This window comes from Gymnogyps californianus, chromosome 6 (genome assembly GCF_018139145.2).
Source record: "Gymnogyps californianus isolate 813 chromosome 6, ASM1813914v2, whole genome shotgun sequence".
NCBI lineage: Eukaryota > Metazoa > Chordata > Aves > Accipitriformes > Cathartidae > Gymnogyps > Gymnogyps californianus.
In genome coordinates this window covers 39318999-39607356 of record NC_059476.1, presented here as the reverse complement: position 1 = coordinate 39607356, position 288358 = coordinate 39318999, and the positions used below count along the sequence as shown (strand labels likewise).

The 288358-nt window shown below is 39.0% G+C and overlaps 1 long non-coding RNA gene across 1 annotated transcript; it reads right to left on the bottom strand.

Moving 5' to 3' along the window:
- Positions 1-157968: 157968 nt before the first annotated feature.
- Positions 157969-283325, bottom strand: LOC127018081 (uncharacterized). The gene is made up of 4 exons (XR_007766699.1): positions 283174-283325; positions 169417-169492; positions 160462-160569; positions 157969-158057 (listed from the first exon to the last, which is right to left on the bottom strand). It is a non-coding gene; the product is annotated as an uncharacterized LOC127018081 (long non-coding RNA).
- Between the last annotated feature and the right edge of the window lie 5033 nt (positions 283326-288358).

The following is a 288358-nucleotide window of genomic DNA, read 5'->3' as shown; positions in this document are numbered from 1 at the left end:
TAAGAGCTAGAAAGTCATTCTGCCCTTTAAGGTAACCACAAAAAGCAGGGCAAACACAGCAAAGTGACTGCAATGGGATCTGCTGTTTGAGTCGGTTCATCAGTCTGTTACATGACAGCACCACAGTGCAATTGTGTGTGATGTTCTCATGTAAGCTGTGGCTTCTGGTCACGCCATTCAGGGCCCACTTTGCCTGACTAGCTAGCAGGGCCACAACAGGATGCCACTCAAAGCTAAGACTTCATTTTAATCTTGCAGACTAAAATATGACTTCGGATGTGTTGGAGTACCACAACTGTGATGTGCACAGCTACAACAGAACAGAAATTATCAAATGTAACAAAGAAAAAAGAGAAAGGAACCTTCTCATTTTTCTTTTAGCATTAGCACAAATAAATGACACCTTTCTCAAGGACAGATTACCAGCTCAGCACCAAATCTTCCAGGCTTACCGTACTTATTTAAAGAAGCTTCATCTATAATAAAATAAAACTGATATCTTGAAAATTTAGGTTATGTATACTTTTAACAGTTGGAACTCCTGGAAATAGGATGCATGTTTGATATTCTAATCAGTTTGTTAATGAAAGCTATCTGTTCAAAATTTATTTGCTTAACTACACAAAATATTTAAACAAACTATTCAGTTGCTTGTAACAGCTGCTGAAGAAATGACACAATATCCTTTTGAACTCTAAAACACAAAAAGAGAGGTATTGAAGCAAGCTCACCATCAATTACTGGCTCAAAATGACTTCAGAAAGAATTTCTTCTAATCTCCAGCAGTATCTTCTAGATAATCTTCTTTGTAAAAGTTTAAATATATTTTAAGTAGCACATTAGCAACTCCTACTTCAAACAACTCAACTCACAAGACAAACGAATACCTTTCGTGGCATACTGAGAGCTGAAAAACTTAAGCATTTGCTAACTTAGATGTGCATACACATGAAGAACACTTCTATGGGATACATAGTTTTTTAATAAATGATAGGACACATAACAACACAGATCCTAAAGCACAAAGCACTGAAAACTAGAGACAATAACCTGAAAAATACTGCTGGCAGAAAGCACATTGTTTGCCCTAGCTATTAGCACTGAGGAGAGATTCTAGGCACACAGATTTTGATAGAAATAATCCTAAAAGCCATTGCCCAAGTCTCTACATCCATATTCAGTTTCAATTTAATTCCTAGAGTGAAATCCTGGCACTGAAAGGTCAATGGAACAACTTCCCTTGGCTTCAGTAGTAACCAAGCTCCCCCATGCATCATTAATCTAGAGTATCATTCATTATCATTATAATTCAGAACAACCTGTCAGGAAACGGGAACAAATCCTGTAAACAGTTTTCAAAAACTATGTGTTATTTCCATGTTCTTTATTGCAGCAACAAATTAAGGATCCACGTTATAAGAACACAGTATGTACAAACTGGAGAAGAAAAAAGACAAAGAGAAAACCAAAGGGGAAAAGAAGCTTCACATTTAATATTTTTCACTACTATGCAAGTGCTGAGAGAGTAAATGGTTAGGAATATTCAGCAAGCAGTTATCTGTGAAGTTTATTTAATTGCATGGAGACAAGAAATAACAAAAAGAAAGGCCCTCTCCAATCTGTAGATGTACATGGTTTATTTTTTTTCTGAAGTGAGTAATGAAGAAAATAGATAAAGAATGTTTGTACAGCATTTTAAAGATCTCTAGTGCAACACAATGCAGAGTCCCACCCCAAACTGGCAACGACATGCAGTGAGAACACTTCTTCCAAAGTGAGTGACTGGACTCATTAGAAAATAAATTATCATCACCGACATCAAACAGATGGTTTTGACGACCATCAGGCCATTATCATCAACAGGAATCACCATGAGACTTTACATAGCTTGGATGTTGTCTTTGTGTTATTATCAGTGACTTGGGGGGTGAAAAACAAACTAATTAGAGACAAAGTTTGAGGCTGACACAAACAGTGGTGGAACAGCAAATATCAGTGGATGAATCACTGGTAGAGAGTGTCCTGGATGGCTTGGTAAGGTGAGGACAAGGAAACAGCATGCTTTATAATATAGGCAAATACGAAGTCAAAGAAAGATCAAAAAAAAGGATGCCCGACTTCCAAAATGGAGGATTTTATCTGGAGAAGCAATAGCTTTGAAAACAGCTTGAGAAAAGTGTTGCGAGAGCACAGGATATCTGTATTTCTGTTTAGATTATAGTCAATCCAAAAATTAAAAGAAATTTTGCTCAGCTGGACTCACAATATTAGCTTAAACGCAAACAGTCTACCTTTAGATTCTTCAGTTTTTTGTGTTTGTTTTATCCCTTTTCTAATGTTAAGTCAATCTCAAAATGCTAATGACCTTTTAAAAAAATCCACACCCTTATGCCTCATCCTATCACTTCTTTTTCATCTGAACTATTCACTAAATTTATCCTGGATTTGCAAATAGTTTTAGTGCCCTAAACTTTCTCCATTCCATTAATAAAGTCTTCAGACAGACAACACTGCTGTGTACTATTCATTCACTCAGTTTATCGAAGGGAAGGTGAGCATACAGGGACCAAAATATAGGTCTAAGATGTGGAAGAGAGCCTTGAGAATTGGCTCTTCAGTCTAGAGGAGCAGCTGATGCACTCTCATAAACATGTCAGGGAAGAGCAGACAACAACATTAATGTAATAGAATTGCTGAGAATGGCTTTCTTTCCTCCACAGCACACATCTGTTTAAGAACACACAGCAATCACTTCACTTGTACTTGAATTCACCAACACAAAAGCTGTGGGTGACTTGAGATCTCTCTCTGCTAGTTCCTTTGTTTTGTTCTTTGCTGTGCTCTTCTAATTTTCTCCCATTTCCTATAGGAACAGAAGCATTCTTTTCTTCTCATTCCCTATTGCTTTCATACGCTACTGAGTCTATTACTTGATTATCATACCTTCTGTTCCCCATGTAACAGTTTCTTGTATTCCTAGTATGCAGTTCTTTCCTTAGGATCCTACACACTGCTCCTCCTTTCTTGCAAAGTTAATTGCCTCCTCTCCTCCCTCCTGAAACCACTTCATTCAACTTTTGTTCTTCTTCCCTGCTCACCACCCCTTCCTTTCTAAGGCCTCCTGCTCGTCGTAGGAAGGACTGACCCAAGTGCCCAGACCGAACTAGGATCTTCCTTTTTGTCTCTTCTTCTGGCTTGTCTGCCCTTTAGTTGCTTCCAGCCATATGCCATCTTCACCTTTACTGTGTGCTCCCCAGAGTGAAAGAGCAAAACTGACAAGGTATCCTTTGAATTCTGAATGCCTTCATAGTCAAGGGAGTGTTTTGATATACCTGAGATTTGAATTTCAGGGATGCTGAGAGCCCGTTCATTCCTCTAAGTGAGCACTCAATTTCTTGATCATATAAGAACAGAGAAGAGGAAGAAAATGATGATTTATTTTTACGAGTGAAACACAATTACTGGTGTATGAAATATAGCTGCAGTAATATGTTTGTGAACTGGCACTTGTTCATGGCAAGAGAAATATATTATCTCGGCAAAAAGATGAGGCATTCCAAGCATGAGTCCCAACTTCTTACTTAGGGGTTGCCAGCAGAACAGGAGCAAAGGACACAATCTGTGTGCAGACAAGGAAGCCAATTCCTTCTTCACAGCCACTTCACCTGAGTCAGCAGACACATGTTTTCACAAGAGCCTCCTTCAGCTCCCTTCACGCCTTTCCTTGAAGATTATTGTCACTGGGCTAGATGTTGCCAAGGACAAAGTAAAAGCAAGGTGGTATTTTGAACAGCAAACCAGTCATGGAGGACTCGCTAGAGAAGACGTGAGTCAGACTGAGGCAAATCTTATTAGAAGCCAAAACAATATAAGAAAGCTACATTCCAGCCATAGAACATAATTACAGAAGAACGAGAGAAAAAAGCTAAATTTTGAAATCTAGAGTATGTATAGCAATTTAGAAGCAGCAGGTGGGATAGGAAAATCCTTTCTATTTCTTCTCCATTCCAACTCTGCTGCAGAAAAAAGGTTCAGAGGCATCATGTTGTCACACCTACGGCAAATAAAACATTGCTGTCACAAGCCATAAGCATCACAATCTGTATCAAAATAAACAGTTTCAACTTATTTCTTCTTGGTGATTCTGTTACCCACTCTGGTTTAGCGTCCAGAGGCTTTAACTGAGATGGAATCTAGCTGCATTAGGTATGTACAAACACACAGAGAGTGTCTAACCCATAGCACTTAAAGAGCTGAAACAGTCAAATGGCTGGAAACAAAGACAACATGAACTCTACGGTAGTTTCATTGGTTGCAGAGTACAAACTACAGGACAGACAGACAAAACCTGTTAATTAAGACTCCACATTTCACCACAGCATATTTGCACATAGTTGAAAACAACTGAATCTGGTTTGTGAGATGCTGGTGGAACCATACAAAGAGACTTCAAAGCTATCTGCTCACACTGGGCTATTTTCAACGCTAACTACTTGGTCATGTTTGGAAACCCAAAGTCCAGCTGTGGTATTAACCCCCCTCCTAAAAAGAGAGACACAAACAAAAAAAAAACCCTAGCTTAAAAGCAGCAAATCTCCTGGAAAGGACACAAAACTATTAAATTGGAAAAATCAACTAAAGGCCACCTCAACTTCTCATGGGAAATGGTAGTTCAGCTTAATAGGCTTTATTAATGATTTCTTTAGGAATTTAGAATTATGCTTTAAATTTTTAATTACAAGAAATACAGAGAAGTCAGATCTGCAGGTAGTAAGAACTCACAGCTAGAAAGTATCCATTTTTCAATTCATTTAGTAGTTTGTCTCAAATCTCTTCAAACTGTTATGACTAGCCCACTGCTGACATACAGCTCTAGGACAAAAATGTGCTATTGTCATTTGAAAATCCTGCCGATAGCACAAGATGTTCAATGAAAGACAGTCAATACAAAATCTGCAAGAAAAATTTTGAGCATTTTCTGCACATCATAAATGTGTTTGAAATGTTCCCTTGAAGGTTTGACTTATTGATCATTACATTGAAAGTGCTCTGATCTGAAATACTATAGGATATCAAATTAGGTGCATTTGCCATTAAAAAAAGCCATCAGCAACACTTTAGTGTTGGAGAATCTCCGGCATCACAGAGTTGTAGGGTTAGGAGTGACTTTGCTAAACCATCTAACTCATTTTTCCACCCAGGACCAGCTATCCTGCATCTTTTCTGACTGATGTTCTGAAAGATCAGCAGCATCCCTGGAGAATCTACCCCTAGATAAATTAATTTAAAATTAAATGCAGTATTTAATTTTCCTCACCACTAAAATACCACACTTGTTTCAGGACTTCAATTTCTAGACAGAAAGGCTTGCTGGTTGGGTTTTTTTCCCAGCTGAAGTAGAGAACCAGCTACCATTAACTTTCCTTCGTATTACCAGTGACTTGACACAGCTTGTGACTTGTTATTTTAAGGTTAACTACAAAGGCATAGTTCCTTCCTTTTTACTGTATGGCATAGTTCAGTCTTGCAATTTTGCTCCACTTCAGCCATCACCCTTAGGTACAAGAGGTACAAGAACTGGACGTGATATCCCCAAAGAAATCTAACTTCTAAGGTATATGCATATAATATCACCTAGATCTAACTATATGAACTAGATCTGGCTGCATAAACTTATCTGAAAGTTGACCAACTTTTGTCATCTGCATATTTATTAGCAACGCCATCGTGCTTTATTCAAAAAGATTAATATAGATAGTATACAGCATTAAGAACAGATCTCTTAAAGGGATGTCATGCATCATTCGGTCATACACTTTGTAACAGTCTAAATATACTGTGTCAGCACCATTACTTTTCTCATCTAAACTTGTAATCACTTGAAAACTTACCCCAAATTTGTGAGACAATATTTTTTTCCATAAAAGTTTTGATTGGCATTAATTATGCTCTCCTGCTGTTTCAAAGGAGAATTTCAACATTAAAATATTGGTACTTTCTATTTTGGATATCTGTTTCAGCCAGTTTCATAGCAGTGATCTGAAGCCCTACTATGTCAATGAAGCTCTGGATGCAAAAACAAAGTTCATTGTGTATAAAAGGCAATATCCACTGAGATTTAACAGTAGGGGCCCTGTGATCATAATGACACATTATCTAAACACATTCTGTAGATTCATTCTTGCAGGTTTCCCTAACCAATGCACAAAAATCTTTTAAAATATACCTATTTGACAAAAGATGCTCTTAAATTCCCTGCCACACCAACTCTTCTGCAGGCAAATCGTAAGGAATTTGCCGTTACTGTTCCTCTATGAAGTGAATGGTAATGGCTAGAGAAGAGGTCTCTGACAGATACTGCTGCTGTAACATCTCTATAGCTCAACATTTTGCCATTAACTATCGCAAGTCCATTTACTTCACGACACAGCTGCTGCAGACACTTGGGAATGCTATGAGGCACTTATTCAGCTTTCATCTGTCTGACGTTGGCCTGGGGCAGGCTTCTGATAACAATGGTTTTTCCTCAAAAAGAAAACATCAGGTAATACTTACCAAGTTACTTAAACTACTAAAGACAATCTGAAGGAGCTTTTAAACAAGGTTCAAGTTCTCCAACTTTGATATAATTTATTTTTTAACTGGAAGACTAGAAAAGCAATAATTTTAAATTACTCTACTTTGACACAAGTCCAGGGGTGGATTTACTGAGGTCAGGGCAGTGGAGGAAAGGTGAAGGAACACTGAAGGAGGAACAGGGCTCAGGGAGTAGTAGCTCTTCCATCATCACTGCCGGTGCAGTGCGGCGCATACCCAGCCGCAGAGCCCAGGAACAGCCACGTCTCTCAATGCCCACCCCACCAGGAACACAGCATACATTCCCAACACACTGGCCACCAAACTGCCCCCTACATGTGGAAGAACAAAGGCCCTTGTGGCTGCCAGATGGGAATTTGGATCAGGCCTCAAATGTACCAAAAGAAACTCTAAGAAAAAAAAGTAATAAAAAGTAAACAGTCTGTTTGAATGCACAATTAATCCCTTCTGGCATCTATTAAAACAAGAAAAGCACAAGAGAAAAAAAGATGAACTGTGGGCTAGTATGCAGAGTACTGCATATAGGCTTACCTTCAGAAAAGGAAACATCCTGAAAGGGAAAAAAAGTCTGCCTTTCCAAAGGAAAATACTTAGTATGTTTTATTTCTGATACTGTTGTCTCCTTTTGCTTTTAGGAAAAGCATTTTATTATGTTTATGAATTTGAGAGTTTTGCAATACTTTAAGTGTGTGGAAAAGCATCTTGCACTCCTGATCACTAAAAGCATCATTATTCTCTTGACCGAACAACTTTTATGATTGCTACTGAGCTTCTAAAAACTTCCAGTCTCTTACCCATGGTTTCTTGAAGAAAAAGTCAGATACTTTACAGTGGCATGTGTCCAACCGCCTGTTCCTTCAGTCATACTCCTCTCACACTGATCACATCCCTGCTATTCTTTCCACAATCACCACCATTTTCTTCTTGTCCTCAGCAAAACACATTGCTACATACTATCCCTTCTCTTCCTGAACATGCAGGAAAACTTTTTTTTTTTAATACCCTTGTCAAAGGCACACCATCGTAGTGGTCAGCGGCTGCTTGACTTTAGTTAATCCCATCATCTAATTAGACTGAACTGTAATACAAAAGAGCAAAGTTTATTCATTAATCTTACCATTCCCTAGACAAGTAAAAAATCCGAAATCAATACTAATGGTGGAAAAGCTTTGTGTAGAATACTAAAAATATCAGTGTATGCCAATGTTTTTCAATCCACCCGTACAAATTAGAGGGAAAAAAGTTGGATGTACCCAATATTCATGTGTGGCCAGGCAGCTGATATTTAATAAAGTAAAAGATTTCTACAGCTACTTTATTAAAATGCAGATGTTAAACACTTTTCTGTAGCAGAGACTAGAATCTTTGTTAGAGTCCTTGTTATAGTCTCTGTTTCCAACATACATAAGATACAAATGGCCAGGTGCATACAAGTCATACCAATAACTTGTCTTGAGTGTAGGTGTATTTGGGTTGCATTCAATTCAGCAGATCAAAATTAAGAAAAACATCTCCAGTGACATTCTTCCCAACAAGTCTGACAAACATTAGCTGGATGAATCAATTACAGGGTGAGGGCAACACCAGTGGAATAGCCATACCTACAGTCAGTTATCAATGGTTCATGTCATAATGAAAACTACATAGTTTTAATAATCAGAAAGACCAGCAGATTTCACTACAATAAGGAATGGGATAACAATTCAAAATCTTGAGAAATAGTCTGAAAAGTAGGTTAAAAAAGAATTGCAAAAATCTACACCTGAAAAAGAATAATCATCTGAAGAAATACGCACCAAAGAGCAACTGGCAAGGAAGCACTTTTGCAGAAAAGAACCTGTCACTAGTCTTAACATTGAACTGGAGTCAACAATTTCGTTCCTTCGCAAGAAAGGAAGATACATTCAAAGGAATATTACTTACGCTACCTGTTAGCTAATCCTTCCACTGTAGTTAGGATTCATAAATACACAGCTAGTATGTTGTGTCTTACTTTACGCTCTGCACCTCCAAAAAATGTGAACCAACTGAGCAGAGTCCAAACAAACCGATGAACACGAACAAAAATCTAAACATCGTGACCTATGTGGAAAGACTACAAGAACTGGATTTGCTTACTCTAAAGAAGAAAAAAATCATGGGGGAATGCTAACTGCGTACATACCAAACTGCAAAGAGGAAACAGCAAAGATGAATAATCTTTTCTCCACATCTAGGAGCACAGAACAAGAACAGGCTAACATCAAAGACAGAAACAGAGTCTCTGGTTAGATCCTGGAATAATATTTTTAACCACAAAGATAGCAAAGTACTAGAATAGATATGCTGGGGAGACTGTGAGATTTCTATCATTCTCTCAGGAATGACATAGGCTGAATAGATCTGGCATGGAGGTGACTTAGAAAACCTCTTATTTGTGGGTACTGCTTTTCTACAACTGCATGAATATCTACATCAAAAGAGGTGCAAAGGAAAGGTGCTTGCAGGACAAGAAATCTGCCAAATATCTAAGCACCTAGAATCCATAGCACTGTAAGAATTTTTCGTTTTTTTAGTTTCTTTTTCACTTTCCATAGTTTTCTTGCCTTTACAGGGCAACTTTTCACAGCTCAGTCTAGAAATTACACAAGACCAAAGGCATTTCACAGTAGTGTCTATACTGTTTTAACACAGTCTCTGCTGGTTTCCAAAGATGTAGTAAATTTTCAGAGGACTACTTAAAAAAAAGACGGTATTTGCTAATATAATTTAATGGCAAAGATGCATTCTCATGTTTATACATTAAATCATGAAAAAGACAGCTACATATGGCATCCAAGAGAACTGAATAAATTAAGTTTCTTGTTTTGACATATTTTTGGTGTGAAAAGAAGGAACCAGTATCTTTACAGGAAATAATTTGAAGTCAGGAGCTACCCACCGCTAAGAACTCAATCCTGCTATCCTTGCATTCCCAGTGCCTCCTTTGAAGCTTCCATTCACCTTTGAAATTCCTGTATCAAAGCAAAGTTTGTATCTTAAAAGACCTTCTTCAATTATTCTGAAACTTAGTTAATAGAATCACCCTCTCCTTCCATCAACTCAGCACAGAGACTGGCAATACAGTAGCACAGCAGGAGTTTAAGGGTTGCCGAAACAAAATTACTATTCTAACGATGATTACTTTGCTGTTATGTCTGTTAACAAAATGAACGTTTGGAGAGGCCGATGATCCTTGAAATTTGTTGTTTCACTGTTATCAGAGTTACCAGAATGATTTCTGAGTGTGGGGTCATTTTTCACTATTACTCATATACAAAACATATGCCTGAAGTTAAATGTACAAGAAAAAAAGTCAGTTAGGAATTTCAATACGCTACGATGTCTTGGTTGACAGAAGAGAGGAGACAGAGAAACATGGATATTCAGAATCAAGTGCTTCTCAAAACTCTCACCTTCAAAACAAAAACAATCTTAAAGTACTGCTCCAAGACTTCAAGTATTGGAACTACGTTAAAAGCAAAAATGTTATGTGCCGTACCACATAGCAAAGTGATAACACACAGCTTGTTTACTAGGAGGCCACCATCAACCTCTGGGACAGGGCTTCAGCCTGCTCTGGCTGCCCAGTACACTCTGCCCCACCTCTCCATGGGCCTTCTTCCCCCTGAGGTCATGCTCTGCTCCCCATTATTTTCCTGCTATAGCATTGATGCTCCAAGCTACACAACTGCACATTCAAAGCCTTGCTACACTCTTGTTGGTGATGGCAGTGCCTGGATGCAGCATTCACAACTACTGTTTGTTGTGGCCACCTCCCTGCTGGAAACAATTCTGCTCATACTCAGACTTTGATTTTAATGATCGAGGTGTTTTTTTCTTTTCCTAAGCCCCAGGAGAAGTCCCATGAGGGGTCTTTACAGTGCCACAGCACATGTGAACATGGCTATGGTAACCTCAGCAACTGGCAGCCTGGTTGGCACTTGGCATAGCAGTGAACTGCCTGTTCATGCATTGTGGCAAAGCATCGACAATTTGAGTGGGCTGAATATTCCCTGAGACCGTTGTGCAGTTCACTGTCCTATTTATTGATATGACAGGTTAAGAGGAAAAGAGGGAAGACCCCTGGTATGTGAGAAACATTTGGGCCTGGGAAAAATAAGGGAAAGGAGGGACCAGAAAAGGTCAAGAAGAGGTACAGATAAAGGGCCAGAGATCCCTTTGTAGATGACCACATGAAGGAAACCTTGGGCTGATTAAACAGCTGTCTTTTTTGCCTGGGTGTCTATGCAGTTGGGAAAGGAAGTGTGTGGGGAGAAATTTCTGCTTAATCCAGAAAAGGTGTCTTTGCCCATCATCAAAATGTCATTCATTGACATACTGTGAAGGGAACTTCTCTAAGCAGGGGTGGGGATTAAACAAGTTAGTAGGTGACCAAACCTATCCGGAATGGTAGATTTTTCATGGATGAAAGGGCTGGGCCACACCTGCATTTGACACTGATAGCAAGCTCTGCCGGAGCAGTACTAGTGCTGGGCTACCAGGGTGGTCAGGATCTAGACTCCAGAGGAAGGGGAAACAAATGGCATGCTGAGATGAGCACAGTCTTACCTGGGAGCTGGGAAAGACCATGCTCTTGTACCTAAACATTCAGAATGAAATTTTAGGCTGTTTTTTCAAGTTGTCTAGGCTCCAGTTTTCAGACTTATCTGAGAAAGGCCACAGGACTGTACACATCTGATGTGAAACTGAGACAGCTGCTATTCCAGAACCTGTGGAGCTGTTGCTTCTGCCCTGAAGTACTCTTTCATTTCTGCCAAGGCATCCAAATGGCGCTTATGACATTGCAGGAGTGTGGCATTCCCCCCCCCCCCCCCTTCCTTTTTTTGTTATATTCCCCCCGACTCCAAAACCCTAGAGGTCGACCGCGGGTCTCCCCGGGTGCTTTCTGCCAGAGATTCCACGTAGGGCCATTCTCCCCAGCTGCCGTGTAGAGCACATTTTTAACATCTGGTCCTGCCCAGACTGGAGTATACCCCTTTGGCTAGTTCAGGTCAGCTGCCCCGGCTGTGCTCCCTCCCAGCTTCTTGCACACCTGCTTGCTGGCAGAGCATGGGAAACTGAAAAGTCCTTGGCTTAAGATAAGCGCTACTTAGCAACAACTAAAACATCAGAGTGTTACCAACATCATTCTCACACTAAATCCAAAACACAGCACTATACCAGCTACTAAGAAGAGAGTTAATTCTGTCCCAGCCAAAACCAGGACAACCCTTCAGCACCTGTAGTGGGCTGCTTATCTCCCCCAGGGCAGTGTCTCAGGCAAGCAGAGTATGTAGAAAGATGAAGGCACTGGTTTTACCTCTTGGCAGAAAGTGGACTGTGCTTCTGTCTTCAGCATGGAAGGGTATGGGACGTTCCTTACCATATATGCTGTAACTGAGCTGTTGCATGTGCCTTTTCACAGGCAAGGCCTGCAGAAGAGGCAAAGGTCTTAGCAGGAGGGAGTGACAGTAGACAACACTGAAATGAATGGCTGTGTGTAGGCAGGGAAGAAGGTGTGAGGGGGTTAGAGCCTCTGACAGTCGTGAGCTTGCGTCAACACTTGAGCTGGACTGAAATACAAAAGAGGCTAAAGAGAAAGGACTTGCCTGACAAAGTCCTGCTTATGGATTTTCAAGGGTTTTCAGTGTCACCTGGAGGAGGAAGGACATCCCTCACAAGTGAACTGCTGATTAATTAGACAAGAAAAATGCCAGCCTTAGTGCTGTATTGAAGAGAGATCTCTTCTAACACTTTGCCCATACACTTGACACTTCCCATGGTACTTCATGCTGACAGGCCACAGGCTTACTACGTTTTTGCAGAGCAAACACCAATACAGATTATCACCTACCAAGAGCTGTCATGCACCAGTACTAGATACAACGTCCTCATTTCTGGCCTCAATGAGAAACAAGCTCCTAAAAAGTCATATCTTGTTGAATTTTAAGAACAGATATAAATTAAAGCTATATACACAGCTGATAATTACAAACACAAAAAGGGAAAGTGTGAAAAACCTTAATGCTGACATAAAGGCAAAAATGAAGATTGTGATGATGAGAAGGAAATATTTAAATACAGAGCAGAGATGGCAAGTGTGATTCTTGAATCTTGAAGCATATCACATGGCAAGGATGTTCCAAACGATCTTAATACTGTACATATGATGGCAGATAAAGGAAATTTTCCAGAATGCAATGGAAGCTCTTGCCTGTAAAACAATGTGTCCACAGTAAGATACTGTATTGGGTTTGCATGGCAAGGTTTTGGTAGCAGGGGGGCTACAGGGGTGGCTTCTGTGAGAAGCTGCTAGAAGCTTCCCCTATGTCCAACAGAGCCAATGCCAGCCAGCTCCAAGGTGGACCCACCACTGGCCAAGGCCAAGCCCATCAGCAACAGTGGTAGCGCCTCTGGGATAGCGTATTTAAGAAGGGGAAAAAAAACCTGCGCAACTGCAGACAAGGAGAGGAGTAAGAATATGTGAAAGAAACAACTCTGCAGGCACCAAGGTCAGTGAAGAAGGAGGGGGAGGAGGTGCTCCAGGCGCCGGAGCAGAGATTCCCCTGCAGCCTGTGGTGAGGCAGGCTGTCCCCCTGCAGCCCATGGAGGTCCACGGTGGAGCAGATATCCACCTGCAGCCCGTGGAGGACCCCACGCTGGAGCAGGTGGATGCCCAAAGAAGGCTGTGACCCTGTGGGAAACCTGCGCTGGAGCAGGTTCCTGGCAGGACCTGTGGCCCCGTGGAGAGAGGAGCCCATGCTGGAGCACGTTTGCTGGCAGGACTTGTGACCCCGCAGGGGACCCACGCTGGAGCAGTTCGTGAAGAACTGCAGCCCGTGGGAAGGACTCACGTTGGAGAAATTCATGGAGGACTGTCTCCCATGGGAGCGACCCCATGCTGGAGCAGGGGAAGAGTGTGAGGATTCCTCCCCCGAGGAAGAAGGAGCAGCAGAGACAACGTGTGATGAACTGACCGCAACCCCCATTCCCCTTTCCCCTGCGCCGCTGTGGGGGAGGAGGTAGAGTAAATCAGGAGTAAAGTTGAGCCCAGGAAGAAGGGAGGGGTGGGGGGAAGGTGTTTTTAAGATTTGGTTTTATTTCTCATTATCTCATTATCTTACTCTGATTTGACTGGTAATAAATCAAATTATTTTTTTTTCCCAAGTCAAGTCTGTTTTGCCCGAGACGGTAATTGGTGAGTGATCTCTCCCTGTCCTTATCTCAACCCATGAGCATTCCCCCTCGTTATATTTTCTCTCCCCTATCCAGCTGAGGAGGGGAGTGATAGAGCGGCTTTGGTGGGTACCTGGCGTCCAGCCAGGGTCAACCCACCACAGATACTTTTAGAATTTTTTTCTGAGACTTAAAAGACTAAAAGATAATTAATACACTACTGTGAAAGATATAAGATACACTTCAAAAACAGCCTCTTCTCATTGCCTACATCAGCTGACTTCCTGGAGTGCTCCATTTGTCTTTAAGTGTACTCTTAGAGAATCCCGTTGAAGTCTTAAGAGCCCTCAGTACCATCTTTTCATCTTCTTACCCTGCTGCCTGGTTTTAGGCATCTGCAGCAGAGTCACATGCTTGAACTAAAATGCCATCACTGCTCCTCCTGCTTTGCAGGCTTTACCCTTCTCAGCATTCTGATGTCTACTCATTTCTCATGCAGTTCATCACTTAGACTTTTGTGATTTAGAATCTAAAGTGCACTTTTTTAAAAATTCTACAATTATGTGATTCAACAAACAAATAAACCAAGATGGGAATTAAGATCATAAATGACATGTGAAACATCACTAGCTGCAACTACCTAGCCTGAAACTACTGGTGGGTGACCCCAAAGCTTGGAACGTTAAGCCATAACATCCCGGAAACAGCGGTGTGGACAAGCACATGGATCAGCTGCCTGCTCTCTCATTTACATCCCACGTGCTGTGCCCTTTTCTCTGTCTCTTCCATCTGTGCCATTGATGGTTTCTTCTCACTCCTTTTAGCCACTTCTGGAACTAACTTACTCTCCTCTCCTTTCCCCTCCTCACTGTTGCTGTGCGTAAGAGCTCACAAAGAACAAGGAAGGAAAAATGGTGAGATGGGAAAAAGAGGCAGAGACAGGTGCCAAAATGATGAGTTGAAGAAAAGTACCTGGTAAATTCTGCCTTGATGAAGTAAAAGGACCAGAAGCAAGTTTAGGAAAAGGCTTCCTGGACTCACTTCTATCACACTGCTTCAAGACTGTCAGCCCTGCAGAAGAGAGCACAGCAGTAGCTACTCAACTACAGGAGGCCCTATATTTTCACTGTCTTTTTAGAACATTATTTATTGTTCTGGCCTAAAAGAAACCATTACACTATCTAATCCCTGACTGCCGAAATATCCATAGGTGCTCAGGGCGAGGCTGGGCTGTATGAAGGTCGACTCGGTAGAAGGGCATGTAATTTTTTCAGGCTTTGACTGTTACACTTACAGTGCTGATTGGCTATTAATCTTAAAAGCAATTCATCTTTCTCATGCTTATTGATTAAAAAAATGTAGAGTACCAGACAGTGACATCGTTATTGACCTTGGGAATTCTGCTGTGGTTGCCAAAAAGGCAAAATAAGTCATACTCGCCTACAGCTGTTTTGTCAGAAAGCCTATCTTGACTCCCATGTTTCCTTTCAAGATTTTGATTTTCCATGATAACATGGAAGAAGAATTAGTGTGGCTGGCACAGCACAACCAGAGCAGCTACAATCCCCTTGCTGTATTTCCAGGTGAGTATTCCTGTGAACTTATACTACCATGAAATAAATGGAATTGCCTGCTGTGTCAGAGATCTATATCTCTAAGGAATGTTGCTTTTATTGGAAGAGCTGAGCGAAAAGAGCGCTCTCATGAATCTGAGAGTGGAGATTAGACTTGTTGCCTGTAGATTAAACCTCTCCTAATTAACCTTCCAATTAACCTCACATCACTCCTTTGAAGAAGACTGTAAATACAAATGATACTACATTCCCTTTTATCAAAGAACAGCTTTTGCTAGATAGAATTATGATATACGACCATAATCTACAAAGAATTATATTAGCAAAAGTTTTAAACTCTGCCATTAGTCACCAGGATGAACAGAGAAGGCACAGCTGCTATGACAAGCACAAAAAGCAAAGCATGAAATTTTATCATCGAAGTTTTCTTTTGCAAAGAAGCGAACTCTGAGATGCAGGATCACTTGAAAATACTGGTTGCATTTGCCAGGTTTAAAGAAAACTTGAGTTGAAAACGATGCCATTGAGAAATTAAGGAAACAAAACAAAACCTAACCAACCAAGTATCCATAAGACAGGAATCAATGGATCTGCAACAACCAGGCAATGCTCCAAATCAAATCTTCCTCTCACTCGTGTGAGGAGCAGTTCTACTCCAGAGGATTTTTTGTGTGATTCCTAATGTGCTGAAATACCACCTTCTCCTATCTCCCTCCTCACCCAGAACAGCGCCTATCTTTTTACCTTCTCAAAAACTGTTTTCTCATGTGTGAAAAGTTCTTTCGGTTAGAGACAATGTTCTGCTGAATGCGTACGTGGCAAGAACAGAAATTGTTTAAAAACTGGAAAAAGCTCTGTGTGAAATTTCTGTTTATGAACTACAACTTAATCAGTACAAATTTTCCTTTTCTCACTTTTTTGGCTGTATATCAGTGCCTTTGTATTTGAAGGATTTCACTGTTATATGACCTTGCTGAGCAACTTAGAAATCTTTCTGTGTAACCAGTTTCCTCTGGGCAACAGTGGTTGCCAGAGATGCAAAAGAAACTGGGGTAGGTTAACTAGGCACTAACAGGATCATCCTCTGCTCAGCGTACATAGCCAACTACCAAAAAGGAGGTCCAGCTCCACATTCTCCCTGATGGACAAACAGGACATGGACAAGGCAGTCTGTCACACCTACCCAAACAAATCATAAATAGCCAGTCATGCCTTCATTGATACTGAACTACTTCCTCCTTTGAGAATTTGTCCTTCTCCACTAGAAGGCTTGGTGGAAACACGGGTGGAAACCTTTCATGCCAGATTCTTGTTAAGGCAACACACCCTTCCTAATTCTATTGGCCAAACCAAGAGCACATACCCAGGTTCTGGCACTCTCATCTAAGACTTTATTTCTGTTGACTGTATCTGTTCTTCAGGCTGCAGCAAGATGCAAGCCATGCTTCCTCAGCTCCCTTCTTGGAGATATCCCGGCTCTCACAGGTATAAATCTCTCCTTGAGGAGCCGCCTTTCTCCTCGCACCACCTTTCCAACTTCATTTATAGCCCTCCCTTAGGTTCCCATGAGCTGGAAAGTGTCCATTTCATTTAAATGCTACTAGCAAATGTGTCTCCCATGTGTCACAGCAGCCTTTTCTCAAAAGATTTAGGTTTGCGTTTGCTTTTTTTAACATGTATTTGTATATACATGTTTCACTCCTCTTCCAGGACTAGAACTAGAAATGCCAAACTCTTACCAAGAGAAGAGATGTGTCTCACTAAAATCCATCTCACTGAAATGTTCAGCTTACTTTCTAAAGCAAAAGGAACTAGCAGTGCACATAGGTCTACAGAAGAATTTAAATATTACTCAAGCTACAAGAAAAGGTAACAAGTTTTAACTATCTCACTGATTTTTTGGGCAGCACTCTAGCAACAAGTAACCTCATTTCATTTTCCCACACAATAATTCAAAATGTATGAGTGTTTTTTCTTTCTTTTCCCTAGCCTACAGTTCAAGCCAGGAATGTTGTATTCTACAAAGCAGTGATGCTAGCATACATTACTGTGCTACCACAGTATGATACCAAGAACATATACATATATATACATAGAAATACCCAGCCTTATACAGGCTCTGTGATTTTTGAATACTGGGATAAAGCCGAGAATGACAAACAAGAAAGAAGGAGGAATAAGAAAATATCTGTTTTACTATGAAATATGATCTTTCTTTTTTCTTGTTGCTTTGGTAGAAGAGAAGTTCTATACCCACAGCAGCCTCAAGTTCTCTGATAAATTTGTGCCTCTGGACTGAATTCTGAACAATAGGGCTACATTTAACAACAACACAGCACTATTAAAACTGTCATAACAGCTTGAAATTCAGACTTTTCAAAGAACACGTGTAGTTCACCTGACAAAAACAGCTACCATGGGGAGCTAAAATATTTGAGAAATGAAAGAATATCTGCAGTTAAACAAGCTTCCTTAGTCCTGCGCTCAGCACTAGAGCCGAATGCAAACAGATACGGAAAGCTGTTCTCCCATGGTATGTACCATGCAACTTGTCAGTGGGGACTCTCATCCTCTGTGTCTTCACCTATCAGCCATTACAGGAAACAATGCCCTATAAAAAGACCATGAGTGTGAACGCAGGTATTTCTCTATTTGTAATTTTCGGGATAACATGTTTATTTAGCCTCTAATTTTCTATAAGCAAATTATATCTGTATCGCTGAACTTTCCAGACCAAATTGTCTCACAGCATACAAAAAGCATGACCTTTTGTCTGTACATGCCTGCAGGCCTGTGTGTGTTGCTAATGGGCACAGCAATGCACCTCTAAAAGAGGGCCTGTGTAAGGTGCTGAGCAGGATTCAGCCAGCCAAAACCTGCTAAAACAGGGATTAAGATGGAATTCAAGGCCATAACTTCAAAGCATGTCCATAAATATTTACATCTGCTCTTTCAAGTTCTGACAATTAAATAAAATGGCCAGAAGAAAGTTTGTCTTTGTGTATTTTTAGAACATTTTAGTTCCCAGAATCAGAGCTTTGCAAGGAGCTCCAAAGATACCTACTTATGATGCAAACAAGCATCCTATCAGTCTAACACTTGCAGAGTATCAAGCAAGAGGGTTGAATGTTCTCTGGGAACAGAAGCAAATGCATTGCTTTCAGCCAAAGGAAAAAAAGAAAGCTCTATTATTTATTGTCAGAAGAAAAACTGATGCCTGCATCCCATCTCAGTGCTTTAACCCAAAGACTACCTCCTCCCTCTGTCTTTGGTGAGGAGAATGTATCTAATCACTGAGCAGGTGGTTGCACACTAAGAAAGGGGAGGGAAAAGGCTCAGTTGTTTGGTCTGTGAGCTGGATCAGAAATAGGTCTCTTAACCTCTGTTACCTCTCACAGCCTTTGGAGTCGAGTCGGGAATCCCACCAGTGAATAGGCACACAGATATCTGCAAGCTTTCACATCCTGACAGCTCTGGACATTTCTCAGTTCTGTTTCACATCAACACTTTCTGTGAGGAACTGTTTGGAGAGAGAAGATGAAGAAAATAAATTATAAAAAAACCCCAGAGGCTGGTTGTGTAGAGAGAGAGCAAAGATGGTGGCCAGAGGACATGGAAGCGTGGATGTAAACTTAGCTTTATTACCTCATGCATATACTGCTCTAATACAACATAAAGAAAATCTGAAATGCGTGAAACAGGCCAGGCTGAACCAGTACAGTCATGAATACACAAGCCAGGAAGAGAAGGACTAAATAATGGATGAAGGAAGATCCACAGTCCCCGCACGCAGCATGATTGTCTAATACCAATGAAACATCTTGGAGGAGAAAAAGGGGGAGTTACTCTGTGTTATCAACTGCCATCATAGAAAATCGCATCTTCCCAGTTTAAAATATAATTCATTGTACATTGGGTATAGATACAGACAGGTTGAGGAGGAAAACTAGCAAAAAATGCATGTTATAGACACAGATATATATAACATGGACCAAAATATTTGGATCCAGCACCCCACTACTTTACTTTTCTCCCCTCATCCCCGTCTCCTCCTCTGCCAAGCTTCATCACTATCAAATAACTACAGCAGGTTCACAAGTTTTTCTGTTTCACCTGTAAGCCTTCCAGCACAGAGTTTTGTTTGCCATTATTTTTGATCTTCCTACCATAATTTGGGCTAGTAGAAAACAAAAAACCAAACCGAAACTCAACAACAGGTTCTCAGCACGAGGGACCACCCAGGTCAGTACACTCAATAGCACTGTTAGGTGTTCCTTCGCCAGCAGAATGACAATAAAATAAGCAAAATCAAGTAATGAGAACATTTGAGGGACAACCTGAAAAGAACATCCAGGGAATACGGTTAGCTTATGATTTCATGTAAATACACAACATAATACCGCAAACTTTCCCATCCTCTTGCATTAATACTTGGCTATTATGGTTCTTGTCTATTTATTTAATCCCTTGACAACTTCGTATTAAATACTCACTATGTATGGCTCTACTAGAGGCTGACAAAGCCTGCTTGGAAAGAACCAACTCTGTCAGCATATGGACCTGAAGTTAGAATAGTAGGAATCAGCCCAAGCTGTAGTCTTGCATGACTCCTGTCACATAAGGGACTGGAACTTAGTGCAAGTAAACACTGAATATAGTACTCAAAGGAAGATCTGTAACTTCTGCAGCTCACTACGGGCTGTGGCTTTTGTGGGGATATCCAAGACGGTAGGACCACAGCCAGAAGGAAGGGGACAGAATGTAATGGGGCCATGCACAGCTGTGTGCACCATGCAGGTGTAGGCACCTCGAGTGGAGAAAGGAAACCGCGCTCCTGGGAGCAGATGAGGACGGGGCTTAAGTTTCAGATATGATGAGCATCTACCACACAAACTGAATCCAAGAGATTCTCTGGATACTCAGCCCGTCTGAATACCAGGACATACACAGTGTACCCAGCACTCTACAGATTTATTAATATTTCATCCTGATATGTATTTTTAATCAAAAGATCTTAAAGTCCAGTAGAATTTCCAGTTTATATATTCCAGTCCTTAGATGCTTTCATTACTAAATAGTTTATAGGATCCAGACCTTACACAAAAATTTCAAGATTTTAATGATTTACATGGATTTCTAGGATGATGAAGATTCACAAAGATAAGCTGTGTATCTTATAACTCAGTACCAAAATGCAATTCACTATTTTAGAGAGACAGTTACAAGTGAAAAAGTTTCCATAAACAGGAGACACAGTGACATTTTAATAATTTATATCAATTAGACCATTCCAGTGTTCCCCTTATATTCAAATCCAGATTGGAACGAAGAACAAAAAATGGAAAAGAAAGCAAAACATTTAGGGTCTCTGTGATATACAGATACTTTTAGAGGGATATTTCCCAGGCTGTCACCAGAAGCCTTGACTTTCAGACCACCAACCTGCCTAAGGGAATCTGTACAGCTGATCACTTTAGAGAGAAAATTCACAGCATCAGCTTGATGTATCAACAGTGAAAACACACTTAGCTCTTCCTAATGTATTTCAGTATTATTAACCTGTTGATTCAGACTGAGTACTTGACAACTCATAACTCCAGTCTCCAGGACAATTACATCAAACAAATTAAAACAGAATTCCACACAACTGTTGTCTTAATCTTAAAAAAAAAAAAAAGTAAAAAAGGGCTACTCTGTGTAGAGACAAATCAATTTAAATTCTAGTATGGAAGGAGGAAAGGATTCCAAAGTGAAAAATTAAATGCTGAAGGCAGAATCATTGATAAAGATTAAGAAAGATTTTTGGTTTGGTGGTTTTTTGTTGTCTTTTTTTTCTGTTTTTTACTAGTTGTATCTGAAATAGGCTCAGGAGATCAATTCTTAAGGTAGTGTCCCTTGCCATATTGGGAATTATGCTGCAAATTCTCTGACTTGGTCATTTTCTCTGTGTGACTAGGAGACATTTAAAAACAAACATCTTCAGCAGATTAAAGTGGCTGGAAATTACTCTGGGAGAAAAAAAAAAAATTTAAATTTCCTAAAGGTTCTTTAGATGTTTTCAAACCTTTCCTCTTTTAGACTACCAAATAAATAATTCAAATTAACTGAAAATTAACTGACAATTCTGGAACCTTGTGGTTAAAGGCTTGGGAAAAATGAAAACATATGATCTGACTTTGAAGACCACAATTCCTCCCCTGTCTTGTACAATAGGTGAGAGAGTCTCAGCAAAGCTTCCAAAAGCTCTGCTCCCTGTTTGACTCCCTTGGAGCTGAACATTCGGTCTTTTTCACTGAAGGCAAAGGCTTTCATGCACTACGCTTGAAAATATGTATATTTTGAAATCCCCAAAGGTAGATATTTAACACTATGAGAGTTACTGTATTCAAACTATCTGGATTAAATATTTCAATGAATAATATTCACACAGAAAATTAAACTGGCCCATCGCAGTCTACGTATGCATGACTAACCAACATACTAATTGTTAATTTTTATCCTAGACTGAGTATGACAACTGTTTCCATTCTGCGTATCAATTTCAACCACATTTATGGAAGGTAATAATTAATTCAGTTAAATCAAAAAAGTTTATAGAACCATGTGAACTTGGCTTCTTAAGTATTCTGCAGCTTGATATATCGGGTTACTTAGTGGGTTTTTATTATGCTTGACAGTATTGGGCAGTGCATTGTAAAACATAATTCTTACTTAACAGTGATGTATTGCATACTGTGATGAAAGAAGTAAGGCAATTTTTGTAAAAAAAGAACCCTACAAGCTCTACCAAGTTGCATTAAGGTACTTAGAGGCTGATAAGAGCAGCTGTGCAGCAGCTCTACAGTTAGTGGCTTGCAAGACCGATCCAAAACTGAGCCCAGAATAATCAATTCTAAATGCAACTGATATGTCAAAGCTGGCAGCAAAGTGAAAACAGACACTTGTGGGGCTGGACACTAGACTGTGAACAGGAACAAGACAAAAAGTTCCAAATCGGGGCTTTTGCAAATACATACGTGCTCAGCAGACAGAAATATAAACTACTCAAAAAAAAAAATCTCTGAAACAGACTATCAAATAATAAACAAGTCTTTACTTTCTAATAAGTATTTGTCTTCTAATAGCTTCTTTGAAGCCTGCCTGGACTGTCAGAAGCCAAGACACACCACTGGAGAGGCATCTCATTAACACACTACTGCTGTGCTACCAGTCTCCTTCCTGGAAGCACTGTGGCTGGGAAAGTCCCTCTAGTATTATTATCTACCATGTTAGTATTGAAGAAAAAAAAGCAAATTCATTGCTTTTGTTACCAAAACAAAAAACAAACAAACAAAAAACCAAACCAAAAAAAGCTTTTCTTCCCTTGGTGGTTTTTCCTTGTGGGACAAATGCTACCTGTAATCCTGAGTCTTCACAGCATGTTTTCTCTCAAAGAACAGATTAAGTTAGTAACTGCTGTTGAGTACATAAAAGGTATGTTTGTCTGGCATATGAAAGACAAATATTTGAGTTCCTGCTCTATCCCCTTCAATATTTCACATCCCAAGGATGTGCCCTACCAAGTGGGCCAGGGGCTATTTCTCTCATACTTGGATTCTTCATTCTTAGAAACTGTTTCAAAAGTTTTTTTTTTCCATAAAGAAACAAATTATTTGGAAATCTGATTAACATTGATTAAAAAAAGAAGACAACTCATCAGACTTATTTACTTGACCCCAGACACCCAAAACTATTCCAATAAGACCCAGATTTTAAGCCACAAATCTGAGTATCAGTATCCATTTTACTGACAATTTGCATGGCAGGCATTGCTCCTCCTGTTCTCTGCAGGCATTTACTGCCTCATCTCAGAGGCAGACAGGCCCTGGTTTGCTACCTGTAGATTTCCAAAGTCTTCATCTCAGTACATGTTCTTGTCTAGCTTTTCTACCTCACCTCCCTGGAAAGCACACAGGTGCAAACAAACAGGTAGGCAGAACCTGAGGGAAAGCGTATTGTCTAAACCCAGAAACTCCCACATACCAGCTGGAGAACGTTTTCACAAAGTCACTACCTTTCTGTCTGCCCTCTCAGATCTTACATTTAAAGGAGGCCAATGAAACACCTTCAGAAGTCTAGGAATTACAGCTGGATTAAAAAAATAAATCAATCATAGAATCAACAGTAATATGAGTTTTATAATACTACAAACTTCATTCTTTAGCCCCTAATAACACCTTTCTATTCCACATATACTAACTAGAGAGACAACTCATCACCTCTTCCACTGTTAACAGATTCTTTCTATTGCAAGAGCTAGCTATCTTTTTCCTGACAAATTTGTCTCAATCAGCACTTGGCTTGAAGTTTGCCACTGTTTTGTCTGATGAGGAGACAGCACAACCCAAAGCTCATCCACTTTTCCCAGATATAATCAGCTGGTCTAATAAAAGATACTCAGTATCTCTTCCTACAAATCTTGCATCTTTCAGGCCTCTGGACAAACACAATTACAAGCTCACTTTCAATAGTTCCTTACTGCAGCATACTTCTCTTTCAGTATCAAATGGAATTACTTTATTCAGTCTGTTTTGAGGTTTGCTGCAATAATCTGGATGAAAAGTCCACAAAGTTCATTAGCAAATGGTCATATTTAGTGCCCAAGTTGTATTTTCTACGTTTACCTCACTTGTTGAGCAGTGTCTCATGTTTAGACAATATATACAACAAATGTAAGAGCCACCACAGCAAAGGCATGCTGGAAAGCTGCTCTGATGTAGGTGGCTTATGATTATATGATTTGATGCACACTTTATACACCCTTACTGAATACAGATTTTTTTTCTAAGGCTGCTTGCAAAATCCAGAAAGTATGAAATGAGGTTTACTCTATGAAGGAGCCCTGTGGCCTGGGAAGAAATTTCTATCTCTAAGATTGGTGTCCTATTTTCACACACAATTTCTTTTTGCTGTATATGTGGTGTAATGACTGGTTTTTTACGCAAAGATTTGTGATAAAAAAAATCTAAGCCCAGTCATGCTAGGAATGAACAAGTGGCAAATATGGCAAGCAAATGTGTTACTTCAAAGATGGGAGTAGGCTTTTTGAAATAATTTGAACGAGCTATCAGTCTTCTTGTTTGGACGCAAACAGTATACATGTGTTACTCCTCTGGAGTTCAGTTCAAGTTGTTTCCAGGCTCTCCAAATCTTATTTTTGACATTTTTTCTGACACATATCAGGGTGTGGGGAACTGATCAGCTGAATACAGCACAGTACTGCTATGAACAGAGGAAATACTCATCTGTCTGCACTTGTTCCAGTAGATAAACTCCACCAAACTCAGGAATTCAGAATCACCTTTATCACTCCTTGGGAGCATTTCAGCATTGTCTGACATTTATCCATCTACTGATACTTCCTTATATCCTTAAGACGAACCAGGGCACGGAAGGCTATGTACAGCATCTGACCTGCCAGTAACTAACACGGAAATGTTTACCGTAATTGCATGGAAAGAACTCCCAATTTCTGCACTGAAGAGTTTCCTTCTGACCCCTGGAGTGACAGATGCCCACACTTACCTCTCAGAGAAGCAACAGACCATTAAGGGGAAAATCTCACACCCACTACAAGTTGTTTCCTATGGAGATGATTTAGCCTTGCCAACAGTTTTCTGCCACTGCTTTGGCATCCCCTCCTTGTTCACTACCTCTTCATTCTGTAACTTTTAGCATAGTCTTAGATAGCACCAGATACCTAAAAGTAGGTTCTGAAGCACTACTAAATGTAGTACTGAAGACCCCCAAACAATGCAAGGCTGACAATCATCTGGCCAATCTCTCTCCAAGACCTTGGGAAGTTTTCTTCTTGGATAACTAACGGCAGGAAGTCCAAAACCCAAAAGAATTTTTAGAGAGGCCAAACTCCACTACCTGATGATGAAGAGCTGTTGGGAGGAAAGAAGCAGCAAGACAGGAGATATAGCACTACTGGGAGACTTCCAAAGCCCCTGGTAAACTGTTACACTAGGAAAGATGAAATTTTCTCACTATGTCACTGGCTCTTTCAAGGAGCCACTGGTTAGAGGACCCTAGAAGAGATCCCCTAAGTGAAAAGTACTTAACAGTTAGGAAGGTACTCTAGGTATCCTGGGTCTGTTGAATCATGGCTATTGTTGGACACAGGTTACTGTGCTAAGTATCTTGTCGGTATGAATTGTATGGTGGTCTTTATGTTCCTATGAGTATATTTAATACAACAGCTCTAAGATTGGATACACAGTATTGCAACATTGAAGTGTGCAAGTTCTGCAGCTCAGAAGGTTCTTTGTCAATGCGGTGGTGCTCTTGCAGGATAAAAGGAGCCAAGGGTGGATGGATAGCTCATGCCAAGATCCTAGTGCAGCATGATACAAAAAACAGAGAATGAACTTGCTAGAGAAGAGCCACTTGAGCAAACTGTCTGCACACTCTTTGAGGGAGGCTTAAATTTAGGCCTGGAAAAACTATTTAGCCATTTACTGTGGGGGACTGGGGTAGTTCTGCAGCGGGAACATTAGGCTCACATCCTCTTTTTGCATCTGTTGAGCAACCAGTGCAGTAATTTGGTTCTGCAGACCTCTCTAGAGGACTTGCTCTGTCAGGTCTACTAAAGTCCCCCAAATGATAAGCTTAATTACCAATTGGTTATCGTTACCTCCAGATAAAGTGGCACGTGATCAACTTAGTGTGTCATGCACAGGGTGTGCTACCTACCAATATTCAGTGGAATAATTGATGTTAACAATGGAGCAAGTACTAGATGAGCTACATCCAGTCTCTTCTTCCTGTCTTTCTCCTTCAAGTTGAAGAAGAAAGTATGTACTCTCCTCTCTGCCAACAATGCCATGTTTTTACCTGCCCATCAGTATCAAACATGGGTTTATATTACATTTGTGATTAAATTGGCATTTACGCACAAGGAGAAAAAGCAGCCAAAAAGAATCTCATAGCATTACATCCTTTCAAGAAATTTTGCAGATAAGAAAATATTAAAAAACTGTTCTGTCTAGAGGCAGAAAAGAAACAAAAGGTGTTGTAGTCTGAAAATCAAGCCAAAACACCTCAGCAGTCAGCAATAAATAACTAAAAAAGAAAGGAGGAAGGGAAAAAAAAGAAAAAGAAGACAACAATCAACCCCCAAAATGAGCTACTTAGTATGACAGATCTGGATTAGCAAGATCTTCAGATCTGGATTAGCAAGATCTTCAAAACATACGAATGCAGGCATGAAAGAGACCAGATGTTGTTAGCATCATAGCATGTATTTTATGAGCTAGAACATTATCTGTAGAGTTCTCCAAAGAATACCTGTAATCTACACACATTTTCCCCAAATAAATTCTGTTATTTAAGATTCCCTTCTTTTTTAATACGTGACATGGATGTAAGGCATCTAAACATGAATGCAGTCAAAGATCTTTTTAGTATACTTTACAGCAGTTCAGAGTGTAATGGAAAGCCTGGGTTATGCATCTAATTTTTAGCTGTACTGGATACATGATTGCCTTCTTGAGTGGCAATCACAAATTATTATCAAAGGGCAACATAAATGGCATTCAGATTTCAATGACTGAGCTCATTACGACATTTAGAGCACTTACCGCTTATTGTAAGTTTTGCTGATTGCTGCTTATCCACAGATTACAAATATTGCAGAGTACCTTAGACAACCAGAGCCATCTTCTTCCAATTCTACTTATCTCAGCTGGCACCTTGCTTTGTAGGTAATTTGACTGTAGTCAGCAGGCCTACAGGGAAAAGCCAGGAGAAAACTGGAAGTCAGCTTGAGCTAGGTGTGACATCAACTGCACCACCACACACAGAAGTTGAGCTCAATTTACATGAAAGGACATGCTGAAATGCTGCAGACTTCTTCAAGGACCGAAAGTCCAAATTGTCCCATTTTGACACAACTGGAATCCAGTAAGCCATTTCAAACCTTCTCACCGCAAGAGAAGTATCAAGGAGAATTCAAATGAAGTACATTTCCTTGTAGGAACAGAAGTAGAAGAGGGAAGGGCTGGAGCTAAGGCCTTGCTGCAGGGCTGTAGTTCTATTCCAGGGCAATTCTGAAAATGTTGATACCTTCCATTTCATAGGAGCAATTAAATTTTCTAAATATCATCTTAAAGAGGTAGAATTATGAAGAAATTAGTTTTTTCAGACTAAAACCTAACCTGTTAATATCTTTCCATTTAGAGATCAAAAAAGTGACTGTACAGGTGAGTTAGTCAGGTGTGGGCTGGCATCGTGGAGAGCCACAATCAAATCCCTCCTTGCTCATTAAGCATCATTCCCAGTCAAGTCAAATGCTAATATGAGTATTCACCAATTACAAAATCAACCAAGTGGTGTTCCAGGAATGGATCTGTTCCACAGGACTGGGTTTATTTAAGTCCCTGGCAATGCTGGTTTGTAAGCAGTGCTCTGTGTGTGTTTGAGAAAGGGGTGAACACCTTGGTTGAGGCAAGACCTGCTAAGTCAGACACAGGTTCGGTCAGGCCTTGGAGCTTCTGTGAGCAGGAGATGTCCCCAGATATGCAGAAGTCAGCCATCACTTGCGCACTAGGACTTCTCATGACAGTGTTATAAACTACTTGATGTATCATTTGCCAGAATTTTTTCTGTAACAGGCAAAATATCTGAAAAATATCCATTTCACTTCCCTGACCCGTTAGCAGCTTTTCCTACCAGCTTAATCAATGGTAAGAGTGCTCTGAATATTCTGTATTGTTTGCACGTGTCCTGCTCACTCCAGCTTTAATTTGATTTCCCTGCACTGCCAGCAAGAAAACTCTTCTTAGTGTTAGCTAACACCTCTCGGTGATAAAGCTTCTCAGATAATGAAAATAACCATGTTTAATGCTTCAATGCAAATGACCGGTAGCTTTCCAAAGCAGAAAGGCACTTAAAATCATGTTTACATCTTATGGACTACAATATTTTGAAAACACACAGTAATATAGGAATCAAACATTTGAAATTATAGCTTTGCCTTTAATCTAAATATTTCTTCTTTCTTCCTTACCTTACCTATCTTCCTTAGCTCATCTTCTTACCTTACTTTGTATTTCATGTAACAGCTGGACTAAAACCAACCTCAAGAATTCATCAATTCATACTTGGCTCTAAAACAGGATCCTCTATACTCATCTCTCAGGCAGTTATAGTTTTAAAGAGCTTCAAAGACGAAGATTTCAAAATGTCCACAGGAGAGCTATTACAGTACTTCTCTATCCTTCTATACCTATCCAAAGTCTTCCCTGCTTAAAAGTCACAACCACAAAAATGGAGGAAAACTTGTTCACTTCTTTCTTCTGTCTTCTATATAACTTCATTAAGTGCATATTAACAGTAAAACAATGTCCTTTTCTTCAGTGACATTTTTAATATACTAGTGTCAAAACAGTTTGCAAAGCAGATGCCAGACCTTATCCACATTTCACAGACATGTAAAATGAAACATGGAGAAGCTGAGGCCAGGGCCAGAATCCCAGCCCAGGGTCGCGTTTGAGTCCACATCATGTCTCCATCATGCCAGAAGTAATCAAAATCTACCAGCCAGAATTCAAGTTTAGATCATGCTAAAGGGATGTAGCTAAGGGAATGTATTAGTGTTGTCTAAGAGAAGCAAACAAATAATCTTTGCCTCAAGCGTTACAGAGTATGTTGGACCGAAGATAAAGCCAACTACACACTGGAAAAAAGTTGTGTGTGTTGAATTTCCTTACAAACGTCACAGTGTCTGTCTGCTAAGTTGTGACTCCATGTTCAAGACCATGGGGGAGGTAAGAAAGTTACAGCTTCTTCTTTTAGCCCTACTTGGTGTGTATGTGGGCTTCAGGTCATGTTACATGGAGTAGCCATACAGATAGGTAATCTCCCAAAGTTTTTTTCTTTTTTTTTACCTTTACCAGCTGCTGTACACCTACTGTCCTAGAAGGTAATGCTGTTTCTCATCAACTGCTTTGATTTTCTCCAGCTCCACCTTCTAACTATTGCCTTTGTCCACTAGAGTCACGGTTCTTTTCTACAGCCTTTAATACCCATGCAGATCACAAGGCTTATTACCAAGTTATGCCATAAACTGCCTTTTTAATAGACAGTCAGTGCTCCCTCTCTGAACCATTTTCTCTGGTCCTGTAGTTCTTGCAAAGAACTGCTCTCTAGTTCACTGTACTGTGTTATGATCTGTGTGGTTTATTCATAGATGCACTTCACGGCACTCAACTGTATCAAACTGCAGTCCTTACAGTATGGGGCAGGGGGAGAAATATAGCTGTTCCTTCAGGTCCATGGGCATCACACATGTTCTGCATGTGAAGCTTTTGCCTTTTCATGAGTGCTGCTCAGCAGCTCTGAGGAACTGCTGCAACAGCAATTTGCAGTATGGGCCAACGTTTTCTCCACAGACAGAGCAAAACTCTACTGCCACAAGAACAACGCACAAAATCTCTGATAAGATCTCTTGCAGAGATTTCCCCATCCCAAGACACTAGCTATAGGGAAGAAATACATCGCTTATTTTGCCTGTGAATGGGAAACCTGTCTGTATATTTTAACCATCCAGCTGCTACTCAAAGATATAGGGATATATTCAAAGACAAGTTCAGCAATTAACTACCCTGGATGGTTTGCGCTATCCTTTCTTTCTTCTGAAATCTCATTGCATTTGTTTGTCAGAGGAAACAGGGTGATCTAAGTTCTTCCTGAAGGTATTGGTAGCCACAGACAAAACCTGATTAAAAACTGCTCCTACCATGTTGCCTGCTCCTCTATCACATGATGCAATGATTTACATTAATAACAGTAGAGTGCAGAGAAGACCTGCTGAGCCTTTAATAAACTTCCTTTTTCCAATCACTTAAAATGTTCTTTGAAGTTGCAACTGAAGTAATACAAAGCCTGCATAACAGTATACTTGACATTTATGATCTTGGCAATAAATCTGATTTTTTTTTTTACAATGTCTGCTTTTGATTAATTGTAAAAAGTTTACTATAAATACTTTTAGAGAAACAGTGGAATAGTTAATAAACTACATTCTGCATGGTAATACCTTAAATTATAATGGAGTAAATGCCTTAAACCACGTACATTAAATTCAAAGTACTACAAAAAGCCAAATGCTCACAAGTTCAACTTTCATTACTATTCTCATTAGGGAATAATTGTGAGGCACCCTGAATTTCTTCTAGCCTTGGCGTCTATTAATGTAGTGCATAATTCTGTACAGGTTTTAAGTTAAAAGCTCCACTGTTCAAATGTAAGCAACGTTTGTAATGCATCTTAAAACCTCTTATTTTTCACAGTACAGCATGATTAAGTTAGAATAGCAAGAGATTGTAACCTAGACTTGAAAGTCTAAGGAAAAAAAAACACTATTACTATTATTTTTTAGCATGACACAAGCAGAACCCAAGAAATGTAATTATGCCAGAATTTGGCAGAAGAAAAGACCTGGCAGCGAGCTGTGTGGGGTGCATTTTTATCACTTCAGGAAACTGTCTAACCTGCTACTCATGGGTCCTTTTCTGGGAGGGTGCCAAAGCTGAAGGGTAATAGAACTATAATGAACAGCTCCAAATTAAATTATGCTGTTGTAATGTGGCATTATTTGGCGTAAATGATTTCATTGCAATTAAGAAAACAGATACATAGCCCACAGCAGGTGGTTGGTGATGTACTAGCACCAGATAAGTTGGCCTGCCGACAGAAAAAACGGCAAGAGAAAAGATTCTGCATACAGAAGCAGGTCTGCTATCCAGTACAATAAACATAAAGCTGCATTATTAAAGGAGTAACTGATATTGCAGAGCATTAAAATAGCTACTGTATAAACGTTTCTGAAGTGTTTGTCTGACTCGGTGCAGAGGCCAGAACCAGACCTGTGCAGTGTTCAAATTTCATCAGTACCTCACCAAATAGGTGTGAAATGATGGATGTGCCATGATTTGTTATCTGCCCAAGAGAGTTCACTGTTCTCCTAATTACTGCGTGCAACTAAAATCAGCATTTTTAGAAGCTCATTTTGCTTGTGATTCTGCCACTTGTAGACAGTCCTACCACACTCAACAGTTGAAATAAATCAGACTTTATAATAGTTTTGAAGAAGAGCAACCAAAAGTCATGTTCCCTACACTTTCCATTCTCTCTGGTGGTTTTTGGTTTGAATTGTAACTAATTTTTAACACACAAAAAAGTCGCTTTTGCTGATATGTTTTTGCCCTAATTGCTTGTGAACTTGTAACATTTTAAAATCAGCCATTATCATCAACATGAGACAGATAAAGTGCTGAACCGAAGAAGAATCAGGTAATTGCTCATTATAGTTGAATATAAAATAAACAAAGCGGGTGTCATCCAAAAGTTCACTAGGCCTGACTATTTCATCCGTGCATGAACACACAATGCCGATGCACTTCACCGCTCTTTCAAGATGCAACTGAAAGCTCTACACAAACAGGGAGCTCTGTTTATACAAACGCATGATCTGTTCCCTCACCCTGAGGGCTGTGCAAACAGGTAACGACATAGCACAAGGCAGTACAGAAGAGCTTGTGGAGAGCAAGTCCTCCAGATGATATAAAAATCTATACAGCCACAGGGGACAACTTGTTTGCATGCAACAAAAGCCATGCAAACAGATAAGGATGAACACGTATGTCAAAAGAGTCCATTCAATGCAAATTCTCCAAGAATACGAAAAAAGAATATTTTTAAATTCATATAGACAGACTCAAGGTATTTATGGTGACTCAAGACAATGGTGAAAATGTGCCCAAGCCTTGAGAAGTTTTCATGCTCTACATTTTCCTTAGAGATGCTGAATTATATGAGTAGCTTATTTTTTAATATTGTTGCTCTTCGCTGAGATATGTTGCTCTGTTCCCCACATAACACAAAATTATACTTCTCAGCTTCTTTTCCTTCTCTTCATCACACTTCTACAGGCACAACACTTACCATCAACCATCCATAAGCTCTCTTCATTTCAGTCTTTCTAATAATTCACCCCCTATTTCAGACCTGAAGTAAACAGCCTCCAGGTAGATGTTTTTCCAGAACCGTGCATAAGAGATTTTCCCAGTATCCCTCTGCAGAGCCTGCTATCAGCTGACATTTGAGACAAGTTAGGGGCACTCTGGCCTTGTCCAGTTTGCAACTCCTGTGTCTTGGGAAGAACCCATTGGAGAGCAGTAACATAAATACCTGATAAACATCAGGGATTCATATCAGTTGAAGTTCTGAAGACAAAGCAGCTTATGTTTATTGCTCTAAACTGACACAGTACAGCTCTTCTCTGTACCTGAAGAATGTTTATTCACAACGTATTTTAAAAAGAAACTAACAATTGAGATCGTGGTACCGTTTTATCCCACGGCTACCACCAGACATCACCTTCACCATTAATACCAGAAAACATTAAAAAAACCCCCAAGAATACCTAATAGTACAAGCGACTACAAGATAAGTTGAAATAGCCTAAGACTGGATCTTAATCAGAAAAACTCCTTAGAAAAAGCCAAACATGCTATTAAACTAAAGATCAGAATCACAAAAAAGTTGCAAGCTTCATACTTGATGGTTTCCCAACTCTTAGATAAAATAAACCATAAATATATTTTTATCTATCAAGTGTTGGTGTTCTGAAGCTGGTTCTCACTCCTACCAAGCTATCTTGGTCCTGCCTCTTCTCAGACCCTGTTTTTGAAACCCTCAAGAGCAAGGCTGCAATAATCTTCTCTAAACCTCCTCACATTCTTGTACTGTGACAGCTCCAGCGTTTGGGGACACTGTGCATCACAAATGCAGCTACAGACCCCAGAGGGCAGGAGGCAGAAACTTCTCTAAGAAAAGCTCCTGACTGTGGCAACATAACCCTGGACAAAATAAAAAATGCAGTTTTAACCATGCCAGCTTCAGATGAGACTGTGAAACTTACTTGTCAAGGACCCAGGAAGGATATTTCAGCTTCAGCCTGTCTCCAGGGGAGCATACTTTCTGAATGCTGTGTTTTGGCTTTCCATGTCAGACAAGCAAAGCCTTTCAGTACTCCTACTTTACAACTTACTCCTGACTTCAGCACCACAGGTCACATTGCTGCAGTTCAGAGTGTCATACAAGAGCACCAAGCCACAGGAAAACAGCGGAAATTTGTAGTGGCACAGAACAGCCTTTTTAAAAAGGCAGGAGCACTGCATCTAGAGACACAGGCTCATAGGATAATTTAGGTTGGAAGGGACCTGAGGAGGCCTCTAGTCCAATCTCCTGCTCAAGGCAGGGCCAGCTCTGGGGCCAGACCAGGCTGCTCAGGGCTTTATCCACTCGAATCCTGAGAACCCTCAAGGATGTAAAACCCCTCCACCCCGCCAATTTGTTGTCATTCACAATTATGATGAGAATGCACTCCCTCACCTCCTCCAGGCCACTGATAAAAATGTTAAACAGAGTGAATCGCAGCATAGACCTCCCACAGTATTCTACTTGTCACTGGCACCCATTAAGTTAAAACACTAGGTTAGAGCAGGAGAGAAAAGCCCAAAGCAGACAGAAGTACTGGCAGCATAATTCACTGACAGTACGCTAGGACTGTGGCTTTGCCTGTTCTGCCCTGACACATCAAGCCAGCTCACCTACGTCCTTTTTTGCTTCAAGATCCAATCAAGCTCTATGCACCTTGGCCAGTATTCAGCAAAAGTCTATAATAATTAGCTGTCAAGTGTTTCACTACTCCTCCACAGCAATCTTACTCACATACAGCAGTTCATCACAGATCATGCCTAACCCTCTATTTCCTCCAACAAAGAAGAGAATAATTTTTTCAAAGTTAATGAAAAGGCATCGTGTATATGTTACATACATACATATATATTATTTCTATATGTAGGTTTCATTAAAACGCATAATTTTTTTGTCTTCTCTGCAATACAGAATCACATAACAGATAGTTCAGTAATGAGAATCCCACCAATACGACTAGAGAGAATTAAAAAAAGCCAGTATTGTGCTCACTAAAAGGCCCATACTTCACCCCGATGGACTCAGATATTCTTCCAGCAGCAGTGCTGGCCATCACTGATCCGTGTTAAAACTAACCTTAAAAAAAGAGGGATTATTTCTGGTTCTCCCCAGGTCCTGTGTCTGGTTCCTCAGGTTGCCCTGCAAACAGCTGTTCTGGTGCACTTTCAGGAGTGGCTCTAGGGACAGGAGCACACAACCAGAAGAGCTTGCCCAGTTGTCACTGGTATCTGTGGGATCATGGCTTAGTTTATGACAAGAACCATTACATGGATATATTCTATAACAGAAAGCAATAACAACTTTGCATAAGCAGCAATAATCTCCTTAAATAACGATGATGTAGATATTTCTTTTATTCAGTCTGTATTCCAACTCCAAACCGAGTTTTAGGCAATAATATCAAAATTACACATTAAAAAAAAAAAAAGTATGACCATAACCGGTCCCTGAAAGAGAAAGCAATGACTAGATAAGTCTGTGCATCCTTCACATATCCTCTGTGGCTGCTGGCTGGTTAACCAGTGCAAGGAATTTCATTTTCCTCATGGAGTCAGAACCCTGCTGGGTGAGGAAATTAAGATACAGAGGAAAGGGGGAGACAAATTTTGCTGCATTTTAAAACCACCTTTTCCAGACACAGAGAAACAATATGGATAGGGGAGAAAAGCTTTATTAGTGATAGAGTTTTAAGGGCTTCCATCACTTCTGTTAGGGCATTACTGAAAAGTTAAGTATTTCTCAGCTGTGATTTACTTTCCCCTGATTTTTTACTCTGTCTTTTCACTTATTTATGTTCCTAAGAAAGATGAGCCAGGGGACTGCACAGCACAGAATGAGACAACCAGCCTAGTACCCCATGCATATATTACAGAGGTTGCTGATACTCTTTTACTAGTGCCATTAGCCACTTGAAATTAGTCCAATGAGTAGGATCTCATGTATTTCCATCTTAGTTTGATCTGAGCACCTTCTGCTCGTTGTCCGTATTGCTAAGCTCTAGAATTAAAGGACTTATGTGCTTCCTTGTGATAGGGCACTCTCCATGTAACGTTGCAGATCCTGTAACCAGTGGTTTGACCTGTCAAGCTCCCTTAGTCCTGTATCGTGTCCCATTCCAGCCCAACAAGTCACCCTCAGCAACCCAAAAATCGCCTGGGTTTTTGGGTTAGCTCTTTGGGGGTCTACAGAGCAAGCAAAGTAATGCTAAAAGCTCTGCGAAGGAGTTTCCAAAGAGAATTGTCTGTAAATCCTGCATATTTTTGGTGCTTTTGGTAAAGTAACAATAACCTCCTCATTCTGCCCTCTGCGATACCCTCATCATATGTACTATCTCACAGAAATGACAGTCAACTTCCCAGTAAGTTAGGAGAGTACTAGAGAAACACCTTAAGAGCAAGAGTTTTTGAGAGACTTCTCAGGCTGTCTTTTATATGGTAAATTATCAACATTCCTTTCACCCTTAAGTGGTATCAATTTGAGGCACCAGAGGTCTGTGGTTACATCCTTGACATTTGCTGGTACAGTGAGACCTCTGTGACACCCCTAAATTCACCAGCAAATGTCAGTGGTATTGAAGTGGTAAAACATGAACATCAGCGATTTCTTGACAATGTAGGTGCCTCTCATCCAGCTACTGTGCTTGTATATCCTCAGGTTTGTAATTCCTGACACTTATCCAGCTTCGGACTCCATGTTTTTAAGATTCTGCAATGATTATGATTACTAAAGCAAGAGAATAAGCAAACACTCTTCTTCCCTTTACTATAAGCAAACTGACTTCTGCTGCTGCCTTTGCAATGTTTCTGGCATATGCTTCATAAATAGCCACCATCAACAGAAAGAGCAGCTTGCTGGATAGAAAGCTGGCTTGGTCCCAAAAGCACTGTCACATCCCAACTTCCTTCCCTCAGAAAGTGTTATTTTTTAAGAAAGCTTACACTTCAGGAGGAAGAAGCATTTTACAGCGCTGCTTTCTCAAGCTCAAGAAAATCAGTTTGTCCAAGTTTCCAGAATGTTTGCATCTCTCCATCTGCTGCAGCTAGTGCTGCCATCACCAAATACTGACAGCAGGGATCTGCCAATTGCTGTGACTTGCTTTTTTTTGTTTTTGTAAAAAACAAACCGTGAGAACACATTGTTTTTTAAAATGATGTCACAACATTAAAAAAAAGTTTGCTTGCAGAGTGGTCTTTCTCATTCCCTTTGCAAAAGTATCTCTCTCCTTACAGAAAATGACAAAAAGAGTAAAAAATACCATTTGTTGGTTGCTCAAAGCACCTGCATGTATTGCCTTAGGCCTGGCAGACTTGTTAATCCTGAAACCCCTCACTCGAGCCAGCTGTGACTCCTTCTGCACCTGCCTGCACACCCTGTGGGGATGGGACGTGGATCTGCCACCTCACTCTCCTTGGTGCAGAGCCACCCAGGACTCCTGTAACAACCAGCTCAAGGGCAGATAATGTTATGCCTGACAGGGAAAGCCCTCAGAGTTAGGGTAAATCAAACATGTATTACATTATCTGCTTGAAAGGTGCAATTCATGCCACTCCCCAGCTAACTTTGGATCTGGTTCTGTAGCCTTTGCACTGTACTACCTCTTCAGATGAACTGCTTTACTAAAGCCCTTGGAGTTACTGATGTAAAATCATTTGCTCAGTGCACGTTACAGAAGCTGAGGCACTGGGGCTGTTCACCTGGACAGTCAATATGAAAACCAATGCCTGCTCCCAGCTACGCTGCAGCCTCTCTTCTCATCCTAGTCAATCTATGCCCTGCATCACTGCAGTTTACTTTATTATCTCCATGTTTTTTCTCACTCCTGTTTACTGTCTCTTCCCTCTCCTTGGTTACTGATCTTTTTCCTTCTCTCTGATCTTATCAGGGGCCACAACAGTAACAAACCCCTTCCTATATGAGGAGGGGAAACTGCTTTCCAGAACCTGTCTGTAGTGATTGTGTACTGGGTAGAACATGACACCAGTTGCTTCCTTCTGTAGGATTCAAGCTCACTACCACCAGTCTCCTCTTTTTGACTACCTGCTGGGTTAACTCAGATCCTCATCTTTACTATACACTGCTACTGCATGTGAAGTAGCCGCAATGACTGCCTGTGCATCATTTCCAAAAATAATTATATATCCATTAAAAAAATATGACCCACTCTTAACCATTTACATGAGAAAAATTACATGAAATAAACTCTGAATGTGGTAAGAAGTGAAAGTATTTTCAGCTATTCCAAGCACTAAAATAAAGTTAAACTGGCGTTTTCAAAAACTATACTCTATCCTAACCATCAAAATTGCTCTACATTTTGTCTTCATTGAAAACAATCTGAACAGCAATCTAATTTGAGGTTGGATAGATGAGCTGTCACACACTGGATATGCATACACAAGGCTGTCTCTCATATAATGTCAATTGTACTTTTCATTTTGTGGATAAAACCAACAGTCACCGTGTTTAAAAAGTGAAAAGAGGTTTTTCTGGCATCATCATGCAGTAGCAAGGTGCCTAAATAGCTAGTTAAAAAAAAATTTCTAAGACGGTCTGGTCCCAGGTTCAAGGTTTTGGAACCTTTTCCTCTTAACAGTGGTGAGATATAACAGCTATTGAGTGAGACTAAGGGAGCAGTAGCCTCTTCTGCAATGTCTGATAAGATGAATTGGAAAGGAGCAATCACAAGAAGTCCCACATAAGCATGCAATATCCATGATGACAAAACCTGCCATTTAAATCCCGAGAACCTGGTCACTAAGGCAATGTTGTCTTGCATAAGAGATGCTGGAGCAAAAAAGGCAGCTAATATGTCATTGTGGAAATCCGGTATCTGGTTTGTCGGCAAAAAAACCAAGAAGTGGAAAAGGGGTGAACTTCAGCGGTTCCACTTTCCATCTGTGAACCTCCCTCCTTTGTGTTATGCCATGATATAGCTTGTCAGAGCAGAGCAGCGATACTAACGGTAAAGCAGCCTTCCTTGCAAACCACTTGTCTTTCCTATGTACCGACACCGCCTGGCTCAGCAGGACCTCAGCCTGAGCCCGAGTCCAGAGGCAACGCTGTAATACTCATGCAAAGACTGAACAAGAGTTGTGCCATTAACCGCTTAAAGGCAAATACATCAGACACAAAAAGAAACTACATTAAAAATTCTGGCCAATTTAAGTGATACAAAAAGTCTGGCTGTGGCAGGGATCGTCTTTTTGTTATGGGCTGTAAAATGTCTCGCTCACAAAAGCCCAGCAAGAACTCAAGGTGCAACACAAAAAAGAATGCCACTGAATATATTAAACAGTGAGTTGAAGCCTGTTTTGAGTAAATAAATGGAGAAGATAAATGAATGTTAATGGGTGCATAATTTAACCGAAGCATCACAAATAAGGAGAACAATTTTAACTTGACAAAAAGAGAGGAAGAGAGACACTGTTCCAGAGTTTAGAATTTTGTATTAGCACAGACATGTTCTTGGTAAAAGCAATTTTCCTTCTCTCTCCCACTGAGCCATATTTGTCCCTGTTGCTACTATACTGATTTCAACAGAGTATCATCAGGAAGAATCTAAGAACAGCTAGTTTGTCATTATGCTTCCCTCAGTAACAAACTGAAGCATGCTGTGTTGCGAGTGAATGTGGTGAAATACTAAAAGACAGCAATTAGGAAAATGGTAAATATTACCTCTCTTCCCATCCTAGAACTGGCAATCTGTAAACCCAGATTTTATGCTGGCTGATCACTCAGTTCCTGCCTCCATTATTTACTCTAATATCCAAAGAAGTATTTTTTAAATGCTGGCTCCTCAAACTTGAAAGAAAAAGTCAGTATCTTAGATGCTATTTTGAAGGTAGAGGATAGATAAAGTTGACAGCTGAAGGCCATGGTCTTCAATGTTTTAAGTCATGTTAAGGAAGAAAAATGTTAATCAATTTTTGAAACTGTTCCAAAGTTTGTAACCTCCCCAAAAGAGTAAATATTTAATTTCTAAACTATCAGGTTTGAAAGGGCCAGTCGAATCTGGCGAATCAACAAATGGTTTCAGGACTGGTGCTACAGCCAGGGGTTCAGCTACTTAGACCATAGGACTCACTTTGAGAAACCTGGTCTACTGGGGACTGATGGGTTCCATCTGTCAGAGAAGGGGAAGAGCACCTTCAGTCATAGGCTTGCCAAGCTGCTGAAGAGGGCTTTAAACTAAAGTTGCTGAGGGAGCAGAACCTCAAGCCATCCCACTCCTACCAGTTTGATGCCAGTGCCAGCAATAAATGCCCAGGGCCTGGAAAGTGATCACAGATCGGCAGGAGAGCACCTGAAGAGCAGCACAAAGGAATTCCAGCCACTCCAGCCACTAAGTCAGCTTCACTGGGGGCCCAACTTCAATGCCTCTATGAAACGCACGTAGCATGGGGAATAAACAAGAGGAGTTAGAGGTGGGCACATGCCTGCAGGGCTATGATCTTATTGGCATCGCAGAGACATGGTGAGATGGCTTCTGTGACTGGAGTGTTGGAATGGAAGTATACAGGCTCTTGAGGAAGGACAGGCAGGGGAGACAAAGAGGGAGTGTTGCTCTCTGTGTCAATGACCAGCTGGAGTGCATGGAGCTCCGCCTGGGGATGGATGAGGAGCCAACCGAGAGCTTATGGGTCAGGAGGGCAGGGACAGGTGACATTATAGTGGGGGTCTGCTACAGGCCACCCAACCAGGAAGACCAAGCAGATGAGGCCCTCTATAGACAGATAGGAGCAGCCTCATGTTCACAAGCCCTGGTCCTCATGGGGGCCTTCAACCACCCCGATATCTGTTGGAGGGACAACACAGCAGGGCATAAGCAATCCAGGAGGTTCCTGGAATGCATTGATGACAACTTCCTTCTCCAAGTGATGGAGGAGCCAACGAGGAGAGGTGCTATGCTGGACCTTGTTCTCACCAACAAGGAAGGGCTGGCGGGGAATGCAAAGCTCAAGGGCAGCCTTGGCTGCAGTGATCATGAAATGGTGGAGTTCAAGATCCTTAGGGCAGCGAGGAGGGGGCACACAGAAAGCTCGCTACCCTGGACTTCAGGAGAGCAGGCTTTGGCCTCTTCAGGGATCTGCTTGGTAGAGCACCATGGGATGCAGCCCTGGAGGGAAGAGGGGCCCAAGAAAGCTGGTTAATATTCAAGGATCACCTCCTCCAAGCTCAGGAGCGATGCATCCCAACAAAGAGGAAGTCAGGCAAAAATGCCAGGAGGCCTGCATGGATGAACAAGGAGCTCCTGGACAAACTCAAACACAAAAAGGAAGCCTACAGAGGGTGGAAGCAAGGACGGGTAGCTTGGGAGGAATACAGAGAAATTGTCCGAGCAGCCAGGGATCAGGTTAGGAAAGCTAAAGCCCTGACAGAATTAAACCTGGCCAAGGATGTCAAGGGCAACAAGAAAAGCTTCTATAGGTACGTCACTGACAAAAGGAAGACGAGGGAAAATGTGGGCCCTCTCCAGAAGGAAACGGGAGACTTGGTTACCCAGGACATGGAGAAGGCTGAGGTACTCAATGACTTTTTTGCCTCAGTCTTCACCAGCAAGCGCTCCAGCCACACGGCCCAAGTTGCAGAAGGCAAAGGCAGGGACTGGGAGAATGAAGAACCACCCACCGTAGGAGAAGATCAGGTTCGAGACCATCTAAGGAACCTGAAGGTGCACAAGTCCATGGGACCTCATGAGATACATCTGCGGGTCCTGAGGGAACGGGCGGATGAAGTGGCTAAGCCACTATCCACCATATTTGAGAAGTCATGGCAGTCTGGGGAAGTTCCCACTGACTGGAAAAGGGGAAACATAACCCCCATTTTTAAAAAGGGAAAAAAGGAAGACCTGCAGAACTACAGGCCAGTCAGTCTCACCTCTGTGCCCCACAAGATCATGGAGCAGATCCTCCTGGAAACTATGCGAAGGCACATGGAAAATAAGGAGGTGATTGGTTACAGCCAACATGGCTTCACGAAGGGCAAATCATGCCTGACAAATTTGGTAGCTTTCTATGATGGGGTTACAGCGTTGGTGGAAAGGGGAAGAGCAACTGATGTCATCTGCCTGGACTTATCCAAAGCATTTGACACTGTCCAGCACGACATCCTTGTCTCTAAATTGGAGAGACGTGGATTTGATGGACGGATCACTCGGTGGATAAGGAATTGGCTGGATGGTCACACTCCAAGAGTTGCGGTCAACGGCTTGATGTCCAAGTGGAGAGCAGTGACGAGTGGCATTCCTCAGGGGTCGGTATTGGGACCAGCGCTGTTTAACATCTTTGTCAGCAACACGGACAGTGGGATTGAGTGCACCCTCAGCAAGCTTGCCGACGACACCAAGCTGTGTGGTGGGGTCAACACGCTGGAGGGAAGGGATGCCATCCAGAGGGACCTTGACAGGCTTCAGAGGTGGGCCCGTGCGAACCTCATGAAGTTCAACAAGGCCAAGGGCAAGGTCCTGCACATGGGTCGGGGCAATCCCAAGCCCAAATACGGGCTGGGCAGAGAATGGATTGAGAGCAGTCCTGAGGAGAAGGACTTGGGGATGTTGGTTGACAAGAAGCTCAACATGAACCGGCAATGTGCGCCTGCAGCCCACAAAGCCAACCGTATCCTGGGCTGCATCAAAAGAAGCATGACCAACAGGTCGAGGGAGGGGATTCTCCCCCTCTACTCTGCTCTCATGAGATCCCACCTGGAGTCCTGCGTTCAGCTCTGGGGCCCCCAACATAAGGACATGGAGCTGTTGGAGCGAGTCCAGAGGAGGGCCACAAAGACGATCAGAGGGCTGGAGCACCTCTCCTATGAAGAGAGGCCGAGAGAGTTGGGTTTGTTCAGCCTGGAGAAGAGAAGGCTCCGGGCAGACCTTATAGCAGCCTTCCAGTACCTAAAGCGGGCCTACAAGAAAGCCAGAGGACTTTTCACAAGGGCCTGTAGTGATAGGACAAGGGGTAATGGCTTTAAACTGAAAGAGGGTCGATTTAGATTAGATGTAAGGAAGAAGTTCTTCAGTGTGAGGGTGGTGAGGCACTGCAACAGGTTGCCCAGCGAAGTTGTGGATGCCCCCTGCCTGGAAGTGTTCAAGGCCAGGCTGGATGGGGCTTTGAGCAGCCTGGTCTAGTGGAAGGTGTTCCTGTCCATGGCAGGGGGGTTGGAACAAGATGATCTTTAAGGTCCCTTCCAACCCAAACCATTCTATGACTCTATGAATCAGGTGTTTAGAAAGTGCTGAGAAAAAGAACATCAAAGAGGAGTTATCTAGTTGGTTCAAATTAATACTAACAGAAACAAAAAAGAAGACAGAAGAATTAATGGAAGGCAAAATGGTTTGAAAATCCACAAGAATATTACAGCTCTCCTTTGTTACTCTCGGTGAAATAATTTAAACAACAGCTGTTTACTATAATATTTAATGAGCACCGCAGAGCTACGGTAATCCCAGCTCAGGTATTTGCACAAAGCACTTAATCTTGCTGTAGTTCTTGACTCTGATAGATCAGCCCAGAGACTTGCAAATGTGGGAAATCAGTCATGTGCAGCACTCGGTAGATCTCTTGGCTGCCTGGCTCCTTGAAGGAGGTTTGCTGAGCTTTTGCAGAACATGCTGTCACAGAAAATAAGCAAAGAGCAAAGGAAATGGGTGAAGACGCTGGCCTAAGGAGAGTTATGGAAACTAATGACTGGGCCGTAACATGGGAAAGGAACAGGACAGAGAACATTAAGTGAGCCAGAAGGGAAATTAAAGCCTTTCTAGGCTAATGTGAGTTATGAGGAGGCTCCTCGTGGCATAAGTAGACAATTTATCTTCCTGTAAAAAAAACAAAACAAATCTGGGAGAGTAATCTAGCTAACTATGCAATGACTTTATAGACACTGCTTGAACAGAAGATACTTTTTCCATGGGTTGTTTCCTCTGCATTTTCTGCCTGTTTCCCCATGTAAGAGCATTCCAAAATCTTCCCTTAGACTGCACTCTGTTGAAGTGAAAGAGAATAATTTGGTACTAACATTATAATCTCAGTGAAAAAAAGAGATTTCCTGCTGTGGTCCTAAAATCTCTTACTTCTCTACTATTCCTCAATTAATGGCTATGGCAGCAAGGGACTGAATTAGAGAAACTCTGCTTAGCAGTCCTAGTAATACCACTACTGTCCAGTTTAATCTTTCAATCATCAGTACCTAAGCAAGGAGTCTTGCTGTTATCATGAAAGTAAATACTGTGTTGCACCTCTTCAGAGTGGTACAGAAAATAACATTCCTCCGTAAGAGCTGAATGCTCTCACAAACAACTATGCTGGACTGGTTTAGGGCTCACAAGAGCAAGACAACTTTTTCTAGAGACAGTTTTAGACTCCCATAGCCTGAGTTATATTTATCACCAAATATAACATCTTTTGCTCTGCTTTATTACTTGGATACCAGACTACCAGGCCAACAACTGATTTCAAACAGTCTGCTAAATCCCTTAGAGCAGATTTGCCACTTCCTTGACATTGCTTTCGTCTCTATTTAGATTAGTAATCTCGACTGTAATCTGGATGACTAATCTGGTAAAAATCTTTACAGACAATTGCCAGTCACTAAATTCAGAAATATAAATTTGAATAGAAATAAAATTATATACCTCACAGGTATAAAACATCAGAGAAGGGCCACGACAAAGGACACTCCTTACGTTGGAAAACTGGACGAGTGAGACAGAAAAGCCTGATGGCTTTCCAGAGCAAACATGAGTATGAGAATGGCTGGAGGTTAATTAGTTTAGGATTGGAACTTGCTGACTATGTAAGATGGTGTAACATTTAAAAAAAAAAAAAGTTACTTGGTGTGTAAAGTAAGAAAAGCCACATTTCGATCCTTCTAGAAAGTGGATGCACAAAGTTCTGATGGGGAGGGACTAAAGTCAATAGGGTTACAAGGGTGTTAATCAGGACACCATTCAAATCAATGTACATGGGACTGCAGATAAGAAAGGCAGTCCTAGTCTTCAAGGGGAAAAATAGCTGTATTAGAGCCTCAAACAATAGCCTGAGAGGTGAAAATTTAAGATGATCTTGTGCTACCACCGCTCTGTATTAAGCACTTTCCCTCCTTCCCCTTTTTTACCTGTGATCTGCACTACATCTATCTGATAATGAGTCAGAAATGTCATATAATTACACTTCAAAGAGGCTAGTGTAATTGATGATCACCGAAAGCTGGCTTTCCTATAATTTGCTAAAAGGAATGAAGCTCCTTGTGTGCTTTCGGGGGCACCACTAGAGCAGAGATGTCTAATTACTAGGAAGTTCAGTTCAACAGATGTCAACACACCAGCTCTAATAGCTATTTCATAAGGACAAAGATGTAACACGGACTGAAGGAGCTCTTCTAAACTTGTAAATTTCACTCTGCCCCTTTCCCCAACATTCAATAAGAGCTACTAAAGAAACCTGTGAAAGACCTAATTCCAGCTGTAGCTTCAACACGGGCTAAATGATGCCTTAGCCAAAGCATTGCTGGTGTCAAGCTGGAAAGGCTGGAGAGCCTGTTGCATGGCTAAATGTTTTTTTCATGTGAAATGTCTTGGCAAAAAGGTGTAAAGTGAGGAGGAGGAGGAGGAGGAAAAGAAGAAAAACTGAGACATCATTGTTATCACCGTAGTTCCTACAAGGAAAAGCAACTCTATTGACAATAAAGGTTCAGGAATTTGTCACATTGAAGCAGCCTATCTCCAATGCGGTTAAGGCAACTGAGGAAAAAGAATGAGAGGTATCTTGGTGATGACCAGCTACCTGCCCTCTCACAGGCAACATGTCTTTGGTGAAAAACTAGCTTTTGCACCATTTTCCTTTCTGCCAGCTCTAAGAAAACTGATGATGACTATTTCACCAAACTCCGACCTTACAACAACAGAGGGACACACAACAGTAGGTGGAACCCTGCATAATTTCACACTTCTTGTGCTTTAACTCACTAGATTCACTAATGATTAAAGAACAGATCCGAGAGCACACACACCAAACCTGAGGCTCCTTGTTGAACCTACCCAAAAAAAGACTATCATGTGCTGGGCTACCTCCACTGCACAAAGCAAGTGAGAGCATGACTGTCCACAGAATTTCTACACAGAAACCTACCAGCACTATTTCTCTAGTTACTACCCAATTTTTTCCCCACTGTCTTGAAGAAGGTATTATGAGTCAGAAGGAAACTGTATGTATATACAGGAAACTGTGTTAGATGGTAGTTACAGGGGAAACAAGATCTGTGCCTGTGCTATTCAGACTTATTTTGAGGACAAAGTACTCAAAGTAGAAAAAAACAAAGCTTGAGCTGCAAAGGAAAGTGTGCATCTCGTTAGTATTTGTTTCTGTGCCCTGGCACACAAGCTGAGCTTTTTTTAGGCACCATCACATTAAAGCTCAATTAAAGTAAGCACAGGGCTTAGTGAGCTTCCTGAGAAGGTGAGCAGTCATCAGGGTTTTGAGATAGTCTCCCTTCCCTCTGGTCCTACTCCAAGGAGGAAGAAATCATTAAATGATACTTAGCCATTTATACCCATCGACTCTGAGCGCTCTGCCATATGCAGAAGCCCTGTGCCAATCCTTCATTAAGATAAACAAAGATATATTTCTATTAATTCTCTCTTGTTATGAGATTCCTAATTTAGGGGAATAATATCTTTCTAGCACAGAACATGCCCTCCATTAACATTTATCCGCCTTATTTTTGAGCTAGGACAACACAACGAGGAGAATTTAAAATCGCATATGGCACTGTATTTGGCAGTTGTTGTCCAATGGTGGTCGCTGGAATGAGACAGAAGATTATGTAAGGTAGTAGCTGCTCCTTTTTCTTTTTTTTTTAATTTATTTTTGTGGATTTATATTACAGTTTTATCCTTTTTCTAATAGGGAGATAATATGGAGTATTTTAAAAGTAACCAGTAGCTACTCATACATTGTTGAAAAGCTGGGTTTTAAAGATTAAAGGCAACAAGAGTTACACAGAGAAGCTGATTTTAATTTCTCATTTCTCTCTCCATTCTCCTCTTCACTTACCCCCTGCCACGCACACACACTCTCTGCTGGCCACTCTGTGTCTTCATACAGATCACTTAAAATAATCTTATTTCTGTTTATTTCCTTGGCAATTCTCTGTTCACTAAAAGTTTATGCTTTTTTAATCTGTTTATTACACCCTTCCAGCTTTATTTCCTAATCCTCTTTTGTTCTTTCTATTTTTGATGGTTTTTAACTGGGAAAGCTGCCTTCTTTTTTCCTGCGAGCTTTAAATAAGTTCTTTAATCATATGAGCAGCAAAACGTACTCCTGCATGCTGCACTCACCTTCTGAGGAGCCTTCCCTGACAAAGTGCTTCCTCCTGATCTCTCTTTTCAAGTCTTGCTTACAGAATACTAAAAACTTAAAAAGTAGCTAATAGAAAGAACAGATAATATTAAACACAACTTTTACAGAGCATTCACAGGCACCAGAGAGGTGTACACATGCACTCATGCACAGTCTTAGACTGAGCAATTTCACAATAAAGGTAAAACACCTACTCCAAGTTATTAGCCCAAGTGATGCTGCCATGAGCAAGGTATATGTACTACTCCAGCGCCTCCTACTCTGTCTAGCCACTCACTCACTCTTTAAGCAATCCTTGCAGAACACGACTATGGCCGCTTTCCTGTGCCCACAGTCTTACTTACCCGCCTAGCCTTAGCCTCATGCATTTGTCCTATTAAACTGCAAAAGTATGTCAATAATGTTCATCAAGTAAAAACAAAAGTTCACATATAAGGCCTGACAGGATAATGTTTTATCCTCACTTGGCAGAGGTGAAAAATGGCTATGCAAGCCCATGGAAATTTAGCCTTATGTACCTAAGGAAATAAAGTATCTTAATGACTTTTTATAATATAGATTTTCTTTATTTTACTGGTTCATGAATCTAGTACTGAAGTCTCACAAATACTACTCAAATTACATCAACTTTGTAATACTGCAAGTCTAAATGACTGCAGACAGTAATGAATGTTGTTAAAGTAATTTCAGAGACAAATCAAATTACAATATTCTTCTCAAGATCAGGCTGCGTCAATGTAACATTTTTGTATGTTGAGTGTGCCAGATTTACAGGAGATGTGACCATACTGTTCTTGCTTTCCTTCTCAAGTTAATAAATACAACTGTGAAGAAATGGGGGTGGTTTCTTTCTGCAGTAAAATCCTGCCACACCAGTGGCCAAAAAAAATCAAGGGATATTATTCAGTCTCCTTTTCATCTCCAAAGAGATTAGCAATATGTTGTGGTTTAACCCCAGCCAGCAACTAAACACCACACAGCCACTCGCTCACTGCCCCCCCAGCAGGATAGGGGGGAAGACAGCTGGAAGGGTAAAAGTGAGAAAACTCGTGGGTTAAGAACAGCTTAATAATTGAAATAAAATAAAATAATAATAATACTAACAATAACAATAAAAACTGTAATGAAAAGGAAAATAAAAAAAAAAGAGAGAGAGAAATAAAACGCAAGAAAGACAAGTGATGCAAATGAAAAACAATTGCTCACCACCAACCACCCAATGCACAGCCAGTCCCCAACAGTGGCCCCCGGCCAACTTTCCCCCTACTTTATATGCTGAGTATGACGCCATATGGTATGGAATATCCCTTTGGGCAGTTGGGGTCAGCTGTCCTGCCTGTGTCCCCTCCCAACTTTCTGTGCACCCCCAGCCTACTTGCTGGCAGGGCGATATGAGGAGCAGAAGAGGCCTTGACTCTGTGTAAGCACTGCTCAGCAATAACGAAAACATCCCTGAATTATCAACCCTGTTTCCAGCACAAATCCAAAACATAGACCCATACTAGCTACTATGAAGAAAATTAACTCATTAACCCAGCCGAAACCAGCACACAATATTAGAAAGGGAAACACAGCTTTAATTAGTCTGGTCACACAAAAGGAAAAATACATGACGGCTCTTGCAGATAAATCAAGGGAAAGATATAAATCGCATCTCAGAAGGCGAATAGTAATTTTCTCCTGGATCTCAGACTAGGTAAAATCCATTACATTACTTCAGTCCTGTAGCAGAATAGCTACATGCTTGTGACTTAACACTGTGAGCATTTCTAAAATACATGTACTGATTTCTCGGTTTGGTGAACATCAATATGTGTAAGCCAAATAGTTACTAAGGCAAACTTTAGGCTGCTATTTACTGTGAAGAACAATCAATCTTAAAATTTACCTTAATGTAGTAAACATCACATGGTTCCTACATTATTAAAACATGTCGCAAGCACTAGATATTTCTCTAACTCCAAGTTAGCTCAAGTGGCTCAGTACTCTTACAGGCCTTGTACCATACCTGACATTTCACTCGCCTGCCTCTCTTTTACCCATGCACTTGTTCAGTGAAGCTAAACTTTTACAAGTAGGTATTTCAGAAACCGCTTCTCTGGAAGAGACATTTCAACCTCTTCTTCCCGGCTTAGTGTTTGAAACAGATACGCCAGTGTTGCTTTCTAATGCAAATCCAAATTCCCCTACGTAGAATGGGATTAGCCTGGGCCTGTCTCACCGGGCAGAAACTCTTCAGCCTGAAATGTTACGGAGCAGATACAGATGGCTTTTGACAGAGAAGATCAGGATGACTTTGTTAAAATGGAAAGTAAAGCACAATTAATGATGGGATTCAAAATGTAAGACACATAGCCAGGGCAAGGCCTTGAAAAAGACAAAACCGTACCTGAACTTATGGTGAACCACACTGTCGCAGTACTGCTGCAACGGGGGGAGAGAGAGCAAAAAGTGCCTTCACTTTCCACACAAGCAACTTCGCAGAATAGCTCCATCTCCAGAGTGCACTTGGCACAGTGCAAAGCTACATCTGCAGGATACATATCAACTTTCTCCTGGGGGTTAGGAGTGCTGGAAGTGCAGCGTGTTTTGCTCATCAGCCTGTTAGCATGCCTGCTTCGAGCAAGAGCAAAAGTTACCAGAGGCAGTTAGCCAGCAGAAGAGCTCCTTGCTCTGCAGCTGCCCTGCGCTGGCAGGAGGCTTCCCACGCCAGCGATACAGCTGGCTAGCATGCTGCACCGGTATTTTGCTCTAAGGTTTGCATTTGTCCCTTAATTATGTTGCGACGTTTAAGTCTATGGAGACCTGAGCAATTAGATGTAAAACTATGACAGTTATAAAGCCCTGAAATATGATCACACGATGTGACTTCAGGACTGACAGAACAGCCCCAATTATAACTTTGCATGTGAATGCTGCTTCGTACCATGAAACTGCTCCTCAGCTGTACCACGGCATCTGCCTAGACTGGTTTAAGGATACAGAAAACATTTTAAATCCAAACCAAAGTAACTTTATTCATTACGTAAATACATTTATAGTAAGTGTGGCTCCACCAGGGCTCACAGGAGAGAAAATGGCTCTCTTGCATGGTTTCATCAAAACTACATTATGGAAACAGAAGAGCACAAAGGGAACCAAATGCATACGACCTACAAACAAACAATAATAAAATAGCATTAAGGCAGTGAATCCAAGCCCTGAAAAAGTTAGGAAATGCCAGAATTTAGCTTGTCTGTGTGATGACAATTTGCCCCTGCCTCCTGCATATATGCAGTCCAGGAGAGTTTTCATGACATGAATATTCACTTTGTCCTACAGGATCCCTCTGTCTCTCTGAACGGACAATGCTCCCTGAATAAGCAGCACTTCCATATTTTCGCCTTCTCCTAGAGATCCAATGTGCCGCTCTATGCCTTATTTACTGCGTGCTGCTCTGAAAGACAGAATTACTCATTTTTTCAAAGGGTTTTCTCTGGCACTCACAATGTAGTATCTGAAAGCTTCTCAAATATTAATGACATCTGTTTGCACAACATGCCTGTGAGATGATACGATGTGTAAGAAGGTAGCTTGTTTTGGACTGGGCAGCAGTCAGCCTTTTAACAACCTTACCAGCTCCAGCCGGGAAACCATGAGGTGCTCTCTATAAAGGGCTGAGAGTGTGACAGATAGACGAGAGCCTTCAGCTGGGAGAATGAGGGAAGAATTGCCTGTACTAAGGGTGTGGGGCTGTGATAAGAAGGCTGTTTTGCTTGAGAATTGCTTGAGTTTTGTGAAAAATTAACGCTCAGCCAAAAGAAAGGAGAGTGTGAATCCTACTCTGAGCTGAAAAGCAATCCAGCTTGCTTTATAAGCAGGTAGACAGGTTGTTACAGAGCACTGTCACCCCATTTTTTACATGGGGAAACTGAAACACACTGAAATAAGGACAGATAGCAGCCACCACTGTAGTGTACCGAATTTGGCACCTGGGTCTTGATTTTGGGGAACACCTGCTGCTTCCTAAACCATTATAATATTCAAATTGTAGCATTTAAACAGCTCATTTTCAACTGTGAGAGCATGGTGACTTTGCCAATCAGGCCCCAGGGGTTCAAGGCAGGCACCAGGTGATCGGGGACAAGCGATTAGCGACCTTCTCTCAGATTTCTCATCTCACTTACTCACATCTCTGGCAAAGGATGGAAACCCACTCCATGGGCAGCAGTCAATGGCCTTGAATATGAGACAGCTCTCTAGCAGGTGCCCATCATCTGCTACATCACCTCCAGGTCCTGCACCAGGAAAGTGCAACAACGGTGCAAACTCTAGCCACAAATGAGGCAGGGTCCTGCCAAACAGCAGCAGCCATGCCTACAGCATCGGGTACTAGAAGCTGCAATACGACACTGGCCACTGTCACCAAGAAAGTTTGTCCTACATTGTGTGCTACAATTGATTAACTTTCACCTTAGATTACTATTAGTAAAACTAACAATGAATTAGCTTTCCTTTAAATTAAGTCAAAAAGTTGGACAGAGACTTCTTCCTCCCATGTCCTGTCCATGAAAACCTTTCCGAACAATGAAATGTTTTTTAATCTGAGCTCAGTCATCATTTTCCACAGCACAGTGATAAATACCTTAGTTTGCTTCCATTCTTGTTAAAAATATAAATTTAGCATTGTTTCAGTAATTATGCAGACATAATTACATGAACTATTTTGTACAGGTCAGTAGTACCACAGCCACCTTTGACATCGCCGATGGGTGGAAGATCCCATTCCCTTGTGGAGACACAAACTACAAAAGCATCTCACCATTCTCCATGAACCTGCTAAAATAACCCCCCTGTTACAAAGACCCTCATTTTAAAGAAATAAAGGAAGATTTCAGCCACTGCTGCAGAACCAAAAGCCTCCCACCCTGGGACAGAGAAGTCTGATGCTCAATAGTCCACTGTGTTTGGGATCTGACAGGTTTTAACAGGATGGATTTAGGCTCTGCTTCCTTACACAAGTCAACAGACTAAGTACATGCAGAAGGAAAGGTATTAAAGAGAGAGACAGAGAGAAGTTCGCAGCAGTCACAGCATCCCATGCTTTTCTCCATCTCTCTCAGGGACAAATCCAGTTTTACTCCTCCCAACAGCAACACACTCCTGCCTGGATTCATGCTCTTTTCCCAGCAAGACAGGGGAGGACTTCTCTCTGCTGTATGGGTAATACAGCCAGTCTCATCACATATTCACATCAGCTCTTCATTGAAATTTGGGATATAGTTACTCAGTATAACGACAGCATAATTAATTAGAAGATCATGTACTGTATAGTAAGGAGTAGATTTTTTGAAAGGAAGAGTGCACTTACATCAATGCTTAAATATCTGCCTTTCTGTCGTTGAAGGCTGCTTTTTTTTAAAAAAAAAAAAAAAGGAACGAGTTAAGGCCGGTTACAAAAGCTGATGTATCCAATTTTTCTCACACGGAGAAAACCAACTGTGATTAACGGGTGAGTGACCACTACTTAATTGACAAAATTATTTTTTTAGGTACAGGGCAATTTGTCAACATGAATTTCATTGCAGGGAATGGAAACTGGATGAATGAAATAATTTAGACTATTACAGTGTTTTCTTCCTTTTTTAAACTAAATTTTCCCTTGGGGTTAGTTTAATTTGCTTGTATTTCCTTTAAATTCAGGGACCAGAGTACTTACATTATGCACTCTAGTCCTCATAGTCTGGCAGGTTGCTGACTAGCAGACGTGTATATATAGTATACACATATATACACACACACACTATATGTATAGTGCGTATACAGAATTATATATATGTATAGTGACAAATCTTGCATGGGACAAGAGATGAAGAACAATCACTCAGGGAAAAATCTGAAACTCAGGGAAGAAAACAAAATACAACAAAAAGTAAACTTTGTTATTATAAAGAGTTTGTAAAAGCAGCTGAAGAACTTATCTGCATAACAATCTTGAAGTGACTGGCTGTTAAGATTTACTCTGGATAACTAAGGACCAACAAAAGAGCCACTGAGGCAGGTTTAAGCAAGACATCACTGTTAAACTGTCTTGTTAAACAAAATACCTGTCCTGAAAGCCTTCAGCTTCACTGACAAAAATATTGAGAAAAATCAAAGCCCACCCAGCTGAAATAATGAGCTGAGAGGACCCAGAGGAGACCGAAGCCAGACAGGCTGGATGAACAGATGCCTTGAAAAATGGCATGTAGGAAACAGGTAAGTGAGGGCGAAAAGCAGTGGTGCAGTGTGAGTTACAGGAACTCATCTGAACACCTTCACAAAAGCATTGCAGGCATGGTCAGTTCTATTAATGAAGCTTTTTAATGACAATCTCTACGTTGTTTTTCTTCTCTCTGTGTGAAGGTCATTTTATTAAACAGTATAACTTGCAAACAGATCTTGCATGCAGATTTTGCTTTTGCTTTTCTTTCCCATCTTTTCACTTTGTGTATAGAAGTGTAACAGTTGGGTGACTCACTAAGTGGAAATGGACAGGAAGAGTGATCTTTTTTCCTCCAAAATGCAAAGTTGGAGGAGTCACTTACGTGCATTGAAAGAGTAGTGCTGTTGTAGACTAACCATCAGATATCAGCTGTGAGTTCCTTAAAAAATGCTTAACTTTACTTAAATACTAAACACTCAGGTCAGAATAGAAGCAAAGCAGCAACCCTCACCCCGCTCCCCACTCCCAAATCCTCCAAAGTTGGATGTACCAGTGAAAAAGGTAATATTCTCATTGAAACCCTTTCTGTTGCTTTTCGGGGGAATTTGGAAGGGAGTATAGAAGTAAAAGTAGGCCTATTTTTTTTTTATTTTAAATGATTGTTATCTATGCAGGTAACATATTTAAAGAACTTTTTATTCCAACGAAAGCTATTAATCAAGAATATTTTTCCTCCTCTGGGAAGACAAGAGCAATAAAAGGTTTATTATTTCATAGCCCCCAGACATCTGGAAAGGAATGCATACAGTATTAAAAGTACCTGAGGCAGTTGGCTGTATGCAGTGTTTCTCTATACAATATCAGGCCCAGCAGGATGAGAAACAGCTAATTGTCCTGGGCATGAGACTTGCGTTTTGATACATTTTCAAAAGGAGACACAGCAGGAAGCACATACCTTTTTACACTTGAAACGGTGGCATGAACTTGAACCTGAAGCACCTGGGGTTCCTGGGCTTTTTGGGTATGTAATGCAGTAATGAGATGGTTGTTATTATATGATAGGAGTTATTGCTTTGGAGTTAAGTAAAAAGCAAGATTTTGTGCAGATTTTTTAAAAAATAAGAATGGATGAAGAACAGTTTCCAGTTTTCTCTGGTGCATCAAAATATTTCTTTTTCTCTTCTAGAAGAGGGTGTCTTTAGGTGTGGAATTATGAACAATCCCCCAGGAAGAAGCATTCAATTGAAGAGCTAAAATAGCCTTTCTGCACACATTAATTCCCTCTTCGAGAGGGAACGTAGGACAGGGAGCACTTTAGAAGAAACTTCTATTTACAAGTTCTAATAGCTTTGTACACGATGATTTCTTTCATGAGACATCTCAACCACTTATAATGTATTCTTACATTTTCGAATATCAAGCAAACGTAGTGACAGATGCTGCGAAGCAGCCAAGGAGATAGCTCTCTCCCTGTGATTGAGTCATTATGTATTCCATTAGATAGTGCTGCTCAACTGAGCTTTTGAAGGTGGAAGGTAAGATTAACAGAGGAGGAAAGGCTTCTTATTAATTAAAGCAATGCACTGCCAATTGTAAGGGCGATCAAATATTGGTTCAGTCTTACCACTGCTGCTTACTTTTAATAGGTATGAGTATATTTGTTAAAGATGACGGAACTGCCCAGCAGAGCAGAGGCTGTATGCAAAGTCACAGCCTCACTGCTCACCTCATTTAAGATCAGATTTGTGCAGACTGACAAGACAAAGACTTATGAGAAAAACAGTTCAACAAGTGCAAAGAGACCATGGTATTGAACGTGAAAAACGAAACTGTTCATTACGTGAACAGTGTAACAAGGCAGTTTATAAGCAGTATGCTTATTTATTGTAAATGCTGCAGCTAAGCTAATGATTTTTGTTTTAGTTGGAGTTCAGATTCTCACTTTCATCAGCATTATCTTGCCAAATATGTTCCCAAGCTTATTTTAATCTAGGATTTGACACTAGCTATTGCCTTTTTTCCCCCTCAAAGGATGAATTAGTTCACAATAAAAGATGCATATTAGGCAATTTATTATGCTAACGACTTGCAGAAAAAAGCCAAATTACCTTGACGGTGGATTATATTGAACAATAAAAAAACACACTCGTCACAATTCTCACTGAACAAATAGTTTAGCTGTAGTTAGCTACAGGAAGTTTCCTGGTAATAGTATCCACATTAGAGACAAACAGACATGCATTAGCAGTAACCACATTCATAGTGAAACAATGCAGACAGATCTTACTCAGATTTGTAATTATGTCTCATTACCCTTCAGTAGTCATTTTTAGCTCAGCTTGGAAGCAAAGCTTGTGTGATCATGGCATATGGTGCATGCGCTGGCATTTCCTACCTGATTATTTTAAAATCTATCATCTGATTTCAACCAAACTGAAAGAGAAGTTGAGAATCAAAAGACATTAAGGTTTGTACAAATTTTATGCAAATAGGGAGTCAGGTAGAAGAAAAAGCTGACATTAATGCTCCTCGCTGATATAGAAGCTTGGCTTGAAAATACGAATCCACAGGAAACAGTGTCCTGCATTGCTCTCAGAACTGTTACTCACTTAGAACCGTGAAACATTTCCTATCATATGCTGTGTGCCTGGCCACTTTCGCTGACCTCCCTGAGAACTGGGGACATACGCATTTCAGGGCACAGGGCTATTAGTCAACTGGAAAAGTAGGAGAGAGAGTTGCTGCAATGTAATATCTACACATCATTAAGCTTACGTAGGGACAAGGATATAGGTGGAGAGAAACATTTCCAATGCAACCTTGAAATGACAGATGGATTAACATTCCTAACTTCAGTAAAAGCAAGACTACAGAAAAAATTTAGATGAGACTATCAAAATTATGCTTTCAAGTTGGACCAATAACAAGATTCAATCAGACACAGAAAAAGCTGTTCTGTGGCAATGGCAGGAGACAAAATAATCAGTCTTAAGTGAGCAAGAAAACAATCAACGTAATTGGAGGAAAAATAGAAAGTGGCCTGAACACTAATCCTGCACCAACTATATCAAACATCTGAACAACCTAAATCAGAGGGAAGCAGCTCAAACACAGAGACTCTTCCAGATTCTCCAGCGCTAAGAAAAGCCCGCAGCAGTGTCAAAAGGCTACAGAGTAATGAGTTTTGACCACACCTACTTACAAAATGGAAACAAGTCCTTTTTAGCAGATGATTAGAGGGATTATTACCAATAAGAATAAAACCAAATGCCACTTCAGAATCTGGTCAGTTGAGATTTCTCAATGCACATAATCATGGATTTTTTTTCCTCCAATCACGGCAACTGTTACCTAGTACCTCTGAGTTAATGGCCCTGGCATAAATCTTGTGCTTATTTTCAAGTGACTAATTACAACTCACTTTGTCTTTGCACTTATGTAATCTGCACTACTGAAATTAAGCTTTCATATATTTAATTGGTATTCATTTCCCTGTTTGGGGAAATAAAAAATTTGGTCAAAGCCTGCATCTTCCTCCACTGGTTATTGTGCGCACATAGACCTTATCACTATGACATGGATAGGCAATGCCATCGCACAAAAATCAAGGACAATGATCTGGAGTTGGGTTAGTGACAAAGGTTTGTGTTAGCAGTGAAAGTTCAGCATCACTGTAATAACATCAAAAGACGGAGCTGCAACTTACTGGTTCTGAACTAGCATATTATGAAAATGAGCATTTCCAGTGTGTTCTGTAGCAGGAAATATTTTATCTGCTATAAAACCAACAGCTTTTGTAAATAAACTCTCAAGCTTCTTTTCAGCATTAACAAGCTGTGAAAGTTGTTTACAGTGTTGGATGTGCAGCACCATCACTTTTATCCTCCAATGTAGTGACAAAGATACAACATAAATGAAACACCATCATCTTCTCCTCTGTATCATTGTTCTGCACTTTGTTAAAGTACGTCATATGAAAAAAAAACGTTATATAAATAATTACCTAGGACCAGTTTAAAGTTCAACATCAGTTTGTAGGAAGAACTACCTATTTCTTTCATGATTATCATCAGTAGCAAAGCTGAAAACACTTAGAAAAGTGGCTGCAGCATTAGAGCGAGTAGGATTTGGGGAAAGCTGTTCCAAAATGCAGCCTCTGAGTAAAGCTAAGGCCTGGTCTGCACAGGGTAGGTACATTTTCAAACACAGAATGTGAGTTAAGAGGGATGACTTTTTCCCTGCCTGAACATGAGTACGAACCTTTTGACACCAACACAGCAGCGTTCACATGGAAGGAACCTGCCCAGCTAGCGCATGTACTCTATGTTAGCAAGGTACTCTCTGACCAGGTGAGGTATTTATACCTGGAGATTTTGCCATTATGGGCAAAACACATCCAGTTTGGGTACACACAATGAAATATTTTCCAGCATAGACAGGACCTCAGTTTTGACAAAGCTTCATTTTTTGCTTTGTGATAAAAAACAGTAACTGACAATTTCACCATTTCCCTAAATCCTACTCCATCCCCCATTTCAATACATGACCTAGTTACTTGTGAAACAATGAGTAATTCTGTTATTCATGGATGTGTACATATCATTCACATGAAAAACCACAACACAGGCTGAAGCATCTACTGCAAGGAAAAAAACACAAATGTTTAAGAAAATTCAATCAAAACCCACAAAAATATGAAGAAGCTGTGACTAAGACAACAAGCATAGATTCAAGCCCTCAGCTTTCTGCTCTCAATACTGCGTGACACCAAGCATGTCATTTGAGCATGCTGTGCCTCGCTTCCCATCTCTAAAACAAACACAACAGGCACTAAGATGCCGCAAGTGTATGTGGAGAGATTATTTTGAAACCGGCTTCCTTTGCCACTGGTTTCCATGGAAAATTAGCATCTCGCTCTGCTAATGGTGCTCATTTTGGTAAGACAGGCAAGCTCAGTGAAAAACACAAGAAAGTTTAGGCAACTGTCATTTTTCTGTGTACAAAAAGCAGAGCGTATGGGGCACAGAGGAAAAAGGCAACAGTAAGTTTGACAGGCCAGGCTGGGGGAAAAGGCATTTGGCTGCAGCCATTCCCTGCCCTGGCATATGCCTGCAAGGGGTGGAAAGCCGCTCTCACACTTCCCCACTCATCTGCCGTTCTACAGTGTCTGGCACTCAGCTCTTCCTCACCTTGGATGAGCTGCTTGCAGCCCACAGCTCCTACCACTTCCCTACACCCCTTGTTTCCAGCAGTGGAGGAGGAGGTTCTTTTTCCATGCTGCAGTGATGCCAGCGTGACTTTCCTTTTTATAACAGTTCCCCAGTCACTATCATGGGTCAACGCTTACCCAGAAAGAGGCATATGAGGGTTCAATTGCATATTCGTATGAATTTCACTCCTTTCCATAAGCAGAACCATTCTGCCTTACTTTAGCCATCTATAGATTAAACATTCAGTCAAAACTACTCACTCAGACTTGCTCACTGCTGAATGGAAAGGGCAACTCAACTTACCTGACTTAGAACAATTTTAATGTGGGATGAATTGTCCTTTAGAAAAGTTACCTTTCCACTGCCTAGGGAGGCTGCCTAGAGATTAATTTAAGACTCTATGTTTAATGCAGGTGATGTGGAATACGAAACGATTTTCTGGCCCTGTATTTATTGCCCTTTTGTGTCAGAGGTACAGCATATTTACTCTTAGGCAACTAGGGAAAAGATTATTCAATTAAACATACAAAACTGGGTAATTTAGAAAGTTAAATTATGATGGCACATCATGGCAGCCACACAGTACTATTGGAAATAACAGTCTTGAGTTTTGGTAAAAGAGTACTGAAGCTGTGCTTAAATGTACTTGTAAGGAAGAAGAGGCAGAAATAAAATTACTATTCTGAATACAGCATCTGCTAAGAAAGTAAGAACGCAAGAGCAGCTGTATTTAGTGAGGCTATGGGCCATCTAACCCAGCGGCACGTTCATAGAGACATTGGGAGGTCTCTATATTTTAAGGACACATATGCCTGTCTTGTCTGTCCATCTGTATTTCCTCTCAGATCTTGCTTCATTCTCCTTTCAAAGGACTGCTCATTCAATTTAGGAACACCCATTAATAGTTTGATAGAGGTAGATCTATGTTAAGAAGTTCTAACTACAGCTAAAAATAGTAATATGCCACACTGTTCTTTTAGTGTGTCAAGTATACGCCATGATGACCACTGATGAATTCGTATTTTAAAATAAAACAAGCCCTTTATTTCACACATACAGCCAGACCTTCTCAGGGAAACATGCAGAGCAAGCAAGCATTTTGGAGGCAAAAGGCCTCAAAGACAGCCACAATCCAAGCATTTAGCCTACAATTTAGAACATGACAACAACTACTGATGGTTTGAATTCTCTGAGCTTTTCCTCTGTCACCACTAGGACCAGGGAAACAGGGAGTTACCAACAGGAGACAAGGAGACTTTGCAAAGTGTCCCCTTCAGTAGCATTGACTGGTGTGGCATGTATTGCCACATGGCAGGATGCTGCCGCATCCCCATGGCTGCACAGCACACTTCCCCTCCCTGGCATTTAATTCAGAGCAGTATCCACCTGAATCAGAGAGGTCCGTATGCTTAAAATGAAAGATGACATTTTCATGAAACCAAGTAAACCCAGGAATGGCAGATGGTGTGTATGTGCAGGGAGGGAGGTGGAGGAAGGAAAGTGTGGTTTAAAAAAAGTACCTGCCCCAAATACAGTGCAAACTACAATCAAATTACAAGTATTGGTAAAGTGAAGGGAAGAGAAGGGAAGGAAATAATCCTCTGACAGAAGTATAGGGAGAATGCTGGCATGTAATCAGTGTCATTAGGGTGTAACTCTGTGGGTCCAGCAAGCAAAAAAGAATCAGATAGCCAGGTGAAATGGAGTACCCAGGGATTATGTGCTTCGTGGTTCATATCCATCAGAGAAAACATGCACGAGCTGCGCTCTCCAGAATATATCCATGCAGATTTGCAGCAAAGCCTTCAGCAGGACAAGTTACAGTTGATAAGCCCAGAGGCAGCAGTCACCAGATGGCATGTATGCCTGGTGAAAGCCTACCTCAGACAGATCACCTTCCTCTCTCTCTGTTTAAATACCCGCTCACATTTAAGCAGATGAAACTGCTATCAACTGTCATAATGTCCAGGCTACGCTCAAAAACACTGACCGTGTTCAATGATCCTAGTAGTTAAGTTGATTTTTTTGGAACATGTTATATAACCACAGCAAATCCATCAGTGTTTTGGAGATCACCATAGAAACAGGCTGACAACTCTCAGCGCAGGAGGAAGCAGCCCTGATCTCAGCTTGGAGAAGACGCTGATGTGACTGGTCAAACAAATGGACCTCCTTTCCTCCTTTCCAGCATCATGGACTCCTGGTGCTCGCTTGCTCTCAGCCTTTTGGGTGCAGGATTGGATGGAGGGTTTCCTGCTCCACAGAGCAATACATAAGACACTATATCATTTTCTACCAAAGAGAGTAAGACATTGAGGCTCCATTCCAAATTAAAGATCACAAAACAAAAATAGCTAACTTGATATTTCTGTAAGAAAAAAGACTGTTTTAACTATCTGAATTGCAAAACAGTGAGGTTCCTGTGCACTTGAAGGTGCAGCGGTTGCTGCCATTACCCCTTTTTTGGTGCTGCCTGGTACATCTTCCCAATGACCTCGGCCACAAGAATAGGGAGAAATCACACAACCTACAAGGCCTGAGGCAAAAATTGCTCTCCTGGAGGGGGAAAAAAAAGGGTAAAAGAAAGGCTTAATGTTATTCAAGGGGATATGTACTTACTAGGGACTTCTTACAGCCCCTCTATTTCTTTATTTTTGGTGTTGAACTAGAAAAGTTTCCATGGGCTTTGTTCTTTGCTGACGTACCTTCCTGGACAAGTACCCACTTTCCAGTGGCCTTCACATCATGTGAAGTAGGAAATGTGTGTGTTTCCACATAATTCTTCAAATTAATACATAACAAAACAAGTTTGTTTAATTAATAATTCATAAATACTAATTGTAATTGAATGGAGAAGTATCCAACCATTCCCCTGTTCGTTGATCTGAAAATATATTCCTCAGCTTAAAGTATTTCTCTAAATTTTGATTTGATGACAGCAAATCTTTTAATCACTCTCTCATAATTTTACGACTTCAACTTAAAACCATTCCAATCCTTCAAAAAGAATTGACATTTAGTCAAGCAAAATGATGAATTTCTTTGCACTGCAGTAAGCGCTCACATGCTCAATTTATCTCAAGCTTAAAGATTTCTTAGCCAAAGCTTGTCCCAAAGTGAATTCAGTTTAAATGTGTATTTACACACTAATTATGGCTCAGTGCAATATAAACTCTAGTGAAATACACAAAAATATTAATGGGTGGTACTAAATGCTAAAACACAGTAAATTTCATTTTGTTTCATGTTATTTTCCATGTTTCAATGTGCTGTCACAAGCTCAGTTTAATTATATTCCACACCGCTATCCTTGAAATGTTTATTTTCTGTACATTTAGTTCTGTAGTCCCAAATTTAAGCATGTTTTAGAATAGTTACTAATCCGTGATGTTAACTATAGCAGAGGTCCACAGAATTCTTCAGCTTTTTTTTCACATCATTTTGTTATATCCTACGATTATGCTTATTACACTTAATGATACGTTAATGTTATAATGCTAACACAGTGGTTTATTTTACTTAAATATTTTGCTATGTTTGACTTCTTTTATTGAATTAAAGTCATTCAGGGAGGCATGCAGAGGCCTAGGGTTGAAAAACCTAGTTTCTGTGGAAATGTTTACTTAAGCTATAGCTTTAGCTGGAGAAACCTTTGGGGAAATCACAACATAAGCAGATGACTTTCAGTATTTATATAATAATTCATTACTACAAAATAAGAACTCTGATTCTTTCTCAATTAAGCTGTACTGTGTCCAGATTTCACACACAGAAACGCTCCTATTTCCCTTTGAAAGGAAGGTCATCGGTCAGTGACCAACTGAGTCACTAGACTTATGCATTCAGTATGTTACTAGTTGTTCACCGTCCCTTCATTCAATTGAATGTTTTATTCTGTTAGCAGCTGGAATTTTGAGAAGAGGGACTAGGTGATTAGATAGGGGAATCTGGCAAGAGTTTGAATGCTGGTATGGAATGTGAAGCAGTGTTGATTACCATCGTGGAGATTTAGGGTTAGCACACAGTTTTGATGAGTGCAAGTTAATCCCTCCAAGCCTCATACAGCCTGGTATAAGAACGTCTTTCTTAGTTTACTGATTGACTGAAAGAGTAATCAAGTTTACCGTTCACCTAGATCAGACATTCTGGTTTCACCTCAGTGTTAGGGTTTACTATTGATATGTAATACAGAGTCAATGTGAAGCTTGCTAATGAATTCACTGCTTATTATTCCTAACTGCTCTGTGAAGCAAGCTGAAGTAGAGAAAAATCATCTCCCCATATGAACCATTCCTACATACAGCCATGTTGAATGACAGCTAATACTATTGGTTCTTCATTTCATACTGCAAGGATTATTTAGAAGTTAACAGTATACTAAAAACAGGTATAGCCCCCTGGATCTCTGAGCAAGTCTGTACAGGGCTCCACCCTGCATGTGGAAAAGCAAACAAGTACGAGATCCAGAGCTGCAGGTCTACAGACATGGTGGGGTAGGAAGTGGTTATTTCTGAGAGCCACTTGATATTCATCCATTTCAAACGTCAGCAAGCCCAAAGTTCAGCAGTTTAGAACCATCATGTTTAATAATTGAACATACATGTTTCACTGCTGAAAAAAGTATGCTTTAAGAAGATGCAAAAGTTAATCTATACTCCAGTAACTTGTAATACTTAGGAGAACAGCAACGGTAAAATGCAACAGGCAGATAAATCTTACTGGAGCAAAAGCCCAACCTCCATAAACACATTCAGGAAGATGATTTTGCTTTTTGCCTTTAGATATTTTTCATGTGAAACAAAATAAAACAACCATATGAACATGAACCTATCCTTGTCGTTGTTCCCTCACAGCTCGTAAAAATCTGTCAGTATGGTAGTATACAGTACTGGTTTGAGCGTTCATTATAGCAGTTACGAGGAAACCATGTGGGCTATCTTGGCTGGATCTGACACGGCAGACCAGGTCATCCGGCCTGCAACTCATTCCTTGCTGTCCTTTTTATAATGGGTGGCTCTGGCATAAGAACAGATAACAATTTTGACAGATCCTTTCGGATCCTTTCTCAAGTGCTCTGTACCTCTTCCCTTCTGCGTGACCAAGAAAGTGCGTCTGGTAATAAAATGCAAATACCCCCTTGCCATACAATGGAGCACACCCATGCGCATCTAGTTTGTCACTGGGGCACCCTCTGTGTCCCATGACACAACCAGATGCAACAGGAGATTTAGGCAGTTGTGCCTAATGAAGGGCAATCCTGTCACATGAACAAAACTGTCCTTAATTGTATGACTGAATGCACACTTCACAACTGGCAAGGAACAACTGCATTTTTGATAGGACAAAACACTTGCAATCATGTGACACAGGAAAAACTTGCAGCGTCTTTGAGAAACTATCTCCTTTTGGGAGGGTATAGAGATGTGGAAAAATGGTGAGAACAGGAAAAAAGGGGGAAATAGTTCAGTGGTAATGACACCATGTGTTATGTTTCCTATACAGAGAGATGGAAAAAAAAGTATTTGCTGATACTTGTGGCAAGCAACTTATAGTCTACTACATTCAATTTGATTCTCTACATGTCTTAATACACATGACTATGAATATTATTACTGGCCATAAAAATTACACTACTCTTATCCTAAGAACAGCAATAATATTCAGCTATAATGTTCAGCTCTCACCCTATCTGGCTGCGAATTTCACAAGTTGACTATATGTACTCTAATGAAATACTTCAATTTATCTTACCTTACCTGCCATCAATTACACTGAATTATGACTGATTCTTCTAATACAGGGGATTTTTTTCTTTCATTCCTTTTAAGACTAGACTTGCAAGGAGTGCTCACAAGCAATTCAAAACATAACATTAGCCTTGCTGTCCTCTGGATCTTTTCAGAATTATTTCTGTATTTTTTTAATGTGGAGTTCACGTTCCAAACAAAGGCTCATGACTGTCACTGACAATAAAATCTTTACTTTCTCTGCATTGCTTTCCATTTCCCTAATGAATTGAAGATCTAATTTCTGCTTTTTCCTACTGTTGACGTATTCTGGAGAGATTTTTACTTTGCGAGTTTACCAGTGAGAATGAGAATTTCTTTTTCTCAGAGGAACGGGAAAGTTTAAAGCTTGGCAGCATGAGAGGTTTGGATTGTTTTTGCCAGCGCACATTACCTTTAAATTTATGCAAGCTGAATCTCATATGCCAAGATTTTAAAATTAATCTAGAGTCTCTCACAATCCCCTATGGTTTTCACAAACTGAAAAGTTTATGGGCCAAACTGTTGAAAAATGCCTCTGGATTTGTTTTCTGCTTTGGCACATGCAAAAAGCATCTGCAGATACCAACCATTTTGTTTCAAAATCAGTATGCCCACCTTCCTTCGTGTGTGATAACCGTGAGAAGCCATGGAGCTTTAACTGAGCCAACGAGCTTAAACACTGGCAAGCTATAATCCACCCTCAAACATGTCATCACTCTCCAAAGCAGAAGTATCCCACATAGTTCAGGAAGGGATAACAACATTGAAGCAGCTTTTTCATTGACTTTATCAGGTTGCCTCACTACTTCTGTTTGAAGGAACTCTTTTTGGAAAGCTTCTGTCTTCTCAGTCTTAGTGGATACGTCCATACTGCTCAATGAGAGGGCTAAGGAGTGAACGCAACACCACAGCTCTCGACTATGCAACTGATGGATTTGTCCCTGCCCCTATTCTGGGCTGCTCCAACCACCTCTCCACAATGTCTGGGCAAATTCAGGCGTTACTTTACTTATGGATCACTCCCAAAAGATGGTATGGGCAGGAATGCATGAGGCTTAAATCCCTCTGCCCTGCACAGTCCTCCAGTATGATCTGCGCACCCTAAAACTCCTGCAAGTCTTCAGGCCACACCACAGTGCAGGCAGTGAGTGCTCTTGGCATCATGCCGTAAGAACGCCTTGGCAGACTGCAACATATATCTTGCAGTGTTACAGACACTGAACTGAAACACATAAAATAATAATTATTATTACCTTGGAACTACACAGGGAAAGCCAGGGCGAAATCCTGTGCAGTGTGGATGTGGACAGTTTGCTCTAGAAGCTTCTTCCCCTACACAGCATAGATGCAAACCAGTTCATGCCTGACAGCCCCTGGTCCAGGAACGGGTCTCTCATCTGTTCAAATTTGCTACAGTTAGTATCTGCACAGTAATTTTTTTTTTAAGTTAAAAAAAAAGACTGCTATTTGACAAAACTTTCTTTGAAAAAAAATTGTTTTCCTATGATAAAGAAATAATCCAAATAATTCTTTCAGAAATTCTTTTAAGACTGAAACTAGAATTTGACAGTGACTCAAGAGAATGTATTTCGACATTTATGAAAATGTTGAGCATTTATCTCTCGATACATTTTAAGGATATAAGCATTCTCCTAAACAAACGTAAAAGTCTATTATTTATATACATTTATGTCTTTTTATATACGGGAAAGTTACAGTTCTCAAATTGGAGTGTACAATTTCCAGATTAGAAGAATAAAAAATATTTAAGTGATTCAAAACATCATGAAAGTCAAGAAGCGTTGCCAGTTTTAGATGAAGAATCAGGGTGAATATTATTTTCTCCAATACATTCACCAAAGCATGTAATTTACACTGCTCACTCTCCATCATTAAGTCCAGCAATTGCATTAGCCTCCTTGCCAGCTTCTTGAGAAAATGCTCCTAGTATGGTCCAGCTTCTCAAACAATTGCAGACTACAAAATATAAGGAACAATGAAGAGCAGCAGTAAAGGGTTACCTTTTCCTAAGTTATTCATGCAAAGAAGGTAGTTTTCTGTACAAAGAAGCCTTGCAATCAGTTGTTTATAATCGGACCCAAAACCTGAACAAAAGACAGTCAGGGTTATGGTTTTCTCCTCTACGTTATGGATTTCTAATTCTTTTTCTTTCACTAGTTTCTTGCAATGCTGTTTACAGTTCACATCAGAAAACTATGGTGTTGTTCAGTGTTGACTTGACTGGCATTTCACTCTAAGTGTGTCCATTTTTCCGTTCAATTTGGATTCTGAAATTGAGTTCAGAAAGAATGGTAGTGGGTGAGCCAGGCTGGCTGTGTTGCTTAACATTCACTGCTCGTGCATTGCAACTCCCCGAGACCTCCCCCTGTTACAAGTCTCAGCCCCTCATGACACCTCTCTACAAGACTTTGCTTCACCTGTGCATTTGCTGTCATCTCTGTTGCTTTTGATGATGCAGATAATTTCTTAAAGAAATCTAACAGTGAATTTGTAATTTGAATAATGTAAGAATAACACTCTGCAGGGTAGGATTTGCATAGGTTTTTTATGCAAATATCTGTAAGTGTTTAAGCCTTCAAAACTCTCACACATTTTAGATTACCATTTTTTCACTAAATAAATATTCTCTGTTGGACTATTTAGAGATCACCTACAAGCATCTTTCTTTACAAAGTGATTTAATTAATACAGTTAATACAGTAGGGCATAGGGGTGAAACTTTTTTTATGTGCTCCAAAGACATACAAGAGTCTGCCTGTGTCAAATGGTGTGACATGGTTGAAAACCAAAGCAAGTTTGTTGACAAAGTAGCTAAGGTTCATGAACCTCTCCTATGAACCTCCAGCAAATTTTCATTGAACTTGAGCTGATATAATATTTCCCTTTAAGCAATGTGAAAACAGCCACTTTGAATCCCTTCAAACTACAACTATGTGAATAAATGATTTTTAAAGTTCACCTGTAGTTAAGAATATTCCAGGTTGACAAAAAAACCACCACATTAGAAAGAGCAGATTAGCCAATCCTCCCCCCTCGTGCCCCAAGCCCTGTTTTATTTCAATTCCGTGCATTTTAATAACAGCAATAAAAATTTGGAAAGAAAAGGCCTGATGAATGTGGAAACTTCAACGTTCTCCATAGGACTAATGGCATCTAGGTCATGAACAAAGCCCTGGTTCAAATGCCCTCTTAAGGCTGTGGAGCAAGGATTTAAACACTGGTCTTCTGCCTCCCAGCCAAGTGTCCTAACTCCCTGGCTACAGTTCACACTGCAGAAGGACTCTCAATTTGTGTTGTCAAAGTTGCTCCAAGATTAAGCTAGGATAAACAGCTGTAGTAATGACTGCACTGTATGACAGCCTGTACACGCAATTAGGAGAGTGATATCTTGATTACAGCCCCTGTTCCACTGACTAATCCTTTACAGATAGTTAGAGCAATTGGTAAACAAACAAAAAAAAAAAAAATAATGATACTAGGGGAATTCGCACTGAGTATTTATAGCTCAGTCTGATACATCTAACAAAATTAGAGAAAATAATACTGATCACTGATTCATTCAGAGCTTTAATCCATATACCAAACACAAAACCAATGCCAGACACCGTGAACTCGTTAATGGTGATTTTCTTAAGGCTCTTTGCCACTTGCTGCAGCGTAGCTTATTTGTAGTGTGACGGTAACACATAGTGATATACACTTAGTTAATTAGTATATGTTGGAAATGCAGTTTTGCACTTCATCCTCTCCTACCCCTCTGAACATTGGTATCTGTTAAGACTGGAGAGTAACCTTCGGAGAACATGGTGATGAAGTGCAGAAAAATGCTCTACTCCAAGGAAAATGACTGTGTGAGCACCCTTCAATTCCAGCAATGCTACTTGACAGGCCAGTAACACCTCTTACAATTTCAATCCAAACAATCTCATTAGCTTCTCTGACAGAAACTATCAGAGGTAACATTTCTCTTGGCTTCACAATACAATTAAGGTGGGAGGAGACTTCCAGAACGGTCCAAGAAACATTCTCTTTAAAGAGGCACAGGCAAAGACCCCATGGGAGTAATGCTGGCTCTGAAAGCTCCCTTAATATGCAAAAAAGGAGAAATATTTCCATAATGCTGCAGGCCATACCAGTGTCTACAGTTAAGGGAAATTCACTTTGAAGAATATGGATTGTAGGCAGCCATCCAAAGCTACATATAGAAACATCCGATATAAATCTGGGCTGCAAGACCCAATACTCTTTTAAACTAAGAAAGCTCAACATTGTTTTAGCTGAGTATAGAGAAAAACCAAGACAAATTAGGTGCTGATACTGAAAACTCAATAAATACCCTCATTTGTTTATTTATAAAACAAAATGGCATCTAAAAGACAACTCCATTATAATTTGCTGAGGATGTGGAAAACATTTTTTTGTGTGTTTTGTCCAATGTGAATAAAGCTTTACCTGCTTCTGTCCTTATCTGTTACAAAGGGTTTTCATCTGCAGTGAGGGCAACACAAGGAACGGCTCCCTTGCAGTTTGTGGTATTTGCTATCACTGAAACCTCTCATGAGAGTCCTTTATAAAACTGGAAAGTGAGCCAAGGGAGCTCATAATAAATATAGAATAGCAAAGCCCTTTCATAAATGAATGAATAAATAAGTGAATGACTTGTTATGGTAAATACAAAATATCTGAATACTGAATGCTTACCCTGAAAGCAATTCCAACAGAAACATTTTATTTTACTGCTACAGTTCATGCTTATCTCAAAAAATCAAAAGGACACTAGCACTGTTGGAAACTGGAACCACTTTTTACAGATCCTCACAGATGTCCAAATATATTGCCTTATGGTAATTGCAAAACCAAGATTTTTTTTTTTCTTTTTTTTGACTGATTGCTTTTAAAGTTGTGAGTGGGCATATCTTAATTAATCCGATAATGATTTTTGAGATAGTGATGCACTAGCTAGAATTCTGCTCATCCAGTATCTCTGATTTCAGTGCACTAAAATGCCAAATGTTTGGTCTAATGACTTTTAATCGTACAGGGAATCACTAGGCGTTCCTCCACAGTATCTGAATTATTGAATTCTATTTATCTAGAAAGAAACAGTATGGGTTCAAACCGTATTGTTGTTTCACTACCAAAAAAAAAAAAGTTCAACTACGCAAAATAATTGTCATCGAACTAAAAGCCATGTAAACCAAATACTGTCTGTGTTCCCCATCCTGCAGCCCTTTACTCAGCAGCCTCTTCACTTGTGTGATGAGAGGCATGCGCAGACCCACAGAGCACACGATGCGAGAGCACACTCAGATATAAACCCATCAAAAAATACTTATATATCCCACAGGAGTATCTTAAATCCTGACTTTTCTAAAAAGAATATTTTGTATCCTTTGCCTAATTACCACTGTTAGAATGTTTTAGGTGAAATGAAGATGTTTGAATTGCTCTAAAACCCATTGAGCGCCGCTGCAGGCAGGACACCTTACCAGCTATTGAGGGCCTCTAGGGCCCTGGGAGGGCAAGAAGCCCTAAAGGCTAGCAGCACTGAAGGCTAATTTTATTGTCATTAGACTCTGAAAGCAGTTAGCTTTCCCAGGGGAATAATATGACTTTTCTTGCATTTAATATTTAAAATGTGATTTAAATGTTAATAATTAATGTCAGACTACTTTTAATTTCTATCAGTGAAAGCATACGCTGCAGTCTATTCCATTTCCAGTGGGAAGAAAACTGTGGGCACTGTAGTCCTTTGTCATTAAAGCATTACAGTAGCAGTGTGAGTCTGTACAAATGTTAATTTGTCATCATTTTCTTGTAGGATAATATTTACAGTATTTCAGAGCGTATATATGTGATCAGCATTTTGTACCCACTTGGCAATTGTATCTGAACATCTGCTTTCATGGTTTATGTTCGCAAAGGCCTGGTTCTTTCAGTGCTGATATGGTATGAAGACTAATACAGCTGCAGCACACTGCTAGTGTTATGGATCTGTCACATTTACTGTTCACAGTCACAGTAGCAACTTCTGCAATGTTTGTTCTTTATGACAGATATACCATTGCAATTCAGAGTATAAGAAAGCCTTTGGGCAAGCCAAGAGTGCCAAGATCTTTAGTTAATGACGGTCACCACTGTTTTTTAAAAAACATTTTGAGACATATCAAAGCAGTATCCTAGAAAAGTAGTACATGGGGGGAAGTAAGGTGAAGGAAGAGAAATTGTTAAAAGCAAGTCAGAAAGAGCCAGGGCAAATGGCTATACTACATCATGCATTGGCTTTCCTCTGCTCCCTCCCTTTTCTGAAATCCAATGGAGCTGAAAACAGTATGCACATACACTAGAAGAACAGAAAAGTTGACACAGGAATAAAGTAAAAAAACCCAAACCTGCACAGATAAAGCTACCAGAGAAAAATGATTAAAAAAACCCACAGCTTTTAGAAACACTTAACAATTTTAATATAGCATAAAAGAAACTGGCAAAATACATTTCAAAGAGCATAAAAGAGAAAAAAGAACAACTCATCTAGCACTATCATAAAAAGTGAAACAAAAATGTTCACTCTAACAGCCAAATTTATACTTTTACAAAAGAGAGATGAAAGGATGCAATCACATGGATTTTAGAATAAGCTATTTCAGTGTATATATAATGTATTTGAAAATGAGTGTCTCTCTGCAACTAAAAGCAATGGAACATATGAGATGACTGAAAAGCCACTTGGCCTATTCCCCTGCTTTGAGACTGGACCGACTGCAATCAAAACGACTCCTGGGAAATGTTTGTCTATCCTGTTCCTAAAAATCTTGATGAAGACTTTTTTCTCAGTGAAGAAGTAATGAAGATCTCACCAACTCCTTTGCAAGCTTACTCCAGTGTTAAATTGCTCTTTGTCTCTCACAGCTTTCTCCTAATGTCAAACTTGTATCGCGTTTGCTGTGTTTTAAGCCCTTGATTAGTAATCTGACATACTGTGGGCACTGAGAACAGATTATATCATTTAGAGTAAGCTTTTACATACTTGATGGCTTATAATGGCTTTTGTCAGCCCACTCCTGACTAAACAAACCACTCTTCCAAACTTGTTGCCGTTCTACTCATTCTCCTGTGTTTTTTCCAAATGCCCCATTTTTCCTGGAGTGCAGTGCCCAAACCCGAGTGCCGCACTCCAGCTGATGTCTTACGAACACTGTGCGTAACATGAAAAGATCACATCACTTGTCTTGCAGATTATGCTGTCCTGTCTGAGCTTTCCATCATGATGTTTGCCTCTCCTGTAAAAGGCTGACATTGCTGAGTTTATGATTCATTATACCCTCCAAATTCTTTCCTGCGTATTTGTAGCTTACTGTTTTTCCCCTTGCCTGAATTTGAGCAGATGATTACTCCTGCCCAAGTGTAATAGCTTACACTTCTCACTGAATCCTATTCTCATTTAAGGCCAGACAGTTTTTCAACCTTGTCAGCTTCCTTCTGAATTTTAATCTTGTAGCCCCTTTAAACCAGTACTATCTGCAACTGCATAAATGTGCTATCTATTCCAGCATATCCGTCATTCACGAAAATGATCCAAGACTAGACTTTGGAGGAATCGTGCCTATAAGAGGCCTTGCATTTTAGGAGAACCACAGACAGCTGCTCCAAGTATGGACTGCATCCATATTATACTAATTTATCTATGTTCTTTTATTTGACTTATGGGAATGCCATATGCAACACTGCCAAAAGCTTCACCTCTGCTGGAATCTAAGCATAGGACTTTATTTGCTCTTCCTCTAGGAAGGCCTTCTGCGCTTCATTGAAAGAAATCAGATTGCTGTGATTTAATTTGCTTTTGACAAAACTATGCTGCCTCTTATTGATCACCTATCAGAGGTTAATTGTCTCAGAGGTGCTCACAAACAGTTTATTTATGCCAGTATTTTTTCAGGAATTGAAGTTAAACAGACTGGCCTGCATTTTCTCCTGCTCATCCATTCCCTCCTTTTATGACAGCCACTAGACTACCAACGTCTACTGGATCCCACTCATCCTGTTTAAGATTTCAAATAAACTTACTAATGGATCTGAGATTGCTTTAGTCACTTTAAGAAATCCTCTCTGATTAAAGCCATCAGGCCCAATTAATTTGAGATCATTCAACTCAGCTACATGTTTTCCTCCTCAGTAGCTTAGCTCTGATAGTTGGCAACTGACCCCTTTTGCAATGGAGTCCATAGGTGTTTCTCTCTTGGAAGCAAAGATCTACATGCACGGGAGAAAAGACAATACTGCCTTTCTTTTTTTCCTACTCTGAACAGGCTTCAGAGTAGCCTCCAGACTTTATAGCCTCCAAATAAACCAGCCTAGCAGAAGGCAAGAAAATCAGCATAATCTTTAAAAAAAACCTTTAATTTAATCAGAGGACTACACAGGCTCCAGCCAAGAGATTACTGAAGAATTTTTCATTTTGGAACCAAATTAATTTCTGAATTTGCCTTCAAAACAGTAGTTTACAGAACCACATTCAGCTGAGATATCAGAAATGTGTATGTAAGAAAACCTGTCTATCAAATGCTTTGAGAAAAGCAAATAATCAAATAAATTATTATTTACAGAAAACTCTTATGCTGTCTGAGACTCCTAACAAAAAACTAAACTGTACCAAGGGCCAGAAAACACCAGAATATTTGCAAAAAAAAAAAGGAAGGAAGCAGCAGCAGGTATTCCGCTCTGGGGTGAAGGCAACTGCAGAAACATGCATTCCTGACACTGCATTCATCAAATAGGTGAAGTGATGCTTGACAACGCAAGTTGGAGCAAAAATCTGATCAACTTCCCAAAACTCTGACAAGATTACAGACTTGCTGCAGAACCAGCTAGCATGTACTGTGGGAGCCTGTGTGCTACTGAAAGGGATTTCATTAGCTGATAGGTGGGAAATGATGGGTCCACCCCTAGATCCTGAGAACCTACATTGCAGACACACCAGCAACACAGCATCAGATATGAACCTGGTTGTGGCTAACTGATTATCTTTTTGCTGGAAGTGACATGCGGGCTGATAGGTGGTTTATCTCCTGCCATGTGTATTTCATAACACAGCCTTTAAACAAATCACCTTCCTCACACATCCAGCAAGGCAGAGGGAGTGCCAAAATAAGGTGTGGGAAAGCAGTTTCACAGCATTATTACACAGAGCATGCAACCTTTTGAGGCTGCTTTGTATGCAACTACATCACACACCATAAAACAAATCAGTAATTGCCATCTCTAAGAAGAAATGTATCTCTAATCCAACATTTACTTCAATAAAGAATAATACTGCAACTACACAACTGTGAAGTCAACGTGCCATAAATCACTGCTAGAGCTTTCCCTTTTCAAAGAGAAAGAATATTTTTTCTATGAATTAACTTAAGAGAAATACAGACTTAATGGGTGAATCATACTTATCCGTTGACTTAAAATAATTTCAAGTATGTCAGGGATCCTTGAATGTCTACAGTAAGGTAAAATTTGACGTCATATACTGTACAGAGTCATCTAATACTGACAGAAGGCTTGAAATACTTATGTTTGATTAAAAGGTGAGAAGGTTGGTTGAATTATTTGAAGTCAGATGTAACACTCAACGTTGTTATGGGTTTTGAAGTTCTATGCATGCTGAGGAACACTCTTTCCTCTGCAGCCTCTTGCTCAGTTGAAATAACTGGAAGAAACTTAAACTAATTACCACAGGTGAGCTTGGATCTCTGCTCCAGGAATAACGTTGTGCCACTTCTACCACTGCTTGTACGTTATGCTTCACTTCTTCTGACACCAATGAGAGGTGTGCTGGACTCACTGTCTTTGGATGATAGACTGACAAAGCCACAGGGAAACTTGCACTTTTGTAACACCGTGGGCTGGAGTAAAAAGATTTCCCAAATAGCAGCAGTAGCCTTCTAATTCAACGCAATTTAACAGCAAAATCCACAAAGCGTTTCCATGCAGTCTCCAGCATGTGAAAATTCAGTATATAAATGACTACAAAATACCACCTGCTTCCTGCATGGCAGACTAATACAGACACGTAGTTTGAAAAGACAAAATTCATAGTCAAGTTTGTCTCTGGTGTTCTGAAACCTGTCATGGCACTTGAGGAAACAGCCTGGCTCCCATTTTTTAGTTCGGCACATGACCAATACCACCACACCTGAGACATGCACACAAGAGGATACAGGATGGAAATACCAGGACAAACTATCCAATCTCTGTTTTGGAAAGAAAGGCACTGTCATGACAAACACAGGGACTAAGGGTAACTTGCCTTCCACAGTAACTTACAAAGCATGACACTGAGAGGAATAACAAAGAAACATTTCAGCATTATACAGCTCCAATTCAATGCAATTTGGAGCATGATGATAGACTTTATTCTTGCGAAAATTATAAAGCATTAAACCTGTATATCAGTCAGGCCAGTTTCAGCTCTACAAAACTGCCTTGGGCAGCTTTCTTACGTGAGGAGAGGGACAAGCTGACCTACCACTGGCTTTTATAGCTAGTGAAATGAAACAATAAACAGGTGCAGGAGAAAAAGAACAAATTTTCACATTGTTCAGGTATACTGTAGGTCAAAAGGGCTGTGCAGAATTGGTCCGTGCCCCCAAATGAGTCCTCTCTAAAGTCACAGGTAAGAATCAGCCACACAACGAGGGGGGGAAATACATTAACAAATGTGGTCTTTAACGCATGAATAAATATGTCACCCCGGATATTTCAGATTTATACTGTAATTTCATTATGACAAAGAATAAAAACAAATGCATCAAAAGACCTTAGAAAAGTCAAGTCTGCAGAGGACCCAAAGATTGAATGCAAAGATTGCCCCAAGGAGTCCTCACTATAGGAAGTAAAAGCTGAATACATCCAAAATACCTAGCGTTTTGGGATGAATTCTTGGGTAAGATTCCAGGCTGGTGACTCAGTCTACTCCTTGTGGAGGAAAAGGTGTGTTTAGAGGACATAAGACAAACAGAAACCAGCATAATTCTCTTGACTCAGCAGGTTTGGCACTTTGGCACAGGCACCTTGCACTGTCTCAGAGCATCCCAGCTCCCAAGGCCAAAGGCACGGAGAGAGTTATTGCTCGGAGATTTTTCTGTGTATGAATGCTCAGTGTTTGCATAGCAAATGTCTCCTTCCTCCCTCTGGCACAACCTTGTAACAATGATCTATGCCTTAACTTTTTGTCATTTTAGTATCTTTTTTCACATTTCCTCCTTTGACACACAGTCATTTCTAGTGTAGTCATAGTAATACCAACAAGAACAAGACAGCCTTAGTGGCATTCACAAAATCAACATACAGACATTTAAAAAATTTAACATGTATAATGATGCATGGATCTATTTGGTGATTTATGTTAACCACATATCATAAGTGATGATCTTTTACCGAATTCTGTTGTCATGTTCTTCCAGAACACAATAAACATACTTGTCCCTGTATTTTCTTGCTAGGGTATCCATCACAAGCAATGATTTCACCAGGCATTTTTCAAGTTACTTGACCTGAAAGACAATATTTCTATATGCTGCCATGATGAACTATGCACCTGAGAACCTCAGAAAAAATTAATGAACAGTCTCTGAAGTATAGTCTTTATCTTACAGATATAGATCTCGGTTACAGAGAGCTTAAGGGTGGATTTAATTTCACTGAACACTACCATGTAAGAGCTAGGCATCTACCCCAAGCCAATCATTAAAGCGCCCTCAAAAGCTAATGAAGGGAACGCACTTCCAAAGGTCACTTAATTACATTCCAAAATGCCTAATAGAGGTAGGATGAACTACCTGCTGGAAGTCAATCGGTCTCTTCCTCTTATGATTACTCAGTAGGCCTAAATGCAAGTTTAGGCTTCGTGCCTTATTTCTGCATACTTAGACTATGCTCCCCCACCTATTTCAGGACATCTGAGCAGACTTTTCCGTGTCTGAAGCACATGATCATTCTTCCTTCCTCCAGGAAAGCGTTCAGTTGCATGCAGGGTACCTCAAAGGGAGGAGGCCTCTGCTGATCACAATCCAGCCTATGAAATTTTCCGTTAAAGCACTTATCATGAAAAATTGTAGACAAGAAAGAAAATTATAAGGTGCAGCATGACTTGCAATTTTAAAGAATTCCACTTTTTCCACTGGATAAATGGATGACTTGGCCAGTTAGCAAACGTGCAGATGTCAGCCTGACTGCTACCCAGATATTTTGTGGTACATCAGCAGCAGGCAGGATGCCAGGATGCTTAATGTTGACATTATCTATGTGTGACAGCTTCAACAATGAGATGTTAGCTGGGGAGGGAGACACCACGTACATCTGTTCGTCAATCCTGCTGAACAACAGGAAGCCTCAGAAATCATGATGGAACTCATGAATAACCTGAGTGCACAACACAAACCTGTTCTGGATTTCCAAACTCTAACCAGGCCCACCAGATTTGGCACCAGGTCCAGTACAAAAGAATGCAAAGCACAGAAAAGCTCATGCATAGGTATTTAATCACAAGTTGGAGTTTTTTCTGACACCTTCCACTTCAACAGTACAGCATCATCCTCGGCTGGAGTTTGTCGATGAGTAAAGTGTACTATTAAAAGTTTACTAGTTATTTTCTTCCTATTAAATCAGATTCCTCCCTGCCCCTCTTTTCTCCCTCCGTTATTTTTGTTCATGATACTTTTTTCAGTGTTATAACACTCCAAATTTGCATAATAAATTTTATCTCACTCCCACTCTTTTTCTAGAAACTTTCCTGCCCTTATTAATACCACATAACAATGAAACAATGACATGCCTCAACCTTTGGAAAGTCAATTTAAAGCATTCTGTACAACTAGTAAAATTTAGCTCACTTGTGCACCTAAAAGCTTGAACTTAGAGGCCCCTCTGTGTGAGAGGCAGACACATTTGTTAAATATGTTTTTCCAGTAACTATAGGCTTAGTATGTAACTAGAAAAAGGGTAGGCTGGAAGACATTTGCAGAGCAAGGTATTTGTCTTTTTATTTGTCCATCTTATCCATGGATCTAAAAGTAATGTGGGGCATTTGAATCATCTGCTAGCAGCAAGTATCCTGAATAAGAAAATGTTTTTCCTCTATCATATCTCACTATCTGCCACACCTTTCTATTGCCTTTTCCTCTTAACTAGGCTGCAGCCCAAAGTGTAAGGATAAATTTGGCACTACTTTATAGAGAAATTTTCAGAGGCTCTAATCCATTTTGGCAGCACATGTGGAAACTTTGTCTTAGTTCCCAAGGAAGTCCTATCTCCTGCTCTTCAGAGGACCTTTCCTAAAAGTTTTTGCTTCATCACTCCAACATAACTCAGGTGCTGAAGGGGAAGGCAGGAAGAGGGACCAGAGATATGCTCATCCTTTACTAGCACTGTGAAGTTTAGTGATAACCTGAAATGTGAAGGGTTTAACTACATGCATTAACTAACTGGAGAGAAGCGAAGTTGTCAGGACCGAGTGCTACCTGAAATTCATGGTGCTGTTCCTGATTACTTTCTCTCTTATAGAAACGAAGAACAGAGAAGAAAGGTCTCTTAAAAATAGATGAGGAGGGTTTATGCAATCTCCGATGAGAAATCAAAACGAAGATTGTGTTCATACTTTCTGTGGTATGGAGTCATGTAAAGCATGACTCAAGTCATTTAATCTTTTCTAACAGTCAACAATACTTTGATTGGTGATTAGATGAGGTTGTATTAAATATCTGCACTGGAAAATTAAGTCTTTAAAGTCTTCCATAAAAGGACATTTTTAAAAATTCAATCTGTAAGGGAGGAGGGAACATTATCAGCTAAAGTAAATAACATGTAGCTGAGTGAAATTAGTGTGCTGCTCATGAAGAAAATCTAACCTGAAACACCTTAAGCAATGTCTTGACATCGATTGATTTAAATACACAATTCACAAACTCTTAGACTGACTTTTTTATATCTCCATCTACACTGCGCAAGCTACAAACATCTCTAGACACTTTGGCATTTTCTTAAACTCAAATGACAAAAAGCATGCTCCACAAAGAAACAACTGCAATGCCAACGCTCCTCTTTTATTCCACATGTTCTGAAACACCAAGTTAAGGGGAAAAAAAAATCAGGATTTGGAACACTCTTAAAAAGCTCAGGTCTGTGCTTCTGCCTGAGCTATGGTGAAAGCTGAATCCTGGAGACATGTACCCTCGACAGAAATGGCTCAGTCCCTATGTCCAGTATTAAAAGGAAATTTTGAGTGTATCAGCTGATTTCAGTTGTTTTAACAGGACACTAGGAAAGAGCCAATATTTGAAGTATCCACACCAAAGCTATGTAGAGCTTTAAAAACCAAGGACATGTTAAATTATATCCTGAAGTGATTAGGAAATTAGTATGTTCTGTGGCCTTCACTCTGGACCAGGATTAAACTATTAATCTAGTTCTGGGGTGGCTGGCTGGGATATGAGGCACTTTCACATTTTATACTTAGAATAGGTTTCCCAATGAGGTCTGCAACATACCTATATTAAACCACATTCAGTAGGTAAACAATTTATTCTTCATAGCTGGCTGTCATGCTACTGCAATCGTAACTAGATAGAGATACATTTAGTAAATGGAGGATGTGATAGAAAGAATACAAACTTTGATAATGTAAATTGTAAGGGTAACATTGGCATGCTGACAGTTTCACAACTCTAGAAGAGTATGAACAATATTTACCAAAACTAGAACCTTCTACACGCTGGGGTTTGTCTCTGTTTTCTTGTATAAATCTGTAGGAAACAGCTAAGTCAAACTCTTTACAATACTTAATGCACCTCAGTATGGAAAGAAGATAAAGCAATAAATAAGGAGCAAGACCTTCTGTAGAAAGTTTGTGCACCTAATTGAAGGAGGATGGTATACTGACAGCTATTACATCTAGTACTCTAAACGCAACTGCCAGCTCCAGAGACCTCTGCAGTTCTGCTGACCAGAAACTGGAAAGAAGCATCAGGAAAGGATCACTTCATACTTGCCCTACCTCTTATATTCTTTATCTAAGGCTCTTCAGAGGAGATAGAGCCTCAGTTAAAGCAAATACACCCAGCTCTATATAGCTTGGAAGAAATGAAAACTTCATTCCCTATTGCTCTGCTCCCTTCTATGTAGATTACATTCATTTTAAAATTGCAAAGGAAAAAAAAAAAAAGAAGAGTGAATGATGTGAATTAAATCCCATCGTATTACAAGAACAAGTCTAATTCTTTTTCAGATCAATGCTATCATGTATACGCACAGAAAAGGCACTCCTGGCACATACTGGGACATATTCAAATTTTCCAGGAGTATGCTGTCTGACAGATAATTATAATTAAGTTAATCAAAATACATTGCAAGGCCCCTAGGTAATAAGAAACCTCAGTCCTATACAGCAGCCACAACGTTTCAAAGCATTTTCAAGCTTTTTCCACAAACTATGTTTCCGACACTTTTTGGATGATGGCATAGTGCATGAGGGAAGTAGATATTCTTTTGTGTCCAATCTGAAAAGCAAGTTTCCCCCACAGATAACGTCTACGAAAACTGTATCGGCTTTGGGGGATTTCCTCCCCCCGCCCCCCCAAACAGTCAAGATAAACTGTGTTCTTTCACAGCTGGTAGCTGAGTCCCAGCAGATCTCTATCTGCATGTAGTGTGACTATTTTTAAGTCAACAATGAATCACCAGCAGGAGGACAAGACAAAACGCTGAAGCACACATTTTAGGTAGTTGAACTATAGAACAATCTCTATTCAGTAATTTGGTTATTTCTGGAAGAAATGAACCACATGAGCAGCAGGTGCGTATGCTAATAGAATGACTTTGTGTTTTAATTAAGCAGTATTTCCCTACAGAGTAATTACATATGTTGTTTACTCAACTTTTTTAAAGACCATTAAAAAACCTGTAATCTCTTTCTTTCCCAGGCTACAAATAAAAGATCTCAAGAACCTTAAAAAAAGAAAAAAAAAGTAGCGAACACACTTAGTAGATCCTATACATACATGATAAACACTTGCTAGGTACAATTTCATAAAGGAGCTTCTATAACAGATGGTGTTATCTGAACTCCCATCAAAAACTGTTTTTTCTCAGACAATGCCACTGATTCTACTGAGTGTAATGGGTGATGCAAAATTTTACATTGACTGCCATGGCTGTAAGAAAACTAATCTAAGCCAGTAGATATTGTAAAGTATCATTTGAAATAAAGACTACAGAGCCTAAAGAAGAAAAGAAGATAGATTTAATGAGACATCGACTTCCTAAGCTTAAGCAACAAATACAGAATTCTCCTCAAAGGATTTACATCTCTAGACCCTCTGACTACCACGCATCACTCCAAAGGTGGTCTAATAACAGACAAGATCTGCTGCTGCACAACTGGCCTCGCTTCTGGCCCGAGTCTCCAACAGCTACAACTGCTATTGCTATTATTCAGCAATTCACCAATTATTCTGTGCTATTCAGTACTATCTTCTGCTGTGAAAAAGCATTACTATGTTGGCAATATTAGGTTAATATTACAGAACTGAAAATAATAATGCAGCCAAAATACACTTGCTATTTCTTTAAGTATATTCACAGATTTATCATTGGGCTTTGCCTATTCACTCCAGCTGAAGAGAGAGAATTGTGCAGGGGAAACAAGCCAATTCCCAGGCAGTAGAAACCCTTAGACCTGAAGGCGATTTAGCCAAATCTAACACTGACATCTAGAAAAACAGATACAGAAAAAAATAGCTAAATTCAGAAACACTGTGTGTGGATGCAACTCCGTTAAGACCTTTTCTCCAAACTGTGCTCAGACAGCACTTCCAAGCTTCCTCCAAAGAACACAATACGCTCCGTGCATGAGAGACTGCTATAAATTCCACCTTTGAAAAAGAAACTTGTTTCATGCTTAAAAAGAATAATGCACACCAAGCAATGTTTAACAGAAGGAATTTTAGGCAGCTTTTTTCAATCCTTCTTCATGCAAAATTATACAAATCCAGATTCCGTTGCATCTATATTAAATGTAACTCCACTAGACAGACATATTTCCCAGAAAATAAAGATGGGAAATCATCCTATATTACAGGAGAGATGTGTCAAGTACATGTCACATAGCTATTAAATCGAAAAATGGAACTCGCAGGAAAATGTGAGGATGTTTTCAAGAGCTAAAAGCCTCATTTTCCACTTGCTTCTCTTGTGCAGGCATAACTTTCTTATAATATTTCAATAAGGATTTTATTTTTTCCAAGATTCTCTCTGTCCATTGTCCATGTGAGATTTGTGATTTTCTGTCAGTGTAGCACTTCTACTGCATCCTGGAAAAGCTATTTCAGCAACTTTCTCAGAAATAAGGAGTATGTATAAATCAAGGTTTGTAAAGAACAGCTAGCAAATATGGCTTACACTCCAGATGCTGGTCTGTCTGTAATCTTAAAAAAAAAAAAAAAAAAAAAAAAAAAAAAAAATTCAAAGCACCTGGTTTGTCTTGAAACAGCCAGAGATCAGGAAAACAGATCAAGAAGTGGTTTGATTTCTTTCTCCCTTAAAGCAAAGATTTGATTTTAGAAGCACACTTATAAAAGCCATCTAGTTTGAATCTAACTTACCCAGTGACTTTCCCAGCTCTTCAAACTAGCAAAACAGCTGATAAGAAAACCTGTCTCAAGAGAGAATAGTTATTATATTGGCAGGAATTGGCACAATGGGTAATTTTGCTAGAATTAATCAGACCCACGATGGAGTCTTTCTGTATCTACGCAAATGTCAATGCATTTGAAGTCTGTAGTTTCTTTATAGCTTCGTAACACGTGTTACTGTTGCTTGTGGTTTACTTGCTCAGTGTATTTGAATCTTAACCCTGAACACTCAAAACGCAGGAGATTTTAATACCAAACCTACTGAAATCACAATGAACTCCACAGGAGGCTTTCAGTCTAAGGAGTCTATAAATAAACAGCAGAGAGGAAAAATGGCCACTTTTGAAAATAATACTTTTTAGAAAGACCCCAACAATCACAATATACTATTCAAAACATTAGCTAAACAGAAGATACACTACTCAGAATAACCACGACCCAGTATCTGTGGTCCAACTGTGTAAGAGATGGAATATGAGTTTTTGAGAAGAGTATTACTTTTAGGTTTATCATATGCTTTATCAGTAAACTTCAAGCAAAATCACTTGAACATTATCTCATGTTCCTTTTTTCTCCTCTTCTTTTTCTACTTGACATTCATATATTTTTACAGCTAATTCTCCTGTCCATGCTCCTCAAAATTTCAGATTTGAACTCAATAATTGTTTGTTTAGAATTTTATAAGTTAAGTGATCCTCATATTCCATGATTAACACTGACTGCCAAAAGATGCAGAATATTAATCAAGAGGAAGCCAGGCAGTTTACCACCTCTGACCACACAGAATTTCTCAGAAAACATACTCAGCAAGTAATGAATTTTGCCTACCATCAATTATTGTTCTGCATGAGCTCTACAGTCTAGTTATATAGAAGATTTAACAGGATTATAACAAGAACTGCTTTTGCCTTTATAATCTCCAACTGAGGACAGTTACATGGCTAAATTACTCATCCTTGGCACAGCCTAATTTTGCTCTGAGAGTCGATAAGCGAAAAACAAAACAATGCGGACCTTCGATTCTAGCTGAAATGAGTTTATTCTCAACAGAAACGTTATTTGTGTTGAAACGTGAAATATGCAAACAAGTATTATGTACTTTTGCTTGTTTCTTTCACATTTAGCCTCCCAGAGCAATGGCATCAATTCTCAAGGGGATTTAGCTAGATGACATTTGAGGAAATTATATGACACTGACTTTTTTTCTTCCTCAACTGAGACAAAATTATGTAAGAAAATTAAGATTGTAAAAGCAGGATTTTTGACAGGTTTAGAGAACTTACGGAAATATTATTTTTTTTCCTTGAAAAAAAACTGTATCAGTTTCAAACAACCAACACACTGAAGAATATGCCAGTAGAAGGCAATTTTAGCCTTTATTATGGAAGAACTTTCAACTCACTACAGTCTTAATATACACACATATACATGATGAGACATATGAAATAAATATAAATTGACTTTCAAACAAAAATTTACTGAAAAAGAAACAGAACAGTGAAGTATGTCACTCAATGCGCACCCGAAGTGCTAGCTGCTCAGAAAATGCTTCTGTGTGCAAGTTACCTAATATCCTACCTTCATAAGATTAACAGTTTTGCTTCCATATTAGGAAGGAAAGTTGTAAATCTGATAGAACTCACTGTGCAGTTGCTGTGGAAAAACACCAAATTCAATCTCCCCCCCCCCCCCCCCCCCCCCCCCGCCCCGGTATTTACTTGAATGTATTTCTGACAAGTTTAGCGGCTAATCCTCCTCCTCTTATTTCTTACCAAGTCACTTAAACATTACAAACTGATATATTATTACACATAGTGGTGAAAATATTCAGAATTTGAATGCTGTGCTCCTCAGTAGAAAATTCACTGTACACCGATTGGGGCTTTATGATCCCCCAAGTCCAAATTTACAAAGCGCAATGATGCCACTAAGATATATATGATTTTGCTGATGGTAGATTTTTACTTCATGAAACACAATTCCTTCCTCTTGCCATTTGGACAACATATGCTACACTGTATATTTGTTTTTGCTGGAAAAAATAATTTCTTGAAGTACACAGGGTTTGTCATACCAGTCTTATGGATTTTCTTGCAATCATATTTTGAGTATTATCTTATCTGTGCTAAAATAACAGTCACAATTTATTGGGGGAAGAAGGTTTGAAAAACCTTTCTAGCAGAAATAGATATATTCCAGCTGAAGACCTTTAGTATTACTCAGACTTTTGGAATCAGACAGATGCAATTTCATTTATTGAGTGTTTTCTCTGTGTTTTGCAGCAGGATAACATCAAGAACAAAACGAAACTGATTTATAATGTAACGCATGTGGAAACAAAATGCATTTAGAAATCTGATTTTATGATTTCAGTCCAGGTAAATTCAGAAACATCAAGACACACCAGTAAGAACTGATTGCTGTGGTACACGGCAATATTTGATGATAAAAATCTACCACAGGGACTGTGTAACTTCTTTTGGCTGATTTTTATGTGCATACCCAGTTTTTAAAATCTGCAAGACAACCCAGAGTGAGGAAAAACTCATTTGAGAATATTTTGTCCCTCATAGGAGTTGAAAACAAATTATCTGAACAAACCTTTGAAACATGGTCTGGCAGAAACAAAACTGATGTTTACTTTTGGCAATACTGCTTTGGGTCACTACATTTACAACAGGTCACTGAAAACAATTAATGATGTTCTACTGGACAACCTACTGTGGGCAGAAAAAATACCCTTCCAACATAAGTCTCATGAAAGTGAAACATGAAAGCTAGGCTCTTTCACAAACCTTTTGGGAACTGCATCAAAGAGGACAACAGAAAATGAGAGATACAGGGAACTAAAGTCCTTTTCACACCTCTTCCTTGCTAGCCCCCAGTACACTTCAGGCTGCAAGTTATTGAACACCAGTGTCTGCTCCAACTTGCAGCAGCTTCCCCATAGATACTTGGGGTGCCTCTGTGATTAGGACAGAAAAGGTAAAAACCATTTTCCTCACCCCTCTGTTCTGCACTTAGCATATCCTTATGAGATGGATGACAAACGGATCCGTATGATCCGTTCCATCCTGAAGGATCAGCATATAGGGCACAACACTCTCAACTCAATAGCCATGTAAGAGGCGGTCAGCCAAATCACACATTTGCTCTATAGGTGATAGGCTGACGTGCCCAGCAAGTCAGACCATGACTTAGACAAGTTGAATGCGTGATACTGGTGATATCTCTTCTGCTGATTATCAGGGAATGCAGACTGCTGGTTTAGACCAAGCATCTAACTTTGAAATGGCTGCAGTTAAGTGGGATAAATTCACCTACAGTATTAGGGATGAGGGTCAGTTTGATCCAAAAGCTGCACTACTAGCTTGTAAACACAACCCATGAGAGGATAAGAGAGAGCGAGTCCAGGAGGAGGAAGAGAAACAAATCAGACCACCAGAAGCAGTAGAGGAGTGGCTGAGTGAAGATGTGAAGTTACACTGTAACTTGTTGCCATGCAAAAGAAACATCTATTCTAGCATTTGGGACTAATAAAGGGGAAGCAGATGTGACTGTGGAGCTTTCTGGTGTTGCTTATTGTCTCTCTCTACCTCAATATCTCAGAATTGGAGCTGGAACACTGCATCCTCCTTTTTCATCACCCCTGAAGGTCTGGGGAGCAGCTGCAGTGACACAGGGTACTGCTCGCAAGGCTCAACTGGATGCCAACTCACAGCGAGCTGGAAGGACTGAGCGGAAACTGGCAGTACCCACAGCTGGGAGTGGAGGACTGCATCTGAAACAGGCTTATACAAGAGGCCATTGTAACCTATTGTTGAGCTACAGGAAAGGTGATTTTCCACAATGCTGAGAAATTAGACACTGTAGGAAGCAGACCTCTTGTAACATTACCTGAGAGCAGGATTCATCTCTTAAATCACCCAGTTTAAGCCAGTCATCCGGACTCTTGCTATAATTGATGGAAAGAGATAAATACCACCAGAGGTGATTCAGCCCACCAATTTTAGATAATTACCTTAGGATGATATAAGTTATCCCCCAGAGATGCCTATTCTTTTCTATTGATTATCGAGCGAGCCCAGAGCACTTGCCAAGGCCAGCTGTTAGACGATAATTAGGTTAGGTGAGACTGAACAAGCAATTACAGAAAACAAACGGGAGACTTGTCTAGTTTAGGAATTGGTCCCATAGCCTTTTCAGAGATGTAGGAGGTATCAACAAAGATATCCCACACAGAGATTTCTTCTTGCTGAAATAACTTCCATATTTTCTTTACCCTCGCAGAAAAGCAGAAGCAAGGTCATAGGAAAGGCACGCCTACATATTTCTTCAAAAGATACAGAAACCAAGACTGATGGGAGAGGAAACATGAATCTGTGTATGCACCAACACACGACTCCAATATGTCTTTGAAAAACTTTTGCAGGGCCTTCCACATTGCTGTGCCTTTTTTCAGAATCTGCACTTACAATCTGCAATTTATTTATTTATTCGGAGAGGATATAAGGAGAAAGAAATAATACTGGGTTCAAGATTGGTAAACAAGCAATTCATGAAACGTTTCAGTCATGGACATATGCAAATAGTCACCAAACATTCATGCATTAGCATTTCTAAAGCTTCAAGTGGTATTTAAGTTATGGTAGAAGCTTTTCATTCTTGAGAGGAGAGTCTTCTGGGGGAGGAGGGTCGACTTGTCTATTTACAGGAACAACAAACACAAGAAAACAGTAGAAACATAAAATTGTTGGGTCCATGAACTTAACATAATGAAACAAATAAATGTAATTTCATTTCTAAAACTCAACTCTGTTCCACCTATGTTTACGTTCATACACCTGTGCACATACTTGCATGTTCTCTGCATAGGTCCTACAGCAGTTACAACCTAAAAAGTTCAGTCACAGAATTGCCACTAAAGGTCAGAAAGGTGATCTTAAGATGTCACCTCGTCTAGGTCCCTGCCTGAAGGCGTACTCCATCCTCTCTGCCTTCTCTAACCAGCCCACTCCTGCGGGTCACTGTACCCATTATCATTAGAGTTGCCCTAATGCCAAGCTCTCCTGTTGCAATTTCAACCCAACGCTTCCTGTCTGGTCTGCAGTGAACATGCAGAATATTTTGTTATCTCTCCTCTGCAGCACTGCTTCACTTATTGTCTCCCCTCTATCAGTATTCCTTTTGGGGGGAGAGGGGAGGTGCCTAGCCAGCAAATTTCCATCTCTTCATTAGTAAAAGAGCAATATCCTTAAATATTGGGTAGATAATGTCCTAATTCATATTTAAGAACTGGTATCCAGCACAGATAAAGTTATGCTGGTATTGATTAAACCTGTTTTGTCTCTGTAATTGATAAATGTTAACTATGTACAGTCTGTAAATGAAAGCCTGTGTAACTTTTTTAGGTTGTTTCATTTTCTAACCCAAATTTTAACTAATTATGTTCTTAATATCTCTAGCTCTGCCTTATTGCAGCAATTATTTACAATGAAGCTGATGCCACTTGAGAGATGGTCAGTTTTTGATTCAGAGTGAAGTAATCACTAGTTACAAACAATTGCCCAAGCAAGTGAATTATGTGTCAGACTTACCAAGCCCAGTCAACAGCACTGGTGTTTTCCTGTATTCTCCAGTCAAGGTTTGTATTAGAATTATGGATATGTCCGTACGTATGTGTGTTGGGCTTGATTAATTAACCCGTGATTTTCAGCTATGAAGGCTAGCTTGTGCAGTAAATTTTCCTAAAGTGTAATCTAGAAATATCACATGGAGCCATTAAAAGCAATCTGTTTTGCTCTCTCACCTTGTGCTCACTTTGTACCAAACGTAATCACTTTCTGCTTTTTGTCAGACAGCTGTGCCCTGAAATTCTAACCTTTACCTGTTGCTGTAAATTCATCTTCCACATGCCTGTATCCAATATATGAGCAATGCAAAATGTTTTTAGTTTTGTTAGACCCTGTTACAAACATACGGGCCGAGGTATTATGTTTAGGAAACTAAAAAAACTAAAATGGGAAGAAGATTTGTTGTATGAGAGACAAAAGAAAGAAAAGCAAGGAAAAAGGCAAAACAAAGGAACCGATCATATATTAAAGATCTATTCAACCAAATATGGCAGCACTCCAGCAACACACAGTAGTTTGAGCAGAACTTTAAATATGTGAGATGTCAAACAGAATTCAAGAGCTTAAGTGATTTGCTGGACAGGGAACTAAATAAACCAGATGTATTATTTCATTTAAAAACAGATTTGTTCCATAAGGCCTTCCTGTGAAATATTCTAGCTCATGAGTCCGTAGAAGTCAGCACTGATTTTTCTATCAATGAAAACCAAGTGAGAAAATATGCAGTGAAATGAGAGGGATCATCCAAATGATTCATGAGTTATGCAGTGATTTCAGTTATTTATAAACTACTTCACTCTTTTTTCTGGAACAACTTTTTTCCAAGTCCTTACTGCAGGCCACCCGACTGGTATGAACATCATGAAAAATAATTTCAGTCTAAATCACTGCTAAACTGGCAGAAGTCATGCCTGAGAACAGACAGCATCATCATTTCGTCAACAAAGTTCCTTCCATACTTTAATGATATCCTTCTTTAATTTTCTACCCTGCTTCCATAAAGCATATACTTCTCATTCCTCTATGCTGAGCATAGCAGATGATGGGCTGACGGTGTTCACCCTCTGAAAACTCCATTAAAAAAGCATTAAGATTGTGACACAGAACAATAAAAGCAATGAAGAGTTCAGTTCCTGGAGAAATGTACCATATGTCCTCTCACACTTACCCAACACAACAGATTATGCAGTTGGGGTGCTTAATTATGCTGAGGTGTTAAAAAATGTAGATATGCAAGGATAGACTGGGAAGCCCAGAGGTTAAAATAGGGATTATTCGTATATTTGTTACTATTATGTGTCAGATGCATGAATAAAGCAGGATAATCTGTGATCTATTTAAAATGAAAAATATACAACTTGTCTTTTGTAATATTTAAATTACATGTATAGCGAGACAATGCTTAACCCTATTATTTCACTGAGGAACAGGCTTTTTTGTTCTTATTTTCCCTTTCCTCTCCACTTCCCTGCCTACCCTTTATTCATTTCCCTAAGAAGTGTGTATATACACAACAAAGCATGCAACTGCCAGCACAGGCTTTGGTGAAGTTTAGATGAACTTTAGTGGACACTGACTCTTCAGATGCTGACTGACCTGTTTGAAAAACTGCATCACTCTTGAAAATGCAAACACCACAGCCGTTAGTAACCTACATCTTTCATCAAAATTCTGCCTTTCTGTGGCCTGCTTGCTGAGACAAGCAGCTTGTGACTGTGTTTACAGCAAGCTTTTGAGTAAAACTGATCAGAATTTTGGGCTCTAATGGTCACAGTCTGAATTTCTCCTCCTTTTAGCACAACAGTTAGCAAAGTTGGAAAAATGTGTATTGTAAATAAATCCTGCAATGAAGATAGTCCTCCCTTTGGTCTTTGAGATGGTTTTAATCTACTTTTTAATCTTAAGAAATACCTAAAATCATCAGAAAAGGATTCTCAAGGCTACTCATTTGCTTCTGTTCCTGCTGTGTGCAAGGATTGTTCAATTCCAAATGAAACAAATGGGCCAAAGCTGATTTACTGAAGTAGCAATAGATGGGGCTCAAACGCATCGCTGAAACTCATTGCCACAGACCTCAGTGGGCTTGCAGCAGGCCATTAGAAAACCTCAGCTCTGTAAACAGTGAAAGAAAGGTCCTTAAGTCTCAACATAGAGCTTAGGAGGAAAAGCCACAAACCCAAACAGTGCTAGTAAACCAAGTAGCCTCACCATATCAACGTCCTACTTAAATAATCTTGACCTATCACTGCTTTTCATGTGGATGGAACAAAGACTGGGGCTGGCATTTTCTAACTGCCAACATTTTGTCCTAATAAATGCTTTTAAAATACGCCCTAACTATATAACATAATAAACCAGGAACATTTTAAAAATATACAGTATGTGGATTGATTTGTACTTGTCACATTAAGTGATGTAAATTACAGACCCATGGTTTTCTAAGAGAAAAATTACACCACCTCTCAAAGTACATTTCATCTATAGTTTTCAAAGTGCTCTAAGGAAGTCAGTAAGTGGGCATGTTGGCTCTGCAAAGGGAAACGCGATGCAGAGGCGCAGGAGCCAGCAGAGACTGTGCTGGTGTCATGGCTTGGCACAGGACTGCTGTGTGCTGCGCAGCCTGCCTTGCCGTACCAGCAAACAGGCACCGCCTTTAGAGCTGAGCACCCAGCAGGTGCCCATCCCTGCCCCAGCTCAGAGGGTCTGCGGGGGCTCCCACCGGCCTGTGGCACTTTCCCACCTCATACACAGCACCAAGCTGAGGACTGCTGTGGCTTCTCTAAGGCTTCACAGCAGGCCAGTAGCGGCATCGAGGAGCAAAGTCAGGTCACTCAGAGAGCCCCAAGAGGAAAGCGACAAGAAAAATCAGCAATCTAGAAAGTGTGAGCCAGAAGAAAAGACTGAAGAATCTGGGATTTTTTAATTTAAAATGATGTGAACCCTCCGTGATAACACTTTTCAATTATGCAAAAGGTTGCTGTCAAGGGAAAGGGACAAAACTATTCTTCACAGGATAGGACAAGAAGGGTTAAACTGCAGCAAGGGAAATTTAGTTTAGACATTAGGGAAATCTTTCTAGCTGTCAAGATAGTTCAGCACTGAAATCAATTGCCAAGGGAGAGTGGAATCTCAATCACAGGATGGTTTTAAGAACAGGCTAGCTAATTAACTGTCAGGCATGGTTTAGGCATAATTGCTCCTGCTGGGGCAGGGGGCTGAACTACCTGACCTCCTGAGGCTCCGTCCAGCTCTACCTGCATTGATCATAGAACTCCAGAGTATCAGAATAACCTATGTCCCTCATAAATTATATACAGGTAGAATATAAAAAACCTGAACAAGCCTAAAAGCTAATTACAGATGCTTAAGACAGCTAATACTATGTTGTTGCTATCTTAATAATTATAGAATTAAATCCATAATATTACCTCAGTAATAATAATATACTATCAACATTTTAATCTTATATAACTATGGATATTTGAGCCTTACATTGTAATGTATGGCACAGACTTATTTTTATATTCCATGCAATTCAGTATTCAAACCTTTCATTCACAATATATCGTGATATTTTTGTAGAAACTCAAGCAGGACCTGTGTGTTACACATGCACATTATCCATGTATGTATATATAACCGCATGAAAGTGCAGAGGGAAAAAAGATGGTGGAAGACAGTTCTTTGTAACACTCTATTCTGCTAATCACACACAAAAAATATCTAGCAATAATATGGTATCTCAGAGAGCTAAGTCCTGACCCAAGCACTTCTGAAGAGCTTCAGCTTTGTTTCCAAGTGGCAGATTGAAAGAAATATTCTTGCAGGATACTTCTTCCAATACTGCACTATTCTACATAAATGAAAAATTCAAATTCATGTGATTGAGACTAATTTGACATGATCCCTTTCTCTACTCCATCTGTAATTAGCATCACTGTCACGCTGCTACGTTCCACTGTTCTTTTTTTCTTACAGAAAACTGTTCAAATTTGTATTTCTTTCATTCCTCATAGCTAAATGGTTAAAAGGCAAAAAGAAATTAGCTCCTTTACTTTAGGAAACCCCATTCTCTTTGTTAATTGGAACTGCAAAAGAAAAACAATTTAATAGAACTAGTTTTAAAAAACTGATTAAACTGAAATATGCAAAAAGTGTCAATCTTTCGATGAGAACGTGGAAAATATTCCTAAGAATTCTGCACAGAATTCTGTAGTTAATTCTATGACTGGAGGGGGCTATATGAATTTGACACAAATCAGTGAAAGTGCTGGAAGAACTGCCTAAACTCACTTTATAATTATAAAACATTCAATATAAGCAATAAAGTTGCATGAAAATCAGTTATACAGCTGGAAATAATGGAGTGAACTGTAACATTATGCCATGACTCAGGCCATAGTACAGAACTTGCAGTATTTTCACCAAAAATGGAAAAGTCCTTTAGTCCTCTCTATAAAAGTACTTCCACTAACAGATCCAGTCAAACATCTACAATATTTTCTACAAAATAACCATTCTTTGCAATCACCCCTTATGCATTACTAGAGTGTGGTATGCCCCCCATTTATCTCCATTACCATATACCATGGCCATCAGGGAAAGACAGGCAAATGGTAGTACAGAGCTAATTAAACATGATTTATGGGAAGGTCAATAATTTTGCATACAACATAAAGTTTCTTTGAGCGTACCCATATAATTATGTTATTCTATGTATCTGTGTTGAAGAAGTTCATCACCAGCACCACTTCAGTCAATCATAGGCAATGCTGTTGTACTCAAATACAGAGACATTTAGGAGTGACGTTACACACAAGCGTAGACAAGCAGTAGCTAGATCTTGGGAAGCCTGAGTGTGATCGTGGCAGAGAGAGACACATCACAGCATTTACACAGGCAGTACTTTGTGAGCTGCTAGACCCCATGCTCGCAGGTACAAATATGCAGATTTTTCCCACTTATGGCAGCCAGTTTTGTTGACTGTCCCCACAGGAGAAGCTGTGCTTGTGAGGTTGAAGCTTCACCTTGTGGTGAGTCTCATGCCAAGTCAGGCTGGCAATCTCAATACACCACCACGCCCAGTGGCACCTAGGAAAGCAGAGTGGAAGAAAGACAGGTCCCCACTTAAAAGCCTCCATCTAGTCTCCCTGTATAGTGGGGAGAGCCAGACCTCTCCAGGAGATTACGCAGAGATCCAGGCCAAGTCTTTGCTAGGCTCCTAATTGCTTTTTTGAAATCATCCTCTGGACGCTCCTCTTCCCATACATTGTACAGGCCCTACAGACAATGCAGACCCGTAACTTAGACTAAACAAAAGTTATGTAGCAGGAATGCCTTTCTACCCAGAGAATCCCTAAATGCATAAAGAAGTCACCCAGATTTCACATGACTCAAATTATATGCTTCTTGTAATACCATTACTTCTTTACAGTTACTTTTTCATTTCTCACATTATATGCCATATTGGGTATTAACAGTTCATATTTGTGTTTATAGTTTCCATTTAGTCCTTTAATATTACAGTCATAGTGCTGGTTCCAAAATGTTGTGGGGTTTTTTCACTAGTTTTTAATTGGAAAATACTGGTTACAGGATAAATTAGTCATTTGAGTCAAGTAAAGCTTTTTCTGTTTTGCTTTTTAAAATAAAATGAAGCATAGAGTAATACATCAACACATACACACTGCAAAATATTTGAACTAGGCATTGAAACTCGTAGAAAAAAATACTAATAATATTAAGTTATAGTCAAGCCTGGGAATTCAATAAAGTAACAAGGGAAAACTGGAATAAAATTTAGCTAAATCCCAAATCACTGTAATCTTTACTACGCGCATTGCTAACCAGTGGCTGGCTCTTTCTTGTGTTCTCTTTTCCATTTGAGACTCTGGGTAACAAAAGAGAGCATTTGACAAGCTCTGGGTGCTGTTTTCCTTTTTATTGTACCACTTTGTTCTGTATTTTTAATTCTTATATTTTTATTTTTTAATTTTTAATTACTGCATTACAACAGCAATTCTTCTGAAGGCTACCGATCCCTCAGTGAATACCAAACATGAAACAGGCTGCAGTACAACATTTGTCAGTGAAATCCCCATAGCCTTTTATTTATCTGAGAAAGCTTTTTGGTAAATATTTCAAAGAACAATAGATGAAGACAACTTGAATGTAGACTCCTTATGCTGTAAACAAGACATTTTTTATTTCAAAGCAAATACTTGTTTTATGAATTAAATAAAGTACCTTCAAAAGTTGCTTTGCTTTCCTAGGCTGTTTTCAAAAAAAATTGTAACTAGTTACTAATCTCTAGCATTTCACTTAAAAGTTGTTGCCAAAACAGCAATTAAATATGTCGCTAGCAGCTTCCATGTCCACATTTAGAAGTACAGTAACTGCACATTAATATATAACCATTTCAGAACTTCAGCAGTATTACAAACAAGGAAGATACAAAGCCATTTTTTTTGGAGCTGCAAGTTTCCAAGAACACGACTGAAACATTTCATATTGTACACCACTACTACGTAATGGACATGATAAAAGGAACATGAGTGTTTACTACTTTCTTAATGAAGGAAAAAACAACTGGCCAGTTGTTAAACCTAAGACAGTATTTATTAGCTTGTTATTGTGTGCTTCTATAGGAAACACAGTAGTACTACTGCAGTACATTACTAACATTGGATATTTTATCTAAGGCTATGCTATACTACCTCCGTGGGTCCTGTCCATGATAAATGTTTGTCAGCTTAAGGGTGAGAGACCATAAAAACTCATTCTCTTACTCTGTTTTTTAAACTTCAGGTATATTTATCTAAGTGCTACAATGGCAAGTCACTAGAAAAAAGACAGGAGAAATACCATTTATTCTGGTTCTTTAGTGACCATGAGGATGGATACAATGATCTGGATTAAATAAGAATCACTGCCTTCATTGAGGCATTGTACGTAACTGTACAGTCTGTCTGGACTTTTACGTTCTTAGCTCTCTTAAACATGACAGAGGAAAAAACACCCTGCAAAAGGCCATTACGACAGCTTCCCTTAACCGAGAACTACTGGAAGTACTTACAGGAAATTCTGTTCTTACAACATAGCACATGCAGTCTTATACTACATCACACTCAGTCAAAATCACTGAGCAACTTCTAAACATTGGTAAATGCAGTCTTTTAGTTTCACTAGTTACACACAATATATTTGGGCAATGTTGATGAAAGCTTTCTAGACTAATAGAATGGTATGTCTCTAAGTGCTATAGTTTATGACCTTTTAAACAATTGTAACAATTTAGATAATCTGTCAATCCATTTGCTTTCCTGTGAAGAAACACTATTAAATTTACTAAAATTAGATTTCTTTCACATAAGGTATATTTGAGAAAAACAAACAAATTATTTCTGACTCACTTTTAATGAGGGCTTTCCAGAATCTAACGTCTGACACAAATTAATTCAACTCTGAGGGTTAAATAAAAAAAAAGTGCTGTAGAATCAGCAAAGTTTGAGCATCCTGAACTCACCCCAGCCTCTTTATAAACCTAGAATTGAAAGTATTTCTGGCAATAATTTTAAGAATTAGCAAGAGAGATGTATCACTATAATAAATTACCAAATTGCTGAACTGAAACCTATGAGATAAAATGAGGCATGAAGAGTCTCTTGTCCCATCATCCTTGTTTAACTGAAATCTTTTTTTTATTCCAAAGGTCTCTTGCTCAAAAGAGTTTTTTTGTTTACCTATTTTCATCTTTAATTGATCTTTATTGAATGTAGTCAGGCTATGCTTCCCATCATCAATCTATGGCACTATGTCTCCTGCAAGAATCCAACTGTCCTGCTGAGCATTCCTCTGTAAACTAAGCCTTGAGCAAGTCCACAATGATGTTTCTTATCAAGTTCACAACCACTCTACCCAACATACGCTTTTTTAGCTCATACCCTCAGAATGGTATTTTTGGTCATTCTCTGCATTCCAGGTTACTCAGCAGATCTTTAGCTCCTCCTGGATTTGTAACCTTTGAAGCCTTGTCATGTAATTAGGGGCTCTAAGTGCTGGCATGATTACACGTGTTCTCTAATCTCCATTTAGCTCCACAAATATTTATTTCCTCATTCTTGCTGTGCCACCAAGGCTATGCACAGCCTGTTAGTGTCTCCTTTAAGAGAAAACATGAAGCTCAGTGTCTAGCTGGTTAATCCAGATGAAGTACTAAACAAACACACACCAAAGAGCAATACTTCACCAGTGGATAAAGTTACTCTCCCTGAGGGAAGACGACTGCAGGATTGGGCTACCGTACATTCACTGCCTCTGCCCTAGCCTATCTGCCTGAAGTCAAAGGCTGAGGACTTACACCAAAATGAAATTAGCATTTTACAAAGCTCTCAGTGAAGAAAATACTAATATTAATAAAAATAATAAACACATCAATGCACTAGACTTAGACATGATCAAACAGTCTTTGACCTAACCGATTCTTAATAGTTGATCGACCAGCAGTTGCTGTAGTTGCAGGATGTTTATTTAAAGTACAGAACACAGACTAGATTAATTATATGAAAACAGTGGAGTTGGAAAAGAATTTGCTGCAGTACGTTATAAAATTAGCAATTAAGATAACTTTCTGTTAAGTTCTGTTATAGAATCAAAACCAAAAAAGAGTTTTGATTGCATAAATCCAGTTTGTGAAGTCCCTGCCTTCCACACTCATTCCAGCTCTTAATCTGCAGTTCAGTGCACTCCAACTGTGCTGAGATAAATTATTACAGGCGTGTGCTATAAATCAGATAAAGGATAACTAAATTCATGGGAGCAGATGTCATATTCTCCACAGACTGGTAGATGGATAAGTCTAAACTAAATATATTAAGGTAGGTATCTGAGAGTCAGTCAACACAAACCGTTGTATCTCCCATTGTATAACACGGTGAATCAGCCACACAATATAGAAAGAAACTATAGGTATCAGACAAGCCAGGAACATCTCTGGGCCCCAAAATGTGAACCATACTGGTGAGATGTGTAAAGAAAACAATAAATGGATGGGTAGTAGGGTCTTACATTGCTCTGAGCTGAGCATATAGCTCAGACAAAAAGCAATCTGCAAATTATAAATCCAAATTATCAATTTTAGAACATATTAACTGAATAATGGCTTTTCCATACAAGGAACAACCTTGAAAATTTTATAAATCAATATTTACTTGATTATATAGATCACATCAGGGTGATATATTAGTACAGCTCAAGATAAACTGAATGGTTATGACTGCAAATGGTTGTAAGATCCACTTAAAGCCATTTAACAGACATTCAGTCCAGAAAGGTTTGCAGAATGTGCCTCTAACTTACCTACAATGGGTAAAAGAATGCTCTCCAAAGCCCCATTGGGAGACCAGGAAAGATCACAGGCATTGGCAGGTCCCAAGGCCCTGACATACCAAGAGTTTTTCAGAGGAAATTTCTAGATGCTCCTAGGAAACAGAGCATTCCCCAGACTACAGAGCAAGGGAAAACCCCAAGTGGTCCTTGCCAAAGATGGTGTGACAGAAACATAGCGGCGAGTGCAAAAAATAGTTACTTTGTGGAGACAGACCTATGGGGAATTTTGTACCAGCAAGGCTACATTAGAATATTGTTTCAGATGCAGCTAAGATCAGAAAAGCCTCCAAGTTACTGCTGACTACTGTCTTCAGCTGTGGAAAGTTACTAATTGCACTCCATTTCCTATGAAACAGCAATCTACATCCTGCCAGTTAAGGAGAAGCTATCAAACCACAGTTTCAAATTCACATCAAGAAGATTTTTAAATGACACTGGTTTTTTTAACATCGCTTTTTATATTTGATCAAGCATAGGAAAATCACTCTCATTTCTAAACATTTTGTGGGATGTCTTCCCTACCTTTGGCAAATGAGTTCTTTTTTTCCTTCTTCCTCTAGTGTTACATCTGCCTCCCACTTCTGCTTTGCCTGCATTATCCACTCTCACTGTAATTGAAGAAATAATTTTATTACTGTCACTAATTGATTGCCATACATATTTGCTTTCAGATTTAATTCCTTAGCCATATTATGACAAGTTTGAGTCTCCAATTTTAGACAGAGAATATTTGAAATCTGGGCTAATTTAGTCTAGCCCATAATATGTCAAATCTTTTGATTCCCAACCTGTAGGGTACTGTAGTGAAGGAACACAGCACTATTGATGTTTATTTCACAATTCTTCAGACTGTTCTCTCTCTGAATTAATGCTCTTCATGTGACATAATTCTCTCTGACCACCTTAGATTTCAGCATGCACAACCAAGATGAAAATCCACATTCAAGCACTTTCATTCAACATGGATGTACTCCTATCGCTCAAATCTATGGTTATTTCACAGCATTAGATACCAAACCATTTACACTCACTTTATAAACATCAGCAGTCACTGGTGTTTGAAAGTACTGATAAAATGCATTAATGATATCCATCTGTCCTCTGGAAATCTACGGGTTGTTTTTGTTTTTCTAAACAGCACACATTCTTTAAGCTGGATGTGCTCTGCAAGTGCTACGCAACTGTGCTGAGCTGACCTTGGCTGCCTGGACAGCTTTCAACAGGGGAGGGGGACAAAATTAGCTCGTGGGTTGAGATAAAAACATGGAGATCACTTACCAATTGCTTACCAATCACTATCACAAGCAAAACTGACTTGACTTGGTGAAAATTAATTTACTTCCAATTGATATAGAGTTCAGCGGTGAGAAACAAAAGCACTTTACTCCCCCCCTGCCCCCATCTTTCCTAGGCTCAACTTGACTCCTCCGTTCCTGACTCCTCTCCCTATCCAAGCGGCGCAGGGGATGGGGAATGGGGGTTACGGTCAGTCCACAACAGCCCCGCTCTCCCACTCTTTCCTCCCCACACCTTTCCCCTGCCCCACCGTGGTCTCCCCACAGGCTGCAGGGGAGTCTGCTCGGGCGCCCAGAGCACCTCCTCCTCCTTCTGCCTCCGTGCTCACAGAGCCGTTCCTCACACTTTTTGTCCTCGTTCCTCTCCTTTCCGGCGTTTTCCCCTTTCTTGAATCTGTTTCCCCAGAGGCACCACCAGCAGGGCTGAGGGGCTCAGCTGTGACTGGCCGCGGGGCTGCTGGAACCGGCCAGAACCGGCCGTGCCCGCCCCGGGGCAGCCCTGGCCTCTCCTCACAGAGATCCCTCAGCCTCAGCTCCCAGCCCCTGGGCACGGGCACCCACTACAACAACATTACTTTAAAAGGTATTTTTACAAGTTATGTATATATTACACAGCTCTAGGAACCATTTAAAATGTGAGATATAGAGAAAATTTAAATAGGAGGGGTTTGATGTAATGAAGCACTCGGCAACTCCTCTAAGTCCTGTACAGGACCGAGATTCTGCCAGTGAACGTTGCTCAGTTCTTCCTCAGACTGAAATGACAAATGCAAACACACCACTATTTATCTCAGCTAACGTACTAATAGTACTAAAGGACAATGCACAAGTCATTCGGGAAAGGCTGTAGGTATGCTGCTGGGGAAAGTTACGGTCCTGTTGAATGCCTTTGTCATGGTAAATGCCATTACCAGGAGCATTTAGAGAAAGGCCAGAATGTATTTGAAAAAAAATGTAGTAACCACACCCCATAGATACATTTTAAGAGCTTTTTACTTTTAACTAGAACTCTTTTGTCAACAAAACAAAACCGACTTGCTGCTTTTTGTATAGCTTTATGTATTTCCTCATTATTTATTTCACAGGTGCCTGTAAGCATAAGAGCTGATGTCTATATTTGCCTTAAAAGCCATGATTTGAGACTTGTTATTTTCAACCACTAGTGATTTTAATGTTACTTGTTGGATTAGCATTATAATCTGTTCTAGGTAATTGCTACGTAAATAATTGTAAATAAATAAATAACTTGTACAGCCACCAAATGACTATCCAAAGGTAGCACTGGCGGTGGAGGCCCTTTCAAAGACCTGCACACAGGACCTTCAAGCTCTGTGCTCTGTGAGATAGTGCCAGCGAAGCCACTCTGCCTTGATAATGCACAGAAATCCCAAGGGCAAACGAAGAGCCCAACGTAGTAGGGAAAAACAGTGCTCTAGGCTTAGCTGGTGACAGCCACTTCTATTCCAGGTTAACTTTAATTCTCTTCTGCCCATTTGCAGTTGGGGCAGCTTCTCTCCATGCAAAAAAGAGCACCAGGCAAACAGCCTTGACAGGGCTAGTGAAAAATACTGTCATAAATTTTGAAGGTATTTTCCCCTCCTGCTCACCCAAATATTTACATGCTTTAAAACACCCATAGATTTTAACCTGTAATTAACTATCAGTGATTATGACAGTTATTGATTTCTTTCTTACATCAGATCAAATTTAATCCCCAGATTTACCACTGCTGATAACAGTAAATGGGTGCAGGTCTCAATTCAATCAATGAAAGCACTTGCTTAACTCCAAACACATTAGATCTGAAGCGAAGCACACACGTACAGTCCTTCATAAGATTAGCTGTTGTCCATATTCTGAAGCAGTTTTTTAAGTAGTGTTGCTAAGTACTTGTTCCATTCCAGTGTGACCATACACAAGACCCTCTGATTTATAAGTAACTGAACACAAGACCAAGTTTAGCATTAATCTTTTAACCAGCAAAACCTAAAAGCCTTCCATCTCCAGGAGCAGAGCCACAAGAATATACTTGGTGGTAATCCAGGCACATGTTCTTAGATGTACACAGGTTAGGATGTGACCCTCAACTGGCAAAAGCTTTGACTTGAACTAAACATTATCCTTCAAGCAAGATCCCCAAAATACCACCAGAGCTTTGTTAACTCTAGTGCCATGTTTCATTAGGCTACAAACTAAAACAATTGTGTTTCTTCAAAAACAGAGAAAACTCAGAGTAACACTGAACAGAAATGAAAGAAGTTTGCTAGGGAATCTCCCCTCTATCCACTGTATCCTTACAGCATGAGGTCTTTCTTCTAGTCCTGCTCCCATTTCAGCAACCTCTAGAGCCTTTCTGTGCTGTAACAGACCACCCTAAGCCCCTCTGGGCCCATCAAAATAAATTTTCTGTCTTCTCTGAGGTCTGTTTGCACATCTGCCTCGTGCTTTTCTCAAAAGTCACCCTTTCTCTAACAGTGCCATCGGCTTGTCTCTTGCTGAGACAGCAGGTTGCCCTTTACATGCACAATCCCACCCAGAGTCTGGCAAACCTCCCTCAATGAAGGATGCTCAAGTGCTGCCAGGGAAGTGCTCAGATCCCATCCTATCTTCTCCACCTGGAGTAGCCAGGACAGTACACTGCCATCAAGCAGCTGAGATCTTTTTCTGTTATCAAAACCTTTTAAAGAAACGCAACCTTCATTAGCAGATGCTAAGTCTGCATACAGCAGATAACATGCACTGCACTCTTCTTACCACCGAAGATCTGCAGCTCTTCAGAGAAATTACATGACAACAGGGGAGCCATCAGCTGGTGCTACAGAGCTGAGCAATGCTGAGTGATGCTAATGTTGTTCAGCTGAGCTTGCAGATAGCTTTATCTTAACCTCATTTCAAACACTATTTGCAAGCTAGAATAGCTCCAAACGTGTCAAAGATGCACGGGGAAAAAATGTACAGTCAGGATGTTGAGTGGTATGTGTGTGTGTGTCAAGTACATAAAAGTGACTGGGTAGCTCATTAGCAACATCCCATGCAAGGTGTTGAAGTGCACCTCCCACGTGAGGAAGTCCTCACTAAGGAGCATCAGAGTCTCACTGGTGATCAGTCAGGTGCTGCTCATCTCTTTTGGCCAGTGTTATGCTTGGCATTGAGCTGTTCTGCTGCTTGTATTTCTGATTATATTAAAGGCACTGAGAGAAACAGGTATTGGGGAGAAAAAAAACAATGCCACCTTCTCGAATGACAACAGCTTTCAGGGCCAAGCCATGTCCACTGTCCCAGGGCTGGTGCTCTCTCCTCACCATATGGAGGAGGACGGAGCAGGCAGGCAGCGAACGGCCAGTGATGCAGCGAATGACCAGTGACACAGCGAGCAGAAACTCTAACTGCTACCATTGCAACCACTCTGATTGCTCTGGGAAAAGAGTGAAACAAGCTAGTTTAGTCTAGAAAAGGTGAAGCTGTGGTGCAGAAGGCTTGGCCATTGTCTTGGTCTGAGAGGGGTCAGAGGGTGGCAAGAAGGAAGGAGACAAGGGAGATGGCAGGTTGCGCCCAGCTAGTCACCAAGATGTCTAACCCTGGCTCTGGTTCATATAGGCGACAGCAGTGCATTGTTCTGCTTGCTTTCTGGGGCGATGACATTAGCTTCACTTGAAGGAAAATAAATCACATACGTAATAACATTAATGTAAGAACAATGAAGTCCTACAAGAGGTTATAAGGGAGGTTCTGGAGTTCCCTTCCACAGAAGGAACAGATTAGACAAAGTTAAAGAAACATCCCTATTTGATCTTGACTCGCTGTGGACAGGAGCGGATCTTTTCTTGAAGTGCCTCTTTCTACAATTCTAGTCTTTTATTCACATGTATTACGTATAACCAAGTTAACCAAATACCAGGTTCTAAAATGCAAATTTTATCTTCATTTGAATGTATTTTCATCTGTCCTAAATTCAATTAAAACAGTAGGCAATGCTATTTAAGAATGGAGTCTAAGGAAAAAAGCTTCTGCTTAACTGATTTTTTTTTTCCTAAACTGTGTTACCAAGGATATAGTGTATGCAATAATTAAATAATTAACTGTTCTAAGACAATTTTCTGCTTAAATGACCATGCATATGTATAACAGTGTTCTGTGTTTTGCTTAGAGGTGAAAAAATAAATCTAGAGGAAAAAACATCTTAAAAAGAACAAGATGACATAATTAGTACCATCTGTATGGATCTCGCAGCCTCATAAAGGCTTTTTACTGAAAAGAAATAGTAATGAAATGTTATTCTAGGATTTTATTTTTTAAAGACTGATTCAACTGGGCAACATCCCCAGCTTTTATAGAGCAGTGTTGCTCCACAAACATCAATGGAAACATATTTGCTCTATTCCTAAAATGAAAGAAGTGATAACTCCAAGAACCTACAAGAGTTTTTATTTGAAGTGAATGCCAACTTTTGTATTAACTTCACAGAATGCCTTCAAAAGTAAAGTCAAATTTAAAGGGATTATAATACACATTTCAGGGTTCATTAAGAAAATTTCACAAAGAGTATTAGTCGTATAGACAGCTTATATTCCATTTAATATTTTGTTAACTTAGTTTAAATAAAATTGGGGTTTGTGGTCAATTCTGGAAAGGTCTCCTATGTTTTCTAAACTGATTCGTCCAGATGAATTTTATAAATACAAAAAGCCACTTGGATTTAAAAACCACTGGAAAAATAAACAGTTTGTTTTTAATCATCTTTAAATAGAATTCACTTCTTCCAAAGGCCTCAGATAGAAACAGTCATGGAAAATTTTATTTCATAGCCTATGACGTAGTACATGTCAAATTAGTTGTAGCCTAGATAGCCGTTCCTTTTTTTTTAGGCATTTCACTCTAAACAATCATTCCAAAGGTATTACATTCCTAGCTTATGTAAACAGAAAGAGAAATCAAGAAGCAGAGTTCTTTGTTCCTAACAAAAAAAACCCCACCACCAAAAAAAAAAAAGCAATGTGCCACAATCTCCCAAAATGTCACCATAAGTAAAGTTCCAAATAACAACTTCTTTAAATGTGCTTTCCACTAGTTATTCTATATACTTTGCATATTCAGTTTACAACCACTTCTTAACCTCACTGGCTACTATGATACTACTTTCCATTCTGTATCACCATGGTTATATTGTAATTACAAATTATCCTGCCACACATCATTAACACCAAATGTTCCAGTTCAGCAAAATTACCTTGTCTTTAGTCTTACCTTTTAATCAGCAAACAAGGTCAGCTTGACCTTCTGGGGTAACCAAAACCCTTCTGAGTATCTACCAACCCATAATGCAATTCACTTGTATCAAGCAATATGAAGTCTAACTTTTCCCTTCTGCCAATCTAAAACTTCTCCACAGGGTCACTGAGTTGATTACTGTACTCAGTGCAACATATGTAACATGCAGCAGCTTTATAGTTCATTTTGTTTTCAGTACCATTATTCCTATATAAATGAAAGGCCCGTGTTGTTTGCTAGAGTAGATGATACAATTCTGTTTGTGACATTAAAATCTTCTGCTGGATTATAGGTCTATTTTCTCTTTCTGGGTGTGGGGGTGAAGGGTGGGATAATTTTCCTGCTTCAAGCATCATGAAGCACTTTGCATCATCAAGCAACAGGTCTTGGCTAGGAATAAAAATGGGTATTTTTGAACATGCTCAGCATCATTGTTTTACCGCCAAATATAAGGATTACATGCTTCTCTAAATTTTTTATTGTAGAATACTAATATTTTTCAGCCTCCACAAGCAAATGGAGGTGATGCCATTGAAAAGGCACATCTGCTATTAGTGAGTGCAGCAAGAAAGACAAACTGTCTTTAGGTCTATATTTTTTTAAGTAGATGTTTGTAAAACCAAAGTTACTCAGGACAAATTTTTTGAAGATACAAACTCTTAATTGTTGAAGCCCTTTAAAAAAATCCCTTCCTAAAAATAATAATAAGGTTTTTTTTTAAACTTTGGCACAATACCATTTCTTAAACATGGAAGGCACAGAAATTACTGTACACAATTACAGAGTTACCTGGTTACATAATTCTAAGCCTTGGTTTTACTGGCATCAACGTTTATGTGCTACAAGCGAACCTTCTGAAGAGCTCAGGAAGGAGCCCTAGGCCCTGCAGAGACTGGACAGCAAAGGGAGAAAGAGCCACAGTGTCCCTGCAGAACAACCAAACAGAAGGTGTTTAGGGCACTCAAAGGACGTAGGGGGATTCTCCAATACAAAACCCAGCTCCCCAAAAATTAGGGATCTGGAACTGAGCAGGACTCCTCCCTGGTTCGTTAGGCTATCTTACTGCAAGATCACATCACACGTAATTGCTTCTACAGACTGAGCTACTTCACCGAGCATAATTATTCTTTTTGCTCTCCCTTTTCTGGTTAGAAGGCTGTTCTGAGATCCCAGTGCTCTAAGGTACAGAAATGGTCACAAAGCTTACTCTGACATCCAGCCTTAATGTAGTCAACACCAGTTTGAAGCCTTTTGTACTTTCACCAGCACTAGCTTTCAGTTTAAAAGGCTCTTTTCTCACCCTGCAATCATATCACTTCTTAAGCTAATGAGGTCTAACCGCACATTATCACATCTTTGGTCATGTTTGACAGGGCTCCTAGGATTCATTTACATTTTTTAGTGTTGTATCTCATTAGTGACTCACAGTCATCATGCAACAGGACTCGTTCATTTGAATTCTGCTCCTCCTCCTCCATCACTTCCAAATTCCACCTGAAATTATTTCTGTTCCCTAAATTAACGACCTCGAATTGCATACTACTGAACTACTTCCTATTTCAATTATTCCAGTCATTCCATTTTACTAATTTTCTTCTCAGAAAAGGTTAGCAGCACAATCTTACTCCCCACCACAGTTATTCATGAAACTATGACACAAGGTTGGTTAACCAGAAGTTAAATCTGTGTTGAATTCTGTCTCAGTTTCTGTTTATGTCAGAGTTTTTAAGCCCCAACAGGGGCTTAGATTGTGATCTACATCACAATCAAATATAATTGCAAATCCCTGATGGGTCAGAAATGGTTTTTTATTCACACTTAGAAATGGCAGAACAACATGAGAAATTTTAAACCTGAAGGGAGCTTTTGGAAGAACAGTATCAGCAATCAAAAATATATGTTCAAAGTTAAAGTGCCACCTCTGCCTTAATTATAACAGTATTACTTTGACGCTACACTTGGTTGGGTAGTTTCACAAAGCTATGTTTCAAGTCTTGGGAGCAGCAATGCTAGACTCAGACTGTTATACAGGGTGATTTTACACCTGAAGTGTACAGAGGTTTTATGACTTTTGCTTAGCGTTCTGTACTTGAACAAAAATTAAAAGGTCATCTTTTCAACTTCTCTGGGAAAAGACTGATCACATTAGGACTTGGGGCAAACTGGAACAAAATAGGAGCAACTTAATGTTGACAAGTTCATTTATCTTTTGATAAATTCTATCAATGAAAATGTTAACAATAAAGGTGATTGCTCATTGAAAGAAAGTCTTCATATTTTGTTTTTCAGCCAGGATGAATTTGGTTCATACCCAGGGACAGTAAAAAATTTAAATGCCAACTGAGATGTCCAATTTTAGCTGTGAAAAATACAGAGTTAGATCACTTAGGAATTTGAAAACAGCATTTCTTCCTTGGCTGTTGTGTTTGGAAAGAAAACGAGGTACCCTTGCCAAGTTCATTGCAAAACCCAAGTTATACCAGTTTTATGACTGACATCACTGATAGATTCAATCGTAATGCCAAACGATTTTGTGATTTGAAGTTACTTGGTTAACTCCTGTTCTACTGGATTTGCTCTGAAGTATGAAGTATCATTATTCCAGGGTTATGTGAGAAGAATGATGTTTCTTAAAACTTAAGATAAAAGCATTTTTAAACAATTAGCTGGATGTGTTCCCAGCAAGATTCATGACCGTAATCTCTAGTTTATCACTGATGAAGAAAAAAAACCCCACAAACAAGAAATTAAAATAATATTAATTCACACTATACATTCCCAGGTTACAGTAATCACTTTTTGTCTGTAGACTACCTGTAAATCTTTAAAAAAATCTTTAAAAAAATTCTTCAGTGATCCTTAAAAATCTTTAAAATGCCCCTATAAATAATTTGGCATTTTTCTTTTTAATTGTACTTCTTTCTCATTTCTGATGCATATATGAGTTTGTTCGCAAAATGAATGCCTGTCATGAACAACACAAATGCTAAGCAGGCTTGGAACTACTCAAAGAGAGCCTGTATTGCTGGAAAAAAAGAAATATCCATTCCATTGGCAAGTTAGACTTTCTGAAGAAACTGGAATATTGAGCTGTCTGACTAGCAGAAGGAAGATGGATGACTCTTCTTGATTTTGATGCTTGAAACTTACTTCTGCTCAAAAGAGAATATAATCAATTTGGGAAGGAGTTGAATCTAACACTGGGAATGCTTTATCGTAAATAGCAGATTGCATTTAAACTTTACTTCAGTGTTTTAAAGGTATTATTACAGTTTAACCTTCAAAATGAGTAACAGTTTATTTGTGCAGTTACTCACTGAAATGGGTTGAGATATGCATTTTAAGAAATATTCCACCTTGTCCTTTACGTCCTACTTTTTGTATGTATTATTAGCTCAGTTTCTTACTCATCTTATTTGTTCCTCTTTAGGTTCAGAGACAGCAGATTTATTACCTTGCATTGGCATCTGAAGGGCATGTAAGCAAACACAAGCTCAGACCATCCTCTTCAGGTAAGAAGCTACAAATGGACTCTCTCAAGCAAGCACTTGGTTTAGCTTCTGACCTTACTCTGTTCATATATAACCTTCTAGAAGGAAGCGTGGTACTCCAGCGAGCGTCTTTAAAGGTCATACCCTGGGAGAAGGGCTCTATACTATAACGGGATAATTAATTCTAACTCTCCAGGTGATGACTCCTGAAGGCTCAGAACCACTTCCACTCTTCGTAAATTAAATTAATTAAGATCTGGCACTAAGCCTTTTCAGAAGGAAACCTGTATCCAGGATACCAGATACGAAAAGAGAAGTTTCAACAATAAAGTTACAAGTAGCCCATCACACACTGTAGCTATATGTAACTTTTTTTTGTTTTTCAACTAAGGTCCAACACTGGCCAGAACGCGATGTACATGCATCTCAGATACTGTTGTTACTCTTACAATGTTTTCTGGAAGCACTTACACTCTTCTGCGAGCATCCAATCTGAAAACTTCTATGCAATTTATATCCAATATTCATACATAAATATGTCTTTAATATTGTACAGAATACAAGAAAAGTTATCTAATCATTTAATTGACAAAAAAATTCCATCTAAATTCTGGTGCCATTTTAATGACTCTACAAGTAATTCAGCTATCATACAGGCCCGGATTTAACTCATATACAGTCTACATCTGATTTGCTAACAACATTAATTATTGGAAATAAATTTGGATAGTTGTTTTTACATAAACACAGATGTCCACTTCCATTTTTAACCTGGCATGTATGCATCTACCTGCTTGAAAAACTTGTGCCTTAGTTCTTTGTTTCAGAAACAGACACCTAGATCAGAAGCACCAACTTTCTTAAAGAGTGACAAATATTAAGTTACTAAAAATTACTATATGTTTTTTACATTCTTCTATTATGTTTAAATATCTTTATGCTCAGTATAAGGCATAACTGAATTAAATTATTTTAAATACATTTATGTTTAATACTTATGAAACTAGCATTGGTGTTGTAAAACCATATAGATGACAGGAATATAAGTAATGCAGGAGAAAAATAAGAGAGAAGTTAAGCCAGACAAGCCTTCAAGGACTGTTTTTGTTCACTAAATGTGCTAAAATACTTCATTAAATAATGCAGCGGTGAATTATGAATTTCTGTAATAGTAAAATATGGCAGAATTTCTAGGGCTGCTAAAAGTTAAAGTACTATTTTTTATTTAAAATATAATCGACTTGTACTGAAATGCCATGCAAAAATAATGCTTCAATTTAGCTATAGACATGATTCAATAGAATTCAAGTGAAGGAGACAAAATCAAACAAAAATCCAATTTGGGGATATGCTTCTTATGAAATGTACGAATAGATAAAGAAGATGCATACCCCTCCAGGCGAGACTTCCGCCCTGTCAGCCATGAGACTGTCCGTAAGGGATGTGTTCCCTTTGTCTGTACCCATGGCTCCTCTAAGGAAGGTCTCCAGTGCTCTGTTGCCCTTTAGTTTCACTTAAGCTACATTCTACTGTAAAACACTACTGTGAAATCGATGGTATTGTCAGAAGTGAGTGAAATTACCTAGATGAGGAACAAAAAAGTAATGATAAAGAACTATTGGAATTAACAATCATAATATCAAATAATAATAATGTCATATACTTTCATATGTGGTCAACATTGCTAAACTTGGACTTTTAATTTGGGATTGCTTGCTGTACTAAACAGCCTTGTCTTAATTTCTGCTTTTAATAATTCCATTAGTTTTACACATTATTTAGCCTAGCCGTAAGTCAAGCTAAGTTTCATGCAGGTCATTCATTTTTATGGTGATTTTCATGTAACTTGCAGAAGTGGTTTTCCTTGTTCACAAAGAAATCATAGGTCTCTTCTCCCAAGTAACAAGCAATAGGATGAGAGGAAACGGCCTCAAGTTGCGCCAGGGGAGGTTTAGATTGGATATTAGGAAAAATTTCTTCACCGAAAGGGTTGTCAAGCACTGGAACAGGCTGCCCAGGGAAGTGGTGGAGTCACCCTCCCTGGAGGTATTTAAAAGATGTGTAGATGTGACACTTAAGGACATGGTTTAGTGGTGGACTTGGCAGTGTCAGGTTAACGGTTGGACTCGATGATCTTAAGGGACTTTTCCAACCTAAATGATTCTATCATTCTATTCTATGATTTAAGCCATCCTCTAGAATAAACTTACAGGTACAATGAAAGTAAACGTCTGGATGACTAGAAACTGTCAATCTAAGTTTACTACACAAATTCTTCACAGTTTTGGTGAAAAAAAAGACAGCATAAGAATGTATTAGTAAAACTTTCCATATATTTATGTTTCAGCACAGCAAAAACCCCGATTTGTTGGCACTTTGGGATTTGCCAATTTATCCGTCCCAATACATTTGTAAAATACATGATTTTTTTACCATAGCCTTTCACTTTAATGCAGAGCTCCCCCTGGCTTCAGAAGTAAGAGCATTTGCATATCACACTGATTTTTCACATCCATAAATTCCCTTTGAAGACTATACGTTGACCCCAGAAATACCAACATTGGAACCCTCTTAATACATTTGACTGAGAATAGCTCTACTTCAAATTATTACTTGTTGCTGGCTAGTTTACCTGCAAGAAAACCCACGGTGCTGCTATACTGCTCAGGGTAACAGCACAGAAACCACCTCAACTATGGATAACTGCATGCAGAAGTGGCACACTCTTGTTCTTTTGTTCTACTTTGGCATACAGCACATCAGCAGCAGAAGCCAATGTTGCAAGTTTGGTGCCACTCCTTGTGTTTCATACCTGGAAACAGCTGAGGACAAGCTCTCTTACAAATTATTACCTTACTGCAGTGGGCTGGTTATCCAAGACTATATGCAAGGTACAGAACTTAAAACACTTAAAACAGTACTTAAAATGTACTGCAGCCTATTGATATATCCAGAACTGAAGCAGCTTTTTAGGGAACAATGGCGTGAAACAAAGATGACTAAATGCACTTGGTATTATTCCATCTTCAAGCACTTCACTGGTTTCTAAAAAAACAAAGCCATATAGCAGGAGAAATAATAGAGTACAGGGAGGGGCAACATTCACTGAACAATTAAGAGGTTTTTTTGGTTTGGTTTCCCCCCCACACACACTTCACTGTAGACCTTTAAAAGGTTCTTGGAAATGTTTCATGTGTCCCTTCCTTTGAGCATATTCTCCTAAATTTTATTTAAATGTGCAGCCACCAAATAAGAGTTGTTCAGGCAGAGATGCAGAAGGGTGCATCAGGGACTGCTTTCCCAATATTTCCCTGCATGAACAGGTAGGCAGGAGGAGAATGGAGAATAGCAGGAATGGCAGGAACAACGCTCCGTGTCCTGCTCCCAGCTAGCCTGAATTGCTGGCGGGCATAAAAGCTACCTACCTCTGCAGGACAGTATGATCTCTAGGCTACTGCACAAAATTGCCACAGGCTTAGGCAGGATCACCTATCTTTCAATAGTTTTAAGGTCACAGCATTTTGAAGGCCAAAGTGTTTAAAGTCTTTTTTTGATTTTTTTTTTGTTGTTGTTGTTGTTAAAAATTGTCAAGCATTAGAGATAGCTGAGCACAATAAAGACCAATGACAAAAGGATGAGCTCACAGCCTCTGTGAGGAAAAAACGGAAAAACAGCATACCTAGTTTTAAGTTTTCAAAACAGTAGGGCCTGATAAGCTTTTTCCTACATACTTGCAAGGCTGGCTAGACTAACCCAGTCTTTCTAGAGAACTCCTGGGAGATGAATGGAGTGCCAGGAGACTGAAAACAGCACACACAGAACCAAAATCTCCTTAAAAATGGAAACCTGTAGGAAAACCTGCACATGGACGTTCATTATCAATGGTTCCCTATAAAAGTGGAGAGATGACAATAGCAGAGTTCTGCACGATCCATCCTATGGCCAGCACTATTCAATACTTTGTAACTTGGATGTTAGTAACTTGGATGACAGCTTTTAGCAAATAGGCTGCAAGAAAGCAGAATTACATAGCGCTGTGGACAGGCAGCTGTTCCTGACGTCACCATCACAGGCTGAGGAATAACTGTTTAGGGTGCAGGTTCTGGGAAATTACTGTGGGTCACAAAATAAGCAAGACTCAGCAGTGCCATACTGAAAAAGAAAAACCCCATGCAGACTTGTATGTATAACAAGAGCACGGACTGCTAAACACGTCATTCTTTTCTGTTCCACTCAGCAAGGAGATCTCAGCTGGAGCACTGCATCCAGTTTGGGGCACCATCGAGAAAGATGTAGATTAACCAAAGCATTGAAAATGTGACAGACAAAAAAAGGTGGAAAGAAATGGGACTGCCTAGCCTACAGACTAGGAAGGGAAACACTATTTTCAAATATATGAAAGGCCACTATAAAGAAGACAGAAATAATCTGTTCTCCATACTTACAGTTGATAAAACAAGAGATCATGGATTGAAATTGCAGTAAAGAAGGTTCAAGCTGGACTTTAGCATATGGCCCATGGGGAGACCTTTAATGACAGGCTAGAGAAACAACTGTCGAGACTATTTTAAGAAGTTGTCTTCCCTGTCCTTTCCCATCCTATAGCTCTGAGCTAAGGAGCAAGGTTAAGCTATGATAATATATAACTACCTCAATGCTGCTAATGTGAATTTGATAGGCACATAAGTGAAAAATAACATTAGCTGGTTGCAGTATAGTACTCTAACAGATAATGTGTATTTTCTAAAACGTATTTTGGAAGCAATCATGAAAAATATCATGATAAAAAGTTAAATAAAGTGTAAAAACCTGGAAGGCTACATAAAGACGTTTTCTGGAGAGTGATGAGAATTTTCCCAATATGAAACAAAAATTGTAATATCCAAGTATTTGGATCCAGATGAACTATGTCTGATTTATGTTTTCTGTTTTGATAGATCGACACTTTGATTTTTAAAACATTTTCTAACGCTAGGTCACCTTTCTGTTTTTCCAAATCATAACAGTGGCTTAAGAGGAGCTTTTACCTCACTCCTAAAAATGATAAACTTTATGGAGATTTATTCTTAAGAACAATGCTTTATTTGTGGTGAAAATTAATCCTCCTCTTCTGTTGAACAGACTGCAATGTTCTACACAGCTTTCACCATCTATACAGTAACTGTCGGATCCTTCCCACTTTGGTAATTGAAGATGTTGGTAAGATGCAGAATCTCTCTACTTTTCCATGTCCAATTCACTTTTTTTTTTTGGTAGAAAAGGCCCTCTGGACACCAATCCCATTACATCTCTGACTTGCTATGAATGCTAGGGAGACAGAGCTATCCACCACTGGCACATCACACCATTTTAAGGTAGTGCTGAAACTGTTATTACACGCTGTGCCTAAATCTGGCCTGTAAAGGGTCAAGGTGAGAACAACTGGCTGAAGAGAATTCTCTGAAAGTTTCAGAGGCAAAAAAGACTTTCTCACACCTTTTTAAAAACGGCAGGGATACTCTAAGAGATAATTATGGAATACATGTAATCCATTCTTTCAAGATGACAGTCTGAAGCTGGCTAACTGCAGAGCCCATTCACACCAGTACTCTCAGAGACAGAAAGTCTGGCCCTTTATGTATTTAATATGAATATTTCAAGTGAGCCACATAGTGAGTGTGGGCTGACTGGAGTGGAGATGGAGGTGATAACGTTCATCATTACAAAAGTGTTACAGTGTGGTAGTGGGGAAAGAAAAGGGGGGAGATGAAATAAGACATCCCTGAAAATCCTGCTGGGGCTGTATAACTGTATGACATTATTGTATTAGAAAAATGCCTAAAATGAGTTATGGAACTAATTAAGGAAATATAAAAGGCATGGATAAAAAGTTCCTTGTTAAGTATAATTGATAGTACAAATCTAATTTGAAAGGTTAACAAGCTCTTGAAAATTGTTGAATCAAGTACAGACTGATGTTTTTAATATAATTATATACAGCTAGCAGATGGTATAGTCCTTTTTATTATATTGCCAGCTATTAGAATTTCATTTTAAAAGCAAATATTGAATTATACTAAAGATATGTGTGGTTATTTTAAAAGATTTGTCAGTTTTCTAATATCTGTACATACTGATCAAATGCATAATATTTACCATTTATAAAAATCTGAAAGACAAGATTTAAATAAGAACTTCAGAGTATTCCACTGTCCCCTTCTAGAACAACTTTATTGTAAATCTTCTTAATTAAAAGCTTGATTGTCTTAATGAATGACAGCATTTTAGATATGTGAGTATCTTTTCAGACCAACTGAGGATTAGAAGTAGCTTAAGAAAACAAAGCAGCAGGAAAAAATTACTCTTAATTTAAAAATTCTAGTGCCAAAAAGCCACTGAAAACTAAAATTTAATAAGCCAGATGATACATCAGATCAACCAATTCAGAAAGATGAGGAGAGAAAAACTAAAAAACACTAAATGAACAAAAACCCCCACATTCCTGTCTGTGCACACAGCTAAAGTTCTCATTATACCGTGCCTCAGTGATTGCAGCAGTCTTTTCTCAGACCTTGGTAAATGTAATCTTGCTGTCTTGCTGTCTGTCTAGAAGGTCTTTATAAAGACCTGCTCTCCACTTGCTACTGGGACCATGTCAAACCTCAGCACAATCCTTTCCCTTCCCTGACCCCTTTCTACATTACATCCAGCACAAGCCTGCTGTCTTCACTGCCAAACCCCCTGCTGGCTGGCTCCCCATTGGCAGCCATCCCCTTCCAGCTCCCCATCTCTCACCTCTTATTCTGTATCAGAAGGTCAGTGGTTGCACCAGATGGCCCACAATTCCTCCAGTGCTTACTTGTCATGACTTCAAGCGAAGGCTTTGACTTGCCCACATGCTCTGTGGTACAGAAGAAGAGCTCCCAAATAAGCTCCTGCAAAGCCAAGTTCTCCTCCTCCATGACTGTCTTTAAAATTGCTTTGTATTCAGCACTCACCAAACAAAAATCTCACAGGGCAATCATTAGGCAGTTTGACTGTTGCCTGTTATGCTGACTGGGTTATTATCTCATTCTTACACTCTCCAGTCTGTATCTGATTGTTACTTTATACGTGTTCTGAAACTCTGTAGGGTAAGTAGTAACATTTAATTCAGTGCTTTTAAAACAGAATTTTCATCTAAGACTCAGACTTATGGCTCCTATTGTGCTACTTCTACTACTGAACAACACGGTCTACAGTCTTCTTATATAGCAAACCAAAATTTTGGAGAATCAGGATTCATAGATGGAGTATTACAATAACAGGTTATTTTTCTTATTACAGACAATGAGATTTACTAAGAAGCAGAGTGTTCTAATTAATTCTTAAAGGTATCAGGCAAAATGGATTTAGTCCAAACTGAATTTGGAATTTACAGCAAGCAATATTCAGTTGAAGTCCTTACAAAGTTAAGAAGTAGGACATGAATTACATCCTTGGTATTAGTGTTCATCTCACCTAAATGTAGCCATCTAAAAAGATGGCTACTTTTTAAGATTCCTGTATAATCACAGGGGCTAATTACCAGACATCTGCCATGCCCTTTTGGAGGTGCCTGTTTGCATTCATCGGCCATAGAAGAAATCCAAACAGCTACTGAAGAGAATATATTTAAGACAGTTAAGTTAGACGGAGAAAGGTGGGTCCTATACAAACTTAAGAGCAGCCTCACTAAGTTAGAGTAAATGTCCACCTAGTCTCTAAGTCTATTCCCCAAACTCATCAACAGCAGTTGCCTTGGGAAGGGAACCAGGGATAACAGAAAGCAACACTTCCCCAAATACCCTCCCAGTTGTGCTTTCATTTCAAATTCTGCAGTCTAATGTTCATCTCTAACAGTAACCAAAAGCTCTGCTGGCATAGCATGCGAAGAATCCAGAGATGACTGTCGATGAGGCCATAAAAATAGATAGCCTGAGCTTGATGGCTCTTGAAATAATCATGCCGTATCACTGCTTCAGTTGGTATAGGAAATGAAGTATGGGAAATGCTCCTTCTGTGAGCTAAGAGTAAATAACTGACCTGGACAAGTTCAGACATCCTGCAGTTTCAACTTAATAAATTCACTGGACTCTTGACTAGAGTAAAACAAATAAAACACTACACTTCCTCACTTGCAACTTGCCTCAAAATAGTCACAAAACAACTATCAGGTCACTTGAAGGAAACTAAAAGTCATCTAAAACTTCATGGATGTTAACCAACTGATTACAATCTAAAAGCTGTAACAACAATGGATTACATTTTACTATTTCCCACTCTTGTAGTCATTGTCAAAAGACTGGATTTATGCAGGCCTTTCTGTCCTTGTTACAATCTTTGTCACAAGAATGAGGCAATGCAATTCTATAGCCTCATATGTTCTCTGAAAGATAACAATAAACAACATTCCTTTGACCTTTTCAATGTTCTATAATTTTATTGAATGGTCTTCCTTATTCTTCCTTTTATATTCTCAGCACTGATGAAAAAGTGATGAAATGGCCAACAAAATAAAATACAGAATTCTTAAGAGGTTAAAGTAGTCAGCCTGACTACCGTCTCTCATACAGCTGACAGGGCATAAAGATTTTTGTTTCGTTTTTGCTCGTTCTTGTCATAGCTTTCTTGCGAAGTAACATAACACTACACAACGAGCTCCCAGAGAAACTACAGAACATATCAAACATCACCACTTTCCAACCTAAATAGTAGGCACGTTTGAGTTGATTCCATGTCCTTTAACAAATGCTTAGCAAGCCATGCGTGCTTCTGTCTCTTTCTGTACAGATATGTGTAGGTATGGATCAAGATAAATCCAAAATAAACTACTCCTTTGCAAACACTCCTCCTCCTGCAGAGAAGATGAAAGTGCCAACATGTGACAGATGTTTGTCACGCTGCTTAATACAGTACTGGAAGGGACATGAGTCTGCAGTAATGGAGGCAGTGTAAGAAACTATGCTGCAGAGCACTAATGGTGTTTTAATACGAACTTAAGATGGAATAACACAGTAAGTTCTCGGTGGGGAAAACAAGATGCAGCGCAGTTATCCTTACATGCAAAATTCTTGAACAAACTCTCCAACTGATCTACCATGTGGTTCTTCTGTTATCTCAAACAGGAGGCAACAATCACAGGGAAGGAATCAGTGTGAAAGAGGTACAGTGCAGACAGAATACAGAATAAGGAAGAACACAGAGTACTGCGCCACTAACTGTAGGATAATTTCCTGGACCGTGAATGCTTCACCTGCAGTTTCATTTCTGTCTTATGCAGTATACCTGCATACACAGTATTTTTAATTGAGAAAAGTACCTTAGCTATTGTAATCAGAGGAAAGGAAATGACATCATTAAAGCTTTTCTGGTATTCAAATTAGTTCTTTAAATCAATCTTCATTTTAATGTTTTCCCATAAATGTGAACATTTTGGGTCAGACTTTCAAGTGTTTTGTCAGCTACAGCTCCACAGGCTCGAATGTAAGTCTAGACTTTCAACATCTGAAGATGTGAACCTGGAGAAGGACTGGAGAAGATGTGAACCACAAGAAGGTCACCTTGCCACACTGCAGAGTCCCGCTCTGGCTGGTTCCTCATTTGTTTGGAACCTGTCCTGACCTCTCATCACCCTCATCTCCCTCCTCACACCCTTCTGGGAGCACTGCATTCTTGCTGGAACCTGGGGAACCAGGACCACATCCTCTCCTTATTCACCTTACAGGAATAATCTCATACATACAGTGGCAGAGAAACATTTCTGTTCTGTTTCATGTTCTTATCTTGAAAATTCTGGATGTGCCAAGATTTAAGTTTTCCGGCATTTGATGCAGAGCCTGAGGTAACACGTAAAAGGGAACCCAACAAGGGATTTTGCATAGTGGCTTGTATCTTCCAGTCTCATTTCTGTTGCTAGTTGGGAAGCCACAATGTGCTCAATAGTGATAATCTCCTCCACAGTAATAAGTTTTGGGGCCTTGGCTGAGTAAAGAGTAGAAAATTCTCCCTCAAGGACTCAATCCAACAAAGTATTTAAGCACGTGCATAACATTTAAGGGTACAATATTAAGTATTTTGCTGAATTGTCATCTAAAATGGCATAACCTAATAACAAGCAAACTAAGTCAGAGGGTATAGAAACACTTCTTCTGTAAAACCCTACTTTAGTACTTTGTTGAAATATGATCTTCTCAGCTATAAAAAACTCAACACTTACAAATAGCTGAAAAATAGCTACAAGTTGTTACCGGGGGGTTTATTTCTTTTTTAATTGAGTGTTCTCCGCCTTCTCATTCCTTTGATACTTTCACAAATGCTGGTTTTTATAGGGCAATACAAATAAATGTAGATATAACTCCTTCAAACAAATACACAGACTAATGTTGAGTAGATTTTTAAATACTGTCCTGTCAAATTGTCTTTTTATAAAAGTTCAAGAGAGGTGGATATATATTACTGTGTGAAATGTGGCCTGACATTGCTCACAGAAGAAAGGATCAGAGGAGTCTGGATGCAGCTGGAAGCAAAAGATGTATTCAAAATACGCCAGATATAAAAGAACATGGAAGACAGCAGGTAATTCAAGAATTAGGAACATCTTTTGACCTAGAAAAAGTAGAGGGCAAATATGATCTCATGGACAGAAAAAGGATTCAGATGATTTTCAGTGAAATTACTCTGGTCCCTAGAGAGGGACAAACTTTGCCTCCAGCTATCACAGATCAACAGATAGCCCACCGTTGTTTCTGCAAGGAAACTTCCAAGATGTCCAGGCAGGAAAGAGGGCTCTGGCTGGCAGACTCTGCACGACAGCCAGCCTCTCACCCCTCTGAAATCAAAGCTGGCAGAGTGGAAGAGGCTCAATCTATATATTTTTTTGTTCTTTTTAAAGGAAAAAGAAACTCAGGTAATGCAAGAATATACAGAATATGATCACCAAATGACAAGGGAAAAGAGAGAGAAAGCATTACTAGAGATCAAAGTAAAAGGGGGATGGACAATGAGATTACTGCAGGGTCTAGACTCAATTTAGTTAATGCATTGGGCAAGGCTGGAGAAAACTATAATTTTTGTAAACCAATGCAGTGCACTTCGGGAACAGAACAGAGGAACTAGAAATAACGTACAAGATGGGAAAACAGATAACAGAAAGATACTGGCTATCACGATGGGGATGCAAGAACAGAAAGGAGGAAAGAGTAGAAAGAAAGGTGGCGGTGGGGTGTAGCATTTTAAGTATATTACTGGGTAAACTGTGAAGAAATAAATACAAAACCAGACAGAACAACACTGGCTGGTAAGAGACACTCTCCTAGAAGACCGCTATAAATCTCATGGGATAGGAGACATATTCCCAAACAGACACTCTAAAGCAACAAGAGATCAGTGCCCTGCTGCTGTGTTGCTCCTGAGTGCCTGTTATTTTACCAAGTGGATAATACAGCATATTGCAGACATATTGCTCAGGGGAAGGAGTAGCTATTGCTCTTGTAAGGTCTTACTGCAAACCAGCAGTGGACTCTTGCATTGCTATAGAAGGCAGTAAGCTTCCCTGGTTTACGCTGGAGAAATAGGTCTGTAATAACAGTAGGATCTGGTTATTTCCTGGGTTAGTGGTAGGGCCTCATTATTTCCTTAGATACTTCACAGGCTTTGACACAACGAAATATATATTACACAATACATAGACACAACAAAATACTACACACAATATATACACACAGTGAAATATATATTAAGCCAATAATAATCAATACTATCTTGGTTAAATGTTTAGTTATTAATGTTATCACCCACCATGGAAAATAGCTGATGAGATCATGAGTTGGTTCCACTTATGGCCAGTGTACGGGTAAGTAAAAATAGACTGTAAACAAAGGTTTTCAATTAAAAAAAAAATTAAAAAACTAAAAAAAAAACCCTGAAAAATTAAGAGCACTATTACCTGAAATGAACTGAAGAGCCTCAGGCCTTAAACTAACTCAGAAATTCAAAATCATCTAAAACTTTTTTCTAAAGAAAAGGAAAGAACTTCTTCAGAAGGCCTCCAGCCCTAACCGGATGATAATCATCCCTAAAGAGATATTAGATACACACTAGAAGGAAAATAGGCAGCACGAGAAAGCTACATCTTAGAGATAAATGTGTTAGAATAATTCGAGAACAGCCCTAAATCAAATGTTTTCTACATAGTAACAAGTGTCTTCAGTCTTATAATAGAGAACATAAAAAGAATAAAATATATTAAGATGCTATAAGAATGGATTTAAGATTATTTTTTAGAAATTTTTTTTAGAATGAATACTTTTCTTTGGCTTTCAATAAGGAAAAAAATGAAGAGTCTAAGGCAAAAACCACACTGTCTAATGGGAATAAAGTACTGAAATGGAGGTTGCCACTGTCAAAAAAGAAACACAGACCAAAGGATTTAATGTGCTTCACTGCGAGGACCAGATAGTCTCCATTCCAGAATATACGAAAGCATACAGAGCTTTGTATGCCATGAAGTGCAGGTGAAATAGGACATGCCTCTATCAAATGAAGGTGAGGCACTGCCTGACCAAAAAGGAGCTGAAATCGTACTTATACTTCAGGGAGAGGGCAAAAGGTGAGCCAAGCAACAGCAGATCCATTAGTTTTATCTCAATGATACTCAAGGCTCTTGAACACGTTCTGTAGGAAAGCATAATCGTAAACATGGAGGTAAACAGAACAGTGAGATTCAGCGTGATAGGCTGTACCAAAGTGAACGGGCAGCTTGCTGTGGTAGGGCAACTCTGTATTGTTTTGGCTTGCAATTAAGGCTAAGGAAATGTGACAGTCCTCATCAATGTGGACTTCTATGAAGCATTCAAAATAATACCACTGTGAAAAAGTACCTAAACCCAATAATATGGAGATTAGGTAAATCTGTAAAACATGTAAGGAACTGGCCAAGAGGAAAGAGGAAGAAAGAGAGAGAATAATATAAAATGCAAAGTCAGGCATTTATTGACTAATCACAGGAACTCTTGTGAAATGCCAGGACCTTAGCACCTGGAAATTACAAGAAAACAGAGCTCAGTGGTGAGACCTTCTCCAGAACACAGCTGCAAAGCTGCTTCCCAGATCTCAGTCAGGACCAGACCCAGAGCAGGCAGGAGGGTGATTAGAGGCTCTCCTCCAAGAAGAGATCAAAAAAGACTAAAAGAATTTCTTGTTTAGCCCATTTTAATGCCAGCTGCAAAGAAATACAGCTGTGTTCAATATACACAGTGGGAAGGTGAAAGAGTTCAAGCACAGTGCTGGCAAAGGACAGACGGGTTTAAACTGGCAGGAGATGAGGCTTGTAGGGACAGGTGAACCCCTCCAGCCCTGTGCTTTCTGTTCGTAAGCACTTCACAACAATAATTTCATCATAAATGCCTCTCTTGAGTATACTGAAATTTGTCTTGCACTGAAGACACTGTGTGTGAATTTGGTAACCAGAGCATATATTACACTGTAATAATAGGTTTCTGCATACTTTGGGGCAGGTCTTTTATCTCTCTATCATCAGAGGGAGGAAAAAACCCCTCTCAGCTGATAAGCTCAATAAAAGTCATAGGAGCACAGGATAATTCAGCTCAGAAAGGACTTCAGAAGGTTTCTAGTCCACCCTCCTGCTCATGGCAGGGTCAGCTGCATGAGGTTAAATGTTGTTACTCAAGGCTTTACTCACTCTGGTCTCGAGAAGCTCCAAGGATGGAAGCTGCACCACCTCCCTTAGCAACCTGTTCCACTGATTAAAAGATTTGACTGGGATAAAGTTTCTCCTTGCATCCAGCTGGGAAAAAACCAACACCACCCACCCCCCCCAAACACAACCAAACTATGAAAGTGAATTTAGCAGAAAATAATTATAAGTAATAACGTAACAATTGTCTTAGCTCAGACTTGTCTGTTTTATGAAGTATTGATTTAAATATGGAATAGTTTTAAACCCACTGAGTAGAAAAGTTCAGGTAAAACATAACATTTAACTGTAATTCTAGTCACCACTTTCAAATCTAAGTGCAGATTAGGAACTGGATAGTAGCATTACCAGCCAGTTCTACATATATGCTTGAGATACACAAGCCAGCAACCAAAGCTAGGTGTATCCTGCCTTCAAAGAAAGAGAGAAGACCAGCAATACCAGCCTGCACATACCCCATGACACAGAAGAGGCAACAAGAGCTCGTCTGAGCTCACCCTGGAGGGCAAGTTAGTAGAGACTGCAGGGCAGTACTCCTGTCTTTCTGGAGTGCAGACTTTGTTTCTAATGGGATCACAATTCCCTGCTCTATTCTTAGAAACAGGACAGAAGAAACAGTTGTAAACTGCTTTGGATTTAAGTTAGTTATTAGGACATCTTTCTGCTAGTTTGGATAGGTACAGACCAAAACAAACTGATTAAATATTCTGCTAAATCTCCATTAGATCAACAGACAGACAGACAGGTAAGTTAGATAGCTATCTGCCAGAAAGAGCAGTGGATCAAATTGTCTCTTCAGATCCTTTCTAACTCTGTGATTCAACCACTGAGCACACAAAGCACAAAAAAGAACCTCTGGAGTGCTTGCCACAGTTTTCTTTCTTGTTTGTGATAATCCATGCTATGGCAGAAGCAAAGGAACAGACACCATGTGCCTCAAGGGACAGCGAGAAAATGATTTGTTACACTGAGTAGAGCTTCTCACTTTATTAAATCCTTGACACCTGTTTAGGATTTGGTCAAACACAAACTCTTTCATTTAATTCCTGTGCACACACTCTGTCCCACATGCCTTCCAGAAACCTCAAGGACAGTCCTCATTTCAAGATGCTCAAAAATCTAAAAGCAGTAGAGAATGAGATAATGGTTAAGGGAAGGAGAACAGAAGCAGGATGTAACTTAATTCAATTCACTGTAGGCAGCATGACAGAAATGGGTCTTTAAGATGGACATCAATGTGCACAGTTCTTGGAGAAAAGTTCGAGGAGGTCATACCATGCTTGAGAGCCAGCAGAGAGGTTCAACGAATGGAGTGACATTACCTTTCCCTTGTGGGTTTTCTGAAGAACAAATTTCATCTGACCCAGTACAAGAATACTTTAAAAAAAATTAGAGATTTAATCAAACAGAGGACAGCAGAGATTTTTTTTCTTGGCCTGGAAATGTATACTGAAAAAGAAACCATCTAGTACCTGCTCTATATAGACTATGAAGCTCAATATAGCAGGCAATTTGTGTGGGTGCATGTGAGTGTTTAGAGGCTCATTTAAATGTTCACAAGCAAGTTAACAGGACTATACCTCCAAGAAGAACTACACTGTGTTAGTATCAACTAAATATTTGTTGATAGTTCAAATAACTTTTTTGATTTTCATGAACTAATTCTAATCACTGTTAACAAGTTGTAAAACGTACTTGTAATCTTTACAAATATTATACTTCTAAAAAACACTAAAGACTTGTTGAATTTCCCAGCTACCTATAGTTTTGGTAGACTGATGTCATGAAGAAAAATAAATTTCACAGAAGATTCTTTTTTCTTTTACAGCAACAAACATCCTAAACTATTTCACAGTGTTTCAAGTGCCTCCTGAAAAACTACAGAATCACTCCATTTCCATTAAAACACCAGATGTAGACCTGACCCCAGTTGAAGGTAATAATTTCTGTTTGTGGCATGTATCTTAAGTAAACATACCATTACAGCAAGACATACTTCAAGACGATGAAATTAAGTTTAACTCATGAGCATTACAAATTAAAATTACTGCTCACTCCTTTTGCATTAGTATAGTAATCCCACAGAAACAGGTCAATATATTTTAGCTTGAATGGAGCCCCCTTAGATATTCTTCAATCCTAAAATGAATCAAACATTTCTCTGATGAGTACTTTAGTTAATTGTATTCTTTTATGTCGTGGTTTAACCCAGCAGGCAGCTAAACACCACATAGCCATTCGCTCACTCCCCCATCCCACTGGGATGGGGGAGAGAATCAGGGAAAAAAAGTAAAATTCCTGGGTTGAGATAAAGACAGTTTAATGGGACAGAAAAGGAAGGGAAAATAAATAATGATGATAAAAAAATTAGAATATACAAAACAATTGCTCACCACCTGCCGACCGATGCCCAGCCAGTTCCCGAGCAGTGACCCCCGGCCAGCTTTCCCCCTAGTTTATATACTGAGCATGACATCATATGGTATGGAATATCCCTTTGGCCAGTTTGGGTCAGCTGTCCTGGCTGTGTCCCCTTCCAGCTTCTTGTGCCTCCCAGCCTACTCGCTGGCAGGGCAGTATGAGAAGCTGAAGAGTCCTTGACCACTGCTTAGCAACAAGTAACACATCAGCGTGTTATCAACATAACCCAACATAAATCCAAAACACAGCACTATACCAGCTTCTGGGAAGAAAATTAACTCTATCCCAGCCGAAACCAGGACATCTTATTTTCCTGTTCATCCTACTGGCGCTTTAAAGGAGCCACTGCTTTTGTTTATTCTTATTTTAGCTTTTTGTTTGTTTAATTGCGTCGTCTGAAATTCTATTTTGTAAATCAATTTCTTCTTTCAAGTGCTGATTGAGAGCAAACACTCAAACAAGTATAAACACAAACAAGAGAAGCTTCCCATCCAGAAAGCCCAGCCCCGAAGCTGCACTTCCTTTTACTATGAGCCATTTTTAATATTTTCAGGTACTGAACACATGACTTGTTTTAACAGATGTGGATTTTGTCTTGGGTTAGCGTGTTTTATCGGTCTGTTTTGCAATGAAGAGCATGTGGAGATGTGGTGATCCTCTGCAGGAATGTTATCTCCAAAGACTAGACTATACCTTCCAGGGATGGTGACTAACTACTAAGGACCTTGGTGGTTTTGACAGGCACAACCAGCCCTTGTGCTGTGCAATGCTGGAACCGCAACTCTGGAAACAGTACTTTTTCTTTCCCAGAATAATTGTTTATGAAAACCGTAATTGCTGGTGACACCAGGAGGGCTGACCGAGAGTGTTCACCATAATCCTAAAATGCATGTGCATTGTTGGAGGGTGCTAGCAATTTCTTTCCTTTTGTTATTCAGTAGCAATTTCTTCCATTGCTTTTAACATATTCTCTTACCGAATTACTAATTTATACTAAGCGGAGCTAACAGAATTGCATGTGTTGGACAGTATTTCTTTCAAGCCAATAAGGCTTGAAGTTCTTATTAAAATTCTCCAACTCTCTAACCCTTAAGAATCTATAATTATTTCCTCTTTCCATCCCATCTCTCAAGAGGGGTTACATTTTTTTTGAAACTTACAAATCAAGGTAAACAAAGGTCGAAGAATTGGCTCTTTGTGAGCAGAATCACGTTTGGGGGATTTACAACCAACCATTTCCAAATATTAAGAAGAGAGGTTGTTAGACACGAAAGGCAACATGCCAGGAGAGTTAGCCTTTATAATTAGTCTGTACTATTTATGTATCTTATATCTTATTATTTTCGATAGGTGATAGTGCATAATAGCAAACACACTTTGGAGTATATATCTGAGACACTTAAAAAGTAGCTCAAATGTCTATCTTCTCCAATGATCTTGATCATCTAATACTGAAATTAGTAGTTGCCAGACAGCTCTTCTGCAGCTAACAGATCAGAGTTTTTATCATTTTTTGTGCAACATTAGGCTCACCATGGTGCCTGCTGGCGTGTGTGTAGAAGAAATGGGGTTGTCTGTGTGTTTTACCTTAATGTCTGTATGTAGCTTGGGGTATAGAAACAACCTCAACAGTTATGTGACAATCACACAACTAAACCTAAGTAATCCCCTGTTTATAGGCCCAAATCTCTCAATTTTAAATAAGCCTTGCCCAGGACAGAATTTGCAGAACTAGGTTAGGCCTACAGATAGTGCTGATTAAATCATTGCGGACATTTGTAGGTAGAAGGTCTACAGGGCTACAGAAAAGAAAGACCAGCAAAAGAAGCTCTTGAAATAACACTGTGTTAGTTTGGGGTTTTTTTTAAATAAATTCTGGCTCAGAGCAAGATCTGTGATTCTTTACAGCTGTCATATGCCATCGTGGCACAGGATGATTAATTTTAAACTAGTGTAAAGACGACAGCAAAAAAAGACAAGCCTTAACTCTATTTTCAGTGTAATGAATCCATAGAATAGTCTCAGTAAAGTCCAGTCATTAAATTAAAAGAAAATGAAGAAGCTCAGCATGTTTGATGTACGCTTGATACACTGTACAATGATGCATACAATAATATATTAAAAAAGTAATGAGAGCTTAATTCCAAAAGAAACAATGAACAGGACATGCAGAAGTTCTATCTGGAATTTCTGGAACTCTACACAGAAGTCCTCCAGGAGTAAGTAGAGACATATGAAACTGAGTATGGAGTAAAACTGTTTCAATACCTTGAGACTGAAAAGATGATCAAATGTTGCAACGGCTTCTGTGCAAACAATGACTAATAAATTAGGATTATTCAGCTTGAGAAAGATAATTGAGGAAGAGACGACAAAGTCCTACACAGTCATGAATGGCATGGAAAGGGGGAATATGGTGTTGTTTTGGTTTGCTTTGGGTTTTTTACTGTATCCTTCCAGTACTAGAAGCAGGTAGCATCCAGCAAAACTGCAAGTAACAGATTCAGAAGAACCAAATGGGGTTGGTTCTTCACACAACACGTGGGTGAGCCACAGAACTCTTTGCCATAGGATGCTGTGGACAGTAAAAGGGAGATTGGACAAATAAATGGACAAATGGAAGAGGAATCTCTCAAGAGAAACCCAGAAACTCTCTGAGGCACTAACAGTTACAGGGAGACTATTCCAGGGATGTGCCCCTAAATGTTTCCTCTACTCTTACACCCCTTCCTGTTGGACACTGCCAAAGACAGGACGCCAAGCTACACTGGTTCCACACAGATCGCCTGTAACAATGTTCTTACACTTTAAAAGGCAGATGACACGCTTGACACATGCCAACTAAATATTAGACAGAAGACTTTTTAGAACTACGTCGCTGGGCTCTGTATGCCCTGTTCCCTGCTCCAGCCTGTTTCATCTGGGCTGGAGGCTGAAAAAGGCTGTTACTAGCTAAAAGATATCCCCTTAGCATAAGATCACCTACAGAATCACTGCAAACTGCAGAACTTAAAAGAGCTAAGGAAATTTTTCAAACTTTCACCTTCAGGGTAGGCTGTTCCATATATTTTTCCCTGCTATCACACTACTGAAAAATTTGTCTCCAGTTCCTAGCTTAGTGCTCTTGCACTGACCCAAATCCTTACTTAACTGACATCTTAGGGATTCAGTGGAAGTACCACCATTCACTTTGAAAGAGTAAGATTTGATGATGATTTAGTGTTGCTGGTTTACTATTTGTTTGACAGTAGCTCTAGCTACAAAGAATCAAAGCATCTCTAATTCCGCCATGGACAGCCTCGATATTCCAGCTGCCCAGATCTTTAAATAGGAGGCGGGGGGGGGGGGGGGGGGGAAGGGGAGGAAAATCACACAAATCCTAATGAAAATATCTGCAAAGAGGACATAATAGCTTTTTTTTTTTTAAAAGATCCTTAATTGGACAAGACTTGCCTTCTCCATTACCATTGTTTAAAGATGCATTTTGACCTGTATTTTGAAGACTCTTTCTCAAGTCCGACCTTCAGCTACCAAGAATAAATAAAAAACCCACTCCACTTACCAGGTAAAAGACCCACACAGCCTATCTAGGATTGCAGTGTACCTTTCTGCATTTGCTGTATAATTACCAGTTTCTAAAGGGCTTAATTATAAAAAGCTCTGTAACAGGTGATCACTTATGTTACAACTGTTCCTTAGAGATCGGTCTGGCTCCCAAGCCTCCTTGATGCTCTGAACCATAACAGCAAAATCCTTGGATGGCCAAGATACACAAACCAGAGACTACCTGCTTTGGGAGTAGTTCATAGGTGAGAGAGGCCAATGGATCCCTCAAAGTCCTGACAAGGGTGCATGAGGCTGGGCATCCTGCAGCATTTCCCAGACACCTGCTGATGGCAGCTTCAGAAGCCCTTCTGGGCTTTCTTCCTCCACGTTCAGGACTCTGAACGACATGTTGGGGAGATGTTTAGCACTTTAACAGCATGTATTTCAAGTGCTTCCTGCTCATCAGACCTAATCTTTCACGTGTTGCTGCTGGAACAGATTTATTTAAATCCTTTTGGTTTCCAGTTGCGTATGTGTCTCTATGTATCAGGACGTAAAGAAAAAGATAACTGTAAGTTTATATACAAACAAAAGTACACAGAATCTGCAACAAAAGGCTTCCTCATAGTAAGGAAATGGCATACGCTTTCCGAGTAGCGCACTTGGGTTCCGATGGTGGCATTGACGATGAGGTGCTGAAGCAGAAGGCAGTAGTGATCCTGCGCAGGAGCTCAGTTTTGAAGTTTCTGGCAGTAGTGATAACTTGAAAAAAATACTTGAATATTGAGCTTTTAGGTTTTTTGTTTATGCTTTCATAAAATGAAAACAAAGAACATTTTAAACAAAAAAGTAGCTCAAATGGTATTTCAATTCACAGTATTAAAATGTAGCATCATAGTTTTCAGGCTTTTTCTTCTTCTGGTATGAACAATTCAGCAAATACAACAAAATAAAAAATATTATTAAATGCTGACAAGCCATAAATCTGCATTTTTTTCCCCTCAAAAACAATTTTTCACTGAAGAATGCTACCTCTGTGTATTTTCCAAAGACAAAACATATTGGTAATCAGCTGGGTATATGTAATCTTCACCTCTCTGGGCCTCCTGCTCCCCACGTCCTCACTGAATTGAATGCTGTACTTCCTTTATTTACTTCAGTTTATTTTGAACACATTCGTGTTACCATTGGACAAGGGACTGTTTGTGACTAAAGGTCTGGTTAGGTACATTACAACCTTGGCTCAGTTCTGCTAAGAAAATTGTTGCTAAGGCGTGAGAAAGTATATGAGCTAAATTAATGTAAGATAAGAAACATAATCATGCTGACAGCAGAGCAATAATTGCAACAGTAGTAGCTGGCAGATCAAGAATTCAAGGAGAAAACATACCGACACAAAGTTGTACGAAAAGAAAAGAAAAGGAAAGGAAAAGGGGAAAGGGGAAAGGGAAAAGAAAAGAGAAAGGGAAAGGAGAAAAGAAAAGAAAGAAAAGGGGAAAGGGAAAAGAAAAGAGAAAGGGAAAGGGAAAAGAAAAGAAAAGAAAAGAAAAGGGGAAGGGGAAAAGAAAAGAGAAAGGGGAAGGGGAAGGGGAAGGGGAAAAGAAAAGGGAAAGGGGAAGGGGAAGGGGAAAAGAGAAAAGGGAAAAGGGAAAAGGGGAAAAGGGAAGGGAAGGGGAAAAGAGAAAAGGGAAAAGAGAAAAGGGAAAAGAGAAAAGGGGAAAAGAGAAAAGGGGAAAAGAGGAAAAGGGAAAAGAGAAAAGGAGAAAAGAGAAAAGGGAAAAGAGAAAAGAAAAGAGAAAAGAAAAGAGAAAAGAGGAAAAGAGAAAAGAGAAAAGAGAAAAGAAAAGAGAAAAGAAAAGAGAAAAGAAAAGAAGGATAGTAGACAGCATCTCAGCAACATCAAGGATCAGCCCATTCCAAGAAGTGATGGAAACCAACACTTTTCCAGCTGCCTGACAGCTGCCTGGTCAGTGGAAACTCATTAAGTGTTGTGAGCATATTAACGCTTCGCACATTAGTCCCAGCTATCTGTTGCAGGTGGTAGCCAATGAAGGATGCCCTTCTATTCTTGCGTGTACTCTATTTAGTGAGTCTCTTACTGAGCCATAAGGATGCCTGAAAAAGCAACCCACTGTGCAATGGTCACATTCAGAATGCCCTCAGAGATAAAGGAATCTGGCTTCCTCACTGGCCTCTAAGCCTCAAAGAAATACAAGCTTTGATGGATTTTTTAAATGTACCTACTGCCCACAGGTTTCCTTTGCTGTGCTTGGTTTTCCTTTGCTATGGAGAAATTCAACTTCTGCCCCATCAAAAACATAAGGAAAAGTATTAAAAAAAAAAAAAAAAAAGATTTGGTGATTTCAAGGAGCTCCAGAAACTGAGATGGAAAATCTTACCACATAGCAAAACATTTATTATTTTTCTCTTTTAAATAAACAAGTACTAGGGATATTACATCAAACAGAAAATTTTCTTCTCCTGTTTGATTAATTTTTTCCCTGCTTGTTGAGTGAAATCATGCAGAAGTGAAAAGTGAATGGAAAAGAACAAAAATAGGACAGTGAGAAACATGAGCGGAGAAAATTCCTGAGACAGAGCTGTCTATGAAGTACTTTCACAGAGCATTACTTTTATTCAATACAGAGCAATTTGATTTCGCTACATCACAGGCCATCCATTCAATGAAGTCATGCTGATCTGTCTTTTTTTTTCCTGACTGTATTTCTTATTTCACTGTTGCCTTCTTCCCCTACCAACCAGTCTGGAACAAAGTGCTTACATTAAATGAGAAAATTAATGGCTAGTGTTACTTCTCCCACCAGCTGTAAGATCACTAGAATGCTTTGAAACCAAGCAAGAACAAATTATAAACTTCTAACATCCTTATTTGATTCCAACATTACAGGGGTCTATAGAGAGCCTGCACCCCATTGCTGGCCAGAGAAGCAAAAGAGATTACATGAGATCACAAGGCAGGGCAAAGAAGTCCAGCAGAAGATACTGTCTTGATTTGGATTAATAGATGGGATGGATCACCGCATGGAGCTGGCTCACTCTCTCCATTGAGAGTCCAGCGAGAGCTGATGACTAGCTAAGCCCAACTTGTAAACAATTGGAAAGTCAGAAGGTGTTGGATTTTGCTAATCTTCTTGAAAGAAGAAAACATTTAGATTGATAAGTTCTGAGCCATTTCAAGCTAACTGTATAACTTGTTTGTATATTATTCAGAAAAACAGTAAATCTCAGATAAAAAAAGGCCACAACTAAGATGCTGAGAAGCCGCAAGAAAGAATGAATTGCAGTCAGGGGATGTATCTTCAGATTCAACAGTTTGTTCTCTTAATCATTTTTATTCAACTGGTATTCAAGATGAATACCTGTTTTCCCTTAATGCTCTCCTCCTGAGAATACTGGCACTCTGTAGACTGCCAGCCAAAATAATACATTTCTAAGTTGAGAAGGCTTAAAGAGTCTAGGAAGACAACAGCAACAAATTCTGAGGAACAACACCACTAGCTTGAAAAAAAGCAGACAGCCTCAATGGCAGCCATAAAAAACAAATAAACCTTGATTCACTCAGATATAAATGTCTGAGAAACGCACATACCAGGCCTGTCATTTAGATTTTTGTTCCTTTTGTTATACTTTCCAGAAAAGCTTTTATTTACCCACATTTCCACACATTTCTTTTTTTAAAACAATATTCTGGAGGGGAGCGGGTGCTGAGATCAGTATTCAAAACCAGTGTATGACTTAGGAGCACTATATATACATACACACTGTATGTACACACAGACCAGTACTACGTTAATCAGTTAGTACAGCATTATAGGTATGTATTAAAGAAGATAACGAGTTCTTACCCATCTGCCTATCAATAGAAGACCTCATGCTCATGAAATTAAAAGCTTTTCTGATCAATACCAAAGTAGAATTAGGACATTTATTCTACTGCCAATCATGTCATTTCTCTGCAGTAAGAACCTTTCAGATCTCCAGCTGGTTCTGTGCTTGACCAACCCTTAAACAGAGCTTCAATGTAGAGCACAGCATAAAACCATAGCCATTATTTCCCGCCCCCGTGCACAGGCTCCTACCAATCAGCATCACAAAACTGCCCAAAGGTGCCTTGGAGCTGTACAGAAGCTTAGCCCCCATGCCAACACACCACCTCCAGTCTCATTTAAGTTACATGAACCACCCTGATCTTTTATCTGGTGGTCAGCTCCAATCTACTGGCTGTGAGCACTTCCTTTAATTTTTCTTATTATTTCTTTCTGGTAAATTTAAGTGAAAAACCTTGCTGACAAAGCAGAATATTTCCAAGGCGTCTTAAAACCTTCCAAAAGCTCTACGTAGGTCCATTAACATCACTACATTCCCCCTGGCTTTCTTCATATATACTTCACATTTGGTCTCCTCTAGACTTTTTGCTGCTCTGTGTTTAAAGTACACAGCACAAAGAGCCTGCAGTCTGCGTCTGGGGCTCTGAAGGCATTTTACCTTCTTTTGGGTAAAGACAGGCCCTTCCCTGTGCATTCAATGGACTTGTTGCCTAATTCAGCTGTGGAGTCAGACATCACTGAGCACTGAAACATCTAATTACCTTTGAGACTCAGGCCCTTGCTTACTGCAGCCCACATGTAAGAGGGTACTGGAAACTATGCAAAAATGTTCTCCTTAAGAGGCAAATTTTCCTAAGTATTAAGTTGTAAGCTGCCTTCTAGAAGTCTTCAAAAAATAGAAGCACTTAAAGGCAACTTTATTCTTTCTCAACTTTTTCTGATGGTATTAGAAAGAATACATTAATTGGTCTTTCACAGAAATCTGTTATCCTAGGACTATTCTGCAATCCAACATTTTCCTCGATTCAGTCTCAGAACACAGCACCCATCCCTGCAAGGAGCAACGCTTGCGTATCACAAAGAAGATCACCAAATGTGAAAATCATTCTGGAGCCACCAGAGGAAAAAAGGCTGAAGAAAACACCAGAAATTTTAATCAAGAATTTGTCTGATTCCATATTGCTGCTCCTCCTGTAAGCATGGGTGGCAAGCAGGATGCTTCCAAAATCCCTTACTCCTCCTGGCTATCATAAAGCTAAAAATCGTGCAGACTTTGGGAACCTCCCTTGAGAACTGTTGCAAGGCCTGCACCCAGCAGAAAAGAAACCCTACTACAAGCACAAACACTGTATTGATCTGTCTTCCAAATTTTGGGGTGGAGAGCCTGTCAGGAAAAGTCCACACATGGAGGGGGCAACAGTATACCCAGCTACAGAGTTACATCTGCTTCCTTGAAAGCCCCACTGTAAATGCTAACATTTTAAGTATGGCTACGGTCCAGTACATTATTCCACAGAAACACATCTCTATTCCTTTCACAGCTGTCTGTCATTGAAAACTTCTGTACCTGACTTGTTCAATGAGCAAATCAAAACAAGACTGTTCAACTAAGAAAACTGCAAGCTCAATCCAGTCCCTGAAATGCAAGTAAGAATACCATTTACCACCTCATTATCTTACTAAAAAGCTGGATTCAAAACTTATCTGTCAATAATTATAACGATGTATGAAGGGGAGTAAAGAGGTTCGTTCTTCACAGCTCTTCATACCCAAACCATAGTCCAGACTTCAGCAAACTCAAACTAGAATGTTACGGAAGTGTACATAAACAGGTGAAGCTACAAAATGATACTTTTCTGACTCGCTCTGTGTTCTTAAACTGATTGTCATTATTGGCATACAAGAGAAACAGATTTGATTCTTGAACTTAACATCAAAATTCCCTGTGCTTTCCACCAGCTTCATGGGAAAATTTGGGAGCTGCACACACACTGATTCTTCTTCTCCCCTTAAAAGCCATGAAGATCTGAGAAGTGCTGTACGGTCATTTTAGGGAGGAGGGCACAACTCAGTGACGTGAGACATTTATGTGAGTCCTTTGGAGCATAGCAGATTAAGAGCTAGACCACAGAATATCAAGTTCGTCTTGTTTGAAAAGACCTTTCTGTACTTCTGTACTGCCTATAACGTTACGGGCATAGGGCTCCGCACCTAAATGCAATAACTGGTAGCTATACACAAGCTTGTTTTGCATGCACAAGTGGGAATTCATCGAGCTGCTTTGTATCTCATGTAAAAACACAGGTCAATAGTCAGACTGTTCCTTCAGTTCCTCTATGACATGTTTAAAACCTAAATTAATAGTAACTCAATAGCAGAGCTAGAATCAAGTATTCCAAATGCTTGCTCTTACCACTTCATCATTAGTAAAATGCTTTTACCCATAATTGTTATCATTAGCAGAGAAAAAAGCAAGAATATAAATAATACTGAGCTTGGTATGCAAGGGATGGCATATCCATGGCTGAGATGAGTATGCATCTGCACACTTGTTCTTAAAATTGGAGTCAACAATTATTCCACATGTGGGAAAGAATTAAGTTGAAAATGAATGTAAGGATGTGACAATCTGCCAAGTGGTGTGTAAATGTGATGGCAGCCTGTATAGCCTTAATGTAAGTAAAGGATTCTCAAAGATACTCTTTTACAGACATTATGGGTCCAAAGCACATTTTTTTCCTTTAAAAGATGCAGTACTGTACTTCCTTGATCAAAATGACTCACTAGGAAGAATTTCTATTGTGCATATTTTCCCCTTCAAATTGTGAAAATATGCCTTTAATTATTAATTACTCTTGCTAAGAAGTAGCTTTCATGACTACATTTGATGTTAGGATTTGTCTCTCTCTGGTTCATTCCAGTCTCTGATATCTGGAGTTCACTCTTTTCTCGAATGGCACTATGTCAACTTAGAAAATCCACTCCTGTTCCTCACTGAACGGCCAACTGTTCTGAACAAGGGGAGTTCCTGGAAAAAATGACCTGCTGCACACTGATAGCATGATTTGAAAAATTTAGACATTTTAGATATTTTTAGTTATCATTTGAATTTAAAAATTGTATTTTAGAAATTGTTTTCCATCTTGAACTTCATTCTCTCCTTTTGTCCTGAATAAGTGAGAAAGATCAAAGTCAGATTTGCTGGCTCACTAGCACATGTTATGTTCAATTTTCTTCTGTCACATTCACATAAGTAACAGCAGATGTTGCTAGAACATTCATGAGTTTAGTTCTGAAGTGTGCAGCCAGACATTTGTCAGGCTAATTTGATTTCCTGAGGACTGCAAGGAGAGTTCTGCTAGATAGTTCCCCATCTGCGACACTGAGCCACTCCTGCCAAATTCACTTGAAGCCTCCAATGAAGATGTTCTCCTTTGGATTTTTGCTTAAGGCTACTTTTTATTAGTTTTCTTGGAGAAGTCTTTCTTTTCTTTTTTTTCCTGTTAACACTGCTATAAAGATGGGGAGGAGCAGGTCTAGGAGAATAATGAAAAGACGCATACTGCCACAAGATGAGCATAATCTTTGCCATCTTAGCGTTTACCAAATGCCTACTAAAGGCAGCAGGAAAGACACATATAGATTTCAAGGAAAGAATTTTGTATTCTCCCACAGCTGAAGAAACATTAGAATTTAAATAATTACATACATGTCAGATGCAAACTTTCTTTTAGGACTAACTGCCTGCAAACCATTTTCCAAGAGACTTCTGAAAACAGCAAGTCACTTTCTGTGTATTTGTACGGAAAAGATTAACGTATATTTTGCAATGCCTTAGAAAACCTTCACTTTTCATATGGACTTTATTATGTTTACTCATTCTATATCTGAATTTGTAAATAAAACAAAATTCAAATAAAGTCTTATTGATGAATAAATTTTGAATAAAATATGTCCAAGTTTTGCATAGGATTGGAAATGTTTCCAGATTTAGGCAAATTATTACATTAAATGGATTAATGCATTATCTCAAAACTAAAGAAAGGTTTCCTAACGCTTTCTACATGACTGAAACGAAATTTGTGCGCACAGGAGGAATTAGGAAGTGACTTTCTGCAGCCAAAAAAAGAAAAAAAAGAGAGAAACATGATAGTAATGTGCAAAAGCCATTTTTCCCACTTTTTTCCTATAGGAATTGTATCTACATGTTAAACTTTCGATAAATGATGCATTTAGCTTATATCTGTGAATCAGATAGATGCCGAAGCTGCGGACTTACATGAGCAACATGCAGATCAGAACACTGTGGAATAAAGCCCATATTTTGCAAGGCTTTAAGGGTTTCCTTTCCTAATACCTAGTTCAGTGTTGTATGTTTGAAGGTGTCTTTAACGTAATCTTCATTAGAGAGTTTTCGAAAAGCGAGAGGTAGGATTAAACTTTAAGGGGCTTGTACGCTAGCGAGGAATCCCCACTTCAGCGTGTCACGTCCTTGTTTTTGCTCAGCCCCCGTGCTAGCACCAGCCAAGGAACAGGTGTCCCAGAGCCCAGCGCGGCTGGCAGGAGGCGAAGAGGCGGTGTGGGAGCTCCCCCTGCTGCTCCGCTGCTGCCGGCGAGGCGCGGCAGCCCCCGCTCCCGCCGCTCCGCCGCCGCTGCCTGCCTGCCGGGAGGACGGGGCTTTGCACGGGGAGAAGCAAACTAAAGGTTATGTTGGTTTCTTTAGCCCTCCCGGATGTCCAACTGTAACACTGAAAAGTGAAAAGAAACTCAGACAAGGTTAGTGTATGTTTCCATTCACTTCCAGCTTCTCTGTTCATACAGAATTTTAGAAGGGGGGTGAACTTAATACGTGAATTGATGAGTTTTGCTCTGTGTAGAAGAAAACCATTGTCTCCATATAGGGAAGTTTATTTTAACATTACTTTTAGAAGCGTAAAGACTTTGCCCATACTACCATCCTCAGCATGGCTCAGCAGGCCCCTAGCTAACTTCCCTGTCCTCCAGCTGTAGCGGGCACAGGAAGGAAGAGCCGCTCTTCCCTTTCTTCATGTACAGAATTACAGAGGTCACATAAATGTAACAACACAGCTGAAATGTTCATGTGTGTAGGAATCCAACTTTCTCTGAGTACGTATCTTGTTTTTACAGGTCAAATTCTTAGGAAAAAATTGTATCTTATGATTCATTCTAAAATGTAAAACTCAGGTCTCAAATTAAAACTGTGAATTTATTGCAAAAATAGCTAAACCATTTCAGAATGTGAAAATCTTAGGCCTGAGTTTCTCTTGTTTCTGTTACATGGATGAGGAGGCATGACTGTTGTATATAAGAGAAAGGTAAGTCATCTTCATAAATATCTCCAAAGGCCATTTAGCTCAATCAGCAAACGAGGGAAATGAGCTATTTAGCATAGTTTAGTGACCGAGTTTTCATTTCAAGGTTGAATAATGGCTTAAAAAAGAAAAACAAAAGAGGCTTTGAAATTTTTCCTAACCTTCAGCTCCACTAAACATGAAAACTAACCGCTGAATTCTGGGGAAGTGACCTATTTCTCAACACTTCAGAAAGCTTAAAATTGTGCAAATGACATTGACAAAAACATGACCCATGTTTTCTAAGCTTCCTTTACACAATATGGCGAAAACCAAGTAGAATATAAACTCTGTCACAGGGAAAAGACTTAAAGAATAAAGTCCCTAGATGAAATGCACTTTTTCTAAACTTTTTAAAATTTTTATTTCTTCTTTTATAACATCTCCACAAACTGGATTACGGAGAAAGAACTGATCCCCACTTAGTCAAAAATATGTCCATTTGATGGAGGGTTCAGTTACAATTACAAAATAAATTAGGAAGTTTTTCTGATCTTTCTCTCCAGCCAAAATTTTTCACCCGCCGCTGCCACCACCAGTAGAAAAAGTATTTCGGCTACAAATGGAAGGACAATACTCTCAATATTTTACAAGATCTTTTGTAAGCACAGCTCACCTGACTTGAGTAAAAAATGTTACACAGTACTCACCGAAGCATTCAGGTTATCTAGTGCTTTCCTGAAACACTGTCAAATACTTTGATTTTTAGAAGCTACTGAGAAACTAACCCAAACAATTTTCTAAACTACTCTTTGTCTTCTTAGCAATGCTTTGTCAAAATAACCATAAGAAATGATGGAAATGGATAGAATTAAAGGACTGTCAATTACAAATTAGCTAATTTTCCTCACAGTAAATAACAAGTCTTTCTCCAATTCAGGCTTAGTACTAGACATGATCTCTAGCAGCTCCAGTTTTCTAAAGTTGTCCAAAGATAATTTTTTAATTTTAAGATAAATAGCAAATACAATCTTCTTGCCCTAATTTCCATTGCGTTCTTTGTTCCCGTCTACAGTAATGATATTGCCCTTCCCAGGTCTGATTCATAGGAAGAGAAATATTGAAGCTGGCATCTTATTCAAAATACAGCTGAAAATGACTGAAAAGTCAGAAGCAACCAACGCAAGCTTGAAGTCATTGCTTAGAGCTGGGCAGGATTTCTACAAATACAACATGTTATGAGAAGAGACAGGCTGACAGTCTTGTGTGATTCCTCCTTTCTTGGAACAGAAAGAAGGTCTCTCTGCAGAGGCTAGGGGAGTTCAGGTTTTACTAATACTGAGCAGGTAGATGTAGCAACAGACTTACAGCAAGAGACATGCCAAACTCCTTTCCAAAGGAGCTTTTTTCCTTTTCCTCCTTTCCAAAACACCCACTGGTGTTTTGCTCAAGTATGATTTCTCTGGTACCCATAAAGGCTAGTGCAGAAATTGTCAAACTGATCTTCCAAAAGCCATACCTACACTCCCTCACAGGAATGGGAGAAAGATTCAGTGTGGAATAGCCAAAAGAACAGTCAATATCAAAACCTGAGAACTATAGATTTCTCTCCAAGAAGACTAAACAGGGGGGAAAAAAGGGAATCTTTTTTCCTGTTAGAAAAACAACTATATTGTTTTATAACAGTCCAGGACAGGTGATGATCAACACTCTTTATATGCTGAGGAGACTTGTTATCAGGCAGACAGAGGCGCTCACCTGTAAATAAACGATTGAATTTCACTGAAACTAGTTAAAGCTAGACATTAGACCAAAGTATTTTTGCAAAAAAGGCTGTGATGTAAGTTACAAAGACCCTTCAAAAGCCATGAGCAGTGTATGAGAACAAGTGAATATCAAGAATTCAAAACCCCTCCCCTTCTTATGAACATGTGGAGAAAACATATTTAATAAAAGGATTTTGGTTTTTTTAGGTTGCACCTCACAAACGCTTTCAAGGTTTTTGAATTGTTAATCTGTTTAAGAAAGGAATGGGTTTTGACCGTCTTCTTTGAGGATGGACAAAATAAGTCTCCATCAAACTGTAAATGAGACCGTTCACACATTAAAGATAAAATATGCGTGTGATGCTATAAGATAGGAGTTTGCCACGTTCTCATTAATGATAATGAAGATTGCCATAATGATGCTTCTATATCTATTTTCAAGCACAATTCAGTTCATCGCCTACCACTGGTTATCAAGAAATGCTGAAATTCACATAAACTGGTATTTTTTTATGTTATTAGATAGTTTTGTCCAGAATGCTGCATTTAAATCTATAATAGTAGAAACAATTTATCTTGAAGAATTTCTTACTTGCAAAATACTGTTCATCCTGTCACCATGTTTACACACCACAAAGCAGCTTAGAAATCCTCCCATTCCGGTTTTAGCTGAATCCTTTCCTGACTGTGAATAACTGTGAGAAGCGATATTGACAGCAAGCCTGCAAATTCACTCTCATCTACAGGAACAACCATCTACCCTGTGCACACACAGACTGGTACTGTTTTACTGCCAGGTTTTTCACTGTAATCCTATTTCTAATAATGAAGACCACTGCTTAAAAGACAATCGACCACAGTGTGCTTTAAAGACACTTACTCTTGCTGTGCGCCACTTGGCACTGTATGGGACCATGGGGAGGAATTCCAGATGAATGCCTCTTGCACTGGTTTCTAGAGCACTTCTACAGCAGCAAGAGCTGTGAAGCTTTGAAGGGGTGTACTTCTGCCCTCTCCACCTGCAGTGCGCCTTTCCTATTCCCACTCCTGCATGCCCTTCTAGGGAAGAAAACAAACAGGAGCTCTGGCCCTATTCTTTAAGCATTTTCTCTAGCAGAGGAAGGCTGCTTTCTGGATCAGAAAATGTTTAAACTGGTAGAGGCTTGGTCACAGAGCTTACAGTCACAGTGGGAAATGGGAGCTTTTCCTTGTTTTGTTATTAATACACTTTCATGGGTTTTATGAAGTTAAATAGGATGGTTTGCACTAAACCTGGGTGGAACAGAAATCAGACTGATCCGTTCCATTCTTACTGATTTGTCTTCATAGTCGTATCAATCTCTCTATGCTGTAATGACTTGAACTAGAAAGATGTAGCTGTATTTTTTCTGATTTCTGGGCGTAAATTTCTAAAGGCAGAGCAAGGAGGGGATCCAGCATAGAAAATACAGCCATTTAGGCAAAGAACATGTTTTAAAAATTGGAATTTTATTCATACTGACATTCCGGATGAGGCAGCCTGCTCTAGTATATAAATTATATCATTCTGTAGTTTTACCATCAGTACTTACCAGGATCACAAAAGCTTGGAGGACACTGTAGAATTCCTCAGTCACAAAACTGCAGGCTTGATAAGCTGCTTTCCAAAACGGACAGGTTCTGTTAATTTAGAATTTAAGACACTGAATCACTCATTTTGGCACTTGTTCGGCGTGTGCTAGAAAAACAAATCACATTTTTTGTTTCTGTCAATGGCTGGCTTTCATAGCCATCTCAAAAGCCTTAATTCCCCAGCTGAGTGTTCGCTGGATTATTCTCAATATCCATCACTCTTCATCCTCCATAAGCCTGACTGTGTTTCAAGCAAAATGAGGTCAGCCCGACCTAAGCAGGACAACTTAAGTGAAGCCAAATGTTTTGAGAATCTCCTCCAGAGTGCATGAAGTCAGTAAGCATCCTTTTGTTGACTTGAATGAGCATTAGATCAGGCCTTGAATACCTTAATTCCTGCAGATAAAACTTTAACTATGATACTTGGCTTTATAAACAATACCTTTTTCAAACATGTCTCACTCCAGAGAAAACTATTTTACAATACCTTTTTTTTTTTCTTTCCTTCTTTTACCTTGATTACAAACATCATATCATTTTCTGTTCAAGTTCACAAAAACATCACGCACATCATGGAAACACAACCTGCCCGCCCGCTGCCCCACCCCGCCCCCAGATCATTAATTACAAGCTTCATAACTTATCATCTTTGGTCAGATAACCATTATCCTATTTTAACTGCCAAGCATTGCTTAGGCCTCTTCAAGAGCTTTCTTTGATTTCTGATATTCCCCTGTCATCTCCAATTATATTTTACACATCACAATCCATCAGTAACATGACAAATTTTCTTCTCTCCCTACTGTAGCTTTTTTGCTGCGATTTCACTGTCTTTAGATTGAATTAAAGAAGCAGCACTGAATCTTCCTTTGCATACAGGTTTTTTTGACATGTGCAGAAAATACATATTCCCTCTATTTTTATAGGATATATGAATTTAAAATTTCACCCTTATTTTCTTGCTCAAGCATAGCATTTACCAAGTCAATTCTTTCTCTTATGTATTTTATAAAACTATGGAAAAAGGAAATTCCATTTACTCATGTAAATTATACAGAGAAAAATTGCAAGCATTTGGTAAATATTACGAGGTATAGAACCATATTTTTACTCAAATATTTTTAAAAGGACAAGTGAAAAGAAGTGGTATCTAATTTATGGAAATAGATTCAATAGTAGCTGACACTGTATTCATCTCCCCTCAAATTTGCAGTTGCACATTAGTTACTTCAGCAATTTTGCTCAATAACTTTTTAGGGATTCCACAGACTCTGGTATGATTCCATTATGCCATGACTCAGAGTTAATGAATATTCTTCCAAATCTCACTTTTGTAGAAATAAAATGTATGAATGAAGTGATTAGTTCCTAAAATAAGGTTTCCTTTCTAGTATTGTAGAAACATTTTGATACTGACCACAATCAAGCTGTCGATGAAGTAATTAATATGATTACTTTGAATTTATTAACCAGATCTTGCATAAGTTATAGTCATTAGTCACAAAAGTATTATCCAGAAAGGAAGGCTATAGCATTTCTGTATAACAAGAACAATTCTAAATGTGTTCCCAAAGCCTTTACAACAAGAGCCATTTGCCCTCTAACCAGAGAGGTGACAGGTTCTGGATTAATGCAAATTAACCCAGGAGATATTTTTTCCTTAGAATCCAGAGACTATAAAATTGTACGTGTTTTCAGGCACACAAGTATCAAAGAAAGTACTATTTTAGATACTTGGACTCCTTTCTATAAATTATTATTTCTTTTGGTATTAAAGTATAAATGAATGTTCTACATAACCTAATATCACTATCATCTCACAATAAATATCAGATGCAGGAAACCTAACTTAGAATTTCCTTAATCTGGCCCATGCAAACAACTTCTTTGGCTGTAAGTAACCAAAAGGGATTCTAAGGTGTCTGAAGTCTGCATCCTCAGAGCGTAAGCTGGCTCACAGGGAGCCACACTATGACTTTCATTAATAGATTAGTGAAGAGAAACGGAAGGGAGAAGATGCCAGTGTTTTCTCTGGAATTAATTCCTTAATTTACTGGGGAGGAAGAACCACAGCCACCTATAACTTCTAGCCAACAACAGAGCAAATTCTTCAAATATTCTTTGAAAAGCCATGGAATTATGTGAAATTACATTCTGAAACCTGGATAGTGCTACTCGTCCAATTTAGGAATACACTATTAAATCAAGACAGACAAGGTTCCTTACGAGTACGTTATGCCAGATTCAATCTCTGTTCAAATGCTCCAACTTATATGTGATAAATCCACAAGCAATAAGATTTCTGCTGTTTTGATAGAAAAATAAAGAAAAATTTAATGGTTTACTATATTTTAATGTTTAGTTTGCAGAAATCTCAGTCAATGCATAAGATTAAATCTAAACTCCATGAATGAGAGGTGAGAAAAGGAGCTTTGTTTTGCTTTTCACCCCTTCAATTTATTAGTCATTACTAGGAGCTTTGTTAACAAGTGGACCCATCAGAGGAATTTTATGCTTCTTCAGACTGTTCCTACACTTTCAAAATATTATTGTAGCTCTTTTCAGTAGCGCTCTGCCAACTACAGAAGATTTTCTGTATCACTTCAGTTTCTCAGTCCACCAAATTCTGTTTTTTCACCAGCTCAAGGAAATTACTAATGCTTCAGTGAAATTAAAATATGCAAAACCTGTCAGTTAAAAAAACCCAAACAAACATCTCCCTATGCCCATCACACTTCATTAACTAGGCACGAAGAGGCAAAACCCCCATCCCAGACCCTATAAGAGTACAGTGAACCATTAGGCACAAGGCTGGAATATCATAATTGCCTCAAGGCAGGTAGGAGTTTCCCGAGGGCCAGAGAAGCAATCCTGCTCTCTCCAAGGCTCCGAAGAGCATTACAATGGCAACTTCCATTAAGTAAGAAGCTCCAAGTTCAGCAGAGACCACCACGGACACCTGCAAAGTAGGACTGCAGAAAGCCTCTAAAATCTAGGGCACAAGATGTGTTTCATAATGATAACTAACCTTGTTTTAAAGGCCCAAATGGTAATAGGATCACCACCTCTGGAAATCCAGTCTTTAATCATCCTCACTGTAGCATATTGCCACTTCCTTCCTTATGGAATTCATCTTTATTTCCAATTTCAGCAACTGAATTTTTCTATATGTTTGTCAGCCACGTGGAAAACCCCAGCACTATCGCTTTTTTCTGTGCATAATTAGCTGCACAAAAATGTAAAATCACCTCTGAAGTTGTTCTTTGGCAAGCTCTGTCATTACTTTGAATATATTCCTCTAACAAGTAATAACAGTTGTGTAGAATTTCTATCCAGCATACAGTTTTCCATTGGTGTACCTGGAAAAACTTTTTAAAAAAAAGCTAAATATTGCCACTATGTTTCTTCTTGATTACAAGAAGCAGCCAATTCACTATTAACTTTTTATCAAATCTCCCACAAAATAAATATATTTTCTTATTGTGACATGACTTAATCCAGCTACAAACACTCCATTTTGACCTACATTGCCCTGAAAAGGTGAACCAAAGAATTTTTTAGAAAGCCAGTGATAGCTTAAACAGACTTAACCTCTTTTACCAATTTGCAATCCAAATGCGAGAATATAATCTCTTCCCTATTATTTCTATATTAGCATTAGATATCCCAAGGATATTCTTCAAGTCATCTATAGAACACTTAAGTAGAAGTATTAATAACCTTTAAGCGAGATTCTGTGTTCCCCAAAACACTCTGAAGTAACATTTTACCATCTGCTTTCCTCTACAAGAGCAATGGCGATGATTATAATTCAATTATTGATGAAGGTGGAATAGATACAAGAGACATTCTTTCTTGTCTTTTCTAGCAGAGATCAGATCTGATTGTCTAGTGCTTGTACAAATGACGAAAAATTGTGTCTGCATGTTATTTGCTTTTGCTTTCTTCAAGAACAATAAACTGAGCAGCCTCTGAACCGCGTTGTACACTATGCCATGGCAGTCAGAACTTCTAATCTATTTTCAAGTCTTCGAGTATGTTTCCATTACTAATATTTCCTAATAAATCCCCAAATAATGACAGTCTAATACGATGGCAGACGAGTCCAGGATATCTGCTTTCCAGTATTGTTGTCAACACACATGCTGGATCTTTAATTTGTTAAAAAAGACTCTACAAACGTTGGTAGGGCATGGAGTATAAAACAAGCACTCTTGAAACCTCAGTGCCAGCCTGTTCAGACCACAATGCAGTGAACCACCTGTGTAGCGTACTTTGTTCCAAGTGTTCTTACACATTTCCAACAGCTGTGCATACAGATGCACAGGATTTTGTGCTGTAATGCTTCTATTACTATTAGCCACTGAGTTCTTTTTGCTTGATTGGTTGTTTTTAAAATTTATGGACATTTTACAAATACCCATAACCCCAGCTCTCTGACAGAAGAAATACATTTATTTTAACTCTTCTCCTTGAAGTTAATTTGGAGCAGGAGATGACTGCTTCAGAGAATTTAGCTTCTTCCACCTTTTTTCATGAAGTAATGTTACACTTCTAGATTGTCTGTAATATCTACCGTTTCTTTGTCAAATATTTACCTCTTCAATCAAAATGATTCTCTCTGTAAACTCACTGGCATCATTAGGAATACAGGAGACGTGTCTGGTCCTTTTTAGGTCACATGGAGCCGAAATGTAGAAGATATCCTGGGCTGCAGGATGTATTGTCTAGGCTGGCTGAACCGGGTGCAGAGCACCCAAAGGTAACCAACATTCATCTATCACAAAGAGAAAAGCATTACTGAAAGGTACCCGCAGAATTCTGATACTTGGGAAAACAAACCAGTTACTTGGAAAACGTTGGTTACCTTGGAAAATGTTATGGTTTTTGTTCAATGTGATAATAGCCAGGAAAAGCAGAGGGGCCTGAAAATACTTTTTCCAAAGCATCAGCTCCAGGACAGCTAGTTGAATAAATAACCAGATTTGAGGATGCAACTTCTATTCCCTAAGAACAGCAGGGGATTTGAAGCATTTATCTAGTGACCATACACACACTAATCTACTGATAGAGAATGCAATGAGAACAAAATAAGGAATCTGTTGCCATAGAAGGATGGTAAGGTTGTTACAGAAAAAAAGCAAAAGAAACCTCTCAAACATAAAAAGGAATGTTTTTATGTTTGAGAATATGTTCTCAAGGACATATTCTCCTTACGTTCTAAGAAATGTTCCTTAGAACAGAAGTGCACATCTGTTTTCTGGGGGCAACTCTCACAGGATTGAGATGATTTTTCCTGTATTCTTTGACGGCTATCTCACTGAGAGTTGATTATGTTTAGTAATCATTTCTCTGGAATTTCTGAAATTCTGAAATGGGGAAGACCAGGTTCTAGCAGGAGAGAAACTGTCCCAATCTTTCCAGCAGAACTTGAGCTGTACGACTCCTTTTTCAACATTTGCGATAAACATGTTAACTTTTCTTACAAACAATGCTTTTATGTGAATGAAGCCCATGACAATCTCCCACGCCAAAGCAGAAGTGGCAATGCCAGATTCCCACCAGAAAAGCTCCTTATGTCAACTCTGCTTAGGCAGAGAAGATAGTTTCACTCTCCAAGGAAAATATGTACAATTTCCAGCCTAGTTTGGATCAGCATGAGACCTCTGGGATCTTCTCTGCAGCAAAACCTTTTGATATGTATACACTGCCAGTAAAAACAAACATTCATCTAATGCCAGCTTTACCAACAGCACATTTTTGCAGACAGAAATAAGACCAAATAGAGGTGAAGCACTGGAGACTTTCAGTCAGAAAAATGATATGATGTTCCTTCTGTAATAGAAACAACTTCCTTAGTATCCTTTTCAACTGGACTAAAAAAAGGAAGAAACCCCCCCTGTTTCTAATGACCCTTGAAACTGAATAACTTGGTTCAACACAGCCACGAGATGCATTCAATTGGAAGGCAATCTGTATAAACACATGTATTTTAAAGCATGCAGAAGACAGTCAACCTTTAAACAGAAAAGAGTTTACAACCTTAACATAGCAGAACTAGTGTTCTGCCTATAATAATGATAATCATTTGCTAGCTCTTAAACACCCAAGAAGGTGAATTACAAGGATAACTGATTCTTTGGTTTCTATGTTTAAATATCTAACTGAAAAATCAAGTAAGTGAGCATTAGCTTGAGGTCAATATATATATTACTGTGTATGGCTGAGTATTATATAAAGCAAGATTCTTATGATCTTGTTTTTATTTCTTGTGAGTTTGTGTCAAGTTCAGCTGTTTATATTTCAACTACACTGGTGGCATTAAGGTGACAAAAAGACCCTGATCAGTTCAAAGAAACCCATTAATGGTTAGGCAGTAAGATAAGATTATAAATGAATAGAAATAATTTTTCCAGTAGCTACTTTAAATTTAACTTCAAGTGTTATCAACATACGTTTTTAAATCAAAGTTATCAGTGGCTTTCTTCATTACTGAAATAGAGTGTGTGTATATACATACATATATATAGTCAAGTCTCACGTACCAATTTGAGTTGATCTTCCATACCCTCTAGCTTGAAAAGAACAGGCACAATAAGCTGGTAAACTCCCTCTTGTTTCTTGTTCCATACTTTATTGCTCACACAGAGGGGGAGAAAATCTTTTAATTCCTTTTCAAAGCAGGTTTGCGGCGAGAATAATCTTGCTTTGCAGTTTGATAGGGGCTAACAGTAGAAAAGCCCAGGTCCGCCTCAGCTTCCTCTGGGGCCTTAGGCTGAGCCTGGTCACCTCCCCTCCTACTGTCAAGGGCAAGATAAGCACATTAAGACAGGAATCAAGACCACTTCACATCAAACTTGCCGTTTGGTGCTACCTGACCTGCTACAGAGCAAAACATAGTCATTAATTACCTGCCTCTCATACCTAATGTGAAGTAGGATAAATACTGGACAAAGAGAGATACACGTATCATACATAACTACAAAGCTTCTCTTTCTTAATACTGGGAAGGAGTAGAGACGAGCAGCAATATCTACTCTTGTCAGCCAAGTGCAAATAGTATATGAATATCTGCAAAATAGAAAAAGTTCCTGGCAACAATACTTGAATACCTCTGATTTTAATAAAATCTTTCTCTTTATTGGTTTTAACAGCATCATTATTGCACTTTTACAGAAGGAGGTGTGCCTAATTCAAACTCAGGCTTTTTGTTTTTTTAATGAGAAGTGAAAAGACGATTTATTGCAAACAAAAAAAAAAGGCGGGGGGGGGGGGGATGATGCAAAAATCAGTAGCGTAAGTATTGGAAGTCCTGAATTAGCAGTTCCCTTCAGAAAACTCTTCAAGAGCTGCTGTGATTTGCCCACTCCTCCCTGCTCTTCTCTCCACTTGGGCTATGTGCAATCATGAAGCTATCAGTCTCTGTCTTTCTCATCTAATTGCCAGTAGAGCCATGCTGACTTCCTTATGAGAAAGGAAAGAAACTGGACAACGTAAGGCTCCCAACACAAACAACCAGAAGAAAGGCAGAAACAAAGAAATACAAGAAAACAAGTTTCCCACTTCCCATTTGCATCTCCTTCTCTCACTTAAACTATTTTTTTTGTCACATCCAGCCCTGTGACTTCTCCTTATAACTTGTCAATGAGCCTCACCCATCCAATTGTGTTTTCCTCCCTTGTGGCTAAACACAGCCTGGGATAAGGCAGCCCTTTTTCTTCCTCTTGATGAAGTCTGCGAGTACAACTACATACAGAACAATCCTTTATTAATTTTCATCGAAAATAGAGTGGATGGCCTTTAGAATAGACTTATCTTGCCATAGCACTAATTCCATGGGTGTCATCAGAAACACATGGCTACCTCCACTAAAATGGGAATGAGCAGATTGCATACTACACTGGTAAGTGAATCACTCTGAAGCAGAAAGGGTTTCTGATGGAGAGGATGTATTCAGTGATGAAGACTATGATTATTCAAAGGCCTTCCTGAACTGGTATCAAGTACAACTGCAAGTCTCCACTGAATTTACAGCAATGACAACCAAGGCAAAGTCTTTTCTATTCTACAGGGGACAGCTCTGTGACGTCTGGAAGTCTCAGGGAGTATTTTAGACCTTGTTCTCTAATACTTTCTCCTGTACTGTATGAAGCTTTGCACAGAGGAAACTATTGTTGGCATAAAAAAGTACAGCAATCTGTCTTTTGAGAATGGACATGGGAAAACTTTTGTCTCATCTCCTATCTATTGAAACAGTGCATTTGAGAACAATACGGTTGTTTTGTGCATTGTACATACAAAAAACTATGAAAAATTGTTTCATTTAATTATCACACTACCACAGGAAAAAAAACCCCAACCCCTTATGACTAAATTACAGTGAAAGTATTCCAAACTAATTTCAAAGCATGAATGCATAAATTATAGCTTGCTAGATCTGTAGAGACAGGTAGTCCATGAAAATTAGCGATCCCAAGTTGAAACTAGAAAGTATGTACTAAAACTGCACCCTAAACTAATGATGTGCAAATTACATGACACTACAAATTACTTTCCACTGATGAAACAAGATGCCCAAGTTTCTGAATCAGAAGTACAAAATCACGAAAGAAGGGTAGGCTTTCAGTTTGGCACCTTGAAAGTAATTGAAGAGTGTTCTAAAATACAGTATGACATAATAGACACCAATGATAATTTAAAAAAAAAAAGACTCCTAATGTTCTTCTGCAGTAAATTCCTATTTTTAATGATCATGAAGTTATAAAATACACAGTGTTCTGCTGCTTATACTGCAGCATCAAATCTTTACTTGGGCTCCACGACATGTTAACGAGGAGAATGTATTCTCTCACTATCAAGCTCAATTTGAAAGAAATCCCAGCCTTACTTTAAGCCAAATCAATTTCTAGTTCTTTCACTGCTCCTTCCTTCTATCAAAATCAAGGGAAAAAAAAAAATAATCCCACTCACAATAGTACAGTCAAAGAGAAAACAAAACGACATTGATTCTTCCAGCTTTGTATCCCAGCAGACTGATTAAAAGAAAAAAATAAATAAAAATCTGTTTATAAATGTATCCACAAAACTCAGGTTACAGTTTAAAAGTAGAAGTACTTCCTCTTCATGAGACCCCAGCGAAAGCAATTTCTGAACCATTAGGTTTTATTTCACAGCTCCAGACAATAGGAGCTTAAGCGCCCAGAGGTTCTGTTTGTTCTTCTCCAGAGAAGAAGAAAAAAATAAAAAGCACAGACCAGTCAGCCTCACCTTGATGGAAATAAGTGAAAATTAATTGGCAACCACCTACCAAATAGTAGGCCATTAAAAAAAAAACAAACCAGGGTCTATTGAAAACAAGTCATGCCAGAAAGGTCAGATCCCTTGATGGATAACCACCGGGGTGAAAAAGGATGACACCAACCGCAATCTGTGAAATGGCTGACAGCAGCCCTCAAGAGGCAAAGTGCCTTTACTGAACCAACTTCGTTCTTTTGGAGAATGTATTGCTGGCCTACAGCAGTCCTAAGGATCTTTGAAAATTCTTATAGTTGATGTGTAATGAGGTAGACAAAGAAAAAATTTTTCTAGTGACCCTGTTCATTTCTTGTACAAAAGTTCAGGCTTCCTTAGAGGTTAATAACGGATGTGATATTATAGATGTGATTTTTTTCTATAGAAATATTTTTAGTTAAAAGAAAAACGGTATTGCTTGAAGCACATTGTTAAAAAGAAAGTCCATCCACATTTTTGTAAGCTAAACCAGCAACGATGAAATTAAACAAACTAATGACCCCAATCAGTTATTTCAGAATATGGTACCTAGGGAAAGAATTGTGCATTTCAACGCTAATATATTGACAGCACAGGCACATTTACAGTTTTGGCAGGTGGCAAATAAAAAGACTGTATATATTATGTATTACATTTGTGTATATTTCATACATACACATATAACCTCAGGTGGTAATCAAGCTTACTCACATTTCCTGCTGGTAATGTAGGAGTTTTTCCTATGACTGGATTTAGACAAACTATACTGTGCAGAAATTAAGGTTTCAAAAAGAGAAGATAGCCGCAGTGTGACACCAGTGCTTTTCCTCAAGGATAGAACAATCAGTTAAAGTCAGATCACCTAAAGATACACACCTAAAGATACATACATTTCATCTAGTGGAATGACAAACTACATGCAGAAGTAGTGACTTAATTTCTTTTGGATAACAGGATTACTTTCACCAAAAAACAAGATAATGCTAGCATTACAGTCATTCGTATACATCTGCATGGGTGTACATACATACATGCACACACACATATATAGAATCTCAAGTGAATTGAATTAACCAAAACAGAATGTGGAGAAGTAATCAGTTTTGGATTACATCTTTAAGAATAAAGTGAATAAATCGGGGATTTTCACCAAAAGTAGTCAAGTCTACACAATCCTAAAGAACTAGTATATCACCAATAGAATGTAATATGCACTTAGTCCCTTGACAAGATTAGGTTTATGTGCTGTTCACTGCTCACTGTGACATTTAAAGGCTGTGGTTTAAAAACTCAGAGTACCAAAGCCCCAATGTGGGCACAAAGAGTTCACATCGAAACTGCCAACAGTTACCCGAGAGGCTACCCGCCTCCTGATGATGATGATGATCTGGACAGGTACATCCCTCAGGCAGTACAAAACTGTCATCTTGGAAGGTGAAACCCATGCAAGAAAGACACAGAGCTTTCTCATACGTTGGCCTAAGACTGTAAAATGCTCCTGCAGAGGAGTTTATGATAAGTGCAAATTTCCCTGCTAAATGTGAATAGATTTCTGCAATCTACACAAGTCAGAGACAGGAATGGAAAAGAGATTTACTGTTGAACAACAAGAGTTTCACTGAGCCATCTTTCAGCCTGTCTAACTGAGCCACCCACCCATCACTCAGCCAGGAATATCTCAGGAAGAAAGAAAAAACATTTATTTCCCCCCAGTTCCCAGGCAATGTTAATACACTATACACTAACACAGGGGAAGCTACAGCTTCTCTACACATCTCACGTACATGGTTGTAAAGCCCTGGAAAACTATTAAGCACAGACATAACAAAGCAGGGGCAGATGGCAACGCTGTGACTGACATAACTGAAATGTCTTCTTTTTTTCTTTTTTATTAAGTTAACAACCACCTCCTCCATTGGACAAGTAACGCTCCTTCAACACCTCATCTGAACTATTAGTATTCAGCTTGGCTTGTGTGTGGTCCACCCTGCCTAAAATCCTCTTGGCTTGTGGAGTGTATTTCCAGAGCAAATAATCATTTTCTCCTCAGAAGCGGATTTCTTTTCTGAAATACAGCATCTCAGTCTCCTCTTTCCAGAGCTTCACAGACTAATTAAGGGGCCAACCTTAACATTTCAAGACAGTAAGTGCAAACTTGGGTATTTAGGTGTTTGCTATTTAGACAATTTCCTATGTTCCTCAAAGGGGCAATGGGTAGGTACGGTGGGTGGACTATTGCATTCAAGAAGAATCTCTGCTCCCAATTCAAAATCTTTCAGGGCAACCTTTTCCCAGGAGTAGACACAGTTCCTTGGGAGCGACAGGAGAGAAAAAGTCCTGTGGGATTTCCAAGGGTTCAGGAGCCCTTTTCCAGACATACAGCAGCTTGTTTACCTGGCAGCAGCAGAGGGATCAGCTGTGTTGTGCTCTTCTCCAGTTGCCCTTTACAAGCTGTTGTAGGTACCCTATTCTGATAATACAGACAATTATGGGTTGGTTTTGTTGTTGCTTTTTTCACCTGGAGAAAAAGGAAGGCTTCTACTGAGGATGCCTGACATGCAGAAAATTTTCTTTTCAGTACCTCAATTATAATATATTTTTAAAGTTCAATCCATAACGCATGAGACTGTTACAGAAAAGAAGGCCACTTCTACTTTAATATACTCCCCAAAGAAAAGAAGGAAAGAGAGTTAAATTTGAGGGAAAAATAACAAGAGAGAAATTCAAAAGTAATTAGGGAGGCAAGCAATGGTGCTACCTTTGAGATATCTGGAGGCCAAGGAGAACCTCCTTGGGTGTTTTACTATGGGTGGAATAGCCTTAGGCAAATGCTCTGATTACTCCCAGAGAGAAGGACAGATTCATCTCTCCGATAAGAGTAAGCGGACATACATCTTGCCTGGAAAGCTGGGAAAGCGTGTGCAGCTTTATCTATTCCCTCCTGATTTTATAACCTGGCGCAATGAAGAATCTTCCACAACTTTATTAAAACTTTTACCTCCCACAAAATGCAGATCAAGGAATGTCTTACGCTTAGCCATAGGGACAATTCTAATAACATAAAACCAATGTGAAATGTTTAAAACATTATTAATAGATAGTCCTTATTACAAAACTCGTGAAAATACAGGAAGCTGGCAGTTCTTGGAGATGAATTACTATAGACAAAACCTCTGCCTGTTTTGCAAAGGTATTCAGAGAAAGCTAATAAAATAGTAAAGTCTCCAATTCTTTTCTTATCTTTGCTCTGTGGCTGGAGGAAAAAGGAAAATAAATCTGAATAATACCAAGTTAAAAATGAGGATTAAAGAAAGAGCAGCACTGCCATACAATTGTTACAAAAAGAAAAGGATTTTGGCGAAGCATATTTCATGCACCAAGTTCTTTTGTGAAATATATTTTTCTGTATACCAGGAAAACAGCACACTTGACTTGATGGTACTTGATCCCACTTGTCCCAAATATCATGAAGTGGTGCCCAATACTAGAATTTTGAATAGTAAGTAAGGGACTTTTCTCTCATTCACATTCAGACTTTGATAGTAATAGAAATTCTATTTCATTGCTGAAATATCAAGAAGATATGAAATGCAGTGCAGAGATTTTTTTGGTGCCTAATTAGGGATAACCTGCTTCTTTCTGTGAGTTCTCTGAAGTGGCTGTAGAATCATGCATATGAAAATGCAAGCATGAGGCAATGTAATAATAAACAAGAAAACAAACAAAAGAAAATAGTACATCAGAAGACCCAAAAATCTTTACATTAGTAACTATGGTACTGCTGTAATCGAAATTTGGTGGAGGTGGTCTTACAACTGGAATGCTGAAGTCAGTGGCTAATTCAGAACTACCACCAAAGAAACAATCACTTAAATCAGAATTAATATTAGTCTCACAGAGAGAGTCACGGGCAGTAACACTTGCTGAAAAAGCAATTGTAAAAAACATATGCAGATAGGAGAGGTCAGCAGGCCAGGTCATCGGTACAGCAAAGCAGCTGTTTCAAAGTGATGTTTAGTTTGAGACCCTGAGAGGTGAAGCGATGGCAAACAAAAGCTTCGGAATAAAAATGAATTTCAAGGCAGCCTCCTGACCATGTACCAGTTACATCAATCTGTCGGGGCTGGACAGTAAGGGCTTGCAAAGCCCTCTTCAAGGTCAGGGAATGGCTGGAGCTGTGTATTAATAGGGATCAGTGAAAGCTTGTGATTTTTGCCAGGAAACACAAAAAAAGTGAAACATGCAGATGCTGAAGGAAGGTGGACAACACAGGAGTGTCTGCCTGGAAAGCCTCCTCTTGCAGGGCAGCAACCGCTGTAAGGAGATTACATGGGGATACAGCAGGCACGGGAAGCCTTACATAAACGGAAGCGCGCTCTAGAACCAAAACATCTGACTATCTGACATAGAAGCTGTAAGAGGCATCTGCTCTAGATCTTGATCCCTTTAGAACAGAGATCTAGAGTTTCAAAAGGACCAACCCCCACCCCGCAATCTGCTGATCAGTGAAATGAAATGTTACCAGCCCTTTCTTGTGATTTGCAAGGGCACTTCAAAACTAGGATGCTCACAAAAAGGCTGGTGCCAGAAAGGTAGCAGTGACCTGACAGACAACAGATTCAGGTTTTGCTGAAAACACAGAGACAGCAGAACAGATCCATGAGGCAGCCAGAATAAAGCAAGCCCAAAGCCAAAAGGCCATGGGTATCACATGACTGGCCCCACTACTTTTACCGCTTAAAAGACGAGGCCAAGCACCAAGCCAAAACATACGCCATAGGAGAAGTCTTTCAACCTGGCTGAGAAAAACAGAGGATCAAACAGCTGGAAGTCAAAATTTGGCAAGTTGAACCATGAATTAATACGCAATTACGTAGCAAAGAGAATAAGGAAACACTGGAACAGTTTGCTAAGAAAAATGTCAGACTTAGCATTGTTTGGAGCTTGTTTAAAAAAAAAAAAAAAAAAAAAAAGTGGGATGGGATCTGGCTCCCTGAATACAGGCATCAAGCACCGTTTTTGACGCCCTGGAGTATTCCTCACCCGACATCCATCTGCCACTCAAGAAGAAATCAGTTTCCCATAGGTCCTGACTCATACCTGCAAGTTGCGTGCTGATGTCTCATACCCTAGGGCATCTCATGCCCTAGAAGTCTGCCTACAAGAAAGTCTAACTTCTGGGAGAAAATGTCTGTTTATGGTTCATGATGACTGATCTTTCAAACTAACAGCCTATAAAGCTATAAACCCTTTTAACCTCTCCTTTCTCAGGCCTTGGAGAAGGCAGAAATTTCTGTGTTATTCTCAACACATTCTGAGCACTTTAGGGATTAGAGCATATCACTTAAGTGAGCCAGGAAGCCTTTTCTTTTCTACACTATGTAAAATCTATTTTTTCTGCTGTCCTCTGTAGCATTTAAGTTCAGCAGTGGAAGAACTGCATGATATGGATCACAGCCCTGTGACATTACAAAAATCCTCACTCATAGCTGCCAGACTGGCTCAGTTGACTCATGCTCAGAGTCACTCTGATCTGGGGTTAGGAAGGAATTCTACACTTGGTGAAAAACACACTGAGGTTTTTTGCTTTCTCTTTGTACAACGAGAAGTAATTTACCTGCTCAAAGGATCTGGTATATCTTACCATATCAATTCCTTGCCAATGTCAGGACCCTCAGGCACTGGTAGCACCCCTGTTCTTTGCTCGTGACAGTTTCTAACCTGAGGAATGATTTTTCTTTCTTCTTCCCCCCCTTTTTTTTTTTAAAACTTTTACTGAAGTCTTTGTGCCTGTTATAAAGCACACAGGCATAACACACGACCTGTGATATCCAAGAAGTTAGACTATATGCCCCAGCGACAGTTCTGTGAAGCATCAAGCAGTTTTTAACTTTTATTACCAAGCCATTGTGGGGACAGATCCATAGCATTCATTTTCTTATTTGGAGAACAGTAATATTTTAAAGGGGGTGGGGGAAAATATTAAAAATTTAGATTCTAGAGCACAATTCTTCAGGATGCCAAAAGTTCCCACTCTTTATCTCTTCTGTAAATTAATGCCTATCTTCATAGAGAGGGAAAAAAAAAAAACAAACCAAAAGTTTTGGCCTATAATTTTGCCATTATGCTAATACAATGTCCACTTATCCAATAATTAAATTACAGACCTCAGCATTAACAGAAGTTTGCCATTACGGTCAGAAATTACTTGAGAAAAGTGAATCTGGAATATTCCAAAACATCTAAAGAAATGAACAGACATTTGAAGCTGCTGCATATGATGCATCAAATTTACTTGAAAAAGACAAAATGCCCCATACCTGAAAGCAATTTCTCTGTGATAGGCTCATCACAGATTGAACACAACTCTGAGAAACCTGTTTCCATGCTTAACTTCTTAAACTTTGATTTCTTCACTACCTTTATTTTGATAAATTTTACTGTGCTCTGCATTTATGATGAGAGTAGATTTTTATAGATTTTCATTAGTAGCTACATTTTAGAGAAGTATTACATTGACAGAAATTAACACTGAGCATGGAAAAGAACGATCAGTAACTATCCCAACTTCTCTTGTATATCTTCAGCTGAAAGCTCTCTGACATGCGTTGGTATGATCTGATCCCAGCCCAACTACTTAATCTGTGAGTCTTTCTGAAGAAAAAAAAGTTAAATTAAGTGTGCATATTTACTTAGGAATCAGGATTAATATACATTATTGATTTACTGCACTTTGCAGCTTAAGGTATTTTTAATGTCTTTAAAAGTTTAAAACAAAATTCTGTGTACTGACTTATGCAAATACTGCATTAGAATTTAGTTTCTAAGCTACTCAAACGTAAAAGACTAAAATATTATTATGCCACTCCTGCCGACCCCTTCATTCTTCAAAAGAAGTAATACAAAAGCATTTCCAGTCAACCAGGCTGGTGTCCCAGGATCACCATCCCTCACAGAAGATAAGGAGCTCAGCACATTGATAGAAAACATGCTTTCACTAACCACAGTCACAGAATTATGGACATTTTCCACTACCTCAGCAACACATTAATCACAGGTTCCAGCCCTAAATTTCTTGGCAGTCTACGAGATGAAAGACAAGCATAGTTAATGCTGTTGGACATATTGTGGGCTTAGTTACCTACGTGACTTTCCATCAGAAATGGTGGAAATGGGGAAAATTAAGAGGAAAGGAATAGTTGGAGAAGCAAAGCAAGGAAGGACAATGCATCTCATCTCCACTCTCAGACATAACAGTGACTCACAGGCAGGGAGTCAAGAGAAGTCATATGGGACAACTGGAGGAAGGACACAGAAATGGGTGGACAGCTTATTAGAATGATTTTTCCCTTATACACAAGGATTGACATGGAAAAAAGAAAAAAGATATTTATGGGTGAAGTGGCTGAGGAACAGTAAAACCTGTGAACAAGGGGGAAACTCAAGTGAAAAGTAGCTTTACAAAGAGGACATTTGAGTAAAGGGAAATTGCTCTTAAAGCTTGAAGTGTATGTCTCCGGAATGAGAGAAGACAAAAGCTAATGTAGGGGTTGGAGTCAAGATGATGATGTTCATATGGTAGGAATTAGAATGTATTAAAGAGTCCTACAGAAGCTGAAGCATGAAAAGTTGAGAACCTGGCTGAGGTTTGATGAAAGAAGAAAGTTCAATTCCAGCACAATAGTACTACCACATTCTCCTATGTACATAATTAAGAGAGAAGAAAGGCAAAAAGTAACGACCGCACTGGAGGCAGGAGTGACTGGAAAGGTAGGTGAGTGTCAACTACAGCGATGGGTACTCAGAGATCAAAGCAGCAGCATTTTAGGAAGATTTTGCCTGGGTTAATGATGTATTTTTTAGCTACTAATGATTATTTAGATTAGGATCATTTTCCTAGCTCCAGTGGGTTAACCCCAGAGCAACTGAGATTTCCCCTCCTCAGTTTCTTTCCCTCTAACTTACTGTCCTCTCTCATGCATTTATGTTGCCCCTTAGTTGACCACTTGTACCTCACTTCCTTTCATTGATTTCTATGCAATCCAATCAGAATGCCATCATCACAATCTCCGGGCAAGAAGGTGGCACATCACCTTCCAAAGCCATTAAAATTATATGAATTCTCGTAAACTGCAAGTTGTCAAGTTTGCCTTCATTTCAGAGACCTTTCCCCAGCATCCTCCTGAGTACTGCAAAAGTCCTGCAAAGAGTTCCCCAAACGAGCTACATTCTGAAACACTCTGTTCTGCAGTATGAGCCAGAATGAAGAGATTTACAACAGTCATAAAGACAACTTTAAAAGGCCATTTTACATGTGAACTGTGACAGTTCGGAGAGACTTGTTATGCCTATGGTGTTGCTTCCAGGAAAAAAAATTAATCTAGTTTGTGGATGAAACAGTAGGTGGCAAGTACAAAAGCGTAAAGAATCACAAAAGGAAGAGAGTCTACTGAATTGGGTAAATGCAGGGTTGGGTGTGGTAGTCCATGGCTTAAATAAATGCTGAGGGATCCTGGACAAACTGAACAACCTACATCTGGAAACAGATGTCTCTGATTAACAACATATCAATGCAGTAAAATGCATTGAAAATGTGTTGATTGTTTGCAGAAAACATCAAGGAATATTACCAAAAACCTGTGTTCTCCTTAAGATTTCAGTGACATACAAACTTTCTGTGTGCTTTAGCAAGCAAAAATAGATAAAACACTTTCTTTTGCAAACCACATGAATTTATCTCTGCACTCACACTTAGTCTGAAGGAATGCCAACACTGTAAAAATAGAGCAAAATATCAAGAGAGTTCAATTTTTTGAAGAGTACATTTATTCTGTGGACAATAAATATTGAGATTGAACAGGATATGAAGTTTCTTTCATAGACTTAGAAAATTGTTTTATGTAGCTTTACGGCTGCTAGGTCTGCAGGCATGTTGTACTATAAGGCAGACAAAAAAACCCACAGTGCTCACTCACTAGTCTACCCATCATTTTAGCAGGATAAAGGACAACTGAAAGGCTAGGAAACCAATGCTAACTTAAATTAAGTGTGGCTTCAAAATGTAGTTGTAATAAATGATGCAGACATGTGACACATACTACATAATTATCTTTATTCCTTTCGAAAGCAAAGGACGACTAGAATTTATTTCTTTTTATATGTTTAGTTATGAAGCAAAGGAAAAGGATGGGAAAAATGGTTGCTCTTTGACTTGAGCTAGTTAGCTGCAAAACAACTCATTTGTTCTGGATTTGCTCCCCCTTGCATGTGAACACCAAATGTAACATATGGTTGCCTTTAGCAATGAGATACACCTTTACCTCCTGCAAACCCCATAACATCCGATGATTAACATTCTTCCTCATCTTTCAATTTGATCCTACTTCTGTGATCACAGCAATGAGTTGCAAAGTTTACAGAAATACAAGCCATTAATTTCCAATGCCTGTAGGATAAGAGCTCTTTGACTCTTCTGATATCTAAGGTGTAGTAGCATCATTTTCCCATTCTAGCTGGTACTACTAATGATAAATAACCTTTAAAAGGCACATAAAGATTATCGTAGGACTCCTACATATCAGCTCTGTGGCCAGTGGCCAGAGGAGTCTCTGCCGTCCGGTAAAGTTCAAAACTAGCTAACATCCATTTTTCTTGTTATATAGCAAGGAGTGATACTGTGATACAGTATGTGCAAAATGATTTTATGGCACAGGCTTATTTAAACACATCAATTATTACAACATGATAAGAATGAATTCCCAGGGCTCACCTCAATAGCAGGGGCCACTCCACAAGGGCTGTCTACTAGGTGGCGGCAATCCATGCAGCTGGGACACCTTCATGATGTTAGGTATCAGGCAGCGAAACTTTGAATAAAGCAACAATTACTGCCATTGAAGAATATTATTTAGCATATTAGCCAATTACATAAATACTTAAATCTCATCACCTTCCAGAAACTCTTATAAACCTAGTTAATACTTATCGTTAGAATATTTAGGGGAATATTTCAGATGACAACGGATGTTAGAAGGAGAGCACAAACAAGTCCAGTGGGGTCTCCGAACACAGCAATCGGAAGCTGTCAGGTTGATTAGGGAAAGATCAGGGAGGGATTTGATTTCATAGATCTAAGTTTTTTTCTTCTTTGTTCTCTGTAACCAAGCTATGGGGAGCAGAACTCATGGGACTCTACAGAAGACATTTAACTGGGATGTGTTACACACTTTAACTCACCCTCACACAGAGGGTACAATCAGTTCCCTCTTGTTTACACCGCTTCTGCTGTCCCTTACCAATATGCTACTAAGCAGCCCCAACTCTTCAGCAGTAGACGTGCCAGCAGCACTCCCGACAGGTCTTTGGTTAAGGCACTTATCCATATAGCTGAAAAAAATGCCGTCCTACGCTCCTTCACCTAAAATCATTTGACCCTACGTCTTCTACTTTCCTGGAGCATTGCCAGCTACCAGGCTAGAGTGAATTCCTGGGGTAGAGGATGTTTGTCTCACTGTCGTCCCACTAAACTAAGCCTTTAAGTATTTTACAAATACTAAAAAATTAAAGCCATCGGTTGGCATTGCTATGGAAAGCAATCGGAAAAGGCATGAAGTTCTTGAATTTTTCCTTGTGGTTTGGTTAAACTACAAAGTTGGGAAGAGAATAATTACTAATAAAGCTCCAAAGCTTATCTCTTGTGGTCACAGTCCATTTCAGTAAACACCTGTTTTTCTTACATCATCCATCTATTTCAGAGACAACTACAGTTCTTTCTGTACACTCTCCAGCACCAAACCTTTAGATTGTATATACAGCCACTACATTTTTAAAAAATATTTACTCTTAAAATAGCATAACAAACTGTGGGAACTGTTTGTTATTGTCTGTAAAAAGAAATGCAAGTTAGTTATGTTTTTCTCTTCTTCTTTTAATCAATTCATTAAAAGGTTAATGTTCTTAATAGCACTCTATTGCTGAAATTCTACAGGAGAAAAAAAATTGTTAAAACTACTTTTTGTCATTTCTTCTCAAGACAATTGGCTGCCATGTCTTTGCATTTCCAATAGTTTCCAAATTCAGTTTCCTACTAAAAGAAAAAAATACAAGTGCACGAGAGAAAGTGAGAAAGCCGGTAAAGACTTTAGAGCCCAGCTGCACTGCAAAATTGAGGAGTTCACCATAGTATAGTTTTTATTCTCTGTATTCTCCAAAGGGGAACTGAAATTTGTGTTTGCCAGTCACTGAAATCCATAGCTGTCAAAGAAAGCGGAGGAAATTCACTTATTCTGATAGTGGAAGAGCCAGTCTCTACAGACAGACAGAGCTTGGAGACTATTTTTATAGTCAGGTTCTGCATAGATCTATTAAGTACATCAGGTTTCGATTCAACAAAGCAGTTATGCTCAGGCTTCATTTCAAGATGATGACTAGACTAATTTCCATCAGTAAGACACAGCCCAGCTCAAAAGTTTTTAGGCACCTAAGTTGCTGTTACTTACGTGCACACTTACAGGTACAAAAACTATTATGTGCTAAGACAGACATAATGGTGGCAGTGAATTACAGCACAGGCTTACCTCCTGCGGAAATTGGGATTCAAATAGCAGTAGCAGTCACTTGTGGGACTGTTTAAGCTGTATTTTGCAAGTCACAAAGATGCCTCAAAGTAAATAAAACAGAGATTCAAGACCTGGACTTGCTTAGCGTGTCAAGAAAAAGTGCATGGGCAAAGTACCTCTGGGACAAACACCTAAAGGTGGTGGCTGACAGACCAAGGTTATTAGTCATTCCACTTTATTCCATCAAGTTTACTCAAATACTAAAAATAAATCCCATAGATGTCTTTTACAGGTTGAAACATAAAAATCTAATACATAAAGAATTTCTCTTTCAGGTGACAGTACAGATAATTATTCTTTTCAAAACCTGAAATGTCATTTATGTCCTGGCTTGAAATAACTTTTAATGTATTGCATTTAGAACAATCCCTTCACTATAGTATCTTGCAGCCCACAATATAATCTGCATTTTCTTTATTCAGTACACAGGCCGACTGATGGGTTTTCCACAACCCTCTCTCTCACACACAAATAACCATGAGATACGGAGCCAATGTGTAAAAACCTCATAGTTTGCATAGAAAAAAATTACTAATAAATATTTATAGTTGTGCTGTGGTTTCAATACAGATCGTATTAAATAACAACAGATTCCACACTTGTAAATGTAACAGGAAAGCTACATTAAACCTGCAAACTAGAAACACAGTACCTCAGCTGCAGCCAACATTTCAGAAAATGGAAGAGACTTAGGAGACGGATGTAGCAGAGATTTAGACGCCTCTCTGTGCCTCTCTGCTGGAAAGAAGGGATGCAATATCTAAAAAAAATAGAAACATTGGAAATATTTGTAAAAAAAAAAATCCTTCATGGGGAAATTGTTTTTATCTCAGTGAAAAACACAAACTGTTCAGAGCACCAGCGATCATATAAGCCTGTCACTGGATAAACTCTCATCTCAGTCAGGATGATGAATTCCCATCTTTCTCACCTTTCAGCTGCTACTCCGTAAACAATCTGAAATTCCAACCACTGAATGCCCAGGCAGGAGGAACCAGGGGCGGCTCTTCAGATCCCTGCTGAGCCCTCGCCCCTGTGGATGGTGCCCACCAGCAAAGACAGGGCACTGGCTGCTGCTACTTTGTTACAGCCTTGACTATCAGTGGTCTCTCAGTCACCATCTTGTCATCAATCTTACTATGTTTCTTGAGAAAATGAATTTGCAGTGGCAGTGAAAGAGCAAAGAAACCTTTCACACAACATTCCTTCATTTTTCAGTAATAGAAGCTGAGCCATTGCTACTGTTATACTTAATTAAAACATCACTTTGCAAGAGCCTGCTTTGTTGAAAGTTTAAGACAGAACAATACCACCATTGTTTAATAAAGCTAAAAGAATGACAGTGCAGAGCAGTGCCTGGGAAAAGAGGGAGTCTGTTGACAAAGTAGTGAGAAGTAAGAGCAAAAGGGGCATAAAATACACTGAGGTTATAAGAAATAAAAAGGGAATTTAATATTACTGTATGACAAGCAAAGTCTACAGTTATTTAAATATGATTTAAGTCTGTCACTCCCCTTATGAGGAACAGCCTATACAGAAATATCTTTTGAAAAGTTCTCATGGCAGGAAACAATGACGGCAAACAACTAAAACCCATGTCCCACTCCCCATCCCATCAGCAATAGGGCAGCCAATTCGTATAGACTACTTGAGCGCCTGCCAAGCAACAAAAGTCATTTTGGTTTAACAAAAGGTACTTTGAAATAAGACACCTGCAAGGAATACAAAAGTGGGCATAACTCTAATAGCCTAAAATACAGCATCACTACATTGCGAATCAATATCCTGGAGGAAATACTGTAAAACACCCTGCAGAGGAGGTGTTCTGTCACCGACTCTACGTTCCCCCCGTGGAGGTATACGCCTTGGCTAGGAAAGCAGTAATCGACCGCAGGGCCGTAACTTCATTCAAATATTCTCTCTCATATGCTGGAAACCAGCTGCCAGCATGATTAGCTTCTTCCAGCCCCAGAGACAGAACAAGTGAAACTAGCTGGAATGATTTGCCGAGGAGCCAAGAAAATCAAGTACTTTGAATATTTTGCTTCATCAGATCAAATCCCACTTGAAAAATAAGTGACCAATCACTCTGGGAGAAGACTTGGTTGAGGTTCAGCACACACTGTGGGTGAAACGAAAAGCTTGAGGAGAGGTTGTCTTGGCAACATCGTCTGATTCATATTTAAAGATAAAATCACTCTCCAAAGCTAACTTAAAGTGGATGACAGAGACAGGGGAAAAAAAGTAGGCATTCGTAATGTCTTCATAGCAGAAAGCACTGCCTTCTGCCAGTTACCTGAATTATTTTGGGACTGTTTGGTAAGGTTTCCTCTGTTCATTGTAAAACATTCTTTTTATAGCAACTATTAAGACAAATAAATAAGTCTTCAGTCTAGAAAAATACAGCATAAACTCCTCCAAGTTACTCATCATGTGAAACAGCATGATGCCTCAATATCTAAAGTACCACCTTTTTTTTTTTTAATATTAACACACCAGCAGACAATCATAACATTGCAGTATAGCCATGTTCTCGCTATCAATTTGTGCATGTACACCCTTTATAAAACATAGAAACTGGTAAAGATTTTTCAGGTTTTTTTTCCCAAACCGCTCTTTGTATAGTCATTGATTTTAAGGGCCTTCAGTGGCACGTGATTTCTTCTGCAAAGAATCTCATTAGAACTGGGTCTGATGAGATGGGCAGGAAAACCCATGAAATCCCAATAGGCATCTGTCAGGATATGAGCACGCACAGTATAGGACAGAATGGCAATGTCAGTGCTACATGCTGGATCCTACCAGGTATCTGGTCAATCTATCCAGGTACTTCCTTCCACCAGTAATCTCTTAGGTCAGAAATGCCCATTATTAATCATGTTTAGTAAATTGCTTTGTTGCTAAAATGCTCTGTCTCTAATTTCATCAGAATCCTCCTTGTTCTACCTTAGAGGAATATGGACAATACCTGATATTGCATACTGTTACTTTGTGTACTTCTGTCAGGATAATGAGAACATAGCTAAACTGAAATGTCCCAAGTTATTTGTTTCTTTTCCAAGTCGTTTAACACCTAAAGGGAGGAGAAAGGGAAAAAAAAAAAAAAAAAGGTAATAAAACCTACATTTCTCTGCATTTCTTTTCCCCTTTTTTTTTTTAAATGGATAATTGCACTCAGCCTAAAATTCCACGAAATCAATTCCAGAAGAAAAAAAAATGGTTTACAAAGTTTTGCCATGCCATCTCAATCTCGCTTATCAAATATTTCAGGACTTTTTTTCCCTTCTTTTTTCAATATCTGAGATCCCGTAGTCACACACAGGCAGTTACAGCGGTAGCTTAAACAACATCCAAATATTTTTCCCAAGCAGACACACTTCTCCGTGACCTCAGTAAAGTTAGGGTTTTATGTCTTCCAGTACTCGTTAGCTGCCACCCATCTGCAATACTGTTTTCTAGCCAACAGGTTGCTCATTTGCCTGGCACTGTAAGGTCACCGAGCAGTGCCTCCCTGTCATCTCTGATCTCGACTGACCCACACCATTTTGTCATGAGCTAATAACAATTTACTGATTATCACTTTTCTCTAGATCATTAGCTGTAAGCCGAGTACCTTAAGACACTCCCAACTTTTTGTAACTTGACAGCTTCTACCGTTTCTATCTTGTTGGCACTTTCTATATCGACACAGCGCTTAATCTGTCTTCTCTATTTGTCTCTTGAATAGCGTCTTGAGGCAACTACTGCTGAAATTTGAAGAATTGTAGTAAATTGGTGGAGAAGACTGATTTAAACATAGGCAATGTCTTCATCAGATCTTTCAGTTTGTGAATAATAGACATTTCTTAATTCCCCTCCTAATCATCATTTTTCATGCCACTATGGAGAGGTTCACCTCTGCCTTATCCCCAGGCTCAGCTGAGCACTAAAGACATGCAGTTTTTCTATCAGTCAGTCAGCCCACTTTCAAAAGCAACCTTTATACTAGTTTCACCATTTTGACTCGAATTTCTTTTTTATTAGCTATCTTACTTTTTTCAGTCCTGACTTTTAGCACTACTATGCTAACAGATGGCACAATCCTTCCCTCAACAACGAGAAGTCTAACACTTTTATAAAGGTAGTATTTTCTTAACGGGAATGAACAGGTGGGCAGACCAGAAGGATGCAACAATTACATTTAACTGGTTGGCAATAAAGGATGATCCCAAATACCTGCTGCTAACGCAGTATAAGTCTCAGCTACAGCCAGCATGAAAAGAAGTGGGGAAAAAAAAAACAACAAAAAAACCAAACCAGGGCAAACCCAACCCCCCTACATGCTTGAAAACCTGGAGAGCAAGAGCCACTGCTGCGGCAGCCACCTCTGTGATTCTGCAGGCACAGGCAATGTTCTGCCCTCACGTACGTATCAGATCGCAGAAGAGCTGCAAGGTAATTGCTTCTGATTAACTGCCACTGAGGTGGCTCAGAGACCCTCTGGAGAGCACGCTTCTCTTGTAGGATCCTACCTTGCCCCATTCAACCCCTCAAAGAAAGCTCTGCCTACGTTCTCCAGGACTGCGTTCCCAGAGGTGAGTCTGGATTAGCAGCTGATTTACGGAATTATTTTATAAAGACATTTTCCCATCGCTTCTGCCTAGAATTGCTTGCCATTAGCTCTACTGAGTTCTCCTACGATGCAGGCCTTCCACGGCAAATTAATATAGGACTGTGTATGATCTATTCCCTGCAAACTTTATCTGTGCTTGAGGTAAGTGATAAAGTGAAACAGATAATTACCTATCTTAACACCAGCAGCAATTAAGGGATTTGGGGCCAAACCAGCTCATACTTGAAGAAGTTAAAAGACTGGGGAAAAAAAATTGTTGGGAAGGTTGCAAAGAAAGAATCATTCCCAAATAAAAGTTCTTTGTGAATATATTACAGAGTCAACAGTACTATTTTTAGGTGTAGAAACATGAAGCATACCTAGGTAGCTAGGAAAAAAAAGAGGGTTTTTTTTCATCTTGCCTCATAAATGTAAATAATACATTAAAATCACTTATTATGTATTTATTAGGTCCTTTACAGAAGAGACTATATATACTGGTAATTTTTCTCAGTAATTTAGCCAGTAGTATGCTCCCAGTGTTGGGGCTGGTCACTAGGCAATCCCCACCGACTCCTAGTCACCCCTGCAGGCATGGTCCCAGCCATGGGAAGCAGGGCAGGATTCCATCCCATGGCCCTTGCTTCTCCTTTGCAGTGAACCAAAAGAGAAAAGTTATGCAAAAGGAAGGATTCGGGACTGGAGTTTCTCAGGTGTTCAGCTGTTTAATGTTACAGACATGTGCCTCATGGGACTCTCAAAAGACTCTAACCAAGCTACAAAGTAATGGGACTTCAGTATCTGGCCCACAAAACTGCGTCAGGCATCCAGCTTTGTAGTGCAATGCCTTCATAGTAGAGCTTAGTAAAATATGGAACTTGCATCCCATTTAATTTTTTTTTAACTTGTTGCAATGAACAACTAATTGTTTGGACCTCAGTATGAAAAATACTCTCTTCTGACATTTTCCATCCAAAGGACGGCTGCCACTTCTCCGTCACCCTTCCCTCTGGCTTCACTGAAGTGGATCAGAAGAGCCTGCATCAGCCCCATGCTGCGCTGCGCTGCACTGCCCTGGGCCAGCGCTGCCTCCTGGGAGCAGTACCACATGAACAGACGCCTCAATTTTCCCCTCTGGACTAGGCATCGCTTTCCAGGATACACTGTGAAGTTCAGCTCGAGGGAAGAATCACACTGTATTAGCAGAGAGGGATTTTGCAGAGAGCTTGGCTTAGGGGAGTGAACAGGGGCATGAACTGAAGCATTGGTAACAAAGTACTAATAGAGAAATTTTGCTAAATTGATATGAAAGGAAATGTTTGCATTTTTTGCAGACTCAGAAGTGAAATATTGCAATTATGTTTTAAACAACCCATGCCAAAATACTCTTACATTTATCTGATAAAAGTGAACATCACAGAAAAATCTGTTTTCCTGACAGAAGCTGCAGTTTTGGCAGGGAGTTCCTCTTCCATGAGAAAATTATTCAATCAAAAATGCCCAGCCAGCCTCAGAAAATCTTTGAAAACTGGTCCCTGTTATTCAAGGGTACATTACTCTGCCATCAGAGCCTTCCAAGCCCTTCAAGGGCAAAAGAAACGCAAATATAACCCTGTAATCAATGGTGTAAAACTCAATCCAGTGGACAAGGACTGATGTACTTTATCCAAAGCACAACTGTAGAAAAGATTAAGTTCTCCTGTCCCCAGTTTCCCTTCTTTAAACAGAAGAAAACTGTGATTAAGACCAAAGAGGTTAAGTGGAATCCACTCCAAATCCTTCTTCTGAAGCCTACATTAATCATCAAGGTTTGTCATTGATTTTGGTAGAACGGTAACATTATACAGTTATGAAACAACAACTAATCACGCTGGACTCTACTTGGGCTCTCTGATACTCTGCTAGGTTAGAAATGTGATTCAGAGGCAGCTCTCAAGTCACCTTGTCACTCTCAATCACATAAGCGTTACTGCACATACTGCTCATTTGAAACACCACAGCATTGATGTGTTACAAGAATTAGGAAAAACTTCTGGACTGGACTGCATTTACAGCATTTGAAAGAACTGCCAATTTTCTTTCCTGAAATAAAAATACTTAGCTTGCTCAAAATGTGAGTGAAAGGTCTTCAAATAAATAAATAAAGCAGCCAAATGATTTACCAAATTACAAACTTTGATGACCAAATTTTTGTTTTAGTACCTGCTAAATTTCCTAATAATGCCAACATTCTGTACATATGTACAAGTTTGAATTACACAGAGCATAAAACTTTCTAAGTGAGCATATGAAAGGAGAAGTGTAAATCAAACAGTACATCACCACCTAAGATACGCAGTCAACATTTATCTATGAATATCTGAGTGGGTTTTATAAACTGGTTTTTCAGCAGTTGGACTACATGATCATTGTAGGTCCCTTCCAACTGAACTATTCTACTCTATTCTAACTGACTTCTCTCTCATTCATGTTCACTCCTTTCTTCTCCTGAATGGCCACTGTTCTGGAGTTTTTAAAAGAAATTACACATATGAAACAGATTTTCAATGGAGAAATTGCACTCAGTTATCACAGGAGGAAATTACTGAAGCAATGACAAACATCTGACACATCTGCAAGTTTCCCGAATTTGTATTCAATCCGCAAACAGGTAAAAAACCCAGTAAGTAAAAACAAAGCCACAGCAATATTCTTACTAATACTCTTCAAACAGGAAAAGGAGACTAGCTTTCACTTAATTAATTTATTATGTCTTGTGCATCTTAAAACACAAGTGATATTTTAGTTTCATAGCATGCTTGCCTGAACAAAGAATTAATCATCAACATAAGGTCTGGAACGCTTAGTTTAAATGTTGTCTAGGCTCCAATGGTAGCAGGTTATTAAAAGTAAAAATAACTACTACTGGGCAGATTAAAACACTGGCCTCATTCTGAGTGGAATATCCTTCTAAATATCAGCTGCCTTTGAAACTGAAAGATGGCAATGTCTATAAAACTTTACTACAAACTAATCCAGGAGATGAACTGGTAGTTTGTCAACAGTTCGACAAAAATATATAAAACACTGTGCAGAGATATTTTATAGGGAAATGAACAAGATATGTTTTTATATACTTCAGCTTTATGATTTATTGGATGCCTGCTCAGTATAAGTATACAATAAAGGAAAAGGATGTTTCCACTTTAGCAGACTCATGAAGCCAAAATGTATGAAAATAAACTGATCCCTGAAATTCTAGTAAATTTTTGCCTAATAAATATCATTTGCGAAAGATATTTGTCCAAATATTTTTTATTTTGTAGATATTTTTACGCAACCTATTACACTAAAATACCTTATGGATTGCTTAGAATCCATTTAACAATTACATGCTGTATATTATTAAAACATTGCAAACACTGAACCTTCTTTTTAAGGTATATGGTGTTAATGTTACCTGTTGAGTATATGACAGCAAAGGAAACACAGGCTCCACAAAAATCTGAGCAAATGCTGGACACATCAGGAAACCTAGATCCAGTTCACAGATGTGCTTTGCTATCTTGGCCAAGTCACTGATTCAACCCTCTGCTTTGGGTACCAGCAGTTGCTTGTGTGTCAGGTAAGGCAGTGAGGCGGCCGTAAATACATCAGGCCTTATGTAGGGAGGTGGAGAGCTTGTGAATTGCCACCATTAATGGTGGCAATTTTAAGTTCTTCAACATACATTATTTATATTACTTTAAGCAGCTTAAGCTTCAGGTTCAAATGCTCAGTGAAAAAACAACAACATACAGAGTTGCCAAGATTAAGGTTAATTAAGTCTCTGGTAAGATAAAAACCAGTACTGCAAACACCACAAACAACACAAAAGGTTTCCATGAGCATTTATTTGGATTTCTACGTAAGCTCCCTTTGGCAAAGGAAGATACATTTAGTGACCATTCAGTCAATGAGGTCTGTTACTTACATCCTTGTCGAAAGCGTGTTCCAGTAATACACAACCCAAGCATCTTTAACAAAACTGGCATCCCTTCATACACAAAATCTCCATTGTAAGAAGTTGGGTTGGTGGGACTTCTCATTAGGGAAGCAAAAAAGTGCCTGGGTCTTCACAAATTCAAATGAGTGACACAAGAGGTCTGTTTTTACCATATTGGAGGACTGACATGTGAGATTACAAACACTATAGTTTTAATCTTCTGCCATTACTTCTACAAATTCTCCATTGAAGGTCTTGCCTGTAGCAGTTTATGTTTGCATCATCTGCATAGGAAAGTTCATCTGAAAAGCCTTCCTACACAAATAAGAATCACAGCAAGAGAACCAAGGAACAAAACAACACTGTACAGCTCTACAAAGCGATACTGTACAGCTCTGTCCACAGACCACGTGTTTTCCTGATTTGTTAGTCAGCTCAGGCCTAGGTGTGGAACAGACTGCTCAGATTTTCTTGGTTGGCAATGGGTTCTTAAAAATGGAAAGCAAAACATCTGGCTCAGTTCTTGATGGAAGCTAACTTTTCAGGCTCTGAGAATGTCAGCAGCTTTCAGTGCTGGGATGACCCCACTCCTCTCCCAGACAGGCTGTTGAGCACAGCCCTGGCAACTGCCCCTGCTGTGCCTGCTCTACCGCTGAATATCTCATCCTTTTCAGCACAAAATGCAGAGTATAATTGGTTTCTTTCCTGACTGGTGGATGACTTTTTATAATTACCATTACCAGCCTTCTCTGTTGAAATAAATTTTTAAATGCAATATACCTAAAGGTTACAGTAGGTATTAAAATGAATCAAGTCACTAAATAATGGTAGTATATACCACACTTAAAGTAACCATAAGACAATAAACAAATTACAAATTTCTAAGACTCACCGCTGTTATCCTGGATTTCATTCCAGCCCCTGTTATGAATTTTGCATTTTATAGTGTGCAAAATTATAGAGTGATTCAGTTATCTGAGTACATAATCTGAATGGCCTTTCCAAACTGACAGAGGCATAAAACCCTCAAAAAAATCAGTGTACATACTTACCCATGCTGCTGCTGTCATTCTTCCAATTCGCCAGTCAAATGACTGTGTGAAGACTTCAGAGCAGCCAGAGGATTAACTGAAAGAGAACAACAATATGTTCAGTGTAACTCATAAAAAAGCAAACAGATGCAAGAAAACAAATGAAAATAACACTAATTCCATTAATTCAGGCATACTTGCTAGAAAAGTCTAATAAGTATTTCCAGATTAATACTGCCCTCTTCTCATTCATTACACTGAAGGCTCTTTGGTATCAGTTTCCTATTCACAGAGGTCAACAGTATTTCCTAGGACATACCATTCAAATCTTTTCTTTTCTGCTTAGAACTTCATTCACCGTGCCAGCTGAGAATCTGGACCAAAACATCCATTTGCTGGAAATGCATCTAAACCATTTTATGAACGGGTTCAAATACACTCGCTTCCCAAAACACAGAAACTTCTGTTATCTCTAATTTTCTCTTCCTTCACCACTCTTTCCCAATGAAACTTTGCCATTGAAGTATGGAGCTCTAAAGTTCATGCTTATTTTAGTTGCTCAAACGCCATCTCTGGGAGAAAAAAGAAAACCAAAACCAAACCAAAAACACTTGCAAAAAGATTCCAGGCGTGTAATGTAGAAATTGGGGAAGCTTTGCTACCATTTCTATGTGAGGAAGGGAGTGCAATGACAAGTCTTTTTTGTATTGCTGGAATTTAGTGGATAGGCTGCTACTGGTTATAGCTAATCATATATTTAGCAACATTAGCACATAAGGTCAGCAATTAGACTGCTAAGGGAATTGGCATGCATAATCTAGCTACATGTCAGGAGCTATTAACAAAATAATTTAAGATACGAACTATAGAATCACCCAAAATACAGCAAAACGGAATGTGAAAGACAGGAACCCTGACATCAGCCATAACCCAGTGCAGAGAGGACACAAAAGCAACGTAACTGCCTTTGAAGAACAATTGTTTGGGTAATTACGTATTAGCTGCAGAAATGTCATGCACATTCTGTTAAATAAGCCCCCGCTTTCAAAGATGAGCCATAGCCTGGTCTCCCACGAAGCTGAGCGAGTCACAGCCGAGCTTCTAATTGGGAGTAACAAGACAGCAAATTTGCCTTTCTTTTCTCCCAGATCCCCAGGCTCATTCATTGTAATGCAGTTCTCTCCCCGAGGAGCTTCACACTTTGTTATGATTCAGTGTGCAAAATTCACAGGCAAATGATTCACAATTGTGCTGCCTAAACTCTGGAGAGTAAGAATAAAGGGGCTAGTAGGGATGGGACGAGCGTGAGCAAGGCTCTATGTCTATGTGAGCATTCCTCCTCCAAAGAGACTAACACATGAATGCACAAAGCAATTCTTTTTCTCCTCTCTCCACTCCCCGTTGTACCCCTGCAATAACCACGCTGCTCTAGTGCTCTCCCCTAGGATACAAGTATGCTGCCTTTTGAGAAAAAACCTCTCTCGTGACATTCACATCACATGTGACTGTTTTTAACGCTGCTGAAAACTCTTGGTAACAATTCAGTATGTATCTTATGTCTTCCTTCACCAAAGGGTTACAGTCTTACTACAACCAGAAACTGCGTTAGGACTCTTAGTTTACCTGCTTCCTACCTAAACAAAGTCTAAGTGAAGATACTGATTGAATCAAAGCACTCAGTTTCTCTACAGCAGCCTGTAGAGAAAACCCCTCATCACTGAGGCAAAAGTAATTATAGTAAATTATGACCTTATTCTACTGCGATCTTCCTTTTTCTTTCTGGAGTTTCATCATACCCTTGACGATTAGAACATACGTGCTTAAGTTTTAAGTTGCTTATTTTAATAATTGAAATGTTTAGGGTCTTTTAAAGAAAATTTATTTTCTGTCATGGAGAAGCCATAACATTAATGGATATTGGCTTACACTCGTTTGTACAAGGAAATGAAGCTTCTGCAACTTTCATTTTGATTCAACTTTTACAGTTTATTTTATGAGAAGTTTCAAAAGATACGTGTGTGTTAGTTACAGAGATTTGTGTTCTGTATTTGAAAACTCCAATTACACTTTCTAATTAAAAGCCTCAAGTGACAAATTTTAACCCAGTGATCTATAGATATAAAAAGGAACCCAATCAATGTAGTAATGTCATTTTATTGAAGAACCAGAATCCAGTTACCTGATGCAACTTTTGCTACAGACTGAATTTCAGTGCAGAGAATGCAAAATATGTTAAGTTTTAGAAAACATGACAGTAACAAATAAAAAAAAAAAAAAATCAATTTCCTATTTCAAACAGAAAAAATAATGTAGGGTCAGAAACTCATAAAATTCTACTCCTTGGCTTTGTCAGTTGCCTTTCAGAAAAAAAGAAAGCCTACTCAAAACATTCAAATTTTTTCAATATCTTTGTTACTGCCACTGACGCCTACAATCTGAAAATTTTATGGAGTTCACTGATGGGTGGAAAATGTTTTCTAGAAATACCTCTCTCATACTTTCATACCGTTGCTTCCAACAAAACCAATACGGGACAGACACTGAGAAATGTTCCTGAAGCTGCAGGCCGGGCCAGCACCACAGCCAATGCCCGTGAACACGGGTACTGCTGCCTGTTGAAACAAGTTAGCTGCTCATGGTCCTGCCTGGTTTCTCCTCCTAATTCTCCGTATTGAAATAAATTACCTGGCTACGGGCACGCTGCCTCACAGGGAACAGCCCCAGGATCATGCAGCAGGGCCGGCTGCTGCATCGCTGCAAAGGGTTCACTTGAAAATCTCATTAAATTGAGAGGAGGGTTTTGGGGAGGGTGACGGACAGTACATAACTTCTCGTGCTTTCCTTCTTTTCAAGCTCCTCCGTCAGTCTCCCCAGCTCCTATTCCCTATACCACCTCATCCCCCGATACTTTTAGGAATGCAGCACAATATTAGATGGGAAAACCAAACAAATTGCAGCGCTGAAGCACCTACAGGCAGTGGATTCAATTCCTGCATACTAAGCCCTCTACGTTACAGGGTTGTAGTCAGGAAGACGACCACTAAATTAAGTAACACCAAATGAGTGCAACTATCCTACTGGAGCAAGGATCTCAACAGTATAACCAAAATACCAGACCCCACCTGGACAATTAAGTAAGCAGAAAGTACTTGTAGTCCTCCTTGCAAAACACTATGTAGGATAAAACACCTGCTGACACGTCTGCTGCAAGCCTTTTCAGACCTGTCAAGCCTTTTCCACAAGTAGTTTCTAGTGAGCTCTTTTTTTGGTTGCTGGGTTTTTTTAAGAGGATTGTCATTTTTTGGAGCCACCTTCCTAAGCATACCAGATACAGTTACATTTACAGTTCACTTATATGCTTGGTTGTTCTGTTGGGTTTGGTTTTTTTTTTTTGGACAGGTTTCTGGATTACCCATGTTCTCTGTAAATAAGCAAAGCATGCTGAGAACTTCAGTATCTTCAGTATCACATCTACTGCTAAGATGGAAAGACAGCAGAAAATGAAAACATCAGACAAGTTCTCTGGGAGAAATATGCTAAACCTCAAGCACTGTGTAAATGAAACATTAAGACTATTGGTGTCTCAACTAAATACCTACTTACATGCACACCAGGACACATGATTTATCCCTAGTTTCAAGTAACTTTCATTTTTCAGCTCACAAAGAAAAGCCTTTCACATTCATAATACAACACAAAGAGATTAATTATTCAACCTAAAAAAAATCCGACATTTAAGAAAAACAGGCCAAAGGATGTCAGAACATGTTAGTTGTTTTACCAAGGTTCATTAGCCCATCTGAAACAGGATGGTGTGGCTGAATGGCCAGCACCAGGAGCTTCAGAGGAACCTCAAATGGTTTCCTCAAGGCAGCCAAACAATAAACCACACAATAAAATCTCCCTTCTTAAATTGTTAAATTAAAAAGTTTTCAGGCATGCAGTCCAAAGATTATATGAAACTTCCTTTACTGTTTTATATATTATACACAGTATAATATATTATACACAGTTGATGCTCATATAAACTGCTTATATATTTATGAAGGTAATACAAGCGGAACATTATCCAGAGATGACATTTTCATAAAGTCTTCTATGTTTCTGATCCCTCTGACTCTTCTCAACATTTTATATTACGTGGAGCAGATGTCTGAAAATACAGGAGTTTTGCTTACGAACCATGGCACTGAAACACTAAGATTCTTCCAAATATTTTGAGCATTTTAGGCTTTGTGTTTTATTAGTAGTGCTGTCACGCTGGATTTATAATGGGGTATTCTGTCTAGCTTTATGAATAAGCAGACTTTAAAAAAAAAGTCACTAATCTCTTAGTCTCAGTGAAATCTTGAAACAGCTAAAAGTATGTGCTGGGGAAAAATAAGTAATTTCCTTTCAAACAGATGTTAAGTCTCTCATTTAAATGAGTATCTCTACCTCCTGTTGTCATGGGAGAAGGAGCAAATGCAAGGGCCCCCTCTTGGCCTCACCATAACAAATGATAGAGACCTTTTCATATCTGTTCTTATTTACTGCTTCTCCATAGTGAACAGTACCAATCTTTTCACTCTTTCATTAAAAAGTTTTTCCACATCCCTAATCTTGCTTGTTATCCCTCCCTGGTCACTGTACTTTAATCTGGCAGAAAAACTCATTATGAGATCCAAAACTAGAAGAAATGACTTGGGAGTGCACATTTTTATACTATGAGAGCAGACACTTGCACAGCTTACAGAGGGATGTATTATGCTTTCTAGTTTCCACATCACAAATGGGTATTTTTAGAGATAATTTAGTTCAGCATTACCAGATGAGGCACTTTAGCCAGGGCTATAAAGGACATCAGAAAAGATGACTCTAATGATGCCTGAATGTCAAAAATCTGTGGCTTCATCCTCAATCTAAAGCAGTCAGCAGGGAAACCTGCATATGGCATACTTCGCCTCCACCCCAAAATTTGCCTAGCTATTCAGGGCAAAACCGGGATAAAAGTCAAAAAGTTTCCACCTATCTGCAAGAATCTGCAATCTCAACGTGGTGTCTTTCTGGACAAAATCTTACGAAGCAATATGAGGCACCTTGTGCTTTAAAATCTGTTTGATCTTCCTTGCTTCGTTTGTGCACATCCAGAAGAACTGTTCTAAACAAGATGATGCGTAAACATGAAAATTTACAGAGGTAATGACTGGCACGGATGCATCAACCTGCAAATGCCTCAATCTGGGGAAAATACAGAGGATTTTCAGTGCTAGTTTGAGAGAATAAACAGCAGAAGTGAAATCGTTAGAATCAGTATTTCCCAAATGCACAGGTGAGAAAGGAATGGTTCTAAGGTCATCGACCATTGCAGCAGGGGAGGGAGAAGAAAATTAACATTTTGTATAACAAAGAGTTTTTGAGGACTGTTTCGCCATAAGGCAGCTTAGCCCATTTGTGAGATAAGGACAGCCTCTTGCCTTTGAAAAACCTCCTGCTGATAAAACCAAGAGCTGAAATCAAGGGGCTTAAGAGCACACTGAAGTGCTTTACTGAGCAGGGACAGACTTGTGCATGTGCCTAAATGCTTCACAAAACATGTTACCATCGACAGGGACTGAAGATTGCTTAAGTAATAAAGTCCTTTAAAAATCCAGTTAGAAACATCCAAGTAGTACACTGTGGTTATCAGTGAATATATTCAAGATCGGCTCTACAGACGCAGTTCCTCACGTTTCAAGAACCAAACCCAATTCACGGAACTGGAAGAAGGTACAGTCATCAGGTCATATCCTGCATTTTTCAAGATACCTGTTTGTTTTTTTCCCCCACCCCTCTGCTACCATTGAATAGAACCAATGGGTGAAAGGAGGCAGATGTTAGGTCATTTGGGACCTTGGCAGGAAATTCATCATCATCCAAGCGCATTACTTCTCAACCATCTTAACAAGATGGTTTCTATAGCGAAACATAACTGCAGGGGCCAAGACCCAACACGGTATGGTGTTTCCGAACTTGAGGCTTAACCTTCAGTATGCTATCATCCCTCCTGCCAGGTGTTTTGACAACACAAACATTTTGGACACCGGTATCATTAATGATACTTCACACTTAATTAACGTTATGAAAAGCTTAAAGCAGAAAAAAGGTAAGTGCTACTATGATTTCTTTGTTTTCTTTCAAGAAAAGAAAGAGAGCTCTGTATGAACAGTAGCTTCATTACGACAGAGATTACCCACTCTGAATTTGTAAGAAGATTAGAAGATAAACATTAATAAATTAGTCTATATGGGGAAATTAAAAGGACCTATGAATAACACTGCTCTGTATAATTTAACACACAAATCTATCACGCTATTAAGTGAATCTGATTATGTCTGATTTGCAAAACTGCAGAAAGTTAATCAAACCGATTAATAAATGAAGTTGGGCAAAATTATCTGTTCCTAGCTACCTGTTCTGTTATACAAAGTCTGGCATCTCCAGTACTGAAGTGCACAGCTGCCTCCTCCTTCTGCTACAAACATTTCAACTATGTTTACCCATGTTAAATAAAGATGAACATAATGTAAATACCACCAAAAAAAGTAAACTGTGTAATGGGCTAGGTTAAAATACAGCTAGAATACTCCATTCAATTCAGTGGAGTTAAGTCACAGGATTTTTCTGATGTAACCCCAGGTGCTTGAGAAGGGTTATGTAAGACTCTTCAGCATAGCCATTACAGGAGGGGTCAATGGTAATGGTACCTGTAAGTGATCTCTTCAGAGCAGACATTCCTTGAATCACACAAGCTCAGGCATTAACTGACTAAATTCAGGCTAGCAGTAAAACAGACCGTCACGTACCGCCACGTATCCCCAGAAAACTGAGAGAAGTCTTAAGAGAAGAGGATGTTTGTTTTCTTTACAAGGTATTGACTGTTCCAGGCAACAATTAAAGTGTGCATGACTTCAGCAGCAAGGAAAATGAGACTTTTCCATTATCTTTATAATGAATCTAATTTCCTGAACTTGGTTTGTATTTTATCGAATTTATGGACAGGCACAATGGTCAGTGATGCAATCTTCATGCTTCTAAAACTGAAGGAGTTATGCCAGTTACGCCATACTCTTTACTACAGGTTCTTTATTAAGAGTTTCCCTTTCATGGAATTTATTTTCTGCATGAAAGCAAATAGAATCATAGAATGAAATGAAATGCAAACGCAAACCTTGAGGGAAGGAAACAAAATAGGTAAGAAAAATGTCACAGTTTCAGCTGCCATTAGTAATATCCTAGAATCGTAGCACGAGTGTGATCCCTCAAACACTCCAAGCAGGTCCTTTTACTAAGACCCATAGCAACGGAGGGTCTTTAAGCTAGGGCAAAACACTCACATTACAATCTTCTTTCTAAAAGGATGGATTCACCCTCGCACATTTTTGGCATTTCTTCTGATTCAGAACTCCTGTAAACAGATCATCCCTTCAACATGTTCACAAACCAAAGAATTGGAGACTATACAAAAAGGCAAACATCTACCTGCAATTGTCATTGTTATTAGTAGGGACTCATGCTCTTCCAAATGATAGGTACTCTTTACTCAGTACACACATTGCATGCCTTGACATATTAGTATCTGGTAAGTACATACATTTTATCTCTTTCTTTGATGTAACACATATGGACACTGGCCTCTATACTTTTTCTATTACCTATATAAATTCCAATTAAGAAGGTATTGTAGGAGCTCATTTTTACATAAGATTTAATGGCACAATCTGAAAAAGATAGCTACATGCTTATATATATACACACACTTCCCCCCCCCCCCCCCCCCCCCCCCCAAATCAGATCTTTGGCTTTCTAAGAGCCTGTCTACAAAGGCACAGAAGAGATCCTGCTTTGAGAGAAGTCTACTTCAAATGACACTGTCGCCTGTCTGTAGAAAACCTGCCTGGCTTGTTACAGGTGGGTATTGAATGAGTAAGGTGAGGCCAAGAAGGAAAATGGTGTCTTGCTGTCAAGGCAGTTGTTGAATGATGAAAACAGCAGCAGGGGAGGAAGGATTCAAAGATCCTTTTACAAATGAAACTTTTCACTGAGGGCCACAGAGTTCTTAGTGATATGGGTGCTGAAATTGTAAGTGGGCTGCCGCACAAGTGAGTCTCTGCTCCTGCAGAGCTTACTTAAAATATTTATCAGTAACTTTCTCTTGTTAAATTATCCTGGAGACTATTAATATTAGTATTTTTCCCTTGTGCTTTGCATATCAGAAAATTAAATTAATGAAGCACTTCCATTTCATAATTGCTTAGTATCCTAATTTAGCAATCTGCAAACATCTATGAAGAGTACTATAATCTCAGAATATAGCAAATACTGTTTGAGTATTTTAGTAAGAGCCCACTTCCAGCTAATAACAGTCAGTTTAGAGTAATGCTGGTCACTTTTCCTGTGCTAGGCACTCAACAATATGCTAGAGCTATTACAGAAAGCCAAGAAATAGCAGTGAAAAACATCTGTGGCATGTGTAACTGAGGAGTTCTGCAGTGTACCGATCCTCTAAATTATATGCAGGAGTTGTCTATATTATTAGTTAACAGTATCTAGGTTTATAGGTGGTGCTCTGAGGTCACAGGAAACTTTCTCATTATTTGCTCAAAAATGCTGAAGCTGAATGGGAGAGGAGGAGTGAGGCAGGAGGCTGGTCACACTAGTCATGACCTAAACCATAGCCAGGTAGATTGTCTTTTTTTCTTCTTTTCAGTCAAACTAGACAACTTCTTTCTCACATTCTGATAGCATGCCCTATATAAAGTCCTTAGAAAAAGTCTAATCATCACATAAAAATTAAAGCTTTTTGGGATACATACCACATTTTCTCATTACTTAGGCTTTGTACAGTGCTGGCTCAACAAGGCTTAGATCTTTACTAGCATCTTTGAATGTCACAGCAGTACAAACAGAAAATGCAAACATAGTCACTGCCTAAACATTAAGCATGCAAGTAGAAGAATGACCCTGGCAAAATGAAGCCCTATTAGCTATCAGCAGAGATAGGGAAAACCTACTACTCGAATTGAAAGGGTTCAACAGTTCTGAGTATCCCAAAAGTTGCTGGATCCACATAACAAGATGAAAACCTCTAAGCAGAATAGAGCAGGAAACAGATGCAGCAAGATATTGAAATAGATTATCCAGACATAGGAACAGGAGAGAAAGAATTACACCACTAATCTGGAAGTAATGCCAGCAGTGAAACTGAATGAAGGTGAATTGCCCTTATTGAAAGTATTGTTTACAAGCTCTATCATTTTGCCAACTTTGCCTCTGAGGAAAGACGCTCTTTTGTTCTTAATGTTCCTGGGAGAAGGTAAAACACAGATTTCTGGGGATATGACTGCAAAGACTGAGGATAACTCAAAAAATTTTTTAAAACTTACACGTGTAATCATGGACTTGCTGCAGTTTGCAGTAGTAGCTTCACTGGTTTCCGAAGTGTTAAGATTTCATTCAGTGACATGAGAATCCTCACTGATCCCTGAACAGTAAATGCTCTAAACCTGGCAGAAAACCCCATACCCCTTCTCGAAGCAGGAGATCAATCTAGCCATAGACGGGACTACTCTGAGCCAGACTGCCATGCTATGAAGAGCATACAATCAACAACAAAAGCATGCAGGAGCTGGCTGCTGCTGTAGTCATACCCAGCCTACAGAAAGAGGATACGGCCAAGGGTGTTTGCCAGTCTGCCCAGGGTCTTAAAAGGATCTCCTGATACGGATTGCTCAGGTTTCCACATCTGACATAATCTATGCTTCTCTCTCCCTCCCCATTCTGGTAAAGTGTTGCTTATTTAAATACATTTATATATTGTGTGCATAAGCCTAGAGCATAAAGCAAAATCCATTCAGCACCTTTCAACTTAAAGAGTTTCGGAGGACAGGGGAGCCAAGAAATGGAGGAGCGCCCTGCTAGCATCTAGTGAAAAGGAGGAATGATAAACAAAAAGGACAAACTGGCAGGCATTAACATGCTTGTTTTCATGAGTTATTTTACTAAGCTGGAGATATTTATTATAGACAGTGATACAATTACCATAGAGCAGAAAAGAGCTTGCCATTTATGATAATGTATGAAATTATCACTTATCACAAATCACCCACACATGCCCGGGTGAAGGCTCACCCTAATCAAAGCCAATAGCTTCCAGCATCGGGATACGAAAGCAAAGAACCTAGAAAACTGAGGAGGGAGCTTTACGTAAGTGCCTGCTCCAAGGTATGAGCTGGGAGAAGCTGTTACAGGGTCACCAATATGCTAGGAGACTATGTTAGCTCTCAGCGCTACATGCCCTCTTGCTAAGAGCTGAAATAAGAAAAGCTGTTAGCAAGGCTGGTATAGTTAGCTAGAGCAGCGGGTGGCAGGGAGCAACAAGGTATCGCTAAAAAAAAGCAGGTCACCACACAAAAACCGACAGCTTAAATCAGGCCATGCTACCCAGCAAGCTTGAACAATCCCAAGCTGGAGTCAAGCGTTAGCACGGGGGGGAAGAAACCAGCTGGCCTAACACTTGTTTCAGCAGATGAAAGAGCACTGAAAGCGTTATACCCGAGGAATGCAGCAGCGCATGCTGCTCTACCTACCATGTTACAATCATACTGTTGCCCTTCAGTATAAATCTTGCTCGCCAAGCTAATTTAAGCATGCAAGCATGGAAGATTAACTCATTGCCATCAGAAAGTGTGGTTAATTTTCCTCAAGTTTCTAGACAAGAGCTCAGCTAATGCGGTCACAACGGTGACCCTCAATCTGAAACAGGCTTTGGTTGCTGCGCACCAAGCGCTAGCAGAAAGGCCACCCTTTTGAGTACTTTCAGAGCACCCAACCAGCGTTGTTATTTTGCTGGTTTCCAGTTGGAGAGCTGAACTGAGTAATTTTAACAGGGATCCCCGCACACCAAACTTGATTCTGTTGCTGACAGCCAATGCCGAGCAGCAGAATATAAAAGACGAGACTGAGGGAGAGGGCAGAAGACATGTACTTTTTTTTTTCCTTGAGTCTTAAGCCTAACTTTAGAAATCCAGACATTTCTCAGAAGATGGTGACTTGGTGTCACAAACCTCACTGCACATTTTTAAAAGAAGCCTCAGTGCCTGCCTACAGAAGGATGCCACAGCTTTCATCACCGTTATCACTTCTCATCCTTTCCACTCATTTCTGCTTCACCGCTGAGGGAGCTGGTGAATAAATTAGTTCCATTTTCAAAACCAGGCTGTGTCATTTTTCTTGAGTGTTAGTTCCTAATGGTATTTTCCTTTTTGTGATACCACTATCAATTTCAGGCCCAATTCTGAAATCAGAGAAATACAGAGAAGCCCTCTTTACTGAAGTCAGTGAAGCAATAGAGATGTATAATCAGAATCAAGCCCATTAAAGATAGAAGATCAAACTTTGTGTCTTTCCTCTGTGTCTCCTGAATACAAGATACCAGATGGAGGATTTGGAGTGTCTAAAGAAATGCTCTGGTTCAAATGCAGCCCTGACAGAAGCAAAAATCCACCGAGTTTATGGAGCACCAGAGGTCAGTTTTGCTATTGAGACCCACAGATGTGGTTTCCAACCTTCTATTTGCAAATCCCTGGGGTTCACCTGACTGCTTTCAAGGGATTCATAAAACCTGCAAAAGATAGCTGAGGAAAGCAAGCAATGTTTGGGGAGAAGGTGCGGAAGGGTATGTACAAATCAAAACAGGTCAACAATTACTGATTGATTCCATTACCTCATTTTTTCACAATTTATGTAAAGGTAGCAACTACAAGCAACAACTACATATATAAAATATTAATGTATTTTTAAATTATTTATATATATTTTGTATGTATTTTATACATTTAGAGTTATATATATTTATTCTGCTATTGCTTTTTCCTTTGAGGAGGCGGCATATTCCTAACCCATTGGAAAGCAGCGTGGTGGTCATTCAGGGCGAGATCAATGCAGGATTATTACAGTACATAGCTACAAGCAATTCAGCAGTTTGATATTATAAAGCCATGCAGAGTTAAATTAATCCCTAGCCTGGAAAAAATGTTCAGTGCAGTCAGGAGCTGTAGCTTGGAGTCGCTGCTAAATCCTATTCCCCAAAATGCTATTCCCTCCAACTTCAGTGTTTCCACGTGACTTTTTTCCAGATTCACTCTGCCGTATCAGGGATCAACAGTGAGTTTTCAGTTCTGATCCAGTTTATAGTTCAGGCATAACATGGTCAACAAATTAACTGCCAGAGGCCAATACAGAAGCAGAGATCTCCTTCCTCACTTTGGTTTCTGTCAAAGAAATACAGCATGAGGATATTTCCTACTGCAATGTTGTCAGATCGGAGGTCATCAGTAGCAGGTTTTGTATGACTGTGGCATATGCTGCAAGCTGTGTGTAGAGAAATAGCCATGAAATAAGACATAATTTCAAAACTTAACATAGGGCATAAAAGCAGTTTACCAAAACAGTGTTGCTTTGGTTTAGTTCTGTGTGTGTTGTTGGGGTTTTTTTACATAAATATTTCTCAAAAGTTACACGTAAACTTTCCACCACAAGTGGAAATCAGGTTTTTTGAAACTAAATCCATTATTTTACTCTCATAATGAAGCTGGTACCAAATAGGTCTGGCTGGACTAAAGCCTGTCATTTGAAGAAAAGTTGCAATATAATGACATCTACCAACAGCGTTAGTTTTTCTTGGAAGCTACATGGGCCACAAAACTAGTTCAAACCTCCATCACACAGTTCTTCACGTAATTTCATCTGTATTTCTTTGCAGATAAGCAAGCCCAGTAAAAAGTAAATGGAGTGAGGAGTCTGACTCTGCTTTCCTGAGTGAGGACTTTATGCCAATGTTAGTCTAGACCAAAAACTAAAATCTCCAACCCCCTTCAAATACTGATCATGTCTCCTCTGTCACTGACCTTGAGGATGACTCAAATCATTTTTGATGCAATCAATGCTTTTTATGCTGCCAAATGTAATGACAGCATAGCTACAGTGATGATACTTGCTGATGGGTGATGCAGGATTTGATTTGCCAAGACAGGCACATTCCTACCGCACACCAGCCTGCAATCAGAGTAGGTAATATGAGCAAATTCCAGTAAGCTTTCCAAACCACACATGCAGCAAGCAATAGCAGACAGAGGACAAACTCTTAGTGAAACTTTGTTCACAAAACCAATATAAGCCCACAGTCAAAGCTGTGTTACATACTGCAGCTGAAGACTACAAGAGCAGTTTGCCATCCAATCCTGAAACAGACCTAAAAGGCAAAAACCTTCTACACTGATAATATCAACTGAGGCAGTACACACGTGAATCCCCAGAGTTCAGTCACTTCTCACGCTCACTGACTCTTCTGTAGGGGAGCCAAGGTTCACCTCCGCGCACTTTACATACTCGTTTCCAAAAGGTAATGTTGAAATCTGACAAGTTCAAAAGTGAAAACAATCTGAAATGCACACTTTCCTCAGGCTTGATTGTGACTGTCATTACATTGCCAAGAAACTTCAGTTTTAAAGCAGCATAAGCAATGCCAGTTAGAATAATTGCAAAGGTATTAGCAAGGCCACAGACAACTTCTGATGAGTAAAAAGATACTGATATCGACAAAACGGTTATGTTTGTCAGTCACATTTAGACTTTGCTTCTTGTGTAATCCTGCATATATTTAGGCAATCAGCATGTAAAATGGCATGTGACAACGTGTAAGGGAGCATGTGATGGCTTACTGTGACATGCCAGGGTAAAGGCTGCGAAAATGTAGGACTTTTCGAAGTGTTACGTATGCCTTAAGTCTGAACTGCCAAACTTCTTAGTCCTTGGCAACTTTATTTTCTTTAGAATCTCAAAGATGGGTGTTCTGTTATGTATGTCATTTGGTAATTAGAATACTTTCATACAGTTGCCCTTCTCAAAGGTATTATGCAAAAATCTGCATAGCTACTCATGCTACTGTAGTGCACCTGAAAATGCAACTGGTTATCATTCAACAGCATCTTTTTCAGGTAACACTGTGTGGCTGTGGTTATTGACTTCTACAGTCAATACTAAGGAGAAAGGCTTTCCTTGAACTATTACTAAATACTTGTCTAAGTGTCAGTACCATATTAAACGTGTGCCTCGAGAGAAATCCCATTTAATGGTTTGTCTGTAGGTACACTGTTTAAATAGTGGTTTATATGTATTTTCATTCCTTCTATAAGACACTGAACTTTAATTATCAAGCAAACATTTGTTGCTTATAACAGTATTTGAAACAAATGTAAAGAATAAACTGTTGGAGGATTTCAGCAAAAAATTCTAATTAAAGTAAACGAATCAAAATAACTGTGTTTGCCTTATCAAAAGTTGTGTCTTCCCATTTAAAAAAGCTGCCTCATGGGAGACTGTAGAGAAGACAGAGTCAGAGTCGTCTCACAGGTGTGCAGCTAAAGGACAGGGATCAACAGGCACAAGCTATAACAAGGGAATTATCTTTTTTTCACCAGAGAGTGGTCAAACAGTGGAGCAGGGGGCCAGAGCGGCTGTGGAATCTCCAACCTTGGAAATATTCAAAGCTCATCTGGACAAGGTCTTGAGCAACCTGATCTACGTGGACTGCTTTGAGCAAGGGGTTGGACTAGGGACCCCCAGAAGTCTCTTTCAACCTCAATTATTCTTCAATTCTATGATTCTAAATAGAACTGGGAATAGGAATACAGAGAAAGAATATATTGCTTCCTTTATTCCCTTTTCCCGGTAGGCACCTGAAACTAGTCCATAGAAATGGACTGCTTCCTTCCAGAGTAGGTTTGAGTCAAGTTGGAAAACTATTTTCCACCCCAAATATTCTTATAAAATGTACGTATGTGAGGATGGAGGAAAAAAAGGGACAGGACAAAGTCTGTAAATTGTTAGCCTTGAAGTAAGACTGCTTACACAAGACTGCAGCTCCCACTGAAGTGAAATCAGAGGACACAAATGGAAAGAAAATGACTTGGGGAAAAAAATCTGGTGGAAATCTGATGAGAGCAGATTGGTAGTATAAAGAAAACAGTTACATGATAGCTGTTAATAAAAGAGAAAGCCTTTCTGGATTAGTTTTTATACAAGAAAAGAAATTATTCCTCCTCTTATATGACTACAGACAGGTATGAGAGACGGACAAAAGTGTCTGTGAAACACCAACATTTTAAACTGCATTCCCAGTGCAAATTGGAACACTGTTGTCCTAATCAAGCCTGCCTAAGGACCAGCCCTGAAATATCATCAATTGCCTATGAGTAGAAGTGCTTCTCAAGATTTTAAAAGCCCTATTCTTTCAAAAGAGGCTCCAAAATAATGTAGATCTTTTAGAAGTATTTTAGGTGCTCCTGAAATACAGACAGAAGTAATACTTCTTAGCACTACCATTCATACTTAGACAATTTTTTAAAAAGATAAGTGATTTGTAGAAAGAGCTAGAACTTCTCAAATTTAATAACAACAATAATAATAAATTAAAAAAAAAAATATCTCCCCACATCTAATATTGAAAGCTGATAGACTTTGTTAATCCAAAAGCCACCACCCCAAGATAGGTCTAGACCTCTCTGCAGAGCCTTGTTTTTCTTAGTCTTCATGTTTCAACTGATTAAAAATTTCTATAGTTGCTGCTAAAATCAGTACATTTTGTAGTACGTTGTCAGCTGGGAGGAATGCATTATTTAATGGGATGTGAACCTAAGGATTCTTGTGGTTCATGAACCTTAGCATAAATTGCAAGCCAAAGCTAACATTCTTATTCCACCATCTAATATTTTCTTGCTAGTCCCAAACACCACAAATTAAAATACACTCAAAAATCTGCTGCTATAGACACAAAACCAAATACATGCTGTAAAGAACACAGTACGAAGGAAAAAGGCTAAAACCCATCTCTTTGATAAAACATATTCCTTGAGGATAACGCCGTCTTTCCAAAGATGAAGGAATAAGTACAGTACCTATTGACCTGGGGAATGACTGGGAAAAAGTAAACGAAAAGAGAAGGTAGCTTCAGCTTCATTTAAAAATCAGTGCTCTACCTTTGCTGTTTCTGGCATGGAGGAATAAGGACTTCCAGCTTCTCAGAACAACAGAATACAGACTTAAACTCAGGTCAACAGCACATCAGAGATCTTTCTAAAATAAAGACTAAAATAAAGTATTGGGATTTTTAGCTTAGTTTTCCTGAATCCTTCCTCCATCTTCTCTTCCAGCAATTTCTTCTTTTCCCTCTGCTCCTCTCATTTGTCAGCATACTAGATCGAATATAAGCATTAAATATTACTTGCAGGTACGAGGAAAGTATAACTTTAAATAATACAGTTTCTTTCTACAAATATGATGCCTTTCCTATGCCTTCATTTAAAAAAAAAAATAAAAAAAATCAGTATCTGACAGCAAATGAATGAGCTGACAGAACATACGGTCCTGGTCTTAGACAAGAGATGGTGGCAGAATAAGACAAACACCTTCCTCATTAAAGTAACTCTGGCACCATGACTGGATTACTCTTTTCATAAAGGTAATGTTTACTTTCTGTGTAAGGAATCACTGTTCGCACACTCCAAGTAAAGAACCTGACAAGCCACTGTCTGTTTGCCACATCTACCCAGCAATAGACCTCAGCTCACCCGTACTACAGGCACATCAAATAACTCTCAATATAAAAAGAAAGCAACTTTCAGCCCCAGTTGAAATAATATAGCTTAATCCATATACTCTCCCCTGTATAATCTAGCTGAGAACAAACAAACAAAAAATAGCCAGGGAATTGATCTTCTCCTGCTGTTGCTTCTTCAGTGCTATTGTCCTTTTAGCGAGTTTTGTAACACCTCTGGAGACCTGAGCAGCACATTCCTTTTCAGCAAGACCTCTTCAGAAATCAATAGCACCTATTCAAGGGATTTATAGCATGATTCTGCAAAATCCTTTCACAGTGGCTTGCATAACTTGTTAGGGAAACTGTGTGCAGCATTATCTTTACAAGTGCTCTTCTAAGATTTAAAAAAAAAAAAAAAAGTCAATGAAAGGATAGTAGCACAAGTTGCACACAAATATATAATGAACCAATGTAAGATTTTAAGATAATTTTAAGACTGACGAACAGGGGGGAAAATTCTTGTGTCTCTGGCTTCAGGAAAGGTATTGCCACGTAGAGGCAGAATACCACTTTATGTGACTGGGAGTACTGGATTCTTTATTATTTTAAGTTCTATGTTGCTGTATCAGAGGAAGGATGAGAGAACACTAAGATTTCTGATCAATAGCTGTCAGCAAATTCTCAGTGTGATGCAACTGGAAGTGATGAATCTGGTAATAAAACATTTAATAATTTGCTCTACTGAAGAATGAAACATGACTCAAGCACAGCAAAGTCACGGTTAAGCCCCAATTAGAGCAAGTATGTAAATCATCTTTAGTTCATAGCTCCATCTGCAGCACTGGGAAATTTCTTCCCCAGCCCAGTTGTTACTGCTCTGCCTCCCTCTGATTCCTGATAGTACATACAGTAGCTGTTATTTAATGTTCACTGTACAATTGAATGATTCCAATACTTTGAGCACATTAGTTGTGCTTTTAGGTTATCTTTCAGATACATCCAGGTGACACTGCAAAACACAAGCACAGAGGTAGGTGCAATTTCCTCACTGCTGTGAAGACAAGTGATCCAGTGCTGATTTGGGGCACACAAACCACAGGGTAGCTGGTATGAACTATCACAGAGAGTACTGAACAGGCAGCTCTGAACAAAATTCTTCCCTTTTTCCTCAAAACTCTTTCCCCCAGTAACCAAACACAACCAGAGAATTCAGAGACATCCGTTTGCGAAAGTAAAGTACTAAATAACCTGACAGCAAAACCTTTGACAAAACCAAGTTTAGGATTACCTTACACTGATAGCATTGTGTTCTCTACTAGTAAGATTCAGAGAGAAGAAATTCGGTTTCCCCAAAGGCAGTTTGCTTGCAAACAAGACAATGCAGCCGAGTGTGAGAGCATCCCAAGTTTGCCATACCTTTGAGGTGGAGCTGCCCAAATATTTCCATATACGAGCTTCTGAAAGAGGACTGGAAGATTGTTAAACACAGGAAAAGCCAAACTTCACTGTAACAACAGTTCCGGTATTTCATCTTTAAACAGAGAAACTCAAAGTGACCATGAAAGACAGAGAAGTGAAACAAAAGATCTGTACACAATTCTCTGTCTGCTTATTGTGTCCTCAAGACAGGTCCCTGTTTCAAGCCAAATGAGTTATAGGGCAAGGTCTGCCCAGTCCCCTTCGGTCCCCAGGAATTTCTTCCTCCTACTGATGGGACCAAACTCAGTTGGTCCCATCTGAGCTGCAGGCTCCCAGCATGGAGCTGTGGCTCCCTTGCCTGCCACCTATTCCCTTTGAGCAGGATCAGCAGTTCACCAAGGAAAGCTAAGATCTCGCTCTCTCTCGAAGAATTTGCATGTAATTGGGAACCAAGTAAGGGGAAAAAACCAACATCACCTCCCCTTTCCCCCCCAAACCCACCCCAACTGCAACCATTGTCCATCATCTCAAGTATATTTAGCAAGCATTTGGTTTAGAAAACCAAACTACCATTACAGAATATTAACGGAAAGAAGAAAAATCTTTCTTTGAGAAAGAATATTTTAAGTGATATTTAGAGTAAGAAGGCAGTATTTCTGATAGTAGTTTCTTGTGCCCAGTGGCAATACTGATTTAACTTTTCAATCTTTATTGTTCCTCCCCCATCTCATTTGTTAAATTTTACTGATAGAACTAATCATTAATTCACTTCAGATCATTATCTGGAAACTATTTTAATGCAGCAAAAAACCCTCCAGGGGATTGAAAAGCACATTCTTCCAAGAATTTCTCTAATTATGAGAAAAGTAACATGGATAATCAAAGAGACCACTAGCCTGAGATGTTAAAATAACAAATTAGTAGGCTGCATTCAGAAATATACAATATATTGATCTTTGTTCAAGTATTAGCATCCAGGGAACTAAAGCATATGGAAGTAAATCATTATCACTTCTCTTGCAGAATTCTTAAAGAAGGAAAAATGATTAATATTCTTTGTTGCCAAAGTATTTTTAATTATACTTAACATTTTGGGACTATCCCCACATGCATTCATTCCAAAGCACTAGAACTTCACAGTGAAATCTAGTGGAGGTGAAAATTAAAAACAGAGAATTAGACATATAAAGGTACTGAATAACTACTGCATTCTTCTTTCATACTCGGTGTACGCTAACAAAACTGTTACTGGCTATAACTGTTACTGTCTGATACAAAGACTGCACAGACACAGACGGGCATTTCTTAACCTCCCCATATTCCTGGATGGAACAGAAAGGCTTGTATAGAACCGCATGGCAGGAAATAATATTATGGAGATGATTTTAAGGAGACAGAAGAGTGGAGTAATTGCAATTTGTCCCTTAATACTAACACTTGCCTTCACAAAGGAAATCTTTAAAATTCAGTATGTGTTGTATTTGATGGTGTTGAAAATTAACAAACTGTAATAATATATTTGACATGGTCAGGGGTTCAAACAAAACTAAACTACTGGTTACATCGCTTAGTAAACATTCTGTATATATCCAAGAGAATTCACTCATTTGGTTCATTACCTAGTCAACAAAATCCTCAGAGAATGAAATGAGTATAAATAAGAGAACAAATCATGCAAATGTAACATCAGGGAAATGCACACACCTAATTAGTAAATGGAGAGTATTTTTTTAAAGTCATATACAACCAACCATGGTTACCCTCTTTGTTAAATCTTTTTGTTTGCTCAGTTTTGTTTTGGGTACTTTTGTGCAATGAAGTTGAAGTAAGTTATTTAATAAAGATTTTCATAATCTTGATTTTTTTTCTTGTTATGTTTGCTATAGAAAAAAGCAGGAAGATATAACCAATATACCGGAGTTCTGTTCTTTACAGCCAACATTACTCTGGCTACCAGTTAGAGCTATAAAAACACGTGCACACATAGACTCACTGGCTGGCAAGCAGAGCATAGCGACCCAGTCTTTTCTGAGATAATATGATACAAAATAGGTCTTGAAATGAGCTCAAGACATCATCGAGTTTATCTCCCAGCATCAGAAGGAGGGCTGGAACCTCTCCGCTGAAACCGTTAGTGATGTACATTTATCTAGCCTCTTCTTAAAGGCCTCAGGGGATGGAAATACCACAAGTGTCACCGGAAACCTACTCCCAACCTATTCCCATGCTTCAATAATCTTATTACTGGAAAGTACCTAGTCTCTAAATTCACCTTGCTGCTCTGCTTCCAACCATTTATGTACAGCTACTACACAGTTTCCACCTCTGTCCCACACTGTTTTTACAGATGCCACGTTTCCTTAGCTTGCTTATGACACCACCACAGGGAACAGTGTCAGAGCTTTCACTGAAATGGAGCTACAGCATCTTACATTTACTGTTTCTTCAGCAGCCACAAGGTCTATTAACCTGTCATTGTCAGTTGGACATGATTTCATTTTGACAAATCCACATTGGCTGCTACTTACCACTGTATTATTTTTTAGTGCTTGCAAGGCCTGAACATTTGTTCCAGTATTTTTCTGAAAATGGAAGTTAGGCTGGCTACTCTGCCCTGCCCACATCTTTTTTTTTTTCCCCTTCTTTTTCTGCTCTTTCTTTCTCCTCCTTTTTCTATGATAGGGTTCATGCTGACATTCTTCAGCCTTCTAAAACTTCACATATGTTTCTTTTTCTTAAGGGCCTAACTCTAAAATGTGACAATAAAAATCAACTAAAGGAAAATAACAAAACCTAAAAATATCAGTTCCAACCCCCAGCTAACTGCATTTCCTTTAAACAATTCTTCTCTAAGATATATGTCAGCAAGCACCCCTTTTAAAGGGCCTAATACGCAAGCCATCTGGATTAATATTTAAACTACATTAAGCTGCAAGATAACACATCTCTAAGATACCATCTTCTTATGAGGGAAGACGCCTTTCTGTATTTCTTTATGGCAACATCCGTCATAGACAACATGCCATTAGCTCCAATTATATACAACAAACACAGAAATACAGTACTTTATAGTCTATTACTCCCTTTAAACACATATTACAGCTAAAAGAGTTTCTGACAATGCCACTTCCAACTTAAGCATCAGCCATGCTAAATCCTACTTCTAACCCAGATGGCATTTTACATCATACGGTCCTAGAGTCAATTTGATCAGAAAGAGTCCTGCAGTGTCACTAACAAAAGCGATTTATCATTAGCAACAGTGATTCAGTTTCAAGACCCCAGAAGTCACTTGAAATACACACTTATATCCACAAACAATCAAAGATTTTTCTACCTCTATTGTTTCCATTAAAGTGACAGTACCAGACAGCTACAGGAATACTAGAGAGAGTAAAAGCAGAGCAAAATAGTCTCTTGTTAAAAATGACCGACTCGTAATATTACTGCTTCCCATTAGAATGTTTTACATTTTAAAACCAATTTATATTATTTCCACTGATGAGTGCATCACTACAATTGAACATGTTTAAATCACAGTGTTTAAAAATAACTTTTAAAGAATGCAGAAAATAAAGTGGTATTTGTTGGGGTTTTTTTTTAACGGTTGTTTCCCAGCAAAGACAAAGAGATACTAGCCTATACAACTCTCAGAAAACTATTTAAACTCCTGGAGTTTAAGTCAAGTAGTATGCAAACTGCTACACTGTAAGTAGGGAGTTAGCCACAAGGATAAAGTGAACACTGTGTTTCCCTATTTTCAAGCATCCTGTACCCTCTTGCAGTTGACTAGACGCTTGCCCAGGGTAAAGTTTAAAATTTTCTCAAAGCTTTGGAAGAAAAGACTTCAAAGTAACCTACTGCCCTAATGATTTTATTTTTTTTTTTTAATGAAAGAAGCCATTCCAAGACACGAACCAATGTAAAATATTATATTAAATGAGTTTAAAGCCTAACATGTCTCAGGAAAAGGGAAACCTAAACACTCACTAAAAACGCTAATATAAGCAGAGGTGCACAGCAAGTCATTTTCTGCCACAATCTCTGTAAACCAAAACAAGCTTTACAGCTCTGTAAAGATCTTGATTAAGCCATGGGGAACAAGGTGAAGTGTTGTAGTGAAAGTTTAGTTCCTTTGCGCAGTTACACTAATAACAATTTGAAGTGTGCCCCACTGTGCAGAGACAATGCTGCTTTGACAGAACCAAGCATGGAATGTATTAGGTGCTTAGTAAAATGCCAGTCAAAAACAAAGTGACATCTAACTGACAGTTAGGAGATTCAGCTCACTGCTGAATGCTGGGGAATAATGAAACTACATGCAACTTGAGATGGCATATTTTGATTATGAAATGAAAAAAATCCAAAACCCCCCAGAAACTAACATGCCCTGGATAATATCATCTAACATCAATGTAATAAACTAAAAAGGACTTAAGAGACATGTACCAAGGCAGCAAACCACACCAAGACTAGTATTTCAGAGTAATTTGACTGGTCTATCAAATATGATGTTAGGATCCTAGCAAGGCAATGAGCTTCGGAGAAGACAAATTGAAAGGCTCAAAAAATTGATATTATCTCAGAACTTTATTTCTTTCCTATAGTTTCATAACATATGAGAAAGTGAATAACAAAGGACTACTGAAGAAAAGATTTGAAGAGGTAATAAATGCTGAAGATGTATGAGGACACTTGGGTCAGCAAAATGCTTTACTGGTGACCAAAGAAATTTTGATCTATGATGGTTCCATGAAGTTCAGTAAATGATCAGTGATCTGATCGAGGCATTAGTTTCTTCCACTTCTAGCTATGGGTGGAAAAGGAAAATCTACTCATATATATATCCAAATCCTGAAGGCCTCCAACAATAATGAAATTGTTCTACATTGCTTTTCAGAATGGGCTGTTTTCATGCTGAATTTTATGTCCCTCCCCCCAACACACACTCTTTCATCTGTTAAGCTACTAGGAAATAGTTGCACAGACTTTCCTTTTGATGAAAAGCCCCACCTCCATCCAGTATGCTCAAATTCCCTAATAAAAATGGGCCACTTGTAAAGAAGTCAACCCAGAAAGTTTCTGCAGATTACAAGAAACTGAAAAGGGTGATTAAAATGAAGATTGCCATGTTGCCTCTGCACATTAATAAGCCTGTTTGTACAAAGCGTAACATAAAGGATGCATAATGGCATTACTTTCTTCATCATCTTCTCTCTCCTGCCCGCTCACTTTCCTTGCCTCTGACTTTTGTGACACTTTTTAAAATCTAAAGTAGTAACTTACCTATTCCTCTTCCATCTGTGTTCAGTGCTGATGCAGTGCTAGCCAGCACTAACACTTTTTGTCTGCCAACAATACTTTTTATACTGCAGACCTAACTATGCTAGCACAAAGCTCCCAGGTACTGAAAGTAGGGAGCTTTAAGATATGCTATGGAGACAAAATACAGACAGAAAATCCAGGTCCCATTAACTTTGCATTTCTTAAGTCCTGAATTTACATGATGGGTAAAGCACTTGAAAAACAGAAGGGCAGAGACAGGACTGAGTGCTCTGACCCTGTGACTCTTCACTGGTCAATGTGGGGGAAGGAGTTCTTCACACAGCTTTGTAGGAATCACTTATGGCCTAACTTGCCCTGTTAGATGTAGCTCAGAAAAACCTCTCAGGTATTAACCTTTTACTTGGCACAGCAGTTCAGTGTTCTAATCTTCTCTGCCTGTGAAGATGCTAGAGATGGAAGAGAGTAATTTGGCTAAATATTTCCATGAAGGATAAGGGACAAGGTCCAGGGACAATATTTTATCTTAAGCTGGGTGCTGATAATAAATACAGTTTTTGTAAACTCTACAGAAAATATCTTTCCAAAACTTGAATTGAACCAATGAAAACCAGTGCAGGGACCCAGTGCCAATGGAGATTGTCACTGGATAGTTCTGACATCCTCACTGGAGAACATCAGCTTCTATGGGAGGGTTCATTAATTAAATCTAATTTAAATGCTCCAAAACCCCACCAAACTTCTTTTTCAGGTCAGTGATGTAAGTTTCCGCCACCCACAACCTTGACATCAAACCTAACTAGTCAAGAGCAAAAGACAGCCATTACTGCTCTCCTTTAAGAAAGTACAACGCTATTTGTCAGATATTGATGGCTCCGCTCCTCTCCTGGATTTATTTGTTTTAAATCTTACCTTTTTCAGATTGCATCTAACAAAAAGCATTAACAGCACCCCGCAGGTCTACAAAAAACAACATTATTTTTCTAAAGAATACAAGATTACAAATGCATTATAAAACAACCAGGATTCATTAATAAATACTATGGTTAGTCCAAGCTTGTTTTCAAGCAGAAGAAAACACATGACTTGCCAAGATTTTTTAAAAATACTTAGTTAATATTTAATTGTCTACATGAAAGAAACAAAAATTGTCAGTTGGCTGGAGATCCTCAGAGACACTTAGATGCTGGAATCATCACAGAATTATAGATGCTTGAAGACTTGATAGCTTATTACGTAATTTCCCAGGTCAAATGCTAAGACTAGAGGATCTTTCTTCCTCCTCAGCTGCCTAACCTATTGCACAACCATGGCAGATTGCTATTATCCTGCATAGCCAAAACAAAACAAACAAAGCCTAAACCAGCTTCTCTTTTACACAACACACTCTACTAAGCCCTGTACTTCCAACGGGCTTCCCACAATCTGTTGAAAAGGAGCAGAGGTAATACTGTCCCAAAATGAACCAAACTATTTCTCAGTTTTGAAGGCTGATGTTCGCAGCAGTAAATCTCAAAATAACTGGACCGGTAGGAAGCTTTACCAGCTCTGCCACATTTGCTTCCTCCCCTTCTAAGGAGGGCTTTTCCTAAGAGCAAAACAATTCAGTCAGCAAAAAGTCCCACATGCCCTTTTCCAAACCAGAATTTCCCCATACACCACCACTGTCACGGCCTAGCAAGCACGTTGGCTGTCGGTCAGACACACAGACATACGCACAAAGAAAACAGTCTCTGTGACTCAGTTTTCCGGAATGTACACTTGAATCATTTTTTATAAGAAACTACTGTTGAAATACTATGATGAGCAAAGGATCCCCAAGAGACGTTGACTTGGCTTTAAAAATAAAGTTAATTCCGTGTCAAAGCTTGTGTTGGCACAGTGCAGCAACTGTGGAAATAGGAACAGTTGCTAAATTTTAACCTCCAGCTTAATTATCTAAATAAGATTTAATGCATACATGATGAAGACAGTATTATGCACTAACCATTATTCTTTCCTTCTCCTTTTTCAGTGTTCACACTACAGATATTCAACAGTCATGGTATTAACCAACTTGAAAGAACAGTATTGAGGAGAAGATGTTAATAATTAAAAAAAACCCCAACCAACAGACAAAAGAAATATACAATATGATAATGGATTTGAGAAATTTAGCATATTTTCCTGCAGAATTTAAACCCTAAATTTCTCAAAGACACTTCAATATTAGAAGTCATATAAACATAGACAGCTCCTCTAAGTTTATGTGAAGATAAAAGGAAAGTTCAATTTCCAAAAATAAAGTGAACCTCTTTCATTTTCCAGCCCAAGTATTTTCCCCCTTTCTTGAACATTCCAGAGAGCCTTGGGTCCAATGACACGCTGAACTGTCACCAAGAAGGAAGGTATCAAACATGAACTTGACAGGAATAGCTATGGTCTGCCTTGAAAGAAAAAGCATTTACCGAATAGCTAAAAATTAAGACAGGTTCTGCAATTAAAGCAACCATGTATCTTTGAACTGTGCTTTCATCATTTTTGATGAGTTTGTTTTAGAAGCTACAGCCATTACACTTGGCTTAATGTATTTTAGAAAGAGAAAAAAAACTAATCACTTTTGAAGGGTGTTTTCTAATTTAGTTATCAATTGTCATTGAAGTACCTGCATTGGCAGTAACTCCAATGAGCAACTCCTGTTAGTGATGCCCAAGCAATCTCCCTCTCCTCTTCAAACGGGAAACTCTTCTAGAGAATTTGGGATTATGATAGAACCAAACTCTGCCTTCAGTACTTCCTGTAAACTAACTTGCACCTGCACGCAATGCACATTGTAGAGGACATGCAGTGATGTGCCTTCAGTGTAATTCAGGAAAAAAGAAAAAAGGAATACAAGGACTCTTATTTTGGAAACAGGAGTTTTCACTGAAATTCCCATTTTAAACGAAGGTTGGTTGGGTTTGCGGGGGTTTTTTTTGGTGAAAAAATACTTTTTCACTTTGCAAGAAAATTAAGCTTTAGCAAACTACATATAGACCATAGCTGCCTCTAATGGAATCCATAAATTAAAAAGAAGGAAGCTGCCATTCCAAGATTAGCCACAGTAATGAGGGCCATGCAGAACAGCCGCATGGACCAAGCCTGAGAAACACCCATTACTGTAATTAGGAACAATAGCTTTTACAAGCTTACTGTCTTTTTTCCACCAGAGCACCAGTTCATTTGTTCAAGTTTATTATACCTTTAATTATAACAGTTTTTCCCATACCACTTCAACTTTGTAAAATTATCTCATATGGTGGGTGACTGAAATATTTAGTCACAGAGAAAACACCAGCTGAATGAGATCTGGGAATTTATCGCTGTGTAAATGAGGTCATGAAAGCCTCAAGAGCTCCCTGCAGGATGACTTTATAGTAGAACTGCAATTTTGGAATATACATGCGGGCGATAATTCTAAAGCCACAGAACATTAGACCCGAAACACTGACATGGGATTTTGATGGAAGAAGCTGGTGAATGTACTAGAAAATAAACAGAAATAAACTGCATGCAGATCGGCTGTAATTACTCAAGATACCAAGAGAATGTATTTTTGAACAACATTATGACAGAAACATTTGTCTAAAAATGGATACTTATAAACAAACATTTAAACAGCCTTCTTCAGACACCAACTTTTAATACAGTAAAGCTTCAGGTTTGCTTTTACATCTCCAAAAGCTAGCTGGAGTACATGCAATGACTCCACATAAAGCATGAGCTCACAATTATAAAAATATTCTGCTTTTGCTACTGCTGAAGAGTCACAGAATTAATTTCTCAACTTACAGAAATCTCAGCATAAGAAATTCATGCAGCAAGCTATATAACAGATCTGGATTTGTGGGATATCCCAAAGAGAGAGCGCTCATAGATAGGCCCCTCTAATGATGCTTTAGATGGCGAACATCCTTATAACATCTCATTTCCTTCATTGCAGGCAGTGCTGCTTCTGAGACTCAACAAGACTGGGGGAAGATTTCCCGAAGCCATGAAGGGCCTTCCAGGCAAAGCAGCTGGGCCTCTTCTCTGTATCTGAACATGTGGGTTTTTTCCCCTCCATCAAGATGATATGCCTCAATCACACGATTATTTACACTTGTAAGAAAATGAACACAAACCTTCATTCTGCAGCTTCTTTGATCTTAAGGAATCTCTGTCATCTCCTCACTGGTCAAGAAGAAATTGTCCCCAACTGGAACAAATCCTCCACAGGGAAAGTTCATCTCGTTATCTGACAGTAGGCCTCAAATGCCAGCTAAAGTTGCCTTCCAACCTCCCCAGACATGTCCGTGAAAACTTCTGCATCATCCTAATCAAATCACACTCTATGCAGATTAAGATGGTTGACTCTCTAAAAATCTGAGCAGTGTTCTGTTTTAAGGCTTGCTCTTCCCCCACCCCCCACCCCCAGATGATAAGTTTCATCAACGTGGGATAACGTTCCAAGGAAAAGCAGAGAGGTGTAGAGAAATAAAGGATAAAAGCAATACAGTGAAGGAAGAACTGATAGAAAAAAAATGACAGCAGACAAGAAGGCACAAATATATGCCTTCAAATTCCAAACTACACGCTATCACTGGACAGGAGCTCATGACTGCTTTCTTGATGCTGAGCTCAGTCTCTCTCTCTCATAAATATGTTTTCTTCCTGTGTTCATTTTTGCAAGCACACCAAAGCAGCAGACAACATTGTCCTGCTGAAAGCAATCAAACAGAGATAACTAAGCTCCTTTCCTGAACAACACAACAACAAATGCTGGGTGACAGAAATGAATTAATATAGTCTTGAAATACTTGGAATAAGTTACAGACTGCGAGGAGAAAACTAAGCGGGATCTAATTGCTGTCTTCAGCTACCCAGTGGAGAAGACAGAGTTGGACTCTTCTCAGAGGAGGGTAACAGACAAATTGTAGAAAGGGAAATTGTGGCTTGAGCATAAGGAGAAAAAAAAAAAGCCCCCAGTGAGGGCACTAGGACTAGTTTGCCCAGGGGCATAGTGGAGTATCCAACCCTGGAAATATTCAAAACTCAGCTCGACAAAGCCTGGAACAACCAGTCTACCTTTGAAATTAGCCCTGCTCTGAGCAAGAGACTGAACCTCATGACCTTCACAGATCACTAAACCTTAAACTTTGTGACCTGAATGTGATGCTTTGTACTCCTGATGGAGGGCTAGCCCCGGTGTTTACTGTGTTGCATGCAAGTTGCATTAGAGGGAACAAACTCCTATCTTCAGAACAAACTAAGTGGTCCTTCCTGATCAGCATGAGGTTTATACATCTCCTCTCTCTTCCTGTCTTTCTCTCCTCCTCCCTCTTTCTTGCCGTCTCTCTCATGCCCATAATAAGGAAATGAGTTTGCCTCTCAACATCTAGATGTCTTTTCTGTTCTGGGCAGGGAATGTCATTCCTATGGATTACTCCAATTCTTTGTCTCTCTAGCAGAAAGAAATGTTATTGCAATAAATACCAGTACATGTGTTCATTAGTCAAAATGCACAAGGTCATTGAATGAAGTAAACCAATGACTGAGGGACAGAAACTATATATTCTGCTGATGCTGTTTCACTGCTTGCAAAGGAGTCAAAGATGACCAACTATTTTTACGTGAAATCAACGACAATCTCTTAACAGGCAGTAAAAATTTAAAAAAGAATATGAGACACTAACATAAATAAAGGATAGGAGAGATCCTGAAAATACAACTGATCCAAGTCTCAGTTACACTAAGGACTTTTTGACTACCAAATGAACTGAAAACTAGACTCCGAGTCATTAATTGTCTGCTATCATCTAAGAGGTGCCCAAGTCCTCACCGTGTTGCTCCAGATTGGCTGCCATCATCTTCACTTCCACCCTCGCCATTTGCAGCTGCTGTTGAAAGTGCTGCAGCAATTTCAGTGGAACTCCAGTCCTTTGAATGCCCATGCATGTAGTAACTACTTTGGCAAGCCCCCAAAATTTTCCAGAAGTACAAAGTTGACACTGAAATAAAATGCTATGTAACTATTTCTTTATTGGGAAAATCCTGAATGATATTTTAAGGGACAAAACAAGGTAGTCTTACTAATTCGGTGGCATCTTTCCTTCTCCCTCACTTTCTCACTTGATATTAAGGGTTTCCTGAAAAATCTACAGATCCTACGAGGCTGTAACAAAAAAACATGGAGGATTTTCCAGTATATAAACCAAATGTAGTTATTGTCAGTTTGTTCTGAAGACAGACAGACAGACAATAAAACAAGGAAACTCTCCTTCTAGGCATATTACACAAGAAGAGAGACAGGATATTAAAGACAAAAGCTGAAAATTGAAACATCATAGAGGAAAAGCATGGGTTTTTACACTACACATAATTAACCTGAGATGCTCATTGACCTAAAGGATCATAAGGTCAACAGCTTAGTAAGACTTAAAAGGAGGATTAGCCATTTATATAGGCACTAAGAATTTCCATGGTTACTTCTGATAACGTTAAACATTTATAAAGTATATTAATCCTTATGTTTCAGGTATGAGACAGCCACTTGCTGTCAAGGGTTAAGAAGGAACGTGATCACCCTGAGCACCAGGGATACTGGACCAGATGGCCCAACTTTTTATGCTAACTGAAGTGCTGGAACAGACTACATTTCTGCTTTCATTGAAGTCTAGTTCTTCTCAGGGTGTTGTACCTTGGTGAGATGTAAGAGGGCTTGTGAGTGCCACTGACATTGCAAGTTATACTTATGGCAATCAAATGGGAAAATGCACATGCAAAGTACCCAAATGATTGTGTGGACTAGGCTAGAGGAAGGTGAGAATAAAAAGTTATGATTGACAAATTCTTTCTAAACTTGTTTAAAAAAAGGACAAGTTACAAAAGTAAGATGGAAACTTTCTTAGCAAAGACACCAAAGTAACAGACCATGTTGTCTTGATGAGAGCGTTCAAACTGAGAGACAGTGTAAGTGGCTTTCCAGAATAATAAGCCAACAAAAGACACACTGTGGGTGAAATGAATCAACATAATTTTTTAAATCCTTGGAATACATTAAGGACATCTAGAAGCTGACAAAAAGGAAACCGAAACTGAAAATAAAGTTGCAACACAAGGAGACAGGCATTTATCACTCAAATGGAACAATAATACAATGCCTTTCAACTCAGGAGGAATAGTAAACACATTCTCCACAATTAGCAGCAAATGCCACCAAACAGGCATTCATACAGCACAAAAATGTAACTTCCATACTAAGTTGTACAACGAAGAGAATAAAGCTAATTCCTCTAACATCCAAGACCACTAACAAAATTCCCTAGACCTGCATCTGCTTGACAGTAGGAAAATTTCAGCACAAAAGCTGGGCACATTTACTAAGAGAATAACAACAACTGGAAAAAAAACCCATGGCAAAACAAGGCTTGGTGCTTAAGTCTGAACAGTGACATTAGATCTTCTCACTGAGGAAACATACTGCTTCACAAATATATCTGTAAAATCACCTGGAATTCCCTAGATGGAATTAGATTGAAATGTATGTGCATGGAGAGAAACGTTCATTAATCATTCAGCATGACAGAGCATGCATAGATATCATCCTTGGATCTGACCACAGTTTTGGCATAAATGGCAATTTTGGGGGTTCCAGCTGCTGTGGCCGCAGTGTGTGTGTCTATGCTGTCACCACCCACAAGAAGGGCTGGGAAGCCCTCTCGTCCATTCTAAGGGAGGCTGAGGCTGGGCTGGGGAGGAAATTAAATGAGAAACCCTTACATGACTTTGAGGTGGTTTCCAAGTTACAGCTTAAAATATACAAGAAAAAGTGTCATCCAGCACAGCAAAAGATAACCAGCATGAACAAACAAATCAAGAATGAACACCAGCAATATCATCTCCAGATTCACTTTGGAGAGCAAAAGAATACAAGTAAGGAGTCAGTCCGTCAATCTACACATCTCAGCATTGATGTATAAAATAAGTTCTTGCAAAAAAATAATGGCATGTAGAGAAATTTGCTAGCTTATACCAGAATTCATCATGAAAAATTTCCTTACAGCATGATTATATTGTGTATGTGGCCTGGACTGAAGTCCTGCTGAGTTTTCAGCCCATCTCTTTGGACAGAAGAAGCCTACTCTGCGTTCAGACCCCTGCACTGAAACAGAGGAGAGGTATAGCAAATCCACTGTGGCTATTTACAGAGAGGTTGACAAAGTATCTGATAAATACTGTTAGCATTATGCTACAAATTCACTTTATGTTTGTTACAGCTGCTGCCTGAGGCTCTTCAACACACACTGCTGGCTGAATTCAAATGGCCAGTGACTGTCAGTGCAGAGGGAAAGGACAGAATCAAGCAACAAGCCAATGCTGTTTAGGTCAGCAATGGGAGAAAATGGGTGACTCAGGAATTATATTCCATTACTTCCCCCATTATTAGAGACAGCTCCCTAAAGGTTGAAGGTGTCTTTCAGCAATCACTACAACTAATTCTTCTTGTCCTTTCATAGTAATGGTTAGGCTAAATTTCAACTACTGGATCCCATAAAACCATTTAAAGCTCAAGCGAGCCCAGGGAATCACGGCATTAACTTCAGAGGGGCTTGTGCTTTCAAGGCCTGAGCAAGGGTACATTCCAGCTTGGGCTTTAACAGTTTGGACAGGAAGACTGTGCAGATTTGAACCTAAAATTTGAGCCATGCTGCAAATGCAATATAAATATATCCTTTTAAGAGGTCCAATTGTAAAACTCTATATGCATATTATTTATACCTGAACATATGCAAAAGATGGAAATCTACTGGAAGCAATCAAAAATGTCTAAAGACTTTTAAAGAGGAATTTCTGGAAATAGGTGTAAAACTGAATTTTATCATTGATTCCAAGACCTACAACAATCTCTTACCTGCAAGCTTGCTTAGAAATACAAATGAAAATATTGGCATGTATGTTAAACTCATGTCAAAAGTTTCTTTAAAAAAAAAAAAAAATTCTATCATAGGTCTGGTAGTTTCTTTCTGCAAATAACTGTATGGATTAAATCTTGAATTGAAATAGTATTCCAAAGTTACAAAAATGTTTAAAAACAAGTTACATAGAAATTTTCAATGCAGTTCACATATCTTGTCTTCAAATGCAGCTAGTACCAAAAGATACAGGAAATCATGCAGTTTTGAAATGATCTGCTTCCTAAAGATGTTTCTTCTTAATCTCCAATAATTAGAGGTTGGCTAATCTTCAGAAACATGAAATAATTCTCATCTTACATCCCACTACTTAGCCAGGTTAAAAATACATAATGTTACGTATTTCTATTCCTTTACTTCTTTTTCTCAGAACAAAGGGATTTCATCTGATAATAAGTAGTATTAAAAAAAAAAAAAAAAGGAAGATCTACAGTATAATACAAGATACACAAGAGGTGAACTGGCTATAAGTGATAAAAGGCAGATTCTACCCACGGAAGTGGCAAAATAGACAACTTGTGGTGGGCTTCATCTCATCTAATTTTAGATTAACTCAGTATGGGGGTTTACATCTGAATCAGTCTTCTGGATTAACCTTATAGTCAGTGGATACAGACTTTTTTTTTTTTTTTTTTAAAAAAAACCCAAAAACAACCAACCCACAAAACCCACGTCAACCTTGTGAGGTGACTCATACTCTACAGCCTGGCATTTCTGCATGAATCAATAAGAACTGCAGAATGTGGGAGTAAATCACTATCATTTAAAGTCAATTATAAGCTGTACGTTTAAATAGTATTAACATGAAAGTAGAAAAGACTGGTATAAATAATGCAGTCACTGCACCACTCCACCTTCTGCTTAATTCAGAATTTATCCTCATTCACTGTCTTGTTAGATTGGCTGCACTAAAACAAAACCTCCCAAACAGTGACTTTGGAAAGCTACACACATTTCCTTCACTACAGTCACTGACTAAGAAATACTATCTCTACAATGCAACAGGCCTTTTATCAACTATATGATCAGTTGCAGGTCAATTACAAAGTAACTTAAAACAAAATCCTTTGAATTTCTTTGCATAAAAGACACTTTCCCTTTTTGCTCAGCAAAGATTTATGAACTATTGCAAGAAAAATCATTATTATAGTAATTAGGAATCCTCTACGGATTAAAATCTCTGAAAGTCTCTGTAATCCTTCTGAGAGCTAAACATGTTTTCATTGTGTTGCATTAGTATTCTGACTCTTAGGCATGAAAAGAAACCTTTAATCTCCTCATGCTCTAGGGATCCATCATTGTATACTGATACTTAGAATGGTCTCAACCTGTCTAAGCATTTTAAGACGTATTAACGAATAAGATAATCTGATCTTGAACCTTGACTTTTCTTCACTGGTACTTGCAATCAGCACTAGCAGGATAAATCCACATAAAATCTCTACCAAAAAATATACAGGAATATTGCTCTTAATGTCCCCAGACACAATTACACTGAACTTCTGTTTAGGGTCCTCAGGATCACTACATGGGTTCCCTCACAATATTACAGTTCCCATTCTCTGCTCCGCCTGGGGGGAAGCCTATGCAACTATTCATCCAGGTCAGTTTTTCCACTGTATGACTAGTGGTAGTCTCTGCTAACAGAAACCTGGGTTTGGTCCAATAAGTGAAAGCATCTTTTAAAATTTATTACATGTCATACGCTGTATCACAATACTTCACATATAGAGATGGTGACAGCTTCGCTTACACTAACCAGTATTTGAGCTTATTCCTCCAAGGACCACTCCCTGGGACAACTGGGGGTTTCTTTTCCCAAACGTGTTACCTACAGAGAAGACTTAGAATTTAATCTTAAATGGTTAGAAAACCCACTCAGATACGGGCCATGACAAGTAACCGTGTCGATGAAGCCAGTACTTAATTCCTGATATAGAAGCATAACAGCACAATCCAACAGTTGCTCAGGCAGGCAAAGTGCTATCTCAGTGAAAGCCTGCCTATGGACAGTGCAGTCAGTAATACAGTAATTCCCTGGTTTTCTGCATGTCGTACACTGTGGGAAGGAGGTTCGCATACACATCCACACCCTTCAGACTATTGAACATTTCAGCTGGAGGCATGGTCATATCATAAAACCCCTGGGAAAGGGTGTAAAGTGGAAAGAATTAGCCTGAGTGTCAGAATGTACATTACATTAGATGAAGAATGAAAGCAGGGGAAATTTGGCTTCTAGTTGGAAATACTGATTACAGTGTCACACCTAATAATCATCCTTGTTATTGGAAAACTATCAAAATAAGCAGCTTTCCTAGCATTTCTGAGTCAGGTCATTTCCAAGTATCACTGTGTATAACACTACAGGAAAAAAAAATCACTCTTCTGACAATTTAAATCTTTTCCACAGTCTTTGAAGCATCTAAAGAAGATGCAAACAAAATGACATTTAACTACTTCCTGTGAAGGAGAAATTTTTGTTCTCAACTGCTGATATATTGGCACCAGTAACACTGTGACCCACAAAGTCAGTGCAGCACACCCTAGTGTATCTAGTCAGCGTCATCATGCTCCATTCTGGTTGAACACTACAAAAAAAATGTATCAGGGAAATAACTTAAAAAAAGACACATCTTAGGATCCATTCTCAGTATCTGATACACATAGGTGATTTTTACGGACTTTCAGCTGAAGCTATACATATGTATCTGAGGACAGAATTTAACAGCAACAGCAGATCAAAAGAACTAGTTTGAGAAGATTCCTGTGAAGTGATACAAAAGGGAGAGTAAAACAAACAAATATCATCAGCTGGATATCTTTCTTTATGTGGAAGGGTGTAAATACAGAGGCAGTCCTTGAAAGCAACAGCTACCCTAGTGGAGAAGAAGGCTCAAGGACTGTAAAGGAAGCTCATTGAATAATAAGCACCTAACAGAACTGATGGGAAATGCCAGAGTAAATTAAGCAGTCTTCAGGGGTATAAAAGAAAACAAGAAACTTAACAACTTCACATGCATACAAAGCAACTGAACTTGAAAGGGAGATGAAAAAATGAGTAGAATATTCAGTCTCTACAAACAAGCCACAGGCCATCCCACAGAAGCATTTACTTTTTACCTGAAAGCATCAGTCCCGCAAATACCTTCAATGAAACATCTGCAACTAAGAGAAAGAAACTGCAATGGCTCATCCCACCATCCATCCACAATTTCTGCACTTACCTTCCCTGCAGGCCAGGTTGATTCATTGGCTACCCCAGCATAACTGTCTCTTAAAAGATGTAATAGAATAGATTGTTTTGAAAGAAAAATATCTACTAAGAGGAAGATAACAGTAAAAGAAAAATTTGAAAACACAAATATAAAAAGTAGGAAAAGACATCAAAAAAGCAAGGGATAACTGACAGGAGGAGAATAAAATACAGGAGATTCTGGAAGCAGCAGGAGTTACGGGCTTCATTTATGTCTCAGCCAGAGGCTGTTCTGTTCAACCCTGGGCAAAGGCAGAGCTCCGCTGCAGGGATGACTCTGTGCACAGGCACCTCAGCCAGGTACAGAAGTTGCCCCAACCTTCCCTCTCACCTCTTCAGCACAGCCCAGCTGCAAGCACCGATGCAAACACCCAGCTGGCTGCACGCACACTCCCATGTCTGTCCCTCCCACCTTTCCTTCTGCTGTTCCTAACTTGAACAAGTCTACAATCCCTTCCTAATCAAGTGCTGGATTGTCCATTCTTCTGCAAGCATTTTGGGAATAATGAAGGCCTTTTGGCAACTGGGTGGTTTTTTTCTGCCACGTTTTTTGTGAACGGAGTAATTTGAAGGCCTAAATAAATAAGCTTCAGATGTGTCAGGTAGTTTAAGTATGCACCCAAGGTTAAAGGCTGCATTTGAGTAAAAGTCCAGGTTAGTTCCACAGGGAAGTGACAGGACACAATTGGAACTTCCTCCTCTCCTTTTTAAATAAGAGGTAATCTCTTACCCTCCTTAGGTTTCCCAGGGACAAAACTCATTTATTGATGAGTGACATATAGATGTAGGAGAATGGTTTTATACAACACAGAAGATGCACCAAAATACATTGTGGAGGTGCCTATTACATAGAATGAGAAAGCACTGGTTAATAATTAATGTAATAATTAATATAAATAGTTAATAGTGGGCTCAAGTCATGGCCGTAAGTTTTGTTCTTATTCCAGTTGGTCAGACGCTGTATTACACATTTAAAAAAATACTAACAGCCATTTACATTTTGCCTTGTCACTAATCAATCCTATTTAACTTAAAATAGGATTCAGAGAATGCCATCATTTTACTGTGACAGAGTGGTCAGCCATCTAAATAGAATCGATTAACAATATGCTGAAATATAAAAGGCTGCAAATGTTCTCCAATCATCACTATTAACGGTGCAGCAAGATGTAAAACAGACCCATCGACAGCAACACACTGGCAGTAATGAGAGCTTAATGAAAATGCAAACTCTACACTATGTATTGCAATGAATAATTTGGAATTACAAAGTATGACAAATACAGCATGTAAAAAACGTGTTCAACATCCACTTCAACACTCTACTGTGATGATGTGTAACTTTTGTTATAAAGTAGAACTAATAACTTATACAATAGTTATATCACACTGGGAGTCTATGAAAATTTTTATCAGAAATGGCAAGGGCCCAAAACCATAATAACTAAGTAATAACTAAAGTTACTTGATCAACTTATTTTCCATTTACAACTGCATTTCATCTCAGAAGCTTAAGCATGTAACACATGTGGTCTTGGAAGTTTTACTCCTGAAGAAAATTGTAGTTAGGCTGTTTCCTCCCTCTGATGCTGGATTTCTCTACAAGAGTTTTCCAGCTCCCTAGTAACTGTGCTACAACAACCTGCTCCACAGACACATTGCTCCCTCTTCTCCATCTTTTGCCTCTGCTCCTAGTCTGACTTTTCTCTCTGACACCTCATGCTTTTGTCCCTCAAACAGCTTTTCATGTAGAAGACTGAGCACCAAGCCAGTAGCAAAGCAATCGCAAAGCTATAGGATTAGGTGTAAGGCAGAGGATACCTAAGAGTAAGCCAGTAAATGCCACAATTCAGCAACGTGTCATGACCAGGAGGGGAGGCCAGGGTGGACCACAGCATGCAAGCAGAGTCACCAAGAGAAAAACTACAGAACTTCAGCGCAGCGAAATGATACACCAATTTTTTGGCTTGGCTTGGAGTTCAAAACCATATGCATCTTCTCACCTTTAATTTTAATGCAGCCACAGCCATCAGCAGCACGATGTAAGAGAGGACTGACTTGTACTTAAATCTCAGTTGTGTGCAGTAGAATAGACAATTCTCATGTTTCCAGACCAAGAGCCAAATATATTTTCCATGTAAATCTCACTTTTATGAAAGATATAGGCCCACAAATTACATATTTACAGTTATTCCCTTTTCCCTATGTTTCCTCTACGTACAGAGGTTCTCATGAGGCTATGCTATAGCATCAAGTTTTACCACGCCTGGGCATCATCACTCTTCTGTGTGGCAAGAACAACAAACTTCCCTGCCCTTCTGCAAGGAGTCAGCTTTCTAATGCCATCGGACATATAACACCTTCTGTCAGATTTGATTGGACTCTGTTTCTCTCCTAAAATACACTTTCTGGGTGCCAGGATGGCCAACCCACAGCTACAGGTACTTCCTTAAAAAACAGGTTCTTTACGCTGAGTTCTTTGTAATGGCTGAGAAGGTTTCCTGTTCCGTTAACCTTGAATTCAGAATGATACGTACAGGGGGTGCATGCTAGCTGGTCCACTTCATCAACATGAGAACGAGTGTGGCAGCCTTTTGACCAGCATGTCACAAGTTTCTCTAAGAGTTCCCAAATCTCTCAAGACGAGAGAGAGAGAGGGAGAGAGAGATTGATTTAAAAAATACCTGAGAACTTTCCTTTCAGAATCAAACCAGCGTGTTAGACTGGATCTAAACAGAGGAAGAAACAATTTCTTTCTGCTTACAGACATGGAAAGAGCAATGCTAGCACATAATACAAGGGTATGAGCCTTGTTCACTTGAAAAGCACAAAATGATCATCAGTTATGTCTTTCAAAAATGACATTCCAGTCATTTTATTTTCACCTTTCTTGAATACGTACAGTAAGTTCACACAAACATGCAGATACAAATACAAGAATTTCTCTTTGCACAAAAAGGCACGCAGGAAGCTTGCCTCAGAATTCATATTGTCATATCAAAAGGAGGTAGGAACTTGATACACTTGCCATAGATCAGTAGTTTCCAAATTTTTGGAGAGAACACTGTGAACTGTTTTCCATGACTACTTGTCATGGACCACTTGTCATGAACCACTTGCTATCATCATCAAGTTTTTAATGAAAATTACAAGAAATTGGTTTCCCCTGTGGACCAGCTTTGAATTTCTTTGTACAGTCTCAAGGACTGCCCTTTGGGAATGATTATCTTTAATGGTTAGAATAATATAGCAGAGGTGTTCAATATGGGTGTCAAAATTTAGGCAATCAAGTAATCAGCCTGATTTTTCAAAAGGTTATGTACTGACAGCTCATTTTGAAGTTACTTTTGAAAAATGTGGCAATTTCAGGTCAGATCAATGAAAAAATGCCAGTTTATTCCCATGGAAACAGAATAGGTCTTTATTTAGGTACCTGCATTTAGGCGTCTGTGACTGAACATTGTTATCTTATGTGGTTTTTTTTTTTTAGAGACCTACTTGAAGCTCTATTAAATTTATTTTCCAGAAAACTTATTTTTAACAGGCATTTTAAAGAGCAAGCAGTCATTTCAAGGTGTGTCACTGACCCAATTAGTAGTACTCAACCGTGGACATTTTATTTTAAATTACTTAAAAGGGCAGTTTTTTACTTGTCTGTACAGATAAGTATATATATTTTTCAGTTTGCTTGTATCAATTAAAGTGACCTCCATATTGAGTCATGCTCTTGACATACCTCTCCCTGGAACAGTGATCACATTACAGCACAGACATTCCAGCTCCTTCATGTATTTACTTCCACAAGTCCTACTGCAGCAGCCTAATATCAAGCAAGGACCACAGCTGCCTCAACCATTTAAAAGCTACAAGATTATAGAAGTGCATACCTGTAATCATCATGGTATGCATATGATATCTTCTCAGCTGCACATGACCTTAGCAATAAATTATGAAGGGAGCATTTGAAACAGGCTTGGTAAATTGCCTGCACAAAACCACTTCCATTTAATTTCATCTCCTGCCTTTCTAAATGGATTATCAACTGTTTGACACTGTCCAAATCTATTGAGGGATTTTGTTAAAAGGATGAGGGATGCAGTATGGTATAGTCCAAGAAAATAACTAACATTCAATCAAACAAAAGCATCCAAGGCAGAGAACGTAAAATATGCATGACACTTTCTAGAAGTCTCTCTATTGAATGTCTTCACAACTTTCCCTGCCAGTGGACCAGTTTTTCTCTGACACTGCAGTATTCCAAGATCAAAATTGTGTCTACGTATCCTACTCATGACACACAAACTAGCCCCTTAGTTTCAGAATCTTGCCAGGACAGGTTATGACATAGAACTGTTCAAAACAATACAATCTAGCAATAAAATACTACCCATTAAATTCCTTCTAGAGACAGAATACCCTGTACTAAGGTATGACCGGAGGAATAAAACAAAAAAATCTTAAAGTTGTTTAAGACAAAGTAGTTAAAAGTCTTCAGGTATCTCAACAAGACTTCTTACTCTCATTAATCCAGAGACCATATACATTTGAAAAGAAGGTTCCTCTGACAATTGCTACAATTGTCTGTGCTACAGCTGATGTGAATCAGACCGAGCTTCACAAGCCACAGCATATTTGTGAGAGACAGCAGCCTGGCTGCAGAAACAGTCGTCTTTTCCCCATAGCCTAAACCTCTAGTCTAAGTGCACAACAGTTCCCAAAGATGCAGCCCTCCATCAGCATCTGCTCGGTGGGCCAGATAACTCTGCTTCACCTGCCAGTTTTACAATAGACCCAACAGGGTTCACCCAGTTGGCTCCAATCCCTCAGCTGCTCCCTGATCCCAGTGAGATAAGGCTCCCAAAGGCTGTGTGTTTTCCTAGGCTCTTCCCAAGGACAAAGCAGGAAGGCAGATTGGGGCAGTGGGGAGAGACGGAAACATTCATTGTGCTTCAGCTTCTTACCTAGCATAGATCTTCTGTGAGGAAGGAGAACAGGTAGGCCGCTGGGAATTACCTTCCTTAGTTAATTCCTTTTCTGAAAGATTCTACCTGAGCTTCTTCTAAGGAGTTACTCTGTTTCACAGAAGTCAGAGGATGAGAAAGAAAGGAAAAAGGCACTCAGCAAAGAATACAGGCATTGACTTGAAACGCAGAAGTGCAACCTTCAAGACACAAAGTTAACTGCGTGATTTTAAGCTGGGAGGTCGGTTAGACGGAGAGTAAGGCTCCTTTAGAGAGACTAGGGCTCTGCTTGAGGAATATCTAACACAGGTCTGTACCCATCCCTGCTAGGACATGCCACGAAACACTGGCACTCTAAAACATGAGGGAATTTTCAAGTAGCCCAGCAGAAACAGACTTACTATTCTGGTTTGCTGAATAGCTACTAAGGGCTAGCCAGGCCATTATCCTCTCTAGCAGCAGAGCCAGTCAAATTAATATTGGAAACAACGTATTCCTCAGACAAAGTGCTTAGCTCATGATATTTTGCTATTTGAAATATATATATGCTTCATTAAGTTTTTAATGAACATATTTGGGCCAACTCTTGAGAAATGCTGAATATTTTTACCCAGCAATTGCAATTAAAATTCAGTCTGTGTGGTTAGATGATGTGCTATCCATTTCTGCTCCTTGTTGATTGACAGAAATAGTTCCAGAAGAAACTTAGTCAGACAAACAGGTTTAGAAAATGGTAGTACCCTCTTTGGTTCCCTGCCCTTCCAGCCCATCCACTAAACGTTCAAAATTTATTGCTTGGAGATTTTCCTTCAGCTCAGACGCTGACAGAAAATAAGCAGGTATTTGTTGGCTGTTACCATAGCGATAGTAGGCAAGGAATTTTCTGACAGCACAGTCCTTGACATAATGTTGCCTCTTTAGCTCGCTAACAAATGTCTGATTAAACATTCATGTTCCCACAGACATTCAATCCATATGGATAACTGACTTCATAAACACTTGACCCAAATCCTAGTTCATTACGTGGGTGAGGTAAGACTGAGGTGGTGGGGAAAGAACCTGTCACAGCACAGCTTTGCTGCAACAAGGCACGATTCTTATTTGGAAACCAAATGAACAGCAGGAATGAGATCAAGCTCCTATATCTGCACATACTACTTGAGTGAAATACATATTACATTCTTTATGATATATGCACACACAGGTGCACAAAAGGCTGTTGAAATCACCATGTATCACAAGGCCAAATGCCTTTTGGAAATGGTCATAACGATTTCTTTGAATTTAGATGGGCTCTCAGTCCCCTCACTGATCCCCTGCTCCACAAAAGAGACGAAAATCATTCTCTGCTGGAGGCTGCAACACAAAGTGGCAGAATGGGTGCCACTTTTCCGCTTTGAACATCTCAGATAAAGGGATCCTCCTCCTCCTCCTCACCCTCACCCAAAACACTTCCACTGCCCTGCTGCCCCTCCAGGAATTACACAGCTATATCCTGTCCGATCACTATGCACTGCTAAAGCATTTTGCTGGAGAGAGGAACGAAAGCTTTGGCTGGGGAAGTGGAATGACGCATACGGGGTGCTGCCCACTCTCTGCCTCCCAGGCTGGAATGAGGATGCCATACATGTACTTCTGAGGAACACACGGTTGCAAATGAAAGCTGAAGAATGGGGAGAATGTATGGCACTGTGGAAAAGGACCAGGGGCAGCAGCACAGAGAGGGCACAAAACAACTTCTGTAGATACTAACATTGGTGCATCATGACTTCAGGGATTACTGTTGTTGTTGTTGCTGGGTTTTTTGTTGCTTCGTTTTACTATTAGAATCTCATGTTATTGATGTATTACCCTCTGCTAGGAGGGACTGCACAGACTTGCTAGAGAGGCAGCCTAAAGGCTGAATTGAGACCTTGGTTAAGTCACTGAACATGCTCTATTGGCATGCAAAAAATGTTCTCTGCCCTCTTCCACAGTAACAACAAAACATACTTGTTACCACCTTATTTCCCACCCTAAAGCAGAAGTTTAAGCCACACACAAGAACAGTAGAATCTGTTTAAGTACAATTTATCCTATCTTCATGCACATTATCAAGGAATAACTCACAGAATTGGGAGATCCATAGAAGATTTCATCTCATTTTCATCTTCTTTTAATCTCATCTTCATCTTGCTTTAAAGATTCCTTCTGTCCTTCCCTGCTAGAGGTCATGCTAGCAAGCATCGGCTAGTGACACTGTGATGATATATAGGGCTACTAAATCACAAATGTGGCACCTCTACTCCCTAGCACTCTGCTGATGTTGGAGTCTGTGTATTATATTAGCACAGTGTCATCACTCTGGTGATGAATTAGTGTGAAACACCAGCTGAAAGGACTTTCCTGCTTGGCGTACGGCGCTCTCAGCACAGCCTCAGCAGCAGGAGGAACAACTTCTAGAAACATGGCTCATGTAAATATTCATACAACCATTAGCATCAAAAACTAGAGGTTGTTTCTTGTTTGTTGTTTTATGAACAACATTTATTGAAGTCAACTTCTGTGACTGTCAGTGGTCATTCATAGCCCCTGGGAAGCTTTAGAGCAGCATTCATATCGGACTGTTAATATATGATACAGTTGCCCATTTTGACTTGGATTTATGTGAGACTAGACCCAGCATTCAGGCAAATTGAGTCATCATACTGCCTCTAGTCTAACTACAGTTCACAGGAATTTATGCATACAAGTCACATTAGCCTTAAAAGGACTCACAGCTGCAAAACATATTGAAAAACCTGTGTGACAGCCCTCCACCTAGATGACTGTAGGGTAGAACTTTAAAATATATGGTTTTTTCCTTCAAATTGAATTATTTTGCTCTGGATGGAGGTTGGCTTTGAAATGTTTTATCATGCAAATGTCTGGTGTTATCTGTTACAAACCTAAACTTCTCCTCTCCCCTCCAGACTGTCTTTATAAATAAACAAACAGAAGGACTTTGTCTGCTTATATATGAAATCACATAACTTTGCCACTTATTTTGGAAAAGGTTATAATTGAATTCATTTGGTACCAAATTGCTCAAGAACACTGAATAGTTTACAATCACTCATCAATTAAAACTCCCATAATTTTAAAATAAAAATATGGAGCCAGAAATTGAGCACCTCAGAGACACAGCTCAAACCACTGTCAGGTTTACCCACCAGGAGCTACACAAAGTCACAAAATTAATAAGAACATCATCTTTAGCAGCTTTTAGCCATCTGGGGATAGCATAACATGTAGAGATATTTCAAAAGCTGAACTTCAGCCACTTCAGTGACTCTAAAAGAACACTAATTAACTCAGACAAACTTTTGCTTACATTTCAGTTCTACACATATTAAAAAAATGCATATTTTTCTGTTGTGTGTGTTTCTGTCTCAACATTACTTTAAAGATAAGAAAACATTGCACAAAGTGGTTGACTCTGAGCCCACTCCTTCTATGTGTATGTTCTGCCTACAATTATCACTGCCAGTTACATATCCTGGCTTTCACAAGTGTCATTTCTGACTGGTCCTTCACAAGGTTTTCATACCTGTGAGATTTCTGTGCTGGCAGCTGACCCTTTCTTCCCCTGGAACATTTTTGTCCCTGAAGGTCAGAGACTCCATTTGAAGAATTTGTAATGAAAAGACATTTGAAGAATCAACATTTCTTGGTGCTCCAGACAGGCTACTCTCCAGACCTCTTGCTGACAGCTAGTATTAAAATCCTGAGCTGCCTCTCTTGTGTCATGCAATTGAGAGGCAAGGCAGGCTCAACAACCAGTACAAGGAGAAAGAAGCAGTTCTGAAAGCATTAAAAATCCCAGAAAACTCTCAAGAGATTCTGACTATCAATCAAAAAAAAAAAAAAGAGAAGAAAAAGTTTTCAGACAGATCTCAGGCCTGCTAACACAAACATGTGAAAAATGCTAACAATCTGCTAACCCATCATCTGTCAACAAACATGGGTGACAGAACCAGGAGGTGGAAATAAGGGTGAATTTCATGAGACATAGTAATTTGGCAAGTGAAATATGACTTAAACTGTGATGAATACCTATGTCTGCTTCTGCCCTCTTCCTTTCTTGCATTTAGTCACCAATCACAGTCTGAATGCTTATGCTTGTTTTTCTCTTGAACCGTCTTGCAAATACATGGTCAGAATCACAGCAATGAAACACTTGTCTAATTCCTTCTGCGCAAGATGCACCACCTCTGTAATCCTTGCTCACAGAACTAACTCGGCATTTCTACCTAGACATATATTAAAACTTCACTTCTTACACACAAGCTAGGTTTTTTCAAGCACTTACATTACAAGAGTTGAGAGCAAGATACGAAACAAAGATACAACACTGGCCAGACCAACAGGCACAGAAATCTCTCAAGAACACAAAGACAACAAACACCAACTCTGAGAGATGACAGTATTTATATCCTGCTACAGTGCAGTAAACTGAGAAACTCAACACAGTCCTTCCAGTAGGATTGCAGTGGCACGGCATTCTGCCATTCAAAGAAATCAACGGGGGAAGAAAAAAAGACATCAAGCAGCATGGGAAGATGATGAGTGTACAAATTAACTACTTTTAAGCCAACCTAATGGCTAACTGCTGATAAAGGGGTGTCCCCACTACTGCCTCCTTCCCAGCAGCTCCAAACGTACCCCCCTGCAGATTCCTCTGAGCAGTCACTTCCGCTTTTTCCCAGAGATAAGCTTCTGTGAGCCAATCCAACAGAAAAGTAACTGTGCCAAAAATTCCCTTGGTCAGCTTTGCTGGAAGTCAGACAAGCACCAGTGCAAGGAAAAATATTGGGAAACATGTCTACGATGAAATCTGGGCTGCCTGTTCAGTGGCAGCTGTAGTGGTTCCTCAAGGTATACCCAAAGGAAGCAACACACCCGAGACTGTCTTGCACTGTGAGATACATTCTTTCCTAACTGGAGTTATCTTTTCCAGTGCTTTTATCTTCCCTGTTGTTTCACAGGAAACACCTGATGCCTACCAGTTCAGACCACTTCCAACAGGGAAACCTCAATAATCCCACATATGACCAGCAACTTCATACTATCTTCACACACAGCAAGGAGAAAACAAGTCTAAAAGTCAAAACCTGATCGCTCAGTTCCACTGGATGTATGGCAATCCTCATACAAAACTTTCCAAAAACATCAGGACCTACTTTGCCTCAACATTGCAAGAAAGGCCATCATGTTAGTTCTTCTCTGGCACACCCAGCTCACAGTGAACCCATACAGTGATATCCCTGTGAGCTGAAGAGAAAACAAAAAACCCTGAGCCTTGGACATATCCCCACCTCCTGGGTTTCACATACAGCTTTGATTGCAAATATCTATGGGACCATCTACTAGGTTCTCTTTTTGAAAGTCATTCCTCTAGATCTCAAAAAAATGTAGGTCATCCAATTAATCCACTTTCACTGGGCCCCCCAAGCCAGGAAGCAACTTAAAGGTCTGGCCTTCGGTGTCTGTTGCCAATACACTTGCCTTGGCCAGTCTTCTGCCTCCTCCTGTTGTTCTCTAGATCTGCTGATCTGGATGAGAGGCGTCATCATCATCTTCTACCAGATGCTGCTGAAAACCCAGAGGACGAAATGCCAATTTTGCGTTCCTGAACTATTTCACAATTTCCATCCACATGTGCAATAACTTTCTCTACCTGCAGTCAAGAGGTAAGATGGGAATTTCCAACAGCACAGCTTTTGTGAAAGGAATTAACCAGCAGAGATTGAGAATTTCAGCAAGCAGAAAGGCAGCTTCCAGACAAGAGGAGGACAGAAGGTTTTAGGAACAGAACGCAAACTAATTCACAACCAGATATGTGTGTGCACATACTGAGCAAGATGGGGAGAGATGTTAACAGCTTCTCCCAAAGCCACCAAAAAGAACACCTGGGCTGTATCAACTCATATACCTTAAAATATACTTCTGACATAAAATACTAAGGCACTGGGCTGACAGCATCTGAAATGCTGTGGCTGCTCTGTTTACTTGGACAAATTTTTTATTTATATCTCCTCTATCAAGTCATTGTAGGAGGCATTTGTGAATGAATTAACCAATAAAACAAACTCATACTAGTAACTTATTTCTGTATTTACAAGCAAGATAAAGTGTTTAAGGTGCCATCTGAATTAATACTACAGGATTACACAGAAAGATTAAAACAGAAAACAGAAAACATGAGTGTGGAGGAAACAGTTTTGAGAATTTATGAGCCAAGTAATTCTTTTTATCTTAATCAGACTAACTTCAACTATTATTACTTTTCTAGTAAATAGAAACTTCTGTTGATGCTGTACCATAGTGACTGACAGTAAAAATACCTTATGACACAGCACAAAGCTTGTACTGCTGTCTCCAACAGTGCCATTGATAAATATTACCAATGATGGAAGCTGCAGGAGCAGCAGTTTATGCTTTCATCCTTCCCTTCCCAAACAGGGGACCTCAGCATCACAACTCAATCTTTCTTCCCACTGTGCACCCCAAACTTGGGCTCCAGCTTCCTAGCCCGTGTCTTCTCCTATTCTCTTAAGACATGGCTTTGCCTCCTCAGCCTGGGATCCCAACCCCAGATCTTCAGAGCTTTCTCCCTCCTGACTCCCTGCTCCTTCACCTCTATCTCAAGATCTGAACGTGTAATCACTAATACAATGGAAGCCACTGGTTGATAGCAGTTTAGAGACATCACCCTCACAAAGAGGTGTCTAAAATGGGAACAGAGCTATTTTGGAAAATCCAGGCTTAATTATGTTTACTCGGTAATCGGCACCAAAACCTATGAAAATGAAGCATGAGCATTCCTACAGCTCCAAGCACAATTCACCTCCACTGCCAAAGAGGACTTGTGGACACATCTATAACATAAATTCATCATTATTACTGTTAATGCATTTAAATTGCCTTTTATACCCTCAAAGTGGCTCAGCAAAAATAAATCAAACATTAGCATATTTCTTACAATTAGATTCTCATCACATTGCTAATCCTATTCATTCTAGTGAATAGGATTATTTGAATACTCTTAGTTGCATCCTTGTATTGAAAGAGAAACAGGACAAAAGAAATTTTCTGTTAGAATTGGGGAGGCCATACAAAATGTATAATTAAGTATTTCACAACTGCTCACTATAAACAGAAGTAAAAACAAAATGATGGGGGTGCACTTGAAAGTGTTGTCAAAATATGACAGTATTTTAATTAAAGACAAAAAACCATCTGTATGAAGAGAGAGTTGAAGGAAACAATAGTATAACATATTAGGACCAAAAGAAATAGAAGTAAATATATATATTTGCAGCAAATCTTTGACTATAACATGACAAAGTTCTAAAATAATTCAGCAATCTCGTTAACGGATAGCTGCAAAAACTACTCTAATATTCTCAAGTAATTTTCTCTTCCACAAAGACTTTCTATTGGGTCATTTCATTATATATCACTTCATGAGAATTCAATTTTCTGTCTTTGTAAAAATAAGTTCTCACAAGTGCCTCAGACTTGCTGAGCATGCCACATAGGAAGGATCTGCACACAAGATGTAATAAACACATCAGTCCCCATGCACAGGTGCAAACAAACAGCACCTGCACACCAAATCCACAGACACACCACTCTCCTGCTGCTTTCTCCATTGCAAGTGCTGCGTGCAAACAGCAGTGCTGAATTTGTGCCATCAAAATCATTTCAGTGCCTGCGGATTGCCATGTCATGCTTGACTGAGCAAAAGCAAAATTAGATGGCAGAGATAAAGCCAAACAACAAAAAATATTTGAAGCATAACTTACTTTGTGTATAAATCAATAGTTCAAAGTTAGATCTGGTGGGGAAAAATCCATTCTGTGAATCACTATAGAGGTAAAAATTTTGACAGTGAACTTTGGCTGATGTAAATTAATGCAGTGCCATTGTCTTCAACATTTGTAACAGCTTAGGTATAGTTTTAAAAAGAAAATGCATGTCCCTACCTATGTGATTCACCAACAGCACACAGTAGATACCAGAAAAAAAAAAGTACTGCAAGTTTGAAATGCTGGTTCCAGCTAGGAGCGTGGACTATTTGATGTTTAGCATTGCACACAGCTGTGACAGCAGAGCTGGCTGGTCACTCACACATTTTTGTTGAAGTTCACCCTCACCAGTAGAGCATGTGCTGACCACTTAAACCGGTCTTCACAAAAAACTCAAATGCCAAGAGAAGAGACTTATTCTCCAACTACATTAGCAAAAAGGGGTAAAAGGTGTTACATCACCAGCCAAGCTGATCCTTTGTCCAACTTTATTTAGGGACAAAGTCAACGTTTTTCAATCAATCTTCCACCAAAAGTTACATCTGCTTTCCACAGGGCAGTCTGTTCCAAGACAAACAATGCCACTTAAGCTACCTTAACAGAGGAAAGGCATTTCAAATAGGGTCCTGCAGAGTTATATATTGGCCCTACTTCTATTCTAAGTTTTGCCAACAACTTAGATGCTGGAACATAGAATATATTCATAAAACCTATGGATGGCTCCAAGCTGGGACAGACTGTAAACACTTTGGAGTAGAAGAACAGAATTCAAATCATAGATCAGGGAAACAGTCTGAAATTAAAGAGATTAAATTCAATTTAAAACAAAACAAAACAACCAAAAAACCAAAACTCTCAAGAGAATAATCCATTTGGGGGGGAAGAACCAATGCCCAAATATACTAAGGGCTAGACTGCGGATCTCAAAATATGATACAGTAATTATACCACTAACAAAACGCATGCAGAGGAACAACGATAAAGACAATGCTCAGGCTGTGATGCACTAACTGGGTAACTAACTAACTAGACTGGGTACCTATTCACTTGCTCTACTAGGGCCTCAAGAAGCCATTTTAGAGCACCACACTGCCACAAAATGATAAACCAACTGGATAAAGTCCAAAGGGACCATCTAGAATAACAACATGATTAGAAAGCATGATTAGTGACAAAAAAATTAGGATTTTAAAAGAAGACTAAAGATGACTACAGCCCTCTTAAAATACTTAGAAGGTTACAAGAACACTGGTAATCAGTAGTCCTCTATGATGACTATGCTAAGGACAGAGAAAAAGTCTCAATATGCTTAAGTATGACCAAGGAAAACCTTGTTAAACCCAAGTGGTGAATCTCTCAATCAAGAAAAGTGGTGGGACTTCCTTTGCTGTAAGATTTTTAAAAGAGATTACATAAACACCCACCACACAAAAAATCTAGGACAGAGCTTCTCAACCACCGCTTTAGAGACTCCTGGCATCTACAGACATTTTTCAGTGGTCTATGGGTGGTAATCAAGACAGTCAAGCCTGTGAGCAATAAATTCAACTACAATGGAACACACTTCTGTAACAAGAAAATGGCTGCTAGTTGGAAACAGAACACCTGGAAACCCATGGGGCAGCTCATTTCCTGGGGTTGTACTTCTCCTTTTTATTAACAAAAAAGAGCATATCTAAATTCAGAGAAAGAAACTCGGAGCCTTTTGGGCCAGTGAACGCTCCTGATTCTGATGACACCCAGGAGAATTTAACTTTTTACAGCTATTATACAACTGTGCATCAGGAACAAAGATTCACAGGCTGTTAAGCAAGCAGGTACCTTTGTATGGGTTTAGCGTAAGAGGGGATTAAAGTCCATGTTTCTTTGAATAACACAAGGCTTAAATGTTTAGAACATGTTTCTTCTCAAGTCATTTCTACTCTCCACTTTTATCCCACCCCTTCAGTATTTTTAGAAAACATCAAGTCTCAGGACGGAAAATCTTATTTGTCTTCTGTGCCAGTGTAGACACAGGAACTTTAATATGCTCCTTTCTACAGGGAAATGGCTGAGAAAGAGACAAATGGCCCATTCTGATAGAATTACAAACAAAAGCTCAGCTCTTCCACCTGAGGAATTTTCAGCATCTGAAAGTTAAAATATTTAAGCTACAAGACTTTTGAAAAATGAATGCAAACTAGGAATTTTTTATAATATGAAACTTCAGTTAATGTGAACGTGGCATTTATGAACATATAATCCAAGCATAAAAATGGAAGAATGAGGGTCAAGCTGAGGAAAGATCTTGTCTGACTGAAAAGTGGGTAAACAGATACAGATATATCAAGTGGGAGGGATGACAGTGAGGTCATTAGAGCTCTCAGTGTGTAATATTGTTTTTAATCTATACCCACAAAAGATTTATTTTCAACAGTGTAACACTTTTTATGTCTTATAGAAAGACAACGTTCTTCCAGTGTGTTAGCTGAGTTTCCTACCCCACTGCCTCTCCTCTGTATCACACCTTCTCATGTTCTCTCAATGTCCAAGCAAAGTGCCAGAATTTCTTGTTTCAAGTGTTTCCTGTGAAACCTGTGGTTTTTTGGAAACCCTGGAGATTCAGAGGGGACAGAATGAGAAAAATGCCTCAATTACACCATATAAGCAGGAAATCACTGCCATTCTTATGATAAATGGGAGAGAACCAGTCAACACTGTCAGCATGAAAGAACACCTAACTGGCCATGCATAGTTTACATGCTCCCTCTTTCTCACTCCTCACTGCTTAGAAGCATAACTAGCTTTTCTTACTTCTGATTGATCTGGTGTCACTAATTCAAATGGGTATTTGCACTTCTGCAAAGGGAGTATAAATGCAATATGAAATCAGAAGAGTAAATGTTTAACTTGACACTTACTTTGTGCCTGTGTAAGTGGCCAGCTTGAAAGGAATAAAGCAATGGAAAATGCAGTCCTTTCTCTTACAGCATCCAAACTTCTCTTATTATCCAAAAGCCAAAGAGGAAAATCTACCAGTGGTTTTAAAATAACGTAAGGTTTGACAGCCTGTAATTCGCAGCGACTTTCACCTCTCCCAACAACATAGGCTCTTTCCTGTAAGAGGATGCTTCACAATTCTTTTTGTTTCCTAGCAGGGAAGACAGACTTAGTGGCATTTGCACTGTAAAATCTGCTTACTGGGCATTCTCAACGCCAACAGATTCCTTCAGAGAGGAGCCTCATGGGGCCACTTGCTTATGTTTGCCGAGGAACCTGCAGCAGGTCAGAGCTGCCACCAGCTCCAGCTGCCTTCTGCCTCTTCTCCAGAAGTTGCTGCCCTCCTACCCAGTGTCAGCAGAAGGGAATCCTTACCCACAGGACAAATGTTCCACTCATAACTGGGTGACTTTGTGCTCTATCTGCAACCGCAGCTTACATAATAAACTGAGCCATGAGGCCATGCTTCAGTCCCTGCAATCAGAGTACTATTGCCCCTATGCAGGCTGGGGGAACAGCCGGAGGATTCAATAGAAGGCAGCTTTTTGCTATGTATGGTACTACAGATCCCCTACACGGTGACAGATGTGAGAGCATTCACTAAGGAAGGACTTGGGAGCAGACCTTGAAGTGCCAGAGCCTATGTATAGATTCTCCTGCATATACAGCCCTGATGGTCATGAATGTAGTCTGTACTGGATTTTCTTTAGGCCCCCTCAATCTGAAAACACAATCTCGACACAGCACTGAGAAACCAGTGTTCAGCACTGGCACCTCTCACATGATTTCTTGGCTTTGCCTTTGCCATTATTCCGCCTGGAAGATGACAACTACTTCTATGATGTTTATTTATTATGTTTTAGATACCTTAACTGAAGAAGGCAACTTTAATAGTTTTTTTGGTTGGTTTTATGTGTGATACAGCTCCATCTACAGTGAAATGCAGCCTAAACTCAACTAAGAAAATCACAGGTTAGGATGGTACATTTGAGCAGAAGGCTGCTTTCACAAAACAGAACATATTTATCAATTGTCAGAGTACTGTCACATAAAATAGGAATAAGAATCTGTATCTGTTTAACTTTTGACTATTTATTAATTACACTAAAGTACACAGATAAAGCTTCTGTTTTATGAGAGGGATTTGCATTTTGCTAACAAAACCAGCATTTCAGACTTGCAGTGAAACAAAAAAAACCCCACAACCCCAGCAATAACATATTACGTGTTGAAATTTGTTCAGCATACCAATCCGGGAAAGAGTTTCTTTTGTTGGTAGCTTAGCCGAGCTAAAAATTTACTTTCAAAAGAGTAAATCATACAGGTGATAGATTGGCAATGAAGGGAAAAAAAAAAAAAAATCACAGAAAGAAAATTATAGATGGTGTAGTCTAGCAGAATTACAGACAAAAGATTATCCTTCTTCAAAATGTCATTGTGTTCCTTCTCATTTTAATGAGATAATAAGCATATTAAACATATGGACTTAGATAAATGGAGAATAGGGACCAACAATTAAAATACCATATCAGAGATTTTGCTAAAAGATCCTATTATCTTAAATGACTTTCTTATTAGTTATTAATGTTGAGTATCTGGAGAATAGCTTTCAACAAGAATACTGGGTAATACTGAAGACAATGATAGCGAGTGACACTATTGTAATAAAGATCCATTGTAAAAACATACAATCTGATTCCCTGCTGCCTAAAATGACTATAAAAGGTTAAATCCAGTACAAAATGGTTATATAATAATTCTATAGCAAAATAATCAATGTAAGTAACTACTCAGCAGGCACAGCAATAAAAACATAGACCTATAACATGACTTGATACTTTAACAAACCAAACCACATTGATTAAGAGAACTAAAGCTAATCTGGTTTGTCATTTATGGCTCTGGCATAGAGGGAAGAACTGAAAGACAGGAATTTTCTTTCCACTCACATCCACCTTTGTCAAAGGGCTAGAGAATTTGATTATTCCCCTAGGAAGCAGCTCTCAGAGATTGACTGCTGCATAGCACAATCTTCCTGGTTACATCTTATGCTGGACAATATTATCCCATGTTCATTTCCCCTGCTAGTACAGTTCAGCACTTCTCTCTCTCCCTTGGAACACATCTGCAGCCACTTTGAAGAAAAAAAGAGAATCCCTTATGTAGCCCCCCTGCACTCTGATTTCTGATTCGAAGGATGTTAGCAGGTAACAGTCTCTACTCTTAGTTTGCTTGGCTCATGTCTTGCAGATGGGGGAGGTGGGGGGGAGACAGAGAGAATAAGGGTCCCCAAAACTCTGCAGTTTGAAAACTGCACCCAGAGAACCACTCTCTTGCAAGCTTATGATGCACCTTCAGAAAAGTTCCTGTGCCCTTTGTATACGGCTTTGCTTTTTACCATATGCTTAAAGCCACTCCATGAAGCAACATAACCTTCCTGCAATTCTCCTTTAGGTTTTATAATTGTTCTGGAAACTGCAATTGGTATTTATAATTACACATACCAGACATAGCAAGAATAGTGGTAGATTCCATTTCTTTTAAGTTAATAGAGCTAGTGATACAATCATGTCATTACCCAAGTCTGGCTTCAGCGTTACTGTTCTCAGATAGAAAGGGAATTATACTGTCTCTAAGTTATGACCTGTAAAAATGCTACACAATTCTATGCTTGTTTAAACTTTACTGAATGTATTTATACTATATCCAATTTACAGTAGACCTGCATTGATCTCTGAGTATCCTTTGATTAAAAAAAAAAAATTTAAAATTAAATTATTGAGAAATTTAGGGAAAAAAAATCCTTTCTAATTTTTAATACTTTACGTTAAACAACAGATGATTCTCTGATTTTTAGAATCACTAGAGACTTCAAAGATAAAACCATGAAGGCTCCATTGGTTAAGACCTTTGCCTAGGACTTGTAGACATGTTAGAGGTCCTGCTCCATCACAGACTCCTGTGTGACCCTGGTACTACTGGCATCTCTGTGTCTCTGTTCCAGCTCTAACATGAAACCAGCACTCCCTTACTTCAGAGGAAAACGGTGAGGATAAATTTACTGAAGATTCTAAAATTCACATATACTACACTAATTGATGATATTGGACTACATAAGATGAATATGGGTGGTTTGCATGGGCAAGCTCATTTTAGGTCACAGGATCTAAAGGTTACAGGCACTTCCAAGGGTGCAGGACTACAGTAACTTTTCCTAGGAGAGTAAATCAGGATGAAGTGGCACAGGAAACGACAAATCAGCCAGCTTCCAGACACCTGCTGTCAAAAAACAGAGAATACAACCTTGTCTCAACTTGCATGCCCTCAAATTGTGTCCCATTACCTACCACAGATATATCGTATCTCTGAAGAATTTTTGTAGGTTAGAGATAATATTGCTGTATTTCGTTCACACCAACGCAAACATTTGTGAGCAAAATGATCTGATGCACTATACATTTGCAACACTCTCCAAGTATAATTTCGCTTTTCTTGGCTCCTGAAACTGCATGCATTTTTATTTTGGAAAAAAGAGGAAAAAATAAACATAGTTCTCTAGACTACAGAAAAAAAGACCTGTAGGAAAAGGAATTGGAGGCAAAAACGCTTCTGAAGTTCTTGTAGCTTCAGTCTGGACTAGATAACTTCTTTTGCCTTGCAAATTCAAATTACTTTGAAAAAGGTTAATTGTGATTCTTTCCATACTCTCTGGGGTTCCGCTGTTGACGTCAACTGCAAGCTACCAAGTACTCCTCCACAAGCAATTACAAATTGCAATAATGTCTGCTCAGTCTTAGACCAGACTTTATCTACATTTTCATCTTTTTAATTGTACTCTCCACTAATATCAGTTTCCTTTTTAGTTAGAATGCTGTGTTCCTTAGATCTAGACTACATTACAGTTTCATAGTTGGCCCCCCTTCTTCAGTCAGCTGAAAACTATTAAAAAGATAACGAAAAGTAACTAAAGAAAGAAAAAGAAACTAATGTCCAATTTTTCTTTTTTTAAAAGCTATTACTTTTTCATCCAGAATAAAGTGCTGTTTACACACTTCTCAGCATTCTCCCACATTCACACAAGAATTTTCAGAAGATTTTTGTTTCTGCCATTCTTTCATTTGGAGATTTCCTTAGGTTCCTCTACTCCTAATACCACGAGCTGCTGAGGAATTACCTCAAGTCCCTTCACAGGGAGGCTGTTGCACAAGAATAAACTATGAACCTCTGGACAGCCTAGCATAAAAAAAACCCCAAACAATTTCATCTGGCTTATGCCAGTCTGTCACTTAAAGGGCACCCCAGACCCAGAGCGGTAGCTAAAGATCACCATTAACCTTCCAGCAATATGAAGATACATACATGCCCATTATGAGATTAATGCGTATTTTTTCCCTCTGTACCTACTACATGAATTTAAAATTACTTAACACAGAATGTACTTTCCAATTCATTTTCTTCTTTCCCTGTGCTTGTTTAAATCCTCTGACTGTACTTATTGAAAACATCTCTTTTTAAGCCACCTCTTTGAGAAATATTAATGCCCCCACATGTGTCTTATTCAGGACTTTCATTGACCTTGTGACTGAGAAAATCACTTTCTTTCTGTATCAAACAAAAGCAGACTTTTAAAATAACAGATTATCGTATGACAATGTCAGAATATCTTGAATTCCATAAAGGAATGAATAAGGAAGCCTATATAATTTATTTTAATAGGAAGCTTGACAGAGGCTGAAATATTCATTTGTATTAAAAAGAAAATATAAAACTAGCTATACACTAGAATGAACATCTTGGGAAGAAAAGCAGCAGTCTGCCTCTCAACTTACTCTCATTCTCCCATCTGCCATTCTAAGCTCCTGGCAGGTGTCGTCTTTATTAAATCTTCAGGCCTTTACACAACACCTAGTCCTGCATTAGCAGCCCTGTGACAAACTCTTCCCCACGCAGCCATCCTGAGTTATCGTCCAGGCCCACTGGAAGCACTCCTTTGAATAGCTCAAGGTTGAAGTCCGAAAAACTGGCCAAAGGAAGTTAAATTACATAGCTTTCTGATCCAGCCTTTGAACCCAGGCTTTGGCTCAATAATACCATAAATCCAGCTTTAGGGCTCCTTGTAGTTCATCAAAAGTGCCATGGTTGTGTAGAAGTACTGATCTGGAATAAGCTGACCTTCCTGATTGGGTATGAATTCACCCTGCCAGTTCAGATCTGTTAAAAAACTGATGAATGGTTAAGTTAGCACCAACAGGCTTTCTGAAGGATTAAGCATCACCTGCCCACCTGCAGCCAGCGTAACGGAATAAAGCCAGCACAAACTCCATCTTGAGTACTCTGGCTAATCCGAGTACTCTACATGAGGTAGAATGGCTACCACATGCACAACCCTGCTTCTGATCAGATTTCTTTTGCTGGGGGCCCTGCCAGTGCACAGATTCAAATGAATGATCACAGAAATCAGAGAGAGAAACTTCTCAAGGAAAATTCACACAGGGTAAGAAAAATGGTTCTTCTGGACCTCAGCACCCAGGATGTACGTGGGAACAACCTTAATTTGCACTTCAGTTCTTTCGCATCTCACATACAAAGGATAATAATAGTGACAGAAAACTGAAGAAAGATGTATTACATGGCAGCCTGAAAGGCAGAAGCATCATGAGCCCAGGAACTTTCAACATAATTTCTCCCAACAGAATAGTTCACTTGGGACATGATGACCTCTTGGAAGAAAGATTTTTGTCACCGCAGCTGCTGCCCACACAGACTTACTGCTTCCGGAGCCTCTAGAGGATTCAACTCAACAGAAGCTAGAGTAAGATCAAGGCTCGGTTCAAGGTAAGTTAAATCTCAACAGACAGAAGACGTTAATGTGATTTGTTAAAGTTCCTAGCATTCAATTTTCAGGTCATATGCCATATCTTCCTACACTGCACTGTTTAAACAAAATATATTACTGAACTTTAAAAAAAAAAAAATTAAAAATCTATGGCCTAGCTTTTAGACATACTTTTGGGAGTATTCAGATCACTGTAGTATTTTCTTTTCAGTTTTAAATTCTTTGTTTCCTAGAAATAAAACAGTTGTTGACAGGCTCTAAACAGGATGCAGGCAGCAGTCACATTCCAGAGCGAACAGGCACAGGGTCTATCCTTGTGAATAAAGCAGCATTAAATGCAAGTACTCAGCCTCTGCACTAAGCCCACAAAGCACAGGTACAGCCACCACATGCATGAATTTTAAGAGATTAACTATGCATTTTTTCTGTTCACTATTTTCTGCCTGTTATTTTACTGGTTTCTGTACGATGATTTACAAATTGTATGACCTGCACACCTACAGCAAATCAGAGTCAGGCAAGTACATGAATTTCCATACTTAATAATGTATTCTTCATACAAACCAGTCATTTTATTTTTACATGTGCCTGCATGACTACTGCAGAGGAATAAAACAACATCTGTTCACAGCAGTACTGAGGCAAAAGGTGGTTTCCTGAATTTCCTCAGCATTCTGTGGCATGCATGTCCACCAGTTTATACCTGTTATGTGTTATTACAGCCTAAGAAATTCAACACATATATAACCAGTATTGATTATTTCACATATGCTTCATACCACCAACTTCAACAAATAATATTGTCTAATTCCATTAAAATGAGATTTTAAATCATGTCCTTGCTCTTAAATACCTTCTGAAGTACTATAGCAAAATTTTCCTTTCAAATTTATTCTGTGGATCTTTAAACCGCAGGGCAATCGTTTTCCCATATCGCTACCTTCTTCTTCATGCAGAGAATTTCCATTACCATGATTGTACGTTATGAGTATGTTTATGCTATGTATCTGATAGAGGTCTAAGCATTCTTGTGCAGTTTTGTGACCGACTAAGAGGTGCAAAAGAAGGCAGTCTCACTGCCCTGCTCACACCAAGGGCTTCCTCTGCCTCCCTTGCACCAACACTGGCAAACACCTAGACCATGCTGAGCTAGTTCAAGGACCTAAACTAACAAAATACTAATCCCTCCAAAAACCAGCAAATAGTTTCAGTGTAGCAATCCTCAGCAACTGAATCAGGCTTGCACTGCTGTACTCATAAGTGAAAGGAGGGGCAGAGACACAGATCTGGGTTTAAGTCTAGCTATATTATATAATCAAACCACACTTAAAGGGTCCATACTGGCTGCCAATGTTTCCTGTTTAAAATAGCATTATAAATTAGAGTCCTCCTAATCAAAAAAGAATGACATATAGCAAACCACTGTAGACATTTACAAAGAACTTCTAGATGACTGAAAAACAACTGTTGGTCTTCTGTTACAACTGTGTTTTTCAGATTCAGTGCTCTAGAAACTCATCAACAGTGGGCTGATCTCAAAAGCGATGTTTGTGAAAAGAGATCACATCTCTTTTTGGACCCACTAACACAAAAGACATGCCAGTGTTCGGTCACCTAAGCACCCTGTCAGGTGTGGAATAGGAAGAGCAACCTTCAAGTTAAATGCCTGTCGAGAAAATAACTCTAAATTAATTACCTCTCTCAAGTAGAGAATTCTGAGAGAAGCACATTGATATCAGCAGTGAAGCAGGACTGTGTTAGGGTCAGAGATATGCAACTATGGGGAGAAGAGACTGATAGCCAGGGAAATGTCATTAAAGTCAGGAAGGAAAAAACGAATATTAAGTCTATATTGCATCATGTTATTCCGTACATAACTAACAGCAATTCCTCATTAGTATTTCAAGCCTTCTTTAGCAATCAGTAAAGTGTTAATTTTCATTCTCTTCCACACAGTCACAAGGAGGCTAATTTTCATAGAGAGGTTAACAATAAATAATTTAAAACTTTGTCAAGAGTGTATGGGTTTTTTGACTGCCTGTGTAGTCAGTTTGACAACTTTAGAAGCAGGAACAAAGCACTGGCAAGGTTGAGAAATCCTGTGGTTGCACCAAGGAATCAGAAAAAGTGCAAAAGAAGCCTATAATGATATAAAAACAAAGGTACATGAAACAGCCTCAGATCAGCCTATCAAATACATTTATATTGCACAGAAATCCGAGACAAGGCTTGGCTTGCCAGGCTGACGTTGCAAGGCCATGAGGTTTTAGGATGCAGGCTGAATCTAGGAATCTGATGAGAGGGTAACACGTACTGTAAATGTGCCTTTTATATTTTACAGGAAAAAATAAAGGCTCAGGGCTGAATAGTGTTGAATACCTGCTCCTCCCAACAATATTAGTAGAGGCGCTCTCTCAGGATCTGTCATCAAGTCTATAAACTACTGCTACATCACCACTGGAAATGCTGACATATTTTGTACCTGCTTTGAAAGGTATTTTTCCTATGCTGCATGAAGATGGGCTCAGTAGTATAACTACCTTATTGAAATGCTAAGGATTTAGTCTCTACTACCTCTCAAGGCTTTTCATGCAATTGTATTGAGAGCTGGTGCCTTCTGCCAAGTGATTCATGTTTTGTATCGGAACTAATTTCATCCCTTCATAATAATATATGTTTTATATATACAGGATATACACTGACTAGAAGGCAGTGGCATTTCTAGTGTCCCAGGAAGCATATTTTTAAAGATAGTTTCAAATACTCAAAATTAGCCTGTTACTGGAAAAGTAGAGAAAGACTAACCATGTCATGTACTCCTATATTCCGTTTCATTAAAAAATCTTGGGATTTTATTGGAAGACTTCAGCGCCTTCTTAATTGAGAAGGACAATGAGAATGGTTGCATTCTTTTGTACGAGTAGAAATACCATGCTAAGTCTTTCATATCTCTTCATCCTAAACTATGCTTCTCTGAGACGGTATATGTACAAGGATTTCAAGTTTTTTTTACACACAGGCACACATCCCATTTTTTCTATCTATATACCAAATCATTCTTGATTTGCTGTTTCCTAAAGCAGAAGTCTTCTGTCTTTTCACATAGCCTCTGGAAATCATTTTCCCTCCTCCCCCATCTTCTAATACTGTTTCAATCAATTTTAAACTCATTTGCAAGGTGCTTTTGTGGCTTATAAAATCACATGTGCAGAACCTGAATTTTTAAGGGTCTGCAAAATAACAACATCTAAGACAGTAAAATTGGTCACTTGATAAGAAGTTAAGCACAGGCTTGTATTCATTACAACTAATCTTAATCAAAGGCAATAACTTTCCACTATTAACAGAAAATTAAAGATGGGCAACTGACATTGATAAACCACTGCTTAGTTTAAAACTTAATTTAGAAGTATTTTAATGAGGCAAAAGAGAACAGTCTAACTGATTTCCAAGCCAGTCAACCTCAAAGTACCAAAACACCGCATTGGTATGGTGCTTTTTATTAGTTATCTTGGCCATAGCAACTTTACCCTATTTCTCACTGCTCTATACAAAATCCCAGTAAGCAGGTAAACACTGGCAATACAAAAAAGGCCTTACTGGATGATGCAACAACTCCTAATTGTTTCTCGTCTAGCATAGTTCCAAGATTTTGAAATTATATTTATAGGACAAAGTCTATAACTTCATCCAAGAGGACAAGTTCTGAAGCACGTATCCATGTATCTCTGCATTTGTGTATATTATAATATGCATTTACACATTAGATCTAATTCAATGGTAGCAGTGGCTCAGCAGACCACTGTAATGCGTGACACGATTTAAACCATGAATCATTTAAAGAAGTGATCCTGAAAAAAAGAAAGGACTCAAGTAAGGATAAGGGAAGAGAACTACTCTTGGGATAGGAATAACTCACTGTGCAAATACAGGGACAAGTACAACTGGGCAAATAGCAATTCTGTAGAAAACAATCTAATCCATCATAAACTGATATAAATCAGCCTGCTGCAACACTGGGAGGGTCTTCGTAAGTGACTTGTACTTTCCTCTCTGATTTTGCAGGAAGACACTCAAACAGTGTGTCGCTGTATCTCAGCTGGGAGATGTAATTACCAGCAAAGGGACTGTACCTTCTTAAACTGCCTTTGGCAGCTCCTGAATATTTAAGAACTGCTGCTCTGTTTCAGTGCAAAGACGGGGGGGGGGGGGGGGGGGGGGGGGGAAGCAGCAATGTTAAGCTCACCTATTTGCTTTTGGCCCATTTCAGTTCAAGTCATTCACAAGGTAAGAGGTGATAAAGTAATTTTCTAAAAGCTTCTTGACTCTGACCGCTTGAGTACTTTTCAAGCCAGTTCCACTGCAGAATCAAACATGCAACCTGGAATCAGCATTTTGAATTCACCAGTTTGACCTTGCATTTAAGTGGCATAAGAGTATTCATATAGGCTGTAACTGCTCAGAAATGGGTTAAAGTTTGGTAACCTCTGCTTGTGACTATTTCAAACACAGTCTGTCCTCCTTTCAAACCTGTATGACATGAAGCATGGGAATTCAATGCACTGCAACTGCTGGGCCAGTTCACACACACCCAAGTCTCTCTAGGTACGTACTACAACTAGTTTGAAGTTGTACTACATATTGGTCTAGACCTATTGCCTTTTGTATTCCCTTTTTCAAACTATCTTCCCTTTTTGATATATTTCTACATGCTATCACTGGTCCTAAAAAGGATAAAAAAATAGAAATAGTACTTTGAGATATATTGTAAGCTTTGGGAGGAGGTTTCTGAACTGAACATTACATTCTTGTCCCTCAAGCAGTTTCATCCCAACCTAACTATGCATAAAAAAAAATTTTTAGCATGGGTGTTCTCTGCATTAGCTGTAAAAGACTTCTCCAGAGATTCACCATGAAGATTAGCAGTTACTAAGTGACCGACCACAAGTTCATAGGTACTAAATTATGACATCAATACATTTATAGTTAAGACTACAACAGATGCCTTATCCACATTTCGATTCTCTGTGATGTGTATAAGGAGTCAGCACTGTTTCAGCACCTGTGATCCACACACAACATACAGCAAATGGGAAATCCATAAGCCTTGTACTCACCCTACTCAGCTGAACATCCAGGCTTTGGCTCTGCAAATTGCTTAGGCTCCAATCTGGGATGCCAAGTGGCCTCAAATGACTCCTTATTCACCTACGTACGGTTAATTAGCACTAATAACTTCACTGAAGTGATTAAACAGAGACACTAAAAATGAATATTTACATTTACTGTTAGAACTTCCAGGTTTGTTCTTTTAAAAACTACGTTTATATTACATAACATAAATAAAGAGGGAACTGGATATACCTCACTGGGGATGTATCACATATAGCTTTACATATTCTCACCCATCTTTTCTGGGAATTCAGAGCACTCCTTCGTCTGAAGGCATCAAGAGTGAAATAAAACTGTCTGCACAGGCAGAAGACACAAAATATACATAATATACATAAATATATACAAATAAAGCAACATCAAAATAGGTCTGCCAGAATACTTCTGCTTGAACAAAAGCTCTATGCCCCATCTGCCTTGAACTGATACAAACTGCCATTTACAGCATCATGTACTGGACATGCATTAAAACCTTCTGAGTAAGGCTAAAATTAAAAGGGTTCTTAAGGGAAAGAGGGGTTGTGATATGCCAGAATGGCACGTAATTTCTGTAATCACAGAATACTCACTTTGAAGTGTAAGGTAAAAGCTTTTACTTGGATCTGTCCCAACACCATTCAAGTAGACTTACAGTTACAGACAGATTCTGAATTTGTATTTTCTCACAATGTGTATTTTTTTTCTAGCATTTGTATTTTCTTGGTTGGCTTTAATTAACTTCCTTTTATGCTCATAAACTTGGAGAGGATTTTCTCTAAGCTCTTACATCTCTAGCCTATACTAAGGTATTTTAAGCTTTAAACCTCTAGCACATTTAATGGATTTAAACCATTTAAGAAGGAAGGAAAAAGTGCTAGCAAAATGCACCCAAGCTGAACATTTTTGGATGAACTTTCTATTTGACACAATTAACAGTTATTTTAAGATAGCTTAAGAACTCTTGAATGGGTCCAATCGCCACAAAAATGTACTTTGTTTCCCATGGAATAAAATGTGGCAAGCTAGGAAAGAAAAAGATGGGGAGCATGGGGGATGGAACAGAAAGAGCTAATGCGAACCGAAGCATAAAAAGACTGCAGTAAACAGTAACCAAAATGTCTGCTTCAGGGAAGGAGCTTTTTGAGTCCATTAAATTAAGAGGTTGAGCTATAAAAACATGCTGGGAAAAAATGAATATTATAAAGAAAGCAAATCTATAATGAAAGTTAATAGTTATGGGTGAATGTTTGAAAAGAAGCACAGTCATTTAAGAAAAGAGATGCTTCTGTGTGGTACACGGTAGACCTGACTTTAAAAATTCCTCTCTATCTGTATTATTCATATTTCAAAATATTTGTTTTATCTACAGTGACAAAGCAGTTCTCTTCTACTTGCTGTCTAATACATAGAGCATTAATAGTGTAACCTTAAGCATTACCTCCTCCCCTGGAAATATCAGTCTTTCCAGAACATGACAGAAGTAATTCCTGCAGATAACCTTCCCTTTTAATCTAGCAGTTCAGGAGGACTGAAAATATGGTCCCTACCATCTCTCCTTTCTGCTCATCTCCTCATTTTTACCCACACAGAGATCTTAAACTAGATGGAGAAACCTGAATGGTGTTGGTACCAGCTGAATATTTGGCATGACAGACAGAAGTCTTTCCTGCTCCAAGTGGGATAGGAAGAAGATACGTATCTTGAGGATCAACTCAATAGAGATTTGGAGTCCCATTCACCCTTCAAGCAATAGTTCAAGTTCTTTTCCTCCTTTTTCAGGAAGCATTGCTCTCCCTTCTAAGTACACTAAGGCTTGACTCTCTCTCTTCTTACTTTGATATTAATATAGCTGAAGGAGCACAAGCAATACTGAAAAGGAATTTGGCCTTCTATCATTCCTGCTCCCTGAGGTAACCACAGACACAATTCTTGACTTTCATTCATGCATCTATCCTTTAGAAAGGAGCTATCAGTTGGTTTTGTGCTCAGCCATCTGAAGCACCATGAAAAGCACCGTGAGGCGGTTGGACTCGATGATCTTAAAGGTCTTTTCCAACCTAAATTATTCTATGATTCTATGGAAAAAAAAATGTGCACAAGACATCCTCCTAACCTTAGTTTTTAGTATTTATCACCACCAAGATCATTGTAATCAAAATGCTGTGTTACATAAATCGTAATGTCTGATTTAAACTGCCATCTTCTAAAGAAGTGAATTACACAAGTGTTATCTTATTCTTCTAATATTTCTAGGAATTGTGTAATTTACACATTTGTGAATTGTGTAACTTACATAAGTGTTACTCTTGCAAATGCATGCAAAATACACACCCTGTAATTGAGTGGCCTGGTCAGTGCTGACATACAGAAATAACTAAGTGGCTGTGTCAGAGACATGGAATATGGTGATGCTTCTTGTTCGAGCTTTGTGTTTCTGTTATTTGGTAAGTGCTGCCTGTTACAGTAATTCATTTGAACAAATACTTCAGTGGTTAAAATACCACTTCCTCAGATGAGACTTCTTACATTAACATGGTAGTGAGTAGGATGAGATCTCTCTGTATATAATGTGGAATTGAAATGGATTGGTAGAGGATACACACAATTAGTAATCTCTGTTTTTAAATTCTGTGAGTCTGCATCAGTTGTTAAAAGACATGTTAGGATCCCAATTTTAAGAAAAGTCAAAATCACACGTTGTCAGTCTTCCTGATACTCTCAGATATCAGCTGGAATCTAAACAGGTAGCAAGTGCTGACCCACTGTTTTCTGCTGATGCTGGTAGAGCTCCTGCCTTCCAGTGGTACCACATGAAGTCTGTAAGAAGCAAAAAGCCACTGCTCAGAAACCACTGCAGGCTTCGTGACATTCATTTGCAATTACTCAGATAGGAGGCAGATGCTTCAGACTCTGCTCTTGAAATGAGCAGGTGCATCTCAGAGCAAGGTGAGCACTCACAACTGAGAAGCCTATAATCACACAGGGACTGCTGCTTGAAAGGACAAGCTTTAATTTTCAGTCAAGTCTGTGGCTGGCTCTTTACTGTGGAGAGTAGAAGGAAGCAGAATGAACCCCCACTTCTATGGCCTGCCAGCCCTAATTTTGTTTCTCACAGTGACTTTATACTACTTCAGCACTCCCTTCCTTCCTTTCGAAAAGAGGTAGAGACGATGTCATTCTGGCCCTGTTTCAAGTAGATTTTTGAATGGGTCCTGAAAGCTTGCTAGTGTGAAAGCAATATAATTCGCCCTCTGGATATACAGTTAGGGCTTTCAATCAGAAAGATCTGAAAGCTGTAATGTTGTTACTGTATTCTCATTTTAAGATCTCATTTAGCAGACCTATATAATTTTGCTCTGAGTGACCTCTGGGCTGACTCAGCAACCAAAGAAAAACTTTGTCACTGGCCTTCTATGCTGCCACCTACATTTCCTAAATCTGGAAATATAAGCAAGCTGCAAGCACATATAATTTCCACAGTTACTGTGTCAAGTATACACACCAAGAGTACAGGTAAAAGACACAACAAGGAGAACCAAAGAGAAACTGGAGGTAGATGTGGCATCTCCTACATTGACCATAGTTCTGACCCATCCACAGCCCCATCAAAATATTCCTGTTCCCCGATGACCTGATGATGATTAAAGTTTGGACCAGATGATCTTTCAGGGTCCAACCTGGGCTGTTCTATGATTCTATGACCTGGAGACACTCAATACATGGCTGGGTACTCTGGTGTCCTGGGAAAACAAAAAGTCATTCTTGTTCTGAGATTGTTTCTCACCTGCAGGTCCTCACCTGCACAGCAAACAAAGTTTGTTCAAAGGTCTTCCAGACTTTTTAGGTGGCCTGTCACCACCCTCAAGAGTCGTGTTACTTTTTTGCTTTCAAAGATATCTGCAGAGGCATCTAAAATCAGGATATCCAGCCAAAAGAAAGAAAAGATGTGTAAATTAGTGCATTTGCATTGCAGTCTGGACATTTTAATTGGCCTTTTTTATCCATAAGAAGTATTGTTGCAAATTCCACATAGTTCAAAAATCTTGGGCAATGGGTGCAGCGTTTATTTACCATGTCTTGTTTTGTTTGCTTCTATATCAAATCAACAGCCTTTCCTGACATCTCTGTAGCTAGTATCTTCAATTCACATTGCACAGAACTCTGCATCGCCCAGTGATGTTACCTTATTCAAATGGTAACTGTGGGACCAGATGCCTCCAGGAACTGTTCTCAGTGACTGGGCACACAGTGCCTTTTACGAATGCTGAATGAAGCCTCACATTACATGGGCTGCATAATTGCAGAAAAGCAACTGCTGTTTAAGAGAGGCAATTAGTGTGAGCAGTACTTGTACTGCAGTTTTGCAGCACACAGGCAAGTCCGTGTGAGTCCATGTAGCTCTTGCCGCTCTCTTTCCATGTCAACATTCTGTTTCCAGGACTACAGTTACCAGAGGCCCTCAGAAAAGCTGCGTAACTTTCACACTTTACCTGTGTTGGAGAAGTCCCTATGTTCTTAAGATGGGAATCTTTTCACTTATATCATTAGCTATCCCTTGTTATATGGAACGCAGAGTAATATGAACAGCTACAACCGGTTTTACATTCTGTCTTCACAGAAAAACAAGAGTTGTGAGACTGTAACCAAGTTAAGAACACTACTGTAGTCTTCAACACAACGTACCACATACAGACTCTTCCCGGATGTTTAGCTGCTAGCTTGTGCCAACGTGTCTTCACTGTTGTGGTTATCCATAATGATAACCTATGTCTGTACATGTAAAAGATATTTATAAACTACAGCTGTCAAGAGTATGCCTTTTACAGTGCTGCTGAGTAGACACATCCAAATTTCAAGTGTTGAACATGCCCCGCTGACAGCTACCTCACATTCCCTTTCAGCAGTGCTGGCACTTGCACTGCAGCGCTCTGTCTCAAAGCATCGGCGATGTGTCTATTTCCCAACACATAACAGAGGGCACATTTCCCAGCAAAGCCAACATCTTCCAGAAATATCCTGATGCAGCAAGCACTCCTGTCACTCAGTGAGATGCACACACTGTCACACTACTGGACATGCACGTCTCACCTGTGGGGACTCCATTAACTGGAGACATTTGTTGATCTCAAAAGGCCTCTGCTGCCACCACCACAGCACCCAATGTCAGAGGCACACTAGCCTGCCCTCTAAACATCCCATCCTTCCACCTTCAAACGTCCTGGTACTCAAGGCATTCACTCCTCCTAATAGCAACCAGTTTGAAATTGGAAGAGTAACCAGGAAGCTTACCATTTTTTTCATGTTCTCTGGAGGCAAACAGAAGGAAAAATAATCTTAACCTACTGTCTCTAGAGGACAATTCAAATGGAAAAAATATAGCTAAGAAAGAAATGCCGTTTTCCGCAGGTGTCACTGGAAATATTATGCTATTAGAGAAGCTGACAACCTATCTAGACCAGTGTTTTCTGATACCACCAGAGAAGAAAGGTATGTAACAGAAATAGCAGAGGTCCACAGAAGGATAACAAAAATGCCAAAGATATTTAGAGCCCTTCCACATGAATGCATCTGTTTCATTTTGAAATTTTTAAATAGCGAGTTAGCAAAATTGATTAGCCATTCTTAGCCTTCAAACAAAAGCACTAGTGCGACCAATGAAATTAAGATGTAACACCACATGCAGCTGATAAAAAAAAAAATCTTCTTTACAGAGTGCATGATTGAGTTGTGAAATTCTATGCCACAAGTTATAAATGAGATATAAAACACAGCAGAATTTTAAAACACTAAGATACTTCCTTGTTCTGCTATTCTAAATAAAAATATTCACAAAGGACATTCAGAAATAAATCAACAAGGCATCTAGGCTAAGAAAAAGTTCATCAAAAGTCACGTCATTGCATAATTTATATTTTATTTATTTTAATGTATTTGAAACACCTGACACTCTCCTACTGTCACAGAGAAGATCCTGGACTACAGTGACTGATATCAGTCTGATATCAGTCACTGTGCATTCAAAATTTTTTTTACTATTTTATGAGAGTCACAACAATGCCTTATGCTTTTCTCAATAAATACAGAGCTGACATACCCTGGCCCAAAGAATTTGAAAGGACAGAGAAGCGGCAAAACATCAAAAAAAAGGAAGAAATTCTATGCCCCCAAGAAAGATTAATGAGTTACGCAGTGTAGCCAGGCCCTGTAACTAGTCAAAATCTGTGCTATGAGTAGATTTTTCTTGACATATAAATAATCTATTTCATTTTTGTAAATCACATTCATGAAGTGAACAGATACAGTGAACAAACGCAAAGTAAAATGGTACATAACCAACCAACTAGTACACTACTTCACCCAACGACAGACAGACAAACAGAGCAACTGACCTATGGTTGGACAGAAACATTTGTTTTACTGTGAAATGCTGGCTGCTTTGACTTTTACAAGCTTAATTAACCAGCGTGCTGGCACACTCTATTTTGGAGGAACATCTGAAGCACATGTTCTTACAAAAGCAGATTACCAGAAGTTATGTTCAGAAAGTAGTGAGATTGGTTCTAAAAAACAAATGTGTAAATTGTAAAGTGAAACTAACACAAGTTTTAGTGTGGCAAAAGCTTGCTTTTATTTTAGCATACTTTTGCTATGTACACAGGAAGGTAAAAAGCCTCAAGCCCTGCTGCACATATCTACCCACAGACTTCCAGCACACATTGAGCTAGAAAGTCCACTCTCTAGGAAAGCTGAGATTAAAATTCACAGTTGTCCAGGCATTTGTTTATTGGGGTGAGCTTTAAACAAGAAAATTGCAACTGTCCAGACAATCTTTATTTGTCAATGCTCTTCTCTTCAGAGATCAAATAATCCCAAGATCTTACAAGAGTAAGTAGCAAATAATTAATGTACTTGCTTACTATACACCTCAACTTCATTGACTTCCACCCCTTACAGAAAGGGATAACAGCTACTGTCATATTCCCTGTGCACACTGCCATCTGTCAAGTGTTAGCTATTGGCTAACATGGGCTTTCCAAAACTTTATTATCCAGTGCTGCTAATTATCCCTAATGGAAATAAGCAATATAAAGTTTTTTTATTGTTTTTATTTGGACATTACTTCTCTTGAACAGATTTTAAGCTGTGGGCAATGCTGTTCTCTGTTGTTCTATTCTTTTGCTGAGCTCCCACTGGTCCAGTTCTATTGTTAGCAAAGCAAAGCAAAAATACAAGGATCACTGCCTAGACCATTTTATATAGCAAAACACAATTTGCATTTCCTAACAGGAAGTGTATCCAATTACCTCTAGGTTGTCTGTATTGCTGTCTGCTACCAAATAGTTTTATTCTGCTCAGCTCGCCTTTTGGAAATAATTTATAGAAAGCTGTTCACTGAGATTTTGTTGCCAGACATCAGCATTTGTTTCCTCCAGCATTTCCTAATAGTTTATTTAACTCCACCTGGTTTTTGTTTTGTTCTTTCTTTGCCTTCTGTCAACACCCTGGCTTTGATGGGATCCTGCAGAGTTTCCATTACAAATCTAGGAGTAGAGAATAGGATCACTAGACTCTTTACAGGTAGCTATATACAGACCAAGAGAGCAAAGCAGCAACCTGTTACTGCTGTGTAAGCAACTACTCTCTTTGGACAAGCTAGCACTGCAGAAACTTTCACATACATCTGAACATGGTGAACACAAACGTTGCTACTGTGCTTTTTTGCCAGATCCTACCTCTTTTCCTTCTCTTCCGTCCCCACTCAAGTTCTTCAGAAGATAATACCTCACCCTGTAGGATAACTTGAGTCAAAAATGTCACGTATTCTGAAAGGGAATTATAATAATGCATGAGAAAGAATGACCAAGTTATCAGAGAGCTGACGAAGTTCAAGACCAAATCAAACAGAAGTAACCAGCAGGTGTTTTATCTATATATGACCACTTTCTCTTTTTTGGGATAAAACCCAGAGCTTACAGGAGTCAAAGAGGAGAGTTCAAGAGAAACAGAGTTAAGCTTTTACTCTTGCCCACAGTTATGATCTGTATCATAAATACATTATTACGTGAACCTGCTTCTACATTAATATTTAGCACTTCTAATCTTCTCTTACATCTTCGAGCACTTACTACATATTGTCCAAAATATTAATTGTGATGGGATCTTATTTGTTAGCTTTGTCTGGGACAGCATATACACATTGTTGACTAGGGCACCATTCATCAGATTACTAGGGCTTAAGGCAACATTTAAAAATTCAAAAGAACTTAAGTAAAAAAGGCAATAAATGGAAATATAGATAATTAAATGGAAATTAAAATTTAGATTAGAAAAAAACTAATGCAAACTAAAATGTTTTACATAATTTCTCTAATTTGAAAAAACAAGAGAAAGGAATATTGGATACTAGTACTTGTAAATGCAGGAATTACAAACCCCATGCTTATTTTGAATGTGAATAGAGATAAAGAATGGTATCCATTCAGAAAAGAAGTATGGTCAGAAATGGTCAATGAAATAGCGGAATCTAAATAGAAAAAAGATCATATTTCCAGCACGACAAAAATATAGACAGATAGTAATGGATCTGAAAAATAAGCCTGTAGGTTTTGGGGGCTTTTTTGGCAAACACTAATATTTTACTTTCGAACGACAGTACATCAAATTCCGCCCATTCCTCTAATAGGCTTCTGTGTCCTCATTCCCGTTTGTGATATGTTGTTCAAAAGATAAAAAATCTGGCTTTGAGACGTTCCTGTAAATGTTCTCTCACAAAGTACTCCTAAAGTACCTATAAAGGTGCCAAAGGTAACATCTACCTGCAGGAAATAATACATTGGCATCTCATGTTCCATCCTATTTAAGAGTCCAAAAAGTAAAACTTAAAAGCAAAACAGTTTTTCAAGAGAACTTAGAAATTTATTTTGAAAACATGTTCTTTAAAGCAAAGAGAATGAGATCTTAAGATTATAACTGAGATCTGTAAGAAACTGCCAATTCAATACTCCACGAGTCAAAAATGCAAAATGAATTAATTTTTAAAACTCTTAGAAAAGGAAGGATGGCCAAATAGAAATCATAAAGTCAATACTTATGGTTCTGGTCCCCTTACCTCGAGGGAGTACAGCAGAGCTGGAAAAACATGGAAAAGGATGACGAGAACGATCAGAGATAAGAAACTGTTTCTGACCATAGAATGATTAGATTAGCATCCTTCTGCCAGGAAAACAAGAAACTGAGGTGGGAGATGATAGAGGGCTATAAAATCATGTATGGCATAGCAAATTGTCACTGATCACCATCTCTTCTTTCATGTGATTTGGAGGATATTAAGAGTAAACCGGTAGATGTCATTCCTGATTATATTGTCTGAAAAATTGCACCAGGATGAGTTAGTGAACTGAAGATCATCATCACGTCTCCAATTTTAAATTAATGGGATCTGTATAGTTAACTCCCTGTATACCTTAATGAAAATTGCCCCATAGCATGCAATAAACCTCAAGAACTCTCACTCCTTACCTCTAGTAACAACTGTCAATAACTGGACAATGGCACATACTTCTAATAGGCATTTAACCCAAGAAGAAAGAAGACAAGCAGAAGATGCAAATAAATTAAATTCCTGGGAATTTACCTTTATTTTTCAGACTGTATTCCGAATCTTACAATTCTTAAATCTGAACAGCCTGATGGCAGATTACATGCCTCCAGTACGGTAAAGAAAAGTGTCCCAAAGTTCAACTCTCAAACATAATTTTCAGATATAAGCGTCCAAATGTCTAGCAATTATATCTAGCATTTTGCAGAAGGAGTAGGAAGAGCAAACCTTATTAGAAGACTCTTGACTGCATTGAACATCCTATCAAAACCACTCAGCCTGGGTCAGTGGTTTTCTTGTTGAACAGTTATTCTATAGGAGTACAGTAACATCAGGTCCGTGGCCAGTGAAGCTCTCCACCCCTACAGGTGCATTGTCTGCTAAAACACAAAGATGTCAGCTTCAGTAATACTGGATACTCAGGTATTCAAAGGCAGATCTTTAACCGCCTGGTACAGCCAGCCTTTGACATCAGATTTCCTAACAGAAGCCACGCTATTCCGAACAGTTTAACCTCTAAAGGACTTTCTCATTGACCATATTAATCTCACCAGCTGAGATGTAAGTACACTGAAGGTTCAGAAGAAAATTTTAATTAAATATTTTTTCATCAAAGTACTAATCTGCTGAAACTAAAGCTACCTGCAGGATTTGGGCTATTTGGGATATACAGCTTGCTCCAAAAGAAGTGAAAGCTTGAAGAAATTTTCTGAAAATGCCACAATATCTGCCACAGAAGTGCCCCTATTCCCAAATCAGAGCACTCAACCAGAATTTCTTTAGGTATGTGCCTGACAGATCAAACTCACTATTTTTCAGGATCTGACCCTGGATACATGGAGGAAGGGAAACTGCAAGCAAGACAGATTACATCATTTCAAACGGCAAGCTGAGGCCCTTGAACATGGAGAAAGTCCTCTGCTGTGCCGAAGGTGAAGAAAAATTAATGGTCTTAAGTCGAGTTCTGTGATCTCTTCCCATCTACTTTAAGACCTATTTAGAAAAGGAGTTTCACTGCAGCTTAAGCTTTAAAGGTCGATTCCTCACATAACCTTAGCTTGAGGCTTGGAGTGGTTTAGTTCAGCTTTGAGTTGAGTGAAGGAACATCATTTCAATTTCTTACTGCCTAAAGAGCCCCATTATCAGATTAAATGCAAAATATAAACAGCAGCATTCTACTGTATGCTGACTTGACTTACACTTTGTGAAAATTCAGAAAGGCAGAAATCAAATGAATATGCAGGGACCTATTAGGAAAGAAAGAACATAAAAGAAATTATTTGTGATCCCCATTTTCTGTACTTAGCATCTTACAACGGTAACTGGATTTTTAACCTCAAAATTGTGACGTGAGGAAGGGTAACGGATATCTGAAGGGACTGCTTCCAAAGAAATAAAATTTATAACAAAGGTTATATAAATAAACTGAAACTTTTAAGGACAATAAATTAAGTAATGGTGAATAATTTAATGTAGCTGGACAACTTACTCCACTACAACTACACCAGTCTACTGCTAATGAGCACCTTCACTGTTTATCAGAGCACCCAATTAAAGCTAAATAAAGTGACAATACTAATACACTGTTAAGGGGGGGGAGGGAACCCCAAAGCCCCCATAAATCAAACATGCTATTGCTCACATGACGAAGGTTTCCAGGATTAAACGCCAGCTACCTTCTAAAGCACACTTTTCCCAAATGGTAACTCACACTAGGCAAAGGACACAGCCCAAGCCTTTAATATGAGCATCCAGTAAAGCTTTACAAATGCATTTTGTATCAACCACAAGACAAGACCTGGGAAACCCACTTTTGAGTGTTCTGGCCATCTTAACTTCCAGGCAAGGTAAAAAATAAGGTCAAGCCCACCCTTTGAAAAGTCTTGAAACAGCTGTGCAATAGGCAGATAACTACTGGACTGTTTTAGGATATCTCCCAGAATTTATTATACCATAGGCAATTTCAAATTATTTTCTGTTGGCATAGTAAGAAACAAATAGTAACTGCTGATGTTAGCCAGGATTTCCAGGAGGATGATGGTGACCGGGGGCAGAAAGATACGAAGGATGCTACGCCAGGGCCTATGGGACTCATAGCTCTTCCATTCTCTCCCTTCATTAATCTGTCCTCACCAGCCAATCTGATTTCAATGGCTGGACTAGGCTCTATTTGTCCCTAACAAGAATATGTGCTCCAGTTCCCCGTGGATTAGGCAACTGAGGAGTAAGCAACTACTTCTCATTCAGCAAGCTGAGCAGAGTCAGCTTCGACTAATCTCCTCCTCCCAACCTCCCTGCTCTGGCTCCATCTATCAGGATTCTCTCTCCGATCTTTTTAAGATTTTACTCAAGCTCCTACGACAGGGGGGGAAGAGATCTTAGATCTTAAGGACAAACTTCTTACTTCCCTACAATGTCTCAAATGATGGGGTCAGGGCAAGTCCTATTTCTTTTCTTAGTTTTCTGAGCCTCCTGCCTTTGCTGATATATCTGTAAACAACAAAGACTGTTGTATAAACAGACCCACATTTTCTCCTTGCTCTCAGTACTGAGTAATTCCAGATTTTGTGAGGCACCAGGCAGGTGCACAAAGCACAGGTATTAAAAAGCTGCAGTGGTAATGGGGGAATAACAGTAACACAGGAAGCACATTGGTACAGCTGCACTTTGTATTCAGTAGACAAAATGACATCGCATCAACATGAGCACAGAGCAGGGGCCACGGGATGGCCATCGTGCAAGGCAAAACACAACAGGCTAGCTGCTGGAAGGCAGCCAAGTTACAGAGACACTGAGAAGCACTCGCTTACACTTTGTTCCACACTAACTCATGGCAAAAGGAAACTTAATTCACTTTACAAAGGGATTATAGACCAGTCTTAAAGTGACCAACAGCAGGAGCTGTGCTGTGTGAATGCAAGGCATTTTAATTCAGAAAAAGAAGTAAGCCTGAAGTAAACCCCCTGCATTGACATTCTCTAATGTCCACAAAAAGATTCTGAATCCAAAGTTGGATTTGGAGATGTGGCTGACCAGCTGATTAGTTATGGTTTTGCACCCCACAATCTCTATGGTATCACACTGATTACAGAAAGATGTCACTGAGCCCAAAGATGCAGCCTCCTATTTCTCCAATCTGTTTGTAGGCACATTCAAGGAAAGGAGCTAACTTTTCTTGTGCTTATCTTCAGAAGACAAACAAGTTTACACTTTCCATGCACGAGAAAGATGTGTAAGATTCTTTTGTGAACAAATTACGTGTGTAAATATTCACCTATTTGTATGCTTAGTAGCAAAATGTAAGTTTGTTTAATAACGTGTAGACTGTCTCCAAAATATTCTATATTTATAATTAAAAGGCTCTTGACAATTATAACCACACAGTAAAGACTAAGTGAATAAAAAAGGATATATGTTCTTGAAAGGTATCACCATAGCTGCAGTTAAACTATTTTAGTTTGATGGAATCTTCCATGTTAATCTCTATTTTAAGATACTAACATTGATAAAGGAGAGGAAACAGTAACGATCTTAATTCTCCTCTCACTATCTATGATTCTAGAAAAGATTACCATGAAGAGTTAAATAATATTTTCTCGTTCTAAGTCTCATGTATAAATTCCTGTCACAGCAAAGAGCACAAGTTGGGAGGATATAAAAAGACAACCAGAGTCCCCATCGAATATTGCGCTTATTTATTGTATCGCTTAGATTAAGACAACTTTCTCATTGCTGTAGCACTACTGGATTGTTTTCTGCTTCTAGGTTGCAACAGGCACATACCTGACTGCTGACTGTTAACAACAGGCTATCGAATGTTGAATTGAACAAAACAAAAAGAAAAAATCCTATCTAAAGCTGGCATGAAATTAAACTACTCAATGTAAAGCTGCTATGACATTATAATTCGTGTTGTAGAGATCTGTTCACCAGAAATTTCAGCTGCAGTGAATGAGACCCTCTAGGCTTATGCATACAAAGCAGTTGTTGTGTCACCTGTTAAGCTTGTTGTATTAGGCTCATGAGGAAGAACTGAAACTCATATTTTGCCAGCTTTAAGTTGGAAGCCAAGGATAACATCCATTTTTTCCCCACACAGCTAAAAGCACATTCAGAACAAGGTAATGAAACAACCTAGTGATCGAAGAGCTATTCACATGACTGCCTGCTGTGCAAAAACGCTTTACAGAAGAGAGAAGGTAGGATGTGACATGGTGAGTAGGACTGGAAGTACAGTGCCTCAAAACAAAATATGTGAAAAAGAACAACTAAAAGTGTCTACCGTAATGTTTTCAGTTTTGTTTCAGGGAAGTAGATTGGATTATTTCTTCTGAGACAATATATTGGCCCTTTAAGCCACAGGGAACCTCAGGGAACAGACCTTTGCTTCTAGAAAACAGCAACACTGGAAGAAAGTAAATCATTCCAGTGTTATTTTTGCTGGCTGTACAGACCACCTCACTGCAAAATACTCCGGGAACTGCAGGACCAGAAGTCTGCAGTGTACAGCTTTCCTTTTTCCTAACCAACCAGGGCTGTTAAGGGAAAAGAAGCCAACATTATCACCTGACTCCTCTCTTCTAGAACTGTTTGCCTGTTGTCTTCTCTTGAAATGGAAAGACCAAGATGCTCTGCACTGACCTTCATATTAAGAACACTGGGACACAGTATACCCCAAAGCATCCTGAAGAAGGCTCTGCTACCTGTTTCTAAATTCTGTTGCCGGAAAAAACTTTGCTACAGATTTGAGTGAGCTTACTCTAAAGGAAAAGCCAAAAAGACCCCTTGCTGGAGTACAAGATATTTATGGGACTGAAAGAAGCAGGTGACAACTGCTGTACTTATAAGAACAAAATGAAAAATGATGAGTGTAAAGACTACACTCAAACTGAATCTGCCCTAGTATGAGGAAGGATAGCAAAAAACCAGCATCCTCAGCTAACCTGTCTCAATTGCATATGCACAATCCCAGGTAGATCTACAGTTTTCAAACATATTAACTGTAACCATGCGCCAGAGAAGATATAGCCCAGAAATATATAATTGATCTAGAAAATAAAGCAAGATATCCTATAAAAAAATTTCTTTTAGAGTCCCCAAATCCAATATTTTGGTTTCTGATGTTTTCTGAAAGCTCAAGACACCAAAATCATGAATTCACACAACAGACACTTCATTGCCAACATGAAAAATGCCTTGAACCACATTAAAAAATAAGTACTCCCTTTACATCATATATAACTCTTGAGAAGTCATTCTACTACAAAGAACCCTCTTAGTTCAAGTACTCTTGCTTCAAACAATACTTGCTGATCAATACAAATCACACAGTGTTGGCTGTCTCACTGTGAGCTTTCAACAGTCACAAGGCAATTACTTAAACTACGCTTAGGATTATCTATTAAATAACTGAAGATGATAAACTGTTTGGAGTGGGACGAATCAACAACATAATGAAAATGTGTATCAAAACCTGCAGTGTCTCCCATACAGTATTTCACAACTGTCCAAATGTAGTTTACATCATTACAGGGACTGTGGAATCTCTTTTGTGTTTTTACATGAGCTAACTCGCTCTTTATTGAGCATTCCTATAAAGAAAGCCTGGCATGCCTTACACAAAATGAGTCCAGATACATATCTTTAAAAATTACCTTGCTGATCCTTCCTATAATACTCAGACCAGTGTGCATGTGGTCTTGCCACAGAAGGGAGATAAAGCAGTAATTTGTCTTTAACACTATACAAAACTGGGCCAGATCTGCACTGATATAAGAAGTGACTGAATTTTTTCCCCCACTATATTAAGCTGAAACGGGGAAAAGACATTCCTGCTTTTAGAAAGGCAAAATAATGCAAAAGCCTAATATGTAAAGTTGGTATTTCATGCCAACCTGTGACATCAAAGCTGCAATATTTTTTTTACAACATGCACTTCTCTTGGGGCATTTCCTTTGAGTTTTCAAAAACTGCCTACTCTTAAGCATCAAGTTAAATAATAACTGAAAATCTGAATATATTAAGTAATCTATAGTGAAACTGTGAAAGTGTGCCTGGATGGTAATAATTTCTATTTCCTAAGAAGGAAAAAAAAAATTATTCTATGCTATCTCTGAGTTAGTCAAAAGGAGAAAATGATGTCACCAATACAAACAGTTTCAGCAGAACTTGGTTAAAAAAAGTGTACCTTCATTCAAACAAAACCAGTGAAATGTTATTAACTTTGACAAAAAAATTGATTGTTTTGGAATATTTAGTTTTGTTTACAGTGTTCACACCTTTCATTTAAATCTTTCTCTGTGCTGTATGAGAAGCTGAGGGACTTCACCTTTTTCTTTTTTCTTTGATTTGAACAAAAAGTGAAAATGAAATAGCCAGAAATATTTAATATCACTGATATAAAAGAAAAGATTTCAAATGTTCTCACACAAAGCTTGTGCCTCACCTCACCAAACTAGACATCTGTCAGCTGGACACCCTTTATCATCAATGAACGTAAGTATTCTTGACAGCCAGCCTAGAAAGAGATGACCTGCACTATTGAAATACACTGTTCTTTCCAGTGATAATAAAACTAAGAGAGCAGATACGTATGTCTACATTGCAAATATCTGAAGCTTGATAAGATTAAACACATCATAAATGCAGTAGCAAACATTGCATCTAAGGAAACATTAACATCTCTCATCTGACAATACTGCAGATTTGAGCATATGAAGGTGCAATTCTGCCATCACTGCTGTGGTCTGGCACTAAAACAGACGTTCACATTCCCCCTCCCTACCCCAAACTTGCTTCTATGGTCAAATGACCAGGCAGCAGCAGAATGTCAGATCAGCTCATTGATCAAAGGGGAAAAAAACAGTGGATTTCTTGATGGGTTGTTTACCTTTCTGTCAGATCAACAGCATCAACCTACCCCCTGTATCTGTACAGTAGAGTGGGAACGCACAGCTGGGAATTAGGGAGGAGAAGTTTTCAGCTAAATCAGACTGAATTTACAACAGTTTGCTAAGGCTAACTATGCATATTAATATTAGCTACTTAGCAAGGAGAGGTTGTCCACCAAATGGACGGGGAATTTTGGTTCTCATGATACTGGGCTTTGCAAGGTATCAGCTCAGGCTAGTAATGTACTTAATTTCTATTTTGCCCTATTAACACTCTCCCTGTTTAGATTTGGTAACATTTTGGAGAGGTCTTATACTGAATAGGTAATTTCAAAGAGTTGGCAACGGAAGAGATGAGATTCCTGCCTTCTCAAAAAAGGACAGAAAAAAGAATGTATGAGGTGCTTTCTCCTGGAAATATGAAGGGCAGGTCCCGGCAAGCAAACAAAAACAGATACAAAAATCAAGAGTTGGTATGAGGGTAAGAGGAAGCTTGCCATTAAGCCATTTCCATTATGATTTAGCACTAATTTTTAGATCTAAAATTAGATTTTAATCTCCTGAGAAATTTAATGTGACATGCATCATGCTGAATATTTTGGAGCGCAACACAATTAACAAATAGCCAATAGCTTGTACAACAGAACATTGTTTTATTCTTTACATGCTCCAATACTGGCTAGGATCATAAGATTACTGAAAGTTACACGGAAGGAGAGAGTTTGCCATATAGAAACGTCTAATCTCAGGCAGATCTTCTTATAGTAAGCTCATACACACAACAAATGAATGCCCAGCTTTTTTGTACACAGGGAAGCTCATTCACTGGCCTACGTAGCTCAGTTCTTTTCTGGTTTGGTAATATCTGAGAAAGAATCCATTGGCTTTGGTACGCATAAAACTGTAGCAGAAGTAGTATGAATCTTCCTACTGACTTCTAATCATGTCTTTCTTAATTTACAATTTTTCATACAAATGATTAAGAAGTAATCAAATTGGGGAAACAACTGCAATGGGATGAGAGGTGTCTATAGTGCTCCAAGTGATTATGTTTATATCGTCTTTAAAATGAGAATGAAAACTGTTTCATCACCAGCTGTGGGCAATCCAAATTCCCAAATCATTGAAATCAAGACATTAAACTATCTTTCTAAAAAAAGGACTTTTTTTCTTTTTAGAACGGAAGAACAATTATTTTAATGCATTTAATTTGAATAAAACAGCACAGCAGAGCTATCAAGAACTCCACTGGTAACTACTGCGATCTAGTGGCAAATATCTAGTTAGGTGCATATCATTAAAACTAGAACACCCAAAGAGGCTGTATCCTACAGTCAAGTAGAATAATCAACTTGAAAAGCAGGACTTTATTTTATTAAAGAGCATCAGTTGTAATATCAAAATGGCTGTTTGGACTCGTCTAAACTTAAAACTGATCACTGAAAGGAAAACTGGCTTTATTGAGTCATTTCTTCACAAGAAAAACTGTCCCAAATTATTCTCATTTCATCTGCAGAAATAAAACTTCATGAGTTTGTGAGAAATTTCTTCTTTTTGTTAGACCAGGTTCCTATTTCCAAATTGAAAACAAATCTTACAGACTCATACATATTTCTCCAAACGTACATGTAGCTTGTTTCCTGTAGAGCCATGACCACAGTACCTTAGCTCTATAAGTATCTGTTTTAGTCTCCCATCTTTTGATTTGTCTGTTTAAATGGAAAGCTCTTTGAGCAGCAGTACATTTCCTCACTGGTACAGTAAGAACTATCACACTGTGTAAAGCCACAGGTCACCATAGCCCAATGTCACCCCTGACACTGGCCAGCAGCGAACACGCAAGGCAAAACACAAGACAAGTGCATATACAGAGAATTACTGTTCCCTGCTGCCAGTAATCTGCTTGGCAATTTCTGAAGCTGAAGACGTAAAGTACAAACCACTGTGCTTAATATTCAACTGCACACGCTCTCTACAAACATCTCTTTCACCTGCACTTACCCTCCATGAGCATGTTTGACCTCTTTTTATGTTTCTATTTTAGGCCTCCAAAACATCCCATGGACCTGAATCACATAATGTAACTATGACATGTCAAAATATGGTGGTTTTTTGTTTGTTTTAAACCACCTGCCTGATAATTTTACCAGGTCACCCTGATGCTTTAATTCCAAGGAACGGTGAGAAACCATCTTCTAATTATCTTCTTCCTCTCCCCCATCATGATTTTCTAGACCATTTTCATCTCTCTTCTTACTCACCTTTTTTCCAGGGTTACAATCCAGTCTATTAGCTTCTCCTTCACCCCTGTATAGAAGCTGTTATATATTCATCTCAGCCTTCTCTGCATCCTTCCGATTTCTGCCCTGTGACCTGGGTGACCAGAACACTACAAGTACACTATGGAATTGTATAGTGACACATGGAATACACAACCACATTTGCAAGACCCAATACTGTAATTCACTGTAGTGACAGCTTTCAAGAAAAAACAACCACCTTCACATCCACTTGCTAGGCACTAGGGTTTTTAACATATACTGGATGTAATCCACCTTTTTGCTGCTTTGCTTAGAAACAAAACAATATATTCCATACACCAAATAAGTGTCCTTAGTAGATATGGCCTCCAATTGGACAAGACATTTTATGCAAAGCTGTTCAGCAAAATGCAACTGCAAAATGCAGAAGTAACGGGGAGGAGATGTTGGAAGGATGAAGAACTAACACACTTATTTTCAGCACCTCTGTGCTGGTAAACATCATCAGCAGAAGAAACCAGAAAGAGAAGACAGGCATATGCAAATGCCACAACCTCTTACTTTGCAAAGTGAGTAGAAAGACTAAGGAATGATTTTGACTACATGAACTTCTAACAGCGACTAAAACTTTCCACAGAAACCGTGCAGAATCTAGAGGTGATACCAAAAAGATGACTCCTTTTATTGCTTATGAATTCCATTTATCTCATGTTTGGTCCTCCCAAAGGCACTCCCTTTGACAAAGTCCTACCTTTCAAGTAAATAAGAAAATTGCTGCTTTTTTTTTTTGCAATTGTGAGATTCCAATTTCTGCAAGAAGTTCTGCTAGAGGAAAAAAAAAAATTAAAAAGGCTACAAAAAAGATAAGCAAGCAATCTGGTTCTGTTCTCCTCACAGAAAAAAGCTCATAGGAAGTCTACACCCTCCAGCTTAGTGTCACAGCACCTCCAAGAATTGCCTAACTTTGATCTCTGCTATGAAACTGCCACAGCTAAAATAGTAGGTTGAAATCTTTTATACATACACAGAATCAGCAGCTATTGACTAGAGCTGTGCCATGAGATGTGTGGGAACATCCAAATTCTTCAATATTTGATAGAAAGTAGAGTTTTGTTTTTCAGTTACATGAAGCCTATGGAGCTCGGTACAGAGGAGGCACAAGTCTTCCCTATGTTCTGTCCTCAAAAGCCTCCCTGCAGTACAGAAACCTCTCTGTGATTCCATCCACGATCACAGTTAAAAACAATATACTTGAACCTCAACTTTTCTTGCTGAAATAATGCAGTCCAACAATAGCTGTTTTCTATGTCTCAAAACCTAGAAAGTTGGAATCGCTATACCCCAAGGCTTTTCTCCTTTGTAAGGGTGCAGAGAAGCATTACAAAAGGGACTGAACTTTGTTTCCAGCATTCAAGAAATGGGATGAAAACCAGAATGTCTCATCTATCAGGCTCTGAACTTCAGCACCACTCAACAGAAAGTATTTCATGGACACTTCTCCTTAATCGTATGTTTTTCTGCACTAAAAATGTCAACTCCAATTAGGAGATGAGTTACTTTCTGTTCTGGCTGAACTAGTTCACCCATATTTATTCTTACCTTTATTTGACTATTTATCTCCTTGGGCTTGAAACAGTTCCAGTGCCCGGGCTGTTCCACACCAAAACAAAAACCAGGTGATGTTCGACTTGTGATCACATCATGGAGCCCGAGTAGTTAAGAGGCATATTTCATACTTCTAGTAAGAGCTCACTGATGTTCATTTGCTCTCTAACTTCACACATGCATTTACAAATCAGCCATACAAAGGCTGTGGTTGAAAAGGAGCAGATGATATATTCTTCATAGCATGTCTAAGCTGGCAGCAAGTAAATGAATGTCATGATTTAATGAGGTTGCAGTTTCATTGAAAACAAGTACAGCTGACTTTGCTTCACATCTGGCTTAAAAGAAAATTTCCACTTCTTTTAGTTTTATTACGCAGGCACAACTTTAATGAAAATGAAGTCAAAATGGTGACTTGTACATTAGTGAAGCTCAGAGTGATTAAGATAAGCAGTAAGTGAAAGGAAACATGGAGCCATAGAACAGCTAAGCCATGAAATAACTCCTAGTAGTAATATAACTCAGACATGATTTTAAAACAGACAAACTCCTGAGGCAGCAGCAAATAAATCAGAGGCTACAAGTTCAAAAGCTAACTCTGTATATATGATTCAAAGACTGCATGCTGTCAAGTATCAACAGTACGCAGTATTTTTGCAATAATCTGGCCAAAGAGTTAACGTAATAAATGGCGACAGGCTCACACAGCCAATATGATGAGAAATATAGACTCAACTTTGGCCTTAGATGCGTGCCTGCAACTCTCATTAACGTCAGGCAGAACTAGATGCATGTGACTGCTGTCAGAATTTTGCTCACAGACATTTACTATCAGAAAGTCTTTTGAAGCCATTTCCTTCATTACTATTCAGCCTTCCATCTCAGCAGATAACCAGATACAGCAACTTCCTTAAGCACTCCAGGAAGCTACTGTCTTCATTTATTTATACAATTATATTTGGCTGCTTTTTTTAGTATGCAAAGGAGGTTGGTATCCTGACACACAACATAAATGGTACTCTACTCGACTGGCCTCTTAAGGGAATTTGAGAGCCATGCATACATACTGAGCATACATTTGGACATTAATCCATTACATGATCAACACCTAGTTTCTGTGTCAAGTGACCAATGCACATATACATGTCACATCGTATGATGGGTGGGCAACTACCATATAATAGGTACCCACCTGCTTATATGAAGCACAAAGGCCCCAAGGCCTGTGTAGCATAGCTGCCTGCAGCCCCCACGTTAACTACACTAGTTAAGAACCTAGCGGTAAGCAGCTTTCTATCACTAGTGATACTAAACTGAGCCAGGAAGATGCTTTGCTTTTAAAACTGGATAAGGAGAATGACTTCTTTGTCCCACCTGTTGATGATGATACAGAAATACAGCTATTGAGAGATTTTATCTTCTCCGTAGTTTTCCCACTGATACTTTAGGAGGTTCCATAACTACACACAGAGAATTCCTTTTCAGCGGGAGTGCAGCAGGGTGGTAGAAGGGAAATGATCTTTCCGCCTTCTGAGAAGTACCACCTCAGCACTGACAGGGACAGCATGTGACCATTTTACCTCAAGCTAGGGCTACTGTACTGTTAGAACGATTTTTCTGAAGCTGCAGATGTTGACAGCAGAATTCAGAGAAGTAATAATGCCCAACATAGTACTTCCTTGAAAGTGGAATAAACTTGCCAAAGTGCAAGTCAACAAGGCATTATGCTGCTTACTGAAGCCAAGGCAGGAGTAAAGAAAAATAATAATAATGACACATTTGACAACTAGTTGTTTGTGCCAGCAGGTAAGGTACTACCTTGCTGTTTCTACACACTGTTTCTAGTATTCAAGGATCTCATTGGCTCAGTTAAGATATTACACCATACTAAGTGTAGTAAGTGACACAGAGCTGACTTAAAATTTAAAAAAAACAAAACAAAACAAAACACACACACAGAAAAAAAATCTGCTAAAAATATCTAAACTCTCCTCCAAATACATATATGTTGTTTATTCTTCTCTTAATTAAGTTGCTTTTGTTTCATACAGTGGCATGATGCTCGAGAGGAGCACATTTTATTACATCCAAAAGTCTACATGTCTGCTCGACCAAATGATGTGTAGGTGCACTACTATAAAGAGGGATTCCTCATGATTTGAGCCTACTCCTTTCTACTGTTAAAATAATTTGGCAGAAGGGCTTCTAATAATCCAGAGGCTGAAATACTGATGTAAGAAAAAAATTCTAATCTAATCCTCAGAAATACACCCAAGCTTCTGAAGAGGCGTTGTCTCAACGCACAGAGAAGGAAGAGAACATTTCATAATAAACTCTACTTTCTAAGAACTGCTAAGAGAAATACTTGCAGCAGGAAACTCCGGGATGAAGTAAAGTAATAAATATAAAATGAAGCTAGAACTGCAGAAGAGGAAATAAAACACCTGCAAATGCAGTAGAGTGGAATTATGTGCCTCAAGAAGTAAACATCCATTACAGATTCTTTAAAGATTTTCTTCCTTCTGTGGAAAAACAACACTGCCAAAGGTCATACAAGCCAAGAAACGTTCTCCCTGTCCAATCAAGTTTGAATTTTTATAAATAGAACTTTTATATGGTCTCCAGAAGAGACCACTGTAATCATATAGTCTCACCTCCTGTCTAAAACCAGCCAATTTCACTGCTCATTTGTGCATCAAAACTACAACTTGCTGTTGAAAGAAGTCTCTCTCTAGAGAGAAATCCATGCTTGATTGAAAGACTCCAAGTGACGGAGAACCAACCACATTCCCTAGGTAAGCTGCAACTGTTATTACTCTCATTGATAAAAAGGTGCGTCTTACTGCTAGTCCATTTGTCTGGACTTGGCTTTCAGAATTCCAGATCACCATATGGCATTATCTAACAAGGCTCTGTTACAAGAAATCTTCCCTGTGTATGGGCAGGGTATATGTAGGCAGAGATTGAATTACTTTCAATATTCACTTTGGGTGAACTTCATAGCCTGACCTTTCCGAGTGTCTACTCATTCTGGCAGGTCTTTTCAAAGTATGTATTTTAAAATAGAACAACATATGTCACCAACAGCATCATAAACACCTCCACAAAAATAATACCACCTTGATGTTTCTACATGCTACTTCTAGTGTTCAAGGATCTCATCTGCTCAGTTAGGTACTGCAACATGCTAAGTTTATGTTCAGTTAAAACCCCATGACCTCTTTCACTGATTTCCAAACAGTCCCCCTATTTTGAAAAAAAACCCACTTTTTTTCTTAGATGTATGGCCTAAGAAATCATGTTAGGCTTTGAACAATGTTCAAACATGCTCAGTGATTTAAGGCATATGGTATCAAATGAGTAAAAACCAAAGAAAAATAGATGCCCCATCTGCAGAACAGACTCTAATAGCCAGACTGCAAAATGAATCTGAAATCTCAAGAGGAGGATCTGAAATCCCTGACCACTAGACGGAAGCAACCTACACCATGCTAGGCCCTGCCCTATGGCACTACCCCAAGAGCCTGGCACAAGCGCCTCCAAGCACTTTGATCTGGCACCCAGAAGTCTCTCTGAAAAGCTTCTGTTATTCCAAAATATTATGCAGTGATCAGTGTTCTCAAGTTAAACTCCATCTACCAGAGAAGTCAGTAGAAATGTACTCGGACAGAACATTGGATTTCAGCGACTATTTCCACGTTGACTTCTGAATATTCTAGGTAGATGTACCAGGAGAGCATAGTCTGGAAGCCAAGACTGCTTCCCCTGCTCTCTCATCCGTGCTTTCCAGATGAAAGCCCTACATAGTGTCTCTTTTATCAACCATGTGCTCTCTGGGACATGACTCTGGACATCTTTTCTACACTGATGCATTGCTTTAGAAGTGCCATGTTGAGTGCCCTTTCCCCACAAGAAGCTGGTACTACCTGTAACTTCCAAGCAAGGAGGACATGTGGCTTTCAATTCCCTTAGACTGAGGAAGGTCTTCCTTCCTTCTTTCCTTCTTCCTTTTCTAACAAGACAACAATTAAAATTGCATTTTGTGAGATGTCAAGCTTCGTGGTTGTTTTGCACGCTGAGCACACGCACCGCTGCAGCACTTTTAGTTGACTCCCCCTTTCTCTTTTCCAATAATCCTAACAGGTTAAGGCAAGAACTGCCAGAGAAATTACAACTTCAGCTGCCTAGGGAACAATTCAGAAAAGCGCCCGATGTGTGGTGAACATGTGGATCAGAATTCTACATAACAGTACTTAAAACATGTCTGTGTCATACATTAGGCTTTCTGAAACTAGATTAGGAAGAGGCAAAATATATGATGAGCAACAGCATAACCATTTGATCTAAGCCAACTTTAGGGAAGACTTAAATGTACATTTTTAAGGAAAGATTTATAGTTATAGAGATAAATATAAAATTACTCTTGGTGAAATCTATTCATGTTAGATTAATCTAACAATTTTCTTCACAAAGAAAAAACACATTTGTTTACCCAGAGACTTCCAAGATTTTTGTTAAAACTGGAAAGATGAGATGTAACACAAGAACTTAAAACATGATAAAATGATAGATGGAAAAAAAAAAAGTTGTGCTTAATTAGGAACTGTCAAATAGTTAGAAGCTTACCAGAAGAGTTTACTAATGAGTTCTTGAATTTCTCCTATTAAGTATTTTCATTAATTACCATGGCCTAAGAGGATGGCTACTTAAATCTGCTATGACACAAACTTAGAAGTCATCCTTAGGATTCTAAGGAATACTTTGGAGGAACTGGAAATCTTTGCTGTTACAATGAAATGGGATGAAATGTAGTAGCTAAAGAAAAAAAATCAGGTCCTTAGGAATAAAGAACGGTAAATTCTTTTGAAAAAGTGAGAGTTCATCAATTGCAAACACAAAAGGGGAACAACATTTCAATAAACTGACGGTAAATATTTCTTTCTTTCCAATTGTTTCAAAATCATGAAATTCACTTTTCAGTATTCTCACAGATAGCTATACACCAAAAAAAAGTAAACACTGAAACTGGGAACTGGATCATCTCAGAGCTCTGCATAACACCCATTTTAAGTATAATGCATATTTTAAAAAGTAACAAAACTGCAAAAGGTGTATTCTTTAAGAAATATTATAAAATTATATCTTTAGCCATTATTCATCCAGCCCTTGAATCATTTAATTTCCTCCCAAAGATAACAGTTACTTTGGTCTGTTTGACAGCATTATCTGTGTACAAAGAGCACACCCTGATGAACCCAATTTCAGTGGTGCTTCAGCTGCATTACTAATAATCTTCTTTTTGATATTCTTTTATTTTTAACTATCTGGTCACATAGGTACTGCAATATTCTTCATGCAGAAAATAAAATTGTATAGATATACTTGGAAAGTAATGCAAACTTTTACAAGTAAGCTAAATGCTAAACATGGTTTGTTTTTTAACAAACACAGCACTGACAGCAACAATCTCTTCAAGAGTTCTCGAGATTTTAATCACTCAAGTGATACTGACAAGAATTAGACTTAAACCTTTCAAACACAGGCCATGACACGGCATCTGCTTTTGGTTGACAAAGAGATCCTTTCACATGGAACTGCGGAACTACCAACTTGCTGTGTTGCTATATCTATCAATGAAAATACCCAAATACTATTCATTAGGCCTATTTAATAGGATCCAAACTTGAAACCACTAGTCAGATTCTTAGGAACCAAATTTAGGCAGCACTTACAAACCCTATGGAATGCCTAGGAAAATGAAGACTGTATTTATTTCTTGCTTTTATATTAAAAGGGTGTTCAGCATACTTAAAACAAAAATTAAAAAAAACCACACCACCCCCAAACAAATGACAAAACCCACCTCTTCCTGGGGGAACCATAACCTGTTTATATTTATGTATAATCTTTGTTGTACTGAGAAAAAAACAGCACTGTAAATAAACAGCATTAAATGGTATGCATAGATTTTAGGCATGGCTAATGACCACACACTCAGTTTTGCTGAGAAACACAAACTTCATCAAATGAGTAAATTTTGTGGAAATTACACCTGCCTATTCCGTTACCCTTCCTCTATGAATGCCAACAAATATTGGTATTTATACTAAAATAACAATTGGGGGTAACCACTGTAACAAACAAAAACAAGCTAAAAGTGCTTATAAACAGAGCTGGGTTTTGCCTATTGGTCTTCTAATTTCAGTGGTTCAACATTGTAATTGTTACAAGCCTTTTGTTTTAAAAATGATAAAAAACCATGCAAAAGCATTTTGTGACTGATCCAACGTAACTGCAAATATACTCAGATGATAAACAATACACTGTCTTTCTGAAGGACCTATTTCTTTTTTGTAGTGTTCAATATAGCTTTTCTCACAGGAATGTATCAGTTAGAAGTACTGTTGCTTTCTTAATGGGTTATGGATATTAATGGAGTTTTAGTAATTAGGAAAAAATACTTTTTTCTTTAATCCGTTAAAGGCAATTTGAAAGGCCTCTATTTTTTTCTTGTTAAAAATGGCAACACTGAACTGAAATTACGCAAAGGTTCAAGAGAATGTAATTTAAGAGTAAGAGGACAATAGAGTTAAACCGCTACGGCAGTTGTCTTGTTTACCTCCTCAGTTTCTTCTCTTTTGTTTTCTTAATTAATTTTAATAACTGGCCTTTTCAACCTGATTTCCTATGGATCATGTCCTGGCTATGAATGCAAACTTTAAACAGTATTTGTTTTAAGTAATAATATTTAATTACTTTTTTTTTTTTTTACTTACACAGTAAAAATTTCAAAATTCACTGATTTTAGGAAATTAGTTCACTGTAGGAACTATGAGTCTCCTTCCTCCAGTCTTGCTGCAATGACTGTAATATCACAATACAACTTGCACTTTGCTAACCTTAGCTCAAGCAAAGAATGAACATTATGAGCCCTTTGGCATACTGGCATGCTATGCAAAAAATTTTATTGAAATCACTGAACTGTTTATGAAATAATTAGAAGCTAAATATTGTTTGCAGAAATCACTGGGGAAATACTTTATGTAATGGATAAAGTCAATAAAATGGAATTGTTCATGGAAAATTTCTGACCAAAAAAGAAAGAAAAAACAGATCAAAGAAATTACTAGCGAAGAACTATTTACCAGTTCAAATCATCACAATAGGAAAAGAACAGCAATTACATCAGTTGCTGCTTCAGGAGATCAAGTACACATATGACTTGGAATGTTTTAGTTAATAGATTGCATCTATTACAATGTGTTAGAATAAAAAAAGATAATTGTTAATCCCCATTTCCGCAAACATTTAAATGTTCAACACTAACAAAAGGATCTAATTAGATTACACTGATAAATGCAAATCTCTTCAAAATAGCTGTAAGCAAATACATGTGAATAGATGGTTTCCAATGAGACTTGACAAGTGGAACACAGATGGCAAAGTGAAAGACTTCAGTTCTCCTGTAAGCCATGCGCTATAAAAGCTGTGAGAGGTTTATGTTTCAGGTTTGGTAACCTTAGAAAATATTTTTAACTGGCCATCACTTGAACAAAGATGACCATAAAGAATCAAGCAATACCTTGCATGCTACCAGGATACTACAGATTTGTTTTAAAAAAATTTTTTTTTTACAGAAGTTTTGTCAGATAATTAAAAACATTTGTACTCTTGGGAAAAAAAAAATAGAAAAATATTAGGAAGAATACAGCTGCCTGGATATTCTTCACTATGCTATCATGGCAAACTTATTCTGCCCTTGCAAAAAACATACCTATGAAAACATATGCTCTTCCTTACCTCAAAACAGATTGCTTCCCTGTAGCAAAGGCTTATTATCAGAAGCTAATCCTTGCAATATTTATTTAAAAAGCATCCCTGGTTCTTTGCAACCATGTTTCCCTTTTGGTAAGCAAGGAAATAGACAAGCATCTGCTAAAGTACCAATGTGAAGTTTTAATGTAGACTTAGACTCATATAGTGTGGAAAAAAAAGAAACACAAAGCAAAAGAAATTGATGATGAATAATACCCAGAAACCCAAATAAACATGAGACAACAAGTTTTAACATAACTCGGGCTGAATGAGCATTTCCTCACCTGGAAATTGCAGCTAACAGGACATTTAGCCTTGTATCTTTAACAAAACAACAAATGAAGCCAGGAAAGAAAGCTGCAAACATTGTGAGTCATCAGAGGGTCTCTTGGAGCACCTCAACTTATCCAGTGTACTGTGAGAGGACTTCAGTTGTGCTCATGAAGGGTTCAAGGTTTTCTGACTTCAGGCATCTAATTTAGGTGCCAGAATTAAGAGCACACCCTGTCTAACCGACAGAGATTACAGACAAGACTTACAGGCTAATTAGGCAGAGAAGTCTGGTTTTAACCCCCTGAGGTTACTGCAAATGTATACTAGGGCCACCACTAGGAACAAACCACTCCATTTAGAAATCCCCCTCCTCCAGTTTTCTTTTCTGATTTTTTTCAGTGAATTTGGGAAAGCATTATTTGGGACTTCAAGTCCAGAGCTCACTTTGGTTTCACATGCATGATGGCTTTGAAAATGCTTGGGGTTTTGCCAAAACTTTACCCATGCCGGCATTTCCATATTTACACTGCAGAGGAAAATCATCTCCTAAGGTCTCAGCCAGCAGACTGTGTTCTTGCCTGAATCCCAGCAGATCTGAGCCACAGCAGGATGTTCGTTCTCTCTCACTGGACAAAGACCAAGAGGAAGAACAAAGTGAGGAGGGAGATAGTCCCACTGTCTCCTTGCAAGGAACTTGGAGCAATGGCCCCACTGTCAAAACAGCCTCAAAGGCCAATGCCTGTGTTTATAGCTCACATTTTGCCTTGGGGTCTATGAGGATCCAACTGTGTTTAGAAAAGCAGGGCTTTCTTGTGCCTTGTCAAACTCCTGCAGCACCTCTCTTCGTCTTGAGCTAGCAAATGTGCCCCCTTAATGCAGAACAAGACCTGCACTCCTGTGATCCTGCAGGCTCTTTTATTAGGTAGCTTCCTGATTGCCCACAGATCTGTACGCATATCAGTTTCGGTTAGGTAACTTTCACCCTATTTCAGAACTGAGCATCTTCTGCTTGATCGTTTCCCACCCCTCAGTTTTTGCTGCTCACATTTTGCCTTTCTAAACACCTCTCGGCCTCAACCCTGAGTGAACTGCAGAAACTAATTAGAAAGAAAAGGTGAGGTCTCTCATTCCTTCCACAAGTTGACTTCAGTTATCCTGTGTCTATTTTTTTTTCTTCCTCCCTTCAGTTAGAAAACAGTATGTCTGTTCAAGTTTTGATCCATTAGTTGGAAAATTAAGCAATTAAAGCAGACAACATCTGTGGACAATGATTTATCAAACCTAGTTTCAGGAACCAAAGTGTAAATTGAAGCCAACTTCAAGAGCTGGAGGCTTAATACATCTTCAAGAAAAAAGAAGAAAATAAAAAGAGAGAGAGAGAGAGAATGAGTCTTCACAGAACCTAAACCTCCTGGCAATTAGAAATGGGAAGATATTTATAGCTGTGATGAAGAACAAAGAAAAAAACATTATAGCAGCCTAGAAAGAGGATCATTTCAGAAGACTAATTTTATTTTAATCGCTGCAGAACAATGTACTCATTTAAGAAATACACCGTTACAGCAACAGTCTAGTGATTTGACTTTGTATATGTCACTGAATTTAAGCTATGTGATACAAATCCTGTAGTACTCGACATTTAAAAGTGTTTTTGAGGAAAGAATGCAACATTACTGGTGAACAATGATACCTCTTATAATCAAAGGTAACTGTGAAGGTGATTTTGTGTCATCTTGATTAAACAACTAGTTCGCAGACGGTTGACAAGTTTCATTAAGAGCAAGTTTTGTTTTCTCTCCTTCAAAATTAAGAGAGCATTAGAAAGAATTATCACTCCTCACTGATCTTATCAAAGATTATATCAATATTTGATTTTTTTATATCAGTAAGCCCTCATCTGAAATAATGCAAATCTTGTACACTGATCTGCTTTCAAGAAACAATGAAGAGCTAAAAATACCAACAGTAAATACTTACAGTACTAAATAACCTGCGTTTTTGATGGTAAACATAAAAAGGTTTGTCAGGTGACAGCTGAAAGATAATTATAATAATGGTCTATCAGATAGAGTTTTCTAAGCACATCTCCTATTGACAGAATATGCACAGGCTCACTGAGGGCATCTGAGAGGGATTTTCTCCTTAGTACCCAGCAGAACAATAAACAAGACATATTCTGAATGTGTTGCAAGTCCCGCACCGCGTCTGATTTCAGCCCCTATTCAAAGGGATTACATACTGTGGCAGCTCTTCTAGGAACGTTCACGGCATTTGCCGCACATTACAGCTATGGTGATTGCCCACTATCAACACCGAAATCGCTGCTGAAGAATACCAACATTATTCTCCAGCTTGGGTAAATTCTATTGCAATACAGGTCACCGCAGTGCACCTGGCAGCTGAGCTCTGGTCAAGAAGTGAGTCAGGAAGAGAATGGGAACACAAAACCTCAATGCCTTCTCTTGGGTGACCTGAATCACTTCTCAGTTTGGCACTCGTGTCACAGGCAAAGCAGTGTATTGTGCTATGCTATTACAGACCCATTTTGTGGATTATGCCTAGTGCCAGCTGCTGTGACAAGAGGTATCCACCAGGAAAAGACAGTAAACATTATGGCAGAGGGGGGAACAAGTGCAACTTCCCGCACCTTCACCTGCACCGCTCCATTTCAGTGCTCCTGTAATGTTCCCCTTACCACAGAAAGTTGGGAACTTATGCACTCCTGCATAATAACCATGTTACAATAGAGGACACTATCAACAGGAAAATAACAAGAGGATTACAGCTTTGTCTTCATTAAAAGAAAAAAAAAAGTACTGAATTATTTGGATGTTTAATTCAATCTACAAAAGTTCCTGGCTTTTGGGGGAGTTGAAGATTTTGGTTATTATTTCCAGTTTAAAGTGTTCTGCATGATAGCACATACTTTTAACATTACTTTTGTAAAATTACTTATGAGTTTGAGAGCTTCAAACCAATCCAATTTGGACAGTAATTCCTACGCATTCCTATTTTACGAGAATTTCTTTTTTCCATTTCAATCAAGTGCTTGATTCAAATGAAACTTTGTAACTCCTTACTTTGGATTCTGAGAGTAATTAGAAGTACTGAAGACGCAAGCCAAAAGTACACCCATCAACTTCTTATTCCTTGCAAACACATAAATTAACCCTCTTCCATATAACGTGCATATTACTGCACATCCTGTCCCAGGATCTTCTTCTAATTTAAGACAAAACTGGATAGCTTATTACAAGACCTTCATTTTTGGCACCACCATAAAGGCTTTGATATTTTTACACACTTGCATGGAGGCAGATCCAAATGCAATACCACTCGGACAAGAACAAAAGCAGAATTCTGCCTTTGAATTGAGATGCAAACCTTTTCTTCCCATTTTGAATACTGCAGGAAGACTCATTCTCTCTAGCAGACATATCAGGTATGCTGATAATTGCCCCAATTATACGGAGCAATTTAAAGGGGCAAATGTTTTCGTGAAGCATTCAGCAAAATATGGTTTTGGTCATTCCCAAACTATAAATTCATTCAGCTCACACACAGTGAATAATTTCAGCTGAGGGGGAACAAATACTCACAGCTAGGTTCAAAAAATAGTAGTGTCACTTCAGGTACTCCTTTTATCCATTGCGCTTTATGGCATGGACCCCACGACAGATTCTGGGAAGAGCTCAAGAGCGGATTTGGAATTGCACACTGCGGAGCCAGTGCAGACAGCTGGAAAGGCACCCAGAGCTGCATGGGAGGTGCAGCACCCCAGAAAGGCAGCAAGAGCTGGGCTCTGTGCTCCAAACCAACACAGGATATCACCAATTATGTCACAGGTAACACCTCATCTTTTTGAAGGGCAGCAGCTCCCAGCTTCTGATGGGTTCCTACCAGCACACTTCACCTCTAATTTAGGTGAATTTATAGCCAGCACCTGCCTTTGGAAAGTTGCCAACTTCAGCACAGTACAGTTAACTTCCCTTCAGGCTTCTCTATTTAGCAGGAGAACTGACAAAGGAGCTGTTTGCACAGCTTTCAAATGAGCTGCATGTAAATCCCCCAACTGGAGGAAAAGTCCTACAGTGTTTGATTCAGCCTTTACGTTTATACCCGAGTATAAAAGTGGCTGCAGCAACTTCTGTGAAATAACTCCTAAATGATGCAACTGATAAACAGACTCAAGACAGAAATACATTGTTCAACAGGACACATGTTCATCATAAAAGGTAAGCCTTTACAAATGTCACTGTGATACGACTTAGATTGTATCTAAGAAACGAGAAAGCTTGCCTTAGAAGAGAATTCTTCCAGTGCACAAGGTTTTTGTTAACTTCCCAGTGATAAATATATGCTGAGCAAAGGTAATACACAATGAAACCCCTCTTCCTGGGGAACAGTCTTGGGCTTTTATCCTATTTTGTAAGTATCTACACATTCATTGGGACATCATCACTGAATTCAAGGAAAAGCAAGTATGCAGAGTCAGGACAACTGCAGAATTCCCGCAGAACCAATCTCTCCCACACCCTGATGTTTTGCATTTAGTTTCTCATCTTGCTCACCTAATGCACGCGACTTAAAAATAAAAGACTGGTAGCGTTGTTCATTGCATTCCTTCTTAGCATTTGCTGCTGGTCTTTTCTTACTATATTGCAAACACAGCAACTTGCATATATTACCTCACTGCAAACACTGCGGCATGCAAATCCTAGAGAACTGTAAGAAAAATATTAAGATTGTTATGAATGAAACACAAATGGAAACGCATGTATGAAAGCACCTCAAGAAACAGCAGAACCAGAGTTAAAAGAAAAACCTGTATTGACAATGAAGAACAACCCTCCCAGCAGTACAGCTGAGGAATGCTTTTATGTTAAGACCAGAAAGTCTGCACTTTGGCCAGAGCACAGCACTGACGACTCGCCAGTGGAAGACCCGGCATCCTAACAACAGAAGGATGGCAGCAAGCCTCGCAGAGCACGTCACATACACCATGCCTTTTCCAATAAGCAAAAAAGACACATATTTCAAATAAGAAACCTAAGATTTATGGAGACGGAGGAAAGCAAAATCCTGAAGCAAAGCACTGCCCCCTATCAACTATTGACTCCCACGCAATATAAAAGGCCACGGTTGCCAGCCCAGAAGAACCCCAGAGACACGACAAGGACTCGACTGCCAGTGTCTCTTCCTCTCTATGTCACACACAAACAGTCCCAGGCAGACCACCTGGGCACACATGTTCAAATGCTTGTGAGTGTTAGGAAATTATATCGATGCAAGAATGAATGAGAATGGGGAAAATAAAACTGTTTAGAAATTTTGTAAAATAAAATCACTTTCCCTTAACTTCACACATTTAGTTTTGTCATGATAACTTTCTAAAAGAACCACTAGGTTTTATTTTATATGTTAAAGAGCAAGCAACTAAAATTTTCTCACTACCTTTGAGGCTTGCAAGAAACTGGTAAACATTTACTTTTACTGTAAAAAATTAAGTTTTCTGAGTCTACTGTGTATTATATATTTGCCTTAATTGGGCTGAGTTTAGCCTCCTTAAATTTTGTCTAATTTTTTAACTTGGACTTTTATTTGTTGCAGAGTTTCTCATAAAAATCTGCAAACGAATTACAAACTGTGGTTAATGAGCTATGCATAAACCTTCTCTTTTCCTTTATCATTCTTACCATCTGCTTTGGCTGTTTTATTATCAGCCTGTAAGCTAATAATCTATCTACTTTATTTCCCATCTCACTTGGAAAAAAATGACGAAGAAATCCAGAAGAGTTTTCAAACTCCCCGTTTTCTCTGAGTTTTCCCTGAGTGGTGCCTTATGGTCCAATCTGTGCTGTGCTCACATTTTCTCCACTGCAAAATCCTGATTTCCAATTCTATTAAAAAAGCTCATCAGATTTCCAACACCACCCCCCCAAGAAAATGGCAGTACAGAAATTGTAAGATCCAAATCAATCTATTTTACCCTACTTCCCCATTGTTAGTAAGCAAAAATACTTCTTCCCCCCCCCAGATTCGATGTAAAATACTACTACAGATTTGCAGAAAAAAATTTGCAGTATTTATGTCTTATCTATCCACGTACAAGAAAAGCTTTTAACCACAGCCTTCCTTCTATTCACTACAAGTCTAATACATGCTTTGACAGAGTTGTTCCTTCTCTTCCAGTTTGGGCCAATAAGTTTCTGGGCATCTATATTACCTTTTTGGTATGTCCCATCACACAAGTACCATTTACATGGGATGTTAATCTAGTTAAATTAAAAATTTTCTCATTTTGTCTAAAAATATCGTTAAAAACTTCAAGTATTCTTTTCTGAACTAGGCCGGTACTGCATTTTCATTTGCTGTTGAAATTGAACCAGATGAACTTGTTTCACTTCACTATCACCTCTTTGCACACACACGGACATCCGACTCAAGTGAATACGCTATACTGTGCATAACACACCGCTATTACAGAGCTAACCTACATGGCAAGAAAATGTTTCCAAACAGATTTTCTGTGCCTATCCATTACATAGCTAATCGTTGCCTTAAAGTGGACTTTAGGAAGCTGAGCTAATATTTTTAATAATAATCCCGGGGGGGGGATGGGGGGGGCGGGGGGGATATATATATAAAATATAAAATACAAGGACACTGTTTGAAATTATGAAAAGTGCCCCTGAGCACCATTATTTCCTAAGAGGTGCAAGCTACATAATGTTGTCTGTCTGCAGCTTAAAACAGTAAAGAGCAATAGGACAAGAATGAGAAACAGGACCAAGCTCTTTAAAAATTGATGAAAAAAACATTAAATTCAGTGCTATATGGAATACAATCATTACTAAGCAGGTTAAGGAATAGTGTAATCATGGTCCCTCCTTTCTAATTAAGCCACTATTTTCAGAACTGAGAGTTAGGTAGCATTTGTTTTTCTTTATAATGGAATAACTGACTTGAAGAGAAGTTGGAAAAGCCAGCACTAAGAACTAGGCTTTATTTAATGACTGTGAATTTGTGAAAAACTATCACAAAGTGAGTAACAAACAGTTAACCACTAAGCTGAAAAACTTCTTTTGGATCATCTGCAGATTTCCTAGCAGAACTGCTATTCTAGTGCATAAGCTCTATAGAGACTTCAATCCATTTTGCACCTGAAAAGGGGCATGTGAGTGAAATTATTACGTTTTCAAATGCAAGCTCATGGGAACATAGCCTGGTGCTGAAAACTGATACTGAACTGAGCAAAAAAAGAAAAACAAAGCTTGGTTAGACATTCTGAGGTCCTCATGTCTGCCTCAGGCATGCTATGTACAAAAGCCGCCTGGTAGATTCTGTGTTATGAGCCCATGTATTTATTAGCCTTAACCAGCTTTGTTTTCTTACTTTCTTGTGCTCTGACATACATTATAGTACTTCAACAAGTAAACAGTACATGAACAAGGTTGGCTGTTTCCCACATTTTCTGATTTACTTTGTTTGATAATCCAAAACCAAGCCTATCTGAACAATTTGTATTTATTTCTTAATTTACTCTCAGTACATTCCTGTGATAAAAAGAAGTTTATCTTCCCAGGTATTGAAACTTGGAAAAACAGAGAGAGAATACACGTACCTGATTCAAGCCACTTTGAAGTCCACAGAAAGACCATGGGCAACATTCATCTCTCCTAACTGCACTGATTTAAAAGTTGTCTGGTCTAAGGTGGTTGCAGAGGCCTCCACAATCAAACACAATTCTGTCTTTGAGTATGATTCATTACTCTCTGCATGCACCAATCTCTCCCTGTTGATTATAAAGAGGACCCAGATGGGTAGTTTAGTTCAGGCATCCAACTTTTAAGGCTGCTGCAGTTAAGTGAGATCCACTGCTATTGACTTAAATGGAATGGATTCTGACAGAAAGTAAAGCCACATAGGACTCTATGGCAAAGAAGTGCCATGATTTCTGAATCTCCAGTCCTGTACCTTCACCAGTAAAGACTATCTTTCTTTGCCATAGACGAGCTTTCACTTAATGGAGTTTTAAAGCAGCATGCTAGTCAAGGGAAGAACAAATACAAAATATGACAATTAATTAAAAAAAAGGACAATTAATATACAGACTGACTGTATTTCTTCTTCTAGAGTCATTAACATCTACTACTTTTTCCTCCTAATTAATCTACATTTATATGGTGTCAAGTGAACTGTACACAGTCTGTAAATAAGGCACCAGAGCATCAGGCTTTCTCCTGGCAACTGTTATGACACCTGGATAGGTCACACACCCTAATTGACACAGCAAACTCTCTTACTACAATTGATTTGTTTCTTAGTGCTAAAATACTAACATATTCTTATCATGCCAAATGAGTTGCAACTTAGTAGTAAGCAGTACCACTCCTATGACTGATTAGCCCTGACTGGTCTCAATAATTAGCCATGGGCCAGAGGACCATAAGGCCCTTTTCCAGCCTGCTTTTCCATACCAACGAGAATGCAGGCTGGTGTAATTCATATGTTACAGTACTTTGGTTCACAGAAAGGCAGGAAAACAGGAAGCAATGCCTTTCAGTTTACATACTCAGTCCCTACAAAAACACTGATGGAATAACAGCAAAGGGCAACTCTGTAAGAAATCAGCGGTCATTAGACAAGCTCTGCAACTCTTCCCAGTGGTGTATACAAAGTTTTCATCCAGGACAATCACCCAAGCAAATAATCATAAAAGAGAAGGTCATAAATATCAGAGATTGAAAATGCTGCTGAGTATTCAGTGGCTGACCAATACAGGTTACAGAGAAGCTCCTATACCTGCAGCTCTTTGGATGGAAGGGGACACAGTTCTTGTTTTACTGACAAAGGCAAGGGCTCAGTTGAGATTATGCTTGTTTTTTAAATAGACCTGGACCCTTTTACAACAACAACAAAACAACAAACACAAAAAATCTTAGAAGAAACAGTGCTTTCCCATGCAATCACACCACCTGTTTCTTTGGTAAGTTTCAGCTCAAGAGGAGAGTTTGAGCTCTGATTAAGCATACAGCACTCCCTCGTAGCTACTGACTGTTACAGAATCTATAATTGATATATTTGACTGTCCTTAACTCTCTTTTGTCCAGTTTTTAAGGTCTGTTGTACACTAAAACATCTCAGGAATAAATCTGTCACTTCTGTGATCTCATTTGACACAGGTTTTCCCTCGCTCATTGTTCCAGGCTGCAGTTCTGTGTTGATGTTCCCACTAGGCCATTTAACTTGCTTCCATCCAGGTCAGCTTAAAGCACAGCTGCTTAAATACAGAAAACTTTAAAAGAAACCTTGGAAGCAGTTCAGAAGCAATCCTTCTGCCATAAAATTTTTGCTAGTAATTGAGAGTTTCAAAACTCCTCCCTTGTCTGGATATATATAGTGCATCTTTATCACCATTTCGGTTCAGATAGGATTGTGGTTTGAGGAGAATCCCCTAAGTGCCCCACTTACCACATTCAGTTCACATGAGGGAGAGGTCCCAGAATGCACAAATTGAGCTTATTTTGGAGGTACTTAAACCAGATGTGCTTCATCTGATGATGACGCCGATTCAGTCCGAGGGCCCACAGTAGTGGTAGCCCAAAGTATACCTCCCCAAAACACTGCGCATGTTGGGTCCTCAGCACCAACTGCTTTACTCTACAAACAGATCTACTCCTGCATGTCAGTACGGACACAGTCAGACAGTCCTATCTTTGTTTCCTGGCTTGGAAGTCATTCTCCTTCCAGAATCTTGCCACTTTTAAAAGGAAGGAGGCCATTCAAATGCTGCCCTCATTTCCCTGGTTTGTCCTGACAGAGAGAGGCGAGATCTCTTCTACTCCCCAGCACTAAACTACGGGCTATGAAATGTTAGCCTTCATTATTTTCCTCACAAGAAAAATACTCCTGCAGAGTGTTTGGGAAAGAGAAATGAGGCTGCCTTCCTCTTAGTAAAATAATTAACAACAATGGAGCTCCAGTCTTGTCAGCCAGCCTAGCTGCAACCAGGATAAAAAAAAAAAAAACAAACAAACAAGTTGCAACACCTCAATTTCACAGTACTAACTGTGGATATTAGTGTCCAAACAACAAGGTTCAAAGGAGTGACTGATTCTCAAAGAAAAATGCACCAAGCTGAATAAGACCTTGGCACGGTCTAAGATGACAGAACTAAGAAAATTCATAATGTTAAAATATACTGCTTTTAATATTTACCCCCTTAACATGAAAAAAGTCCCCACAGCCAACAGAAATTTAAAATGGAATAGAAGCCATAGCAACCATGTGAAGCTAATCTTTAACCTCTCTGGTCTTGATTCACATAATTATAATTGTGTTAAATGCAATGCCCTTTGATTCAAAAATATCACCATTACTGTAACGGAAAAAGTAATTAGTTTTTTTAATTAATGAGAGACTTGAAAATGCACGAAGGGAAGCATTAACTTCTGTTTTTCTTGAGCTATTAAAATAATTGTATAAAAATATCACATAAAGAAGTCACATTGCACTATAGATCTAGTCCTCAGCGCTCTCCCAAAAACTATGCTTTAAGGTACCAAACACAGATATTTGCATATCAAGAAAGATTTAATCATCCAATTGGACAAACTAAATGCTTATCTCTTATTCACTAAGGATAAACAAAAACTGGTAAAAAAAAAAAAAAAGGCAGTTCAGTACAGCTAATGAGAAGAATAGTATTTTGTGTCACCATGAGTGTAGCAGATGCCTCATTGCACCTGGTGACACTGGTTCAACCAACACAAGCCTCACCACAGTCTTGAAGGGCAAAAGACTACAAAACAGGCCTCTATTCAGACCTCGAGATTAATCTCACCTGATTTTAGAAGCCTAGAATGTAGACATTTACATCTGAATTAATAATCTATAGACAATGACACTTCTAAAGTCCAATGTGATGACACATTAGGCCCCAGAAATATCTATTTCTGTCCACTAACTATAAGGGAACTGCAGATTACCAATTCATGCATAAATATTTAGACACAGGTAATAAGAATTAATAAAATGGTTCTTTAGAGTGAGTCACCTTTTTTTTAACTAAACTGTTAACGTTTCCCCCCTCCCCAAACTGTATTTCAGTCTGATGCTAGTGTAAGTCTCTGTAATGATGGGAGAAAAAATCCTGCACATTTTACATAAATTTTTGCAAGGAGGTTAAGTACCACAGTGAGATAAGTAACACAGCAATTTACTGTATCTTCTGCTTCTCCACAATCCAAAGGAGGATTGTTTCTCAAACAGAAGTTACCTTTGTGCTAAAATGCCCCTTCTGAGTGGGGGCTTTTCTATCACAGAAGTGCAATACAACCTATACTATTTCTTGAAAATCATCTCTCCTAAAGGCAGATCCTGAAAGTACTCTGGGTGATTACAAAAACAAAGTAGCTTCAAAATCATCTGGAAGGCTTTACAATATTTTCAGGAAGTATTTCTGGTTAAAACAAAGATTAAAAAATGCCATAGTCTGTTTGAGGAAAATAATTCTGTACAGTAAGCAAGGTTGAAAATAATTTAGTGGAAAGTATGGCAACATAGTTTTACAGAATCTCCCATGTGGGACCAAGTACTCCCCAGTGTAATGTCACTAAGTTCTATGTCATGATTTTACTTTAAAACATGCTTTTTTTTTTTGTTCAAAATGAGTTGAGCAATTCAACTGGAGTACATACTGGTACAAAAGCTAGTATAGACTTATTCACTGAGCCAAGCTATAGGCAAACACTTCTGCCACCACAGAATGACCTATCCCTCTAAAAGATCTGTTATTGTTTTGATCATTTTAAGAGAAGGAACGTCAGGAAGCTTTGTGTAAAGGATAATCTACTCTAACACTTATGTACCATACAACTCTCTTAAATTCAAGAAGATACTTGAAAGGTTCAAAAAAACAGAAAGCAAAAATACAATAAAAATTCCATAGCTATGGTACAATTGTTCACTATTGAAGGTTAACAATACTGCTCTATTTTTAGAAGCTAAATCAGAATCTAAACATTTATCATCAATAAAATACTTGTAGATGCTCTCCAACTGAATTCATTTGCCTGGAGAAGTGGAGGCAAAAAAAAAAAAAAAAAAAAAAAAAACAACAGAGGACTATAGGTTAATGAGGTATTTAAAACAAGAAATAGGAATTCATGCTTCTACTTGCATTCTCTAAATTATTTTAGATATTACAACACATTGTGTATCACGGCTCTGGGTCTCCAATTCTGAGATTACCCCTATGACTTAACACTTTAAAATCGATCTTGGCAAGTCTGTCAACAAGGGAGAAAAAACCCAACAAATAGAATGTCATTGATTAAACCTGAAAACAAGAGGGTTTGGGTTCCTTCAATACACAAAACACACAAATGGAACTCAGCTGCCACAGCAAAAAGAAATAAGACTTGAAAATAAGGTCTTGCTTCACTAGGTGTACGAATCAGGCATATTAAGCAGATACACTATGACACAGATCTTAGACTTAATGCGTTTGCGTATGCATCAATGACAGTAATATTGTATACTCTTCTGTTTCAAACAAAGCTAGCTTCACTGTCCTTAATCTCCAATTATACTGCTGTCCTCTCCCTCATCCTATAAAGGAAAAAGAGGAAGGAAAAAATGGACTAGATAATTAGAGATTTCAAGAACTTTTTCAATGAATCTTGAAAGTTAAAACTTCGAAAACAGGACATCTAGTGCTTGCGGTGCTCCAGAGCATATCAACAGCCCTCCCACACTCAAGAACAGAATAAGGAATAGCAACTAAATCTGCAGAAACAGTACTCAAATGCCCTAATATCCTAAAGTGACCCTCACTCAAGGGAATGTCCCCCTCACTAAAGGCAGTCATGATTTCAGGGCTGGAAACTCAATGTCCAACAAACTGAATTGTAGATACCATCTACTCTCTATCTAAAACAGTGGTCTAGTCACAAAACAAGACAAATACAAAAAGCCTACAATAAGTACTGCAACTGATCTGTTGCCTGTAATGATTATTCTGTGTTTGTCCATGGAGAGACCAAGTGTTCATTGAGCAAGAATTCCTCATTTAGTCTTTTGTAATCACTCAGTCTCTAATAACATGGATGCATCCTCCATATGGGATGGATGGATGTGTCCCACATATAGGCCTGCCTCGACTAGACATGCTATTGCAGTTTCTTAACTGGAGCTGTGTGGTTTTCAAGAAGAAATATCTGAAAGACAATCTAAGAGCAGCATTTTTTCAGACTATATGAGCAGCACTGGAGCATTTATTTGGAATATACACAGCCCACAACCCTCAAGATCTTATCAAAGAAACTCTGGAACTGATGAGAAACAAAAAGCCCCAAAACCACCAAGCAATCAGCACATCCATTAATCTTCATGTCAACAACAGCAAAAAAAACCCCAAAACCACTCCCCCCCCCCCCGCCAGTTTTTCCCACTGCAGAGGCAACAATGCATGCATAATCACATCATTAGAACAGCTGAGTTTCCTAACTAATTCTTCAAAGATTGTGTACAATTTCCTTCTAGTTCCCTTCAAAAGCCTTCACACATTATATCTGCAGGGCTGACAGGCTTGCTTAGGCTCCCAAATTATTACCTACTGAGACCAATGAGTTTCATTCAGACCCTAAAATCACTTGCAACTTTGCAGCTGGCAGAGGGTCTTCTCCTTAGCTTGCCCCTCTGCTTAAAGCAAATATGCTCCCTCATAAAGATGAGCACATCTATGTTATGAGAGACTGAGTGACTACAAAACACTAAATGGGGAACTCATGCTTCCTGAACCTTGGTCTCTCTACAGCCAAACACAGAATAATTAAAGGCAACTGGAACCCAAGTTAATTGAGCACTGTTCGCCTGGTGGCAGAACCCAGCCCAATTCCATTTACCTCATTGCTTTTCCCCCTCCGTACATGCAGAAAGTGGCTACCTAAACAACTAGGAGCCTTTTCCTGCATCTACAAGTGGTCTAACATCTAATACCTGAACTACTGCAACCACCTGTGTGTGATGGGATGGAAGGAGTGGGAACCAGAGGGGAATCACTCAAGGGACACGATGTGCATGTGCAGAACTCTTATTATATGCAGCCCCACTGCCACATACACCAAAGGCCCTGGACTAAGAAGGGAATCGCAAAACTGAAGCTTGTTCTAACAAGGCTGGATCATGCCAATGTATGTAGTATCTGTAAAACAATGTGTGTACCTTTTTGTAAGCTGGGGACATGAGACAACACACAGAAGGAAGGCGTTCTCTTGAAAACCCTGAAGTAATTTACTTCCTTTTCAAATCAACTGGATTCAGGCCTGAGTCACACCTACCATTATGGTAAGACAACTACATGCCACCTGTTAGCGCTTTGGACAGCAAAAGTTACACCCTGCACCTACAAGGTTTTCCTGCTTGCAGCCAAGGCAGGCTGGTGCTGCTGAAAGCCTTCGGCAACCTGACATAATCCAAGTGAAACCAAAATGGAGCTCTGAAGGGGACAGACAAGGGAGGGCAGGATTCCCCCTACTCATTCTCCAGACCAGTTGCATGAGAACCAATAGAATCAAGCTGGGATTTCTAGTATTACTTATTACATCAAGAGAATCCAACTGGAGCAAAAAGGACAACTTGGAGAACACTCTCACAGATGTACAGCAATAGCCAAACATCACTGTTTACTGATGACAACCTATACTGTATTCACTTGTATACTTCACACTATTCCAATGACTCTATAAATAATGCAATAAATGCATAATACACTTGACAAAATTTTATCTCGCATCCAACCAGCTCTAGTTCAGTGAAACATTAATTTTGTTTATCTGTCTGAAATACTGAAAATGAACTGTGTATTTCAACTTAATTGCAACTGCAGTCTTCATGAGGCTTCATTATATATCTGAAGTATATGCTCCCACATTAAGTTTTCATAAAATATTGAAATGTGTGAAGCAATGGACTTGTGCTCTCACTTCTTTTTTTTAAGAGTTAACATTACCTTTAGAGTGCTTTAGTCTCTAAGCCACCTCCCCACTGCTACATTTAATGAGAATATTTAGTTTCAATATTACTTTGCAGCATGTTCAATCTGACATGTCTTCAATTTACAAAGTACAAAATGTGATTATTCTATAATATGACATTGCCTATTAAAATAAAAGAAATACAATTTAATTTGAATTGTATTACTCATTTACATCTACATACAGCTTATTAACTGCTGCTGGCTTCTCAGTTGGGTAGGCAAGATAGGAAATGTTTTGATTTATGTAATAATTAGAGTAAGACCAGGGGTTCTTTCCATATTTAAAGTGCATTTCTTCTCTGAAGAGTGACTTTTCAGACAAAAGTCTTGCAAATTCCATATTTCTCTCCTAAACATTGAGAAATGTTTTCTCTCCTAAACATTGAGAAATGGTTTGGGTTACAAGTGAAAGTTCTTTTTCTGATTTTGAATCCTGTAACTTCCATCAAAATCCAACTGGGTTTGTTACTTCTCATATTACTAAAACTCCAATGCAGACAAATATTACATTATTTTGGAAAAAAAGTGTCTCTGGTTACAGATACTGGGCTCATTTGAAGTCTGGATCTTCAATGACTTAAAAAGGAATTATCCACTCAGTCGGGAAAATAGAGTGCAGGCATCCTTCACCAAAATGTTTATTTTTCACAGATGGTTTAGATTGGTTTGCTCCATCATAGAGAAGCAGTATTTGGCTTTGTAATTGAGATTTTTACTCAGGTTCTCCATGGGAAATAATTTACAATGAGATTCAAAAATTCATGGTATTGAAGCAGGTAATTTGAGAAAGTGTGAACATAATAATAGAATTAAAGGTTACTTTTCCTGGATTGGTAGGGATTTATTCAATAACTGACCTTTCATCTTTGTATTTATGAATGCAAGAAAGCTACCCGCATTATTAAAGATAAAACTCCTGTTCAGGCTTTTAGTGATGCCTTGCAAAACCCAGCATAAGGCAGCCCTTCTCTTCCTCCTCATTAGCACCTTACATCAAGACACCTGGGATTCACACAGCATGTGCTGCTAAACCACACGTACTCCTGTGTTCCCAACAGCTCAGTAAAGTCTGTATCTGGAAGCAAATTTTTAGAGTATTGCTGAGTATTAAATACAAAAAAATGAGTAGGAGTTTATAATGAAGAAGTGGTGTTCATTATTTCAGGAGATACCTAACATGCAAATGAATAAGGAAGAGGAAGTTCCTTGTCTCATTCTGTCAGGATGCCACCGCAACTACCCAATACCTACTGGTTCATGCCAAAATGTTCTTCTCTCAGATGGGTCTTACATCTTCTTATACTTCACCGATGCTTATTCCAGATTATTAAACCAATAACATCATACAGAAACTCAACTGCTGTCAGCCAGCGAGGGTGAGTGCTCTAAGCAGGCCATGATTGCAGTTTTCTGCCTGTCAGTCTTTTTCTCTGATGCTGCCCAACCCTCTGGCTCCCCCGCAGTCTATTTTGTTCCACAACTCTGACACAGAATCTATCTTTCATTATTCTGGGGAGAATTCAAAGGTATTTCCCGTTCTATCTAGTGTAATGTCTTTGACCAGAAATCATCTCACAAGAACATAACACAACTTCATGACAGAATACTGAGACTTCCAGAAATTTTAATTCCCACTTTGGCCATTTCTATAGACACTGCAAATACTGTGATACCTTTGTCAACTCTTCTGTGTTGATGTTTCTCTTTTCTTTGGAAGAATTCACAATTTGATTGACTTTAGCAAGAGGGTTATCAAGTCAGACAGTCCTGTACAGAAAACTTTCCAAAGTTGCTCTGTAATCAAGCAGTATCAAACAGGAGTATGGATTCGACCTCTTTAAGGTTGCCAGAGAATCTTTTTGATAACTTCGTAATTATCTCCCAAGAGGCCAAAAGACTTAAGTCTCTCTAAAACATGTTTACAAACAATAATGATGCTACACCGTCTGATATCACATTTGGTATGCCACAGATATATGGATCTCAGTTATAAGATCACATTTGGCAGTCACATTTTCTGGACTCTCTCTCCATACAATCCCGTGATATGTAATCTCCCCACCTAGATAGAAAAAAATGTATACATGCCACTTTTGGAGGATGAATCTAAAAAGTCCTATCAAACAAATTTACAGAAATAATATCACAGTCCAATTTTTGTCCCTCCTTTTATTTACCACATTTTCTTGAACAGCAGTATTTCTTTTATCTTAAAAATATTCATAGTATTTGTACTTGATGGACATTTCACTTTCCTTTGTTATTCCTACACTCCAATTTATTTCTATTTTCTTTTATTTCTTTTTCACATCTTTTTCCTGTAGTTTTGTACATCCACAATCATCAGTTCCTTCAAGAAGGCATGTTATCCAACACATTTTCATAGTACAAAGAAAGAGGATCTCTATTCCCTGAAAACTACCGCCTCATTTTTTCATAAAATCATTTCCTTGTGCGTTTAGCTCACACATACAGCCAGTACAAATCATTTTCTCAGTAGACAATCTAAGCTGACAGTAAACGCATTCATCCCAATATGATTCCTGATACGTGAAGAACGAAGATAGGTTGGTGGCAACTACTGCTACCTCCACATGCAAGGTTTAAATATTGTCCTTCTCATCCTTAAGTTGCGAGTAAAACGCTAGATGTACTCTAACATAGAGCACAATTCTCTGTGCTCCCACCATTGCTGCTCTGACCAGGTAGGATGGGTCAGAAAAATGCTAGGAGATTAACATTAGGCCACACATTAACATTAATTCCACAGTGGGTATGGGCCAAACATCTTGATAACTGAGAAGCTGAATCAGTCTGCAATGGGAGGTGGCTTTCCCAGGGACAACAGCAATCAAAACGGATGATCTCAAGAAGCCGAAGGTGGCACAGACAACCAGAAGCAAGGTGCTATACTGTACACCCTGTTGGTGGCAGAAACATAAATGTGGGGTAACTTTTGGCGCCAAACTTAATTTGCCTTTTTTATGTCCTCGTATCTCAGTGCTTAAACGATGGAGAGGCTGGGCATTGTACAGTGTAAGGGGACATCCACAGCTGGGAAAATGTGCTGCTTGGGGCCACAAGACCACAGGGCAAATGTGGCAGAACTGAAAGAGGAAAGACCTGTCATGCTCAGATATCACAGAGTCACTTTCATTATTACTTTTTCTGTTGACGTGCAGGGTTCAAAGACACTGCAGCAGGGAAGGGCTCCATTGGGCCAGACCTGCCCTGCTACGGAGTTTTGTGACAGGACTTATTTTGTGAGAAGAATTTCCTGGCAGTGCTGCTGTCACACTTAGCCCTGGGTTTGAAAGTCATGCAGACCCAGAATCAAGAGATGACTTAATGAAGACACATTAAAATCTGAAGTGCCTGGGATAAGGGCAATCAGAACTTTCACACTGTTTGCAGAGGACTTCTTTAGTTAGACTCTTTCCAAACACAAGCCAGCCATTACTTCAATATTACTTATCCAAGCACAGAAAGCTTTGACCTAATTACCAGTATCAATGGGAAATATTTATCCCAATCTTCAAGGAATCAGAAAATAAAGGAATATGCAAAGAGAACAGATTTCCTTTTTTGTTCCACTCGGGGTTTTTTGCACCTGTTTCTTAAAATGCTAAAAATTTGGCACAAATCACTTTCCTTACTGTGGACTTGTATAGCATTAGTCTGAAGTTCTGAAACAGTTAGCAAAACACAAGGAAACTCCTGAAATCAAGAAAATAGCTTGTTATGTCTGCTCAAACAAACAAACAAAACCCCCTATCATCATCACTGTGTTCAACAGTAAATGCATGCTTTGGGTTAGTTCCAGGCAAGACAGCCATCTCCAAACAAATATTTTTAATGGAAAATAATTGCTATAAAAACAAATCACAGTTCAACAGGCAGATAATATAAAATCAAAGCAACACTATAAAGGACCAATTGTATCCCATATCTATCCTAGATTCAGAACATAAAATAACATTTGTAGCTTTAAAGAACTGTGCAGGTAAAAGAATTTATTGCTATTACTTTTACTCTGAAGCTTTCTTCTTCACAATTTAGTAGTAAGTAGCTTTCAAACATTTATTTTCTCCATAGCTCAGGACAGCTTACGTAGCAAAACTTCAATGAAATGTCAAAAAACATTGTTAAATACCCAACACTGAGATCAACCAGGTTTTGTACCACTTTAATAAACAGAAAGGCTATTTCACAGTGTTTGGTTGAACAAAAAAACCTCCAAACCCATAACTGCAGGTGGTGTTATAAAAAAGGAGTTGCAAGCCGAATCATTGCAGGAAATTCTAATTTACATCATTGAAACAGAGATCAGTAACTCAGGCTCTGATCAGAATAGACACAGAATTTGGAATTCTGTGTTTGCAAAATGTCAGAAATTGCAGAAGAAACACAGCAACACTAAACCAAGATTAGCTAAACTGACAGTCAAGCCAACACTTTGGGACTTAGCCATGTGCAGAACACAAATCATGTATAAGTTGATTATAGTACGTTATTACATGCTGAAGCCAGCTGATACTATGAATTCCAACTCGAAGTGCAAGGAACACTTGATGTCATCCTTTAATCCTGCTGTTCTATCACTACTCATCTTGCATCAATATATTTTCAGTCTTGGGATCACAGTTTAACAGCAGTTAATGGCCTCATCTCTTCACCACTGACATATTAGAACAGACTACTAAACAGCAGCTTGCTCCACATAACACTTAACTTTGTTGACTTGTGTGTCAAGCAGCTGTGCCACTAACTGAGCAATGACCATTCCAAAAGAAATCACATCTTGCTCCTCCTCACAGTGATTAAATTTTCTTACCTCAGTTTCATCTCTGACAAAGCCTAAGCTCTTCACTGACCTGTCTGTAATCTTAGGTAACAAAATAACCAAACAAAACCCAACCAACCAACCAACATCCATTAAAATTGTTTCTGCCCTTTCTGATTCATTTGCTATGACAGATCTTTTGCATATACCACTGTTCCCTTTTTTGTTTTCCTTAGCAGTAATTATTAAAACATAGACATCCTAGCAGAAAACTAATGGGACTTTGAAGATGGAAAAATCCAGGTAGTGCTCCAATACAAGTTATGGTTGAAAACGCCATGGTTTTAATCATGAATGTTGTGTACACAGTCCTCACCTGCAGTACAGCACATAGCCAGAACTATATGACTTCTCACTGGGGAATCCACTTTCCTCAATAATGCGTCAAGGATGCCTCATATTATTAGAACAGATGTGACCAGTAACTCTATACTTGGTCTTGTTTGCTCTATAATACTATGGCAAAAACAACCAACAACCAAACTGAAAACCAGACACCACAAAGGCTTTCAGATATTCCATAAATCCACCTTGTAAACATCAAGCTATTTCCAACTGTGCAGATACAGGGCTGTTTTTCACAGGAAGCAAGCCTTGTTATACTAGCACCATATTTAAAGTGTAGATATGCAATGAACTTGACAAAATCAGCAGTCTTGGAACAGCCATCGTTGTCTTCATTTATACTGCCTTGACACACACTGCATGCCTGGTATGGTTCAAGATTTCTCAAGCTTTCAAACTGTTTCAAGCAAAGTTGATATACTCAAGAAGCTTGCTCATCTGACAACTAGTATTGCCTGTCCAGAGCCCCAGTGCAACAAAAACTCAAAGGAACTTTGAAACGTGTCTGTTTCCAAGTAATTCTAGCATGCCACTTAACAGTACACCCAAACTTCAATTAACCACAGCAGCACTACAAACAAAATCCTGAATTATCTGCCCAACTAAATGAAACATGTTCAGTTTCACTTACACCCATGAGTTTATTAAAAATCATCTCTAAAAAAGACGCAGAGGACTCCATTCCTCCGAAGGCAAATGAATGCCTCTGGAAGGCAAAGGGAGCAAGGAAAAGTTCCTTGTAAGAAAGAGCTCTGCAAGGAAATGAAAGATTGTGTAAACACAGCCACAGATCCTTCCCAGTCAGCAGCTCTACAACTGTGAACAAATGGTAGGGAGTTAGACTCAACTTACAGACTATGCAGAGGGGGTGGAAATTATACTATTTCCAGCTCATGAAGATCTCAGTGTGGAGACAGAAGTCTCCTCCTGAATCCTGAGAAGAGAGAATCAAGACACAGAACACTGTACCATGAACCATTCTGCCGCCCTCTTCCCTCCACGTGCGCACGCACATACACACACACAGAGTTCACACCTCCTGCAACAAGACAAGCTGAAAGCCGCTGGAACTGGGTATCACCATTTGCTGCTGCTAAAAACTGAATACAGGCACAGAGATCTCTAAAACCTGTTCCAATACTTCATGCCCTATGTAATAATGGACTGCACCAGTGATGACACTTTGTTGCTTCTTACTATTTTACTGAAATTCACTATTCATCCAATCTAATGAAGAGCAGGATTTTAGTGTAACAGGTGAACACCTTGAAATCACATTGAAGTTGTGTTTATTTTGGAGGATGATACTAAGCAGAAGAAATGTTTCACAGTATCAATTCTGAAAACTGAGTATTCTGTAGAATGATTTTTTCTTACACGTTTTTACATTTCTAACAGAATGAGGCCCCCAACCTGACCTGATTTTGCAAGCACTAGTACCATACAAATATTCTTTTAAAAAAAACAAGCAAGAGAAATGTGAATGTATCAAGGAAAAAAAATACCCTTTTTACAAGTTTATTCAGAGTCTGTAACATTCTGCTTAAAATAATACCAAAGAAGTCTGTCAGCTGTTTCCCAAGATGGTATGTGAGTTTTTTTCCCAAGGGGTGAACTCAGACTTTCAGAAACTGTGACTAAACAATAACCACCACAAAAGGTGGGAGCTTGCAAAAACTGCAATAAATATTGAGAAGCCATCAAAGTCTGGTATTAGTGCCTTTTCACAGGATATTCTAGAGCCTTAAATATAGGCTTATGCAGGTTTAAAGTGGAAAGTTATTCCTGAAAATGAAATTTTTAGATTTTACAATGTGTTTGTTTTCTCAGTACTGCTTTCTTTGCTATTATAGCTATTTAATTCTCTTTCTCATACAGCAAAATGTAGTTTCTCTGTTGCTGAACTACAGGTGTTTTCCGCGTAGAACTTTGGCAGCAAATTCTAAAGCATATTAACTTCAATTGCTACCACTTAATAGTACTTACATCAATTATACATCGCACACATTCTGTAATAAGAAAAACAAATACTGATTTTCACTTTTATCAATCTATTTGCTTTCTTGAAAAAAAAAAAATAGTGCTTTTTCCTGCCACTGTTTACCTTCTAAAGCTAACGCTTTTAAAGCTATATATAGCCCAAGCAAAATACAAGAGAAGAGATACTAATTAAATACAAATAAGAGAGATTTAAAAGTAAATCTGAAAATTACTAAAACTCCCAACTTACAGCATTGCTCCTAATATGTCTCTCTTGCATATAATTTTGTATACTGGAGTAAAGAAATCCTGAAGTGGAATGTTTGGAAGCCCAGAGTACCTCAGTGACAGAAAACACTATTATCAACAGAACAGGAAATAGGCTAGTTTAATAATGAATTGTGTATTTTAACTTACTTACCTCAACTTCTTGTCTTATTTCAGGATTTGAAGTTAATAAATTTCATTATGAGAAATAGCTCATGGCAAAGGATAATACTCAAATATGACTTCAAAAAAAAAGCATTTTAGCTACTTTATTGGACATTCAACTGTCCTGAGCAAACTGCGAGCACACAGATACTCAGTGAAAAAATGTAATATTGTTAACTTAGCAATGCTGCTTTGCCTTTAGATTAAAACCATTTTTTTGAGAAACATTAACAGAGATAAACCTATTCCTGGTAATTTTTCAGCCAAGTAAATTATCTTACCATCAGGTTTTTGTAAAAAATTGTCCTTCCAAGATTAGACAGCACATATGTAAATTACTGCAGGATCAGGACATAAATCAATTTACAATGTCACATAACTTCTTTACTCACCATATTGTATTTGCTGACTTTGTTATTCAATGCTCCTTTTTAAGCAAGTGGAATTGCATTCCAAAATCAGAAAATTTTATTGAAGGCCTTAAGATGCTGAAAGAATTGCACTTTGAATATCAGATGATGGAGGGAAGATAAGTCTGCAGCTTTTTTCCTAATAAAACAAAGGAGAAATGGGAAAATTAAGGAAGAAAGTGCTATACAGCTAAACAGCAGCAGAAAAAAAAAAAGAGTTAAAAGCAAATAAATTCATCTTAATTCATCATTTATTACAAAAATAGTTGGTGAGGGGACCAGAGCAGATTTAACATGAAGCAAGATGCTGTGCACTGCTTAGACATTTTATGCAAATTGGGTCTGATTTTAATGTGGATTGAACACTAGCTAAAGAATTATTACAAAGGTAAGGTATCAACATGGAATCTCATAGGTTCCAACATTAATTGAGTTTTATTTAGGAACCTACAGTAAGACTTTGGAACAAGTACACACTAGAGTAATAGTACTGCAGATTAAGTTGGCTCTTTAAAGAGAAATTCTGAAGACTAATTGAACAGACAAACCCAAGCAGAAGATACCCAAATGTAAAAACTGAAAATGTAGGTATTTTTCTTAGCAGACAAATAAGGGTGTAAACACATGCTAGCATCTACAGCCATCCCCAGAGTACTTTGGCCTTCCCCAAATCAAACAGGTAACCACTAGAGGCACACCCATTGAAGAAAGAGAGGCATTTAACATTGTTACAGCTAATTCTTCATGACTGTACATTCACAGGCGGCCAACCAATTTATTGCTTCCACGTGCAGAGAGTAAAGAACAGCATGATGCTGATGGCTACTCCTTGAATGTCGAAGCAGCAAAACTGCTCTTGACTTCCAATTCTGTGCTGCTTTTGAATGATACTCAGTTTGACTGCACTGACAGCTATTCTCAGCATCCCCCTGGAGCCAAGTGTAGGCCTGGTTATCCGCTATCTGTCAGGAGTCACTTTCATTCTTATCTAAGTTTTCACCACTGCTCCCAGCCATCACTATTTTCTGATCATTATTGCAACAGCCAGTTTTTAAATCCCAGAATTTAATTTTATTACATAAAAACCATAACTCTCTTTTATACAATCATTTTTTCCATTGGTTGGGTAGTTGAAGGGAAAAATAATCTAAAAATGAATTATTAAAAATCATTAATGATTTTCTGAAGTCTGCTCCGAGTTTTAAATGTTTAGTACTGGAATGGAAGTTTCTGCAACTTCTAGAATATATATAGCTCACTTTATTGATCAAGAAACAAAATAACAGTCCTTATATTTGGCATAATGTAATCTATAAATTACGATATCAATTACAAGATGCTACAGAAACACCATGATGTAGGAACTGTGCTAACTCACAGAGAAGGTGCCAAACTCAGTATTAAACCGTCTCAATAAACACACACTTGTTTATTCCACAGAGCACATGCAGATTACTGTTTTGATGTGCGATGACAGAATCTGCATACACAACTGGTAGGGATGGGTTATTTGAATGACAGTTAAAGGGCTGTTTTTTCCTAGAAGACTCAAAGAAACTCACTGTTCCTGTGTTACAGCTTTGCACCACCCCATTCCTGACTGCTGTTTGTGGAAAGCAGGGATACACCAAAGAGCAAGGTGGTTTTTATGAAGGAGGAACATATAAACGAAGACATATTCCACTTTAAAAAAAAACAGTAAGAAAGCTGTGGCTGGACAATTGTAAGGAGTGTTCAACTGGTTATATCAAATTATTCCACTCAAATATGATTACACTCGGTGTGTAGTTCCTACAGTGATCATGTCTATAGTCACCTACATCTGGGCCTTTTTCATTGTCTGCTACTGACCGTACAAAATTGTCACCGCTGGGGGCTCTGCTAAATCCTGCAACGCTGAAGAGGTGCGAGCAACATCATCCCCCCCAGGGTCTGAGGTCTCTACACGTCAAAACAGTTCAAAGTTAACTTCAATGCATCCTAAAGTTAATGCATCTTTCTGCTTTCCTTGCCACTCTTAAGTCCTTACACAGGGCTTTCCCATTCCAAGCTCACAGGTATTTCCCAACAGATTGTCCACTTTGTCTTGCAAAAAATTCCTTCCCAAAGCAAACCTTAATCTCTATGACCTGCTCAAACAACTCTTATCTTACTTGAAATGCATCCTCCTTGTTGCCATGGTGTAACCATGCAACAAAGGTGCAGAGGAACAAGAGTGTAAACAATAGGTCACAACATGATGCTTTTTGCTATTTCCTCTGAGTGTTGGTACCAGTAGTACTTCAATGTAATTCATACTTTAGAAAACAGTACTACTGAAATAAACTTAGAGAAATGGTCCTTTTTTCTTTTCTTTAAGAGCAAAATATTGTTCAGCTCACTTGGCACACACTTTGGATTGTAAAGCTTTTACAATTTTCAGAAACCATGAAGTCCCTTTTTTGCTTAGTGTTTTGCTGGGGAAGACATAGAAAATTTATATAAGAAAGTGAATGCAAAGTTAAAAACACATCAGAAACCTGCAAAAAGAAGTGAGAAAAGAGCCAGAAGTAAAATATATCAAGGAGATGAGACACAAAGCTGTATCAGATAAATTGATACCCATTAAAAGAGATTACACTTATCTCGCCTATTTCTTCTTTACTGAATAAGCAATGAAAAAGTAAACAAAACAAAGATTTTGGAAACACCACTGTGAACTAGTCAGCTTGCAGTCATCACTTTGCCTCTTCCCTGACCTCTTTTTTCTCTTTTGGATTTGAATACATGATGAAGAGCTGGTAATTGGAACAGTGTAGTTACCTTAGAAAGCACAAAAATCACCCGAGTGTAATAACTAGGCAAGAGAATGCAAATTTTGAAGTGAGAATATGCTATATAGCTCACTTGACAAAGGACTGTTTACTTAATAGAAAATAATTTGTACGTGTCAGCAACTTGAGAGGCCAAAACTGTTATCTAAAAGATATTTTCCCTGTTTATTTGAAGTTTAGATAAAGAGTATAATCATTATAAAGACTAATATTAAGCAAGTCAGAAATTCATATAGTAACGTTAATGTAAGTAAAGAGGAATGCACATCTGTGACTCATGAATTGCATGACAGTATTTTGCTTTGCTCATTAAGTTTTCTTACAGAATTGTACGAAAACACTAAATGCTTATTTCTGAAACATCACAAAACAGGACCACGTTTCCTACTTTGAGATACGCACTTGCTTTTCTTTGAAGCACGTGTAACACTTAGATTTCACATAATACAAGAGTTATAGAACAGGTCTTTAATAAATTTTTGTAAATGAGGTAAATTCAACAATATTCAAACTAAAAATTCCAAATCTACAGTTATCTCTAATTACACTTAAGAAATTACAAGTAGTATGGAGAATATGAGGGAATGACTGATCACAGCCTCTTCCAATACAAGAAGCAAGGGTAGGTACCCAATAAAACTACAGTTTCAGAAGAAACAAAAGGAAATACTTTTCCATGTCACACCAAGTGGATCCCCTTACCTCAGGACGGTAGGAGACGTGCACATTTGAAAAGCCATTGGTCAAAGTTATGCAAAAAAAATCCACAGAGGACCAGTAAGTATCAAATTGCTGCCTCTGGCTCAGAAAGTCCCTGGGCCACAAATTATTAGAGGCTGGGACTTAAGAAATTATGAATGTCTAGACTTTCAAACGTTCCTATCAAGATCAAATGCTATATCAGGATGTAAGTCCTGATATGGTCAGCAACCATATGAAACACCCACAAAAATTATTTTGAGAATCACGCATCATCAGAATGGAGAGAGAAAAGAAGAAAAAATGGTAATTTATTGAAAAGGAAGACAAGTTCAGCCAGAGAATGCCCATCAAGCTTTAATTAAGTATTATTAGAATATATCACAGACACAGTAAAGTTACAGAGGAAGATTACAGGGGAAAAATGACAATCAGGACAGAGATGCTAGCTGAAATCATGTAAGTTTAGAGAACACTGAAGAAAGGGAATATGGTTCTCGATTCTTTCCTCTTTCCAAAATCACCAGCCAGACCACAGAAGAATGAGCAAATGTTGAGGGATTGGCAGTCAGTGAAGTCAAAAAGTTTGTTAAATAAGCAAGAAAACATGTAAGTTTGTTATGGGATTGAGCTGTTTATAAATAACAGGCATTTACACCTTGATAATTCTGCACTTCTGTGTTAGAGCAAAAATTGATTATGTGTCATTAGAATGAAAGATTACAGCAGCTGTTAGTAAATTTATAGCAATACGAGATTACTGAAATCTCAAAATGTTTTTAATCTAAATAGGGAGACTTTAAAAAGTCCCTTTGAGTCTACACTGTGGCCCGAGGAATCTTTTCTATCTGAACTAACTGCATACTCTGTGCAGCATTTAAGGCTGAACTGTTCAACACAAAAAAGCTTATGTATGTACCAAGAGTTCAAAAGTCTGACCACCACAACCTACAGGTCACACGTAACTTCTTAAACAATTTGTATCGCCATGCACTTGCCCATGAATTGCGCAAGTGGCTGTGCCAGCCTGACAATTGCCTTGCACTGCTTCCAGGACACCAAGCAGCATCAAGCAATCTGACCAAATTAATCTTTTCCTTTTCTTTTTTATTTTTTTTTTACATCACTTCTTTCTGTAGGTAACACAGGAAGTGAGTAAAAAAGTTGTTGGTTTGTTTTTTTTTTTTTTTTTAATTATTTTATAGAGTTTAGAGAATGATCACTGGGCCTTGGGGGCGGAAGAAAAGGAGAAAATGGCTTGCCTTGTTTTCTGATCCAGATCCACTAAATAGTGTGATCTTACCTCTGTACATACGGCTAATGCTGTCTGGAAATTATGGAAATTGAGCCTATGGTCCATGTCTCACATATACTGCTGCTAATTAAGTTCTTTGTGACTTATCATTTGATTTCAAATACAGAAGGGGGAGAAATTGCCTTTTTTCACTCCCTTTTTGGGGGAAGGGCAATTTTGAAATAAGCTTTTATGTGGTTATTTTCTAGAAAATCTAATTTCAGAACTGTAAACTGTTTTTACTAGAGCTGTTCAACATTAAAGACTTCACATTTTAAAGACCATACTCTAAGTGCATATTGCACATAATCACAGATATCAAACGTAATTGTTTCATGCCACTTTCCTACAAACATTTACT